Source organism: Anomaloglossus baeobatrachus, assembly GCF_048569485.1.
Source record: "Anomaloglossus baeobatrachus isolate aAnoBae1 chromosome 5 unlocalized genomic scaffold, aAnoBae1.hap1 SUPER_5_unloc_16, whole genome shotgun sequence".
In the NCBI taxonomy this organism is placed as follows: Eukaryota; Metazoa; Chordata; class Amphibia; order Anura; family Aromobatidae; genus Anomaloglossus; species Anomaloglossus baeobatrachus.
The window spans coordinates 599,074-847,288 of NW_027441791.1; the positions used below are offsets into that span (position 1 = coordinate 599,074).

A 248,215-nucleotide genomic window follows, 5' to 3' on the forward strand; every position below is an offset into this window, starting at 1 on the left:
ATTCGTGGCTACTGGCGGGGGAGAAAGGGCTACCTGGCAGTGCCGCCTGAAAAGCTACCTAAGGCCGGAAGGGCTGAGAGGTGGTGAACTAAGGGGACTGTCTTGTAGACCCTGTCCGCACGGGTTACAGGTACCCAGAGCAGGAACCAATTTTATTAGGCCTGCTGAACCTGCCAGTGGAGGCACTGCATGCTGTCCACCAACCACACACAGAGTCAGGGGCCATGTAGCAACGAGAGGGCCCATAGTTCACAAGAGGCAAGCAGCCGGAGTGACCTGGTCCAGGCTACAAGCAAACGGGCCGAAAAAGGGGAGAACAGGCTGAGAGCAACTTCCCTGCGTGACCCCGTAGGACTCCAAGTCTGGGTCACCACGAACAAAAGAGGGCTAGGAAGGCGAGCTGGTAGTTACCTCTACATCAGCCAAAAGGGATACCTGGTTCCTCCTGGTCTACTGAAGCATCGTCCGGGTTACTCACCTCTGCCACCTAATTGTGAGTAAAAACCCTGAAAGAGATCTCTGGACTGAGCCTGAGCTATTCTGCGACCTGTTGTTCTACACACCCACACCGGGCTCTGGTGCCAGCCTCACTCTCGGGAGGCCACAACAACTGACTGCACCTAACATCAGCCCCAGGCGTCCCAAAACTGCAGTGGCGGTCCCCACTGACCGCAATACCGAGAGTGGCGTCACAAATCATTTCCCATAGAAGTCAACGTACTCGTCACCAGAAGATCCCTCCACGTGGAGTCCCTGAAGGTAATGCAGACCTTTGGTGAGTCACATGACACATGTGATGTCACTAAAGGTCCTGCAGCTGCGAAAACTTCAGTGATCGTACAGAACTTGTACGATCACTGAAGTTTACGATTGAAAGGCTGGGGGTGCCGGGGCCCACTCAGGCCTGTGCATGGACGTACCCAGGATCAAAACTAGCGGGGGGGGGGGGGCAAGCCATGGTAGTTCAGGTTGTAAGATATTAGAACGGAAAAGGTGAATGAAACGAAAATTTTAAGATAATTAAATGTATTTATAGCTCGATTAATGACTCCACGCCCCTCTCCACACACACACACACACTATAATGCACTCCCATTACCCTCACACACACACACACACACACACAATACAATGCACGCTCCATTACCCCTCCCCCCCACACACACACAATACAATACATCCCCCATCACCCCCCCAAACACACACACACACAATGTGTCGCGGGCGGGGAGGACGCTGTCGCTGCTGCGCTCTCGCTAACGCTCGGGTCCGGCGCTGCTGCCGCTGCTGCTGCCGCTGCTGGGTGGCTCGAGTGATGGGCCAGATCCGGGGACTCGAGCGGCGCTCCTCGCCCGTGAGTGAAAGGAGTGGTTGGTTTGGGGGATTTAGTCCGTGACGCCACCCACGGGTCGTGGTGAAGATGGGCACCACCGCTGCTGGTGACAGGGATCCTGGGAGCGATGGTAGGGAGCAGCTGGGATGTTGTTTTCCCCCTCCGTGGGTAGGGGTCGGTGGTCCCGGGGCCCGATAATGAGGCGGGAAGGCAGGGTTGGTGAGGTGCAGGGTCGCAGGGACAGCGCGGCGTGGTGCCGGATGGCACGGGTGTACTCACTCAGCAAGAAAGGTACAAAGTCCTCGGTAAACCAAACGGCTGGATGGACGGGTCCCGCAGCTGGCTGCTGTGTCTCTCCCCGGACAGATGATGGCGGCTGTCTTTCCCTGCACCTTGATGTTCTCAGTTGACTACTATGGATTCCCAACGGTAGTCCGCTCCCCGGTGTATGGGTACCGGAGGAGCCCGTTTGCCCGCAGGCGCTGGCCCTTGGGTCGGTGTGGGCGGTTGCCTTCTATCGGGTCTTTGGCTGTTAGGAAACCCCTGGGGTTCCAGTCACACTCGGATTTGACTATTATCGGCGGCTACAAGCCTGGTCGGGGTCCGATGGCTCTGCCTGTGTGTGCTGGCTTCACTTCGCTCCCCTGTTGGTACCGGCGGGCCAACGCCTGACCCTGGTCCTACGGTTCCGCCTTGCTTCACCACTCCTGCAGACGGCCACCACCGTCTGCCAACCTTGCTGTCAGTGCCTGGGCCACAAACCCAGTGTTTACTCCTCACTCTTCCACCTCCTGGACTAAACTGTTCCTTTTCCTGCCTCCAGGCCTGTGAACTCCTCGGTGGGCGGGGCCAACTGCTTGGCTCCGCCCCACCTGGTGTGGACATCAGACTCTGGAGGGAGGCAACAAGGGTTTTGTGTTTGGCTGGTGTCCCTGTCTAATGGGGGTGTTTGTGTGTTACCTGTAACGACCTGGCTAGTCCAGGGCGCTACATTCCCCCTTGGTGAAATGCAGACCGTCCGCGGGCTGCCCGTCCATCACCGGTTTTATTTTTCTTTTCAAAAACTGTAAAAAGATATAAATAACATGTAAACATTTTCAAACATATAAGCAAATTTGTGAGAACACTTAAACGTTGCACATATAAACAAGAACACTTTTAATAATGACAAACGGACGGATGTCTTCCGCTCTCCCACCCAAGCAACCTAGCCCTGATGCTGCCCCTAAGAAGTGGGCAGCACCCCTTGACCCCAGTCCAGGTTCAGGCTTCCCGAGCGGGAACGGGTACGGTTACTCGCACCCGGTTGTCACTTCAGGGGACCCCACGTCCTTGGGGGACCCATTACCCACAGAGGATGGCCACCGGTCCTGGTGGTGGCCGGGCCCCAGCCTGCTCTGCTGCGGGCCCTTCCTCCAATCTGCCTCTCCGGAGGCGGCAATGGTTTCATCCCATAAAACTATTTACAAGCCCACCAGTTCGTGGGTGGCCTGCCAGTTCTCAGCCATGTCCATGAGTAGTCTCTCATGCAGGGGGGGTAAAAGCACATAGGGTCCCTCCGGGGACAACTTGCCGGCAACGGCCGGAATAATCACACAGATAATCAGATGAAGGTCACGGTTCATTAAAGTCATTCAATTACATATTTACATACTTAAAATATGACACCCCTAAATGGTAGTTTCCCTGTACCTAAGCGGGGGTTGGCCTAGGTTGGGGCGTGTGGACCTTCTGGGCCCAATGCTATTAGTGGAGGGCAAGGGGACAGAAGAGACAATCAGCTCCTCTTCCCGTCTACTGTGTGGGGCCGGCGGAGACTCAGGGGAACTGGGTACAGGTGCAGCCCTGGGCACTGGTTCACTGGTGGTTACTTCCGTCTCCTTTTCCTCCACGGGTTGTGGGAACGTTATTACCGGAATAAGCACCGCGCCGTTCTGTGTACGCCAGTCCGCTGGGAAATCACCCATTACTGTGTGGATCACCTCTTTCTCTTTCTCCCCGGTTGGTCTGGGGGTTGGAACCTTAGCTGCCACCTTCAACGGCGATGGGCACCTCTTCAGGTGGTCCCTGGACACCGTGGCCGAAGTCTTCCCCTGGTCACGACTAATCTGGTAGGCCTTCTCATCTTCCCATTCATTGGGTTGTATGACATACGGGGTCTTTTCCCACTGGTCATCAAGCTTATGGGTTCTTCTTTTTCGTTTCAGCACTACATCTCCAGGTTTAAAGGGGCCAGCTGGAGCCCGCTTGTTGAAGTACTGTTCCTGCTGTTCCCGGCTCCGACACAGGTTCCTCTCTACGTACTCCTGGACCTGTCGGTACTGCGCTCTCCGCCGAGTGTCCCATCCAGCAGTCGAAGGGAGGGCTTCTGGAGCTTCCAAGCCCATTTCTAGGCCCACCGGCAATCGGCCTGGCCGGGCTCTCATCAAATACGCTGGTGTACATTTGGTAGAGCTAGAAGGGATGTTATTGTACATATTGACCAGGTCAGGCAGCTTTTCAGGCCACAGGTTCCGCTTTTCTAGCGGTAACGTCTTGAGGAGACCCAGGACCAGATGGTTCATCTTTTCACACATGCCATTAGTCTGGGCATGGTAAGGCGTGGTCCGAATCTTCTTGCAGCCGTACAACTGGCAGAATTCTTGAAACACCTCCGCTTCAAAAGCCGGGCCCCGGTCGGTAAGCACCCTCTCCGGGTACCCGTGCGGTCGGCAGAAATAGGCCTGGAATGCTCTAGCGGCGGTACGGCCGGTCAGGTCTTTGACTGGGACAACCACCATGAATCTTGAATAGTGGTCTACAATGGTACCCACTTCGGCTAGGGGTGAGTTTAACGTGGTCGAGGGCGACCAACTCCAGCGGCTGATGAGTGATGATTGGGCGTAGAGGTGCCTTCTGGCTGGCCTCGTCCCTTCTTCTCAGTGCACAGGGACCACACTCTCGGCACCAGGCCTCCACAGACTCCCGCATCCCACTCCAATAGAACCGATCTCTCAACAGCATCTCCAGCTTTTTCCACCCAAAGTGCCCGGCACCGTCATGGTAAGCCCGTAGAACTGTGGGCACACTAGCCTGTGGAACCACCAGCTGACGAACCTTCTCATGGGTCTTCGGGTTGATCAGTTCCCGACACACCTAGGGACGGTTAAGGATGGCGTATTTTTGAATGTGGTTGATGCAAATCTACCTGTGAAGTGTACAACTGGGGCACAAGTGCTGCCACTGAAGGGGTGGGTGTCTGTGTGGCCCAATTTTTGAAAAAAGGGAGACTCCGCTTGGAGTAACCCTTGCTTGCTGTGTTTTTTAAAAGGAGCCAAGATGAACAAGTCATGGATCAGGAAAGACTTAGCTACCTACCCCGGTGTCATCCTGGGGACGGTTAAGTATGGTGTATTTTTGAATGTGCTTGATGCAAATCTACCTGTGAAGTGTACAACTGGAGCACAAGTGCTGTCACTGAAGGGGTGGGTGTGTGTGGCCCAATTTTTGGAAAAAAGAGAGACTCCGCTTGGAGTCCCCTTGTGGTGTTTTACATGATTTTAGAAGGGCATGCCATGCCTATATCTGTGTCTCATCCTCTTTTCCTTGTAACGCTGTTTTGTTTTCGCATGAGAATTTGTTCTTGTCACTTTCCCATGTGTTTGTGTTGTGTTGTGAGTTGTTTGTCACCTTTTGGACACCTTTGAGGGTGTTTTCTAGGTGTTTTTATGTGTTTGTGATTGCCTCCCATTGTTTCCTATGCGGTTCGAGTGGTTCCCCGAACCGAACTCGAACGAGACCTTCGTTCGGCGAACCGAACTCGAGCCGAACCACGGCCGGTTCGCTCATCTCTAGTGCTAACGCACTCGACATCGCTAGCCGATGCTAGCAATGTTGCAGCGTGTAAAGCCCGCTTTAGACTAGCAAATACCTAGGGAAGATAGAGATGACATGATTATATAGCAGAGTATAAAATCAACAGTATGAAAGCGTAGAAACATACCAGAGGATGGGGGGAGGCAGAGGTGAGTCATAGGAGACCAGGGTAAGTAGGTGATAGTGCCTGAAAAAGTAATGGTATATTTGTAAAGCTTAATCATACAGTCCACACAAGTGAAAGGGGGAGAGCGGTGAGATGGAAAGTTACCTGGAATGACAGCAGGCTGGGTGCAGAAGGAACTATGTCCGGTGAACTGGCTGTCTGGTGACAAGGTGGTGATTGGATGGCACCAGAAACTTTTATAGAAGTCGGGAGGAGGTAGTGTTTCCCGGGTGACTGTGTGGATGTGCGCGAAAGCGCAGACAGGAGGAGATAGGGAAGGTAGAGAGTGCGCATGCGCGGAGATACGCCGGGACATACGCAAAAGGTGTAAGGACGGAGGAAATATGAGGAAATGGAGTAAAGAAGGAAAGTAAGAGCCTGATAGGTACGCGTATGCGTGAATCAGCGTGAAACTGTGTGAATGGATTGTAGGAGCAGCACGTGTGTAGGAGAAAGATGTGATTGGTATTGGAAGGCAGTAGAGAGTGTTTGAGAGTATTAGAACGGTCCTGTGGTGGGTGGACGGAGATGCCCAGGTACAAAAGCATGGTAGTATAAATCGCATATAAATAGGAATAACACTATGGATGAATAGAATATATCCATATACATATCAAGACAAGTTACACAAAAACTTCGTATTCCCTGTTTAGACAAAGTGGTTCCAGGGGCTGTAGTGTGCGAATCCAAAAGGATTCACGTAGTCGTAGTCTCTGGATCCTGTTACCACCTCTGCGAGGTACAGGGATATGTTCCAGAACCTGGAACTTAAGCTGTGAAATAGAATGACCTTTGGAAATGAAGTGTGCTGGAATGGGTAGTAATGTTTGCTTGCAATGGATTGTAGACTTGTGCTTGCTAATGCAATCTCGGATATGTTGGGATGTTTCACCCACATATCCGAGACCGCACGCGCATTTAATAAAGTAGATCACCTAAGATGAGTCGCAGGTGAAGAAACCACGGATCAGGATTCCTTTATCAGTCCTAGGATGTAACACAAGATCTCCTTTCAATACGTTAGAGCATTCCACACAACCTAGACAGGGAAAAGTGCCATTGCGGCTTGTGGTAAGAGTAGTCTGCCGTAGAGGAAGTCTAGAGGGCCCAATGTCAGCCCGAATAAGGATATCTTTGAGATTGCGGGCATGTTCATGACAAAATAATAGTTGTGTTTGAAATTCAGGAATGTGAGGGTAGGAATTGGTTAGTAAGGGCCATTGGTCCAATGTGGTGTTACGTATCAATGTTGAGAAGGGGTGATACGTGTTCACAAAGGCCACCCTTTTTGTTTACTTGTTTGTTCGAGTAGAGTGGGTTGTCGATGGTTTGCAATATTGGGTGGGTAACCTCTTGCCAAAAAACGTTCGTTCATCTCTGTATGTCTGGTTTGTCGTGTATGATGTTCCGATACGATCCTCTCAACACGAACATGTTGAGATTTAGGTAGAGATTTCTTTACATGCATGGGATGGCTGCTTTTAAAGTGTAAGAGACTATTCTTGTCCATGGATTTGGTGTAAAGGTCGGTGATAAGGTGATGAACCACATCTTTAATGACCATCGTATCCAGGAAATTAATACGTCTGGAATCATGATGTAAGGTAAATGTAATCCGTGCTGGGGTGTTGTTTAGATGAGCAAAGAATTGTGTAAGGTCATCTAGGCAGCCATCCCAAATACAGAACACATCATCAATGAAGCGCTTACAGGTTTTGGCATGTGACATGAAGAGGGGGTAAGGATAGATGTATAGGTCTTCAAAATGGGCCATAAAGATATTTGCATAAGGTGGTGCAACGTTACTACCCATAGCGGTCCCTTTCTTCTGAAGGTAGAAGTCATCCTCAAATAAGAAGAAGTTTTTGGTTATTAAACCTGCTCATCTTGCTGATCTAAACAACACCTACTGTATAATATTACTAATTCGTGCTTATATATCTCGTTCCTCAATTTCCATTTGCCATTAAGACTGTCTGCTAGTCATCCATATGATGTAAAATATATTCTATGTCATAATTTAATTCTTCTTCCTAAAGCCAGCTTTACACCTTACAATTAGGGATGCGATCTCGTATGCGATGTGACACGCCCAGGTCGCATATGCGATCTAATGAGATTGCACGTAGGTCGTTCATTTGCTGTCACACGTGCGTTAGTAGTCTATGTTAAATTGATCAATATTGTGTGCGATCCTTTAGATCATGTGTTCTGTGACGTATGCATCGGGCACCCTTTTTTTTTTTTATTTATTGACTTGCCAAGCGTGTGTAATGTGTAGGGATGCGTTTTTACTATGTCATCTGCCATTCAGCTCTGCTACATGGCCGCTAACAGCAGCCACAGACAGCCATGTAGCAGAGCTGAATGGCAGATGACAGCAGACACAGACAGAGCCGCACTGTCAGAATGAACTCTGGTGAACCTCACCCGACTTCATGGTCATGCTGCGGCTCTGTCTGTGTCGCGTCCTGATTAGCGGTCACCTGTGAAGGACTCACCGGTGACCGCTAATCTCCTGAGTAACTGAAGTGACCAGCCCTCTCTCATATACTCACCGATCCCCGATCCCCGGCGCTGCACGGCGTTCACACTGCTGAGGCGGCTTTTACTGTTTTGAAAAAGCCGGCCGCCCATTAAACAATCTCCTATTCCCTGCTTACCCCGCCCACCGGCGCCTATGATTGGTTACAGTGAGACACGCCCCCCACGCTGAGTGACAGGTGTCACACTGCACCCAATCACAGCAGCCGGTGGGCGTGTCTATACTGTGTAGTGAAATAAATAATTAAGTAATTAAAAAAAACGGCGTGCGGTTCCCCCCAATTTTAAAACCAGCCAGATAAAGCCATACGGCTGAAGGCTGGTATTCTCAGGATGGGGAGCTCCACGTTATGGGGAGCCCCCCAGCCTAACAATATCAGCCAACAGCCGCCCAGAATTGCCGCATACATTATATGCGACAGTTCTGGGACTGTACCCGGCTCTTCCCGATTTGCCCTGGTGCGTTGGCAAATCGGGGTAATAAGGAGTTATTGGCAGCCCATAGCTGCCAATAAGTCCTAGATTAATCATGTCAGGCGTCTATGAGACACCTTCCATGATTAATCTGTAATTTACAGTAAATAAACACACGCCCGAAAAAATCCTTTATTGGAAATAAAAAACACACACACATTCCCTGGTTCACCACTTTAATCAGCCCCAAAAAGCCCTCCTTGTCCGGCGTAATCCAGGATGATGCAGCGTCGCATCCAGCGCTGCTGCATGGAGGTGACCGGAGCTGCAGCACACACAGCCGCTCCGGTCACCTCCACGCAGGTAATGAAGACAGCCGCGCGATCAGCTGAGCTGTCACTGAGGATACCCGCTGTCACTGGATGCAGCGGTGGCCGCGGGTAACCTCAGTGACAGATCAGCTGATCGCGCTACTCACCGCTGCTCCGGTCAGCTCCAGTCAGCAACTGAGGTGAGTAGCGCGATCAGCTGATCTGTCACTGAGGTTACCCGCGGCCACCGCTGCATCCAGTGACAGCGGGTATCCTCAGTGACAGCTCAGCTGATCGCGCGGCTGTCTTCATTACCTGCGTGGAGGTGACCGGAGCGGCTGTGTGTGCTGCAGCTCCGGTCACCTCCATGCAGCAGCGCTGGATGCGACGCTGCATCATCCTGGATTACGCCGGACAAGGAGGGCTTTTTGGGGCTGATTAAAGTGGTGAACCAGGGAATGTGTGTGTGTTTTTTATTTCCAATAAAGGATTTTTTCGGGCGTGTGTTTATTTACTGTAAATTACAGATTAATCATGGAAGGTGTCTCATAGACGCCTGACATGATTAATCTAGGACTTATTGGCAGCTATGGGCTGCCAATAACTCCTTATTACCCCGATTTGCCAACGCACCAGGGCAAATCGGGAAGAGCCGGGTACAGTCCCAGAACTGTCGCATATAATGTATGCGGCAATTCTGGGCGGCTGTTGGCTGATATTGTTAGGCTGGGGGGCTCCCCATAACGTGGAGCTCCCCATCCTGAGAATACCAGCCTTCAGCCGTATGGCTTTATCTGGCTGGTTTTAAAATTGGGGGGGACCGCACGCCGTTTTTTTTAATTATTTAATTATTTATTTCACTACACAGTATAGACACGCCCACCGGCTGCTGTGATTGGGTGCAGTGTGACACCTGTCACTCAGCGTGGGGGGCGTGTCTCACTGTAACCAATCATAGGCGCCGGTGGGCGGGGAAAGCAGGGAATACCAGATTGTTTAATGGGCGGCCGGCTTTTTCAAAACAGTAAAAGCCGCCGGAGCAGTGTGAATGCCGTGCAGCGCCGGGGATCGGGGATCGGTGAGTATATGAGAGAGGGGGATAGACTGACATGGACAGAGAGAGAGGGACAGAGATAGTGACGGACTGACAGAGATTAGTGAATGACAGACATTGTGAGGCGCTTCAGAACGCAGCTTTTCAGCTGCGCTCTGAAGCGGACCTTTTTTAAGCTGCGGTGCAGAGCGCACACCTGCGCACATAGCCTCAGACATCTAAATCGTATGAGGGATGTCACACGTTACAATTGACTAGTTTCGTACTACTAAACGTCCAATGTATGAGGAATAAACGACGTGTATGCGATCACCGTATTTTCGTTCAATATCGATCGCATGTAGCTGTCACACGCAAATACATCACGAACGATGCCGGATGTGCGTCACTTACAACTTGACCCCGACGACGGATTGAAAGATTTATTGAAGTGTGTAAAGCAGGCTTTATGGATTCCTGTATGACATATCGTCAATTATTATATTCAATATGTTCATGGTTAAATTGCACTATGTAACCTGTGCACATATCTGTACATAATTTTGTTTTCTTTTTATTTAATTTTATTTTTTCCTTTGACTGACATTGCCTTTATATTTATTTTTGTTATTAGATATACATGCCTTGAAAAAGGCTCAAATGTGAGCCGAAACGATGGCATTTTGGTTGACTCCTTATGCAGAATATGAAAATAAAATATTCTTCGAAACCATATTGGCATCTTTTTCCTGTGCGTGCCAGAAATATTAGTATTAATGGAGTGAGATTTCTGGCATATGGAACACCACAGCTCGTCATGAATTTAAGGAGTTGTGGTGTCACGCCCCCGTCCCACCCAAACCCTGCCAATATTAGAGTGAAAATGACAAGAGCCCCCAAAATTTGGCACAATTATGAATTGATCCAAATTTTTGTAACTTTTCAAAGCTTTTGTGACATTTTTTTGGCATAAAAGCTTCGATAAATTGGGACCAGAATGTCTTAACAACTTCCACATATCCAGGATGCAGAATGCGATTCACTTCACCCCTATCACGGCTGAGGATAGAAGCTATACCATCCGTATAGTACAATACAAAGGGAAGGCAAAAAGAATGCCCTATCACTAGGGAAAGAGGGAAGTGGTGACCCCTGACAATACAGCTCACCCTCACCAACCCTATATAGGTTCTGCACTTGTCGCCGAGCAGCAATACCTCACCCTAGGCAAACCCTGATCTGGGACTAAGTAAGAATGGCAGGAATGAGTTCTTCGTCAACACCACTAATGCTAAGGGAGACAAAAGGAAACAATACATGGGAGACACAAATGCTAACACCTGAGCCCAGGTACATAGCAAAATTCAAACACTTATCTTAGGAGCAGCTACCACAAACGTCTCTGGAACAACAAGAGGAGACAACCGCTGCAAACCGCAGCCAGGATCAACTATAAACCTCACCCAAAGCACCCCGGGTGAGGTTTATAAAGGAAGTCAGAGGCTGGCAACTGAGAGGAAAAACTGACAGTTTCCCAGAGTCATAGAGTCCGCTGCTGCAGAAACAAAGAACTGTCAGTTAACAACACATTCTGCAAATCTCTGGGATTTTTCAAAACTTCTGCCACTGGATTGTCAGCCGGCCGTGACACCTCTGTGACATCCCCTCACTATTTTTGTGCTAAATGTCTACAGATCTGCCTCAACCCCAGAGGTTCTGAGGCAAAATCATCACATATAAACAATAGAGAAAAACAGGCATGAATAATATACTGTATATTTTACAAGCATTTATTAACAAAACAAGTTTTGAAATGCAATTATATACAGTGTGATATACTTAAAAGTTCCTATCTCCAATCTGGGGCTGCACTTTTTAGTAAATAAAGCAGTGGGCAACCTGAGATTAGTGAATTATCTAAATATAAGCCAGTATCAAAACATTTCACAAATGTTCCTAAATGCTCTTGAAATACCCAACTTACTAGCAAAGTGAAGCTCGAATTTCCATTTTGTGGGATCTTAGTGTGCAGCGTGGGATCCCACAAATCTCTGCAGCTGCTCTAAGCACAAGTAATTGCTCTCTGAACTAATCCAGCGTGGTCACATACTTTTTAAGGTTTTACTGAACTGCTTAAGAAGGATGCCGCAGAGCTGGGGTCGTAGAGTTCACTCTTCCACTGTGAATGATCACTGATGGTTGTGGGATCTAACAACCTGTAAGTTCCTTTTGGAGACATTAGGGACAGTTCCAAAAGTTTTAGTACAGGATTATATTAAAAAAAAAAAACACTAATCTGCGGCTCTTCACTGTTTTAGTAAATAATAAAGGCAGCCACAGATTTGTTATAAGCACTATTTAAAGGGAAAGTCATCAAACACATAGAAACTGGGGGATATTACCCTCATAAAGTGTCAGCAGCAAATCCCCCCATAACAGTGCGTCATGACCACATTCTTATGGTCTGAAAAAATACGATAAGTTTAAAAAGAGAGAAAATGGTTCTTTCCCTCACCAATTCTTACTTGAGCAATTGTAGCTGATTTTTAAATAAAACCCTTTGAATTCTAGTACATCATGATGGCTTCTCCCATGTGACTCATCTGACAACAAGACCTGATTAATGATAAAAAACATTTGGCAAATTCTGCAAGCAAGAATGGCTGCTCTGCTCTGTTGGTTTTCTGATGTCGGCAAGACTTGATTTGCCAGTTGAACATTTCAATTATTCACAACATGAAAAATGTTCCTTCCCTGTGCGGCTTCTTCACATGTTTAACAAGATCTGATTTCTGAGAATTACATTTTCTACAATCAGAACATAAAAATGGTTTATTTTGTGTGATCTTTTTGATGGTAAACAAGACCTGATTTCCTAGTAAAACATTTACCACATTCTGGGCATGAAAACGGCTTCTCCCCAATGTGATTTGTCTGATGTCTAACAAGGTGTGATTTCCGAATAAAACATTTCCCACACTCTGAACATGAAAACGGCTTCTCCCCTGTGTGAGTTTTCTGATGTCTAACAAGGTGTGATTTCTGAATAAAACATTTCCCACATTCGGAACATGAAAACGGCTTCTCCCCGTTGTGATTTATCTGATGTCTAACAAGGTGTGATTTGTGAATAAAACATTTCCCACACTCTGAACATGAAAATGGCTTCTCCCCTGTGTGATTTTTCTGATGTCTAACAAGGTGTGATTTCCGAATAAAACATTTCCCACACTCTGAACATGAAAATGGCTTCTCCCCTGTGTGAGTTTTCTGATGTCTAACAAGGTCTGATTTCTGAATAAAACATTTCCCACACTCTGAACATGAAAATGGCTTCTCCCCTGTGTGAGATATTTGATGCCAAACAAGATGTGATTTCCAAATAAAACATTTCCCACACTCTGAACATGAAAATGGCTTCTCCCCTGTGTGAATTTTCTGATGTTTAACAAGGTTTCTTTTCTCAATAAAACATTTCGCACACTCTGAACATGAAAATGGCTTCTCCCCTGTGTGAATTTTCTGATGTCTAACAAGGTCTGCTTTCCGAATAAAACATTTCCCACACTCTGAACATGAAAATGGCTTCTCCCCTGTGTGAGTTCTTTGATGCCAAACAAGATCAGATTTCCAAATAAAACCTTTCCCACACTCTGAACATGAAAATGGCTTCTCCCCTGTGTGAATTTTCTGATGTGTAACAAGGTTTATTTTCTGAATAAAACCTTTCCCACATTCTGAACACGAAAATGGCTTCTCCCCTGTGTGAATTTTCTGATGTTTAACAAGGTCTGATTTCCGAATAAAATATTTCTTACACTCTGAACATGAAAATGGTTTCTCCCTTGTAGGAGCCGTTTCATGTTCCACATCCCTTCTGTAACTTTTATTTTGCTTACAATTCTGTGATAAATGGGAATTTTGGACTTGTTTTAAAAGATCTGATGATAGAGTTTTCCATGAAAGGACTGAAGGTATATCTGGGACAACAGCATGCTCCTCATATGTATAATGTGTAATACTTTCATCATCTGTTTTAAATTCTGAAGATATTAGAGGTCCATCTGAACTCCTGATACAGTCATCGGCTAAAAATAAAACACAATATTATTATTTTTTAATTATATAATTTTGAAAGTAGATTTATATTTTTGAACCATAACATCAGAAATTAAATTAGGAAACAAATTATCCTGAATCTGTTTTCCAATTTCGAGATCTAAGAGTTACATCTTCGTTAATTCTGATCTCCCATTCCTAGCACCAGTTCTCTGGAATGTGCTACAATAAATAATCTGATTGATTGTCGCAATGTGACTGTAGGATAATGAGTAATGAGGGACAGTGGGCTACTATACTTTCATGCTAGGAGACTTTAGGCTATCCCTAACCTCTGGATTACTCCTGAACGTGGAAGAAAGGGGCAGGAGTATGATGGAAATACAGATTAAGACAGATGGGAAAACCAAAATTCAGACACACTGCAAACTCCCAGAAATAATCAGTGAGATACTAAGGAGAAAAGCAAGAGAAGGAAGGCAGAAACAAAAAGACAACAAGGGTTAACACCACAACTGCTCACAGCAATAATGCACAACAACCACTAGTTTATATCACAACACCTCACCAGACCTGTATAGGTAAACTATAGCTGGCATTAATGGAATTATCCAGCCAGCATATACAGAAGGGAAGCGAATGATACTGGCTCCCCTACAGCATGTAATCAAAGACATTAACAAGGAGCCCAGCAGAGAATAACTCTTGCTAGTCTTACTATGTATGTGGTTCGATGCCTGCGTCTCCCTGCGCTGATCACAGATAACAGAGAAGTTAGCAAGCAAGAGTGCCAGAATGTGTAATTTCCACAGATCCTGATGCTGCCATGACAGTTGGCATGCCCTGCAAGCATCTCGTTGTGACATTGATCCACAACACAGACAATTTCAAAAAGGTTTTTTTTCGAAGATGAAAATATAATAGAGACAGAAGCCAAATATTTAATGGGCTTGTTCGGGACTGTAAGATTGATGGTCTATCCTTAAGCTTTGTAACCAAAGCAGGTAGCAGGGTCTTGCTATCTGTGCAGGTAAACATTAGCGCTCCAATTCATCAAGACCGGAGATGTACACTGAAAAATGACATCAGGGACTGGCGTGAGATTTCTGGCATAGGGAACGCCACAGTTTGTTATGAATTAGAGAAGCGGTGACATCACACCCGTCTTCTGGCCAAGCTCTGTCCATATTTGCGAAGCTGGTTAAAATTGGCGTGAAACCTCCAAAAGTCGCACAATTTATTTTTATTTACATTTATTTTTTATTGACTGTAGAATGGCTATGACGTATCAATGTTTGGAATCAGCGGTACAAAAGGATGTTGATGAAATAGAGAATCATGACTGTAAGGCACTCGGTGTTAATAAGTGCGGAGAAAAAAGTGCAATGTAAAAACAACAACGGTCATCATAATCAAAGCAATCAAGAGACTATAAAAATATAGCTCTGCAGAGCAGCCAGGCCAACCATCTGTCTTTATAAAATCCTTCTCCAGTCTTCTTTCGAAGCTTATTGAGTAATTCACGGGGGGGGAGGGGCAAAAAATGGGTTTTCAGGTTCCATCTGGTACCAAACATCAATGGTGTATTTACTAGTGTCAAGACCAACATAATCCAAAAGCTCAAAAGGACCCATTTGGTAACGGACTTCCAATTTCATTGCAACATCCATGTCTTCCTTAGATGCATGACCTCTATCATGAAGATGCACGAATTCCATTAGGTATGGCACCAGAAGACAGCTAACAATGAACCCTGGGGTGTCTTTACATGACACAGTCATCTTTCCTAGTGCTTTACTGAAGTCCATGAGAGAGTTAGAAGTCGTTTGGCTAGTCATTGGTGTCTTAATGACCTCCACCAGCTTCATCATTGGTACTGTATTAAAGAAATACAGCCCTACAAACTGATCCTGCCTAGTTGTGGAGTTGGCTATGTCAATAAGAATGTGTTGCTGGCAAATATGGTGTGTTCTGGTACAAATTTGTCCAGTGTCTTGATTAGTGCATTTTTCCACTTCCAAGTTTTCGATTATGGCTTCCACCACCAGATCATTGCTGTGCACCACGGCCGCTGGGTCTGTGCTTGTGCTGAAGTTTGAGAGGGTTTTGCTGATGAATTGTGGAGCAGCCTCAGGCTTGTCCGCAAACATCTTCATAGTGACCCTTTTCAAGCTGTCTTCAATACTTTTTGCAGACTTTTTCAAGATGTCATCAGTCTGGTCCACTAAAACAACAGAGTGTCTGGTTGCTGCAGCTACCTGCGCTATCCCGACACCCACCAGACCTCCTCCGATCACAGTCACGTGCTTGATAGTCAGATTATTCGCAGTGGCGAAGGCCATGGCGAGGCCATGTCTGCTTGTACTGCTGCTGTATAAAACGGAGATGAGAGAGGACGGGTTTACCAGCCGCGCTACGAACCACACCGTTGAAGATTTCTTGAGATATTTTTATTGAGACATTCCAACGCGTTTCAAAGGCATGACCGCCTTCTTCCCTGAGGAAGAAGGCGGTCATGCCTTTGAAACGCGTTGGAATGTCTCAATAAAAATATCTCAAGAAATCTTCAACGGTGTGGTTCGTAGCGCGGCTGGTAAACCCGTCCTCTCTCATCTCCGTTTTATACAGCAACCAACTCTGACGGGGGCCGCTGCTGAACCAGCTCAGCACTCCCATACGCTGTTACAGGGGTTGTGACTATCACAACCGGACCAGGTGAGTGCGATTCTTTGCTTTCTCCTATACCCAAATATCGGGTAAGACCCTATTGCGCCCTTGTCTTTCCCACCACAGAATTTGCTTGTACTGCTGGGAGCTGAAGGACATGCGAGTGATGTCAGCACAGCGCGCCATGATGATTTAGTCGCACAATCTTTTTTCACAACTCTGTGTTGCACAAAAAATTGATTGATAAGTGATTTCTGTCAGAATTCTGGCATTATTGCTTTGAAGAATCAGGGTCTAGGTGTCAAATCTCCTTCTGTACAGTAGGTGTCTCCATTCCTTCCAGGGTAGTTTGCCAGTAGTTCACATTTTCTAAAGCAATAATTTTATTAGATATTTTATGGTAGTTTAAAAATGTGGTATTTCAGTGTCCGGCTGTAGTCTTTTTTTCTATTTTCTTTTTTTATCTAGCTATATACACACACACACACACACACACCAGCCTGTCTCCTCTTCAGCTTTAGACTCCTGCAATTAAGAGACCTTTGGTCACATGACGTGATGTCAAAAAGGTTCTTAAGCAGTCCTAATCGGCATATAAACACTGGGGCCGCTAGGAAAATGGGGGCCATGTGAAATTGCCCAGTTTGCTCTCCCTTTCCCCTAATACCAGTCCTGCATGCCAGCCTGTCTTCTGTTCAATTCTTTTAGACTCCTGCAATTAAGAGACCTTTGGTTACATCATGTCACATGACTTCATCAAAGGTCCTTAAACAATCAACTTCTGAATACAACTGATGGTGACCGTAAAGGCCACTTTACACACACAGATAAATCTGCAGCAGATCTGTGGTTGCAGTGAAATTGTGGACAATCAGTGCCAGATTTGTGGCTGTGTACAAATGGAACAATATGTCCATGATTTCACTGCAACCACAGACCTGCCAAAGATTTATCTGTATGTGTAAAGTGGCCTTAAGAGACTGGGGTTCCTAAGAAATTGCACAGTTTGACTCCTCCCAATGCTGGCCCTGACTGTAATGAGGGCATATTTTTAGGGAAACAGGGTATTCATGAACCCTCTGCAGGTCTTTAAGTTGCCTTCACAACAACATAGAGAAGGGACTAGAAACAAACAGCAGAAGAAGCAGAAGCAAAGAAAATACAGCTGAAAAAAAACAGAGCAGAAAGCCTAAAAATGTAAACACAAAATTAGTGCAGAAAGTACATGAGTAGATATCTCTTACTGGATAGATCTGGAGGAAACACATCCTGAGGAACATCGGGATCTTCTTGTTTACAGTCCTGTGGGAGAAGAGGACGGGGACATCTCTCTGGTGTTGTCCTCTTACTGGATAGAACTGGAGGAGACACATACAGGGACTGAATTCATTCCTTACATACAGATAATTATAGGCCGTGTGTATTTAGTCCTGTCTATTACCTGGTGATGTGAGAGGCTGGGGAACCTCCATCATGACGTCCTTGTACAGATCTTTGTGTCCTTCTAAATACTCCCACTCCTCCATGGAGAAATAGACGGTGACGTCCTGACACCTTATAGGAACCTGACACATACAATGATACCGTCACCCCCGATCCCTTCATAGCGTTACTGTATAATGTCCCAGCATTCCCAGCAGTGTCACCTCTCCAGTCAGCAGCTCAATCATCTTGTAGGTGAGTTCTAGGATCTTCTGGTCATTGATGTCCTCATGTATCGGAGGGTGAGGTGGAGGCCCCGTGATTGGGCTCAGGGGTCTTCCCCATCCCTCAGACACAGGGGCCTGACAGCGCTCACTAGAGGTCTTCTTCACTACTGAGTAATCCTGGTTATGGAGAGACACAGTAATAAATCTCACTCCAGACATTTCCAGAGTCCTCACCTCTCCAGTTCTGTCCAACTGTTATTCCCATAGATAAGAATGATGTAATGTGACGTCATCAGAATCTCTCACCTCTCCAGTAAGCCGGAAGAGGATCTCTAGGGTGAGGTGTAATATCCTCTCCGCCATCTTGTCCCTGTCCATATCCATCCTTCACGGGGCAATCAGGAGAATTCTCTTCTATAGAAGATCTCCACTGAGAAGATCCGACATTGTAGGGACCTGAATGGGGAGAAAAAAGGGGCCGAGGAGCGAGGGCAGAAAGGGGCTGAGGGCAGAAAGGGGCCGAGGACTGAGGGCAGAAAGGGGCCGGGGACCAAAAGCAGAAAGGGGCCGAGGACTGAGGGCAGAAAGGGGCCGAGGACTGAAGGCAGAAAGGGGCCGAGGACCGAGGGCAGAAAGGGGCCGAGGACTGAGGGCAGAAAGGGGCCGAGGGCAGAAAGGGGCCGTGGACCGAGGGCAGAAAGGGGCCGGGGACCGAGGGCAGAAAGGGCCAAGGACCGAGGGCAGAAAGGGGCCGAGGACTGAGGGGTTAATGCCGCCTGCCCCAGTAATGGGGAACCTCCACACACCTCCACCTGCAGAGCCGCACACTATATGGCTGCTCTGTGCTTACAGGACCTGTGATGATGTCACATGGAGGGGAGGAGTCAGGGTCACATGATCAGCTCCTCAGTGTTCTCCTATACTGGCGTGCACACATTTGATGAGGCGCGGTGTCAGTGGACGGTCAGGCCCCACTCATACTTGCGCTATTTTGACGCAAACGGAATCCGTCAGTAATGTAGTACAGTTCATTTATTTACAGTGGAAGCGCGACATCATGTGGACACAAGCGGGTACTGCATGACACACACACACGGCATATTAACGCGCTTCCACTGTAAATAAATGAACTGTACTACATTACTGACGGATTCCGTTTGCGTCAAAATAGCGCAAGTGTGAAACTAGCCTTATAGTAAACTATTGTTGCATATGTATGTGACCCCTGTTGTGTATGTATGTGACCCCTGTTGTGTATGTGTGTAACCCCTGTTGCGTATGTATGTGACCCCTGTTGTGTATGTGTGTAACCCCTGTTGCGTATGTATGTGACCCCTGTTGCGTATGTATGTGACCCCTTCACACTGTTATTTGAATCTTTGCTTTATTGAATTCTTTATTGATAAGTTCAGGTGAGGAGAAGATTTGTTGAGCGACTTTAAAATAAAGACGTTTGGACCTGATCGGTCTTGAACACAAGTTGCTGAAATGTGTGTATGACGTATATGGAGCAGAGCCGCATGTGTACGATGTTTACGGGACAATGCCATGTGTGTACGATGTCTACGTAGCGGAGCTGTGTATGTAACAGAGCCGTGGGTGCACAACGTGTATGTAGTGGATAAACTCTTTTACCAGTTTATTAATCCACAAAACACCCGTGCAGATCCAACATAATCCACACGAGGTCCCACGACAATTCAATCCCTGCTACATGTAAAGTTACAGCGTGCTATCATGGCACATGACCGCCTTCTATGAGGTTCATGCAGAGACTGAGCAGCGATCAGTGGTGACGTCACTTAGTTTAGCAGCGACCACAACTGGAGGTTCACACGGTCCTCCACTTGTGACCGCAGGTAACTTGACCTCAGGTGGCTTCAGTGACCTCACCTGAGTTCATTCACAGCTCATCACGCGACTCACTCAGTCTGTGCCTGACCATCACAGTGTACGTAGCAAATACTGTGGATAGAAGCGCAGGACAGGGTGTTACCAGGTAAGGTAACAGATAAGCCAAGGTAATTTAAACCCAGAACTGCTGCTTTTGAATCCAGTAATTTGCATGATTTCACGCCAAATTTCATTACCACATACAGTAATGACAGTGTTTTTATTAGAAAAATTTTGGAAAAACATTGGAACATGTTATTAAATGATCCTATTTTAAAGGATGTTATGCCTCCTCATCCGGGTATCACTTTTAAAAGGGCCCCTACCCTGAGAAATATTGTAGCCCCCAGCAGGTTGAGAAGTTCCATGGGTATGAAGTCCCCACGGGGTCTTGGGGATTACAAGTCACTGGACCAGTGTTGGTTTGGGATGTCACAGTGGCCGGGCCTGGTTCCGTGACCCAGCGGTGTCAATAATAGTGGGGATGGGGTGTGGAGTTTGCATTTGTGATGCCATCTGTGGCGTGCGGCCAAGTATTAGCCGCTGCTGCGGGAGGTCTTCTCTGGGGCGGATGATCACGTAGCTTGGATGGTACAGCTCTCCACAGGCAGAGCTCAGGCCCCAGGGAGGATGTTGGTTGTAGTAATTGCCTATGGCGCAGGGGTGCGATGATGGGAGCGTCGGCAGTGATGGGATGACACAGAGGTTGCAGTCAAACTTCTTTACTCACTAAGATTACACCGCCTTTGGAGTGCTGTGCTCTGCTGGTATGGGCTCCAGCCGATCCAGGATAGTTTGGAGGTCAAGGCCAGTGTTTCCTTCTATGTGTCCTTTCTAGTGGTCTTCCCTGCATCCCAGCTTCTGAGTCGTGGAACGGGTCACGGGTGGTTGCTGCACTCCCCGTGAACCCTGGGATTACCCTTCTTCCTAAAAACGCGGGTCGAGTCTCCAGCTCTGGACCACGGGCCCCTTTCTATTCTGTCTTTTTTTCCTGACATCTCTTCCTGATGCGTTCTTGACCCTCTTCCTGGGTGCCAACCTGGCACTAACTGATTTCTGTGTGAGATGGCTCCGAACTTCCCCTGAAGGTGCCCCGTCTCCTGGGTTGTTGAACTAGTGGACAGGAGGTTCCATACCTCATGATGGCCACCCCCGGCACCTACCCTGGCCCAGTCCCAGTGAAAGAGCTCTCGTGTTATGTGTTGGATGTGTTATGGTGGTTTACCGGTGATGACGTCCTCCGTATCCAAGATGAATGAGGTGCAGTACCCTGTGGCGCCTGAAGCTGCAGGGGCAACACAAGTACAGTGAACTCTGTGTTGCAAGCAGGCTCATATAGATGCTTTGCAAAAAAACTGTTTATTCTGTAAGTCAATCCAACATCCAAAATTAGAGGAAATCCTTTTGCTCTTCCTCTGGTTCGGAAGCTTTTCTGATAAAGGGCCGTCTCAGATTCCAGTCTTATTTTATTGTATACCTGATAGAATGCGACTGTAATAAACAGTATGTGGGCAGGACTTCTCGAACACTCCATGCAAGTGTAATAAACAGTATGTGGGCAGGACATCTCAGACACTCCACAACAGACTTCATTCCCACAGGCGGAATATTAAAACTCTTTTTTACTACATGGACTCTCTATGCATTGTACGGTAGTTCATTATAAAAATATGGCTTAAAGGGTGACCCCATCGAACAGATCCCTCCTAATACCCCTAATAGAGTGGAGGTATTAAATAAAAAGGAAACATTCTGGATATACAAATTAAACACTTTTAAGCCTATAGGTTTAAATGAGGTGACAGATCTGTGTTATTAATATTATTTTATCAATATATTTTTATTCAATTTAATAGATTTCTTGGTTTTATATTATCGTATTTATATTATATTAATTTTATATTATCTTAATTCAGATCTTGACTTTTAAATATGCTTCATTTTATTAATGTTTATATTTATACATTTATATGACTATAAATTGTATATGATTGATGTTAATGATTCATGTTTCTAATTGAGGGATGGGGTACGTGATTATGGGGTCCTGTGTGTGGTTATTCCGGCACTGTCCTTCATACTAGTCATGCGGGGGGGCTTCTTGTTTGAAGCTTGTGAACTTTCCGTAATCTTCGCAGACGCAATGAGGTAATTCCCACGGTCTGAACTCTATTAACCCCCACGCATGCGCGGTGTGGTTCTCCCCCACGGACCTGAACTCCTGTTACCCCTCACGCATGCGCACTCCTGCTTTAGGGCTGCTTCTCACTTGCGAGTTTCTCGCAGTAGAGCAATGCGAGAAAATCTCGCATTGGAATCGGACACATGTTAGTGAATGATTCAGCTCTCATCTGCGATTTTTTTCTCAGTCCAAATCGGACCGAGAAAAAAATCGCAGCATGCTGCTTTTTTGCGAGTTTCTCGCACCATTTGTCCCAATGATTTCCTATGGAAGGGGATTAAAAGTAGCATCACACACGCGCACCACCGTTCACATTTGCGAGTGTGGCAGTAACTTCGCTCATTAGATGAATGTGACAGCACATTCCCATAGGTTAATTAAATGACACATGTGTAATAGCTTTTATCTAATTAAGATCTTGCATGAAACTAGCATCGCAATCGCAACACACACGCGAGCAAAAAGCATCGCACTTGCGTTGCACTCGCACCTAACGTGAACTAAAATCAGCCGAGTATTTTTCAGCCCAGTCGGACCGATTTTACTCGCATAGATGTGTTTCCACCCTTACTCTGGCACTCGCTTTCTGAACCTTCACAGCTAGAATCATTATACTAAGGAATACAAATATATGGTGCACATCAACACTCCCCACCAATAACTAATATTATATAATTCCATTAAAATTCATTATTTTAACATTCCTTTTTGTTTTTAAAACTGAAGAAATGTTCATTAATTACTTTCCTCCATGGATTTTTCTTCATTGCTTCCTGAGCGGCTTCATCTGTATTTGCACAACATTAAAACCCACAGGCGGACCGCCACCTCCATGGCTTCTAACTGGGTCTGTTTCGGGCCCTTATACAAAAAAATGTTTAGTTTTTACACACATTACTTTTTTGCTTATATGAACGCCTTCTAGTACGTTACCCTCATATGTACGATTGCCGCACGTGATCTCTGCACACACACTGTATATTATGTCTGCACTACTATATATAACCTATCGACACTTCTTACCCATAAGGACTTTCCTGCTCGTGGTCTCTGAACATTCGCACTGCATATCAATTTTTGCACAACCCGTCACTATACACACGCAATTTTTTATTTTTCTTCAGTTTTCTCCTTTTTCCCTTTGATAAATAATACACGATTGTGAGATTCAAAGTTTTTAATTATTTTTATTTATTTTTATCTATCTCTGTAATATCATCATCAATTTAGTTTTTCAGCACAACCTCTCCATTTTTTAACAAAAATTATACCATGACCTTTCTTCTCTTCCCATTGTTTATCATGATCCCCTATATAGGGCTGTGGATAGCGCCTCCAGCCAGTGTATTACTACGATCCCCAGTAAATCCACAGTTCTAGACTCTCAGCATTCTGTTATATTTCCAAGAAATATTTTTGCATTATTCTTTTTCTCTTTTTGCGTTTTGTTTTGTAATTTCTATATTGTTGCAATATTTGTTACTTCCAGGACTTTTAAAGTCGTCTTTTAATACATTATGCTTTAAATCTTGTTGCCGTTTGATTAGTCTATTGTCCCGCCAGTATTTGAAATACAGCGGGCAGTCCTCTGACATATCTGTATGTATATATATATAGGTTCTTTCCTCTGTAGTAGACTGTTGATTTTTACTTGACGTCCTGATGAAGGAGACAGAGTTCTCTGAAACGCGTCAACCTGAATAAAAGCATAAAGAGATGAAATAATCACAATCTGATTTTCTGGTGATAGCGCGGCAAACACCCGATCTCCCTCCGATACGTCTGCTTTCCAGGGCTGCAGCTGCCGCCATCTTTTATGTGCGTTTAGGAGTTGTGACTGGCACAACCCTTATAGGTGAATGAAATTACCTTGGCTTATCTGTTACATTACCTGGTAAGACCCTATTCTGCACTTCTATCCACAGTATTTCCTATGTACACTGTGATGTTCAGGCAGAGACTGAGTGAGTCACGTGATGAGCGGTGAATGAACTCCGGTGAGGTCACTGAAGTCATCTGAGGTCAAGTTACCTGCAATCACAGATGGGGGACCGTGGGAACCTCCAGCTGTGGCCGCGGCTAACCTAAGTGACGTCATCACTGATCGCTGCTCAGTCTCTGCCTGAACCTCACAGCGGGCGGTCATGTGCCATGATCGTGTGCTGTAACTACATCTAGAAGAGCTTGAATCATTGTGGGACCTCGTGTGGATTATGTTGGACCTGCACGGGTGTTTTGGGGATTAATAAAGTGGTAAAAGATAGTATCCGCTACATAAACATCATGCACACACGGCTCTGCTACATACACATCATGCACACACGACACTGCTACATACACGTCATGCACACACGGATCTGTTACATACAAGTCATGCACACATGGCTCTGTTACATACATAGCTCCGCTATGTAGATATCATACACATATATCACATGCGGCTCTGCTCCATATACGTCGTACACACATTTTCAACGAATTGTGATCGACACCGATCAGGTCCAAACGTTTTACTTCTAAAGTCGCTCAACATAGGGGTCACATACATACGCAACAGGAGTCACATACATACGCAACAGGGGTCACATACATACGCAACAGGAGTCACATACATACGCAACAGGGGTCACATACATACGCAACAGGGGTCACATACATACGCAACAGGGGTTTATTAAAACCATCCACTGACACCGCGCTCCATCCAGTGTGTGCACGCCAATATAGGACTACACTGAGGAGCTAATCATGTGACCCCTGACTCCTCCCCTCCATGTGACATCATCACAGGTCCTGTAAGCACAGAGCAGCCATATATCTAGTGTGCGGCTCTGCAGGTGGAGGTGTGTGGAGATTCCCCATTACTGGGGCAGGCGGCATTAACCCCTTCAGCTCTTAGACTTTCTTGGAGTTTTTCTCTCGCTGATTTCTATGAATCGTGAGGTTTTTGTTCCTTTTCCTCTGATAGATACAAACACCCCAACTATGAGAGGCCGGAAGTGAGGAAACCCGTCTGCCCTCAGTCCTCGGCCCCTTTCTGCCCTCAGTCCTCGGCCCCTTTCTGCCCTCAGTCCCCGGCCCCTTTCTGCCCTCAGTCCTCGGCCCCTTTCTGCCCTCGGTCCTCGGCCCCTTTCTGCCCCCCACACAGTATAATGTTCCCCCAGAATGTTCTCATTATATGTTTCCCCTTATTATCTCCAGTAATTGTATTATTACAGCGGATTCTCTATGATGTTACATCGTCATCTTCTCCCCATTCAGGTCCCTACAATATCGGATCCTCTCAGTGGAGATCTTCTATATAAGAGAATTCTCCTGATTGCCCCGTGAAGGATGGATATGGACAGGGACAAGATGGCGGAGAGGATATTACACCTCACCCTAGAGATCCTCTTCCGGCTTACTGGAGAGGTGAGAGATTCTGATGACGTCACATTACATCATTCTTATCTATGGGAATAACAGATGGACAGAACTGGAGAGGTGAGGACTCTGGAAATGTCTGGAGTGAGATTTATTACTGTGTCTCTCCATAACCAGGATTACACAGTAGTGAAGAAGACCTCTAGTGAGCGCTGTCAGGCCCCTGTGTCTGAGGGATGGGGAAGACCCCTGAGCCCAATCACGGGGCCTCCACCTCACCCCCCGATACATGAGGACATCAATGACCAGAAGATCCTAGAACTCCCCTACAAGATGATTGAGCTGCTGACTGGAGAGGTGACACTGCTGGGAATGCTGGGACATTATACAGTAACGCTATGAAGGGATCGGGGGTGACGGTATCATTGTATGTGTCAGGTTCCTATAAGGTGTCAGGACGTCACCGTCTATTTCTCCATGGAGGAGTGGGAGTATTTAGAAGGACACAAAGATCTGTACAAGGACGTCATGATGGTGGTTCCCCAGCTCCTCACATCACCAGGTAATAGACAGGACTAAATACACACGGCCTATAATTATCTGTGTGTAAGGAATGAATTCAGTCCCTGTATGTGTCTCCTCCAGCTCTATCCAGTAAGAGGACAACACCAGAGAGATGTCCCCGTCCTCTTCTCCCACAGGACTGTAAACAAGAAGACCCCGATGTTCCTCAGGATCATCAGGTAGATGGAGAGAAGGTGCCATGAAATCTCCCTATGATGTGTATATATGGCTGCGCTGTGCTTACAGGACCTGTGATGATGTCACATGGAGGGGAGGAGTCAGGGTCACATGATCAGCTCCTCAGTGTATGCAGGACTCTGCTGTGCTGGGTGTCATGGTGCTGGATGAGGGGAAGTTTATGTGTGGGGTCAGGAGGGGTTTACAGTGTGGATGTAGCAGAGCCGTGTGTGTACGAGGCGGAGCCGTGTGTGTACGAGGCGTACGGAGCGGAGCCGTGTGTGTACGAGGTGTACGGAGCAGAGCCGTGTGTGTACGAGGTGTACGGAGCAGAGCCGTGTGTGTGCGAGGTGTACGGAGCAGAGCCGTGTGTGTGCGAGGTGTACGGAGCATAGCCGTGTGTGTACGAGGTGTACGGAGCGGAGCCGTGTGTGTACGAGGTGTACGGAGCGGAGCCGTGTGTGTACGAGGTGTACGGAGCGGAGCCGCGTGTGTACGAGGTGTACGGAGCGGAGCCGCGTGTGTACGAGGTGTACGGAGCGGAGCCGCGTGTGTACGAGGTGTACGGAGCGGAGCCGCGTGTGTACGAGGTATACGGAGCGGAGCCGCGTGTGTACGAGGTGTACGGAGCGGAGCCGCGTGTGTACGAGGTGTACGGAGCGGAGCCGCGTGTGTACGAGGTGTACGGAGCGGAGCCGCGTGTGTACGAGGTGTACGGAGCGGAGCCGCGTGTGTACGAGGTGTACGGAGCGGAGCCGCGTGTGTACGAGGTGTACGGAGCGGAGCCGCGTGTGTACGAGGTGTACGGAGCAGAGCCGCGTGTGTACGAGGTGTACGGAGCGGAGCCGCGTGTGTATGACGTGTTAGGGCCTTGAACTCCTGAAAGTGAGGGAATGCTCCGCTCTGTTTTGCACATGTATTTATCTATACAAAATGCATAGAGGTTACTGGGGACATAGACATAACTGGCAGCATTCACATTACTGGGAGGCATAGACGTTACGGGGGTATAGACATTACCGGGGGGGGGGCATACACATTATAGGGGTGGGGGGCATACAGCTCTAGGGGGGCATATGCAACTCTGAAGAGCCCCTACAGCTGAGGTGGGGGGCACATACAGTTCTGGGCCCAGGTGATGCTCCTTGGCACAGCACTGCGGCTTCACTCGCACAGCTTCGCCTATAGATGATCCTCTATACAGTGTATGCAGTATTCAGCTGAACGCTGGGTGTAAGTGCCGAGTTTACAGGGTCGGCAGCCAAATAAGTGCAGCCTGTGGCCTGAGCACTGCGGTCCCCAAATCTCCACCCGAGGACCACAGAACTGATCACTGCCCCCTGACGACAGTGAGTGGCCCCCGGGTGTCCAGAGCCCCGGACCCTGAATGTATGGTATAGATTTATTGATGATGTATTTTGCATATGGAGGGGCTGGAGAACTATTACAATTTATGGATTATATCAATAATATATGGGATGAGGTAAACGTTCCTGCATCTTATAGTGTAACACAAATCCACTATCTAGATCCCCGGTTATTAATTATCAGGAGGGAAACTGGTTACTGACATGTATAAGAAACCCACGGAAGGGGCAGGGGTCTCCATGTCTCTAGAGCCCATTCCTATTCCACAAGGAAAGCCATTCCCAAGCCCAAATATGTAAGAATTAAGAGAATAGTTACGGGTCCAGTTTTATGAATGATACGGGGAACAAGTTTATTAAGAGGTTATCCTCTGCATCTACTACACAACCCAGACAATCTGAAGACAGCTCTAATGAATGCGAGGAGATTAGGAATAGAAAAGCTTTTGTTCTGAGTTTTACTCTGATACATTGCAGAATTGATGAATTATTAAACACATTGGAACATTCTGCATCAATCACATCCTGAAATACTTTTTATGCACAATTTCCTGCTGTTTTGTAATAAAACAAACTACCTACTATTCGTGATAAGCTTGTAGGGGCCGATATTGGAGCAAAAAATACCACAGAATCCAGTTATTTATTCACAATGAAAAAATGGACTTTTCCCTGTTTCAGTTGCTGACAATGCAACAATGTAATTAGAGGAGAATGATTCTCACATCTCCACAGTGGAAAACGTATAAAGTCCGGGCCCCTATATGTTGGTGACACGACGCAGCATGTAGGAGCCGCATTAATGAACATAGATGTGGGAATGTGTCGTCACCATTGTCCCTTCATTTCAAAGAAAAAAAATCATTTTATTTATCAACTTAAAGGGAACCTGTCAGCAGATTTGTGGCCTATAACCTGTGGCCTCCATCAGTGAGCTCTTATATACAGCATTCTAACAAGCATTATTATCAAAAATGCACCAAAAATGAACATGCACTGTGTGAACATAGCCTCAGTTTTCATATATATATATATATATATATATATAATCTATATATGAAAACTTAGGCTATGTTCACACAGTGCATGTTCATTTTTGGTGCATTTTTGAGGTCACAAAGATGCACCTAAATGCATGCATTTCCTTCTCCCAGCAAAGTGAGATTTCTATTTTGCTGTCCACACTGGGCATCTTTTGTTGGCTGCAAAGAGGTTATAGTAAGGGATTACTAACTAGAGCAGAATAACAAACTAATCAGATTTCCAGGACACAATTGTTGCAAAAAAACTGCAATAAAATTAGATGTGTCTCTTCTGGAACAAAATTCTACCAATAAAATACATTTTCTAACATAATTTAGTAATCAGCTTAACAAAATAAAACATATAGTGGCAAAATCTCTACCAATTTTATAGTAGGATGAAATCCCAGAGAAAATACTCAACCAGGGTGTAAGTTTGTTGCCAAAAGAGCCAAATCTTTGAGAGACGTTTTGTCTCCCAGGTTATTTTGCAATATATCAGCACTAAATAAAGCCTGGTTACACCTAGGTGGTTTTTATAAATGTGGAGGAAATCAATGTTCAATTTGCCAATTTGCGTATGTCGCGGGCGGCGGGGCGCTGCGCTCGCTAACGCTTGGGTCCGGCGCTGCTGCTGCTCGGTGGCTCGAGCGGTGGGCCGGATCCGGGGACTCGAGCGGCGCTCCTCGTCTGTGAGTGAAAAGGGGGTGGTTTGTTTGGGGATTTAGTCCGTGACGCCACGCACGGGTTGTGGTGAAGATGGGCACCACCGCTGCTGGTGACGGGGATCCCGGGAGCGATGGCAGGGAGCAGCTGGGATGTTGTTTTGCCCCTCCATGGGTAGGGGTTGGTGGTCCCGGGGCCCGGTGGTGTGACGGGGAAGCAGGGTTGGTGAGGTGCAGGGTCGCAGGGACAGCGCGGCGCGGTGCCGGATGGCACTGGTGTACTCACTCAGCAACAGATGCACAAAGTCTCTGGTAAACCAAACGGCTGGATGGATGGGTCCCACAGCCGGCTGCAGTGTCTCTCCCTGGACAGGTGATGGTGGCTGTCTTTCCCTGCACCTGTGTAATGTTTTTGCTCCGATGGCTTCCCAACGGTAGCCCGCTCCCCGGCGTATAGGTGCCGGAGGAGCCCGTTTTGCCCGCAGGCGCTGGCCCTTGGATCTTTAGCCTGTGGCGGTGGCTGTATATCCTCTCGGTACGGACGGTTGCCTTCTAACGGGTCTTTGGTTGTTAGTGACCGGAACCCCAGGGGTTTCCTAACGGATTTGACCTTTGTCGGCGGCTCCAAGCCTGGTCGGGGTCCGCAGGCCCTGCCTGTGTGTGCTGACTTCACTTCGCTTCCCGGTTCGGTACCGGCGGGCCACCGCCCGACCCCGGTCCTACGGTTCCGCGTCGATTCACCTCTCCTGCAGACGGCCACCACCGTCTGCCAACCTTGCTGTCAGTGCCTGGGCTCCAACCCAGACACCAGCAGTAGCTCCTTTCACTTCAACTTCCTGAACTTAACTGACTACTGTTCCTGCCTCCAGGACTGTGAACTCCTCGGTGGGTGGGGCCAACTGCCTGGCTCCACCCCACCTGGTGTGGACATCAGCCCCTGGAGGGAGGCAACAAGGGTTTTGTGTCTGACTAGTGTTACTGTCTGGGGGTGGCTGGGGGTGGGGGTGTGTGTGTGTCTTACCTGTGACGACCAGGCTAGTCCAGGGCGCCACACATACAAAACGCAAGGTTTTATGAATTTAAAATCAAAAGTTTCATCAATTATGAAACGACATACGTCATCTATATAATCATGTGTACCTGCTGTAATCTTTTATATGTAGGATGTACGATCAGACGGCTTAAATTAGAATGACCGAACACATTACCGACATTAGAAATAAAACAAAAAAAATGAACACACTAATACATCGGGTGCGGCTGAACACTTTGTAGAGAAACATGCAGATAGCCGGGAGACTTCTGTGTTTCTCGGTGTAATTAAAATAAATAAACCTGATAGGGGAGGAAATTGGAGAAGATTCTTCTTCTAAATGAAGCTTTATGGATTATGCGACTAAACACAAGATCTCCCCATGGTCTGAATTATCGCAGGGATTTATATTTTATTTATTGATTTAATTTTGCTGGTTGTTTTGGGGGTTTTTTTCTCTACATGAATTAATTATAAATATTGTTGCCCTTGTGTAGACCTTGATTACATTTACATATATAATTTTTCATAAAAACTTTTTGTGTTTTTTTTTTGGTGCAATCAAAATAGATAAACCGCAGGGGAGGAAAATGGGGGAAGGTCTTTCTTGTAAATGAAGCTTTATAGATCAGGGATGGGGAACCTCCGGCCTGCGGGCCGCATGCAGCCCGCCATGACCTTTTATGCGACCCCAGGGCAGATTCCCAGGGAAGGGGAGTGCTCGTGCTGTCACCACAGTTTTGCAGGCCGCAGCCCTTTAAATCCACACATTGCTGATTGTGCGCACCAATGTGTTCTCCCGTCGGCCAGTGCCAATGTGATCAGGACTTACTTTGTGGGCAGGTGCCACAGCTACCTCACAGCTTCCAGCAGTGTGTGCTCGCCCCCTGCCCTCCAGAGCTGAGGGCTCGCCTTCCGCCTGCACTCCGGTGCTGTGAGTGCGATGCTGCTGTGAGTCCAGCGCCGGCCCTCTGCTGCTGTGTGCCCCGTCCAGAGCTTTGTGCCTCCCCACCCCAGTTCTGTAAACCCTCTCCTCCAGAGTTGCATGAAACGCTCAGCGCAGTGTGCCCCCCCAATGTTCTGTGTGCACCCTCCATCCTATGTGCAGCTCAACACCCAGTCCTGTGTGCACCCCTCCATCTTGTGCACCCCCCCATCTTGTGTGCACCCCCATCCTGTGTGCACCCCCCCATCCTATGTGCAGCCTATCACCCAGTCCTGTGTGCAGCCTCACCCAGTCCTATGTGCAGCCCATCCCCCAATCCTGTGTGCAGCCCATCCCCCAATCCTGTGTGCAGCCCATCCCCCAATCCTGTGTGCAGCCCATCCCCCAATCCTGTGTGCAGCCCATCCCCCAGTCCTGTGTGCAGCCTATTCCCCAGTCCTGTGTGCAGCCCATCCCCCAGTCCTGTGTGCAGCCCATCCCCCAGTCCTGTGTGCAGCCCATCCCCCAGTCCTGTGTGCAGCCTATCCCCCAGTCCTATGTGCAGACCCCCCAGTCCTTTGTACAGCCCCCCTGTGAGGTCTGTGCCTCCCCCCAGTGATGTCTGTACTCCCTCCAGTGATGTCTGTGCCCCAGCCCCTCTTGTGGTGTCTGTACCCCCAGCCCCTCTTGTGGTGTCTGTGCCTCCAGCCCCTCTTGTAGTGTGCATGCCCCCAGCCCCTCTTTTGGTGTGCATGCCCCCAGCCCCTCTTGTGGTGTGCATGCCCCCAGCCCCTCTTGTGGTGTGCATGCCCCCAGCCCCTCTTGTGGTGTGCATGCCCCAGCCCCTCTTGTGGTGTGCATGCCCCCAGCCCCTCACTTCAACTTCCTGAACTTAACTGACTACTGTTCCTGCCTCCAGGACTGTGAACTCCTCGGTGGGTGGGGCCAACTGCCTGGCTCCACCCCACCTGGTGTGGACATCAGCCCCTGGAGGGAGGCAACAAGGGTTTTGTGTCTGACTAGTGTTACTGTCTGGGGGTGGCTGGGGGTGGGGGTGTGTGTGTGTCTTACCTGTGACGACCAGGCTAGTCCAGGGCGCCACACATACAAAACGCAAGGTTTTATGAATTTAAAATCAAAAGTTTCATCAATTATGAAACGACATACGTCATCTATATAATCATGTGTACCTGCTGTAATCTTTTATATGTAGGATGTACGATCAGACGGCTTAAATTAGAATGACCGAACACATTACCGACATTAGAAATAAAACAAAAAAAATGAACACACTAATACATCGGGTGCGGCTGAACACTTTGTAGAGAAACATGCAGATAGCCGGGAGACTTCTGTGTTTCTCGGTGTAATTAAAATAAATAAACCTGATAGGGGAGGAAATTGGAGAAGATTCTTCTTCTAAATGAAGCTTTATGGATTATGCGACTAAACACAAGATCTCCCCATGGTCTGAATTATCGCAGGGATTTATATTTTATTTATTGATTTAATTTTGCTGGTTGTTTTGGGGTTTTTTTTCTCTACATGAATTAATTATAAATATTGTTGCCCTTGTGTAGACCTTGATTACATTTACATATATAATTTTTCATAAAAACTTTTTGTGTTTTTTTTTGGTGCAATCAAAATAGATAAACCGCAGGGGAGGAAAATGGGGGAAGGTCTTTCTTGTAAATGAAGCTTTATAGATCAGGGATGGGGAACCTCCGGCCTGCGGGCCGCATGCAGCCCGCCATGACCTTTTATGCGACCCCAGGGCAGATTCCCAGGGAAGGGGAGTGCTCGTGCTGTCACCACAGTTTTGCAGGCCGCAGCCCTTTAAATCCACACATTGCTGATTGTGCGCACCAATGTGTTCTCCCGTCGGCCAGTGCCAATGTGATCAGGACTTACTTTGTGGGCAGGTGCAACAGCTACCTCACAGCTTCCAGCAGTGTGTGCTCGCCCCCTGCCCTCCAGAGCTGAGGGCTCGCCTTCTCCTTCTGATGCTGTGTGTCTGGCGCCTGCACTCCGGTGCTGTGAGTGCGATGCTGCTGTGAGTCCAGCGCCGGCCCTCTGCTGCTGTGTGCCCCGTCCAGAGCTTTGTGCCTCCCCACCCCAGTTCTGTAAACCCTCTCCTCCAGAGTTGCATGAAACGCTCAGCGCAGTGTGCCCCCCCAATGTTCTGTGTGCACCCTCCATCCTATGTGCAGCTCAACACCCAGTCCTGTGTGCACCCCTCCATCTTGTGCACCCCCCATCTTGTGTGCACCCCCCATCCTGTGTGCACCCCCCCATCCTATGTGCAGCCTATCACCCAGTCCTGTGTGCAGCCTCACCCAGTCCTATGTGCAGCCCATCCCCCAATCCTGTGTGCAGCCCATCCCCCAATCCTGTGTGCAGCCCATCCCCCAATCCTGTGTGCAGCCCATCCCCCAATCCTGTGTGCAGCCCATCCCCCAATCCTGTGTGCAGCCTATTCCCCAGTCCTGTGTGCAGCCCATCCCCCAGTCCTGTGTGCAGCCCATCCCCCAGTCCTGTGTGCAGCCTATCCCCCAGTCCTATGTGCAGACCCCCCAGTCCTTTGTACAGCCCCCCTGTGAGGTCTGTGCCTCCCCCCAGTGATGTCTGTACTCCCTCCAGTGATGTCTGTGCCCCAGCCCCTCTTGTGGTGTCTGTACCCCCAGCCCCTCTTGTGGTGTCTGTGCCTCCAGCCCCTCTTGTAGTGTGCATGCCCCCAGCCCCTCTTTTGGTGTGCATGCCCCTAGCCCCTCTTGTGGTGTGCATGCCCCCAGCCCCTCTTGTGGTGTGCATGCCCCCAGCCCCTCTTGTGGTGTGCATGCCCCAGCCCCTCTTGTGGTGTGCATGCCCCCAGCCCCTCTTGGGATGTGCATGCCCCCAGCCCCTCTTGGGATGTGCATGCCCCCAGCCCCTCTTGGGATGTGCATGCCCCCAGCCCCTCTTGGGATGTGCATGCCCCCAGCCCCTCTTGGGATGTGCATGCCCCCAGCCCCCCTTGGGATGTGCATGCCCCAGCCCCTCTTGGGATGTGCATGCCCCCAGCCCCTCTTGGGATGTACATGCCCCCAGCCCCTCTTGTGACGTGCATGCCCCCAGCCCCTCTTGTGATGTGCATGCCCCCAGCGTCTCTTGTAATGTGCATGCCCCCTGCGTCTCCAGTGATGTGTATGCCCCCAGCGTCTCATGTGATGTGTATACCCCCTGCGTCTCATGTGACTTACACATCACATTGGAGATGCTGGGGGCATATACATCAGATTGGAGATGCTGGGGGCATTTACATGTCCCCAGCCCCTTGTGTAATGTATGTGTTCTTAGTGTCACCTGTGATGTATATACAGCAGTCCCAGCGTCTCCTATGTGATGTATATACAGCAGTCCCAGCGTCTCCTATGTGATGTATATGCCCCAAGTGTCTCCTGTGATTTATATACAGCAGTCTCAGTGTCTCCTATGTGATGTATATGCCCCCAGTGTCTCCTGTGATGTATATTCAGCAGTCCCATTCTCTCCTATGCGATATATGTACCTTCAGCGTCTCCTGTGATGTATATATAGTGTCTGTTATGTGATGTATATGATTTACCAATCTTATTATCACAAAGAGTTGACTATGCTCCAGATGAAGACAAACATGAAAAACCAGTTGTGAGAAGAAACATGATTAGTATCGCCGAACATCACAGCCGCACCAAAGAGAAACCGCTCCGGCCATCATAGTAAGGGTGAGTTAATTAATTGTTTCACCAAATATAGCAGGGTAATTTAAACATTGATAATTTTGTGTGGCCCCCGAAGGTTGGTAGAAATTTCCAAATGGCCCCCGGCAGAAAAAAGGTTCCCCGATGATTTATATATATATATATATATATATATATGTATATATGTATATATATATATATATGTATATATATATATATATATATATATATATATTATATATATATACAGTATATATATACAGTATATATATACATATATATATATATATATATATATATATATATATATATATATACCGTATTTTTCGGACCATAAGACATACTTTTTTTCCCCCAAATGTTGGGGGAAAGTGGGGGGTGCGTCTTATGGTCTGAGTATAGGGCTGGGAATGAGGGTGCTGTGGTGGCGCGGGTCATCGGGGGCACGAGCAGGCTGCAGCAGCGCCTCCCGTGACCACTTGGACCCGCTCATTTAATAAGCACGCCCATCCTCCCGCCCTTCTCTCAGCGCTGAAGCCGGTGCTGACAGGTGGGCGGGATGATGGGCGAGGGATAAACAGCCGGCCGCATAATCACCCCTGGCAACTACAGCCTGGAGTGATCATGTGCGGCTGTATTCACTGCCCCCCGCACATCATCATCAGCGCGGGGTGCAGTGAATCAGTATATTCACCTGTCACCGTTCCCCTGCAGCACCGCGATCTCCTCCTGGCTGCCGGCGGCCGCTGAGTGGAGCCGTCCCCGTTCTCCTGCAGCATTGCGATGTCCTCCTGTGCCAGCGGCGGCCGCTGAGTGGACACTAGCGGCGCGCACAGCGATGACGTCATCGCTGTGCGCACATGTCCACACGCAGCCGCCACTGGCACAGGAGGACATCGCAATGCTGCAGGAGAACGGGGACGGCTCCACTCAGCGGCCGCCGGCAGCCAGGAGGACATCGCAATGCTGCAGGAGAACGGGGACGGCTCCACTCAGCGGCGCTACCGCTGGCACAGACGGGAGGAGGAGCGATGCTGCAGGGAGTGAGGTGAGGTAAGGTGAGTATGAACGTTTATTTTTTTTTTGTGCCACAGGATGCGGGCCGTATACCAGGATGGGGGTGTATAGCAGGATGGGGGCGTATAGCAGGATGGGGGTATATTATGAGCAGGATGGGGGTATATTATGAGCAGGATGGGGATATAATATGAGCAGGATGGGGGTATATGAGCAAGATGGGGGTATATGCGCAAGATGGGGTTATATGAGCAGGATGGGGGTATATGAGCAGGATGGGGGTATATAGCAGGTTGGGGGTATATAGCAGGATGGGGCCATATGCCAGGATGGGTTACCGTATATAACAGGATGGGGCCATATGCCAGGATGGGTTACCGTATATAGCAGGATGGGGCCATATGCCAGGATGGGGTATATAGCAGGATGAGGGACATATACTGTATATACAAGGCAGGAGGATCATTACCAGGCTGTGGTACCTTAGTAGAGAATTTGGAGACATTACCCCCATAACAGTGTCAGCAGCAGATCTTCGCCCCATAACAGTGTGTCATGACTCCCATTTTTTGCTTAAAATTTTATTTTCCTATTTTCCTGCTCTAACACCAGGGTGCGTCTTATGGTCCAGTGCGTCTTATAGTCCGAAAAATACGGTATATATATATATATATATATATATATATATATATATATATATATATATATATATATATATACAGTACAGACTAAAAGTTTGGACACACCTTTTCATTCAAAGAGTTTTCTTTATTTTCATGACTCTAAAAATTGTAGATTCACATTGAAGACATCAAAACTATGAATGAAAACGTGGAATGAAATACTTAAAAAAGTGTGAAACAACTGAAAATATGTCTTATATTCTAGGTTCTTCAAAGTAGTCACCTTTTGCTTTCATTACTGCTTTGCACACTCTTGGCATTCTCTTGATGAGCTTCAAGAGGTAGTCACCGGAAATGGTTTTCCAACAGTCTTGAAGGAGTTCCCAGAAATGCTTAGCACTTGTTGGCCCTTTTGCCTTCACTCTGCGGTCCAGCTCACCCCAAACCATCTCGATTGGAGTCAGGTCTGGTGAATGTGGAGGCCAGGTGGCTGGACCGCAGAGTGAAGGCAAAAGGGCCAACAAGTGCTAACCATCTCTGGGAACTCCTTCACGACTGTTGGAAGACCATTTCCGGTGACTACCTCTTGAAGCTCATCAAGAGAATGCCAAGAGTGTGCAAAGCCGTAATCAAAGCAAAAGGTGGCTACTTTGAAGAACCTAGAATATAAGACATATTTTCAGTGGCTTCACACTTTTTTGTTAAGTATTTCATTCCACATGTGTTAATTCATAGTTTTTATGCCTTCAATGTGAATCTACAATTTTCAGTCATGAAAATAAAGAAAACTTTTTGAATGAGGTGTGTCCAAACTTTTGGTCTGTGCTGTATATATATATGTAATTTTGCTGTGTTTTTTGGTTGGGACTGTATGAATTTATTACGAATTATATAAATCCTGATTTTATTTGTATTCACATAGTTTTTCTATGGAAATTGTTGCATATGTGTATATATTAGTTCTGCTCTACTTGTTGTTCAACTTGTGTGCTTTTTCACGTGCTCCTTATTGTCTAATTGTGGGATATGACCTCATTGAGGGGAGCGGTAAATGTTTTTAAAATGTTTATGCAGTGGAGTATGGATATGTTACCATTAAAGCTTAACGTCATATTACCTATATAAGGCCTCTCAAATTCATGAATAGATTCCGATCATAATCAATTGTAACCTATAAAAATTCGGGAATCACAAATTATGATATTCAAAATAAAATTTTATTTTTACAAAAATGCTAGTGCAAACAGTAAAATGTCATTATACATAGGATGACAATATTGGAATATTGGGGGGGGGGGGATGTACAGCCGCACCACAGAGGGTGGTGCAATACTTGGAAATGCTGCAACAATTAGACAATGTATTCAGGCTGGCCAATGGTAATCACATATAACAATACAGGCACGTCATATATCTACAGGGGCTAGGTGAACCAGACGTTAGTATCAATCCATACATGTAGTTACATGGAAAGCTGTTCAACTATAAACAGAATACTGAATATATATTATCTGCAGCCCCTAGTTGTAATATCTGCTTTTAAGGAAAAATGTATCCCATAGTTTAGCCGTCTAAATACCTGTGACCATGTGTAAACCGCACCTGTGCAGAACTGCAGATTGCACCACTCCCACCTTGACGCGCTTTCACCGCACTTCCGGTTTCATCAGGAGGCATGTGTATAGTGTGGTGTGTGCCCCTTATAAAGGCCCAATAATTGGATCCAGGCGCGCACTCTCAGTCCGGTGTGTGGGCGCACGTCATGGCGTGATGCGCACCCTGCGCGCGAGTCGCAGGTCATGCGGTCAGCGAACACATGACACGGAGCAGGCCTGAAGACCGGATGTGTCATCCGGTCACCATGCCAACTCTTTCTGTCGGCGAGTCACGCCCAGAAAGTGCACAGCGCACGCCACCCATGCATCCCCCGGCATCAAGCAACACCCGGATCCAACCATAGGAAATAGCCTGCAATGTATGATCTAGGTAGGCCCAGAATAGATTATCTATTACTCAATGATAGTCGCATATCAGAGTATGTAAATGCACAGCTGATTACACTACCATTCCCACTGTGATACACAAATACAATTGAATAATTTTAGCAGAAAAAAGACCCGTATTACATTGCTGCATTATATGTATTCGCAGTGACGGCCATTCAATAGCTGTAAACGTCCATATATGGGAAATGTTGCTGTCAAAATTTCTTCATCTATATGGGTTTGATCATGGCATAGAGTTCATTCACCTCTTATTTCGTCCCACATATCAAATAATAGGTTTCCATGAATATTTAGGGAAAATGACATCTGAGATGAATATTCTCTATGAGATCCAACATTGCTATAATCATATAGATAGGGACACAAAGAAAATAAAACAAGGAGAAAATATTAAAATACTGTACAATGAAAATAGTGCATATACTAAAATTCACGCTATACAAGTAAAAAGGGTTTGAAGCTCAAGGATTTGTTCAATCCCTTTGGTGCCATAGTGTCAAGTACCACAATCCATTTGGTTTCTTTTTTTAGAAGTTCACTTTTATAATTTCCACCTCTGGCTCCCAGACTGACATGGTCAATGCCTTTTACTTTAAAACTGCTAGGGTTACATTTGTGATGGACAAAAAAAGTATAGCGGTATAGTTTTCAATTCCCTTATATCCTTACATCCTTTGGCATTGACAATGTCACAAATGTGCTCCAGAGTTCTTACTCTTAATTGCTTGGTGGTCATGCCGATGTATACCATGTTACATGAACAGCTTGCATGATATATCACCATTTCAGATTTACATGTGATGTTAAATGTGATGGAATAGCTCTTTGTGGCCGTACTGTTTTCAAATGTTGTACATCTTTGTACATACTTGCACGCTGAGCAATTCCCACATTTAAAACATCCCCACTTGGGTCCTCTTTGACCAAATGGACTGTTTATTGGTGGAACAAAATGGCTTCGAGTTAATATATCTTTCAGATTTTTTGCTCTGCGCCACGTCATTGACGGATGCAGAGTCAAATGCCTGGCCAGATCTTTATCCGCCAAAAGTACTTGCCAGTATCTCTGGAAAATTGTTTTAATCTCATGCCATCTATTATTAAAATTTGCAATGAATCTACAGTTTGTAAATCCCTACTTTTGCTGTGAGTTGTTAAAAGGGCTTGACGATTACTTTTTGCGGCTCTGATGTATCCTAATCTGATAGTTTTAGGTTTGTAGCCTCTCTCCTCCAAATTCCTACTTAACAACCTGGCTTGATTTTCAAAGTCTCCTACTCTTGAACATAGCCTCCGCATACGCAAAAATTGCCCTGTTGGCACTGCTTTAATGATCTGAGGATGGTGGGAGGAGGATGCGTGCAAGAGTGTATTCGTGGCCGTACTTTTCCTAAATACATCTGTGATTATATGGCCATCCTCATTTCTCATGATCAGAACGTCCAAGAACTCCACCTTCCAATAATCCTATTTAGATGTTAATTTTATGTGTAAATTATTGTCATTTAATCTTTGCAGAAATATCTCCAGGGATGTCTCAGAACCCTGCCATACAAACAGGACATCATCGATGTATCTATACCATGAGACCACTGCATCAAACCCCTCTACAGACTGGACAACATCTCGCTCCCACAGCCCCAGGAAAAGATTAGCATATGAGGGCGCACAAGTCGCCCCCATTGCCAATCCCTGGAGCTGTAGGTAATAGCGATCTTTAAACATGAAGTAGTTATGAGTTAGAGCGAAATCCAATAACTTCATCACAAATTCTATCAATTCTGTGTCCATATTCGTCATCCGCAGAAAGGTTTTACATGCAGTGGCCCATGGCTGTGAACAATAGATGTATACAGCGCCTCGACATCAAATGTAACCAGAATCATATCTGGCTCCAATTGAATGCTGTCGAGGCGCTTAAGTATATCCGTTATATCTCTGATATGTGATGGCAGGGTCCCGACACATCCCTGGAGATAAAAATCAATAAATCTGCATATTTTTTCATTTAGTCCACCGATCCCAGATATTATTGGGCGTCCTGGGGGATTACCTCTATTTTTATGGATTTTGGGTGTTATGTAGAAGGTTGGAGTTCTTGGAGATTCTGTCATGAGTCCATCTTTCATCTTAGCTGAAATAATCCCTTTTCTAAAGCCACTTTCGATAATGCTATCTTATATCCTTTTATACTGTATGGTAGGATTACTATCCAATTTCTGATAGCATGCCGAAGATTTTAATTGGCGCAGAGCTTCACTCTCGTACATATCTACAGGCCATATCACAAGGTTTCCCCCTTTATCCGCCGGTATAATGACCACGTTTTTCATATTTTTTAGCTCTTTAATGGCCTGCCTTTCTTTTAAATGTCAGATTATAATTTGTTGTTTTTTCTGGAATAGAAAACAATGCTTCTCTTACCAGTTCCACAAAGATGTCCACATTTGGACTCAGGCCATGAGGGAGAAACACTTGTGATCGTCAGTGCAGATATGTAGGAAAATGTGTTCGCGTGAGATCATCAGGTTCTTGTTGTTCGTCAAGTAGGGTTTGTAGGTCTGAGAGGGCTTCAAAAATGCTAGTGCAAACAGTAAAATTTCATTATACATAGGAGCCAGCTTGAATACATTGTCTAATTGTTGCAGCATTTGCAAGTATTGCACCTCCCTCTGTGGTGTGGCTGTACATCCCCCCCAATATTTCAATATTGTCATCCTATGTATAATGAAAGTTAACGTCAAATCGCGTCAATGTGCTATCCAGCTCCCTGATATTTAAGAATATCCCTGAATATATTGCCAGGAAAATAATATTGTGTCCATGAGAAAAAAATCTTATCTGTAGTTGATTATTTCAGGTCCACAAATGAAGAGTCAAATATTCATGCAACGATTCTTTATTCTAGTAACAGAGGAACCAGTCCTGAATAAGACCAACGTTTTGGCCTTTCTCAAGGTCTTTACTTTATATATGAAAAAAATAGAGATCAATAAATAATATCATAGCTGAATAAATGAGAAACAAGAAAATTAACAAACAATAATAATATTATATGCAAATAATGATCATAATAAAACAAAGGATATATAGTAAACATGATACAGTCATATGAAAACATTACAATGTTCTGGAATGGCCATCCCAGTCCCCAGACCTGAATATCACTGAAAATCTGTGGGATGATTTGAAGCGTGCTGTCCATGCTCGGCGACATCAAACTTAACTGAACTGGAATTGTTTTGTAAACAGGAATGGTCAAATATACCTTCATCCAGGAACTCATTAAAAGCTACAGGAAGCGACTACAGGCTGTGATTTTTGCAAACGGAGGATCTACAAAATATTAATGTCCCTTTTATGTTGAGGTGCCCATACTTTTGCACCTGTCAAATTTTGTTTAAATGCGGATTGCACATTTTCTGTTAGTACAATAAACCTCATTTCAATCCAGAAATATTACTCAGTCCATCAGTTATTAGATATATGAAACTGAAATAGCTGTTGCAAAAACCCAAATTGTAATAAAGAAAAAAGGTTAACATTAATAGGGGTGCCCAAACTTTTTCATATGACTGTACATCTCAATATTACATCATAATGTCACAGCTATATTAAAGAGCTCTGTTACAAAGAATCACAACCAATATATAAAGAAAATAAATATAACTAAAAATAACAAAAAGTAATTGAAGACAAAGGAAAAAGCACAAAATTAAAAGCCAGCACTGTGCCATCAGATTTCCTAAGTAAAGGTTGCCTGGAGGAGTATGTCAGTCCGGCTGAAACAGCTTGCAGGCTCCAAAGCTAAATATATTATATTCTCTAAAAAAGACCTTCATACTCAAGGATATAAATAGTCAAAAGACCTCCCGATGAAGCGATAGCGAAACGCGTCGAGGTGCAGGGCGGTGTGTGAATACAGGGTCTGTAGCGGTTCCTGGGTAGGTCACTGTACCTTCACTCGTCCTGGGCACCCCACATACGCACATGTACTGCATATTCTGATTACAAACTTGCTTTAATCTAAATGTTGATGGCTGCTATTGGTGTAAACTGTACTTGAACATCATGGGTTTGAATTGTTTGCTATATAGTCATGTTTTCTATATGAAGTGATCACGGTCCATTTTCTGTATAAATTGAGGTATTTATTTAACCTCATTTGGGATCATTACTGCATGCTGTCACAGAATTTGGTTTGTGATCATGCTTCCTTCCACCTACAATCATGTTGCCTATATATAATCATATAATCATGTTGTGTTCAGACCTTTCTCTTTGAATAGAGGTATTTACCTAACCTCATTTGGGATTATTATTGCATGCTGTCACAGAATTTGGATTGTAATCATGTTTTTCCATCTATAATCATGTTGCCCATGTATATATTCATATAATCATGTCATGCTCAGACCCTGTAAGGTAAACACGCGCTCCCCTGCGGTTTTTACAAATTTTAATTGCATAGTCTGTGGTTCTGTCTGCCCTTTTTTGTACCCCCAGATAAATTTAGTATGAATTGTTAAATAAAAATATATATATATTGCATTGAACTATCATGGTCTTTTGACTATTTATATCCTTGAGTATGAAGGTCTTTTTTAGGAATATAATTCATTTTTTGGTGACTCTTCATGAGATTACTATATTAATATGGACTTAGGTATTCATGTTCTTTTGTTTTCCAAAGCTAAATATACAGAGAGGTCGTCACATTAAAGCCCATAATAAGTTTATATCTCACAAAGAAATACAGTACGTAGTGAGTGTCTATACACGGCAGTTCTGGGGTGGTGCTCAAGTAGGACCCAAACCATCTCAAGTAGATGTAGAAACTTGGCACGCAAGATCAGTGTGAATAGGGGTCTTTTATTGTATATGTAGACACCACGTCATACCCGGCTACGCCGTTTGCCAAGTTGCTATACTATCTGAGGACCCTCTGCACGCACACTGATGAAGGTCTTTGACCGAAACGTCTGTGCTTGTGCTGGTCCTACAAGTTCTTCTCAATAAAAGACAATATTCACATTGATCTTGAGTGCCAAGTTTCTACATCTACTAAAAGAAATACAGTACAGCATGCTCCAGAGAGGACAAAAGGCTACCACCCAGAAATAATACAGATAACCTCTTATACCTTCAGGTATGTTATCAAAGTCAAGGATCCGTATACCAGGAGATCCCACAGGGTGGTGCCCTTCTCCAATATACGTATTCGTTTTCTGTTTGGTGTACTTTGACACCAGTTTCCGGAAGGAGGCACACCCTCAATAGAATTGATTAATACTTGATGGTTGAATTTTCCGAACTTGAATAGTATAAGTTGTGACCCTTCTTTTGCAATTGTGATAATCACATGGATCTAGCAGCGAGAGAGGCAGTTTGGTCCACACAGTCATTGGACGTGTTTGGCGCTGGTCAGGGTATTGGAGTCCCTGCAGTTCCAACTAATACACGAGACGAGAATCAGCAACTTATGCAGGATCTGATAGACTTACACAAGAGGGTGGTTAAAGTATGGTGGAATATTAGAACTCTTGAGGAGTACAAAAAATTGAGAATTACTCCTAGAGGTCTCCGGTTGCAGATATTCCCGGCCTGGGAGACAGACGAGCAATTCAAGATCACCTGGGAGCAGGGATTACAAGCATGTTCAGTCATTCTCTTAGACATGCTTATTGAACACGATCGCTCGCTGTTTACACAACTTAAGGAGGAAATTAAAAACAAAGAACATATATTATATCAACTGGACATACAGACGATAGTAACCCCCTTCCAAAACAAACTTAAAAACATTCTAGACACATTAGAGAAGGACATTATTAGAGGGAAAAGGATCAAGTTCCAGCGGGACAAAAGTGATTACGCCGACAATAGAGCCTATAAGTGGACACATCGTGGAAATAGACGTAGATTAGCTAATAGGGAATCCAACACAGCTCAGGTGGCCTCTGAACCATCCTCGAGTGATTTTTTTTATCCATGGATACGAGCGACCAAGAAGGCGTACCAGGAGGGGTCGTCGTAAACCGAAATCCCAGAAGGAGAGGCAAGAAGACCCAACAATGGCAGTCACCCCCTCAGAGAGAAATGAGGAGCAGGAGACGGAATTGGTAACAGGTAACGTGGGCAGTTTACAAGTGGTGAATCTCTCTAACTACAAACTGTCTGGGGTTGAACTTGATCTACTTTCTAAAGGGCTATCGTTTGCTCCCATGAATAGACTGGATAAATTTACTGTCACTAAGGACCTCTACCTTTTCTGCAGGCAACTTACCTTCAAATACCTTCATTGTCGACCGGACCTCATCGATACGCTGTCACCGGAAGAGAGACAGGTGTTTGATGATCTCTTCAACCTCCTGGAGGAAAATTAAAGGGATCCGGGTAAGAAGGTACCATTTACGGGACGACTCCTATCACAGGCTACACCCCCCTTTAGTCTTTGTCCCGCCATCAATATCTTTTTCAATAAGTTGTGTAAGGACATTGAAAAATTAAAATTGGATAAAAATAAAGCCAATAATTTAACGATCGCGGAGAGACAAACCTTACAGAAACTTAAGACTAATCAAGACTTCCTAATAAAGGAAGCAAACAAAGGAGGGAATGTAGTCCTGTGGCCAACGGAAATGTATTTCAGGGAGGCTAGACGGCAACTATTAAATAGAGATGCTATGTGGCATTACCCTCTGATCCAACTACTGTCTTTAAAAAACACCTAGACAGACTTCTGTCCACAGCCCATAGCCGGGAAATCATTACCCTTAAAGAAATGAACTTCCTGACAACAAAAGATCCAATAACGCCCACATTCTATATGCTACCAAAGATCCACAAGGGACGACCCGAGCCCCCAGGGAGACCCACAGTGTCAGGGATTGGGGGTCTCTTTGAGAGACCATGCATCTCTCTAGATTTTTATCTACAACCCCTGGCACAATGCTCTCCGTCATATGTGAGAGACTCTACACATCTCATCGAGCAACTGGCGAAACTTGTGGTGCCACCTGATACTTTGCTAGTTACGCTCGACGTAGAATCACTCTACACCTCCATAAACCATAAACTAGGGTCCCAGGCTGTGTCATTCTTCCTAGACCACAAGACAACAGGTAATAGGCAACACGATTCCTTCATCTTGTAGCTCCTGTTCATGGTACTGGACAAGAATTATTTCATCTTCGATAGAATGTACTACCGTCAGGCGTCTGGTGCCGCGATGGGGGCGTGCTGTGCGCCACCCTACGCTAACATGTTTTTAGGGTGGTGGGAGGAGACCTGAGTCTATACCCTGGGACACTTCAAAACCCATGTAGGCCAATGGTTCAGGTATATCGATGATATACTGTTCTTCTGGTCAGGTAGTAGGGAGGAATGCGAAAGCTTTGTCTCAACTCTAAATGACAATACCCTCAACATCAAGTTGACATCCAATATAGCCTCACAGACGGTAGAGTTCCTGGATCTTCAGATCTCACGAGAAAACGATGCTATCCGTACGACTCTATATTGAAAACCGACAGCCACCAATAGTCTGCTGCATTACGGTAGTTTTCACCCCATACATGTCAAAAACGGAATACCGAAGGGCCAATTCATGAGGGTAAAGAGAAATTGCAGTAACAATACGGACTTTGAGACTCACGCATCTGATTTATCTGATAGATTCTGAATGAGGGGCTATCCCAAGAACGTGGTTTCGGGTGCGCTACGGGATTGCAAGACTCTGACACGGGAGACCCTCCTCCAACCAAAGAGATGACAAAAGGCAACAACAGTGAGTATGATTACTCCATTCAATAATCAGTGGCAGGACCTTTACAAACTCCTTCAGAACAACTGGGACATCCTATTAAGTGATAAGAAGTTGGTTCCTTTTATTGATGAAAAACCAAAATTGGTGGCCAGAAGGGCACAGAATCTAAGGAGTATCCTATCCAGGAGCCACTTCAAAAGGCCAACACACAATTTGGGAACGGGCACCAGAGTGAAGGGTACCTTCCCGTGTGGTGCCTGTACGGTGTGTCCTCTCATGGTGGCTAGTGACCATATCCTTTTGTCGATTTTTCCCAGGCGGATCACCAGCGAGAAGTATTACAACTGCCGCACAAGGAATGCCATCTATGTACTCATATGTGAATGCCCGAAGATCTATGTCGGTCAGACGACACAGGAGGTAAGGAGGAGGGTCCAACAGCATGTGTCAAACATCAATATGGCTAGTGCGTACCTAAAGAAAGGGAAATCGCTTACCTCAGTAGCTTCCCACTTCCTTACCCACCATAGGGGACGACATACCAATCTTAAGGTACTGATTGTAGACTCAGTTAACCAGAGCAATAGGGGTGGGAACTGCACCAAGGAGCTATTACAGAAAGAGTCCAGATGGATCTACACACTCAGGAGTTTGGCCCCACATGGTCTAAACGAAGATGTCTTATACACAGGATTCTACAATGCCATCTAATTGCATTCCGATCGGCCTCTTTATTTATAACATCATTCCTCTTTCTTCTTCCCAATAGCCCTACACTCTGTTGAGAGGAGGATCCAGGATTAAACCAGCAGGGAGGCCTCAGCTAGATCTGGAAGCTATTTCAATCAATGACAACCGCAGGACCCACTGGAAGATGCCAAGTCTCATGATCTCCGTGATAAGAACATGATCCAAAAATACCTGCTTTCCTTTTGAGAATTCAGAACTCACCAAGGGACCATAAGCATTCAGAATCACAGCAGGAGGACTGAGGTATATTACCCTGTTTGTTCAGCCTGGGGGTTTCTATATTCGAGGTTTGCGTATGATGAATACTGCTCACAATAATATTATCTGTACAGGGGAAGATGGGAGAGTTGGATATGTGCAATCATACATAGGGACTTTGTTATATTTAACACAAGTATTATTTTTCCCCCTTGAGGTATGATCCCCTGTCTTATGTCCCTCCCCCTGAAGCCTTCCGCACGGATGCGAAAGTATCCGGGTAAAAGTGGCTCTTTGGGTGGATTAGGCACCGAAGGGTGACTATACTTAGCAGGGATATGTTTATGCATTTTATCATCAAGTAACGTCACGCTCTAATGTGACTATTTGGGTACAATACAGGGACACAGGGATGTACTTATTTATGCACCCGCCTGATCATGTGGGTCTAACACTCCCCTCAATGTGAAATATAGATACTTGACTGTGTGAGCACTGGACTGAGCATCTGATTATTGATTCATTTGCCCATGTGACCTTGTCTGTCATTGTAGATCATAATACTTCTCCTTATTTCTCTCAGGGGCCTGTACTCCTAACGCGATTTACATTGACCCTAGTCATGAGATAATTCCTCTCTATCCTTTTCCCAAACAAAAATTTGTGTAATAGGATTTGTCTATACTTCTTTTAATCTGTATGAGAACGGCCCTGGAAAGGGTTAACAGACTGCATAAGTTGCGATCTGTTTACATATGAAAGAACACCATGATCCAAGGCGCATGCGCTGGAGTTCCGCAAAACCCATGTGGCTTGGATAAACAATAGATATCTCTGAGTCAGCGCGCTGTGTGGTTTGTGCGCATGCGCTGTGTATAAATGGAAAAATGTAAAAATGGAAAAGTGAGGGAACGCTACTTTTACGAGCATCACAATCCTGAACGCATATGCGTCCCAGCTTCAGAACCAGTTGGTTCAGAAAGCTGGGGTTCAATGAAGGGTTATCGCTACGTTGCTCCGCGCATGCGCTGTGTGATCGACATACTTATACCATGTGACTTGACCAGGATGGCGGCCGCCATCATTACTGCTGCGCTCTGGCTGCAAACCGGTGAGCAATCATCTAATTTGATATTACATTTAAATAGGGCACACTACGGACTTTGGTACTGTCTTTTCTTCCCCTGAGGAAGCAACCTTTGAGTTGCGATACGCGTGGGGTTCCACGCCAAACCTCCACTCCCCTTCCCCTCCTCCTTCTGGAATTTCATATGCTCGGCATCTCTGTTATATACGTAGGCAGGGCCGTATTTGGGGTTTTTGCTGCCCTAGGCACTGTCAGTGGTGGCGCCCCCTTCTGATCAGTCAGATTACGGGTATGTGCACACAGCTTTTTTTTTTTTTTTTTTTTCTTCAGACAGATCCGCCCTATAACCCGCCCAAAAAACCCAAACTCTAAATATTAAAGAAATGAACTCATACACTGCAGTGTAAAACGACTTGCTGTCCATATGTTCAGTCTTTGGAGTTTTTTTAAGCGCGTCAGGTTTCCTCAGACATGAAGCGGCTGACAGTGACCGGTCCATTATATGGCGCCTGCTGCTTGGATGCCGCTTACTAGTTGTGACCGGTCCATTATATGGCGCCTGCTGCTTGGATGCCGCTTACTAGTTGTGACCGGTCCATTATATGGCGCCTGCTGCTTGGATGCCGCTTACTAGTTGTGACCGGCCATTATATGGCGGCTGCTGCTTGGATGCCGCTTACTAGTTGTGACCGGCCATTATATGGCGGCTGCTGCTTGGATGCCGCTTACTAGTTGTGACCGGCCATTATATGGCGGCTTCTGCTTGGATGCTGGTTACTAGTTGTGACCGGTCCATTATATGGCGCCTGCTGCTTGGATGCCGCTTACTAGTTGTGACCGGTCCATTATATGGCGCCTGCTGCTTGGATGCCGCTTACTAGTTCATTTAAAAAAATAAGTACAATCCAGTAGCTAAAAGATGTTGGAAAAAACAACCAAGAAGCCACAGCAAAAAAAATTAAATATTTGCTTCAGGATAAAATGATGACTGTCCTAAAGTGTTTTCTGTCTGAATAATTCCGGGGGTTCACAGACCACTACAAGACGTGTGCACATTCCCTGATAGAGCCCAGAGCCTTCAGATAGTAGTTAAGACCTCCATACACATTAACCTAAAGTTGTCTAAACCCGCCAATATCGACAGGTTCTGCTGATAGCCCAATGTGAACAGGGGCTCTCAATTCTGATTGTCAGGGGAATAAGGATCCAGAATGTCCAATTACGGAGTGTAGATCCTATTATCCTCTAAATGATAAGCTGCTGTCGGAGATGTCCAGCAGTGGCTCTAATAGAGAACACAAACACTGGCAGAATGAGTGCTCCTGTATATGGGAGAGCCGAGCAAGATAGCTGCCGGCCTAAAAATCAGACTATAGTGTATGGGAGCTTTAGTCTACTACTTATTCAGCTGACAGACATGCAGATAGCTGTATTTTTAGTCCAGCACGCTGACCCTATGTTTTAGGATCAAAACTGATAAGGTAAAGATTACAATAGCCACATGACTATCACCAGAACCACCATCAGTACAGTAATACATAACTAAAACCACACTACATACTATAATACGTAACCAAAACCCACAGTTAGTACAGTAATACATCAACAGAACTACTGTCAATACAGTAATATCACCAAAACCACCCTAAACACAATAACACATCACCAAACCCACCCTGAAGACAATACATCGCCAAAACCACCATCAGTACATGAATACATTGCCAACTTCACACAGCAATCAAGTGCAGTGTCAGGTTAGACCCATATACATCTATGTATTGCATTAATGTACAACTCTCAGTATGTCCTTAACAATGGTAAGGAGATGCTGGTAGTTGTTACCAGCCATCATTAGACTGTGGACCATATAAGAACCACAATACTGATTAGTCCCAGGCAGTAGACTTAACTTTTGGACGAGATCTTATAGGTTTAGGTCCATTAATTCTGAGGAGATTAGTAGGGCAGAGGTGGGCTCAGTAGGGAGAAGGGGCATCATGGGGTGGGACTTGAGACCCCCACCAATTGCTCAAAAGACCTAAGTGCACAGCTCAGGAGACAGGACTATGAAATTTTACTCCCGGAATCCATTCTGTCTGCATGTTCTGGTTCTGGGAAACACTCGGGGCCATGGTAGTCGGACCCCCAGCGATTGGAAAGTTATTCCCCATCCCAAGGATAGGGGGTAAGTTCCCAATGTGAGAAAACCCCTTTAAAAGCAGCATTAACACTGCAGCCAAAGATGGGAAACTGATTTATCTAAACAGTGTCCATCACCCGATGCACGAGCAAAAAAACTTTCATTCATCAGGTGAGATGATTTTTAAGCTGACTTAAAGGGAATCTGTCACCCCAAAATGACACCTAGACTGCGGAAATATTTATATGGGGGACATGATCTGTGGAGAAATAATCCCACCCATATAGTTCAGCTTAAAAGGAACTGGTCACGACCTTTAATATTAAACTGCTCCATTGTCTTGTTAGTCAGAAAATGTGCATCACTTACATTGCGTCACTAACAAGACATTGGGGGCAGTTTAAAATTGAAAAAGGGTGTAACAGGTTCCCTTTAATGTTCACTGAAAAAGCCACATTTGATATGAAAATGAGGACATTTCTGCGCGGCCTAAGCCTGGGTGCACCATTATCACCGAATATAGGAAAATACTAGCCAGGCCTTTGTCTTGATTAATAGTGATCCATTGGTGAGAGTGAGCACCATAACACCAAATCTCCTGACTGCACCGCACCAAACACTGCGGCACATGCCAAGCGTCAGTGCGGGTGTGCACACAACACAGAAGGAGCACAGCAGCACACGCCAAGCGTCAGTGCATGTGTGCATCCAACACAGGAGGAGCACAGCGGCACACTCCAAGCGTCAGTGCATGTGTGCATCCAACACAGGAGGAGCACAGCGGCACACTCCAAGCGTCAGTGCGGGTGTGCACACAACACAGGAGGAGCACAGTGAGGAGGGGGACACGGCGCTGTGATGTGCTGTCTGCTCACTTCAACAACCTTCCTCATTGAATCGGCAGTCAAATACAGGCAGCAACCAGGTGTCAGAACGTACCTGCATCACATTGCATGCACACCCACGCGGACACTGCAGTCACATTGCAGGCGCACCCACGCGGACACTGCAGTCACATTGCAGGCGCACCCACGCGGACACTGCAGTCACATTGCAGGCGCACCCACGCGGACACTGCAGTCACATTGCAAGCGCACCCACACGGACACTGCAGTCACATTGCAGGCGCACCCACGCGGACACTGCAGTCACATTGCAGGCGCACCCACGCGGACACTGCAGTCACATTGCAGGCGCACCCACGCGGACACTGCAGTCACATTGCAGGCGCACCCACGCGGACACTGCAGTCACATTGCAGGCGCACCCACGCGGACACTGCAGTCACATTGCAGGCGCACCCACGCGGACACTGCAGTCACATTGCAGGCGCACCCACGCGGACACTGCAGTCACATTGCAGGCGCACCCACGCGGACACTGCAGTCACATTGCAGGCGCACCCACGCGGACACTGCAGTCACATTGCAGGCGCACCCACGCGGACACTGCAGTCACATTGCAGGCGCACCCACGCGGACACTGCAGTCACATTGCAGGCGCACCCACGCGGACACTGCAGTCACACTGCAGGCGCACCCACGCGGACACTGCAGTCACACTGCAGGCGCACCCATACTGACACTTGGAGTGCTACTCTGCTCCTCCAGTGTCAGGACACGTGCAGAAATGCTAAGTGATTTTAAACAGCACTGACTCACCTAAGGGCAAGGGACTGTCTTTAATATGCAAATAGGACGGTGCACATCTGCACCAAGACATCGGCCGCACCAGGGGGGACAGAACAGTTTGCATATATATAATAAAATATTAAGGTAAAACTGTACATGCCAGAGCGACGTCCCCTGTATAAATGTGTATGCAGATTAATTGGCATTTTGGGAGTAAAAGTAAAATGTCATCGCTCTAAGGCTACTTTCACACATCCGGTTTGAGCACTGCGGCTCAATCCGGCTGTGAAAACTATGCAACGGATGCGGCGAAAACACCGCATCTTTTGCATAAGTTTTTATATGCGGCCCGTCCGTTTTTCTCTGGTTGCGGCATGCTACTGAGCATGCGCAGTGGAAAAAAACGCATGCGGCGATTGTATGCGTTTTTTTCCGCATCGCTACGCATCCGGCCTCCATAGGTATGCATTGAAAAATGCGCCGCAGCGGCCGGATGCGGCGCGATGCAGTGTTTTTTGCCGGAGCAAAAAACGTTGCAGGGAACGTTCGATCCGGCCGCGGCATCGGCTAAATCTGCCGCATGCGGCAAAAACCGGACCGAACGCAAGCCCCTGCGGCACAATACGGCACTAATGTAAGTCTATGCAAAAAAACCCGCAACCGGCGTTACAAAAGCCGGTTGCGGTTTTTCTGCAGAACGCCGTATTGTGCCGCAGAGCAAAAATCCGGATGTGTGAAAGTAGCCTTAGCAACACATTGTCCTGCGTCTCCCAAGACTTCCCTCTTATTTGGTCTGCTGCAGCAAACACTGCTATGGTGCCCGTATAGGGAATCTGTCACCAGGTTTTGCTCCCCCATCTGAGAGCAGCATAATGTAGAGACAGAGCCCCTGATTCCAGCGATGTGTCACTTACTGAGCTGTTTGCTGTCATTTTCTCTGCTGCAGATCTCGCAGTTATACAGAGCTCATGAATATGCTGGACTACCTGCAGCACACCAAGTAGTCCTGTAATGATAACTACTGCTGATTAAACAGTGATGTTATCAAAACTACACTAAGTGTGAAGCCCCACAGGTGTTGTATCGGTGCATACCTTCAGGGACTCCACGTAGCTGGTGCTGGTCACAGGTAGGGAATCTTCAGTTTTAATCGTGACGCCACTCTCAGTATTGCGGTCAGTGGGGACCGCCACTGCAGGTTAGGGGACGCCTGGGGCTGATGGTGGGTGCAGTCGGATATAGTAGCCTCCTGAGAGTGAGGCAAGCCCCAGGGCCCGGTGTGGGTTTGTAGTACCACAAGTCGCAGAATGACTCAAACACAGTCCAAGAAGTCTTTTAACGTGTTTACTCACTGTTTGGAGGTCACGGTGAGATGCCCGGGCGACACTGTGATAACCAGGTGGAACCAGGAATTCCAGGAGGCCGTTCTGAGGGTAGCTGTCCACTCGCCTTCCTTGCACTCTTTCTGTTTTAGGAGGATCCTTTGTTTGAAGCGTGGTAGGACCCCTCCAGGGAAGCTGCTACCACCCTGCTCCCCTCTCTCTGGCTCGTCTGCCGGCAGCGTGGCCTTGGTGGGATGGCTTCTGGCCCTGTCCCCTTATGGGCCTGGTGTGCTGCTTGGCTCAAGCTCTGTGTAGTCGTGGTGAGGGCATGAAGTACCCCCTCCACCTGTAGGTTAAGCAGCTCTGGATGATCTGCTGCCTGTACTGGGGACCTAGTTCCCCTTGTGTGCTCGGATACCGGGATCTCCGTACTCAGCCACCCCTCTTTCTCTGGATGCTCTTCAGGCCGACCCACAGTACTCCGTTCTCCTCCGCTTTCAGCTACAGCACTCCTCAGGACCTGTCTGCACGGGAGCTTCTCTGCTCCCCCTCCATACACTTCAACTTCTTCCTCTCGACTCTCTCTCACTTCCTCTCTCTCTCTGCCCTGCTTCCTAGCAACCAGCCCCTGAACACACCCCTAGCTGGGAATTGAAAGTTAACCCCTTCTGGCTACCCAAGGGTCCCCTCTGGTGATGTGGGAGGCCTGGTCACTATATGTTTGTGTGTGCACCTCATCCTGGCCTTTGGAGATTACCTGGAAGCATTGCTCCCGCATGGGTGCAATACTCTGTGGTGCCTGACCAGGTCAGGGGCGCCACATTCCCCCTTAGTTATCATCAGCACGTCCTCGGGCTGCAAAGACAAGAGAAAGAAAAAAGGTAATTACAAACTTTTCCCACACAGGGGCAATTATTTACATTTAAACATGCCAGGTACCATTCCACCACCAACCACCCACATGTCCGAACCCCACCCAAAAACCTCCAGGAGGTAGGTCACCGGTCCTTTTGGTAACCAGGTCTGGGCCATCACATTCCCCAGACCTTTCCTCCAATCTTCCTCTCCTGAGGGAGTGGTGTAAGGTAGGCCCCATAAACAGGCATACCCGCTTCCGAGTGTTGGAGGGCAGGCCCCATAAACAGGCGTGCCCCCTTGTTGGTGCAGAGCCATGCCCCTCAACAGGCAGACCCTGTGGTTGGTACCAAGAAGGCAACTTTTTACAATGCAAAAGTTTGTGGTTAAAGCCAGTTCATAACCAGTGGTCTAACATTTTAAGAAGGTCTCACAATAGTCCTTGTGGGCACATTTCGCTTAAACGTTGCTTAACTATAACAGGTTAAACATTACACTTCATACCGTCACTTTCAACTAAACTGTACTTTGTCTATAGCGTAATGGGAGCTGACCAAAGTTGCTGCGGGTTGATCTACGCAGTACTATACTGTCATCTGTCTGAGGTTGTGTCCTCCCACCCGATGTATGTGTCTCAATGTGAATTCTGGGTGTACTGGGTACTGATACCAATGCGTGGTTTTCTGCTTCAGCTACATTTGGCACTTCTAGGTTCTGAACAGGTGCTTCTAGGTCTCCTACTTCTCTAGATTGAGTGAATGTAATGACTGGAATAACAACTGCTCCATTGTATTGAGGCCAACTTGCTGGAAAATCTCCAAGCGCAGTATGGATCATCCTTTCTTTTGGTTCTTGAACTGGCAAAGGGTTGGGAATTTCTTCAGGGATTCTTAGTTGTTCAGGACATTTCTTTAGGCGATCTCTAGAAACGACAGCTGTTGTTTTTCCTCCATCTTTGCTGATAAGGCATGTCTTTTCATTGCTAAGCGTTGATGGTAACACAGTATAGGGTTCTTCTTCCCAGTGATTGTCAAGTTTATGACGCCTTCTCTTTCCCTTGAGAACTATATCTCCTGGCATCAAAGGAACAGCAGGTGCTTTTCGATTGTAGGCCTTTTCTTGTTTCTCACGCTGCTGAGTCAGGCTTCGCTCCACACACTCTTGTACTTTCTTGTATTGGGCTTGGCGGTTGGAATCCCAATCAGCACCTTGTTGATGGTCTTCAGGGGTCTCAACTCCCATTTCCAGATCTACTGGCAATCTCCCTGGTCTGGCCCTCATCAGGTATGCCGGTGTGCAGTTCGTGGAACTCACAGGGATGTTGTTATACATGTCCACTAGATCGGGCAGTTTTTCCGGCCACTGACTTCGTTCTTCTAGTGGGAGAGTCTTCAGAAGGTCGAGAATGATGTGGTTCATCTTCTCACACATGCCATTGGTCTGAGGATGGTAAGGCGTAGTACGGATCTTCTGGCAGCCGTATAGGTTACAAAACTCCTTAAACACTTCAGCTTCAAAGGCTGGTCCTTGGTCAGTGAGCACTTGATCTGGATAGCCATGTGGTCGACAGAAGTGTGTCTGGAAAGCTTTGGCTGCAGTTTGACCTGTCAAGTCCTTGACTGGTACTACCACCAGGAATCTGGAGTAGTGGTCAACCATAGTGAGAGCGTAGTTGTAGCCTTGTCTGCTGGGTGCCAACTTTACATGGTCCAGGGCCACGATCTCCAGGGGCCGTTTAGTTTGGATGGGCTGGAGTGGTGCTCTCTGGCGGTGCTGGTCTTTTCTTCTAAGATTGCAAGGCCCGCAGTTTCGACACCACTTCTCTAGGGCAGATCTCATGCCCACCCAGTAGAATCTTACTTTAAGTAGGGCCTCCAGTTTCTTCCAACCAAAGTGGCCTGCACCATTGTGATAGGCTTCTAGCACCATCCTCGTATCCTTCTGTGGTACAATCACTTGCCACACCTTCTCATGCGTCCTCGGGTCAATGATGCTCCTGTAAAGTTTGTCTTGATAGATGAATAATCGACCCCTCTCCTTCCATAGGTACTGTGCCTCAGGTGGGGCTCCTTTGTCAAGGCTGGCGCCAGGCTGGCTGATCAGTTTCTTTACCAAGCCTACCGCTGGATCATTTTCCTGGGTCTCCTTCCAGTTGTAGTGAGGTAGTGGGTTCAGGGTCACCTCTTGGCGGTTGGCACGCGACTGCCGACACTGTTTTGCTCCATGGCGATGGAACGCTGGCAGCTCAATCTCTTCAAGATCATCTTCATCTTCACCCTCGTCTGCTAGGTGAGGCATCCTGGACAGAGCATCTGCGTTGCCGTTCTTGCGGCCAGCTCGATACTTGACAGTAAAGTCATAATTCGCCAGTCGGGCTACCCAACGCTGCTCCATGGCACCCAATTTAGCAGTATCCAAGTGGGTCAGGGGGTTGTTGTCCGTGAAGACAGTGAATTTGGTGGCTGCCAGGTAGTGCTTGAACCGCTCTGTGATAGCCCATACCATGGCCAGGAACTCTAGCTTGAATGAGCTATAATTCTCCGGGTTTCTTTCAGTAGGCCTGAGCTTCCTGCTGGCGTAAGCAATCACACGCTCTTTGCCTCCCTGCACCTGTGAAAGCACTGCTCCCAGTCCCACATTACTGGCATCTGTGTACAGTACGAATGGCAGACCGTAGTCAGGGTAGGCTAGGATCTCTTCACCCGTCAAGGCCCCTTTCATTTGTCTGAAGGAGTGTTCTTCTGCTTCTCCCCAGTGAAATGGCGGGCCGGAGATCTTTCCTCTCTTCTTTGGGTGGCCTACCAGGAGCTCTTGCAAAGGCGCTGCCATCTTCGTGTAGCCCTTGATGAACCTTCTGTAGTAGCCTACCAAGCCAAGGAACTGACGTACCTCCCGGACGGTAGTAGGTGTGGGCCATTCCTGGATGACTGTGACCTTCTCTGGGTCCGGTGCTACTCCTTCTGCACTGACCACGTGACCTAGGTACTGGACCTTTGGCTTCAGTAAATGGCACTTGGATGGTTTCAGCTTCATTCCATATCGGGATAGTGCTTCAAAGACTTCAGCCAGGTGTTTCAGGTGGTCCTCGTAGGTCTTGGAGTACACGATGACATCATCCAGGTAGAGCAGGACGGTTTCAAAGTTGAGGTGCCCTAGGCAGCATTCCATAAGCCTCTGGAAGGTCCCGGGGGCATTGCAGAGTCCAAATGGCATGCTATTGAACTCACAGAGGCCCATTGGGGTGGTGAAGGCCGTCTTCTCCCGATCTTCTTCTGCTACAGATACTTGCCAGTAGCCACTAGTAAGATCTAGGGTAGAAAAGTAGTTAGAGGCTTTCAAGGCAGCGAGGGATTCCTCTATCCTTGGCAAAGGGTAGGCATCCTTGTGTGTTATCTGATTTATCCGTCTGTAATCCACACACATCCTCATCGTGCCATCCTTCTTTCTTACCAGGACTAGGGGAGCTGCCCAGGGGCTGCAACTGTCCCTTATGACTCCTGCCTCCTTCATGTCCTTCAGCATGTCCTTTGTGCGCTGGTAATGGGCTGGTGGAATAGGCCTATGTCTTTCCTTAATGGGAGGATGACTGCCTGTGGGTATGTGATGTTGCACCCCTTTGATCCTACCAAAGTCTAGTGGGTTCTTACTAAAGACCTGCTCGTATTCCTGCACGACCCTGTAAACCCCATGTTTCTGGTAGTCGGGTGTAGAGTCAGTCCCCACGTGTAGTTTCTGGCACCAGTCCTCTAACTGCTTTTGGGAGGTCTCGCCCTCTTTTGAGTCAGCTTGTGTCAGGGGACCTACAGGTGTTATGGCGTCATCTGAGCATGTAAACAGTTTGGCTATGGTAGCGTACCTTGGTAGTCTGGCTTCCTCCTCCCCACAGTTCAACACTCGTACAGGCACTCGTCCCTTGTGTACATCAACTACCCCCCTGGCTGTCAGAATCGTGGGCCAGTGGTCTGAATGAGTGGGCTCTAGTACAGCCTGGTAGTCTTGTCCTCTGAGACCTACCGCTGCTCTACACCACATCATCATTTCACTCCGTGGGGGTATCACAATGGGGTTAGCATCCATCACCCGTACACTACCAATCTCACCGCCAGTCTGTTTTACCTGTTGCTTCCTCAGAATGATTCGGATCTCCTTTTGCAAGGCTCTTTGCGACCTGCCGTCAGCACCTTCAACAATCTGGTGAAGCAACAACAACACTTCCCCTAGGCAATTTTCTATGACATTAGTGCCTAAAATCATTTGCGGGTTCCTTTCTCTAACATCAGTGTCCACAACAATCAGTCCTTGTCCCTTCATTTCCTGCCTTCCCACCTTTATGGTTACCTCTTTGACCCCGATCTGGTCTATAGGTTGTCCGTTGGCAGCATAGATGGTGAGGGAGGGGTCCGGTGGTCGGAGATCGCCGTCCGACCAAAACCTCCGATAAAGGACATGCGGGATCGTGGTGACCTGAGAGCCGGTGTCCAATAATGCCGGGGTAGGGATCCCGTCCAAGACGATGGACAGGACAGGACGTCCACCCACGTACTGATCACAGCAGCGACTTGGGCCTGATCTTCTTAATCCTGAGGACTGGCCCTCGGCCCCAGGTTTGACTCGTTTAAAGGACAGGCCCTTGCATAGTGACCTGCCTTCTGGCAACGACGACAGATGGGTTGTCCAGCTGAGTCATAGCGATCACTGCTCCTGCCTCGAGTTGGGGGACCCCTTCTCCTCCGCATCCAAGGGACGTCCTCTGGGTTGTCGGCTAGCAGGATCTGATGAGGGACTTTGGTCTCTGAGGGCAACTGCATTGCTTTCAGGATTTGTGCGACGTCCTTAGTGAGCTGCTGCACTTGGGAGGATAGCGTACTTATGGCCTCTGCTGGCGCGTTGAGTCCTTTTGCAGTCATCAGGGCCTGCGTGGAGGATTCTGCTCCTGCAGCCGTGGAACTGGCAGGGTCTGTGTCCACAGGGGGTTGGAGTGCTTTCACTGCCCGGTCTTTCAGAATGGCAAAGTCCACGTCGGGGTGTTCTAGGGACCACAGCTTCATCTGCTTCCCATCCTCAGGAGAGCGCAGGCCCCGCAGGAATTGTTCCTTCATCATCCGGTTTCCTTCCTGGTCACTGACAGGGTCCACCAGCTTGAGAGCCCGTAGTGCAGCCTGCAGCCTGAGGGCATAGTCTCTTATACTATCTTGGGGCTTCTGACGGCAGTGATAGAAGTCCGTTCTCAGCTCTCCCTCCGTGCGGTGTTCAAAAGCAGCTGCTAGTTTGGCAAAGATGGTCTCAACAGAGCTCCGGTCATCATTGGCCCAGGACTCAGCTTCCAATTCTGCTGCTCCAGTCAATTGTCCCAGCACCACAGCGGCCCTCTGTTTACCAGTCATCGCGTGCATGTCTAGCAGGGTGTTGATCTTTTTCTTAAACCCGGTCAGCGTGTCTATTTTACCGGCGTATTGAGGCAGCCATTGCGCCCCTGGGGCATACAACAAGGACACTGGCATTATGGGGGCGACTTCGGCCGGCGCAGCTGCGACCGCGGCACCGGCACCAGGCGCTGCGGCGTCCAGCGCGACAGGGGCTGGCATCGCTTGGGCTGCGTCGCCCTGACCAGGGGCATTACCTCCTGCAGCGTCCATTTTTCTTCAGAAATCTGCGCGCTCCCTTTCCACTTCCTGGGTCAGTACGCTCTCTGAATTGTGGGGATTCTGGGGCGGCCACACCTCTTCGTGGGCGGTGCTCTTCTCCCTCGCGCGGGCTGCAGCGCGCGCTTTTGAAGATGGCAATATGGCGGCGGTTCAATTTTTGCGGTCGGACCTCTGAGGCACACGGTCACCTGTCTGAACAGGTCTAGTCCTTATCCTGTTCGTGACGCCAGAAGATGTGAAGCCCCACAGGTGTTGTATCGGTGCATACCTTCAGGGACTCCACGTAGCTGGTGCTGGTCACAGGTAGGGAATCTTCAGTTTTAATCGTGACGCCACTCTCAGTATTGCGGTCAGTGGGGACCGCCACTGCAGGTTAGGGGACGCCTGGGGCTGATGGTGGGTGCAGTCGGATATAGTAGCCTCCTGAGAGTGAGGCAAGCCCCAGGGCCCGGTGTGGGTTTGTAGTACCACAAGTCGCAGAATGACTCAAACACAGTCCAAGAAGTCTTTTAACGTGTTTACTCACTGTTTGGAGGTCACGGTGAGATGCCCGGGCGACACTGTGATAACCAGGTGGAACCAGGAATTCCAGGAGGCTGTTGTGAGGGTAGCTGTCCACTCGCCTTCCTTGCACTCTTTCTGTTTTAGGAGGATCCTTTGTTTGAAGCGTGGTAGGACCCCTCCAGGGAAGCTGCTACCACCCTGCTCCCCTCTCTCTGGCTCGTCTGCCGGCAGCGTGGCCTTGGTGGGATGGCTTCTGGCCCTGTCCCCTTATGGGCCTGGTGTGCTGCTTGGCTCAAGCTCTGTGTAGTCGTGGTGAGGGCATGAAGTACCCCCTCCACCTGTAGGTTAAGCAGCTCTGGATGATCTGCTGCCTGTACTGGGGACCTAGTTCCCCTTGTGTGCTCGGATACCGGGATCTCCGTACTCAGCCACCCCTCTTTCTCTGGATGCTCTTCAGGCCGACCCACAGTACTCCGTTCTCCTCCGCTTTCAGCTACAGCACTCCTCAGGACCTGTCTGCACGGGAGCTTCTCTGCTCCCCCTCCATACACTTCAACTTCTTCCTCTCGACTCTCTCTCACTTCCTCTCTCTCTCTGCCCTGCTTCCTAGCAACCAGCCCCTGAACACACCCCTAGCTGGGAATTGAAAGTTAACCCCTTCTGGCTACCCAAGGGTCCCCTCTGGTGATGTGGGAGGCCTGGTCACTATATGTTTGTGTGTGCACCTCATCCTGGCCTTTGGAGATTACCTGGAAGCATTGCTCCCGCATGGGTGCAATACTCTGTGGTGCCTGACCAGGTCAGGGGCGCCACATAAGCAGCCCAGTAAGTGACAACACTGGAATCAGGATCTCTGCCCCTACATTATGCTGCTCTCAAATTAGGTGGCAAAAACCTGGTGACAGACTCATAATTCTCACTAAAGAGTAACCACCCTAAGTAAGCCCAAGGCTGTGCCCAAGAATAAATAATTGCCCATCACTGAGCTCACAGCACAAAAAATGACCTCACACCGTGTCACTTACAGCATACAGCCTCTACATTCTCTCCTATAACATTTCCACTACACTGCCCCCTCAAATGAAAACCCCCACTGTCCTCACCACTGAATTATACCCTCCAGACCTTCCTCACTTATGAACTATGACCTCCACTGTCCCCCTCATGATGTCCCCACTCTATAATGAGCCTTATGCTTCGCATTCTGTATACCGAGCCCTCCCAGGCTCCTAACTGAGCGCTCCCCATGCTGCCCCTTCTCCATATCAAGCCCCCTCCATACCAAGCCCACCATGGTTCCCCTTCCATACAGAGTACCCCCCATGCTCCCCCATTCTCCATACCATGCCCCCCCCCGTGCTACCCCATTCTCCATACCATGCCCCCCCCCCATGCTACCCCATTCTCCATACCATGTCTCTCATTCTCCATACTGTAACTCCCATTTGCTATACTGTCCACCACCCTCCCTCATTTTCCCTCCCCCCCCCCCCATTTTCCCATTCTGCTCCATCCCCCATGCTGCGCCCCCACATCATGCTCCATCCCCATGCTGCGCCCCCACATCCTCCATGCTGCGCACCCACATCATGCTGCGCCCCCACATCATGCTTCATCCCCCCCATCCTCCATGCTGCGCCCCCACATCATGCTTCATCCCCCCCATCCTCCATGCTGCGCCCCCACATCATGCTTCATCCCCCCCATCCTCCATGCTGCGCCCCCACATCATGCTTCATCCCCCCCATCCTCCATGCTGCGCCCCCACATCATGCTTCATCCCCCCCATCCTCCATGCTGCGCCCCCACATCATGCTTCATCCCCCCCATCCTCCATGCTGCGCCCCCACATCATGCTTCATCCCCCCCATCCTCCATGCTGCGCCCCCACATCATGCTTCATCCCCCCCATCCTCCATGTTGCGCCCCCACATCATGCGGCATCCCCCCCAGCCTCCATGTTGCGCCCCCACATCATGCTGCATCCCCCCCATCCTCCATGTTGCACCCCCACATCATGCTGCATCCCCCCATCCTCCATGTTGCACCCCCACATCATGCTGCATCCCCCCATCCTCCATGTTGCACCCCCACATCATGCTGCATCCCCCCCATCCTCCATGTTGCACCCCCACATCATGCTGCATCTCCCCCCCATCCTCCATGTTGCGCCCCCATATCATGTTCCATCCCCCCATCCTCCATGTTGCGCCCCCATATCATGTTCCATCCCCCCATCCTCCATGTTGCGCCCCCATATCATGTTCCATCCCCCCATCCTCCATGTTGCGCCCCCATATCATGTTCCGCCCCCATATCATGTTCCATCCCCCCATCCTCCATGTTGCGCCCCCATATCATGTTCCATCCCCCCATCCTCCATGTTGTGCCCCCACATCGTCCGGCATCCCCCCCCCCCCGGGTTGCTTGTTTGGCGCTGTCTTCGGCTGTAAAGCGCTTACCTGCTCCAGGCGGCATCTCCATCGGCTGCACCTCCTGTTCTCCGCGGTGGTGGTGGCGGTGGCAGGATCATCATCTCACATCGCACGGCAGCACGTCGGGGCGGGGAGTTGATTCCAGCTCCTCTGACCCCGGAAGTAAGTGCCGGCACGCTCACAGTGTCATTTATATTCGTGTGTTATAGACGCGACTATAAATGACTGTGCGCTCCCTCCCTCCTCCAAAAAGGCGCCGGATTTAATAAAGAGTTTGGAGGAGGGAGGAAGATTTAAAAAAAAAATTTTTTTTTTTTTTTTTTTTTTAAATTTTGGTTTGGGCGCCGCCCCCCTGGAAGGCGCCGCCCCAGGCACGTGCCCTCAAGTGCCTAATGGCAAATACGGCCCTGTACGTAGGAGTAGTGAGTATGGGTCTGCCTAAATCTTATTGTGTTTGCTGCACTAACCTAACTATAATTACCTCGCTCTGCATAGCTATATAAGATACGGTGGTGCAGCTTTATTAGCTAGGAAGTTTTTCAATGTGTATAACTCTGACCCTGAGCTACATGTTCTAACATAGATTAACCCACTCACTCCCACTCTCTACCAATGGTATAATAATGCGTGCATCTATATTACATATGCTTTGTCTGGTATAGAGTCAGGAAATATATACAAGGAAGCAGAGGCTTTCTGATGACTTAGATTATATCCTGGCCTCTGTGCTAAGCAATATTCCCGTCTTTTCTGTATTGTACTGGAACATTTTAGGACCTAATTTGTTTGAACTATATTTTAGGTTGGTTAATTCTTTATATCTTTAAAGTGTCCTAATACATCTTGGGTACTGTGCATTGCCTAACCCAGCTGTCTTTCCAGACATTTAGAATAATCAATATAGGAGGGGTTATATGTAATGAATTTTTTGGTACTGTATACTTATACGGCTATTTATTGTATTGGGTTTGGTGTGTCGGGGAATGATGCCTCTGGCTTTTTAAAGGGGTGGTTCACCCATATTTTTTATTGTCTAGATCGATATTATATTGAGAAACAATGTTTCTCTCAAATACCTTGTGTTGGCAATAGTGCCTGTGAGAGGCGCTATTGCAGACCGCTGCTCCCCGTCCAGTGACGTACCCGTCCAATGCTGCCTCGTCACATCCGTGCAGCCGGCTACATTCTGAGCCCATCTGCTCCCTGCTCCTCCTCCCTCCTCCCTCACAGCACGTCTCTTGCTTGCAGCGTTCTGCGAGGAGGGAGGAGGGAGGGGGGAGCAGGAGACGCGCCATGCTGTGCTAGGAGGGAGGAGGGAGCAGATGGGCTGTGACAGCAGTGAAACACCACTCACAGCTCAGAGTCTGGAAGAGTGTAGCCGGCTGCACGGATGTGACGAGGCAGCATTGGACGGGTATGTCACTGGACGGGGAACAGCGGTCTGCAATAGCGCCTCTCACAGGCACTATTGACAACACAAGGTATTTGAGAGAAACATTGTTTCTCAATATAATATCGATCTAGACAATAAAAAATATGGGTGAACCACCCCTTTAAGTGTTTTTAAAAATGTTTGTACCTGTGTGCCATTTGCTCCCATTATGCAGACGTGTGTTTTTTCACTTTGCAATAAAGGTCTTGTATGAATTTCAATTACTTGAGTGGTGGTGATCCCTATATGGTATACTCTCTTTTTTCTTTAAACCAAAGTCAAGGAGCTGGCACCGGATGAGAGTCAGTGCTAAATAATCCAAGCCCTGATAGCAGGAGAGCCTGCAGGTGTGAGTGCTCAGTGCGCATGCATGTGTCAGAGCGGAGATACCTGAACCATACCGTAAATAGCCCATCAGAGGAGAATGTCATCAAGTGAAAGACCTGAGAGCGCCTGTGCAGGACTCCTAATACAGAAGGAAGAACTACAGAGCAATGTAAATGAAGACACAGAGCAGACAGTAACAGAACCCATATACAGATGAGGTCAGATAGATATAAAGAACTATAACAAACCATGATAGACAATAATGACAGATTAACAAATGGAAAAACAAATATAGAAAAAATAAAGGAAAAAGGAACAACTCCAAGTGGAATATAGGAAATTATGAAAGAAATATAGGGAATAAAGAAGTAATGAAAATATAGAATGAAAACAAGGGAGCCGCTTACCATATTCAATGTGAGACCTAAAAGGGCAAAAGACATCATTAGTAAATATACAGTATAATATGAAAAAACCCTCAACTTTATCAATCTTAGTGCCACAACCACTTAATGTAAATTCATACCATAATAGAATATCTCATATTCTCTATTCAAACCCAAAGTTTCAAGTGTTTGGAGAGTGAATATCCAAAATACTTCACGGATCTTCAATTTTTCAATTCTATTGCCCCCATGACGGGATAAAGGTACATGTTCTAGTTCTTGATATTTAAGTTGTGCCACCATATGTCCATTGGCCAGAAAATGTGCCAGAATTGGAAGCATCACCATCTTGCACCTTATAGTTGACTTATGTTGAGAAATGAAGTCTCAAATATGCTGGGTGGTCTCACCAACATATCCAAGACCGCATGGACATTTGATAAGATATACCACATATGAGGACTCAGAAATGAACAAGCCATTGGGAATTATTTGTCTGATCTTGGGTGAGAAAAAAATCCCCTTTAGTAATATTAGAGCAGTGTAAGAAACCTTCCCTCGACCCAACCTCTACTACCAGCTATCGCCCCATATCACTACTCCCGTTCACCTCAAAACTCCTGGAACAGCACGTCCATGCTGAACTTTCCTCCCACCTCTCCTCTAACTCTCACTTTGACAACCTACAGTCTGGCTTCCGTCCACATCATTCCACTGAAACTGCCCTGACTAAAATTACAAATGACTTACTTACTGCCAAAGCTAACAACCACTTCTCTATTCTCCTACTTCTAGACTAGTGATGAGCGAGTACTAAAAAGCTCGGGTGCTCGAAGCTCGGGCCGAGCCTCCCAAGATACTCGTGTACTCGGCCCGAGCAACGAGCCCAATGTTATCCTATGGGAGACCCGAGTATTTTTGTGAAATGACCTCCCGGCAGCATGGAGAAACCCTAAAAATGGCACAAAAGTCTCAGAAGAGTGCTCAAATGACATGGCAACAGCATGGGGAAGACCCCTTGAAGCATTTATCACTCAAAAGTCACAGCTGTGAACAATTTTGTCCGCGTTTTACGCCATTTTTACGGACTCACCAGAAAACCTTCCAAAATGACCCCAAAATGATTTTTCATGGCGGAAATGTTAAGGGCACATACCCAATAGTGAGATAGATCTGGTGTATGTTACTTTTTGAGATTAATACATGAAAGATTTTACGTGAAAACATTGTGTGGCACTCCGATGTCCCTGAGAAGAGACGTACATGAAGGCCTCTTGAGTCTAATGTGCCCATTTTGAGGAAGTGAGTCTTTGTAGTATTTTCCTTTGCCAGGGCAGTCCAAAATTGTGAGGTTCACCAATGCCCCTGCATACAGACGTGCATGAGGGCCTCAAAACATTAAGTGTCCATTGTCAGGAAGTGGGTGTATTATAGTATAGCCCTTAGGCAGGGCAGCCAAAAATTGGGAGGCTCCACATTGTCCCTGGATAGAGACGTGCATGATGGCCTTTAAACCTGAAGTGCCCATTGTAAGGAAGTGGGTCTATTTCAGTATAGCCCTTTGCCAGGGCAGCCAAAAATTGGGAGGCTCCACGTTGTCCCTGGGTAGAGACGTGCATGATGGCCTCAAAACATTAAGTGTCCATTTTAAGGAAGTGGGTGTATTTCAGTATAGCCCTTAGGCAGGGCAGCCAAAAATTGGGAGGCTCCACATTGTCCCTGGGTAGAGACGTGCATGAGGGCCTCAAAACATTAAGTGTCCATTTTAAGGAAGTGGGTGTATTTCAGTATAGCCCTTTGCCAGGGCAGCCAAAAATTGGGAGGCTCCACATTGTCCCTGGGTAGAGACGTGCATGAGGGCCTCAAAACATTAAGTGTCCATTTTAAGGAAGTGGGTGTATTTCAGTATAGCCCTTTGCCAGGGCAGCCAAAAATTGGGAGGCTCCACATTGTCCCTGGGTAGAGACGTGCATGATGGCCTCAAAACATTAAGTGTCCATTTTAAGGAAGTGGGTGTATTTCAGTATAGCCCTTAGGCAGGGCAGCCAAAAATTGGGAGGCTCCACATTGTCCCTGGGTAGAGACGTGCATGAGGGCCTCAAAACATTAAGTGTCCATTTTAAGGAAGTGGGTCTATTTCAGTATAGCCCTTAGGCAGGGCAGCCAAAAATTGGGAGGCTCCACATTGTCCCTGGGTAGAGACGTGCATGAGGGCCTCAAAACATTAAGTGTCCATTTTAAGGAAGTGGGTGTATTTCAGTATAGCCCTTAGGCAGGGCAGCCAAAAATTGGGAGGCTCCACGTTGTCCCTGGGTAGAGACGTGCATGAGGGCCTCAAAACATTGTTCCCATTGCAAAGGAGCGGGTCTCCTGTCGTTGTAATGTCCATTCTGCAAAGAATGGGCGAAAAAATTTACCACTGGGGGTATACCTGAAACAAAGACCTAACTATTGTAACGGTCATCATGATGGCGCATGAGGAGAAGGAGGAGCAGTCCAGCGATTATCCAAAGTCGAGAAGTGTACCCATGGGTGAGTGGAGGTACATGGCAAACTTTAAATTCCGCTCTCATTTGCTGGTGGTGTGGTGAAGTCTGGCCCAATCCAACCCTTGTTCATCTTTATCAGAGTCAGCCTGTCAGCATTTTCAGTTGACAGGCGGGTGCGTTTATCTGTAATGATTCCACCTGCGGCACTAAAAACACGCTCTGACAAAACGCTAGCAGCAGGGCAGGCCAGGACTTCCAAGGCGTAGAGAGCCAATTCATGCCACGTGTCCAGCTTGGATACCCAATAATTGTAAGGCACAGAGGAATGTCGGAGTACAGTTGTTCGATCTGCAAGGTACTCCTTCAGCATCTGGGCAAACTTAGGATTTCTTGTGGCACTACCCCGCACCTCAGGGGCTGTGGTACGTGAGGGGCTGAGAAAACTGTCCCACATCTTAAAGACTGTTCCCCTACCTCTGGCGGATTGGACTTGTGCCTCTCTCGGCTGTACGCCTCGGTTGTCCACTGATTCCTGACCTATGCCGCTAGCGTTTTGTGAGGGGAATGCTTTGCCTACTTCCGTGAGTATGGCCTTCCGAAACTGCTGCATTTTGGTTGACCTCTCCTCCACGGGAATAAGAGACAAAAAGTTCTCCTTGTAGCGTGGGTCTAACAGTGTTACCAACCAGTAATGATTGTCGGCCAAGATGTTCTTAACGCGAGGGTCACGAGACAGGCAGCTTACCATAAAGTCAGCCATGTGCGCCAGACTCTTAACAGCCAGGACTTCAGTAGCCTGACCAACAAGATGACTGAACATGCTGTCCTCCTCCTCCTCCTCCTCCTCCTCCTCCTCCTCCTCATCTACCCTGTCCTCTGGCCAGCCACGCTGAATCGAGGATATGACTGGTGTGCATGTCATATCCTCAATTTGGCCGGAGAGTTGCTCCATGTCTTCATCCTCCTCCTCGTCATAGTCCTCCACTGCACGTTGTGATGAGACGAGGCTGGGCTGTGTGTTATCACCCACACCCACTACTGTTTCTTGCTGCAACTCATCGTGCTCCGCCTGCAATGCATCATGTTTGTTTTTCAGCAGGGACCGTTTTAGAAGGCAGAGTAGCGGTATGGTGACGCTAATAATGGCGTCATCACCACTCACCATCTTGGTGGAGTCCTCAAAGTTTTGGAGGATGGTACATAGGTCTGACATCCATCTCCACTCCTCAGGTGTTATGTGTGGAGTTTGACCCATTTCCCGACGGCTTAGGTGATGCAGGTACTCAACAACTGCCCTCTTCTGCTCACATATCCTGACCAACATGTGCAGAGTTGAATTCCAACGCGTGGGGACATCACACACCAGTCTGTGAGCCGGAAGATGCAAACGGCGCTGAAAGCCGGCAAGGCCGGCTGAAGCAGTAGGTGACTTTCGAAAATGTGCAGACAGGCGGCGAACTTTTACCAGCAGATCAGACAGCTCTGGGTATGACTTTATAAACCGCTGAACCACGAGGTTGAGCACATGGGCCACGCATGGAACATGTGTCAGCTGGCCTCGCCTCAAAGCCGCCACCAGGTTCCGGCCATTGTCACAAACGACCTTTCCTGGCTTTAGGTTCAGAGGTGTGAGCCAGTGATCTGCCTGCTGTTTCAGAGCTGTCCACAGCTCTTCTGCATTGTGGGGTTTGTCACCTATGCAGATTAGCTTCAGCACAGCCTGTTGCCGCTTCGCCGAGGCAGTGCTGCAGTGCTTCCAGCTTGTGACTGGTGTGGAGGGCACAGTGGATGAGGATGCGCAGGAGGAGGAGGAGGCTGAAGAGCATGACATTCCGGAGCTGTAGAGTGTGGGTGAAACACTGACTGAGGTAGGGCCTGCAAACCTTGGTGTGGGAAGGACGTGTTCCGTCCCTCGCTCAGACTGGGTCCCAGCTTCCACAATATTAACCCAGTGTGCCGTCAACGAGATGTAGCGGCCTTGCCCACAAGCACTTGTCCACGTGTCTGTGGTTAGGTGGACCTTGGGTGAAACAGCGTTGTTCAGGGCACGTGTGATGTTTTGTGACACGTGGTTATGCAACGCGGGGACGGCACACCGGGAGAAATAGTGGCGGCTGGGGACCGAGTAACGTGGGACAGCTGCCGCCATCAGGTCACGGAATGCTTCTGTCTCCACCAGCCTAAAAGGCAACATTTCCAGCGCAAGCAGTCGCGAAATGTTAGCATTTAGAACTGTGGCATGTGGGGTGTTGGCAGTGTATTTGCGCCTGCGTTCAAAGGTTTGCTGAATGGATAACTGAACGCTGCGCTGGGACAAGGACGTGCTTGATGATGGTGTTCTTTCTGCGTAGGCAACTGCAGGTGCAGGAGTGGAGGAGGCTTGTTCGCAGGCAGCATGGACAGAGGATTGGCTCGCATGCACAACCAGCGAAGACGTAGCAGTGACATCAGCAAGCACTGCTCCTCGACTCTGTTGTACTTCCCACAAAGTCGGGTGCTTGGCTGACATGTGCCTGATCATGCTGGTGGTGGTCAGGCTGCTAGTTTTGGTACCCCTGCTGATGCTGGCACGGCAGGTGTTGCAAATGGCCTTTTTTGAATCATCTGGATCCAACTTAAAAAACTGCCAGACTCGTGAAGACCTAACATTTGTACAGGCACCTTGTGTCGTCGTGTTGTTCCGGGGAACGGTTGCCTGACTTCTGCCTGGGGCCACCACCCTGCTTCTTACTGCCTGTTGTGATGCTACGCCTCCCTCCCCCTGTGCACTGCTGTCCTCGCTCTGCATATCCTCCTGCCAGGTTGGGTCAGTTACTGGATCATCCACCACGTCGTCTTCCTCTTCCGCACCCTGCTCCTCCTCCTGACTTGCTGACAATTGTGTCTCATCATCGTCCACCACTTGTTGAGACACGTTGCCAACTTCGTGAGAACGTGGCTGCTCAAATATTTGGCCATCTGTACAGACGATCTCCTCATGACCCACTTCAATATGAGCTGGCGAGAGGCCAGAATGTGTGAATGGAAACGTGAACAGCTCTTCCGAGTGTCCAAGTGTGGGATCATTAATGTCCGAGGAGGACGTGTACTCAGCCTGGTGGTAGGAAGGAGGATCAGGTTCAGAAATGTGCGGTGCAGTATCACGGCTACTGACACTTGACCGTGTGGAAGACAGAGTGTTTGTGGTGGTGCCAATCTGACTGGAAGCATTATCCGCTATCCAACTAACAACCTGTTGACACTGGTCTTGGTTCAAGAGCGGTGTACTGCTGCGGTCCCCAAGAATTTGGGACAGGACGTGCGAGCGACTAGATGTGGCCCTTTGTTGTGGCGAAATTAGAGCTTGCCCACGACCTCGGCCTCTGCCTGCACCACCATCACGTCCACTTCCTTGTTCCTTGCCAATGCCCTTGCGCATTTTGCAATGCTGTGCACTGCTGACGTGTATATTCACTACTTGTGCGTTATATCAAAGTTTCTGGAAATTGCACACAAGTGCACCTGTACGCTGCCACCGACAGGCACACACGTGCGGTTTTTAAATGCAAGCACGGACGCACTAAGAACCTAACACAGGTTTTAGGAGCAAAAATTAAGAACTCTGACACTATCAGCCACTGCTGACTGACGTGTATTATACACTACACTTGTGCGTTATATAATAGTTTGGTAAAAACGCACACCAGTGCACCTGTACGCTGCCACCAACAGGCACACACGTGCGGTTTTAAAAACCAAGCACGGACGCAATAATAACCTAACACAGGTTTTAGGAGCAAAAATTAAGAACTCTGACACTATCAGCCACTGCTGACTGACGTGTATTATACACTACACTTGTGCGTTATATAATAGTTTGGTAAAAACGCACACCAGTGCACCTGTACGCTGCCACCAACAGGCACACACGTGCGGTTTTAAAAACCAAGCACGGACGCAATAATAACCTAACACAGGTTTTAGGAGCAAAAATTAAGAACTCTGACACTATCAGCCACTGCTGACTGACGTGTATTATACACTACACTTGTGCGTTATATAATAGTTTGGTAAAAACGCACACCAGTGCACCTGTACGCTGCCACCAACAGGCACACACGTGCGGTTTTAAAAACCAAGCACGGACGCAATAATAACCTAACACAGGTTTTAGGAGCAAAAATTAAGAACTCTGACACTATCAGCCACTGCTGACTGACGTGTATTATACACTACACTTGTGCGTTATATAATAGTTTGGTAAAAACGCACACCAGTGCACCTGTACGCTGCCACCAACAGGCACACACGTGCGGTTTTAAAAACCAAGCACGGACGCAATAATAACCTAACAGGTTTTTTTGGGGAGCGACAATTACAGTACAGACAAGTCAGACACTATCTGGACTGTTTTACACTGTGTACACCAGCCCCAGATATGAAGGCTGGTATACAGTCACCACTACCCTGCCTGCCTGCCTGCCTGTATACTGCTACAATAGTCCTGACAAGGACTCTTTTGGTCACTAGCCTGTATTCAGACCTGGCTATACCCTGCCTGTATATAGCAACAATAGTCCTGAGAAGGACTCTGCTACTGTACGCCGACCTGGCTATACCCTGCCTGCCTGTATACAACTAGAATAGTCCTGAGAAGGACTTTTGGTCACACTGTTTGCAGCCCTGCAACTGAAAAAGCTATAAAGGGCCGCAAAGCTTTCCCTGAATCAGCGACACTCTCCCTACACTCACTGTCAGAATAGCTGTGAGCAGAGCACAGCGCGCCGGCCTATATAAAGGCTCGGTGACGCTGTGCAGGCCGGCCAATCACTGCAATTCCACAACTAACAGGGCTGTGGCATTGCAGTGGTCTGCCAGCCAATCCCTGCATGAGGGCTGGCTCTCAAAAGAGCGCCAACATGCAGAAATGAAGACCACGAGTAAAGCACGAGTATCGCGAGATTACTCGGTCCCCGCCGAGCAGCCCGAGTACAGTGATACTCGTGCGAGTACCGAGTAGTGACAAGCATGCTCGCTCATCACTATTCTAGACCTATCCTCAGCCTTTGACACTGTCGACCACTCCCTCCTACTACAGATCCTCTCTTCCCTTTGTTTCAGAGACCTCGCCCTCTCTTGGATCTCTTCATACCTCTCCAACTGCACTTTTAGTGTCTCCCACTCCCACACAACCTCTTCATCCCGTCCTCTCTCTGTTGGTGTCCCTCAAGGCTCTGTCCTGGGCCCCTTACTCTTTTCCATCTATACATTTGGCCTGGGACAACTCATAAAGTCCCATGGCTTCCAGTACCACCTATATGCCGATGACACTCAGATCTACCTCTCTGGTCCAGATGTCACCTCTCTGCTGTCCAGAATCCCAGAGTGCCTATCTGCTATATCTTCCTTCTTCTCTCGCTTCCTAAAGCTCAATGTGGCCAAAACTGAACTGATCATCTTTCCTCCATCTCACCTACACTCTCAATCTGATCTATCTATTACAATAAATAACATCGCGCTCTCACCAGCACCCAAAGTTCGGTGCCTCGGAGTGACCTTTGACTCTGCCTTGTCCTTCATACCACACATTCAATCCCTCACCACCTCCTGCCGCCTTCAACTCAAAAATATTTCCAGAATCCGTCCCTTCCTCAATTCTCAATCTACAAAAATGCTAGGGCATGCTCTCGTAATCTCCCGCCTCGACTACTGCAACTTCCTCCTCTGTGGTCTCCCTGCTAACACGCTCACCCCTCTCCAATCCATCCTTAATTCTGCTGCCCAACTGATCTACCTCTCTCCTCAATACCACCCCGCTTCTCTGTGGCGCCCCAGGACCTGGTCGCCACAACAGCATTGACCTTCCAAAGGGTTAATGCTGAGCCTGGAGGTAATGGGGAGGTCCATTGGCCAGCAAGTTTAACACCCAACGCAGTTCTCCCTCCGGCCAGCAGGGGGAGCTCTGAACCTGGAATTCCAGGGAGCTTTCCTCAAGTCTGGCCTGAGGGAGGAAGTAGTGGTAAGTCTGTAGAGAGAAGTGGAAGGAAGCAGACGCAGAGTGAGCTGTCCTGTGGATCTGGGGCCTAGAGCTAGAGTAGCTTGGCCCAGGGAAGCAGGAGTAGCTGAGAGGCAGCGGAGAGACTCGGACATCGGAGTCTGTGGCCACCAGGGCTTAAAATACTCCCTGGTAGCCGAATCCGAAGGGCAGGAGAGCTGCAAGCACCTGGCCCATAAACATCCCAAAGGTACAGCTGCAGCATCAGGGCCCGGTGTGGACTCCAGCAGAGAAGCACCAGAGAGGGCCTGCGCAGCCTGCTACAGAGGGAAAGGGACGTACCATCAGTCCCAGCAGCAAAGAGGGCCATTGCTGGATTCAGAGAAGCAGGGTCCTATCATAACAAAGAAAAGTACAGGAGTAGGCCTCATACTCAGCTGGCCAGAAAGATCACCCCAAGTACTTCCAGGCCGACCAGATCCCCATCACCACCTGTAACGGTCTCCCAGGACTGGACTGTTCCCAAAGTAAAAGAGGAAAAGGTAAAGAGACTGTTGTTTGTGCCTGGTTCTTTCATTGCCTGTCGGCCCTGCACCGTGTTAGCCACACAACCCCATAGACTTTCACGAGCACTAACAGTGTCCCCGGGGCTCCGCTCCACCTGTGGGGAGCAGTACCACCATTGCTGCCATAACATCACCCCGGAGGCCTCACACAGCAGCTGCGGCTTAATAGCCGCAGACCACAGGTGGCGTCACGAACACAAACTTTATTCATCAAGCCACATATTCTACTGACACCCACCAGGGCCACCGGGCCCAGCCACCACTGACTACCACCGGACTAGTCTGGCCCGGCACCGGGTGTCCCATAGCCCTGGGGTGGGCGAGTCAACTTTTGGCGTCACGAACAGGATTTCGTGCCCGGTCCCACCGGGTACTGTGCGCCTGCAGAAACTGTGCTTAAAAGACTGTGTTACTGGTTGCAAACTGCCGCCGCCATTAGCCTCGCTGAGCGCAGGAAGAAGGGGAGCGTGCCTGACAAAGAGCGCGAAGGGAGCGCGCCATCAGAGCAGAGCGCTGTTAACACCGCGCGACCCAGAAGGGAATTTGAAAAGTGAACGGAGCCTGGTAAGGTTCACTAAGGGGGAGGAAGATGTCCGACTCGGAGGGAGGGCAGGTGGCTGCCATAGCCCGAGACGCCGCGGCGCCCGCCGAAGCAATCCCAGTCGCCGTCGCCCCAGCCCCCGCTGTAGCGCCGGTAATGCCGATCACAATGCCGTACATCCCGGGAGCGGAATGGCTGCCGCAGTACTCCGGGGAGTCCCATACCTTGAGCGACTTCAGAGAAAGTCTGCACAGCTTGTTCCGGGTGTATCCTCTGACTGAGAGCCAGAAGGTGGGCATATTAATGGGGCAGCTAGCCGGCGCGGCCCAGCGTGAAGTGAAGTCCTGGCCTGATACAGATAAAGGGACAGCAACCCAGATACTGGCCAAGCTAAAGAGTACTTTTGACACCCGCACCGCAGCAGAAATAAAGATGAGATTCTTTGGGTGCAAACAACGGGCCACAGACAGCATAAGGGACTATGCCTTAAACTTGCAGGAGGCCCTGAAAGCAGTTAAACAGGTGGACCCAGAGAGTGTACGTGAAGAACACAAACTCCTAACTGAGCAGTTCATAGGGGGGCTCCTGTCAGATGCCCACAGGACCCAGCTGCGTATCATGGTCCTGCAGAACCCTGCTCTGGACTTTGCAAAGTTTAAGGACCAGGCCATCCGGGTACTGAGAGAATCTACACCGAATGACCCAGTACCCCTCCGGCCTCTTGCTATCACGTACCCCGGGGTGGTGCCTGCAACACGAGCTGCTGCAGGGGCTGAGGCGCAGTCCCTGGATAAGGATCCCACTGCAGAACTCAGACAGCAGGTCCAGGAGCTGACCAAGACTGTAGCTGCCCTTGCCAAGACCGTGCAGTCTCTACAAGTGACCCCATCGCCTGCAAGAATCGAGTTGGCCTCCAGCCCAGATGACGTCCCATGGATGCGACGGAGGAGGATTCCGCCGACCCGAGGCAAAGACACAGACCGGTATGATTCAACGGGACAACCAATCTGCCGCCGCTGCAGCCAGGCAGGCCACATTGCACGACACTGTCCTTTAAATGGGCCAAGCCTGGGGCCAGGAGCCAACCCCCAGGTGTAAGGAAGCCCGGCTCAACCCCCAGCCGCAGCAAATATGTGGGAGGACGACCGGTCCTTCCTATTGTGCTGGATGGGATCCCTTTGAATGCCCTCCTGGATACGGGGTCCCAGGTAACAACCATCCCTTATAAACCGTACAAAAGATATTGGGCTGATTCAGACATTGACCATGGCCCAGATGATGATTTAACAATTGTGGCCAGTAATGGTCAGCCCTTACCTCAAATTGGGTACAAGGAAGTAACCATTAAAGTGGGGCGGGTAGAATTGCCATGTCAGGGGATGATAATTGTAGATATTGATCGCAAAGAATCTGACCCACTGCTAACCATTGGTACAAATGTGATAGAAAATTGTATTGCCGAAGTGATAATTTTGTTGCAACAGGCATCTGAAACTGCCAGCTCCGGGCAGCAGCGTGCCCTACAGAGGTAGATCAGAGCCCTGATGAGGAGGCAGCAGGTAGAGCTGGCCGGAGGAGAAATTGGCAGTGTGAGGGTAAGTGACCCCCTCCCCATTGCAATACCCCCAAGAAGTGAAATGTTGATATGGTGTCGGGCAGCAATAGGCCTCAGGGGTCAGGATTACCATGCCTTGGTAGAACCGGTGTATTCAGACAGTAGGCCTGGAGTCCTGATAGCCAGAGGGGTAGCAGACGTTCTCAAGGGGAGAGTGCCCGTCCGTGTCCTGAATTGTGGGGAGGAGGAAGCCAAATTGCCCCGGTACGCCACTGTAGCAAAACTGTACACTGTCAGCAACAATACCATCAAAGCAGTGGAACCCTTGATCCCGTCCGACCAGGCGGAAGACAATGGCTCCAAGGGGCAGCTGGAAGACTGGTGCCAAAAATTACATGTGGGCACCGACTCCACCCCCTCACACCAAAAGCATGGGGTTTACCGGGTGGTACAGGAGTACGAGCGGGTCTTCAGCAAACACCCCCTAGATTTTGGGCAGGTGAAAGGGGTTAAACATCAAATCCCCACGGGTGATCATCATCATATTAAAGAGAGATACCGCCCTGTACCCCCCGCACAGTATCAGCGTGCCAAAGAAATGTTACGGGAAATGAAGGAGGCTGGGGTTATCAGAGATAGTTGTAGCCCCTGGGCAGCTCCACTAGTGCTCGTAAAGAAAAAAGATGGTACAATGAGAATGTGTGTAGATTACAGGCAAATTAACTGCATTACACATAAAGATGCTTATCCACTACCCAGAATAGAGGAGTCACTAACAGCCTTAAAGTCAGCTAACTATTTCTCCACCTTGGATCTCACCAGTGGGTATTGGCAGGTTCCCGTGGCAGAGGCGGACAAGGAGAAGACTGCATTCACGACACCAATGGGCCTCTGTGAGTTCAACTGTATGCCATTCGGGCTCTGCAACGCCCCAGGGACATTCCAAAGGTTGATGGAGTGCTGCTTGGGCCACCACAACTTTGAAACCGTGCTGTTGTACCTGGATGACGTCATAGTCTACTCCAAGACTTATGAAGACCACCTGAGGCACTTAGCAGAAGTGTTTGAGTCCTTGTTGAAATATGGCCTGAAGATAAAGCCGTCCAAATGTCACCTCTTGAAGCCAAAGGTACAGTACCTGGGTCATGTGGTCAGCGCAGAAGGTGTGGCACCTGATCCGGAGAAAGTCACCGTAATCAAGGACTGGCCAAGACCCACCACGGTAAAGGAGGTGCGGCAGTTCCTTGGGCTGGTGGGCTACTACCGAAGGTTCATTGATGGTTTCACCAAAATAGCAGCGCCCCTTCAAGATCTCCTGGTGGGCCAGCCAAAGCAGGCTAAGAAGCAGAGCCCTCCATTTGAATGGAGCAGCCAACTAGAAACATCCTTTGTCCGGCTGAAAGGGGCTCTCACGGGAGAAGAAATTCTGACCTACCCTGACTACAGCCAGCCGTTTGTACTGTATACAGACTCCAGCAACGTGGGACTGGGAGCAGTTCTGTCCCAGGTGCAGGGAGGCAGAGAGAGGGTGATAGCGTACGCCAGTAGGAAGCTTCGGCCCACAGAAAGGAATCCAGAAAACTACAGTTCCTTCAAGCTGGAGTTCCTCGCTATTGTTTGGGCAGTGACTGAACGCTTCAAGCACTATCTGGCATCGGCCAAGTTCACCATCTTCACGGACAACAATCCGTTGACACACCTGGCAACAGCCAAGTTAGGTGCGTTGGAACAGCGATGGATGGCCCGGCTGTCTAACTTTGACTTTACCATCAAGTATCGGGCTGGCAAGAAGAATAACAATGCTGATGCGCTGTCCAGAATGCCTCACTTACCCGAGTCTGGAGAAGACCTGGATGAACTCGAAGAGATAGAGTTACCGGCTTTCCATCACCAAGGTGTTTCCCAGTGTGAGCATGCTGTAGGAGTGAAGCGCTCGAGCCAGCACGAGGTCCCGGTCAACCCATTACTCCACCATAATTGGGAAGAGACACAGAACGGTGACCCGGCCGTGCGATTGGTCAAAGAAAAGCTAGCACAAGCTGAGACCCATCTTGGCCCAGATGCTCCAGAAGAAGCCCAGCAGCTGTGGAAGGAGAGGGGACGACTGTTCACATACCAAGGCAAGCTCTGCAAGAGATATGTCAACTGGCGAACGAATGAACTCGTCTGGCAGATAGTGGTCCCACAGAGGGATGCTCCAATGGTCCTAGCAGCTTATCATGATAACGCAGGACACTTCGGGTGGAAGAAGTTGGAGACCCTACTCCGTGATCTGTTCTACTGGGTGCACATGAGAAAGACCGTTGAGAAGTGGTGCCGAGACTGTGGTCCGTGTAACCTGAGGCGGAAAGATGATGCCAGCCAGAGGTCTCCCCTACAGCCAATTGTCACGAAGCAGCCCCTGGAGTTGGTGGCCCTGGACCACGTGAAGTTAACACCAAGCCGGTCAGGCTATGTGTACGCCCTCACCATTGTGGACCATTACTCTCGTTTCCTGGTAGTAGTGCCCGTGAAGGTCCAGACAGCCAGAACAGCAGCTAGAGCATTTCAGGCATACTTTTGTCGACCTCACGGTTACCCTGAAAGGGTACTGACCGATCAAGGTCCTGCATTCGAGGCAGAAGTGTTCCAAGAGTTCTGTAACATGTACGGTTGTAAGAAAATCAGAACCACACCGTACCACCCCCACACCAATGGATTGTGCGAGAAGATGAACCATGTGGTTATTGATATGCTCAAGACTCTACCTCTGGAAGAAAGAAACCAATGGCCAGAGAAGTTACCAGATCTGGTAGACCTGTACAACCATATCCCGGTAAATTCGACCAACTGCAGCCCTGCTTACCTGATGCGAGCAAGACCTGGCAAGTTACCTGTAGACTTTGAGATGGGGACTGTGTCACCTGAAGCGGTTCAGGAGATAGAAGATTGGGATACAGAGCGACAACAGCAGTACCGCAAGGTCCAGGAATGCGTAGAAAGGAGCCTGTCTCAAGCAAGAATGAGACAAGAGCAGCATTACAATCAAACAGCTCCAGCAACTCCCTTAGCACCTGGAGAACAGGTCCTCAAGAAAAAGCGGAGGGCGCATAAATTAGATGATCAGTGGGAGAATGAACCCTACACCATTATCCCCTCCAACTTTGACAATAGTAAGGTATGCCTCATAAGCAAAGATGAAGGCAAGACCTATCAAGCAGTTTCTCGAGACCGCCTGAAAGCATGCCCCGAACGGTGCAGAATCCAAAAAGAAGTAGAAAAAGTACAAGAAAGTCCCCAAAGTCCAGAAAAAGAGGAAGAGATGATCCAAACAATCCTGGGAAAATTCCCCAAAACTTGGACCCGAATAAACAATGCCATAGTGGTACCAGTGTTGACGTTCCCGCAGTTGGTCGAGCCAGAAACAGAAAAGGTTCCAGATCCACCTAAAGAACCGTCCACTCCAACACGAGATCACACGCCAGCAGTGGAACAGGAGAATCAACCCCCTGTCAGTGGTGAACCTGTCATACCCTTGGCGACTCTTAGACCACATAGGCAATCATCACGCTTACCTATCAGGGTTAGGCCTACCTGTAGTGCTGAGGTAGAAGACACACCAAGTAGTCAGGGACAAACACCAGAGCTACGCAGGTCTCAACGCAGCACTCGGGGAAAGCCCCCTCCAAGGTATAGAGAGTAAAAAGAAAGAGTACTTATTAGAATGTAAATAGTTATGTGCAATGTCTGTAATGTTGTGTATAAAATGTTTTTCTTTTTTGATTGAGAAAATGGACAATTGGGCCACTGGACTATGGGTGGCCAATAGAGATGAGCGAACCGGTCACGGTTCGGCTCGAGGTCGGTTCGCCGAACGGAGGTCCCCTTCGAGTTCGGCTCGTCGAACGTTCGACGAACCGAACTCGAACTGCATAGGAAACAATGGCAGGCAATCACAAACACATAAAAACACCTAGAAAACACCCTCAAAGGTGTCCAAAAGGTCACAAACAACTCACAACACAACACAAACACATGGGAAAGTGACAAGGACATATACTTATGCAAAAACAAAAGAGCTGGACAAGGAAAAAGAGGAGGAGACACAGATATAGGCATGGCACGCCCTTCTAAAGTCATGTAAAACACCACAAGGTGACTCCAAGTGGAGTCTCCCTTTTTTCCAAAAATTGGGCCCCACACACACCCACCCATTCAGTGGCAGCACTTGTGCCCTAGTTGTACACTTCACAGCTAGATTTGCATCAAGCACATTCAAAAATACGCCATCATTAACCGTCCCCAGGATGACACCAGGGTAGGTAGCAAAGTCTTTCCTGATCCCAGCTCTGTTCATCTTGGCTTCTTTTAAAAACACAGCAAGCAAGGGTTACTCCAAGCGGAGTCTCCCTTTTTTCCAAAAATTGGGCCACACAGACACCCACCCCATCAGTGGCAGCACTTGGGCCCTAGTTGCAAACAGGATGTTTTGATTTGCATCAAGCACATTCAAAAATACGCCATAATTAACCGTCCCCAGCATGACACCGGGGTAGGTAGATAAAGTCTTTGCTGAACCATGACTTGTTCATCTTGGCTTCTTTTAAAAACAATGTAAGCAAGGGTTACTCCAAGCGGAGTCTCCCTTTTTTTCCAAAAATTGTGCCCCACACACACCCACCCATTCAGTGGCAGCACTTGTGCCCTAGTTGTACACTTCACAGCTAGATTTGCATCAAGCACATTTAAAAATACGCCATAATTAACCGTCCCCAGGATGACACCAGGGTAGGTAGCAAAGTCTTTCCTGATCCCAGCTCTGTTCATCTTGGCTTCTTTTAAAAACACAGCAAGCAAGGGTTACTCCAAGCGGAGTCTCCCTTTTTTCCAAAAATTGGGCCCCACACACACCCACCCATTCAGTGGCAGCACTTGTGCCCTAGTTGTACACTTCACTGCTAGATTTGCATCACGCACATTCAAAAATACGCCATAATTAACCGTCCCCAGGATGACACCAGGGTAGGTAGATAAAGTCTTTGCTGAACCATGACTTGTTCATCTTGGCTTCTTTTAAAAACACAGCAAGCAAGGGTTACTCCAAGCGGAGTCTCCCTTTTTTCCAAAAATTGGGCCACACAGACACCCACCCCATCAGTGGCAGCACTTGGGCCCTAGTTGCAAACAGGATGTTTTGATTTGCATCAAGCACATTCAAAAATACGCCATAATTAACCGTCCCCAGGATGACACCGGGGTAGGTAGATAAAGTCTTTGCTGAACCATGACTTGTTCATCTTGGCTTCTTTTAAAAACAATGTAAGCAAGGGTTACTCCAAGCGGAGTCTCCCTTTTTTTCCAAAAATTGTGCCCCACACACACCCACCCATTCAGTGGCAGCACTTGTGCCCTAGTTGTACACTTCACAGCTAGATTTGCATCAGGCACATTCAAAAATACGCCATAATTAACCGTCCCCAGGATGACACCGGGGTAGGTAGCAAAGTCTTTCCTGATCCCAGCTCTGTTCATCTTGGCTTCTTTTAAAAGCACAGCAAGCAAGGGTTACTCCAAGCGGAGTCTCCCTTTTTTCCAAAAATTGGGCCCCACACACACCCACCCATTCAGTGGCAGCAGTTGTGCCCTAGTTGTACACTTCACAGCTAGATTTGCATCACGCACATTCAAAAATACGCCATAATTAACCGTCCCCAGGATGACACCAGGGTAGGTAGATAAAGTCTTTGCTGAACCATGACTTGTTCATCTTGGCTTCTTTTAAAAACACAGCAAGCAAGGGTTACTCCAAGCGGAGTCTCCCTTTTTTCCAAAAATTGGGCCACACAGACACCCACCCCATCAGTGGCAGCACTTGGGCCCTAGTTGCAAACAGGATGTTTTGATTTGCATCAAGCACATTCAAAAATACGCCATAATTAACCGTCCCCAGCATGACACCGGGGTAGGTAGATAAAGTCTTTGCTGAACCATGACTTGTTCATCTTGGCTTCTTTTAAAAACAATGTAAGCAAGGGTTACTCCAAGCGGAGTCTCCCTTTTTTTCCAAAAATTGTGCCCCACACACACCCACCCATTCAGTGGCAGCACTTGTGCCCTAGTTGTACACTTCACAGCTAGATTTGCATCAGGCACATTCAAAAATACGCCATAATTAACCGTCCCCAGGATGACACCAGGGTATGTAGCAAAGTCTTTCCTGATCCCAGCTCTGTTCATCTTGGCTTCTTTTAAAAACACAGCAAGCAAGGGTTACTCCAAGCGGAGTCTCCCTTTTTTCCAAAAATTGGGCCCCACACACACCCACCCATCAGTGGCAGCACTTGTGCCCTAGTTGTACACTTCACAGCTAGATTTGCATCACGCACATTCCAAATCCACAAGCATTTACTCTCCCCAGGATGACACAGGGGTTGTAAGTTCCTTCTGGATCCATGACTTGTTCATTTTGATGAACGTCAGTCTGTCCACATTGTCACTGGACAGACGTGTGCGCTTATCTGTCAGCACACACCCAGCAGCACTGAAGACACGTTCAGAGACAACGCTGGCAGCTGGACACGACAAAATCTCCAAGGCGTAAGTTGAGAGCTCTGGCCATTTTTCTAGGTTTGAAGCCCAAAAGGAGCAAGGCTCCATTTGCAAAGTCATGGCATCGATGTTCATTTGGAGATACTCCTGTATCATCCTCTCCAGCCGTTGACTATGTGTCAGACTTGTTGTCTCTGGTGGCCTTGCAAAAGAGGGTCTAAAAAAATTATGAAAAGATTCCATAAAATTGCTGTTACCAGCACCAGATACGGTCCTACTGGTACGTGTAGACTGTTGAAGATGACGAGACCGTCCCATGTTTGTCAAGTTACAACTGGGAGATTCACTCCCTGCACCTGCACGGTTGTTTGGTGGAAAAGCGGATCTAAGATCGAGTAACAGCTTCTGCTGATACTCCTGCATACGTGCGTCCCTTTCTATGGCTGGAATTATGTCACAAAATTTGGACTTGTACCGGGGATCTAATAGTGTGGCAAGCCAGTAGTCATCATCACTTCTAATTTTGACAATACGAGGGTCATGTTGGAGGTAGTGCAACAAGAAGGCACTCATGTGTCTTGCGCAGCCATGCGGACCAAGTCCACGCTGTGTTTGTGGCATAGAGGTGCTAACCGTTCTTTCTTCCTCTGACATCTCCCCCCAACCTCTTTCAACTGAAATTTGACCAAGGTCTCCCTCATCTGCTGAGTCTTCCATGTCCATGGACAGTTCGTCCTCCATTTCTTCATGTCCTCCTGCACCTTCCTCAACATCTCGCCTGCTACCATGCGCCCTTGTTGATCCCTGTCCCCCATGCTGCCATGCCTGGCGCCTTGGTGATGATGAACGTCTGGACCTTGGTGATGTTGTTGTGTCTTGCGCATATGAATCCTCCTGTAGTTCATCCCCTTCCTGTTGTCCCACCCCCTGACTCCGAATAGTGTTTAGCGTGTGTTCCAGCATGTAAATGACTGGAATCGTCATGCTGATAATGGCATTGTCAGCGCTAAACATATTCGTCGCCATGTAGAAACTGTGCAGAAGGGTGCATAGGTCCTTGATCTGAGACCACTCCATCAGGGTGATCTGCCCCACCTCTGCATCTCGTTGGCCCAGGCTATACGTCATGACGTATTGCACCAGGGCACGGCGGTGCTGCCACAGTCGCTGTAACATGTGGAGAGTTGAATTCCAGCGTGTCGCCACATCGCATTTCAGGCGATGAACCGGCAGGCCGAAAGACTTCTGTAGCGATGCAAGTCGCTCAGCTGCGGCGCTTGAACGGCGGAAGTGAGCAGACAGTTTTCGTGCCCTGTTCAGAAGGCCATCTAGGCCGGGATACTGTGTTAAAAATTGCTGCACGACAAGGTTCAACACGTGAGCCATACAAGGTACGTGTGTCACCTTGCCCAGGCGAAGGGCCGCACCCAGGTTTGCAGCATTGTCGCACACGGCCTTACCAGGCTGCAGGTTGAGTGGAGACTACCATTTATTAAACTCGGACCGCAGAGCTGACCACAACTCCTCAGCTGTGTGACTCTTATTCCCAAGACATGTCAAGCTAAAGACCGCCTGATGCCGTTGCGCTCTGCTGCCAGCATAGTAATGAGGGGTGCGTGATTCCTTCTGCGCAGTGAGAACGCTGGTGGCCTGACCAGGCAGGCTTGGGGCGGAGGTGGAGGACCCAGATGAGGTGGAGGATGCAGAAGCAGTGGCGGAACTTGGACAGACAGAGGATTGACACACAAGTCGTGGGGACGGCAAGACTTGTGCAGCAGACCCTTCACCATCTATCACCATAGTTACCCAGTGCCCAGTGAGCGACATGTAACGTCCCTGTCCATGCTTACTGGTCCAAGTATCGGTGGTGAAATGCACCCGTTCACACACAGAGTTTCTCAAGGAAGCGGTGATGTTGTGTGCGACATGCTGGTGTAGCGCGGGCACACCTTTCTTAGAAAAGTAGTGGCGACTAGGCATCTGGTACTGGGGCACAGCGACAGACATAAGGTCTCTAAAATCCTGTGTGTCCACTAGGCGGAAAGGCAGCATTTCTGTAGTCAACAGCTTACAGAGGGATAGAGTCAACCTCTTAGCTTTGTCATGGGTCGCAGGAAATGGCCTTTTATTTGTCCACATCTGAGGGACAGAGATCTGGCTGCTGTGTGTAGACGGTGTTGAGAAGGGTGTCCCTGGAAAAAATGCAGGTTTGTGAGGAAAGTGCAGGCGGAGAGATGATGTTGCCTTCATCCAAAGTTGGTGCTATCGATGTCTGAGAGAGCTGTACACACTCACTTGTTTACCCTTCCAAAACAACTGACGACCTACCAAGCAAACTGCCTGTTGCGGTTACAGTGGTGGAAGTTGTGGGTGGAAAAACAGGTGTGACAGCTGTCCCCACAGTCCTAGAAGATGACGAGCGCGCGGATGCACTGGAAGGGGCAGGCGGTGGATGGTTCGCTCCGCTAGGCCGCATTGCAGCACGGTGAGCTTCCCACCGGGCCATATGATATTTATTCATGTGACGATTCATGGAAGAAGTTGTCAAACTGCTGAGGTTTTGACCTCTACTAAGAGAACCATGACAAATTTTACAGATCACATAATTTGGGCGATCTTTTTCTATGTCAAAAAAGGACCAGGCTAGGCAAGGCTTAGAGGCCATGCGACCTGTTGATCCACCCCGAATAATGCTCAGAGGCAGAGTGGTGGCTGAGGATGCAGTTGTAGACGTGCTACCAGTACTCCGACTCTGTCCAGGAAGGCGCAAGGTAACTTCGTCATCAGTTGCATCCTCCTCCACCACCTCTGTTGACCTCCTCGAGTGCCTGACTGTGGGTTGACAGTAGGTGGGATCTAGAACTTCATCATCAATTGTTGTGTTTGCACTCCCCTCCCCCTCAGACCGAGCCTCTTCTTGCCCTGACCGAATATTTAAGTTGTCATCCCAATCGGGTATCTGAGTCTCATCTTCATCAGTATGTTCCTCATTGTCTATAACCACAGGTGTTACAGTTTGTGACAAAGGGTCAACATTATGCTCCGAAACTTGGTCCTCACGGCCTGAATCAGAGTCACAAAGGTTCTGGGCATCACTGCAGACCATTTCCTGTTCTGTACTCACTGTAGCTTGGGAGCAGACCTCTGATTCCCAGGCTATAGTGTGACTGAACAGCTCTGCAGACTCAGCCATCTCAGTTCCACCATACTGTGCAGGGCTGATGGAGACTTCAGAGCTGGGAGAAATCAAGTTTGATTGGGATGACAACTCAGAGGACTGGTGTTTTTTGGATGCGGTACTTGAAGTGGCTGAGAGGGCACTTGTTGGACCACTTGAGATCCATTCAAGCATTTTCCTTTTTTGGCCATCATCTACCTTTGTTCCTGTTGTTCGTGTCCATAAAAAAGGGAGCACATCGGATTGTCCACGGTAAGTAGTAGACATCTTACTTTTGCTGGTAGATGGTCTATCTTCAGCAGATGATAATGGAGCTTTGCCACCTTCCCCACGGACAAAACCTTTTTTGCCTTTTCCACCACGCCTCTTCCCCTTTCCACCAGCATCTGTCATTTTGCCACTCATGTTGATTGCGACAAGATTGTGGACTGAAAATGTGGTAGTAAAAATTGAGAGGTGGTGTAGATTGCAGTGGTGGTCTAGCTTTATTAACAGCAGAATAATAAAGAATAAATATCCCTGACAATGCAACTACGGCTCTTAAACTGGCAGCAAAAATTGCTAGTATAATGGCTTAGTTATAATGAGTTGGAGTGTGCAATGCAGGCAGACGCGCTCTGCAAATGTCTTTGCACTAGTGGGACTATAGCAAAGTCCAATAGCCACGTTTAGGATGCCACTAGGTACACTGAGTGTTTGCTAGTATAATGGCTTAGTTATAATGAGTTGGAGTGTGCAGAGGACAGGAGGGTACAGTGCCAGGATTGTGGGGCTCTGGGTAGAGGAATGGAAGCCTGCCTTTCTATTCCCTCCTAATGGTGAAATGCAGCGACGAAATCCCTGACCTTGGCTACACAGACGCTGTCTCTGTTTTCAGGACCTGTCACCTATGGCTCTCTGACCCTGCCGGTTTGAGCCCTTAAAAGGACTGATAGAAAGTGCTCTCCCTAAGCTGTCTAACGCTGTGTATGGAGCGCATACAGCTGTATCGGCGATAGGACTCAGGAGGACGGAGCTGCGACAGTGATGTCTGACACCAAAGACGCAGAAGAGATAATGGCGTCCTGGAGGAAAATGTCCGGTTTTATAATGCAGGGACATGTGACATGGACATCCTATCACACATGCCGTTGCTTCTCTGGCTAAAAGTCCACTTAGCTGTGTGTGTGTCTGGGATTGGCTGACATGCTGGCCCGCCCCACTACACGCGCGCGCTTTGGGAAGGAAGACAAGGAAAAAAAAAAAAATGGCGATCGCCATTATAGAAACAGCAGTGATCTGAAGGCGCTGTTCACGCACACTATACACTGAAATGTCATAATAGTGTGATTCACAGAGTGACTTACACTATTACAGCGGAAACCAAGCTAGGAATTAGCTGGTTTTTTGCTGCTAGAACCGTTCTCGAACGTTTCTAGAACTATCGAGCTTTTGCAAAAAGCTCGAGTTCTAGTTCGATCTAGAACAGGCCCCAAAATCACTCGAGCCTAGAACTGGAGAAACTCGAACTACGAACCGCGCTCAACTCTAGTGGCCAACACCTAGTTGTACATAGTTAGCACCAGTGTGCTCAGCACCCCTGAAGAAAAACCCGTCCGGCGTGCATAGAGTGGGGTCATCAATGCTCTGACGCACGCCCAGAGCCTACGTTGGGGGTTTTATCGCGGCGGGTCCCCCATGGAGCAGTGTAATGGACACCCGGATGGGAGCCACACTGGACTGTTAAAGTTGTTTAAGGTTGTAACATGTATGTCTTGTTTTGTTTTCCATAGTCCGGGAGTACTGAATTTAACTAAGGGGGAGTATGGCGCCCCAGGACCTGGTCGCCACAACAGCATTGACCTTCCAAAGGGTTAATGCTGAGCCTGGAGGTAATGGGGAGGTCCATTGGCCAGCAAGTTTAACACCCAACGCAGTTCTCCCTCCGGCCAGCAGGGGGAGCTCTGAACCTGGAATTCCAGGGAGCTTTCCTCAAGTCTGGCCTGAGGGAGGAAGTAGTGGTCAGTCTGTAGAGAGAAGTGGAAGGAAGCAGACGCAGAGTGAGCTGTCCTGTGGATCTGGGGCCTAGAGCTAGAGTAGCTTGGCTCAGGGAAGCAGGAGTAGCTGAGAGGCAGCGGAGAGACTCGGACATCGGAGTCTGTGGCCACCAGGGCTTAAAATACTCCCTGGTAGCCGAATCCGAAGGGCAGGAGAGCTGCAAGCACCTGGCCCATAAACATCCCAAAGGTACAGCTGCAGCATCAGGGCCCGGTGTGGACTCCAGCAGAGAAGCACCAGAGAGGGCCTGCGCAGCCTGCTACAGAGGGAAAGTGACGTACCATCAGTCCCAGCAGCAAAGAGGGCCATTGCTGGATTCAGAGAAGCAGGGTCCTATCATAACAAAGAAAAGCACAGGAGTAGGCCTCATACTCAGCTGGCCAGAAAGATCACCCCAAGTACTTCCAGGCCGACCGGATCCCCATCACCACCTGTAACGGTCTCCCAGGACTGGACTGTTCCCAAAGTAAAAGAGGAAAAGGTAAAGAGACTGTTGTTTGTGCCTGGTTCTTTCATTGCCTGTCGGCCCTGCACCGTGTTAGCCACACAACCCCATAGACTTTCACGAGCACTAACAGTGTCCCCGGGGCTCCGCTCCACCTGTGGGGAGCAGTACCACCATTGCTGCCATAACATCACCCCGGAGGCCTCACACAGCAGCGGCAGCTTAATAGCCGCAGACCACAGGTGGCGTCACGAACACAAACTTTATTCATCAAGCCACATATTCTACTGACACCCACCAGGGCCACGGAGCCGGGCCCAGCCACCACTGACTACCACCGGACTAGTCCGGCCCGGCACCGGGTGTCCCATAGCCCTGGGGTGGGCGAGTCAACTTCTCTCTGTAAATCCCTCTATTGGCTCCCAATCTTCCATCGTATCCAATTCAAACTACTAACTCTGACCTACAAAGCCATCCACAAACTGTCTCCTCCATATATCTCTGAACTAATCTCTCGCTAAACTCCAAAACGTAATCTCCGGTCCTCCCAAGATCTCCTTCTCTCCTCCTCTCTCATTCGCTCCTCATGCAACCGCCTCCAAGACTTCTCCCGAGCATCCCCAGCCTTCTGGAACTCGCTGCCTCAACACGTCAGATTATCTACGACACTTGCAAACTTCAAACGGAACCTAAAAACTCATCTGTTCAGAACTGCCTATAATCTTCACTGACCCCACCACCGTGTGGAGCTGCCGCCCCACCACCGTGAGGAGCTGCCGCCCCACCACCGTGCGGAGCTACCGCCCCACAACCGTGAGGAGCTGCCGCCTCACCACCGTGAGGAGCTGCCGCCATACCACTGTGCGGAGCTGCCGCTCCACCCACACCCCACCTACTGTCTCCTCCCCAAAATCCTTTAGAATGTAAGCCCGCAAGGGCAGGGCCCTCTTCCCTCTGTACTAGTCTGTCTATTGTAACTTGTATATGTATTCTGTATGCAACCCCCTTCTGATGTACAGCACCATGGAATCAATGGTGCTCTATAAATAAATAATAATAATAATAATAGTGTAAACACCCCAGGCAAGGTAATGTGACCCTGTGGGGTGTTGATAATGTACGCTGGACCTTTTTACCAGACAGTGACCCAATGTCAGCTCTGACTAAAGCATCTCTTAGATTACCTGGCCTCTTATTATAAATGAGAGGTTGTGTTTGAAATCAAGTAATTGTAAGGTACGCTTCCTGTAATAATGCCTAATAATATGTATTAACAAATGTTATTCTATCTGTACAATATTGGGTCTAGATGTAGATCTTATCCATAAAATATTATCCGACTAACCCTGAGATTTAAACTTTTGGTCCATTTCTTTGTGTCGTTGGCTGCATATTCCCTCATTACTTACAATGTGTTCAATCCGATAGAGTTGTGACTGAGGGAGATATTTTTTATACATGGGCTGGATGACAGCTTGTGAAGTGGAGCAGGCTGTTATAATCTGTAGATTTTACAAAAATGTCGGTGGTAATTATACCATCACTGTCGAGGGTCACCTGTGTGTCCAAAAAATTGATAGAAGATGCATCCTGGTGCAGTGTAAGGGTATGTCCACACAGGGCTTTTTGGGTAAGTTTGTGCTGCGTTTTTTAGCTGCATATTTTTCTTGGCTTTATGCAAATCCATGCTAATAAAAAGCAGCTTTTTACAGTACCAGGAAAGCCTATGAGATTTCTGAAATCCCATACATACACAAACAACTGCAGATGTTTTCCTCACTGTTTTGTCAAATACCTGCGTTTTTGCTGCAGATTTTAAAGAATGAGCATGTCAGTTTTTTGCAGCGTTTTTGCAAAGTTTTTAAATAATACAACCCAATTTGCAGAAAAAACACACTAAAAAAAGCACCAAAAATGCAGATGACTCAAATGAGATTTCCTGCCACAAGATCAGGTTTTGGTCAGGAAAAAACTTACCAAAAAATCCCTGTGTGAACATAGCCTAAAGGTAATGTCAGCTAAAAACTCATTAATATCCTTAAAGAAACTGTTATGAGGCTGTACGTCACCCCTCCAAATCAAAAACACATTGTCTATAAAAAGCCTCCAAATAACCGAAAACTGTCTAAACAGTGGATGTTGATATACAAAATGATCTTTAAAGGCAGGACCTGACATTACCTCTCTACTAACCAAAATTCCACAATGTCTGTCTAAAGCTTAACATGGACAAATTAGAGTTCATTGTCTTTCCTCCTCCTCACTCATCTCCTCCAACAAGCCTTTCCATCAAACTCGATGGCTGCTCACTCTCCACAGTCTCATAAGCTACACATCCAAGCCCTCTTCACCTCATCCCAATTACAACTCAAAAATATCTCCCGGATCCGTGCTTTCCTTAACCAAGAATCAGCAAAAACATTAGTGCATGCCCTCATCATCTCCCGCCTCGACTACTGCAACCTCCTGCTCTCTGGCCTCCCTTCCAACACTCTTGCATTCCTCCAATCTAGCCTAAACTCTGCGGCTCGCTTAATCCACCTCTCCCCTCGCTATTTCCCAGCCTCGCCACTCTGCCAATTCTTTCAGTGGCTTCCCATCGCCCAACGACTCCAGTTCAAAACATTAACCATTACATACAAAGCCATCCACAACCTGCCTCCTCCTTACATCTGTGACCTAGTTTCCCGGTACCTACCTGCACGCAACCTCCGATCCTCACAAGATCTCCTTCTCTACTCCTCTCTTATCTCCTCTTCCCACAATCGCATACAAGATTTCTCCCGTGCCTCCGACATACTCTGGAACGCTCTACCTCAGCATATCAGACTCTCCCCTACCGTGGAAAGCTTCAAGAGCAACCTTAAGACCCATCTCTTCCAACTAGCCTACAACCTACAATAACCCTCAGTCCAGTACACCACTGCGCAACCAGCTCTATCCACACCTATTGTACCATCACCCATTCCCCTGTAGACTGTGAGCCCTCGCGGGCAGGGTCCTCTCCTCCTGTACCAGTCTGTTTTGTTCTGTTAATGATTGTTGTATGCATACCCTCTTACACTTGTAAAGCACCATGGAATAAATGGCGCTATAATAATAAATAATAATAATAATAAAAAAAATGTTGGCATACAGTGGGGCCACATTATACCCCATCGCTGTACCATTCTTCTGTAAAAAAAAATTGATCACTGAAAAGATTTTTTTTTTGTCAAAACCATAGTCAATAGATCAATACGGACAGGACTGCAGGACAAGTGAGTGTGAGTGTGAGTGTGTGTGTGTGTGACTGATGCAAAACAACGGAAGTGTAAACTTAGCCTTATTCAAACAGTGAATCTGAGACAGGATATCAGGGTCAGCAGGTGGTCCAGTGTCACCAACTTCAAAGGGAAAACCTCACTCCTCCAGCAGCTGATAGCTGGGACAAGTTTCTAGCAGGATGAAACCCCTGCGGTTAGTTCAGTCCTCACATTCTTCAGACAGACAGGAGACGTAATGCCATAAGGAGTTATGGAATTACCGTATGTCCTAACCGTACAGTGATTATATTTCCGGGACCGCGGGGACAGGCCATACACGCACATGGGTCCCAACTCTCTCCAGCATCCGGGGTGGGGAGATACGGAGATTGGCTAGTAAAAGCCAGGCAGTGAAGCTGCATTTGGTTTCCAAGCGTAATAGTGGCCTATCCGGATCCACTGGCACCAGAATAGCCTCTCTACGACCTCCCAGTGAGAAGTTCTGATCTATTATAGGTTTTGGGAAGTTTCAGCTATCAGACCAAGGAGAGGGAGTATGGCCATCCAGTGGGCGGGAAAGGGAGTGACTGACTAAGAGCTTATTTCCAGGGTCAGGCAGTCGCCAAGTGTTGTTTTCTAGGGAGGGCACGCTGCGCATCATGGTCGAAGGAATCGTAAACCCCTGGCACCACACACTTCCCATGTGGCTGCCTGCACCAAGGCCTAAACATCTACCTGGTAAATGACTTATGTAAGCCTGCTTATACCTCTTGTATCTGCCTATCTGACCATTGCATATGTATATCCATTGTGTATATAGTGTTTTGTCTAGTGTGCCATTAAGGTGATTAACTATATAATTTAATCCTGGGTTCCTCTATTATCTCAATCCATGCAAATAACATCACCCCCTACGTCACCACACAGACTCACACTAAGAATATCACCCTCTCCTCCACGCAGCCCCCAAGCACATAGTTCCACACACGTAACATCAGCCACTTCCCCATGCAGACTCTTGCAAGTAACATCACCCATTTCCACATGCAACCCCCCACCATGCAGCCTCCTTACCACACAGTCCCCTGCACATCACCCTTCCACACACATGTAACATCAGCCCTCCAGCACACAGCCCCACGCAAGTAACATCATCCTCTAGAACAGTGATGGCGAACCTATGGCACGTGTGCCACCAGGGGCACGCTGAGCCCATTCTGGTGGCACGCGTGCTGTCGCCCGATTCTGCAGTTTTGATCTGCTAGTGCAGTGGCGCCGGCAGATCAAATCTGTGTTGGAGCGGAGGAGACATTTCTCCTCGCTCTGACACTCCTCCTCTCCCAGGCTGCAGGTGTGTTGCCTAGGAGACGGAGGAGCGGCGCCGGCGCCGTCTGCTGGCCGCGTGGGAACTGAGGACCCAGCAGCGCGCAGCGGGGGAGCGTGTGCAGGTAAATTGTGTGTTGCGCTTTTTTTTTTATAACTCGTGTGCGGCTGTGCCAAGGTGGGGATGGGGGGGGCAGCGCCAGCATGGGGTGGGGGAACGCACATGGCAGCGTGGGGTGGGGGGAACGCACATGGCAGCGTGGGGTGGGGTGAACACACATGGCAGTGTGGGGTGGGGGAACGCACATGCCAGCTTGGGGGAGGGGGAACGCACATGCCAGCTTGGGGGAGGGGGAACGCACATGCCAGCTTGGGGTGGGCGAGGGGGAACGCACATGCCAGCTTGGGGTGGGGGAGGGGGAACGCACATGCCAGCATGGGGTGGGGGAGGGGGAACGCACATGCCAGCATGGGGTGGGGGAACGCACATGCCAGCATGGGGAGGGGGAACGCACATGCCAGCATGGGGTGGGGTAACGCACATGCCAGCATGGGGAGGGGGAACACACATGCCAGCATGGGGTGGGGGAGGGGGAACGCACATGCCAGCATGGGGTGGGGACATGCATGCCAGGATGGGGGGGAAACATGCTTGCCAGCATGGGGGGGAGGGGGAGGGGACATGCATGCCAGGATGGGGAACAATGCATGCCAGGATGGAGGAAACATACATGCCAGGATGGAGGAAACATGCATGCCAGGATGGAGGAAACATGCATGCCAGGATGGAGGAAACATGCATGCTAGGATGGAGGAAACATGCATGTGAGGATGGAGGAAACATGCATGCCAGGATGGAGGAAACATGCATGTCAGGATGGAGGAAACATGCATGTGAGGATGGAGGAAACATACATGCCAGGATGGAGGAAACATGCATGCCAGGATGGAGGAAACATGCATGCCAGGATGGAGGAAACATGCATGTCAGGATGGAGGAAACATGCATGCCAGGATGGAGGAAACATGCATGCCAGGATGGGGGGGAAACATGCATGTCAGGATGGAGGAAACATGCATGCCAGGATGGAGGAAACATGCATGCCAGGATGGAGGAAACATGCATGCCAGGATGGAGGAAACATGCATGCCAGGATGGGGAAAACATGCATGCCAGGATGGAGGAAACATGCATGTGAGGATGGAGGAAACATACATGCCAGGATGGGGAAAACATGCATGCCAGGATGGAGGAAACATGCATGCCAGGATGGAGGAAACATGTATGCCAGGATGGAGGAAACATGCATGCCAGGATGGAGGAAACATGCATGCCAGGATGGGGAAACATGCATGCCAGGATGGAGGAAACATGTATGCCAGAATGGGGAAAACATGCATGGCAGGATGGAGGAAACATGCATGCTAGGATAGAGGAAACATGCATACCAGGATGGGGAAACATGCTTGCCAGGATGGAGGAAACATGCATGCCAGGATGGGGAAACATGCATGCCAGGATGGGGAAACATGCATGCCAGGATGGGTAAACATGCATGCCAGGATGGAGGAAACATGTATGCCAGGATGGGGAAAACATGCATGCTAGGATGGAGGAAACATGCATGCCAGGATGGGGAAAACATGCATGCCAGGATGGGGAAAACATGCATGGCAGGATGGAGGAAACATGCATGCCAGGATGGGGAAAACATGCATGGCAGGATGGAGGAAACATGCATGCGAGGATGGATGAAACATGCATGCGAGGATGGAGGAAACATGCATGCCAGGATGGAGGAAACATGCATGCCAGGATGGAGAAACATGCATGCCAGGATGGAGGAAACATGCATGCCAGGATGGGGAAACATGCCTGTCAGGATGGAGGAAACATGCATGCCAGGATGGGGAAACATGCATGCCAGGATGGAGGAAACATGCATGCCAGGATGGGGAAACATGCCACGATAGGGTACATTTACCAGGAAGGGGTACATTTACCTGGATGGGGGTAAATTAACCAGGATTGGGAACATTTACCAGGATGGAGGACATTTACCAGGAATGGGGTACATGCCGGGAAGGGGGAACATTTACCAGGATGGAGGACATTTACCAGGAATGGGGTACATGCCATGATGGGGGAACATTTACAAGGATGGGCAATATGTCAGGATGGGGTACATTTACCAGCATGGGGGAACATGCCAGAATGGGTAACATTTACCAGGATGGAGGACATTTACCAGGATGGGGCCGTGATAGGGACAAATATTCCAGAATGTAGGAAATATATATCAGGATGGGGGACATGTTTACCAGGAAGTGGCCGAGGAAGGGGGACAGAACTACACAATGATGGGGAGGGGAGCAACTCATACGTCTTTATGGGATTTCAAGATGTTCAGACTTTGAAATGTAGATGTGGGTTACAGGGTGACATCTGATTGCATTCCAGGCTAAAATCTCTGTCTAATATGCTGCAATTGTTTCCAGAAAGATCAATCCAACTGCTGTGTCTGGAAAGGGCAGGGGCTCAGCTTCAATGTGTGGTAAGCATGTGTGAGCATGATGCCCCCTGCTGAAGAGAAGAGAAGACAGCAAAGGTAAGGTTACAATTAATTATTTACATAATAGGATTGGTTGGCACTTCGGAAAAAAAATTGGGTTTAGGGCTACAGTTTGGGCACTCGGCCTGTAAAAGGTTCGCCATGACTGCTCTAGAATACAGCCCCACACCAGTAATATCACCCACTTTCCCACGCAGCCCCTCCTAGCACACAGCCAGATGCAAGTACCATCACTCCCTTTCCAACGCAGCCCACCAGCAGTCAAATAACATCACCCCTTCGTTTCCCACATAGTTCCATGTGAGAAACATCACCTCCTTCCCCCACAGCAAGGAACATCAATCTCTCAGTACCCATGCAAAACCCCAGCACACAGCTCCACACGAGTAACATCAGCCCCGAGCATGCAGCCGCAAGAAAGTAAGGCTATGTGCCCACGTAGCGTATTTTCATGCGGTTACGCTGCGTTCTGCACCGCAGCGTAACTGCATGCGTCCCCAGCACAATCTATGGAGATTTTGCCTAATCCATGCCCATGTGGCGCACCGTGATCGTGTCACTGGAGAGCCGATGGTGGTGGGAAACGGCACAATCCCCACCGCGGCCATTTAAGTCGTGCTGTCAGTGTTTTACAGCGCAATCTAAAGGGTTAACAGGTACGGGTGGATCTCCAATACACTTGAGCCTGATAGCCACACATGTCTGCTGATCAGATCAGCAGATATTGGCAGAGATTTCCTCGGGCTCACCACCAGAGCCCTCAGTAACCGGAGATAGGCGACCAAAGGCGTGCCAGTACGCCCTTGGACGTAAAGGAGTTAAAAAACAAAAGCAATTTATATTTCATTATATATAGAAAATAAAAGTTGTACATTTATTTACACACAACACTGCTGCATGGACAGTATACGCATGCTCAGCTCTGCTACATAAGCACATTTACATACAGTTCTGCTAAATACAATGGAGATCAAAATTAGAGAACAATGTCTGATCACTTGCTTTTTTCAGAAACAATGTAATAACTTTGTCACCAAGGATGTTCCAGAGCTTTTCTATTGGGTTTTGATCAGGAGACTGGGCGGCCATTTCTTTGTTTCAATGTCTTGTTTCAAGGAACTGATTTACCCATTTTGTTGTTTGACAGGGGATATTGTCCTGCATGAAAATCGCTGGCCGATTGATTGATGAATGCAAGGAAGGAACTACGTGTTGTTGAAGAAGGTTCTGATAAACACTTGCATTCACTCTACCATGTAGCTGTAGGAGAGGTCCAAATCCTGTTGCAGAAAATATTCCCCAAACCATGACACGTCCTCCACCGCCTGTCACTGACTTCTTAACACACTTTGGGTTTAGTCTTTCCCCAGTTCGTTGACTAACATAATGTTTCCCATCAGACCCAAATAAATTAAACTTGCTTTCATCGCTATCTATAAAGCACTTCTTCTCTGTCCACACAATATACTCCTCACTAAAGGGGAGTTCAGCCTTTTGATTCTTTCTACTAATGAGAGGTTTGGTCACTGCAGAGTGGGCTTTCAGTCCAAATGCTCTTAAACATCGTGACATTGTATGGCGAGACAGATCCTTACCCTGTTTGGTGCTGAACTGGCGAGCAATTCCAGCTGCAGTGCTGAAACAATTACCCATGGAGATTCTCCACATTATCCTGTCCTCTCTTGGGAAAGCGACTAGTCTTCTTTGGGGAATTGAAAGAGTTTGTGATGTTGTAAAGATGCAATATTCTCGAAATCACAGACTTGCAACAACCAAATTCTCTTGCTAGGGCTGTTAGGGTCACCCCTTTGGCCTTCATCTGGATAATCTGCTGCCGGTGTGTTTCAGTCACTTTGTAACGGCACACCATTTCTGCAAAGTCAGTGCAAACTGAAAAGTTAGGCTGCCAACAGGGTTTGTCAGATAATTAAGGAAATTAGCACTACGTGCCAGATTAACACCAATAACTTGCAGGTATCTGAAAGTGTTCTCTAATTTTGATCAGTGTTCTTTTACATTTATTTCATTTACATTTTTATCATGTGCTTTTGAAAAAAATCAATTTATGAAATAAGTTTAAAATACTGTGAATTTCATCATATTAGCATATAATCACGTAGTACTACACAGTGATCGCAACATTTAGAAAATTGTGATCTTCACTGTATATACATTTATATACACACACACTGTGTACACATCACCCCATTTTACAGTCCCTTACAGGGTATGTGATTGATCCCATGACTTGAAAAGTTTTTGTTAGAAGTGCATCTTATAGTCCAAAAAATATGGTAAGTTCCAAAGTAATTTCCCTTCCTCATTTAATGATACGACTGTCTGTTATGTGATTTTTGGACAATCTGTCAATAAAATATTTATTTTGTCCCTGTGTGAGTTATTATTGATGGTCAAGAAAATATGATTTTCCTTGTTTTCATTTTTCCCATTCTAGGTATGATAATGGCTTCTCCCTCTGTGGGATTTTTGATGTTTAAGAAAGTTCCACTTGTGTTTAAAACATTCTGAACATGAAAAAGGCTTCTCCCCTGTGTGAGTTATTTGGTGTCTAATAAGATGCAATTTCTGGGGAAAACATTTCCCACATTCTGAACATGAAAAATGCTTCTACTCTCTGTGACTGCTCTGGTGATAAAGAAGAGTTGATCTACGTGCAAAACATTTTCCACATTTTTCACATAAAAACGGCTTCACCTCTGTGTGAGTTCTCTGATGTCTATTAAGATTTGATTTGGAGTTAAAATATTTCCCACATTCTGAACATGAAAATGACTTCTCCCCTGTATGAGTACTATGATGTTTAACAAGATTTGATTTCCGGCTAAAACATTTTTCACATTCTGAACATGAATATGACTTCTCCCCAGTATGCATTATCTCATGGTTAACAAGACTTAATTTCTGGCTAAAACATTTCCCGCATTCTGAACATGAAAAAGGCTTCTCACCTGTGTGAGTTCTCTGATGTCTAATAAGATCTGATTTGGTGTTAAAACATCTCCCACATTCTGAACATGAAAAAGGCTTCTCCCCCGTATGAGTTCTTTGATGTGTAACAAGATTTGATTTCCAGATAAAACACTTTCCACATTCTGAACATGAATATGACTTCTCTCCAGTATGAGTACTATGATGTTTAACAAGATATGATTTCTGGTTAAAACATTTTCCACATTCTGAACATGAATATGACTTTTTCCCAGTATGAATTATCTCATGGTTAACAAGACTTAATTTCTGGCTAAAACTTTTCCCGCATTCTGAGCATGAAAAAGGCTTCTCACCTGTGTGAGTTCTCTGATGTCTAATAAGATCTGATTTGGTGTTAAAACATCTCCCACATTCTGAACATGAAAAAGGCTTCTCCCCCGTATGAATTCTTTGATGTGCAACAAGATTTGATTTCCGGATAAAACATTTCCCACATTCTGAGCAGGAATATGGCTTCTCCCCTGTGTGAGTTCTCTGATGATTTACAAGGTTTGATTTATTATTAAAATATTTCTTACAATTGGAACAAGAAAATCTATTCTCCTCTTTGTGAATATTTTGATGTTTAACAAATGTTGTTTCTGGAGGAAAACTATTTCCATTTTTTAATTGTGAAATTGTCTCCTTTTCTTTAAGACCAGTTGGTTTTCTAATGCCTCTTTTGTGACTTTTTTTTATTTTAGTACTCTGTAATGATTCAGAAGAGAGGACCCGTTTTATAGGATCAGATGATAGATCTTTGCTGTGAAAGGAAGATGGGATATCTGGAATAATGTCATTCACTTTAGTTGAATCCTGTGTGATCTCAAAGTCATCTAATTTATAAATTGAAGATGTCAGTTGTCCCTCTGATCTCGTGGTACAGTCATCTGGTAAGAAAAAAAACTGTTATTTTTTTCATAAAATATGCTTGAAATTAATATTTTTAAACATTTCTACTTAAAACGTCCATAGAAACAGCAAGTTATATAGTAAAATAGAATTATTCACCAAGACAATAACAGCTCACAGTCTAATAGAAGACCTCATGGCATGAACCAGTAGAGTATTGTACGCCACCTAAAATGTTATGTAGGTGAATATGATACCAATATAAACTTCTTCCTTCCCCACAAAAACAAACCCCCACTCAGTTCCATCATGGAAAACCAGAGTATTCCAACATTATAACGACCCCAAACACACCTCCAAGACGACCACTGCATTGCTAAACAAATTGAGGGTAAAGCTGCTGGACTGGTCGAGCGTCTCCAGACCTAAACCCTATTGACCATCTGTTGGGCCTCCTCAAATGGAATGTGGAGGAGCAGAAGGTCTCTAACATCCACCAGCCCTGTGATATCATCATGGAAGAGAATACAGCGGCTCCTGTGAAGTTCTAGTGAACTCCATGCACAAAAGAATTAAGGCAGTGCTAGAAACTAATGGTGACCACACAAAATATTGTCATTTTGAGCACAATTTGGCAATTTCACTTAGAGGTGTACTCATGTTTGTTGTCAGCAATTTTGACATTAATGGAAGTGTGTTAAGTCATTTAAAGGACACACCAAAATTACACTGTTATACAAGCTGTACACTGACTACTGTGCATTGTATCAAAGTGTCAGATTGTCAGTGTTGTCCCATGAAAATATATAATTAAATATTTACAAAAATATGAGGGGTGTATTAACTTTTGTGATATACTGTATTTGCAATTTTCACTCCAACATCCACTGCGCGCTAATTCCTGGAAAGTGCCTGTGCAGTTAAAATTGTCACTACAACTATGGAGAAATTCACTGAAGGCTATAATTTCCAAAATGGAGTCCCTTTATGGGACTTTCTCCTGCTCTGGTTTTCTGCTGTTCTGTCACATCAAGTCTTCTGCAAATGTGTCACATCTTATCTGGGATCTGCTCCAGTGACGTCAGCTTCTGTTGTTGAGGGTATGAATTGAGTAACCTGAAATACTTAATTCAGCCATTTCACAGACCCAAATATGTGGTTTAGTTGATGTAGCCTAATATATTTATGAATGTTTTTGTTTCCTACTAACTCATATATGTATATATTCAGTAATATCGGGAAAAGTTTTGAAAGAGCCCATCCCACCAGGCTGCTGTCTCCTCGGTCCAGTCTGCTGAGCTCTGGCAGTGACACGCGAGATAACGTCACACCTCAGAAACAGATGGACCTGAAACAACTGAAGCAGAGAGCGGCTGCCATTCCACCCATGATCTCAGAAGGCTTCTCTGAATAAGCATCACAAACTGTTCACATGAAGCCTCATCATGCTTTGGCTCTTTATCAAGAGCAGATCACCAAGGTTTAGGAGGTGGCCCTGGATGGACTAGCACCAACCAAAATCAAAATTTTTCCATTATTCCCCTCCCCATGTACATTTACCCATACTGACTGTACATTGTTGCAGTACCCCCAATGTCGCCTAAAACCTGTGTTCTAACAAACCTGAACAAATACAGGGTGAAATGCTGCAACAGATTGAGAAGGCAGCTAATAATAATAATCGGGTTCTTATTATGGGGGATTTCAACTATCCAGACATTCAGTGGGTCAGAAAATCTTCTCGTTGTGCTAAAAGCTGTAAGTTCTTATCTACTATTCAAGACAATTTCCTCTCACAGATGGTAGATGAACCGACAAGGGGAGATAATTTGCTAGATCTGGTCCTGTCAAATAGACCGGATACAATTTTAGATCTATTGGTCCGGGAGCACTTGGGCACCAGCGATCATAATATAGTAAGCTTCAAAGTAATAATCAATAGAACATTTCAAAGGGGAAATGCTAAAACCTGGGATTTTAGAAAAGCTGATTTCAACAAATTAAGGGAAGAGCTTAAATGTGTAGATTCGGACAATGTCATGATAACTGGGGATACCGAACATAAATGGGGTAAGTTTAAGGATATACTACTAGAGTCCTGTAAAAACTTATACCCTCTGATAATAAAATGTCCAGGAATAAAAAGAAACCACTATGGATAAATAAGACTGTACAAAGTATAATAAAACAAAAACAAAGGGCGTTTAAAATCTTAAAGGCTGAGAATACAGAAATAGCATTTCAGAAGTATTAAGATATCAATAGGAAATGTAAAAAAGAAATCAAGCAAGCAAAATTAGCTACTGAAACATAAATCGCCAAGGATATTAAAATAAATCCCAAAATCTTTTATAAATACATTAATGCCAAAAGAAAAACAAAGAATAGTATTCTCCCCTTAAAATATAATAACAAGTTAGTTATAGAAGACAAACAAAAGACTGAGATATTAAACAGGCACTTCTCATCCGTGTTCACCAAGGAACAGACTGTTCCAGGGATCATTCAACAAGTGAAAAATCAAAGTTCACCACCCGATATAATTAATTTAACACAAGAAGAAGTACGCCTGCGTCTGAGTAAATTAAACATTGACAAATCCCCAGGGCCAGATGGCATTCATCCACGAATATTGAGGGAATGGAGTTCCGTAATCGACAGACCGCTGTAGCTCATCTTTTTAGACTTGCTTGTAACAGGGTTGGTGCCTCAGGATTGGAGGATTGCTGATGTGGTACCAATATTTAATAAAGGTAAGAGGGTGGATCCAGGCAATTACCGTCCAGTAAGCCTGATATCAGTAGTCTGCAAAGTTTTTGAGGGCATTTTAAGGGATGACATGCAAAAATATATTGCAGAAAATATTATAATAACTGACAAACAGCATGGATTCATGAAAGATAAGTCGTGTCTAACCAACCTGTTGGGGTTCTATGAGGAGGTAAGTGCAAACCTGGATATTGGTAATGCAGCTGATGTGATTTATTTGGACTTTGCAAAGGCATTTGATACTGTACCACATAATAGCCTTATACTAAAGCTCCAGAAGCAAGGACTAGGGGAAACTATATGCAGCTAGGTAAGGAGTTGGCTAGAAGATAGGAAACAAAGAGTAGTCATAAATGGTACTTTCTGTAAATGGGCTATAGTCAGCAGTGGGGTGCCGCAGGGATCTGTGCTAGGACCGATTATTTTTAATCTCTTTTTTAATGACCTTGTGGATGGGATTGATAGTAAAGTGTAAGGCGGGCTTTGCACACTACGACATCGCAGGTGCGATATCGGTGGGGTCAAATTGAAAATGACGTACTTCCGGCATCGCATGCGACATCGTAGTGTGTAAAGGCTCGATGATACGATTAACGAGCGCAAAAGCGTCGTAATCGTATCATTGGTGCACCGTCGGCGTAATCCATGATGCGACGGTCCGATGTTGTTCCTCGCTCCTGCGGCAGCACACATCGCTGTGTGTGAAGCCGCAGGAGCGAGGAACATCTACCGCCGTCACTGCGGCTTCCGTAGGATATGCGGAAGGAAGGAGGTGGGCGGGATGTTTACATCCCGCTCATCTCCCCCCCTCGGCTCCTATTGGCGGCCTGCTGTGTGACGTCGCAGTGACGCCATACGACCCGACCCTTTAATAAGGAGGCGGGTTGCCGGCCAGAGCGACGGTCGCAGGACGGGTGAGTGCATGTGAAGCTGCCATAGCGATAATGTTCGCTACGGCAGTTATCACAAGGATATCGCAGCTGCGACGGGGGCGGGGACTATCGCGCTCGGCATCGCAGCATCGGCTTGCGATGTCGTAGTGTGCAAAGTGCCCCTTAGTCTTTGCTGATGACACCAAACTATGTAGGATGTTAACAACTTAAAAACTGACCTTGATAGTACAATATTACAGAAAGATCTGAATAAGATGTCAGAATGGGCAGATACTTGGCAAATGAAATTTAATGTTGATAAATGTAAAGTAAAGCACCTAGGACGGAGTAATCCTATAACTGCGTATACATTAAATGGAAGTAAACTCGGGACTACAGAACAGGAGAAGGACTTGGGTATTCTCATTACAAATAAGCTGATCAACAGTACTCAATGTCAAGCAGCAGCTGCTAAAGCAAACAAGATTTTATGGTGTTTTTTAAAAGAGAGATTAGATCCCGTGATCCCAACGTATTATTACCCCTCTATAAATCAATTATCACAATTTAAAAAGGACATTCAGAAGTTAGAGTCAGTTCAAAGGCGGGCAACTAGACTACTACAAGGAATGGAGGCCTCCCATATGATGAGAGGTTGAAAAAGTTAGATATGTTTAGCTTAGAAAAAAGACGTCTCAGAGGAGATCTCATTTATTTGTATAAATACATGTGTGGTCAATATAAAGGACTGGTACATGACTTATTTCTTTCAAAGACAATACTAAGGACCAGGGGGCACTCACCGCGAGTGGAAGAAAGGCGATTCTGACAGCTAAATAGGAAAGGGTTCTTTACAGTTAGAGCAGTCAGACTGTGGAATGCCCTACCACAAGAGGTAGTAATGGCAGATACTATAACAGCTTTTAAAAAAGGGCTGGATGATTTCCTCAGTACACACAACATTGTTAGTTATAAATGACTTAGTGACCAAATGTATAATTGGTGGTGGAAGGTTGAACTAGATGGACCCAGGTCTTTTTTCAACCTAAGTAACTATGTAAGTATCCTCCTTCTCGTTTAATATCTGGAAAAAGAACCACAGACAATCTGTAAATGTTTTTTGGTTATGTGCTGATCTCAAGATAAGATCTAGATTCAACCTTCCTTGGTCAGGGTAATGTGGTCTAATGAAAGTATTAATGCCAATCCTAACAGCCCCTGTAAATCATGGAGTTACCCTTTAACAAATAAAATAAGTATCTAAGGGGGGAGCTAGAGCCTGTAGTGTTGTATTAGACAACAATCTAATGGAAGGCCTATATATATTATATATATATATATATATATATATATATATATATATATATATACATACAGTACAGACCAAATGTTTGGACACACCTTCTCATTCAAAGAGTTTTCTTTATTTTCAGGACTCTGAAAATTGTAGATTCACATTGAAGGCATCAAAACTATTAATTAAAACATGTGGAATGAAATACTTAAAAAAGTGTGAAACAACTGAAAATATGTCTTATATTCTAGGTTCTTCAACGTGGCCACCTTTTGCTTTGCTTACTACTTTGCACACTCTTGGCACTCTTTTGATGAGCTTCAAGAGGTAGTCACCGGAAATGGTCTTCCATCAGTCTTGAAGGAGTTCCCAGAGATGCTTAGCACTTGTTGGCCCTTTTGCCTTCACTCTGCGGTCCAGCTCACCCCAAACCATTTCGATTGGGTTCAGGTCTGTTGACTGTGGAGGCCAGGTCATCTGGCGTAGCACCCCTTCACTCTCCTTCTTAGTCAAATAGCCCTTACACAGCCTGGAGGTGTGTTTGGGGTCATTGTCCTGTTGACAAATAAATGATGGTCCAACTAAACGCAAACCGGATGGAATAGTACACCGCTGCAAGATGCTGTGGTAGGCATGCTAGTTCTCTGTGCCTTCAATTTTGAATAAATCCCCAACAGTGTCACTAGCAAAGCACCCCCACACCATCACACCTCCTTCTCCATGCTTCACGGTGGGAACCAGCCATGTAGAGTCCATCCGTTCACCTTTTCTACAAAGACACAGTGGTTGGATCCAAATATCTCAAATTTGGACTCATCAGACCAAAGCACAGATTTCCACTGGTCTAATGTCCATTCCTTGTGTTCTTTAGCCAAAACAAGTATCTTCTGCTTGTTGCCTGTCCTTAGCAGCTATTTTACCATGAAGGCCTGCTGCACAAAGTCTCCTCTTAACAGTTGTTCTAGAGATGGGAAGGTGTGTCCAAACTTTTGGGCTGAACTACATATACATATATATATATATATATATATATATATATATATATATATATATATATATATATATATATATATTACAGTGCCTACAAGTAGTATTCAACCCCCTGCAGATTTACACATTCGGAATTAACTTGGCATTGTGACATTTGGACTGTAGATCAGCCTGGAAGTGTGAAATGCACTGCAGCAAAAAAGAATGTTATTTCTTTTTTTTTTTAAATTGTGAAAAGTTTATTCAGAGGGTCATTTATTATTCAACCACTCAAACCACAAGAATTCTGTTTGGTTCCCCTTAAGTATTAAGAAGTAATTCAGGCACAAAGAACAATGAGCTTCACATGTTTGGATTAATTATCTCTTTTTCCAGCCTTTTCTGACTAATTAAGACCCTCCCCAAACTTGTGAACAGCACTCATACTTGGTCAACATGGGAAAGACAAAAGGAGCATTCCAAGGCCATCAGAGACAAGATCGTGGAGGGTCACAAGGCTGGCAAGGGGTACAAAACCCTTTCCAAGGAGTTGGGCCTACCAGTCTCCACTGTTGGGAGCATCATCCGGAAGTGGAAGGCTTATGGAACTACTGTTAGCCTTCCACGGCCTGGACAGCCTTTGAAAGTTTCCACCCGTGCCGAGGCCAGGCTTGTCCGAAGAGTCAAGGCTAACCCAAGGACAACAAGGAAGGAGCTCCGGGAAGATCTCATGGCAGTGGGGACATTGGTTTCAGTGGGGACATTGGTTTCAGTCAATACCATAAGTAACATACTCCACCGCAATGGTCTCCATTCCAGACGAGCCCGTAAGGTACCTTTACTTTCAAAGCGTCATGTCAAGGCTCGTCTACAGTTTGCTCATGATCACTTGGAGGACTCTGAGACAGACTGGTTCAAGGTTCTCTGGTCTGATGAGACCAAGATCGAGATCTTTGGTGCCAACCACACACGTGACCTTTGGAGACTGGATGGCACTGCATACGACCCCAAGAATACCATCCCTACAGTCAAGCATGGTGGTGGCAGCATCATGCTGTGGGGCTGTTTCTCAGCCAAGGGGCCTGGCCATCTGGTCCGCATCCATGAGAAGATGGATAGCACGGCCTACCTGGAGATTTTGGCCAAGAACCTCCGCTCCTCCATCAAGGATCTTAAGATGGGTCGTCATTTTATCTTCCAACAAGACAACGACCCAAAGCACACAGCCAAGAAAACCAAGGCCTGGTTCAAGAGGGAAAAAATCAAGGTGTTGCAGTGGCCTAGTCAGTCTCCTGACCTTAACCCAATTGAAAACTTGTGGAAGGAGCTCAAGATTAAACTCCACATGAGACACCCAAAGAACCTAGATAACTTGGAGAAGATCTGCATGGAGGAGTGGGCCAAGATAACTCCAGAGACCTGTGCCGGCCTGATCAGGTCTTATAAAAGACGATTATTAGCTGTAATTGCAAACAAGGGTTATTCCACAAAATATCAAACCTAGGGGTTGAATAATAATTGACCCACACTTTTATGTTGAAAATGTATTAAAATTTAACTGAGCAACATAACTTGTTGGTTTGTAAGATTGATGCATCTGTTAATAAATCCTGATCTTGTTTGAAGTTTGCAGGCTCTAACTTATTTGCATCTTATCAAACCTGCTAAATCTGCAGGGGGTTGAAGACTACTTGTAGGCACTGTATATATATATATATATATATATATATATAAATATATATATGATAGATGTAATTGGAGTCTAATTACATCTATAATTGGACCAATTGCATCTAATTACAACCAAGGGGGTGGTTCACAGTTCCAAATGAAATATGTCTAAATGATAAAGTTTTAAAAATGTAAGGTTGACAACAGTCACAGATATCTTATTAAGGGGGGTGTCACGTCCCCACCGGAGTCCGCTCCTGCGACTTCTGCTCCGATTGCCAGACGACGCCATGTTCCCACCATGGATAGTGCTGGTGATGGGAGAGGTGTCGGTGTCCGTGGCTCAGCGGAGCCCAGGCTCCGCTCATCCACTAGGCTGGGTTTCCCTGGAACCTGCAGTACCACTGGCTGACTGTAGGTGGTGTGTGTCTTCCAGCTGAAGTTGCCAACATTCACCTGCAGCCAATGGGAAGACACCACACCCTTCTTATTCCCCCTCCTGTCACATGACCACTGCCAGAGATAGTTCTGTACTCCTGGCTCATATGCGGTTTGTATTTTGATTCCTGTGCGCTGACCTTTGCTTGTTGTTTGACTACCCTCCTGCCTGTCGTTTTTGTACCTTGCTGCCAGTTCCGGATTTGACCTCTGCTTTGTCTCCTCACTACGCCCTTGCCTGCCGATTCTGTTCCTGTTTAGCATCTCCTGGTTTTTGATCCTGCCTGACGACCACGGACTACAGCCTACCATAGGTAGTGATCTCTGGGGCTCTGTGTAATTCCAAATCCTTGTATAGGGGTTAAAGGGTTGCAGAGTTCTTGGGATCTTGCTTTGTGAGCGGCTTTTCTCTAGACTCCCCTTACAGCCAGTCTGAGTCTGTGGATCCAATCAGGCATTACAGGGGGACTGTGAGGGTAGGCCTGGGCTATAGGCCATTTGTCCAGATGTAATAAGATCATCTGTGTGTGTGTGTAAATAATCAAAGTATAGATGTCGTTGCCTATTTATCTGTGTCTATATGACAATTGCATAGAAGCTTTACAATATGATTATAAGATGTGTGTATGTACAGTAAGGTGTTAACAAAGATAATGAAGCCAAAAGGAACAATGAACAAAGAGGTATTCATAATATACTGAGAAGAACTCGTAATCAGTTAGTTCACACTATGTGAGATGTGGGATGTTGACTCCTAGTTCTTGCTCTGCAACCTGTTAACAAAGAAGTATTCAGTAGCTGGTTCAAACTGGTATTAGAAAGCCAGTAACAAACTGGTTACGTACTATATGGACATTGCTGGTTATCTCTGACCAATCAGGGACAATGTTGAACTGAATAACTGTGTGTATTTTATAATATAAGAATCAGAAGGACTTTGAGCTTCTCCCAGATAGAGACACGTCTCTGTGTGGTCATTTTTTCTCATAAATACATCTGTGCAGATTTGATTTGGACTCAGACCCTGTGACCCTGAAGACCCCTTAGCGGTCTCCCCCGACACGATCACCAGGCACAGCCTTATTCATTCTGTCAGTGGAGCTGGTGATGGAGATGTTAGAACCCGAAGCTACAGGTGTGACGACCTGGACTCTGTCAATACTTAGCAGGGGTTACATTTCTTAAAATTCAGCCAGACATGAAGATAGTTTGTTTATAGACGGGGGATAAGTCATTGTTTTTACAAAACTCTTGTTGACTCATGTAATTGTTTTGGCCACTGAAGGCAAGACACCCATTGTATTGCTAATCTAATGTAAATTACCTCAGTGGCTATTGCCTAGTCTTGGATTTCAGACTACATGTAAATATCCTCAGTCTTTCTATCCACATCATTTAAATGAACATTATCCATGCAGCTTAAAATTCATCCAATAAGAGAAGCAACCTTGTACAACCAATCCGATAAGGGCACAGTATATCCTAAAGGAAGGCTATGGCTATAAAAGGGGACTTCTTGGAGTCACCAGGTTGGTGATGGATGTTCCATGATCCAGTCTAAGCTCTTAGGAGCTGGCTAGGGGATCAGAACCAGGATGCCTTGTGGACTCGGTCTAGGGACTTTGGCTCCGACTACAGGATCACTTGGCTACATGTCTTCAATGTAGGGACTTCAATTCCGATTGGAGACCATATCCGCAGTCTAGGGATTTTGACTCCGGCTGCCAGGATTATATTAAATCATCATACCAGAGACTACTTAAGGAAGAAACCCAGGTTGGGACAATTTGGTCACCTGGCTACAGACTTTGCAGACCTCAGCCAGCTTCCTAAGTCTGGCGTTATTCCATTTTTGGTGGGTGCCCGCCAAAAGCGGGGTGCTGCTGGATTGGAGTAAGTAGCCCTGGAAGCTCTGAGGCACGGACATTCTAAATCCCTGGTGAGCCAGCGGAAGGGTGAGACTCTGTTGCCTGTTACATTTGTGTGTTTTGCTGGTTATGTGCTATGTGCTGTTAATTGTTTGGGGATCCAATAAAGTCTTAATATTTTGATTCCCTCACCCTGTGTTGTAGTAGTAGTAGTAGTGTTCCGCCCACGGTTAAGGAGGTCGGCGTTCAGTTGGGATGAGCAATGGGCCATGCTGTCTTTCTAAAGGCGGCCGGTTCAGCGGACGAGAGCACCTAAAGACACCCGTGTCTCCACAACAGGCAGTGCAGGCTCTGTGCAGTCTCTATGATTAGGGTGACTGGGATGTGTAGTACAATCCAGTCTGTCAGTATGGGTGTGTGTGCAGTCCAGCTGAGGTAATCAGCTCTCTGCTTCAGCCAATTGGAAAGCACCACACTCTACTAAAGGTGGAAGTATTGTTGTGTCCCATGAATGGGAACAACCTGTTGTATGTAATTTTTGCATTGCATATTTTTCCTCCTATCAGGAAATTCCTTTATTGTTACTAGGTAGATTAGACTGTATGAAGTTTGTCCCTATGTACCTCCCTTAGTTGGCTTCTGTATAGAATGCTCCTCCCTTCTCCTTCAGTTTAGTCTAGAGAAACCATTGCTGAAGAGACATGTCTGCAACCCTGTACAGATTATTCCTTTTCACCTGCATTTACTTTGAACTTAATACAAGATTCTAGAAGAAAACTACAGCGTTTCTCCTTGTCTTCCTACAAGTCATCGTTGTGCTGAGTTAACACTATCTGTGGAAGCCGTAGAGTGAGTAAACCATACAGTTATCTAAGGAACTGATAATTAGAGCGGTTGGATCATTGCTACAAGGAAGAGACAGAATAGTGAAAAGGATTAGCTGTGACCGGGATTAGTATACATATATCAGTAAAGAACCTGTTTCCAGGATTGCTATACTGCATACAATCCAGAGAAAGGATTACCCCAAGGGGCAGATAACAAGCCACTGCATAAAACTTTATAGCAGCTTCAGACAAAGTGCAATGTAAAGTATTAACCTGTTATCAGAACTGTGTGCAGCTATAAACCTAGAATCCCCCATAAGCTAATTGTAAATTGCAGCCAGAGACTCTGCAAATACTTCCTGCAAACACAGACTGCTGGCTGCAGAGATTGCAACATTGTATTGTTTCCCTGACAACCAGTGCAGAGCAGCATTCACCCTTCCTGATGGAGTCAAAGAGAACAATTTCCCTACCTGCTTTAAAGCAACAAGAGGAAGACATGGACTCACACTCAAATTACAGTGAAAGATCTAAGCGGTTGACCAAACCAACATGGAAGGTTAAAGAGAACCTAGAAACAGCCAGAAGTGAACTATTTACCCAGACAGCATTATTGTGGCAAAGAGTGCAAAAACAAGTGACTGTTTTATCTGCGCCCGGTGCTCATGAGCTACCATCAGAGGGAGCCCTGGAACAACTGTACTCAGCATACCGGTCCTACAAAGAGATTTGTAAAAAATATTCCTCTACCCTGCTGAGAGCAAATACGTCTGAGTCTGAAAAAGAACTACAGGACTTCCAACAGCTTAATGCTGAACGAGACCGCACCATGCGCGACATTGTGAGCGAGACTGAAGCAAAAATTGCGTGAATGTCAGGAGCGGCATCTTACAAATCCAGGTCCATTAAGAGCTCAAGGCACTCACTCAAATCAGGCTCATCAAGGTACTCAACCCTCAGCGAGCAGCTCATAAAGGCGCGCGCTGAAGCAGAAACAACAAAAGTACACGCCATCTTCGCCCAGAGAGAAGCAGAGATGAAAACAGAATCTGCACGCAAGGAAGCAGAGATTAAAGCAGAATCTGCACACAGAGAAGCAGAGATGAAAGCAGAATCTGCACGCAAGGAAGCGGAGATGAAAGCAGAATCTGCACGCAAGGAAGCGGAGATGAAAGCAGAATCTGCATGCAAGGAAGCGGAGATGAAAGCAGAATCTGCACGCAAGGAAGCAGAAATTGAAGCCCTTCAGAAGGAATGTGAACATGTGGCGGCCATGGCAAGGCTAAAAGTCTTTGAGCAAGCTCTGGGTGGGAGCCAAGAAGGCAGCGCCAGTTTGTGTGATCTCGACACAGAAGACTCACTTAAGCGTACAAGAGATTACGTGCTGAGCCAAGCCGACGAACCGCCAACTACCATCAACATTCCCGTCAGTGCTAACACTTCTCCAGAGCCTCAAGACACTGATCCACCTACAGCTTCCAGCCTTCCAGGTCAGTCCAATGCACCTCAGACTTTCAAGCCTGAACCAGCTTCATATTCCAATGCACAGCCACACCCTGCGCATCAGCAACCTCCGTATGCCCATGTCTACATGCAAGCTAACATGCCGGCAAGGCGCTACACTCCCAACAACTATGTAGTTCCGGCCCCGTATACAACGGAGATTGTACACACCAAACCGATCACTGGTCTAAACGCCCACGCCACTCCGTACTTTCCCATGTTCCCGAACCAAGAAGCTACGAATCACGCAACCAGCACCACACAGTCAACAAATGTGCCCCCAATGTCGGAAAGATCAGACATGTCCGACTTTGCGAGGTACATGATCCGCCGAGAACTTACCAACACCGGTCTCACAAAGTTTGACGACCAGCCCGAAAACTACAGAGGGTGGAAGTGTGCCTTCAAAACCGCAACGCGTGACCTCGGCATTACAGCTGCTGAAGAGCTGGACTTGCTAATCAGGTGGCTAGGGCCACGGTCTACTGAGAGAATCAAGAGACTCAGATCCGTCTACATCAGCAACCCAACAACTGGTCTCGCAACCGCATGGGACAGGCTAGAGAAAGGCTTCGGCAGTCCTGAAGCAATTGAAGATGCATTGCTGAAACAACTATACGACCTTCCCAAAATATCTAGCAAAGATGCTTCAAAGTACCAGGAACTCAGCGACCTGCTGTCCGAGCTCCAGCTGGCCAAAACAGACACACACCTACCTGGCCTCAGCTACCTGGACACCGCTCGTGGGGTGAAACCCATAGTCGCCAAGTTACCTTACAACGTGCAGGAAAGGTGGACTACGGTAGGAACAAACTATAAAAAAGAGCACCAAGTCTCCTTCCCTCCATTCTCCTACTTCTGCGAGTTCATCAACGGCATCGCGGAACGTAAGGCAGACCCCAGCTTCACCTGTGGAGAACCAACCGGCTCCACTTCACCAGCTCCCGGATATGAGAGCCCTCATCAAAATGACAGAAAACGTAGGGGCCCAGTATCAGTCAAGAAGACCGACGTTCTACCACCTACACCATCAGCACCAGACAATGGCACTGAAGGCGGGAAGGCGGAAAATCCGAACCGCCAATGTCCTATTCACAAACTGCCACACCCCCTGAAGAAGTGCATTGGCTTCAGGAAGAAACCCCTTCAAGAACGAAAGGAACTCTTGAAAAGGTTTGGGGTATGTTTCAGGTGTTGTGCCTCTACAGAACACCTTGCCAAGGACTGTAATGTTACAATTAAGTGTATGGAGTGCGACAGCACAGATCACGTACAAGCGCTGCACCCATCTCAGCCTGATCCTGCACCTACACCTTCTCCTACCACAAGTCATGGCGGGGAGAGTACAGGCCAAGCTGCGAACCACCTCACAGTATCCTCCTCGTGCACCGCAGTCTGCGGAGAAGATCTCTGGGACAAGTCTTGTGCAAAAATATGCCTAGTAAGGGTATATCCCAAAGGTCACCCAGAAAGGGCCGTGAAGGTGTACAGCATCCTGGACGACCAGAGTAACAGGTCACTTGCCAGGTCTGAACTCTTCGACTTGTTCGGCTTAAAAGGAAATGCCTACCCTTATACACTAGGTACTTGCAGCGGCATCTCAGAAGCTTGCGGAAGAAGAGCCAGTGGTCTCGTGGTAACATCTCTTGAAAATACCGTAGAGATACCTCTACCGACACTCGTCGAGTGCAACCAGATACCGGCTAACCGGGAAGAGATTCCAACACCAGAGGCAGCTCTTCACCACCCTCACCTGAGAACTATTGCCAGCAAGATCCCACCTCTTGATCATAGTGCAAAAATCCTGATTCTGATTGGAAGGGACATCCTCCGGCTACACAAAGTACGCCAATACATCAACGGGCCACACGATGCGCCATTCGCTCAGCGCTACGACTTAGGCTGGGTGATCATAGGAAACGTCTGCGTAGGCAAAGTGAAGAGTCCCGACGCGATCTCCTCCTACAAGACGCACATCCTCCCAAACGGTCGCGGCACTCACTTTCAACCATGTCCGCATCACTACGGGGTGAAAGAGAGGCTGAGCGACACCAGGTGGCGACAGCAGCCTCCCGACTGCGCGAACGCATATCATCTCTGGGATGACGACTTTGGGTCAACAGCGTTCGAGTCTACAAATGAAGACAACAAATTGGCTCCGATGAGAGAAGACAAAGAATTCATAAAGATTATGGATAAAGAGTTCTCTCAAAATGACTCTAACAGTTGGGTAGCCCCATTACCCTTTCGGTCTCCAAGGCCAAGGTTGCCAAACAACTCCCAGCAAGCAACCGCAAGGTCCTCCTCTCTAAAACGCACTTTGGAAAGACAACCAGAGATGGAGAAATGCTTTGTCGAGATTACGCAAAATATCCTCGACAGAGATCATGCTGAACAGTGGCATCACATTCCCACCGAACAAAACCCAGCCGACCGAGGAACGAGACTCACTGCTGCATCCAAACTCGGCGACAAAACGTGGCTGACACCTCCAAGTATCTTATACGAGGAGACCTGCGATAACTACGCCGGCAACATGTACGAGCTGGTGGAACCAGAATCCGACAAGGAAATTAGACCGGTCGTCTCCGCTCGCTACACTTCAGTGACATCAAAACAGAAGTTGAGATCTCATCGCTTCGAGTGCTTCTCAAGTTGGTCATCTGAGGTACGAGCCGTAGCTTGTCTTGTTCACACTGCTCACTGTTTCACCAACTACAAGTCTTCAACGTGCCATGGCTGGCACATGTGTGTGATTCGTCCAGTCACCGAACTCGTGCTACTTTTACCAAAGGAGGACGTTACATGAACTAACTTTGTCGTTGGACACTGCCACGGCGGGGAGCGTACCTTTCCTTACCCCTGCTGTACGGAGACACAACTGTCCGTGTCCAATTGAACCTTGAACTTTTCCGTTGGATTAAAAATTTACCGTTGGATTATTGGGTTGGAGGAAGAGTTGGCATGTTTGCGGCTTCCCCAATCTGAAGATGGGTTTGTTGAACTTGAATTCATGTTTAACATTTTTCTACCTTTTCATTTTTTACGCAAGGACAATGCATCATCAACAAGCATGGACTTGAATTCAGTGCATTACGTTGCATTTTTTGTGTTGTCTCTTATCTCGTTACAGGTTTCGTGACATCGAGGGACAGGATCTACTCCTTACATCGTAGAAGGACTTGTGAAATCATATGATTTCAGACGGGGAGTGTTGTGTCCCATGAATGGGAACAACCTGTAGTATGTAATTTTTGCATTGCATATTTTTCCTCCTATCAGGAAATTCCTTTATTGTTACTAGGTAGATTAGACTGTATGAAGTTTGTCCCTATGTACCTCCCTTAGTTGGCTTCTGTATAGAATGCTCCTCCCTTCTCCTTCAGTTTAGTCTAGAGAAACCATTGCTGAAGAGACATGTCTGCAACCCTGTACAGATTATTCCTTTTCACCTGCATTTACTTTGTACTTAATACAAGATTCTAGAAGAAAACTACAGCGTTTCTCCTTGTCTTCCTACAAGTCATCGTTGTGCTGAGTTAACACTATCTGTGGAAGCCGTAGAGTGAGTAAACCATACAGTTATCTAAGGAACTGATAATTAGAGCGGTTGGATCATTGCTACAAGGAAGAGACAGAATAAGTATATTGCTGGAAGCTGCCAGATACAGCCTTGTTCTCCTCTGGTTCAGGCCTCTGTGCTCACCTCCTCCGTTTCCTGTTCTCTTCCTGACCTGTTTACTGACTACTCTTACATCTTCTGATTTTCTATTTTCTCTGCCTCCTGGTTCTGACCCGGCTACCTAACTATTCTTCTTGCCATCTTGTACCACTGAACAGCAGCTAACTCTTTGGCCCCAGACTAGGGCTCTCTGTGTAATCCAAATCTATGAATAGGGCTTAAAGGGTGATGTTCAAAGCAGTCCCTGGGATCTAGAAAGCAGAGTAGATAGTCCCAAGTCTGTTCAAGGTTGCCTTGTCTTGAGCTGCCAGGTGACCACAAGCACTCCCCTCATAACTTTCTACCTGAAAACTAAAACTGCAAAATCTGCGTTCCAAAAACTAAATGGACTCTTTCCTTTCTGATCTCGGCCATGTGCCCAGACAGTACTGTACAGCCAAATATTGGGTATTGTCAGATTCAGGAGAAATTGGAAAATAATCTACAAGTTCCATTTGTTTCCTATTACTCTTTGTGAAAATTAAAAAGTTGTGATGAAACCAAAATTATATTGAAAAATCTACATTTTTTTTGCATTCCACTTTGTGTTAATTCCTGAATGTGGTGTTTGATACTATGAAGAGAGCAATTTTCTAAAATCTAGATCCCTGAAAGTAATTTTAAAAGTGAATTGTTATCCAAAAAACAGGAATTACATCTACTGGTAATTGTATTTCCAGGAGTCTATCATGAGAGCACCCAAAGTGCGTTCTGGAGTGGAAGGCACGCACTGCGCATGACCGGAAGCACAGTCGCGGACATCATGGCAGGACGCCAACAGCCCTCATGCGAGAGAAGCGTCTGGCGCCAGGAGCATTGTCCCGCTCTACTGGGGCAGGCTTAGGGACTTACCTTGGAGAGGTGTAGGCCTCGGACCACTAAACAGGAAGGAGGAGAAAGGTGAACCCCCCCGATCCTCCCGAGTCAGTCTCCAGGTAGGTGCCTCCCGCTGCTGCACTACCTCCTGCGTCTGTCCTGTATAGGGATAGGAAAAATACTGAGAGGGTGAGGGTGGAAGAGGTTCTTTAACCTCTTGTGTGTTTCCTGTCCCTATAGAGGATATGAGGAGCAACCTCCTATGGTGCTGTCATGAGAAACGACCTGGAAAATAAGTTTTGTTGAGTTAAGTGAACATATAAACACTTGTTTCTAAACTTTTAGGCCTCCCAGCATCTAAAAAAATAAAAGGATTTTGGAAAAATTAAGGGAATGTTTGAAAAATGCTGCCGCCCAAAGAAGGAATAAGGTAAATGTTATTTAACTATTTTGTGTGGTTTCTATCTTAAGAGCATAAAACTTTAAAGTTTGAAAATTACAACCTAAAATTCCCAGAAACAAGAAGTACAATGTGTCACAGAAAAAATATCTCAGAATCATTGGAATCAGAAGAAAGTTCCAAAGTGATCACCTCGTTAAGAACGGAAAAACTGGGTGCGGTAAGTAGTGAAATCAGAGTATTTTGGACGCTAACTACTGTCGTGAATAACTGAGTATAGACAATAACAAATCTACTGAAATGATCAAACTCAACCGTCTTCATCAGTAAAATAATTAGTAACGAGCGGTGACACATCTCTGGGTGATTAGAGGATGTGGCTCGGTGGCTCTTATTTGTAGATTAGAGCCATCAGCCACGCACAGCTGAGGGATAGATCACGGCAGAAGGGGAATGGTCTTTTTTTGCAGTTTATTGCAATTCTGTTGAAGTTAGACGGATTTAAAGAAAACTGAAAAGTCAAAACAAAGGGAAACTATTGTAGAGAATTTCACACTTGGATCTCACTGGACATTTAATGTTGTCCATCATAAAAGCAAACTTTGAACAAAAAGACTGGACCTGGTGTTGTAGGGGCCAAATTATCACATTCAGCGCACAAAATACAGAGAAGGTAGATTAATCTTATACAATGCCAGGATTCTAGGAAGGAAACAGCATCATCACCCTCCGATATCTCCTACAGGCCATCATAATATCATTCTACAAGTGATTTTCTAACTTGTCCGCACATTCTACATACACTGTTGTTTAGATTTTTAGTTTACAGATGTGGGCAGCTGTGAGTACACGACCCCTAACTCCAACAGAAGGACTCCAATGCCCAAAGTAATGGGGGCAGATTCAGCGCATCAGTTTAGAGGTAGAATGGCAACCATTTGATTGTGATATGGCCGAACTACACCACCGATAAAGCAGCCACAGCCAGCGACTGGGAAGAATCTGTGACTTCTCTGCATTTAGTGGTCACTACTCACCTGGGCGGTTATCTGTAGGAACCTCCTCTTTACTCCGCTCATCACCCCTCACATATGTCTCTGTAGTATTAATATGGGGCAGATCTTCCCCCTGAAACAAATATTGTAAAAGTCACAGACAGATGGAGAAGTCCCATCTATGATCAGCTCTAATCCTGCCATCTCCACCGCTCTCATTACACAAGTATAACACATATAATACTGGAGGATAAAACAAGACTGAGCACAAGACCTTCACAGCCGTCTACACATCATAGGGAGATTTCATGGCACCTTCTCTCCATCTACCTGATGATCCTGAGGAACATCGGGGTCTTCTTGTTTACAGTCCTGTGGGAGAAGAGGACGGGGACATCTCTCTGGTGTTGTCCTCTTACTGGATAGAACTGGAGGAGACACATACAGGGACTGAATTCATTCCTTACATACAGATAATTATAGGCCGTGTGTATTTAGTCCTGTCTATTACCTGGTGATGTGAGGGGCTGGGGAACCTTCATCATGACTTCCTTGTACAGATCTTTGTGTCCTTCTAAATATTCCCACTCCTCCATGGAGAAATAGACAGTGACGTCCTGACACCTTATAGGAACCTGACACATACAATGATACCGTCACCCCCCGATCCCTTCATAGCGTTACTGTATAATGTCCCAGCATTCCCAGCAGTGTCACCTCTCCAGTCAGCAGCTCAATCATCTTGTAGGTGAGTTCTAGGATCTTCTGGTCATTGATGTCCTCATGTATCGGGGGGTGAGGTGGAGGCCCCGTGATTGGGCTCAGGGGTCTTCTCCATCCCTCAGACACAGGGGCCTGACAGCGCTCACTAGAGGTCTTCTTCACTACTGTGTAATCCTGGTTATGGAGAGACACAGTAATAAATCTCACTCCAGACATTTCCAGAGTCCTCACCTCTCCAGTTCTGTCCATCTGTTATTCCCATAGATAAGAATGATGTAATGTGACGTCATCAGAATCTCTCACCTCTCCAGTAAGCCGGAAGAGGATCTCTAGGGTGAGGTGTAATATCCTCTCCGCCATCTTGTCCCTGGCCATATCCATCCTTCATGGGGCAATCAGGAGAATTCTCTTCTATAGAGCGATTGTTCTGCCCCAGCACCTAATGTGTATGGAGCCTGAGCCCAGTAATGGGGAATCTCCACACACCTCCACCTGCAGAGCCGCACACTGGATATATGGCTGCTCTGTGCTTACAGGACCTATGATGATGTCACATGGAGGGGAGGAGTCAGGGGGTCACATGATCAGCTCCTCAGCGTCTGGTAGGGGCTCAGTATCCGGCTCCGCACAGATTGTATGTAGTAACTCTCTCGTCTTTCTTTATAGTAAAGGCATCATGTATTTGGTAACAGTAAAGGACGAGGATCGCACCGGACAATGTGTTTCCAGCAATTGTTGCTGTTACTCAGAGCATCCATGTAATAACATCACATACACTTATAATATATGGAAGACTAGGCGGTGACTAATGAGACAAGTCCTAATTGATTCCAACCCACCTGCCGCACATCATCACAGAGGGGAATGGAGGAAAGAGAATGGGTTCAGAAATTATCCAAGACAAATAAGGTAGGAAATAGTTCTGTAAATTTGCAGAAATTATACATTGATGTTCAAGATATCGGCCGTAACAGACACTGATATCATCAGACTCATTATTATTATTATTTATTATTATAAAAAAAGCAACAATAAGAGGATAATGTCCTCCAAAAATCAAGTATTACTCACAGCAAGTTGGGCTGCAGTGTGTACATCGCCCTGGCCAAAAACTGATGCTCTAGCAGGATACAGCTAAACCCCCACTAAGTGGAGGCATCACAGGTGCAGGAGAAGCAGATCACACACACACCTTCATGGAATGGAGGGGAGGTGACTGCTAGATGATAAAACTGCACACAAGTGGCTTGCATAGAGCGCTGTTCACATGCAGATGACACAGTCACAAACCCGCAGCCTATTAGGTAACGCCCTTCTATTAGATCAGGCGGGCTGCCAAGCCGTACTCCACTGTATATCATGCACGGACAGACACTCTACAATGCAAGGCCCAACAGAAAGGGGCCTGGCTGTATCCTGTACAAACAAAAAAATATGAGGTTTTTGTTGGTATTTATGGCCATAAAACGTAAGCCTACACCCTCGTCAAGGGACCTCATGTCTGTAGGTCCCTACACTAAATATAAATATATTTTTTTTTTATATTTAGTGTAGGGACCTACAGACATGAGGTCCCTTGACGAGGGTGTAGGCTTACGTTTTATGGCCATAAATACCAACAAAAACCTCATATTTTTTTGTTTGTACAGGATACAGCCAGGCCCCTTTCTGTTGGGCCTTGCATTGTAGAGTGTCTGTCCGTGCATGATATACAGTGGAGTACGGCTTGGCAGCCCGCCTGATCTAATAGAAGGGCGTTACCTAATAGGCTGCGGGTTTGTGACTGTGTCATCTGCATGTGAACAGCGCTCTATGCAAGCCACTTGTGTGCAGTTTTATCATCTAGCAGTCACCTCCCCTCCATTCCATGAAGGTGTGTGTGTGATCTGCTTCTCCTGCACCTGTGATGCCTCCACTTAGTGGGGGTTTAGCTGTATCCTGCTAGAGCATCAGTTTTTGGCCAGGGCGATGTACACACTGCAGCCCAACTTGCTGTGAGTAATACTTGATTTTTGGAGGACATTATCCTCTTATTGTTGCTTTTTTTTTTTATATTTAGTGTAGGGACCTACAGACATGAGGTCCCTTGACGAGGGTGTAGGCTTACGTTTTATGGCCATAAATACCAACAAAAACCTCATATTTTTTTGTTTGTACAGGATACAGCCAGGCCCCTTTCTGTTGGGCCTTGCATTGTAGAGTGTCTGTCCGTGCATGATATACAGTGGAGTACGGCTTGGCAGCCCGCCTGATCTAATAGAAGGGCGTTACCTAATAGGCTGCGGGTTTGTGACTGTGTCATCTGCATGTGAACAGCGCTCTATGCAAGCCACTTGTGTGCAGTTTTATCATCTAGCAGTCACCTCCCCTCCATTCCATGAAGGTGTGTGTGTGATCTGCTTCTCCTGCACCTGTGATGCCTCCACTTAGTGGGGGTTTAGCTGTATCCTGCTAGAGCATCAGTTTTTGGCCAGGGCGATGTACACACTGCAGCCCAACTTGCTGTGAGTAGTATTTATTATTATAGCTCCATTTATTCCATGGCGCTTTACAAGTGAAAAAGGGTATACGTACAACAATAACTAACAGTACAAGACAGACTGGTATAGGAGGAGAGAGGACCCTGCCCGCAAGGGCTCACAGTCTACAGGGAATGGGTGATGGTACAATAGGTGAGGACAGATCTGGTTGCGCAGTGGTGTACTGGACTGCGGGCTATTGTAGGTTGTAGGCTTGTTGGAAGAGGTGGGTCTTGAGGTTCCTCTTGAAGCTTTCCATGGTAGGGGAGAGTCTGATATGCTGAGGTAGAGCGTTCCAGAGTATGGGGGAGGCACGGGAGAAATCTTGTACGTGATTGTGGGAAGAGGAGATAAGAGAGGAGTAGAGAAGGATAGCTTGTGAGGATCTGAGGTTGCATGCAGGTAGGTGCCAGGAGACTAGGTCACAGATGTAGGGAGGAGACAGGTTGTGGATGGCTTTGTATGTCATGGTTAATGTTTTGAACTGGAGTCGTTGGGCGATGGGAAGCCAGTGAAGGGATTGGCAGAGTGGCGAGGCTGGGGAATAGCGAGGGGAGAGGTGGATTAAGCGAGCCGCAGAGTTTAGGATAGATTGGAGGGGTGAAAGAGTGTTGGAAGGGAGGCCAGAGAGCAGGAGGTTGCAGTAGTCGAGGCGGGAGATGATTAGGGAATGCACTAATGTTTTTGCTGATTCTTGGTTAAGGAAAGCACAGATCCGGGAGATATTTTTGAGTTGTAGTCTGCATGAGGTGAAGAAGGCTTGGATGTGTGGCTTGAAGGATAGAGCAGAGTCAAGGGTTACTCCAAGGCAACGAGCTAGTGAGACTGGGGAGAGTGATCAACCATCAAGTTTGCTGGAAAGGCTTGTTGGAGGAGATGAGTGAGGAGGAGGAAAGACAATGAACTCTGTTTTGTCCATGTTAAGTTTTAGGAATCGCGCAGAGAAGGATGAAATAGCAGACAGACATTGTGGAATTTTGGTTAGTAGAGAGGTAATGTTAGGTCCAGAGAGGTAGATCTGTGTGTCATCGGCATAGAGATGATACTGAAAGCCGTGGGACTCTATGAGCTGTCCCAGGCCGAAGGTATAGATGGACAACAACAGGGGTGCAAGAACTGAGCCTTTGGGGACACCGACAGATAGGGGGCGAGATGAGGAAGTGGTGTGAGAATGGGAGACGCTGAAAGTTTGGTCGGTTAGGTATGAAGAGATCCAAGATAGGGCCAAGTCTGTGATGTCCAGAGATGAGAGAATATGTAGCAGGAGGGAATGGTCTACTGTGTCGAAGGCAGAGGACAGGTCCAGGAGGAGGAGGATAGAGTAGTGTCGCTTGGGTTTGGCGGTTAGTAGATCATTGGTGACTTTGGTTAGGGCAGTTTCAGTAGAGTGATATGGTCGGAAGCCAGATTGTAGCTGGTCAAAGAGGGAGCAGGAGGAGAGGTTTGAGGACAATTCAAGATGGACATGCTGTTCCAGTAGTTTTGAGGCATAGGGGAGAAGGGATATGGGGCTATAGTTTGACACAGAGGATGGGTCAAGGGAGGGCTTTTTGAAGATGGGTGTAATAGAGGCATGTGTTACGCTCACCGAGGAGTGGCGAGCGTCTGGAGGTGGACCCACTGGACCGTGCACCGGACTCCCCTGAGAAGACGGCCAGCAGCGAACCCCTATACAGGGACTGTGCGGCGCCTCCCCAGAAGGCCTAAGTGCACGGCAGCCAGGAATCGGAAGTAGGGGTCTCTGTACGGCCAGGCGTAGCTCGGGTATGATGTCCGCAGCAGGCGGAATACGGAAGTGGCACCGGAGATGGTCACAGTAGGTGGCACGGAGACGTTCACTACGGGTATGGCGGGTGACGTCCACTGCGGGTAAGGCCGGTGACTTCCACTGCGGGTATGGCCGGTGACATCCACTGCGGGTATGGCGGGTGACGTCCACTGCGGGTATGGCGGGTGACGTCCACAGCCGGAAGGAACAGATGGTACTACGGTGAGACAAAGTATTAGTAACGGACAGGTAACACACAGGAAGTACAAAGGGGCCAGAACACTAGCAGGGCTCTAGTAGAAGAGTTGCTCAGGCGCCTGCTGCTAGGGGAGGTGGACTTAAATACCATATGGTAACAGGTGACCTCTGAGGTCACTTCCAGATAATTGGGTGCTACCACTTTAAGAAAGGGGGCGTGACCTCGCGCGCAGCCTAGAATCACACACTGCAGACCTGTGTGTGGCCTGCAGACAGGAAGAGGCTGCAGCAGCCCTAGGAGCAGGACGCCCGACCCGGGAGTGAACAGGAGCGGAGTCTGCAGGACCATGAGACTGGTAAGAGGACGGACGTCGCTGCCGGAGGCTGGGCCCGGGGGTGCAGGTGGGGGCCATGCTGGGGCTGGGCTGATGTGAGGAAGAGCGCCCCCCTCGGACTCTGGCTGGACCATGCGCTACAGCATGTTTAGAGCATGAGGGGAATACACCACTTGTTAGTGATAGGTTGAAGAGATGGGTTTGGGCTGGGATGAGGACTGCGGTGATGTTGGGGATGAGGTGCGATGGGAGCTGGTCAAGTGCACAGGTGGTTAGATGTTATCTTGAGAGTAGAGTGGAAAGATTGTTTTCTGTCATGGTGCAGAAGCTGGATTTAGAGGAAGAGGACTGAGTAGCTTTGATGAGGGGCCGTGGTGATTGTGGGCCAAAGCTTGCTCTGATGTTGTCAATTTTCTGCTTGAAGAAAGAGGCAAAGTCTTCAGCTGAGATGAGAGGAGAGGAAGGTGGTGCTGGAGGATGGAGGAGAGAATTGAAAGTGTTGAATAGCTGTTTAGGGCTGTGAGAGAGAGAGGATATGAGGGATGAGAAGTAGGTTTGTTTTGCAGCAGTGAGTGTGGACTTGAAAGTGGTGAGGGACTCTTTATATGAAATGAAGTGCTCAGTGGAATGAGACTTCTTCCATCTGTGCTCAGCAATTCTGGAAGCCCGTCTCAGTTCTTTAGTCTGACTCGTGTGCCAGGGTTGCCTGTTGATTGTGCGGGTTTTGGGTTTTGGGAGGGGGGCAGCTGATTCGAGAGCGGCAGAGATTGTAGTGTTGTATAAAGTTGCAGCAGCATCTGCATCGTGTAAAAGTGCAATGTCTGCAAGAGGGAGAAGGGACTGAGAAAGTGCGTGTAAATCAAGGTGTTTGATATTTCTGCGAGGGTGTGAAAGTTTGTGGAGGGGGGGTTGCATACTTGGAGAAGAGAGAGAAGAGAATGTGAGTAGGTTGTGATCAGACGGGGAGAGGCGAGTTAGAGAGTTTAGATAGGGAACAGAGGTGAGAGAAGATGAGGTCCAGCGTGTGGCCATCTTTGTGAGTAGCTGCAGAGGACCATTGAGTGAGGCCGAAGGAGGAAGTGAGTGTTAAAGTTTGGAGACAGATGAGTGGGAATTGTCAATGGAGATATTGAAAATCACCCATGATGATGGTGGGGATGTCGGTGGAAAGGAAGTGTAGTAGCCAGGTGGTGAAATGATCAAAAAAGGCAGTGGCTGGCCCTGGAGGGCGGTAAATGACAGCCAGTTGGAGGGGGCATAGATACATACGGAGTGCACCTCAAAAGAGGGGCGAGTAACCGTGGGTGGTAGTGGAATTGGTGTAAAGGAGCAGTGGTCGGACAGCAGCAAACCAACTCCTCCACCATGCTTGTTACTGGCTGCGGGGGGTGTGAGAGAGTTGGAGACCGCCATAAGAAAGTGCAGCAGGAGAGGCAGTGTCAGAGGGGGTGAGCCAGGTTTCTGTGATGCCAAGAATGGAGAGTTTATTAGTGATGAAAAGATCGTGGATGTCTGAAAGTTTGTTGCAGACAGAGCGAGCGTTCCATAGAGCTCCTGTTAGTGGGACTGGGGGAGCGGGGGCTGGATGGATGGGTATGAGGTTAGAGAGGTTGCGGAAATTTGTGATAGGTTGTGGATGAGGGTTTGAAGTGACAATAGGGATGTGGTGAGGAGGACCAGGATTAGGAGAGATATCCCCAGCAGTGAGGAGAAGCAGTGAGTGTTAGCAGGTGGGAGCAGGAGAGGCCATGAGGTGATCGTGTGTGTCTGGAGACACTGGGTGAAATGTGGAGGAAAATAGCTGAGGGGAAGGTGAGGTGGGTGGGGAGGATGGAGGGAGATATGAAAAATTCATTACTGGGTTTAGGGATCAGAGGGAGCAATAGAAAGTGAAGTGTTATAGGAGTGAAAGTGAAGAGAAACGCAAACATTGTTTACAGAGTCTATGTATGCATTTGCCTTCCGGTCACTTCTGGCCCAACTCTGGCCTAATTCAATGCATCATACTTACAGGTGCATACCTGTCATGGTGCAGACAAAGTCTGGTGCAGACTTTTAGTTGCCCCGATATATACACATACAAGTGCAATCAGCTGTGAAGGGTGGGGTGCAACAAGAACCTCTTGATCACTCACTCAAATAAGCCAGATGCAGCATCACATAGTCAGAGTAAACAAAGGTCATAAAGGAAGGTGGGGAACAGTGGGGATGTCACAGTGAGATGCTGGAGCATGCCAGGGAGATATTGAAGCAAAGAGAGAACAGGTCAGATGTATTGGGAAAGTAGAGTGGATAAATGAACATACCATGTATTAGGACACACAGCAGAGAGAAGGAGAGATCAGTTCAGTTCATGGGAGAGTGGGGTGGATAAATGAACATACCTGTGGGGAAGATAGACATGGTGATTAGCTGATGGCAGAGAAGTGATGGTTAGAGATGAGCCACCCCCCTAGAGTTCGAGTTCGGTTCGGATCGCCGAACAGTGCCCCGTTCGACGAACCGTTCGTCAAACTCTCGAACCCCATTGAAACCAATGGGAGGCAAACACAAACACATAAAAACACATTATAAATGTACACATACAGTTAATAAACATTGCCATTACACTTACTGGTCCCCGCGATCCGTCCTGCACTCTGTCTCCAGCCGCTATTCCTGCCGATAACCACTGCATCCTCCCGGTAACCAGCACTGATGATAGGACCTATCGTGATGTCAAAATAGCATGTGACCAGTTACATGTCTATTATCTCATTGGCTACAGACTGGTCACATGGCTTTGACGTCATGCTAGGTCCTGTCATTGCATCTCTCCGATACATGGTGCACGTTTGTGTATCTCCGTGTACCAGCGACATGCTCTGGCACACGGTCGGGTTCCCGGTCTGCTTCCCCGTTCCGTTATTCACCGCCTGCCACAGCCGGTCAATAACGGAGATCACTGTTGCTATAGCAACGTGTCTGTAAGCGGTGACGCCACCGCTTACAGCCGCAGCGGAACGGGAATCACGTGATCGGAGCACCATTGCTATAGCAACGCGCCTGTGAGCGGTGACGTCACCTCTAACAGCCAGAAGCACTGATCATTCACGGAGTGATTTCCGCACGGAGCAGTAGCGTCCTTTCTCCCATGCAGCGCTGCTGATTGAGCAGAGCTGCATGGGTTAAAGGAGAAAGAAGACAGAAGACCATGGATCGTGGAGGGATGAGAGGGATTAATAAACATGGAGTCTCTGTGTCTGTGTATTTATTTCTATTAAAGTATTTTTTCTCTGTGTGGTGTCTTTTTGTTTTAACCCTTTATCAGAGATTCTTAATGGCCGGGTCAAACTTGCCTGACATTAAGAATCTCTGGCTTAATACTAGCTAGTAAAACAAAGCTAGTATTAACTCATTATTATTACCCAGCAAGCCACCGTCACCAGGGCAGCTGGAAGAGTTTGATACAGCGCCAGATGATGGCGCTTCTATGAAAGCGCCATTTTCTGTGGCGGCTGCGGACTGCAATTCGCAGCAGAGGCGCCCAGAAAGCTCAGGCTAACCTGTGCTGCGGATCCAATCCCCAGCTGCCTAGTTGTACCCGGCTGGACACAAAAATGGGGCGAAGCCTACGTGGTTTTTTTTTTAATTATTTCATGAAATTCATGAAATAATTAAAAATAGGGCTTCCCTATATTTTTAGTTCCCAGCCGGGTACAAATAGGCAGCTGGGGGTTGGGGGCAGCCGTGCCTGCCTGCTGTACCTGGCTAGCACAAAAATATGGCGAAGCTCACGTAATTTTTTTTGTAGTTTTTTGGCAAACAAAATAAAAAATGCTTCCCTGGATTTTCCATTGCCAGTGAAGGTAACATCAAGCAGTGGGGGTTAGCAGCCAGTAGCTGCTTGGATTACCCTTAGCTAGGAATACAAAAAATGCAGCGGGAGCCCATATATATTTTTTTAATTATTTACTTAAAATAACTAAAAAAAAATGGGCTTCCCTGTATTTTGATTGCCTGACATCACAGTGCTGTAAAAATAAATCATTAAACAAAATGACGTAGCGCTCCGCGTTATTTTTGATTCTCAGCACAGATAAATCAGACAGATACGGGTTGCCAGCCCCATCTGCCTGGCATTACCTTGGCTGGCAATCAAAATACAGGGAAGCCCATTAATTTTTTTTATTTAAAAAAATAGTTTAAAAAAAAAAATGACGTGGGGTCCCCCCCATTTTTGATAGCCAGCTAGGGTAAAGCAGACGGCTATAGCCTGAAAACCACAGCTGGCAGCTTTACCGTGGTTGGGGATCCAATGTGGCGGTCACCCCAAACTCTTTTTTTTATAATTATTGTATAAATGTTAATAATTACAAAAATAAGTAGGGTCCCCCCCAAATTGGATCACCAGTCAAGGTAAAGCGGACAGCTGTGGTTTGGTATTCTCAGGGTGGGAAAGTCCATAGTTATTGGCCCTTCACAGCCTAAAAATAGCAGGCCGCAGGCGCCCCAGAAGTGGCGCATCCAATAGAGGCGCCAATCCTGGCGCTTTACCCTAGCTCATCCCGTGCCCTGGTTTGGTGGCAAACGGGGTAATAAATGGGGTTGATACTAGCTGTAAGGTCACCTGACATCAAGCCCAGCAGTTTGTAATGTCATGGCATTTATCAGATACCCGACATCACAAACTGTCAGTACTAACAAAAAACTAGACAAAAAAAAAAGTATTTGAAAAAACACTCTCCAAAACATTCCCTCTTTCACCAATTTATTGTAAGGAAAAAAATAAGGGGGTCCCACGACGACTCTGGACCGTCTAGAATATGGGGGACACGCTCAGGGAATGTATCCCCCATTTTCTAGGAGTGCAGACCCTCCATGTGAGGAGTGTGGGTGTAATGAATCTGCACCTGTCGCGGGCAGGGAAGGACTCCGCTGCGCTGCGCTCGCTAACGCTCGGGTCCGGCGCTGCTGCGATGGCTGCTCGGTGGGCCGGATCCAGGGACTCGAGCAGCGCTCCTCGCCCGTGAGTGAAAGGGGGTAGTTTGGTTTGGGGATTTGGTCTGTGACGCCACCCACGGGTTGTGGTGAGGTTGGGCACCACCGCTGCTGGTGACGGGGATCCCGGGAGCGATGGCAGGGAGCAGCTGGGATGTTGGTTTCCCCCTCCGTGGGTAGGGGTTGGTGGTCCCGGGGCCCGATGAGATGACAGGGAGGCAGGGTTGGATGGGTGCAGGGTCGCTTGGACTGCGCAGCGCGGTGCCAGATGGCACGGTAGTACTCACTCAGCCACAAAGGTACGCAAAGTCTCTGGTAAACCAAACGGCTGGATGGACGGGTCCCGCAGCCGGCTACTGTGGCTTCTCCTGGACAGTTAGTGGTGGCTGCCTTTCCCTGCACCTTTGTGTATGTTCGGTCCCGATGGATTAACCCGTTCCCCAGCGTGTGTATGTGCCGGAGGAGCCCTTTTGCCCGCAGGCTCTGGCCCTTGGAACTCTCGCTGTGGCGGTAGCTGTATTTCCTTCTGTTGGTTGGACGGTTGCCAAATGTTCTTCTGTGTGATCCAAACACCTCAAACTTCGATTTGTCTGTCCATAACACTTTTTTCCAATCTTTCTCTGTCCAATGTCTGTGTTCTTTTGTCCATATTAATCTTTTCCTTTTCCAGTCTCCGATATGACTTTTTCTTTGCCACTCTGCCCTGAAGGCCAGCATCCCGGAGTCGCCTCTTCCCTGTAGACATTAATGCTGGCGTTTTGCGGGTACCTTTTAATGAAGCTGCCAGTTGAGGACCTGTGAGACTGAAATTCTCGCCCATTCTTCCTTTGCAAATAGCTGGAGCTGAGTGAGGTTGGATGAAGAGCATTTGTGAACAGCAGTTTTCAGCTCTTTCCACAGATTCTCGATTGGATTCAGGTCTGGACTGTGACTTGGCCATTCTAACACCTGGATACGTTTATTTGTGAACCATTCTATTGTACACTGTGCAGAATTGTTAGGCAAATGAGTATTTTGATCACATGATACTTTTTATACATGTCGTACTCCAAGCTGTATAGGCTTGAGAGCCAACTACCAATTAAGTAAATCAGGTGATGTGCATCTCTGTAATAAGGAGGGGTGTGGTGTAATGACATCAACACCATATATAAGGTGTGCTTAATTATTTAGCAACTTCCTTTCCTTTGGCAAAATGGGTCAGAAGAGAGATTTGACGAGCTCTGAAAAGTCCAAAATTGTGAGATGTCTTGCAGAGGGATGCAGTAGTCTTGAAATTGCCAAACTTTTGAAGCATGATCACCAAACTATCAAGCATTTTTATGGCAAATAGCCAACAAAGTCGCAATAAGCATGTTGGGCAAAAAAGGCGCAAAATAACTGCCCATGAATTGAGGAAAATCAAGCGTGAAGCTGCCAAGATGCCATTTGACACCAGTGTGTCCATATTTCAGAGCTGCAACGTTACTGGAGTATCAAAAAGCACAAGGTGTGCCATACTCCGGGGCATGGCCAAGGTAAGGAAGGCGGAAAAACCACCACCTTTGAACAAGAAATATAAGATAAAATGTCAAGACTGGGCCAAGAAATATCTTAAGACTGATTTTTCAAAGGTTTTATGGACTGATGAAATGGAGTGACTCTTGATGGGCCAGATGGATGGGCCAGAAGCTGGATCAGTAAAGGACAGGGAGCTCCACTCCGACTCAGACACCAGCAAAGTAGAGGTGGGGTACTGGTATGGGCTGGTATCATCAAAGATGAACTTGTGGGACCTTTTCGGGTTGAGGATGGAGTGAAGCTCAACACCCAGACCTACTGCCAGTTTCTGGAAGACAACTTCTTCAAGCAGTGGTACAGGAAGAAGTCAGTATCGTTCAAGAGAAACATGATTTTCATGCAGGACAATGCTTCATCACATGCATACAACTACTCCACAGCGTGGCTGGCCAGTAAACGTCTAAAAGATGAAAAAATAATGACTTGTTCACCTGATCTGAACCCCATAGAGAACCTGTGGTCCCTCATAAAATGTGAGATCTACAGGGAGGGAAAACAGTAAACCTCTCGGAACAGTGTCTGTGAGGCTGTGGTGGCTGCTGCACGCAATGTTGATCGTAAGCAGATCAAGAAACTGACAGAATCTATGGATGGTCGGCTGTTGAGTGTCATCATAAAGAAAGGTGGCTATATTGGTCACTAATTTTTTGGGGGTTTTGTTTTTGCATGTCAGAAATGTTTATTTCTAAGTTTTGTGCAGTTATATTGGTTTACCTTGTGAAAATAAACAAGTGAGATGGGAATATATTTGGTTTTTATTAAGTTGCCTAATAATTCTGCACAGTAATAGTTACCTGCACAAACACATATCCTCCTAAGATAGCCAAATCTAATAAAACCCACTCCAACTTCCACAAATATTAAGCTTTGAAATTTATGAGTCTTTGGGGTTGATAGAGAACATAGTTGTTGATCAATAATAAAACAAATCGTCTAAAACACAACTTGCCTAATAATTATGCACACAGTGTAGATTTTGCTTTATGTTTTGGATCATTGTCTTGTTGGAAGACCCAGTCTCAGGTCTTTTGCAGACTCCAACAGGTTTTCTTCAAGAATGGTCCTGTATTTGGCTCCATCCATCTTCCCATCAATTTTAACCATCTTCCCTGTCCCTACTGAAGAAAAGCAGGCCCAAATCAAAATGCTGCCACCACGTTTGACAGTGGGGATGGTGTGTTCAGGGTGATGAGCTGTGTTGCTTTTACGCCAAACATATCGTTTGGCATTGTGCCCAAAAAGTTCGATTTTGGTTTCATCTAACCAAAGCACCTTCTTCCACATGTTTGGTGTCTCCCAGGTGGCTTGTGGAAAACTTTAAGCAACACTTTTTATGGATATCTTTGAAAAATGGCTTTCCTCTTGCCACTCTTCAATAAGGGCCAGATTTGTGCAGTGTACGACTGATTGTTGTCCTATGGACAGACTCTCCCACCTCAGCTGTAGATCTCTGCAGTTCATCCATAGTGATCATGGGCCTCTTGGCTGCATCTCTGATTAGTCTTCTCCTTGTTTGAGATGAAAGTTTTGAGGAACGGCCGGGTCCTGGTAGATTTGCAGTGGTATGATACTCCTTCCATTTCAATATGATCGCTTGCACAATGCTTCTTGGGATGTTTAAAGTTTTGGAAATCTTTTAGTAACCAAATCTGGCTTTAAACCTCTCCACAACGGTATCATGGACCTGCCTGTTGTGTTCCTTGGTCTTCATGATGCTCTATGCGGTTTGAACAGGACACTGAGACTATCACAGAGCAGGTGCATTTATATGGAGACTTGATTACACACAGGAGGATTATATTTATCATCATCAGTCATTTAGGACAACATTGGATCATTCAGAGATCCTCAATGAACTTCTGGAGTGAGTTTGCTGCACTGAAAGTAAAGGGGATGAATAATATTGCACGCCCCAATTTTCAGTTTTTTATTTTTTTTAAAAAGCTAAAAATAAGCAATAAATTTTGTTCAACTTCACAATTCTGTTATAAAAACATTTCTTTTTATTATTTGAAAAAGTGACATATTAAAACACTTGACAGATATGAAAGACAAATTTCACCAACAAGTGAACCAATAATAAAATTTATCCCGACGATGGCCTTATACCTGAATAATACCCATCAATCTTGATAATAATAAGAACACAGTCGGGCTATAGTTATGGTGAAAAGGTTTTACAGTCGACTATAGGTCAATTGTCATAAGTCCGAGTCACAATTTATGGAGTTTAATTCTGAGGACGACCCTAGAGATTAGGTACTGTAGATCTGTACCTATGGCAAAATAGCCACTAGATACAGCCCCAGTCTAAACTATCTATGGATTCACTAGGTGCTAATAGATCTATAGGAATTTAATTCTAAATGCAGCCCGGACAATATTAATATAATAATATAGCCATTTGGATCACAAGCATCTTAGTTAAATGTTATACATAACCCCAGTTGTGTATAATTTACATATTACAATATAGCGAGAGAGTATAGGCATAAGTCAGATTCATTTTTATGAATCAAAGTTTAAGGGAGAAAAAAAAAATAAAAAAAATACACTCAATATATTATTACTGTTACATTACATCACTAAAGAACTTGACCCGACGCGTTTTTCCTCCCCAGAAGGAGGTTCTTCAGGGGTCAGTAACAACATACAAAATGTGTCAAATTGGTGTATATACAACCATTCATATGTCCATCATTCTTGCCAAAGGAAACTGGCAATCTAAATAAGCTGATACAGCTGTGGTCCTGGGTTATTTTCAATGAGGTATAATCCTGTGTTTATAAGATGGAACAGGTAGTCGGTATCCAGAATGTTCCAAATGTTCAACAACCCCTAAAACAACCAGGGTGTCAAGATTCCACCGTAACTCATACCTTATGTACTGACACTAGTCCTTCCAATACATAGGGTCTCCCAAGAAGTTACACTTAATTGGTCATTAACCCAGCAGAAGTCACACCAGGTGTCACACCAGCCACTGGGAGAGGTCCAGTTACCAGGCAGTCTTTCTCTTAAACCTGAAGCATATTGCTGCCTATACGAACTTGTATATCTTCCCTGGACTTCTGCTGGGTTAATGACCAATTATGTCATTAGGATTTTAGTGCAACCTTTTTGTTTTTTATGTAGGTTATTTTGGGAAGATGGGAGTGTAAAATTTCTGATTTTATTGAACTCTTCAAGCACCAAGTAGAGGAAAGTGTTCAAAAAATGACCTTGGCTTTCAAAGGGATAAAAGCTTGATTTTGGAAAAACATCAATATGTAGTGGTGTGTCATATAGAAATTAGAAAATTCATAAAGACCCAACAATACCCCTATGAAGCTGTCCCCCTCCTTTGGAAACAGGTAACTAAAGAGAATCCTATAGCAGATGTAAAGCCAAACTCAGCTTAAATGCACAAGAATTTAGAAAAGGACAGATTTATGACCGGTAGAGAGAAGAGCAGCAGTTGAACAGAAAAATAACAGAGAAATTAAAATCCTTTGTTTCCGCTTATAGAAAGTATAAATTGCATTGATATAATAGATACAGTAGAAAACTCACATTTTTGAATTTGTGCTGAAGTGGAGAATGCAAAGCATTGTTCCGCAATATTGGTAGACTGCTGGGCTCCTGCCAAATGGATATCGGCCAGAAAGATGAAAATATCTATGCAATGTCTCCTATCTATGTACAGATAAAATTATAATAGGAAAGATGACTGTTATATCTTCCACCTAGGACCAGCAGGGGTGAAGTTATCGAAAGGTTTGGGAATCTCATAATTTTCTAAGACTTAAGGGTACTTTACACGCTGAGATATCGCTAGCGAGCATACCCGCCCCTGTCGGTTGTGCGTCACGGGCAAATCGCTGCCCGTGGCGCACAACATCGCTAGGAACAGTCACACATACTTACCTGACTAGCGACGTCGCTGTGACCGTCGAACCGCCTCCTTTCTAAGGGGGCGGTTTGTTCGGCGTCATAGCGACTTCACTAAGAGGCTGCCCAATAAAAGCGGAGGGGCGGACATGAGCGGGCCGAACATAACGCCCACCTCCTTCTTTCCTCATTGCGGGTGACTGCAGGGACAGTGATGTTCCTCGTTCCTCGTTCCTGCTGTGTCACACATAGCGATGTGTGCTGCCACAAGAACGACAAACAGCCTGCGTCCTGCAGCAGCAACGATAATCGGGAATAGAACGACGCGTCAATGATCAACGATAAGGTAAGTAATTTTGATCGTTAACGGTCGCTCCTGCGTTTTCACACGCTAACAAGGCCGGATGTGCGTCTCGAAATCGGTGACCCCCAACGACATCTTGTTAGCAATGTCGTTGTGTGTAAAGAGGCCTTTAGACTCAGGCTATCTTTCACTGCAGTCCATCCGTGTTATGAGTAACCAGAGGGGAAGTATGTGGGTGTAACTTGTGTTAATAAAAAATTCCAATTATGATCTTCATTCAATGAAAGGAACATTGCTATGTAGGATTGTTCCATTAGAGTCCTTCTCTCCAGAAATCTGAAGCCATTTCTGTGACCCAAGTTCAGTAATTTTCCTTTTGTTATTCCCGTTTATTTTATTTAATTGTATATGATGCATTGTTTTGTTTCCCTTTGTAATATCTTTTGTGTATTTATTATTAGTATTAACACAGCCTACTTTTCAGATTAAATATATAAAATGTAATAGCATATGGCTTTGGGATGTGGTTTATAGATCAAGGCTATGTGCGCACGTTGCGTAAATACATGCAGTTACGCTGCGCTTTGTAGCGCAGCGTAACTGCATGCATCCTGCGTCCCCTGCACAATCTATGGAGATTGTGCAGGGGCCGTGCGCACGTGGCGTATTAGAGAGCAGCGCTTCGGCTGCTGCCAGAAGCGCGCGTTCTAAGAAGTGACATGTCACTTCTTCCGTGCGCTTTGCCGGCAGCTCCTGCTTTGTCTATGGCAGAAGCTGCAAGCAGAGCGCATGAAATCGGCTTTTTTTTTTCACTACGGACATTTTCTGCAGCAATTTAAAGCGCACATGTGCTCTTCAGATCGCTGCAGAAATTTCTGCAGTGACTGTACGCAACGTGCGCACATAGCCTAAGAGGAACAAAGCTACTTGTAACGTGTGTCCAATCGACCTGTATAAGCAGAGACCCTGATTCCAGCGATGTGCCAGTTACTTGGCTGCTTGCTGAAGTTTTGAAAATCAGTTTTCTCTGTTTAAAATCTACCAGTTCTCGAACTACTGCTCTGTGTATGACCTCATCCACACCACTGATTGGCAGCTGTGTACAATGAGCATAGACAGAAAGCTGCATATCAGGGGTGGAGTTATACAGAGTTTATGGAGATAGAGGATACATACCAGCAGGTTACTAGTTCTGTAGTGATAATCCCCTAGTGATAATACAGTGATTTTATCAAAACTACAGCAAGCTGCCCAGTAAATGACACATCATTGGAATCAGAGTGCCTCTCTGTCACAGGTGACAAGACAGTCATGTGGTGTCCAGCAATAGAAGGTCACAGCGTTCGGCTGTGCTAAATAGTCCCTGACTCTCTATTTTTCCTGCTGTTAGTATTCTGTGTACTAGGTATCTCCTCTCTGCTGGGTTTTCATCCTTTTACTTTAGGACACTGGGGAGCTCCTCTTCCCTTCAACTGCTAATCATCTGTATTTCCTCTTGGGTTAAAATATTCTCATTTTTCCTGGACTTGTGCTGGAGATATTCAGTTACTTCACAAGGTCTGGATGCAAGCAGGTGGTCTAGTACCTAGTGAGGTTGATTAAGAGCTCATCCCATCCGTTCCCTATTTAGGGCTCAGTTCAGGGTCAGTCTAGGGTCCGGTATCCGGCTCGGCGCATAGGTGTGGAATCTTTATATGGTGGTGACGGAAGTCAGGGGCCCAGCGGTAAACTTGGTCAGGGCTCTCATATTCCCTTACCCTAGGCACTGGGTTTCCCTTCCCTTTTGCCATTCGCTTGGTACTTCACCGTACCTAGTGTGACACTGTCTCTACATTATTCTGATTTTTAATTAAGTGGTAAATAGAGTTGATTGAACGGCCAATAATCCGGGGCCGGCGGATCACTGCCAGATTTAAAAAAAAGTCCAATCTGCTCTGGAATCCGGTGCCTATATAAGTCAATGGGGACCGGAATCCGGAGGTTAAAAACATTTGTGGAGGGGTTAGGGGGCTAGGAGCGAGCGCGGCATACTCACCGAGGCGCTGTCATGGCGGCACACTCCTTCCGGGTCACGCTGTTACCTTCCGGAGCCAACAATTCAATATTCATTGTTTCCCCTGCCCACCGGCGCGTGTTTGTTACAGCTAGACACGCCCCCACCCTCAGTGGCAGCGAGTCAGCTAACTGCAACCAATCACAGGCGCCAGAACGGCCGGTGGGCGGGGAAAGCAGTACAGTCTGTCGGTCAGTTCACGGTGGTAAAAATAAACACTCGGCAGCACAGTTATAGTGCGCGGCTGCAGCCCCAGCTGTCGCGCTGTATCTGTGCTGTGTATACAGTGCCCAGAGTCACACATTCGAGGCTTTGCGTGAACCCCTCGCATGTGTGAAAGTAAAAAAAAAACCGACGTGCGGTCCCCCTATTTTCATCCCCAGCCAAGATAACAACGGCTGGAAGCTGGTATTCCAGCCCGCAGCCGCCCGGTAGTGCCAGTCGGGGTAATAGCAGGGGTTAATAGCGGCACACAGCTGCTACTAAACTCTAAGTTTGTGTGATGGCACAGGTGTCTATCAGATACCTGCATCACACTAACCTGTAAGTGACAGTAAATAAACACAGACACATTTGGAATAAAATACAAACACCCCCTCCTTCACCTCTTTATTAACACCGAACACACCCTGCAGCTCTGACGTAATCCACAGGAGAAGTCCCACGCCGCTTCATCTTTGCTACATCTGAAAATCACAGAGCGCGGCATAACCGACCGCTCCAGAGAATAAATGAGCTGCGCATTGAGCGGTGACATCACTCAGGTCATTTGCGGTCACTGCTGGAAGTTCCCACGGTCCTTCATCTGTGATCGCAGGTAACCTGACCTCAGGTGGAGGTCACTGAGTTCACAGACCTGCATCTCCTAGCAGAAAAATCACAGTTTATTTGGCCAAGAGATGCAGATTTTGTGCTGAAATTTTTATACCATATTCCTGCATCCAGTCTACACCTCTTGGCAAAAAAACATGGTGTTTTGGCGGATTTTTTTGCCGCGGTCATTGTTATAGGATGTATTGTGTACAAGGAAAAAACTCCGTCATCCCTCCGCCGGTAATAAATACTCTGTTAATGGCTGGTTGCATGTGGGCGGAGACCCGAACTGCCCAATCAGTGACTTCCAACAGGTTCAGGACCAGTCCGGTTCCCGAACTGAACTTTATCTAAAATATAACAGAAAAAGCTGAACCCGAACTTCAACGGGTCCGCTTATCTCTATTTGTGTGTAGCCCCACAAAAAAATAATCCATTGGATATCAGATAAAATACTTTAGTTTTCTAATTACAATAATTATCCTTTGTAAAGAGATCATTTTTATAACATAAAGTGCCCAATTTATGTGGAGGCCACGCCTGATTCATGAAGTGGTGCATGCCTCTTCACTCCCTCAGGGACTAAAGTGAAATTTCTGGCATAGGGAACACCACAGATCGTCATGAATTTAAGGAGCTATGGTATTACGCCTGCGTCCCACCCAAACCCTGCCAGTTTTGGAGTGAAAATGGCAAAAGCCACCAGAATTTGGCACAACTATAAACTGATCCAAATTTGTGTGACTTTTCAAAGCTTTTGTGCCATTTTTTTGGCATAAAAGCTTTTCAATTTTCCCCTGACCCTGCTGGGGATAGAAGCTATACCAGCCGTATATTACAAAGGGAAGGGGAAACGAATGCCCTATCACTAGGGAAAGGGGGAAGTGGTGACCCCTGACAATACAGCTCACCCTCACTGCCCTCAGCAACTTTATACAGGTTCTGTACCTGTCACCGAGCAGGAATACCTCACACTAGGCAAACCCTGATCTGGGCCTAAGTAAGGATGGTACGTATGAGCTCTTCGTCAACACCACTAACACTAAAGGAGACAAATGGAAACAATACAGAGGAAATACAATTGCTACCTGAGCCCAGGTACATAGCAAAAGTCAAACAGTCATCTTAGGACTGAGGAACAGCTACCACAGAAGTCTCAGGAACAACAGGAGGAGACGACCTCTGCAAATCACAGCCAGGAACAACTATAAACTTCACCCAAAGCACCCCAGGGTGAGGTTTATAAAGGAAATCAGAGGCTGACAACAGAGGAAAAACTGACAGTTTCCCAGAGTCATGGAGTCCACTGCTGCAGAAAATGAGAACTGTCAGATAACAACACGTGCTGCAAATTTCTGGGATTTTTCCAACACTTCTGCCACTGGATTGTCAGCCGGCCGTGACATCTCCGTGACATCCCCTCACTATTTTTGTGCGAAATGCCTACAGCTCTGCCTCAACTCCAGAGGTTCTGAGGAAAAATCATCACATCTAAACAATAGAGAAAGACAGGCATGAAGAATATACATTTACAAGCATTTATTAACAAAACAAGTTTTGAAATGCAATTATATACAATGTGATATACTTCAAAGTTCCTATCTCCAATCTAGGGCTGCTCTTTTAGTAAATAAAGCAGTGGGTAAATTGAGATTAGTGAATTATCTAAATATAATCTAGTAGTAAAACCTTTCTCAAATGTTCATAAAGGCTCTCGAAATACCCAACTTACTAGCAAAGTGGAGCTCGATTTTTCATTTTGTGGGATCTCAGAGTGCAGAGCGGGATCCCACAAATCTTTGCAGCTGCTCTAAGCATGAGAAATTGTTCTCTCAACTACTCCAACGCTGTCACATACTTTTTTAAGGTTTTACTGAACTGCTTAAGAAGGATGCCGCAGAGCTGGGGTCGTAGAGCTCACGCTATCAGTGATCACTGAGGGTTGTGGGATCTCACAACCTGGAAGTTCCATTTTGGGGACATTAGGGATACTTCTACTAATCTGCGGCTCTGCACTGTTTAAGTAAATAATAAAGGCACCCACAGATTTGTGATAAGCACTATTTAAAGGGAAAGTCATCAAACACATTGCACTAGAAACTACGGGATATTACCCCTGTAACAGTGTCACCAGCAGATTCCCCCATAACAGTGTGTCATGACCAATTTTTTTCCCTATTTTTCTCTGTCAAAACCTAGGTGTGTCTTATGGTCCGAAAAATACGATAAGTTTAAAAAGAGAGAACATTTTTCTTTCCCTCACCAATTCTTACTTGAGCAATTGTAGCCGACTTTTGGATAAACCCTTTGAATTATGGTACCTCATGATGGCTTCTCTTGTGTCACTCATCTGACAAAAGGACCTCATTAATGAAAAAAACATTTGACAAATTCTGAAAGCAAGAATGGCTGCTCCGCTCTGTTGGTTTTCTGATGGTCGCAAAGACTTGATTTACCAGTTATACATTTCAATTATTCACAACATAAAAAAGGTTCCTTCCCTGTGCGGCTTCTTCACATGTTTAACAAGACTGATTTCTGAGAATAACATTTTCCATCTTCAGAACATAAAAATGGTTTATTTTGTGTGATATTTTTGATGGTAAACAAGACCTGATTTCCTAGTAAAACATTTACCACATTCTTGGCATGAAATTGGCGTCTCCCTTGTGTGAGATCTTTGATGAACAACAAGGTGTGATTTCTGAATAAAACATTTCCCACACTCTGAACATGAAAATGGCTTCTCCCCTGTGTGAGTTCTCTGATGTCTAACAAGACTTGATTTCTGGATAAAACATTTCCCACACTCTGAACATGAAAATGGCTTCTCCCCTGTGTGAGATCTTTGATGCGAAACAAGAACTGATTTCCGCATAAAACATTTCCCACACTCTGAACATGAAAATGGCTTTTCCCCTGTGTGAGATCTTTGATGCCAAACAAGAACTGATTTCCGCGTAAAACATTTCCCACACTCTGAACATGAAAATGGCTTCTCACCTGTGTGAGATCTTTGATGCCAAACAAGAACTGATTTCCAAATAAAACATTTCCCACATGCTGAACATGAAAATGGCTTCTCCCCTGTGTGAATTTTCTGATGTATAACAAGGTGTGATTTCTGAATAAAACATTTTCCACACTCTGAACATAAAAATGGCTTCTCCCCTGTGTGATGTTTCTGATGTATAACAAGGTGTGATTTCCGCATAAAACATTTCCCACACTCTGAACATAAAAATGGCTTCTCCCCTGTGTGATTTTTTTGATGTCTAACAAGGTATGATTTCTGAATAAAACATTTCCCACACTCTGAACATGAAAATGGTTTCTCCCCTGTGTGAGCTCTTTGATGCCAAACAAGAACTGATTTCCGAATAAAACATTTCCCACACTCTGAACATAAAAATGGCTTCTCCCCTGTGTGAATTTTCTGATGTCTAACAAGGTTTGATTTCCGAATAAAACATTTCCCACACTCTGAACATGAAAATGGTTTCTCCCCTGTGTGAGCTCTTTGATGCCAAACAAGAACTGATTTCCGAATAAAACATTTCCCACACTCTGAACATAAAAATGGCTTCTCCCCTGTGTGAATTTTCTGATGTCTAACAAGGTTTGATTTCCGAATAAAACATTTCCCACACTCTGAACATGAAAATGGTTTCTCCCTTGTAGGAGCCTTTTCATGTTCCACATACCTTCTGTAACTTTTATTTTGCTTACAATTCTGTAATAAATTGGAATTTTGGACTTGTTTGAAAAGATCAGATGATAGAGCTTTCTGAGGAAGGACTGGAGGTATATCTGGGACAACAGCATGCTCTTCATATGTATCATGTGTGATACTTTGATCATCTGTTTTAAATTCTGAAGATATTAGATTTCCATCTGAACTCCTGATATAGTCATCGGCTAAAAATAAAACACAATGTTATTATTTATTATGATATAATTTTGAAAGTAGATTTATTTTTTAAACCATAACATAAAAAAATAAATTAGGAAACAAATTATTCTGAATTCGTTTTCCAATTTCGAGATTTAAGAGTTACATCTTTGTTAATTCGAACCTCCCATTTCTAGCACCAGTTCTCTGGAATGTGCTACATTAAATATTTTGATTGATTGTCGCAATGTGACTGTAGAATAATGAGGGACAGGGGGCTGCTATACTTTCCCTCATGCTAGGAGACCTTAGGCTATCCCTAACCTCTGGATTCCCCCTGAACGTGAAAGGAAGGGGCAGGAGTATGATGGAAATACAGATTAAGACAGACGGGAAAACCAAAATTCAGACACACTTCAAACTCACAGAAATAAACAGTGAGAGACTAAAGGAGAAAAGCAAGAGCAGGAAGGCAGAAACAAAAAGACAAGGGTTAACACAACTGCTCACAGCAATAATGCATAATAATCACTAGTTTGTATCACAACACCTCACCAGACCTGTTTAGGTAAACTATAGCTGGCATTAATGGAATAGTCCAGCCAGCATATACAGAAGGGGATAGAATGATACTGGCTCCATTACAGCATGTGATCAAAGAGATTAACAAGGAGCCCAGCAGAGAATAACTCTTGCTAGTCTGACTAATTATGTGGTTCGACGCCTGCATCTCCCTGCGCTGCTCACAGACATCAGAGAAGTTAGCAAGCAGAGTGCCAGAATCTGTAATTTCCACAGATCCTGATGCTGCCATGACAGTTGGCGATGCCTGCAAGCATCTCGTTGTGACATTGATCCACAACATAGACAATTTCAAAAAGGGTTTTTTTCGAAGACGAAAATAAAATCAGAGTCAGATGCCAAATATTTATGGGCTTCTCCAGGACTGTAAGATTGATGGCCTATCCTTAGGCTTTGTAACCAAAGTAGGTAGCAGGGTCTTTGCTGTCTGTGCAGATAAACATTAGGTCTCCAATTCATCAAGACCGGCGATGTACAATGAAAATTGATGTCAGGGACTGGTGTGAGATTTTTAGCATAGGGAACGTCGCAGTTTGTTATGAATTAGGGCTGCTTCTCACTTGCGAGTTTCTCACAGTAGAGCAATGCGAGAAAAACTCGCATTGGAATCGGACACATGTTAGTGAATGATTCAGCTCGCATTTGCGATTATTTTTTTCTCAGTCCAAATCGGACTGAGAAAAAAATCGCAGCATGCTGCTTTTTTGCACGTTTCTACTGCGAGTCTCTCCAATGCAAGTCTATGGGAGCTTGTAAATCGGATGTCACGGGACGGCACTCACACCATCCTAGTGACATGCGGTTTTCTAAATACATTTCTCGCATGTTTCCTAAAACACTGGAAACGAGTGATGTCTCACAATGTCTGTCAATCACTATTCTCTGTCAGTCGGTCTCTCCCTCTCGGTCTCTATTCTCTCTCTGTCGGTCCGTCACTATTCTCTGTCCCTCTCTCACAGTCTGTCGGTCATTTTCCCCTCCTCTCTCATACTCACCATTCCCCGATCCCCGGCGCGGCGCTGCACGGCATTCACACTGCTCCGGCGGCTTTTACTATTTTGAAAAAGCCGGCCGCTCATTAAATAATCTCGTTTTCCCTGCTTTCCCCGCCCACAGGTGTCTCACTGCACCCAATCACAGCAGCCGGTGGGCGTGTCTATACTGTGCAGTGAAATAAATAATTAAATAATTAAAAAAAAACGGCGTGTGGTCCCCCCAATTTTAATACTAGCCAGATAAAGTCATACAGCTGAAGGCTGGTATTCTCAGGATGGGGAGCCCCACGTTATGGGGAGCCCCCCAGCCTAACAATATCAGCCAGCAGACGCCCAGAATTGCCGCATACATTAGATGCGACAGTTCTGGGACTGTACCTGGCTCTTCCCGATTTGCCCTGGTGCGTTGGCAAATTGGGGTAATAAGGACTTAATGGCAGCCCATAGCTGCCACTAAATCCTAGATTAATCATGTCAGGCGTCTCCACGAGATACCTTCCATGATTAATCTGTAGGTTACAGTAAATAAACACACACACCTGAAAAAATCATTTATTAGAAATAAAAAACACTAATAAATTCTCTGCTTCACCAATTTAATAAGCCCCAAAAAGCACTCCATGTGTGGCGTAATCCAGGATGGTCCATAGTCGCTTCCAGCTCTGCTGCATGAAGCTGACCAGAGCTGCAGGATACACCGCCGCTCCTGTCAGCTCCACGCAGCAACTGAGGTGAGTAGTGCGATCAGCTGAGCTGTCACTGAGGTTACCTGGATCCAGCGGTGGCCGCGAGTATCCTGAGTGACAGCTCAGCTGATCGTGCTACTCATCTCAGTTGCTGCGTGAAGCTGACAGGAGCGGCGGTGTCTTCTGCAGCTCCGGTCACCTTCATGCAGCAGAGCTGGATGCGACGCTGGACCATCCTGGATTACGCCGGACATGGGGTGCTTTTTGGGGCTTATTAAATTGGTGAAGCAGGGAATTTATTAGTGTTTTTTATTTCTAATAAATGATTTTTTCAGGTGTGTGTGTTTATTTACTGTAACCTACAGATTAATCATGGAAGGTATCTCGTGGAGACGCCTGACATGATTAATCTAGGATTTAGTGGCAGCTATGGGCTGCCATTAACTCCTTATTACCCCGATTTGCCAACGCACCAGGGAAAATCGGGAAGAGCCGGGTACAGTCCCAGAACTGTCGCATCTAATGTATGCGGCAATTCTGAGCGGCTGCTGACTGATATTGTTAGGCTGCGGGGCTCACCATAACGTGGAGCTCCCCATCCTGAGAATACCAGCCTTCAGCCGTATGGCTTTATCTGGCTGGTATTAAAATTGGGGGGACCGCACGCCGTTTTTTTTTAATTATTTAAATTATTTATTTCACTGCACAGTATAAACACGCTCACCGGCTGCTGTGATTGGGTGCAGTGACACACCTGTCACTCAGCGTGGGGGCGTGTCTCACTGCAACCAATCATAGGTGCCTGTGGGCGGGGAAAGCAGGGAATACGAGATTGTTTAATGAGCGGCCGGCTTTTTCAAAATAGTAAAAGCCGCTGGAGCAGTATGAATGCCGTGCAGCGCTGCGCCAGGGATCGGGGATTGGTGAGTATGAGAGAAGGCTGCTAACTTCAGTCACTCAGGGGATTAGCGGTCACCGGTGAGCCCTTCACAGGTGACTGCTAATCAGGACGCGGCACAGACAGAACAGCAGCATTACAATGAAGTCAGGTGAAGTTCACCCGAGTTTATTCTGATCGTGCGGCTCTGTCTGTGTCTGCTGTCATCTGCCATTCAGCTCTGCTACATGGCTGTCTGTGTCTGCTGTCAGCGGCCATGTAGCAGAGCTGAATGGCAGATGACATAGTAAAAAATACGCATTACACACGCATTACACACGCTAGTAAAATCATTAATTTATTCAGAAAAAGCATCGCACTTGCGTTGCACTCGGACCTAACGTGAACTAAAATCAGCCGAGTTTTTTTCAGCCCAGTCGGACCGATTTTACTCGCATAGATGTGTTTCCAGCCTTAGAGAAGCGGTGGCATCACACCCTTTTTCTGGTCAAGCTCTGCCCATTTTGGCAAAGCTGGTTAAAATATGCGTGAAACCTCCAAAAGTTGCACAATTTCTTTTTTGTACATTTATTTATTATTGACAGTAGAATGGCTATGATGTTTCAATGTTTGGAATCAGTAGTGTACAAAAGGATGTTGATGAAATAGAGAATCATGACTGTAAGGCACTAGAGTGTTAATAAGTTAATAAGAAAACCATGCAATGTAAAAGCAACAATGGTCATCATAATCAAAGCAAACAAGAGACTATCACAATATAGCTCTGCAGTGCAGCCAGGGCAACCATCTGCCTTTATAAAATCCTTCTCCGGTCTTCTTTCCAAGCTTATTGAGCAATTCACTGGGGGCAAAAAGGGGGTTTTCAGGTTCCATCTGGTACCAACCATCAATGGTGTATTTACTAGTGTCAAGACCAACATAATCCATAAGCTCAAAAGGACCTATTGAGTAACAGGATTAAAAATTAATTGCAACATCCATGTCTTGCTGAGATGCATGACCTCTTTCATGAAAATGCACGAATTACACTAGGTATGGTACCAGAAGACGGTTAACAATGAACCCTGGAGTGTCCTTACATGACACAGGCATCTTTCTTAGTGTTTAACTGACCTGAACCTCTCGAGCCCCATTGAAACCAATGGCAGGCAAACACAAACACATAAAAACACATTATAAATGTACACATACAGTTAATAAACATTGCCATAACACTTACCAGTCCCCGCGATGCGTCCTGTACTCCCGCCGCTTTTCCTTCCGATAATCGCTGCGACCTCCCGGTAACCAGCACTGATGATAGGACCTATCGTGACTTCAAAATAGCATGTGACCATGACCAATCACGTGTCTATTATCTCATTGGTTACAGACTGGTCACATGGCTAGACGTCATGCTAGGTCCTGTCATTGCATCTCTCCGGTACACGGTGCACGTTTATCTCGGTGTACCGGCGACATGCTCTGGCACACGGTCGACTCCCCATTCCGTTATTCACCGGCTGCCACAGCCGGTCAATAACGGAGATTACCGTTGCTATAGCAACGTGCTTGTCAGCGGTGACGTCACCGCTTACAGCCAGCAGCTTCTGGTCACTCACGGAGTGAAAAGACTACACGAGGAAAAGCAGCGTCTTCCTCCCATGCAGCGCTGCTGATGTAGCAGAGCTGCATGGGTTGAAGGAGAAAGAAGACAGAAGACCATGGATCGTGAAGGGATAAGAGGGAGTAATAAACATGGAGTCTCTAAGTGTGTCTGTGTTTTTATTTCTATTAAAGTATTTTTTCTCTGTGTGGTGTCTTTTTTTGTAACCCTTTATTGGAGATTCTTAATGGCCGGGTCAAACTTGCCTGACATTAAGAATCTCTGGCTTAATACTAGCTAGTAAAACAAAGCTAGTATTAACTCATTATTACCCAGCGAGCCACCGGCATCAGGTCAGCTGGAAGAGTTGGATACAGTGCCAGATGATGGCGCTTCTATGAAACCGCCATTTTCTGGGGCGGCTGCGGATTGCAATTCGCAGCAGATGGGCCCAGAAAGCTCGGGCTAACCTGTGCTGCGGATTCCAATCCCCAGCTGCCTAGTTGTACCTGGCTGGACACAAAAATTGGGCGAAGCCCACGTCATTTTTTTTTTAATTATTTCATGAAATTCATGAAATAATTAATAAAAAAATGGCTTCCCTATATTTTTGGTTCCCAGATGTTTACAAATAGGCAGCTGGGGGTTGGGGGCAGCCCGTAGGTGCCTACTGTACCTGGCTAGCATACAAAAATGTGGCGAAGCCCACGTCATTTGTTTTTTAATTATTTCATGAAATTCATGAAATAATTAAAAAACGGGCTTCCCTATATTTTTAGTTCCCAGCCGGGTACAAATAGGCAGCTGGGGGTTGGGGGCAGCCTGTAGGTGCCTGCTGTACCTGGCTAGCATACAAAAATATGGCGAAGCCCACGTAATTTTTTTTGGTGGGCAAAAAACTCCTGCATTCAGTCCTAGATGGAGTATGCTGAGCCTTGTAGTTCTGCAGCTGCTGTCTGCTCTCCTGCATACACTAGTGAACGGAGCATGCTGAGCCTTGTCATTCTGCAGCTGCTGTCTGCTCTCCTCCATACAGACAGACAGCAGCTGCGGAACTACAAGGCTTAGCATACTCCATCCAGGACTGTATGCAGGAGTTTTTTGCCCCCCCCAAAAAAATTATGTGAGCTTCGTCATGTTTTTGTATGCTAGCCAGGTACAGCAGGCAGCTAGGCTGCCCCCATCCCCCAGCTGCCTATTTGTACCCAGCTGGGAACCAAAAATATAGGGAAGCCCTTTTTTTATTATTTCATGAATTTCATGAAATAATTAAAAAACAAAATGACGTGGGCTTCGCCCAATTTTTGTGTCCAGCCAGGTACAACTAGGCAGCTGGGGATTGGAATCCGCAGCTCAGAGTGCCCAAGCATTCTGGGCACTCATGCTGCAAATTGCAGTCCGCAGCCGCCCCAGAATATGGCGCTTTCATAGAAGCGCCATCTTCTGGCGCTGTATCCAACTCTTCCAGCTGCCCTGAAGCCGGGTGGCTCGCTGGGTAATAATGGGGTTGGGGCTAGCTGTATAGTATCAACTGGCCCTAAGCCCGAAATTCATGGTGTCACGCCAATATTAGACATGGCCACCATTAATTTCTAGTACCGATAAAAAGAACCACAACACACAGAAAAATATTTTTATTATAAATAAAACACAACACAATTAGTGACTCCATGTTTATTAAAAATAAAGAACCCCCTCTGCAGTAACCCTGGGTTAAGGGTCCCGGGCCGTCCAAACCGGATCCAATATCTGATCGGTTTGCTGGAAGGCAAAGCGATCAGATGATGTGTAAGGTTCAAGGGCCTGAATCACATGACAAAGCAGCTGATTGTATAAAAGCCTTTTACAATCAGCTGATGTATCAGTGCAAAAAAACCCCAAAACAAAGTACACACTTCAGTGCAGACTCCTGTCCGATAGCATCAGCTGATAGTTTAGCCGGCTAGGCGGTAAAAAGCCGGCCACACCGCTCGACTTATAGTGTAAGCTGATTCCGTCAGGTGACCGCATCAGCTGATCGTCGCCAGGTCTGAGGAAGAGAAAAAGAGAAGAGAAAAAGAGAAGAGAAAAAGAGAAGAGAATCGGTGATCGGTGAGTAGCAAAGGGATAGGGATTGTGCTGGGGACACAGGACGGATACAGATAGCAACATGTGCACATAGCCTTAGTGTGAAAAGCCACGTTTATGGTGATCGAACCGTTCTCGAACCTAACTAGAACTGTCAAGCTTTTAGCAAAAAGCTCGAGTTCGATCTCGAGCACCCCCCAAAATCAGTCGAACATGAAATTGGCGAACCTCGAACATCGCTCAACTCTAGTCAGAAGTCATTTGACTAGTCATTGGTGTCTTAATGACCTCCACCAGCTTCATGATTGGTACTGGATTAAAGAAATGCGGCCCTACGAACCGATCCTGCCTAGTTGTGTAGTTGGCTGTCAGTTATTGCCAATAAAAATGTGTTGCTGGCAAATATGGTATGTTGTGGTGCAAATTTGTCCAGTGTCTTGATTAGTGCGTTTTTCACTTCCAAGTTTTTTATCATGGCTTCCACCACCAGATCATTGCTGTGCACCACGGCCGCTGGGTCTGTGCTTGTGCTGAAGTTTGAGAGGGTTTTGCTGATGAACTGTGAAGCAGCCTCAGACTTGTCCGCAAACATCTTCTTAGTGACCCTTTTCCAGCTGTCTACAATACTTGTGGCAGATTTTTTTCAAGATGTCATCAGTCTCGTCCACTAAAACAACAGTGTCTCCAGTTAATGCAGCTACATGCACTATCCTGGCAACCATCAGGCCTCCTCCGATCACAGTCACGTGCTTGATAGTCAGCTTCTTCGTAGTGGCGCTGGAGGTCATACATTTCACTATGAGCTACCAGCAAGAGGAGGCCATGTCTGCTTGTACTGTTGGGAGCTGAAGGACATGCGAGTGATGTCAACGCAGCGCGCCATGATGATTTAGTCGCACGATTTTTTTCACAACTCTGTGTTGCACAAAAAATTGATTGAAAAGTGATTTCTGACAGAATTCTGGCATATTTATTTGAAGGATCAAGGTCTAGGTGTCAAATCTCCTTCTATAGATGTCTCCATTCCTTCCAGGGTAGTTTGCCAGTAGCTCACATTCTCAAAAGCAATAATTTTATTAAATATTTTTTGGTAGTTTAAAAATTTGGTATTTCAGTGTGCGGCTGTAACTCTTTCTTTTCTAATATTCAGCTATCTACACACACACACACACACGCACACACGCACACACGCGCACACGCGCAAACACACACACACACACACACACACCTGTCTCCTCTTCAGCTTTATACTCCTGCAATTAAGAGACCTTTGGTCACATGACGTGATGTCAAAAAGGTTCTTAAGTAGTCCTATAATTGGCATATAAACACTGGGGCCGCTAGGAGAATGGGGGCCCTGTGAAATTGCCCAGTTTGCTCTCCCTTACCCCTAATACCAGTCCTGCATGCCAACCTGTGTCCTGTTCAATTCTTTTAGACTCCAGCAATTAAGAGACTTTTGTTTACATCATGTCACATGACTTAATCAAAGGTCCTTAAACAATCAACCTTAGAATACAACTGATGGGGTCCCTAAGAGAGTGGGGTTCCTGAGAAATTGCGCAGTTTGACTCCTCCCAACTCCTGACTGTAACTAGGGCTTATTTTTAGGGAAACCGGGTATTCATGAACCCTCTGCAGGTCTTTGAGTTGCCTTCACAACAACATAGAGAAGGGACTAGAAACAAACAGCAGAAGAAGCAGAAGCAAAGAAAATACAGCTGAAAAACCCAGAGCAGAAAGTCTAAAAATGTAACCACAAAATTAGTGCATATAGTACATGAGTAGATATCTCTTACTGGATAGAGCTGGAGGAAACACATCCTGAGGAACATCGGGGTCTTCTTGTTTACAGTCCTGTGGGAGAAGAGGACGGGGACATCTCTCTGGTGTTGTCCTCTTACTGGATAGAACTGGAGGAGACACATACAGGGACTGAATTCATTCCTTACATACAGATAATTATAGGCCGTGTGTATTTAGTCCTGTCTATTACCTGGTGATGTGAGGGGCTGGGGAACCTCCATCATGACGTCCTTGTACAGATCTTTGTGTCCTTCTAAATACTCCCACTCCTCCATGGAGAAATAGACGGTGACATCCTGACACCTTATAGGAACCTGACACAGACAATAATACCGTCACCCCCGATCCCTTCATAGCGTTACTGTATAATGTCCCAGCATTCCCAGCAGTGTCACCTCTCCAGTCAGCAGCTCAGTCATCTTGTAGGTGAGTTCTAGGATCTTCTGGTCATTGATGTCCTCATGTATTGGGGGGTGAGGTGGCGGCCCCGTGATTGGGCTCAGGGGTCTTCCCCATCCCTCAGACACAGGGGCCTGACAGCGCTCACTAGAGGTCTTCTTCACTACTGTGTAATCCTGGTTATGGAGAGACACAGTAATAAATCTCACTCCAGACATTTCCAGAGTCCTCACCTCTCCAGTTCTGTCCATCTGTTATTCCCATAGATAAGAATGATGTAATGTGACGTCATCAGAATCTCTCACCTCTCCAGTAAGCCGGAAGAGGATCTCTAGGGTGAGGTGTAATATCCTCTCCGCCATCTTGTTCCTGTCCATATCCATCCTTGATGGGTCAATCAGGAGAATTCTCTTATATAGAAGATCTCCACTTAGAGGATCCAATATTGTAGGAACCTGAATGGGGAGAACATGACGATGTAACATCAGAAAGAATCCGCTGTAATAATACAATTACTGGACATAACCGTTCACTAGATAGGGATGATTGCCGCACTGCCATGAGGAGTCCAGACTATAGCCTGCTTTACACGCTGCAATTAATCGTGCGATCGCACCCGCCCCCATCGTTTGTGCGGCACGGGCAATTTGTTGCCCGTGTTGCACAAAGTCAGTAATCCCCGTCACACATACTTACCTCCCAAGTGACCTCACTGTGGGCGGTGAACATCCTCTTCCTGAAGGGAGAGGGACGTTCGGCGTCACAGCGACGTCACACAGCGGCCGGCCAATAGACGCGGAGGGGCGGAGATGAGCGGGACGTAAACATCCTGCCCACCTCCTTCCTTCCGCATTGCCGGCGGGACGCAGGTAAGCTGTGTTCATCGTTCCCGGGGTGTCACACGGAGCGACGTGTGCTGCCTCGGGAACGATGAACACTGGCGCGCAGAAGATTATGCGATTTTTAGAAAATGAGCGATGTGTCAACGAGCAACGATAAGGTGAGTATTTTTGCTCGTTAACAGATGCTCGTAGCTTTCACACGCTAAGATATGTCAAATGGCGCCGCATGTGCGTCACTAACGATGTGACCCCGACGACATATCATTTGATATATCGTAGCATGTAAAGCTCGCTTTACTCTGCTGCCTTATTACAATGAATGGATCCTTTGGGGGTTTCATCTGAACCATGTAATTTGAAGAATGACATGTAAACCTGTCATGCTAATAGGTTTAGGAGAAGGGTGTAGTCTCTCTGCGCCCTGAACCAGGCTTATCCGGAGGAGCATGATTAAGTGCCTACTCAGTCATCACCAGAGCCTCTGAGGTTGGACTTTGCTGACAGTAGGCACCAGTTACCAATACAGGGCAGTCCCTGGTTGTTGTGTTCCACCAAGAGGCTGAGCGGTGTATCATGAGAAAGATGGGGTGGGAGCCACTGCCTCTAGGGAAAAACAGGAAGGATAAACCCTGTCACTTACTCTGAGCAACCCTGAGCTCCCCGATGTCCAAGACAGGTTCTTTTCCCTTGTGCCGCAATCACGTGTCTATCCCCGTCTTACCCTAATCACAACCGTGTCTAGTGAGCAGGGCAGGAGGAACACTAGTCCTGCTTTATGATAATGACACAAAAGGAAAACGACAAACAAAGGAAAAAGAAACTGCATTCCCAAACAACAAGTGGTAAAAAAGGGGGGTGGAAAGAGAAATTAATAAAAAGGGAGAAGATCAATAGGAAGACACCAAAGAAAACTTCCAAGCAGTAATTTCCAGGATCAAATTCAAAACAATTTCTCTTTCCATGGCTCTCACCTCCATGCCAGGACCATGGAAAAGAAAGTTATCACTGGAAACTACCGAGGTAAAGTGGTGACTAGTTATACCAGGGGGGGTGCAAAAATCAGAACAGCTGATGGTAAGCCAAGAAAGACACAAGGGTCTGCTTAACCCTAGCAGCACCAGCACAAGGATAGTCTGCACAGCTACGTGGAAGGCAAAGCAGATCCAACTAGTGCTGGCTTATGCTGTGACCTTCTGACCCATGGGATAGGGGCGACCTCTCTGTCCGATAACCTGGTGTCGAAACTCTGATGTAAGTGCTCAGTGTAGAGAACAGGATAATAGTGATCCAAAAGTCACAGACAGATGGAGAAGTCCCATCTATGATCAGCTCTAATCCTGCCATCTCCACCGCTCTCATTACACAAGAATAACACATATAATACTGGAGGATAAAACAAGACTGAGCACAAGACCTTCACAGCCGTCTACACATCATAGGAAGATTTCATGGCACCTTCTCTCCATCTACCTGATGATCCTGAGGAACATCGGGGTCTCCTTGTTTACAGTCCTGTGGGAGAAGAGGACAGGGACATATCTCTGGTGTTGTCCTCTTACTGGATAGACCTGGAGGAGACACATCCTGAGGAACATCGGGGTCTTCTTGTTTACAGTCCTGTGGGAGAAGAGGACGGGGACATCTCTCTGGTGTTGTCCTCTTACTGGATAGAGCTGGAGGAAACACATCCTGAGGAACATCGGGATCTTCTTGTTTACAGTCCTGTGGGAGAAGAGGACGGGGACATCTCTCTGGTGTTGTCCTCTTACTGGATAGAACTGGAGGAGACACATACAGGGACTGAATTCATTCCTTACATACAGATAATTATAGGCCGTGTGTATTTAGTCCTGTCTATTACCTGGTGATGTGAGGGGCTGGGGAACCTCCATCATGACGTCCTTGTACAGATCTTTGTGTCCTTCTAAATACTCCCACTCCTCCATGGAGAAATAGACGGTGACGTCCTGACACCTTATAGGAACCTGACACATACAATGATACCGTCACCCCCGATCCCTTCATAGCGTTACTGTATAATGTCCCAGCATTCCCAGCAGTGTCACCTCTCCAGTCAGCAGCTCAATCATCTTGTAGGTGAGTTCTAGGATCTTCTGGTCATTGATGTCCTCATGTATCGGGGGGTGAGGTGGAGGCCCCGTGATTGGGCTCAGGGGTCTTCCCCATCCCTCAGACACAGGGGCCTGACAGCGCTCACTAGAGGTCTTCTTCACTACTGTGTAATCCTGGTTATGGAGAGACACAGTAATAAATCTCACTCCAGACATTTCCAGAGTCCTCACCTCTCCAGTTCTGTCCATCTGTTATTCCCATAGATAAGAATGGTGTAATGTGACGTCATCAGAATCTCTCACCTCTCCAGTAAGCCGGAAGAGGATCTCTAGGGTGAGGTGTAATATCCTCTCCGCCATCTTGTCCCTGTCCATATCCATCCTTCACGGGGCAATCAGGAGAATTCTCTTCTATAGAGCGATTGTTCTCCCCCAGCATCTAATGTGTATGGAGCCTGAGCCCAGTAATGGGGAATCTCCACACACCTCCACCTGCAGAGCCGCACACTAGATATATGGCTGCTCTGTGCTTCCAGGACCTGTGATGATGTCACATGGAGGGGAGGAGTCAGGGTCACATGATCAGCTCCTCAGTGTCTGGTAGGGGCTCAGTATCCGGCTCCGCACAGATGGTATGGAGTGAGTCTCTCGTCTTTCTTTATAGTAAAGGCATCATGTGTTTGGTAACAGTAAAGGACGAGGATCGCACCGGACAACGCGTTTCCAGCAGTTGTTGCTCTTACTCAGAGCATCCATGTAAGAAAATTGTGGCGCCCCTGAATATATCAGGGTGCCACAGGGTACTGCAATCCTTACCCAGGGTGCAGAGCCTACCCCAAAACATGGTTCCAGGTTCCTAATAACCGGTGTCACACCATCAGCACTACAAATCCCAACCACACCTCACATCAAACCTGTCAGACACACCAGTGGGTTGGTTAAGCTGGGATAGCGCCACCCACCTAGGGGTCAGGCAGACTGGTGGGAGGGAGGAAGTGGAGAGCAGAGCAGTTGAGTAGTAGCCCTTCAAGAGTGAGGACCTGGGAGTTGTAGCTCCCGGGGAGTGAAACCAAGGTTGGGTCGCAGACGGTGGTCCAGTACCACAGGAGTCGGGGACCGGTAGCAGTGACATTGGATAGGGCGCGACGGACATAGTCTAGGAGGACTGTCGGCATCAGAACCCCAAAAGAACTAACTGGTAACTAGCACGGCGGGGTACAGGACCCTAGCTCTGGAGCAGTTTCATCCATCCTGATAATTACTTGGGAGGGAGGGTATCTTCATAAACTTCCCTAGGAGCTCAGAGATTGAAGGCATCAGCACAACGCGGGGGATAGGGTTTCCCATAAAAAGCAGCCCAACTGAAATCCCAAGTGCCAGCCATCAAGAGCACAGCTGCCCTACACACAGGTAGCGGGGCCCCAACAACTTCATGCCAAGGGGCCACAACAAACAACTAAAATTGTGCACGGAGGCAGGGTCTAGACTATCAAGTGACACAGGTGCACAGAGGTTTATCTTCAATGTGAGAGTCTGCTTTAGGCCTAAGCCACACGGCGAGAAAAACAATGCGAGTGGAGTGCGATAAAACATCGCATTCCCCTCGGACCAATTCTAGCCTGTGTGTCAGCACACATGAGCGATTATTTTCTCAGCCCTAATTGGACCGAGAAAACAATCGCAGCATGCTGCGATTGTAATGCGAGACTCTTTCTCTCGCACCCATTCAAGTGAATGGGGCGAGAGAAAAATCGCACTGCACTCGCGGTACACCGGTGTACCACCAGTGCAGTGCGAGAATGGCAATCCCTCCCTCCCCTCCTGAGTGCCAGCCCGCCCCCCGCAGCTGATGTCTGCTCACACGAACGGACCTCAGTTGCAAGGACACACGCATGACACTCGGCCCTGCTGTACTGCCAGCACGAGCCGAGTGTCATGCAAGTGGATCGCAGTAGTCCCCGTGTGGCCCCAGCCTTATAATCCTCATCCTGCACCACGACTACCCACAGTGAGTACCCTGGTCCCCTGCACCCTGCGCTCCCAAATATCCCATACCGAAAACCGAGAGGCCGGGGCCTTCCCTATCTGCGGAGGGACTAACACCTTGCTGCCCCACACCATCTGCTCCGATACACCTTCCAGCAGCGGCGGTACTCCCATTACCGCAACCCGCAGGTGGTGTCACGAACTTCTTCCGTGTAAATATCTCCTTTCAAGGATCGGAGTGTTAGCCGAGCCCGGGTCCGGCCCTCGAGCCACAACCACCCCGGATCCGAGCACCCCAGTCTGTGCCGGGGCGGCAAAAAAATCACATACACTTGTAACATATGGAAGACTAGGCGGAAACCAGTGAGACTTCGTCAAGTGCTAATTATTTCCAACTCACCTGCCACACAACATCACAGAGGGGAATGGAGGAAGGAGAATGGGTTCAGAAATCATCCAAGACAAATACGGTAGGAAATAGTCTTATAAATTTGCAGAAATTATACATTGATGTACAACATATCGGCCGTAACAGACACTGATATCAGCAGACTCATTATACATGACAAAATCCTTCTAAGCATATTTAACACATGTGACAGATATAATGCATATATTTAGCTGAAAAAGAGTTGAAATTATAGAAGGAAAAAGCGTGTCTAGAAGCCGACCTTGCAAAACTCGTCGTAGACACGGAAGCAGCAGCAGAAGCTGAAATACAGGCTTTAGAAGAAGCAGCGCGCAGTGACAGTAACAGTTTCAGCTTAAGGCTCGGACCCGAACTTAGTCGTCGGGATATCTCACAATGCACTTCAGACTACGTGCTACAGCATGCCGCATCTGACGACCATCTACATTCAGCTCCAAGAGAGAGACTAAATCCTGCCATTCAGCCATCAACCATCATTCACCAATCATCCCACGTTAAGCAAGCATGAAGGTAATTCCGTCCACCTACCACCATCAGCGCCACCTGCATCCAAGTTTGTAGATTGCTACTGTAGTGCCCCTGAGACCCTCAGGGCAGTACAGGAAACTGCATCCTCTTGGGGATGCAGGACCTACCCCCTGGGACCTGGAGTACTAGTGCTGATACTACCAAAGCACAACCAAAATCTTAGTTCTCCACTCCACACTGGGCATAGAGGGTTAACTATGTAAGGGGATGGTCGCCATGGGAACGAGTCCCTGGGTTTAGCCAGCCTGGTGGGAGGGGTCAGCAGTCAGCCAGTAGTCAGTCTAGAGAGTATGGCACACAGGAGAAGTGTGCAGATATGTGACTTGCCCACCCCAGAGCTATGGGACACCCGGTGCCAGGCCGTACTTGTCCAGGGGTAGTCAGTGGTGGCGGGGCCCGACTCTGTGACCCTGGCGGGAGTCAATTAATATGGCTTCAGTGGGAGTGATTAAAGTTTATAATATTCGTGACGCCACCTGTGGTTTGTGGCTATTAAGCCGCCGCTGCTGTATGGGGCCTCCGGGGCTGGTGGAATGGCAGCTTGGATGGTCCTGCTCCCTACAGGTGGAGCGGTACCCTGGGGCAACCGTTGGTGCTTATTAAAGTCTATGCAGTGATGGAAGTCTATGCAGTGATGGAAGTCTATGCAGTGATGGAATAGTGCAGGCGAAATAATGGAGACAACACCAGGGGGTGCAATTTCAAGCTGTTTACTCACAGTTCCTGGGCTGCAGCACACTGGTGCCTTTGGACTGCTGGAACCCACTGTCAGGGACCTCCGCCGATCCTGGGTAGATCTGGGGGCAAAAACCGGTGCACCCTTCTATTGTGTTCCTCTCTTCAGCTGTCTTCTACGCCTTGCCTTTGCTGGATGAACCTGGCTTGGCCTCCACTACAGGTTCTGGACAAGAGGGCTCGCCCGTCGGAACTGTACCCTTTTCCCAGGGGTTCTGCAGTGGGCTGTGGCCCTGGGCGCTTGCAACCACCCTGGGCCTCGGTTTTTACCTTTGGAAATGACTTCTCTTCCTCCGGTTTCTAGGGACCGTCCCCTGTATGCAGCTTGATCCCTCCACCTGATCTTTCTGTTGAACAGGCCACAAGCTTGAAAGCCTTTCAGTGGCCCTGGAATCCTTTCTGTTGTTCTTTGCTGTGGTGTCACCTGGGCCTAGCTGGGCCCCAGGGTCTTCACCAGGAACTCAGTTCTCTTCAGACTTCTCTCTCTCACTCCCTGAGGTAAACTCCTCACTTCTCCCTCTGCCTCTCGCAGACTTCACCTCTCTCACTCTGAGGTAAACTGCCACTAACTGATTCCTGCTTCTACTCTAACACTAGCTGTTGGCTCCTCCCACCTCCCTGTTGCTAAGCTCCCACCCCATGGGAGCAGGGATGGGTCTTATGGCCCCCCAGCATGCAGCCTGGGGGGGTTGCTGCCACTGTCCCTGGTCCCTGTGTGTGCCTAACAATGGGTGTAGTGCAAATTTGCCTGTGGACCGGCGTTTACTCCTTTCCTTACCCAGGATGGGACATTACACCTCTGGCTGGGGTGCAATGTTCCTGTGGCGACGGAAGCCTCAGGGGCGCCACATATGCCTGAGCTGGGTCCATGTAACGGTGACCCCGGGGGCACAGGAGAGAGGTTGCCAGGACGGGTATCGGAGATACCGCTGGGACCAGAGCACGATGGGGCACAGGGCCCTAGGTCAAGTGTCGGTTTCAAATGGTTTGATAAATACCTGCCCGGTGAGGACACCTTCACGGACTTCACCGAACCAAATAATCCAGGAGCATCAGCAGTAAACTAGGATCGGGATTCGGACACTTACCTCCCCGCAGGGTCCGCACTGCCCGCCGTACGGAGATGGAGACTGTACCCCAAAAGGGACAGTTGGAGCCCCCAAACGCTCCACGCTACGGGGACCCAATCAACTGAGGGTACCGGGGACAGAGCAACCTGGGTCGCTACATTGGCACTGGTCCTCCTGGGACTTGAACGAGCAACCCCTGGGTCCACAGTGAGTAGAGACTGTTAAAGACAACCTGGTGTGGTCTCCGTTATTGCCCCCGTTACATCTCCCAGACACAGCCCTACCTGCGGAGGGCCTACCATCACAGCTGCCACTACCACTAGCTCTGGGACAACCCACATTCAGCAGCGGCGGTTCTCCATCCTTAACCGCAACCCGCAGGTGGCGTCACATGACAAAATCTCTTATCTCCCCTGTAAATGCTCCCATTATCAAAAGGGGCCCAGGGCACGAGACCGGGCAACGGCCACCAGAGTGACATTCCCATTTGTTACCGCCCGGGACCGAGTATGCCCCTTCCCTGGGTGACTAACTACTACACAGAGAACCCCCACAAGATGGAAGACCCCGATAGTGACTATCATGGCGACGATGCGTTTTATGGCAACAATAACTCACTGAGACCTCATCATAGCAACATGTATCCGGACCACCCTCTCAGAAATCAAGAGCTACCAGCTTTCCTCAAGTTCTTCACACATCGTGAGTTACTCACCAAAGGTCTCTTTAAGTTTAATGACTGTCCCGAAAGTTACAGAGCGTGGAGAGCTTCCTTCAGAAATGCCACGGCAGGCCTAGACAACTCTGCCAATGAGAAGATCGATCTTATGGTTAATTGGCTAGTAAACAAATTGATAGAACATGCAAAATGCATCAGAAATATCAGCATCAACCACCTGAGCAAAGGTTTGTGCCTGTTATGGGAGAGACTTGACGAGTGCTCTGGATCTTCAGAGAGGATAGAAGAATCCCTCTTCGAAAGGTTGGAGGACTTTCCAAAAATCTCAAATAAGACCTTTCACATGCTAAGAGAATTGAGCAATATCTTGGTAGAACTCCAACTCGCCAAGATTGAAGGAGACCTGCCAGGCCTCGCATCCCTAAATACAGCCAGAGGCATTAAACCTATAGTGAAGAAGCTACTTTAAAGTTTGCAAGAGAACTGGTTGAACCGGGGTCCAGATTACAAACAGCGCCACAACGTGCTGTTTCCTCCATTCCGTGTCTTTGTAGATTTTGTGCACCAGCAAGCCAAGATCAGGAATGATCCCAAAAACCAAAAAACATATAACCTGCAACCATCATCATTACAGGGTACTTCAGCATTCTATTCACACAAGCCACGAATATAAAGCCTTCCCGTGCCTTACATAAAGGTATCTATCATCAGGCCGCCTTTATAGAAGAAGCCATATACTATATCACTTGCAGTAGGTTATTATACATATCCTTCTCTTCATTTTTAGGTACTTACCTATAACCTCACCTTCATTTTGCACTTTTTTAAGTGTCACACTTCAGTCAATAAAAATCGCTACTATCAGGTAAACTTTACTCTTTTGGACTTCATAACTCCTGCACCTACAAATATATTTACCCCTGTGCATTTTTTTTGACAGGTTTTACACCTATACAGTTGGTTTTACAGTATTAATCTAAGCTTCCAACTTACTGTATCATCCTGAAATACTTTTACATTTATTTAATAAAATACATATATTTTTAATACTATTAGTTTTATAGTGTTTTATTTACCTTATATTTTCACCCATAATCAATCATTTTTTCTAGACCTTACCCCCACAAAAAACCCTCCCTCCCCTTATTTAGTGAGTAGTATTTGTATTCTATTTTTATTAACCCTGACAGGCTCACGCAGACCCTGCCTGCTACCTGCAGCTACTATTAGATCCAACACTGTTATAACCAGATCCCCCCCCCAATATCCCCATTGTAGAGTTCTAGTGTCCATTCTCAAATAGCTTGAAAATAACAAGTGTACTGCAATCATTGTTCCTCATGGCCATGTTGCTTCCCTACTGATCGAGTATTATCACGCACAGGTTAGACATCAAGAAGTTGGTCCTTCGAAGTTCGCTCATGAGACTCTCACAACCTTCATGGCCGAGGTAGTAGCCATTATGAACGCTAGACAACTGGTTTCCATATCCAATGATCCTGATGACCTGTCTCTGCTCACGCCTTCAACTCTCCCACCCAGAAGTTTAATGTGAGCATGCCGACTTCTGGAGAGTTTACTACGAAAAACTTGTACAAATCCCAATGGAAGAGAGTTCAAATGCTATCAGACCTTTTGTGCACCAAGTGGAGAAAACAATGTCTCTCTACGTTACAGACAAGAGATAAATGGCAAGTTAGTAGGCTCAACATGAAACCTGGAAATGTCGTTCCTAGTAAAGAACACTCAGTCTAAAAGGAATGAGTGGCCTCTAGGACTGGTAACCAAAGTCTTCCCAAGTCAAGATGGACAGGTCAGGAAGGTGGAAATCAGGATTCCCCAACAAAGTGGAAAGCTGTTTCTTATGCCTGCTTTACACGCTTCAATAAATCTTTCAATCCGTCGTCGGGGTCAAGTTGTAAGTGACGCACATCCTGAATCGTTCGTGACGTATTTGTGTGTGACACCTACGTGCAATCAAGATTGAACGAAAATACGGTGATTGCATACACGTCGTTTATTCCTCATACATTGGACGTTTTGTTGTATGAACCTAGTCAATTGAAACGTGTGACATCCCTCATACGATTGTGATGTCTGAGGCTATGTGCGCAGGTGTGCGCTCTGCACCGCAGCTTAAAAAATGTCCGCTTCAGAGCGCAGCTGTAAAGCTGCGTTCTGAAGCGCCTCACAATGTCTGTCATTCACTAATCTCTGTCAGTCGGTCACTATCTCTGTCCCTGTCTCTCTGTCCATGTCGGTCTATCCCTCTGCCCCCCTCTCTCATATACTCACCGTTCCCCGATCCCCGGCGCGGCGCTGCACGGCGTTCACACTGCTCCGGCGGCTTTTACTATTTTGAAAAAGCCGGCCGCTCATTAAACAATCTCGTATTCCCTGCTTACCCCGCCCACCGGCACCTATGATTGGTTGCAGAAAGACACGCCCCCCACGCTGAGTGACAGCTGTCTCACTGCACCCAATCACAGCAGCCGGTGGGCGTGTCTATACTGTGCAGTGAAATAAATAATTAAATAATTTAAAAAAACGGCGTGCGGTCCCCCCCAATTTTAAAACCAGCCAAATAAAGCCATACGGTTGAAGGCTGGTATTCTCAGGATGGGGAGCTCCACGTTATGGGGAGCCCCCCAGCCTAACAATATCAGCCAACAACCACCTAGAATTGCTGCATACATTAGATGCGACAGTTCTGGGACTGTACCCGACTCTTCCCGATTTGCCCTGGTGCGTTGGCAAATCGGGGTAATAAGGAGTTATTGGCAGCCCATAGCTGCCAATAAGTCCTAGATTAATCATGTCAGGTGTCTCCCGAGATTCCTTCCATGATTAATCTGTAAGTGACAGTAAATAAACACACACACCCGGACAATCCTTTATTAGAAATAAAAAACACAAACACATTCCCTGGTTCACCAATTTAATCAGCCCCAAAAAGCCCTCCATGCCCGGCGTAATCCAGGATGGTCCAGCGTCGCTTCCAGCTCTGCTGCATGGAGGTGACCGGAGCTGCAGCAGACACCGCCACTCCTGTCACCTCCACGCAGCTAATAGCGCGATCAGCTGAGCTGTCACTGAGGTTCCCCGCTGTCACTGGATACAACGGTGGCCGCGGGTAACCTCAGTGACAGCTCAGCTGATCGCGCTACTAACCTCAGTTGCTGCGTGGAGGTGACAGGAGCGGCGGTGTCTTCAGCAGCTCCGGTCACCTTCATGCAGCAGAGCTGGAAGCGACGCTGGAGCATCCTGGATTACACCGGACATGGAGGGCTTTTTCGGGCTTATTAAATTGGTGAACCAGGGAATGTATTTGTGTTTTTTATTTCTAATAAAGGATTGTTCGGGTGTGTGTGTTTATTTACTGTCACTTACAGATTAATCCTGGAAGGAATCTCGGGGAGACGCCTGACATGATTAATCTAGGACTTATTGGCAGCTATGGGCTGCCAATAACTCCTTATTACCCCGATTTGCCAACGCACCAGGGCAAATCGGGAAGAGCTGGGTACAGTCCCAGAACTGTCGCATCTATTGTATGCGGCAATTCTGGGCGGCTGTTGGCTGATATTGTTAGGCTGGGGGGCTCCCCATAACGTGGAGCTCCCCATCCTGAGAATACCAGCCTTCAGCCGTATGGCTGTATCTGGCTGGTTTTAAAATTGGGGGGGACCGCACGCCGGTTTTTTAAATTATTTATTTCACTGCACAGTATAGACACGCCAACCGGCTGCTGTGATTGGGTGCAGTGAGACAGCTGTCACTCAGCGTGGGGGGCGTGTCTCACTGCAACCAATCATAGGCGCCGGTGAGCGGGGTAAGCAGGGAATACGAGATTGTTTAATGAGCGGCCGGCTTTTTCAAAATAGTAAAAGCCGCCGGAGCAGTGTGAACGCCGTGCAGCGCCGCGGATCGGTGAGTATATGAGAGAGGGCTGCTCAATTCAGTTACTCAGGAGTTTAGCGGTCACCGGTGAGTCCTTCACGGGTGACCGCTAATCAGGACGCGACACAGACAGAGCCGCAGCATGACAATGAAGTCGGGTGAAGTTAACCCGAGTTCATTCTGATCGTGCGGTTCTGTCTGTGTCTGCTGTCATCTGCCATTCAGCTCTGCTACATGGCTGTCTGTGTCTGCTGTTAGCAGCCATGTAGCAGAGCTGAATGGCAGATGACATAGTAAAACGCATCCCTACACATTACACACGCTTGGCAAGTCAATAAATAAAAAAAAAAGGGTGCCCAATGCATACGTCACAAAACACATGATCTAAAGGATGGCACACAAAATTGATCAATTTAACATAGACTACTAACGCTCGTGTGACAGCAAATGAACGACCTATGTGCAATCTCATAAGATCCCGTATGCAACCTGGGCGTGTCACATCGCATACGAGATCGCACACCTAATTGTAAGGTGTAAAGCTGGCTTTAGACCTGTTTCTGAACTTATTTTATTATCTAGTTAAAGTTCATGTGGCATTTCCCCGAATGCCAGAAGGGGAGTGTCATGCCTTCATAGATATGCATATAATTAGTTTACTTGCCTTGTGATCAAGTTGAGTTTTACTTATCAAACAGCGCCATCTGTTGACAAAGTTCTCTTACTGCAACTTGGTTATCACTTGTTTCATTGGTTACAGTGCAATGTAAGGTGTCCCACCAAGGCTTATGTAGTTTCCCATCAGCCTCTTGCATGGGCTCCGCACCCTTCTTCTTCAGCAGCCATTTTAGATACACAGACACAGACATTCTGCATGCTGATCGGCTCTCTGCACTTCAGGTCTTCTGTTTGTTTACCTCTACATAGCACAGTCGGTGAGTAGATATGATCCTCTTGTTAGAGCTCATCAAATTGTATAATGTAGCTGCTCTGTTCTACATGTTAATCTTCTGTCATTATAGCTATTGTGTATTCGCCATGTAGTGCATTTACACTGCGTGTCCTTTATCCAATAGAATGCTATGTATCTCAGATATGTTGAATGTTGTACTGAGTACTTTCATTTGTTTCTTGTAGTTTTACACTGATTTCATCAATAAAAGTTGTAAAGGACCCCCTGCGTCCAAGTCAATGCATCGATGGGAAAGAGTTTAGCTGTCAACTCGTTCTTCTTAAGCACATATTGAGGGTGGCAGAACATACACAACACACTGTATAACAAGTATTGGTGTATATACATATCAGTATCAGTATATACATATCAGTCTGCAAAAGACCTGAGACTGGGACGGAGATTTGTCTTCCAATAAGACAATGATCCCAAACATATAGTAAAATCTACAATGGAATGGTTCACACTATAAACATATCCAGGTGTTAGAATGGCCAAGTCACAGTCCAAACCTGAACCCAATCGAGAATCTGTGGAAAGAGCTGAAAACTGCTGTTCACAAATGCTCTCCATCCAACCTCACTCAGCTCCAGCTGTTTGCAAAGGAAGAACGGGCAAGAATTTCAGTCTGTCGATGTTAAACTGATAGACACATACCCCAAGAGACTACAGCTGTAATCGCAGCAAAAGGTGGCGCTACAAAGTATTAACTTAAAGGGGCCGAATAATATTGCACGCCCCAATTTTCAGTTTTTTATTTTTTACAAAAGTTTAAAATAAGCAATACAATTTAGTTCAACTTCACAATTGTGTCCCACTTGTTGTTGATTCTTCACCAGAACATTAACATTTTTATCTTTATGTTTGAAGCCTGAAATGTGGGAGAAGGTTGAAAAAGTCAAAGGGGCCGAATACTTTCGCAATGCACTGTAAGATTCACCAGCTACTAATAATAATAGAAGAAATCAGATTTATCATTTAAACCAGGGGGAAATCTACTTTCCATATGAGAAATCAAGTGGACCTCACGGCCACGTAATTGTGTCACCCAATTATCCTCATCCTCACAATTTGGTCAATTGATTTTATCACATATAGCAAGAAGAGAATGGCACTTCCTATATATGCGTCTAGGAGATATTGGGGTGCACTTCAGGTTACAAAGCCAAACAGTGAGCAGCCCCCATACAGCGGTGGATTCCGTGTCTGACAGCCCACACAGCAGTTTCCCTCACATATGTGCTACTGAGGAAGGTCCACATAGGACCGAAAACGTTTTTGTTACGCACATGAATAAATATTTCTTCAAATCTTCTTGGGAGTGCCTTGTATACTTCTCAATTAATTTTATCACTACTACAAACTTGTTTATTTTTTTTATATCACCACCATATATTTGGAAAAAAAATGTCAGGAAGCGCCGGATAGAGAACGTTTGTGTCATGCGATGTTTGGCTCTGCACACATCTGTGTGCACAGCGTTGTCAAACTGTGTTCACACCACAGAGTCTGACAAGCAACCTGAGGCTTCTGTATTGTTCAGCCAGAGCCGGGCGTCGGCTGGTTCAGGTTCACTGATCTTCAGCTCTGCAGCGGTTAATTCCTACTGACTGGTGAGCAGAAACTAGGAGCTCTGGTTGCTAATTGCCTCGTGCAGCTGGGTCCTCCCTATTTAACCCCTTCAATCCCCGGGCACTTTCCGTTTTTGTTTTTTGCTCCCCTTCTTCCGAGAGCCGTAACTTTTTTATTTTTCTGTCAATCTTGCCATATAAGGGCTTGTTTTTTGTGGGACGAGTTGTACTTTTAAATGAAGCCATAAGTTTTACCATATAGTGTACTGGAAAACGGCAAAAAAATTCCAAGTGCGGAAAAATTGCAAAAAAAGTGTGATCGTACACTAGTTTTTGGGATATTTTATTCACAGTGTTCTCTATATGGTAAAAGTGATGTGTCAGTGGGATGCCTCAGGTCAGTGCGAGTTTGTAGACACCAAACATGTATAGGTTTACTTGTATTTAAAGGGTTAAAAAAAATTCACAAGCTTGTCCAAAAAACGTGGGGCAGGTTTTGCGCCATATTCCAAAACCCGTAACGTTCTCATTTTTTGGGATCTATGTGCTGGGTGACAACTTGTTGCATGCAATGTGGTGTTCCCAGAAAATGATTGGCGATATAAACAAGTATCAAAAGTAGGAGAGAGAGAATACCCTTCAAAAGAACATCCACAAAGGGTGTGCAATTAGTTCTAACTTCAGAGACAAATTTCAGATTCTTATGGTTCTCGCTGAGAAATTTACAAAAGCGAATTACGTCCGGTATATCTGTATGCATGAGAAACAGCAGATCATCAATATATCTCCCTGCACAAATTATGTATTTTGTACATGGATTGTATGATGAAAATAAATATTGTTCCCACATGGACATATAAATATTAGCTAAAGCTGGTGAGCTTCTCCCGCCCATGGGACATCCTAAAATCTGGAGATAACATATCCCATCAAACATAAAATAGTTACTGGACAATAGAAAAGAGATGGCAGAGATCAGAAAGGAAACCAGAACATCGGGTAATATAGACATTAAAATCCTCCATACAGCTCAAGTTGTTTCTTCATGGAGCAAACACGAGTACAAGGCTACAACATCTACGGTCATCCAAAAGTATTCATCCACCAAAGTCCTATTATCCACAGTGCACAGGAAATGCTTTGTGTCCATGATATAACAAGGGGTTAATTCAGATAGTGGCTGTCATGGAGGTGATTGGGGGACACAATTACTAGATTTCTCATATGTAAAGTAGATTTCCCTCTGGTTTAAATGATAAATCTGATTTCTTCTATTATTATTAGCAGCTGGTGAATCTTATATATACAGCTGTGTGATTAAGCTGTAATACCTGATGGATAACAATATCATATCATCCCGTAGTGGCTCTGGTTGTATGATTCATGGTATATACAGTGAAATATGCTCTTATTATATATTACCATTGGTATATGTATATACACCAATTCTCATTATGCAGTGTGATATGTATATGCACCAATACTCGTTATGCAGTGTGATATGTATATACACCAATACTCATTATGCAGTGTGATAGCTATATACACCAATACTCATTATACAGTGTGATATCTATATACACCAATACTCATTATGCAGTGTGATATGTATATGCACCAATACTCGTTATGCAGTGTGATATGTATATACACCAATACTTGTTATGTGTCGCGGGCGGGGAGGGCGCTGCGCTCACCACACTCGGGTCCGGCGCTGCTGCTGCTCGGTGGCTAGAGCGGTGGGCCGGATCCGGGGACTTGAGTGGCGCTCCTCGCCCGTGAGTGAAAGGGGGGTAGTTTGGGTTTGGGGAGTTGGTCCGTGACGCCACCCACGGTTTGTGGTGAGTTTGGGACACCACCGCTGCTCTGGACGGGGATCCCAGGAGCGATGATAGGGAGCAGCCGAGATGTTTCTCTCCCCTCCATGGGTAGGGGGGTTTGGTGGTCACGGGGCCCGGTGAGGTGTCGGGGAGGCAGGGTTGGCGAGGTGCAGGGTCGCGGGGGCAGTGCGGTGCCAGATGGCATGGTGGTACTCACTCAGCCAAGAATGGATACAGAGTCTCCGGTAAAACAAACGGCTGGATAACGGGTCCCGCAGCTGGCTGCTGTGATTACTCCTGGACGGTTGGTGGTGGCTGCCTTTCCCTGCACCTGTTGTGTATCTTCGGTCCCGATGGCTTCCCACCGGTAACCCACTCCCCAGCTTAGATATGTGCCGGAGGAGCCACTTTTGCCCGCAGGCTCTGGCCCTGGGAACTCTAGCTGTGGCGGTAGCTGTATTTCCCTTTCTCTGTTTGGACGGTTGCCTTCAATCGGGTCTTTGCTGCTAGGAAACCCCGGAGGTTCCGGTCGCTAACGGATTTGACCTGTTTAACGGCGACTCCAAGCCTGGTCGGGGTCCGCAGGCCCTGCCAGTTTGTGCTGGCTTCTCTTCGCTCCCCGGTTCGGTACCGGTGGGCCACCGCCCGTCCCATGGTTCCGCGTCGATCGGCCTCTCCTGCAGACGGCCACCACCGTCTGCCAACCTTGCTCTCGGTGCCCAGGCCACGTACCCGGACACGGTCAGTCTGCTCCTCTCCTACCACTTCACTCCTTCTCCTTCACTCTCCCTAACTGCACTCCTCACTGACTTCCTTTTCCCGCCTCCAGGACTGTGAACTCCTCAGTGGGTGGGGCCAACCGCCTGGCTCCACTCCACCTGGTGTGGACATCAGCCCCTGGAGGGAGGCAACAAGGATTTGTGTGTGACTGATGTGCCTATCTCGGGGTGTGGGGTGTGTTGTTGCAGTACCTGTGACGACCTGGCTTGTCCAGGGCGCCACATTCCCCCTTGGTTAAATGCTGACCGTCCGCGGGCTGCTTGTCCACCACCGGTTTTATTTTTGTAAAACTGTGAAAGAGGTAGAAAACATGTAAACATTAAACACAAGTATTTTATGAAACTTCCCTTAACGAGAGGCACGGTACTTTTAACGTTACAAACACATTTTATTAGCAGTAACGGTCGGCTTCCGCTCTCTCCCGCCCAAACAACCTGGCCCTGATGCTGCCCCTAAGAAGTGGGCAGCACCCCTTGACCTCAGTCCACATCCAGGCTGCCCGAGCGGGTACGGGTACGATGTTTCGCACCCTACGGTCACTTCAGGGGACCCACGTCCATGGGGAACCCCTGACCCCCGGAGGATCGCCACCGGTTCCGGTGGTGGCTGGACCCCAGCCTACTCCGCTGCGGGCCCTTCCTCTAACCTGCCTCTCCGGAGGCGGTTACGGAAACATGCCAACTTATTTACATTCCACAAGTTTGTGGTTGCCCTGCGAGTTCTCGGGCCTTGTCCGTAAGTAGTTCCTTACGCAAGGTGCAAAGGGTCCCTACGGGGACAAACTTGCCGGCAACAGCCGGTTCAATCACGGTTGACAATCAGGTTAACATCTCGGTTGATTCATTCATTCACTCATTTATCAGGTTAACGGTACTGGTGGTCCCAACGGGGACAACGGTGCAACGGAGGGACCGCTGACTTTGGGCCGGCTACCACCGCAGGGGGTCGGCCCACTCAGGGACCGGACGGTACATCAGGTTCTCCTTCCATAGGCAGTGCAGTCCAGAACCACTGATCGCCGTTGGAAACGGTGGCGGGGGCAGCGTGGTCGGGACCCCTTCTTCCATCAGCGGCACTCTCTCTGGACCTCCTGCTGCGGTACTGGCCCCCGGCTCCCACGCAATCAAGGCTGGTTCAGGAGCTTGTGTGGCCTGATCGCGACGCGGCACGGCCGTAGCGGCCCCTTGCTCGCTGGCCCACTCCACGGCAACCATTCTGCGCATCTCCGCCTTCCAATCCAGCAGCTGCTGCAAGCTCTGCGCCCTCACCTTCAAGCAGAACCGGCCCAGCTCCCGCCAAGCAGCGGTCCCGGCGGGGAGCTCACCCGGGCCGCAATCTTCAAAGGCTACTCCTCCTCGGTTCCCCCAGAGCTTAGACGCTTCGGTGGCGGGCGCTCCTGCGCTCCAGCCTGAGGACGCCGCCATCTCTCCATCCGCGTTCCCCCTTGGTCTTTTCTCAGCACCTCCTCTTCAGGGGCGGGGCTTCGGCTTTCGCGCCTCCACTGCTCGAGAAGACGCTCGAGCGGGAAAATCTTCGCGTCCAAGATGGCAGCTTCTGAAATTTTTCGGCCGGACACCGCCGGCGGGACACAAGGCGCACCTCTACCAGTCGGTAGAACGGTAAGATCCTGTTCGTGACGCCAAGTTGTCGCAGGCAGGGAGGGCGCTGCGCTCACCACGCTCGGGTCCGGCGCTGCTGCTGCTCGGTGGCTCGAGCGGTGGGCCGGATCCGGGAACCCGAGCGGCGCTCCTCGCCCGTGAGTGAAAGGGGGGTAGTTTGGGTTTGGGGAATTGGTCCGTGACGCCACCCACGGTTTGTGGTGAGGTTGGGTCACCACCGCTGCTCTGGACGGGGATCCCGGGAGCGATGACAGGGAGCAGCCGAGATGTTTCTCTCCCCTCCGTGGGTAGGGGGGTTTGGTGGTCCCGGGGCCCGGTGAGGTGTCGGGGAGGCAGGGTTGGCGAGGTGCAGGGTTGCCGGGGCAGCGCGGTGCCAGATGGCACGGTGGTACTCACTCAGCCAAGAATGGATACAGAGTCTCCGGTAAAACAAACGGCTGGATGGACGGGTCCCGCAGCCTGCTGCTGTGGTTACTCTCGGACGGTTGGTGGTGGCTGCCTTTCCCTGCACCTGTTGTGTATCTTCGGTCCCGATGGCTTCCCACCGGTAACCCACTCCCCAGCTTAGATATGTGCCGGAGGAGCCACTTTTGCCCGCAGGCTCTGGCCCTGGGAACTCTAGTTGTGGCGGTAGCTGTATTTGCCTTTCTCTGTTTGGACGGTTGCCTTCAATCGGGTCTTTGCTACTAGGAAAACCCGGAGGTTCCGGTCGCTAACGGATTTGACCTGTTTAACGGCGACTCCAAGCCTGGTCGGGGTCCGCAGGCCCTGCCGGTTTGTGCTGGCTTCTCTTCGCTCCCCGGTTCGGTACTGGCGGGCCACCGCCCGTCCCCGGTCCTACGGTTCCACGTCGATCGGCCTCTCCTGCAGACGGCCACCACCGTCTGCCAACCTTGCTCTCGGTGCCCGGGCCACGTACCCGGACACGGTCAGTCTGCTCCTCTCCTACCACTTCACTCCTTCTCCTTCACTCTCCCTAACTGCACTGCTCACTGACTTCCTTTTCCCGCCTCCAGGACTGTGAACTCCTCAGTGGGTGGGGCCAACTGCCTGGCTCCACCCCACCTGATGTGGACATCAGCCCCTGGAGGGAGGCAACAAGGATTTGTGTGTGACTGATGTGCCTATCTCGGGGTGTGGGGTGTGTTGTTGCAGTACCTGTGACGACCTGGCTTGTCCAGGGCGCCACATTATGCAGTGTGATATCTATATACACCAATACTCGTTATGCAGTGTGATATGTATGTGCACCAATACTCATTATGCAGTGTGATATATATATATATACACAATACTCGATATGCAGTGTGATATGAATATACACCAATACTCGTTATGCCGTGTGATATGTATACGGTATATATGTCGCATGTGTTAGATATACTTTGTATTGATTTTGTCATGTATAATGAGTCTGCTGATATAAGTGTCTGTTACGCCCGATATCTTGTACATTAATGTATCATTTCTGCAGATTTACAGAACTATTGCACACCGTGATGGGAGTCACAGTTTATGACATCCTGGCCAAAACATCAATCTGTTTAACACTATAAGAGATGTCAACAAATTTGCCTGACTATTAACAGTAAAAAGGCATTTTTTTCTTAAAATAAATCTGTTATTGCAGTTGCATCTTGTGGAAAATGTATAGTCAATGACTTTATGGATTTGCAATATAATGGACAATGTGCCCTCCTGGACCTCCGGCATCTTCAGGGTGAGAACCATAATAATCTGTCTGATGAGGACATTACAGCTAATTTTGGGAATCCTTCATACTATCCATTGCAATCAAGAGTTCCGCTCTTCATTTATTCCAGCAATTAGTTGAAAAAGATCTTAAAGAATTGTCTGATGATACTAACGTACTCCCTTATACAATGCAAATCTATATAAATATTTATACACAGCTGTCAAAGAAATAAAGAATAGAAATGTCACCAGACGATCAGATGCGGCTGGAGTTGTGGTGGTTCTGGACGCCATGTTATATCAGGATCAGGTACAAACTATGAATAATCACAGAACGTATAGGACAGTCATGGCGAACCTTTCACAGGCCGAGTGCCCAAACTGTAGCCCTAAACCCATTTTTTTTCCGAAGTGCCAACCAATCCTATCATGTAAATAATTGATTTTAACCTTACCTTTGCCGTCTTCTCTTCTCTTCAGCAGGGGGCATCACGCTCAAGCATGCTTACCACACATTGAAGCTGAGCCCCTGCCCTTTCCAGACACAGCAGTTGGATTGATCTTTCTGGAAAATATTGCCTCATATTAGACAGAGATTTTAGCATGGAATGCAATCAGATGTCACCCTGTAATCCACATCTACATTTCAAAGTCTGAACATCCTGAAATCCCATAAAGAAGTACGAGTTGATCCCCTTCCCTTTCATTGTGTAGTTATGTCCCCCTTCCTGGGCCATTTCTTGGTAAACATGTCCCCCATCCTGACATATATTTCCTACATTCTGGTATATTTGTCCCCATCATGGCCCCATCCTGGTAAATATACCTCATCCTGGTAAATGTACCTCATTCTGGCATGTTCCCCCATGCTGGCAAATGTACCCCATCCTGACATATTGCCCATCTTTGTAAATGTTCCCCCATCCCGACATGTACCCCATTCCTGGTAAATGTCCTCCATCCTGGTAAATGTTCCCAATCCTGGTTAATGTACCCCCATCCAGGTAAATGTCGCCCTTCCTAGCATGTACCCCCATCCTAGTAAATGTCCACCTTCCTGGCATGTTCCCCTTCCTGGTAAATGTTCCCCATCCTGGTAAATATTCCCCATCTTAACATGTTCCCCATCCTGGTAAATGTTCCCCTTCCTGGTAAATGTACCCTATCATGGCATATTTCCTCCATCCTGGCATGCATGTTTCCTCCGTCCTGGCATGTATGTTTCCTCCATCCTGGTATGTATATTTCCTCCATCTTGGCATATATGTTTCTCCATCCTGGCATGCATTTTTCCCCATCCTGGCATGTTTGTTTACCCATGCTGGCATGTATGCTTCATCCATCCTGGCATGTATGTTTTCCCCATCCTGGCATGCATGTTTCCTCAATTCTGGCATGCATGTTTCTCCCCATCCTGGCATGCATGTTTTTCCCCATTCTGGCATTCATGTTTCCCCCCATCCTGGCATGCATGTTTCCCCCCATCCTGGCATGCATGTTTTCCCCATCCTGGCATGCATGTTTCCCCCCATCCTGGCATGCATGTTTTCCCCATCCTGGCATGCATGTCCTCCCCCCCATGCTGGAATGTGTGTTCCCCAGCCCCATGCTGGCATGTGTGTTCTCCCCCCATGCTGGCATGTATGCCCCCCCCCCATGCTGGCATGTCTTCTCCCCCCATGCTGGCATGTGTTCCCCCCCCCCATGCTGGCATGTATGTTCCCCCCCATGCTGGCAGTGGCCACCTCATCCTCACCTTGGCACAGCTGCACACAAGTTACAGTCATATGAAAAAGTTTGGGCACCCCTATTAATGTTAATTTTTTTTCTTTATAACAATTTGGGTTTTTGCAACAGCTATTTCAGTTTCATATATCTAATAACTCATGGACTGAGTAATTTTTCTGGATTGAAATGAGGTTTATTGTACTAACAGAAAATGTGCAATCCGCGTTTAAAAAAAATTTGACCGGTGCAAAAGTATGGCCACCCTTAACAATTTCTTGATTTGAACACTCCTAACTACTTTTTACTAAAGCACTAAATTGGTTTTGTAACCTCATTGAGCTTTGAACTTCATAGGTAGGTGTATCCAATCAAGAGAAAAGGTATTTAAGGTGGCCACTTGCAAGTTGTTCTCCTATTTGAATCTCCTATGAAGAGTGGCATCATGGGCTCCTCAAAACAACTCTCAAATGATCTGAAAACATAGTTGTTCAGGGGAAGGATACAAAAAGTTGTCTCAGAGATTTAAACTGTCAGTTTCCACTGTGAGGAACATAGTAAGGAAATGGAAGAACACAGGTACAGTTCTTGTTAAGCCCAGAAGTGGCAGGCCAAGAAAAATATCAGAAAGGCAGAGAAGAAGAATGGTGAGAACAGTCAAGGACAATCCACAGACCACCTCCAAAGACCTGCAGCTTCATCTTGTTGCAGATGGTGTCAATGTGCATCGGTCAACAATACAGCGCACGTTGCACAAGGAGAATGTTACGGGGGGACTGGCAGATTAGGACCAGGGGTATATATCCCAATCGCCAATCGGGGCCCACCGTGCTCCAGATGGTAATGGAGCTGCTGGCACCCTGTGGGTTAGGCGGAGACTATAGAGCTAGATGGCTCTGAGATAACCCAGGAACTCTGGGAACCGGTCACGTGTGTTGGGACACGTCAGACCGGACGACAACCGATTAGCGTTTTGGTGCACCTAGCGCTACACCAACCACGTGTGCAGGAAACACGTCAGGCCGGGTGGTAACCAGGTAGCGTTGACCGGAAGACCGCCACGAAAGCGCCCTGTCGGCCACGTGTGTAGGACACGTCAGGCCGAGCGGTCCTCCGATTAGCGTTTCTGGCCACCTCTCGACTGGCCACGTGTGTGTAGGACACGTCAGGCCAGATGGGTACACCAGTAGCGTTGACCGGGAAGCCGAGGAGGATAAGGAACACCCTGTTAACTCCACAGGGGTCCTGGGGTACGCTGTCCGTGCGCGTAGGGGGCACAACCGGACAGGTGGCGCAGCAGGTGCGTTGTCCGTGTGCGTAGGGGGCACAATCGGACAGGTGGCGCATCAGGTGCGTTGTCCGTGTGCGTAGGAGGCACAATCGGACAGGAAGCACAGCAGCCGCAGCCCAGTTAACGCCACTGGGCTGCTATAGCAAGACTGGAATGGCAGGAGGGAAGCACGGCGCCTGACCCTGATGTGCCGAGCCACGAATCTTGGCGTGACAGGCACCGTTCGCCTAACCCTACCTACCGCTTCCCAACATAGGCTTATGCCGCAATGAGGCTCTAACATGGAGGTGTGCTCTGACTGAGCAAAAGTGAAGATTGCGCACCTCCATGTTGTCTCCAGCCCCTTTTATAACCTGGGTCCGCCCCAAACCCAGGGTGGAACCACCAAGGTCCAATAGCAGAGTGCCATGTCATCAGTGACGTCACATGCAACCTATACGGAACCGCCACGTCATTGATGACCTCATGGCAGCCACGCCCCAAATACTTCACCAGTCATCGTCTGACGACCAATACTGAGGTGCCAGATCATAGGGGCGGGCCTCTGCGAGCCAGTCCGGAGTTGCCACGTCATCAGGACACCTGACACTCTCTGCCCTATCAGGGCCTGCCACCTCACGGACATGCTCAGTGAGGTCCTTACCGGACCTAGCCTCTGGTGCACTAAGTGCCTGAGCATGCCCAGTAGCCTGAGCAACAGGCTCAGAAAGCAGACTATCAGTTGGAGCATGCTCAGTAGGCACATCCCAGAACTTAGACACAGCACGAAGTCCAAGTACCTGAGCAAAGAGGCTGTTAGGGTTAATTGTGGGAGCATGCTCAGTAGCCTGAACTGAGGACTTAGTCTCAGACATAACACAATCAGGCTGAGCATGCTCACTAGGCAAAACACCGGGCTTAAACTCTGGCTGGGGTAAATCAGTGCACGCATGCGCACTAGCCGCCTCTCCACACTTAGACGTGGTGGAAGGAACAGCCAACTGGACGACCCGAGGCACGGCCAAGAACGGCAGCCGGCGCCTGGGTGCAACAGGAACCGCAGCAGGCTGCTTGCGGCTATGGCGGTGTCGGTTCGTAACAGTACCCCCCCCTCTAGCGGCCCTCCCACTCGAATGGTCTATAGTCGCCACAGATACCACTGAGCGACGGGCGGAAGATGGAGACATGCAGTGGGAGCTACAAGACTCGCTCCACTGCGTTATCACCCCAGACGACCAGTCAATATGTGGGGAATGTTGCTTCAACCAAGGAATACCCAGCAGAATATCATCTGCACCCTTAGGGAGAACGAGAAATGAAATGGTCTCTCTATGCCCAGATGACATGGCAAGGGTAATGGGCACTGTCCGCTGGTGAATTACCTTGGGCAACAAGGACCCATCCAATACACGGACTCTCACTGGCCTTGGCATTTGCACCAGTGGGATGGCATGCCGCCGGGCAAAAGAGGAGGAGATGAAACTATCCCCAGCACCTGTGTCCACACTTGCCCTTGTGGACCATGTTGACCCCTTAAAGGAAATTGACGCGGGAAATGTCACCCTAATGGATGACGCAGAGTCCAGTCTACCTTCAGCTATGGTCACCAATCGCGGTCGCTTACCCTGACGCTTTGGGCAATGGTTGGCATAATGACCATACTGCCCACAAGCGAAACAGGAAATGCCCTTGCGACTCGAAGACCTAGCAACACCAACCCTAGCGATGTCCATAGGGACAGAGATGTCCTCTAAGGGAGGTGCAGTAGGAGAGACCACTACAGTGGCTGAACGACCCTCTGGCCTGCGCTGCATCTGACGTTCGGAGGTCCGCAGGTCAATGCGGGTAGCCAGAGTCATGAGGCCCTCAAGGGTAGTTGGTACCTCACGCGACGCTAATGCGTCCTTCACGTGCGAGGCTAATCCCCTCCAGAACAGTGGAATGAGAGTCCTCTCTGACCACCCCAGTTCTGCAGCAAGTGTCCTGAAACTCACAGCATATTGACTTGAGGAGGTACGCCCCTGCTCCAAAGTCAGTAGCTGTAGGGCTGAGTCGTGAGTGACCTGAGGCCCCAGGAACACTTGTCGCAAGGACTCCAAAAACTCCTTAGAGTCCTGTACTACGGGGTCATTCCTCTCCCAGAATGGTGTAGCCCACTCCAGTGCTCTATCAGAGAGCAAGGAGATGATAAACCCCACCTTCGACCTCTCTGTAGGAAACCGTGCAGCCAACAGCTCTAGATGGACTGAGCACTGGTTCACGAATCCCCTACATGCCTTGCTGTTCCCCGTAAACTTGTTGGGCAGCGAGAGGTGAGGGAGGGTTGGAGTAGGCTTGGTGACTGACACCATTGCAGCCGCTTGAGCCACCACATCATCCATATCAGCAGCAAGAGCAGACTTCTCCAGAGACCTCACTCTGGCATCAAGCTGCAGCATGAACTGACGTAGCTGCTCTATCTCCGCCATGCCAGCCAGACCCTGGCGCAGTCTTACTGTTACGGGGGGACTGGCAGATTAGGACCAGGGGTATATATCCCAATCGCCAGTCGGGGCCCACCGTGCTCCAGATGGTAATGGAGCTGCTGGCACCCTGTGGGTTAGGCGGAGACTATAGAGCTAGATGGCTCTGAGATAACCCAGGAACTCTGGGAACCGGTCACGTGTGTTGGGACACGTCAGACCGGACGACAACCGATTAGCGTTTTGGTGCACCTAGCGCTACACCAACCACGTGTGCAGGAAACACGTCAGGCCGGGTGGTAACCAGGTAGCGTTGACCGGAAGACCGCCACGAAAGCGCCCTGTCGGCCACGTGTGTAGGACACGTCAGGCCGAGCGGTCCTCCGATTAGCGTTTCTGGCCACCTCTCGACTGGCCACGTGTGTGTAGGACACGTCAGGCCAGATGGGTACACCAGTAGCGTTGACCGGGAAGCCGAGGAGGATAAGGAACACCCTGTTAACTCCACAGGGGTCCTGGGGTACGCTGTCCGTGCGCGTAGGGGGCACAACCGGACAGGTGGCGCAGCAGGTGCGTTGTCCGTGTGCGTAGGGGGCACAATCGGACAGGTGGCGCATCAGGTGCGATGTCCGTGTGCGTAGGAGGCACAATCGGACAGGAAGCACAGCAGCCGCAGCCCAGTTAACGCCACTGGGCTGCTATAGCAAGACTGGAATGGCAGGAGGGAAGCACGGCGCCTGACCCTGATGTGCCGAGCCACGAATCTTGGCGTGACAGGCACCGTTCGCCTAACCCTACCTACCGCTTCCCAACATAGGCTTATGCCGCAATGAGGCTCTAACATGGAGGTGTGCTCTGACTGAGCAAAAGTGAAGACTGCGCACCTCCATGTTGTCTCCAGCCCCTTTTATAACCTGGGTCCGCCCCAAACCCAGGGTGGAACCACCAAGGTCCAATAGCAGAGTGCCATGTCATCAGTGACGTCACATGCAACCTATCCGGAACCGCCACGTCATTGATGACCTCATGGCAGCCACGCCCCAAATACTTCACCAGTCATCGTCTGACGACCAATACTGAGGTGCCAGATCATAGGGGCGGGCCTCTGCGAGCCAGTCCGGAGTTGCCACGTCATCAGGACACCTGACACTCTCTGCCCTATCAGGGCCTGCCACCTCACGGACATGCTCAGTGAGGTCCTTACCGGACCTAGCCTCTGGTGCACTAAGTGCCTGAGCATGCCCAGTAGCCTGAGCAACAGGCTCAGAAAGCAGACTATCAGTTGGAGCATGCTCAGTAGGCACATCCCAGAACTTAGACACAGCACGAAGTCCAAGTACCTGAGCAAAGAGGCTGTTAGGGTTAATTGTGGGAGCATGCTCAGTAGCCTGAACTGAGGACTTAGTCTCAGACATAACACAATCAGGCTGAGCATGCTCACTAGGCAAAACACCGGGCTTAAACTCTGGCTGGGGTAAATCAGTGCACGCATGCGCACTAGCCGCCTCTCCACACTTAGACGTGGTGGAAGGAACAGCCAACTGGACGACCCGAGGCACGGCCAAGAACGGCAGCCGGCGCCTGGGTGCAACAGGAACCGCAGCAGGCTGCTTGCGGCTATGGCGGTGTCGGTTCGTAACAGAGAAGCTGTATGGGAGAGTGATGCGAAAGAAGCCATTTCTACAAGCACGCCACAAACAGAGTCGCCTGAGGTATGCAAAAGCACATTTGGTCAAGCCAGTTACATTTTGGAAGAAGGTCCTGTGGACTGATGAAACAAAGATTGAGTTGTTTGGTCATACAAAAAGGCGTTATGCATGGAGGCAAAAAAACACGGCATTCCAAGAAAAGCACTTGCTACCCACAGTAAAATTTGGTGGAGGTTCCATCATGCTTTGGGGCTGTGTGGCCAATGCCGGCACCGGGAATCTTGTTAAAGTTGAGGGTCGCATGGATTCAACTCAGTATCAGCAGATTCTTGACAATAATGTGCAAGAATCAGTGACGAAGTTGAAGTTACGCAGGGGATGGATATTTCAGCAAGACAATGATCCAAAACACCGCTCCAAAGCTACTCAGGCATTCATGCAGAGGAACAATTACAATGTTATGGAATGTCCATCCCAGTTCCCAGACCTGAATATCATTGAAAATCTGTGGGATGATTTGAAGCGTGCTGTCCATGCTCGGCGACCATCAAACTTAACTGAACTGAAATTGTTTTGTAAACAGGAATGGTCAAAAATACCTTCATCCAGGATCCAGGAACTCATTAAAAGCTACAGGAAACAACTAGAGGCTGTTATTTTTTCAAAAGGAGGATCTACAAAATATTAATGTCACTTTTATGTTGAGGTGCCCATACTTTTGCACTGGTCAAATTTTGTTTAAATGCGGATTGCACATTTTCTGTTAGTACAATAAACCTCATTTCAATCCAGAAATATTACTCAGTCCATCAGTTATTAGATATATGAAACTGAAATAGCTGTTGCAAAAACCCTAATTGTTATAAAGAAAAAAGGTTAACATTAATAGGGGTGCCCAAACTTTTTCATATGACTGTATATATATATATAAAAAAAAAAAGCAACACACAACTCACCTTCCTGCACACGCTCCCCCGCTGCGCGCTGCTGGGTCCTCATTTCGCACGCGGCCAGAAGACGTCATTACGCCAGCGCCGCTCACTGGCGCTCCTCCGTCTCTTAGGCAACAGACCTGCGGCCTGGGAGAGGAGGAGTGTCAGAGCGAGGAGAAATGTCCCTCCGCTCCAACACAGCTTTGATCTGCCAGCGCGACTGCACCAGCACATCAAAGCGGCAGGATCAGGCGACAGCACGCGTACCATCAGAATGGGCTCTGCGTGCCCCTGGTGGCACACGTGCCATAGGTTCGCCATCACTGGTATAGGAAGTTGCCATTTGATCCAATGTTGGTGTGAAAAAGATACACTCTCTAAATTGGGTGAGGAGGGTAAAGCCTTGGGGATATTTAAGGATAAATATAAGAAATATCTCATTCCTGAACAGCCGATAATTCCAGTATTTCGTGGCTTACCTAACACATACGTGTGATTCCCCCACCATTACGCCCTATTATTGCAGGAATAGGCTCTCTGAATGAAGCCCTGAGTGGTGGCTTGATGAACACATGGGACCTTTGGTCACCAGGATTTCTGGTTATTTGAGAGACAGCACTTCAGTTCTTAATATTGTTGATAAATTTATATGGGAGAGACATTTTTCATTCTTTAGTTGTGATGTGACTTATATTCTACTAAACTCCATCATTTGGTGAAACAAGCAATCAGCTTTCATTTAGAAAAATACACTTCGTTTTTGGATGAAGGTAATGTATAATCATGGTGTTGGAATATTTATGAAGTCACAATTATTTTTCTTTGACTCTACATTTTATTTATAGTTGGAAGGAGCTCCAATGGGGTCCAGATTGTTCCCGTCTCTCGCCATTCTGTACATGGCATGGTGGGAGGAGAGATTTATATATGTCATCAACCATTCATTTTCTGGTGAAATCGTTTGGTATGGTCGCTATATGGATGACTTAAGGCCACTTTACACGCAACGACATCGCTAACGCGAAGTCGTTGGGGGTCACGGAATTTGTGACGCACATCCAGCCTCGTTAGCGACGTCGTTGCATGTGACATGTACTAGCGACCGCTAACAAGCAAAAATACTCACCTTATCGTTGCTCGTTGACACGCTCCTCCATTTCCAAATATCGTTGCTGTTGCAGGATGCAGGTTGTTCGTCGTTCCTGCGGCAGCACACATCGCTACGTGTGACACCGCAGGAACGAGGAACCTCACCTTACCTGCGACCGCCCGCAATGAGGAAGGAAGGAGGTGGGCGGGATGTTCTGCCCGCTCATCTCCGCCCCTCCGCTTCTATTGGGCTGCCGCTTAGTGACGTTGCTGTGACGCCGAACGAACCGCCCCCTTAGAAAGGAGGCGGTTCACCGGTAACAGCGACGTCGCTAGGAAGGTAAGTACGTGTGACGGGTTTGAGCGCTGCTGTACGCCACGGGCAGCGATTTGCCCGTAATGCACAACCGATGGGGGCGGGTACGCACGCTATCGAGATCGCAGGGTGTAAAGCGGCCTTTACTGTTTACACAACTGTGCCGCTTTCCTTAACAATAATGATTGTAATTTGGGGATCATATTTGAGGGTGCAGAGACCAAAATCCCCTTTTTGGATATCATTTTAGAAGGGGTTCCCAGTACAGGCAGAGTGTGGACATCCTTATTTAGGAAAATAGCAACAAGCAATACTCTATTGCAATCTTCTAGCTGTCATCCCGCACACACCATCAAGGCTATACCCTCCGGTGAGTTTACACACGCTCGTCACATATGTTCAGATGATTCTGCTTTCTCAGATGAAAGCGCAGTCGTCAGACGCAGACTTATTGATCGCGGTTATAATAAAAAACCCGAACAATCTACATTTAGTGATTCAAGTAAAAAATTAAAAGTCTTTACTGGGTAGAGTTGGTCGTAGAGATCGTACAAATGGAGATTTATTATTAACATTTAGCGCCCATATAGCTTACAAATTAATAAAATAAAAGAATTTTCTCTAAATATCTATCTGTGGTTAGTCAGGACGAGACCCTGGGAACCATTATTCAGGGTGGGTGTAGATGTGTTGTTAGGTGGGGTAGATCCTTGGAAAACATTTTATCTCCGTCTTTTTCAGTCCACCTTTAGTAAATCCACCCGGCTCTAAAGTAAAGGGATCATAAATGCGCTGGTTCCGGTGTAATGTGTGTAAATATGCGATGAACCGTGAGTTGGATTTCTCATCATTTCAAGGTGCGATTTATAATATAAAGGATTTCATAAACTGTGACTCACATCACGTTATTTACTCCATTGAATGCACCATCTGCCAGAAAAGATATATTGGTGGTACTATTGGAAAAACTAAAAAGCGAACAGCGGAACATAAAGCCAATCTAAATAATAGGAACAGTTGGTATTCGGGTGCGGGCGACACTGTGTGACTGCACACAATGCAGACCGGGCAGGTATAGAAGAAGTCTCTAATCCGGCTACAGGTGGGAGATGGCAGAAGCTTCATTATCGGGAGAGGCTTTCTGGACACACATTAGATACCAGAGGACCAGGGGGACTGAACCTGAAACCTGGGTTTACAATAAAGTATAAGAAACAATTCTATACAATGTTTGTGCACATTGTTTGATACTATATAATTACCTTCCAGCACACCTGGTTTGGTTAACCCTACGTAGTTGGGAATGTGTACAATTGGTTAATTCATCCTATGCAATGATTGGGCTGTGGTTTTTTTTACACTTAATATATTTGTATATAAATGAGTCCTTCCATTTTCTGTTTGTGCTATGAGTAAGGTCACACCTTGCCCGAAACATGTCGGCTTTAAAATGGCTCCTGCTAAAATTTTAATCCCTGGAATAAACTTTTGGTTTTATTGCAGCACAGATTGTGCTGGAAATTGCCTTTCTACTCTGCATTATAGGGATTACTACTATGACACCATATAGATTAGGGATCTCTCCATGTTCTTTGGTGCAATGTTTGGTTAGATCTTCGGCTATGGACTCTTTACATTAGTACCGTATTTTTCGGACCATAAGATGCACCCTGGTATTAGAGAAAGAAAATAGGAAAATAAAATTTTAAGCAAAAAATGTGGTCATGGCACATTGTTATGGGGCGAGGATCTGTTGCTGACACTATTATGGGGGTAATGTCCCCAAATTCTATACTAAGATACCCCATCCTGGTAATGATCCTCCTGCCTTGTGTATATATTTATGTCCCTCATCCTGGTATAGCCCCATCTTGCTATATACTGCCATCCTGGTATGTGATTCCATCCTGCTATATACACCATCATCCTGCTCATATACCCCCATCATCCTGCTTATATACCCCCATCATCCTGCTCATATACCCCCATCATCCTGCTATATGCCATCATCCTGTTCATATACCCCCATCATCCTGCTATATGCCATCATCCTGTTCATATACCCCCATCATCCTGTTCATATACCCCCATCATCCTGCTATATGCCATCATCCTGTTCATATACCCCCATCATTCTGCTATATGCCATCATCCTGTTCATATACCCCCATCATCCTGCGGCACACATAAAAAATAAACGTTTATACTCACCTTTCCTCGTTCCACGCAGCGTCACTCCTCCTCCTGTCTGTGCCGGCAGTGCTGTGTTGAGCCAGCCACGTTCCATGCAGCACTGCAATGTCCACCAGTCTGCCGGCACGGCTGTGAAGACACACGTGCGCACAGTGATGACGTCATCGCTGTGAGCCCCGCTAGTCTCCAGTCCACACAGCGCGGCCGGCAGACTGGAGGACATCGCGGTGCTGCAGGGGAACGGAACGGTGAGTACATTGATTCACTGCACCCCGCGCTGATGATGATGCGCGGGGAGCAGTGAATACAGCCGAGCATGATCAGTCCAGGCTGTAGTTGCCAGGGGTGATTACGGCCGGCTGTTAATTATGCGCGCGTCCCCGCCCATCATCCCGCCCACCTATCAGCCCCGGCTTCAGCGCTGAGAGATGGGCGGGAGGATGGGCGTGCATATGTAATGAGCGGGCCCACGTGGTCACGGCAGGCGCTGCGGCTGCCTGCTCGTGCCCTCGATGACACGCTCCACCGCAGCACCCTCATTCCCCTCTGCTATGCCCTACATTCAGACCATTAGATGCACACCCCACTTTCCCCCAACACTTGGGGGGAAAAAAGGGCGTCTTATGGTCCGAAAAATACCGTATATTGTACGCTCCTCTCTATTCCTCCTGCATACTCTACACATACTCTAATACTTAGTGGATAGTTATACACATATATGTCTCCATAACTTTAGTATTACTGCTGTATATATTCCACTCTGCTTCTACCTTTCCGTCATTTATTGTGGGTGTATATATGTGCGTATTATGATGGATCTATATAGCTTTGTCCCATGGTAGACATTATTACTCTGATGTTTGCTGTCCCCGTCTCTTCTTCATACAGACCTTGTCTTACACGCTAACCTTTGTATGTTATATTTGTATTCCATATATTTATACCTTCTGAGATATTTCTTCTGCCTCCTTTTCCTTTGGAGACTTGAATCTGTAACGGTCGTTACAAAAGTGTAAAGAAAAAAATCATTGTGTGATAGAAATTGTGTGTAATTGTGATCTAAAATGAAACCCTGATCTTATACACAGGCTGCGGATCTTATACACAGGCTGCGGAGTATAAATACTTTTTTGGAGTAAAGTTATTATGATTGTAAGATCATAATCAGCAGGTTTGGTCAGAGACACCAAGGTTTTATATAGGGTAATATAGAGGAACTGACACTGAACACACATGGGAAAACTGCGGTAGGACGATTATTGTTTCTTACACATAAATTGATAACATTTAGATGGATTCCGACAAAACGTGATTAAAGTCATTACTACAGGACGGTATGAGAAGGGCATTTATTCTAAAAGAAACGCAGGAGCCAAAAATGAGAGAATCTGGGCCCCGGGGCTGGAGACTTCGGGCTTCCAGCGTGTCAGTACAAGACGAGGTCTTTGTCCCTGTGTTACGGGGGGACCGGTAGATTAGGACCAGGGGTATATATCCCAATCGCCAGTCGGGGCCCACCGTGCTCCAGATGGTAATGCAGCTGCTGGCACCCTGTGGGTTAGGCGGAGACTATAGAGCTGGATGGCTCTGAGATAACTCAAGGAACCGGTCACGTGTGTAGGCACACGTCAGACCGGACGACAACCCAGTTAGCGTTTCGTTGGAGCGGACGCTACTCCGACCACTTGTGTAACAACACGTCAGGCCGGATGGTAACCAGTTAGCCTTGACCGAGAAAACCACTGCGACAGCGCCCTGTCGGCCACGTGTGTAAGACACGTCAGGCCGAGCGGTCCTCCGATTAGCGTTTCTGGCCACCACTCAACTGGCCACGTGTGTAAAGGACACGTTAGACCAGGTAGTCACACCAGTAGCATTTGACTGGGAAGCCGAGGAGGATAATAGGGTTCACACACCCAATCCAGGAACATCCTGTTAACTTCACAGGGGTTCTGGGGTGCGCTGTCCGTGCGCGTAGAGGGCACAACCGGACAGGTGGCGCAGCAGGTACACTGTCCGTGTGCGTAGAGGGCACTCTCGGACAGGTGACGCAACAGGTATTCTGTCCGTGTGCGTAGGAGGCACAACTGAACAGGTGATGCAGCAGTCGCAGCCCAGTTAATGCCACTGGACTGTTCTAGCACAACAGGAACGGTAGCGAGGAAGCACGGCGCCTGACCCTCATGTGCTGAGGCACGAATCTTGGCGTGACAGGAACCGTTCGCCTAGCCCTACCTACCGCTTCCAACAAGGCTTATGCCACCAAGAACTCCAAATGAAGACTGCGCACCTCCATGTTGTCTCCAGCCCCTTTTATAACCTGGGTCCGCCCCAAACCCAGGGTGGAACCACCAAGGTCCAATAGCAGAGTGCCATGTCATCAGTGACATCACATGCGACCTATCCGGAACCGCCACGTCATTGATGACCTCATGGCAGCCATGCCCCAAACACTTCACCAGTCATCATCTGACGACCAATGGTGAGGTGCCAAATCATAGGGGTGGGCCTCTACAAGCCAGTCCGGAGTTGCCACGTCATCGGGACACCTGACACTCTCTGCCCTATCAGGGCCTGCCACCTCACGAACATGCTCAGTGAGGTCCTTACCGGACCTAGCCTCTGATGCATCAAGTGCCTGAGCATGCTCAGTAGCCTGAGCAACAGGCTCAGAAATCAGACTATCAGTTTGAGCATGCTCAATAGGCACATCCCAGAACTTAGACAGCACGAAGTCCAAGCACCTGTGCAAAGAAAGAGGCTGTTAGGGTTAATTGTGGGAGCATGCTCAGTAGCCTGAACTGAGGACTTAGTCTCAGACATAACACAATCAGGCTGAGCATGCTCACTAGGCAAAACACCGGGCTTAGACTCTGGCTGGGGTAAATCGGCGCACGCATGCGCACTAGCCGCCTCTCCACACTTAGACGTGGTGGAAGGAGCAGCCAACTGGACGACCCGAGGCACAGCCAAGAACGGCAGCCGGCGCCTGGGCGCAGCAGGAACTGCGGCAGGCTGCTTGCGGCTATGGCAGCGCCGGTTCGTAACACCCTGGAGCTTCTCTACTCGGTATAACGAGACTCACTGATCTTATTCATATAAAAAGCTTCTGAGGAAAATAGAAACTGCCGAAATATGAGGAGCTTGTCTGATCTATAAGTCACTGTATAAAGAGCTATGGAGACAGCACTATTCTTCTGTATAACATATGTGATGTTGCTGTAGACCTAATATTTCTGTACATGGCGTCTCTGTATAGATAATCACTGATTATTTTGTCAAACTCGATCACATCAGATGTTCCCACAAAGAAGGAATGGATCGTAGATGGAAATAGTAATTTGTAATATGAACATGTTTATTATTGTAGTATAGAGAAGTTACCGACATTGTTCAGACATGGAGATTGTGCGCTGAAAGTAAGGGGTCGAGCGCGATGTCGAGCGCGATAGTACCCGCCCCCATCGCACATGCAATATCTTGTGATTGCTGCCATAGCGAACATTATCGCTACGGCTGCTTCACACGCACATACCTTTTCAGCGACGTCGCGGTGACTGCCGAACAATCCCTCCTTCAAGTGGGAGGTGCGTTCGGCGTCACCGTGACGTCACCGCGACGTCACGAAGCGGCCGGCCAATAGAAGCGGAGGGGCGGAGATGAGCGGGACACAACATCCCGCCCACCTCCTTCCTTCCGCATTGGCGGCGGGACGCAGGTAAGGAGAGGTTTGTCGGTCCTGCGGCTTCACACACAGCGATGTGTGGTGCTGCAGGAACGACAAACAACATTGTATCAGCAGCAGGGGCGACATTATGGAAATGAACGACGTGACACAGATCAGCGATTTTTGACTTTTATGCTCGTTCATCGTTGCTCCTAGGATTTACACATTGCGATGTCGCTACCGACGCCGGATGTGCGTCACTAACGACGTGACCCCGACGATATATCAGTAGCGATGTGGCAACGTGTAAAGTACCCCTAACTGTAATGAATGGCAGATCGCTGAGATTGGGAGTTAGGAAGAAGAGGGAGGAGGAATGTTGGGTATTTTTGGGGGAGGGTTGCAATACTCTTGTCCATATAGTGAATATAGACTAAATTAATTACCGGTAATGGGATTTTCTGGAGTCCATGACAGCAGCCACTTGCGAGAGGGATCATCCCCTTCAGAACAGGAAACCTACAGATAAAAAAGGGCGGTCCCTCTCCCTCATCAGTTGGTTTTCAGAGCATGTGAGAGGAACCACAGTGGATTTGTATGACACAAAAATAAAAGAACCAAGAAGGACCACATCCACCAAGGGGGTGAGTAAATTTATAAGGGTGAGGTGTGCGGGTGCTGTCGTGGCCTCCGAAAAATCTCAATTACCAGTAAGTAATTTAGTCTTTTCCTATCACCACGACAGCACCCACTTGAGAGACTTTCAGAGATACCGCCACCTAGGGAGAGACCACCGCTTGTAGAACTGATCTTCCGAAAGTAAGGTCTGAAGCAGAGGGTAGGTCCAATTTATAGTGATTATAGAATGTGGAAGGCGAGGACCAAGTAGCAGCCTTACATATGTGAGTGATAGAGACATCTGCTTTCTCAGCCCAGGAAGATGCCAGTGCTCGAGTAGAATGAGCTCGCACACTATGTGGCAATGGTTCTTCTTTAGCTGTATATGCCAGAGATATTGCATCCCTCATCCATCTTGCTAATGTGCTTTTTGTCACATGACACCCTTTCCTATGGCCTTGAAAGGATATGAACAAAGACCTAAGGTGTCTACAGGAGGCTGTTCTAGCAATGTACTCAAGTAAGACGTTACGGACATCCAAGGTATGGTACATATATTCCTCAGGTTTGACCGGATTAGGAAAAAATTAAGGCAAACTAATCTCCTGACTTCTGTGAAAATGGGAAGCTACCTTAGGCAAGTAAGTAGGGTCTGTTTTAAGAATAATTTTGTCAGGAAAGACCTGCAGATACGGAGGATCAATGGATAGAGCCTGGATATTGCTAATGCGGCGAGCAGAGGTTAAGGCGACCAGCAGACAGGTTTTTAAGGAAATTAGTTTATCCGAAGCTGACTGCAGGGGCTCAAAGGGGGGCCCTGTCAGGGCGTCTAACACCAGATTGAGGTCCCAAGGGGGAGGATTGGGAATATGAACCAGCTGTCTGCTTTCACATGACTTAACAAAATGCATGACCCATCGATTACCAGCTATGTTAGAATTGTAGACGGCCCCTAGAGCTTTGAGTGTATTCAGGGAAAGACCCATGTCTCGACCAGATTGGAGAAACTTCAATATAGATGAGATAAGAACTACCTCTGGAGAGTAGTTAGGAGAAAATTCAAGAAATTTTCTCCAGACTCGACTATATTGTCTGGTCGTCACCGGTTTCGTAGTGTGAAGAAGGGTATTAATCAGTTATTGGGAAAAACCATGTGCGGCTAACAACTCCCTTTCAAAGTTCATGCCGTCAAGTTCAAGCCCTTGACGTGGGGATGATGGATAGGCCCTTGGGATAGTAGATTCGGTCTGGATGGGAGAACCCAGGGGTCTGTAACCGACATGCTCGTGAGAAGGGAGAACCAAGAACGCCTGGGCCAAAAGGGCGCTATCATAATGACCCTTGCCTGTTCTTCTCTGATTTTCCTGAGAACTACCGGAAGCAGAATCATCGGGGGAAAGGCATATGCTAGGCTGAAAGTCCAGGGTATCTGCAGGGCATCTACAACAGTCGGATTGTCTGTTTTGTTTAGAGAACAGAATTGCTCCATTTGTTTGTTTCTCTTGGTGGCAAACAAATCTATCACTGGACGGCCCCACCAGTGAACAATCTAAAGAAACACTTCTCAGTTCAATTTCCATTCCCCTTGATGGAGAGTGTGGCAGCTCAGAAAATCTGCTCTGTCGTTGTCCGGCGAGAGTCAAAATCCTGGCAGCCGTTGTCACGAGAGAACCAGACCGTGTACCTTCCTGGTGGTTGATATAGGAAACTACTGTCTGGTTGTCGGAGAGGATTCGAACATGGGTCTGTTGTAGGAGAGGAAGGAACTGCACCAGTGCCTGTTCGACCGCCAGTAGTTCCTTGAAGTTGGAGGAAGTGTGCCTTTCATGGTGAGACCAGAGACCTTGTGCTATAGTGTCCCCCAAGTGAGCCCCCCACCCCCAAGGGCTGGCGTCTGTCGTCACTATATTGGTGAGATGAATGTGCCGTAGTTTTCCGGTGGTCAGGTTGGACTCTGTCATCCACCAAACAAGGGAATCCTGTGCTGCTCTGGTCAGAGTCAGACTGGACTTGAGAGCGCCACGTAGAGTTTTTGCTGCCGACAAGACCTCCCATTGTAGAGTCCTGGTATGGAGTAGTGCCCAGGGAACTGCAGGGATACAGGACGTCATGGAGTCTAATAAGGACATGCCGTCCCTTAGGGATATGTACGGATAGACCTGTATGTGTAGAATTTTTCTCTGGATTTTTTCGTCTGGTAGAGAACAACGTTGTTGACGAGAGTGCAGTAACATGCCTAGAAAAGACTGAAAGGTGGTCGGGGTTAGCTTGGATTTTTTTAGATTCAGAATCCATCCAAGTCGTTGAAGGGTAAACATAGTGTGATTGAGGCGAGTTGTACATTCATCCGTTGTTTTACCCACTATCAGGAGATCATCTAAATAAGGTATTATCAAGGTCTGACGTTCCCTTAAATGTGCTGTGACTTCTGCCATAATCTTTGTGAAAATTCGAGGAGCCAGTGAAACTCTGAAGGGCATTGCTACAAATTGAAAATGTCGTATTGATTTATTTATCAAGACAGCTACCCTTAAATATTGTTGATGATGTTGGTGGACAGGAATGTGATAAAAGATGCGTACTAAGTCTAAGGCTATGTGCGCACGTTGCGTAAATACATGCAGTTACGCTGCGCTTTGTAGCGTAGCGTAACTGCATGCGTCCTGCGTCCCTTGCACAGTCTATGGAGATTGTGCAGGGGCCGTGCGCACGTGGCGTTTTAGAGCGCAGCGCTTCGGCTACTGCTGAAGCGCTGCGTTCTAAGAAGTGACATGTCACTTCTTCCGTGCGCTTTGCCGGCAGCTCCTGCTCTGTCTATGGCAGGAGCTGCAGGCAGAGTGCATGGAATCGGCTTTTTTTTTTTCACTACGGACATTTCTGCAGCGATTTAAAGTGCACATGAGCTCTTCAGATCGCTGCAGAAATTTCTGCAGTGACTGTACGCAACGTGTGCACATAGCCTAAGACTGACATGTAACAATTGGGGAAAAGGAGTTTCGTGACTGACTGGATTGATTCCATCTTAAATGGTCGATATTTTAAGGAGAGGATCAGTTTTTTCAGATTGATTATTGTTCTATAAGAGCCATCTGGCTTTGTAACCAGAAAAAGACTAGAGTAGAAACCTTGGCCCCGTTGATGGGCACGGACCTCAACTAGGACCCGTTTTGTAAAGAGAGTGAGGACTCCAGTCACTAAAGCAGAATGTTGTTCTGACGTTTTCCTAGTAGGGGTTAAAACAAAGGATTGTGAAGGTATGGAAGTAAATTCTAAATGAAGACCTTCAAAGATGACATTGATGATGAAGGAGCTACATATAATGGTCTTCCAGATGGTACTGTAGAAGCGGAGTCTGCCTCCCACAGGGAGGTCAATGTTACTGTTTATGTTGTTTTCCCCTGAATGATGCGCCACCAAACAGGAAACCCTTGGAACCTGACGTGCGAGGATCATATTTTTCCCGGCGCTCTGACCTGATGGGCTGTAATTGACACTTTTTGTAGGATTTCCTACAGGTAGGGAAGTATGTGTGGCGCCCCTGACCTGGTCAGGCACCACTGAGTACTGCACCCATGCTGGGGACAGTACAATACAGGTGATCCAGAAGGCTGACCGGGGTGTGGTACACAGGCGCATAGTGATCAGGTCTCACACATGTACCTTTGAGAGGACCCCTGGGGATCCCAGGAGGGGGAAAAGCCTTCACCTCCACTGGAATAGTGGAGGGGGCCAAAAGCCTCCATCTCCTCTCAAGGGGTGTGGTAAGAGAGTCTGGTTGCTAGGTGGCGTAGGCAAGAACAGGAGAGGAGGGGCAGTGAGCCAGTTCAGTGTAGAGTTCAGGGAGCTCGAGTGAGGAGCAGACCCCTGGGGCTGTGCAGTCTGACAGCGCCCGCGCAGTGGCTACCGACGGGGGAGAACGGTCAACTAGGGGTGCTACCCGAAACCCATCTCAGCTAGAGAGAGAGCACGGAGTGGGAAGTAAGGAGACTGCTAGGGAGTACCAGGCCCAAACGGGCGGCAGATCCCGATGCGGGGATAGATCCAACTTTCCTTGCTAAACCTGCCGGTGTGGGGCTCTCAAAGCCCACGCCACAACACCACAAAAGCCGCAGCCACGTAGCCACAGTTAGGGCCCATAGCTCACAGGAGGCAAGCAGCCGGAGTGATCTGGTCCAGGCGACAAGCAAACGGCAACTGAAGGGGAGTGAGGCTTCAGCAACTTCCCTGGGTGACCCCCATAGGGACTCAAAGTCGGGGTTGCCCCAAACCAAAAAGGGCTAAGGAAGGCGAGTTGGTAGTCACCCTCACAAGTCAGCCTGAAGGACACCTGGTTCCCACTTGGTTCATCCCAGCTACGCCCGGGTCACTCACCCTGCCATCAACTGTGAGTAAAAACCCTGAAAGACATCCTGCTTGTGTGGAGTCATTCTGCGCCTTGTAGTTCTACACATCTTCACAGGGCCCTGGGGCTTGCCTCACTCTCAGGAGGCTACTACAACTGACTGCACCCACCATCAGCCCCAGGCATCCCTTAATCTGCAGTGGCGGTCCCCACTGACCGCAATTCTGAGAGTGGCGTCACGACAAATAGAAGATCTCCTACCTGTGACCGGATCCAGCTGAGTGGAGTCCCTGAAGGTAATGCACCGACACTGCATCAGGGGGGCTTCACATCTGGCGTCACGAACAGGATAAGGACTAGACCTGTTCAGACAGGTGACCATGTGCCTGGGCGGTCCGCTTGAAAAATTGGAAGCGCCGCCATATTGCCACCATGAAAAGCGCGCTGAAAAACAACAGCAGCCCGCGCTGGAAGAAGTTACCGCCCACGAAGAGGTGTGGCTACCCAGAGATCCCCTGCAGAGTTCTGACCTCGCTTGTGAAGAGAGCGGAAGCGTCCAGAGACGACGGAACGGAGAAGAAGCCAGCAGCTTGTTGCTAGAGGAAATGGCGTCTGAGTGCAGAGACCCAGAGCCAGGCTCCGCTGCCTGGTGGTGTCGGGAGCTCGCCGAGTTCTGCGATCAACTGGAAGCCAGGGTCGGAAGGCTGATCAGAGAGGGACGGACGGAGTTTCTGTGGATGACCGCGGCGGTTCGGGCCTATGAGGAGAGAGCCGCGCACCGAGTGCCAGATCGGGCGGTGACGACTCAGACCCTGATGCTGCTACCGATGGGTGAGTCCAGTGTTGCCCCTGCCAGCACGAATGCCCCGACCCCTGCTGCCACGCCCGCAGTCCCTGAAGGGGCGCCCGGTGCGGCGACGCTGAACCAGGCCGCAGCCACGCCAGGTGCGGCCCGCCAAGCCCAGGCCGCCGCAGCGATGCCCTGCTCGGCCCACCAAGACCCGGTCCCTGCAGCGATGCCCTGCCCGGCCCGCAAAGAACCGGCTGCCACCGCGACCCTCATCCGCGCTGCAGGTGTGACGCTGACCCAGGCCGCCGCCATGCTAGGCCCGGCCCGCCGAGACCCCACCGCAGCAGCAACGCTCGTCCGCGCCGCAAGTGAGGTGCTGAACCAGGCCGCAGCCACGTCCGGTGCGGCCCGCCAAGCCCAGATCGCTGCAGCGACGCCCAGCCCAGCCTGCACAGATCCCATCGCAGCTGCGACGCCAATCCAGGCCGCGACAGCGACGCCGATCCAGGCCGCCGCCATGCAGGGCGCGGCCCGCCAAGACCAGGCCGCCACCATGCTAGGCGCGGCCCGCCAAGAAAAGATTGCATCACCATTTTCCCCGGCCTGCAAGGCCAGAGCAGACACTGCTCCCCAGTCCAAGGAGGTCCCTGCTAGGAAGCCCACGCTGGGGGAGGACCCCGCATATTGGCAGCTGAAGGCTGACATGGAGGCCAAGTTCCCACAGGAAATGGTGGATCAGTACATGCTCCCTCCGCACACCCCCAAGAGGATTCTGACAACTCCTGCAGCAACCACGCCAAAGAGTTCCCCGTCTGGGTCTGCTGATGAAAGCCCATCCCCAGCACTGCCACCGAAGGAGTGCTCAGAAGAACTAAGGGGGAGAGGAGGCCAGGAAGCTGAGGAGCTGACTCAGGAGTCACCAGCAGTGGATCCATGCCCAGAGCCAGAGATGTTGCCATACTCCCGCTGGGATGAAGAAGACCTGACACCGTCTGCTGAAGAAGATCTGCCCAGAAACCTCACCTGGGGGCCTGCAGGCATTGAAGTAACAGCCCAGCAGAATCCAGCCCGCAAGACACGGCGCCGTAGCAGAACCCAGTCTTTCCCTGCACCGCAATCCCCAGAGCAGAAAGATGAAATAACGGCCAGAGACCTAGAAGAAAAACGGTTCCTGAGAAGAGCCAAAGCACAGGTCAGAGGACCCCTTTGCAGAGGAGTTGTGGAAGATTTTAGCCTGAAGTCAGGGTACGGATTCATCGTTGCACCTGGTATAAAGGAAGGTATCTTCGTCAATAGAAGAGATGTGAGAGCTCATTTGCCCAGAGGACATCCTGGAAGAAACTTAAAGATGGGAGACTCCGTACAATTTACCATGCATCAAGGAGAGAGAGGGTGGTATGCGCTCGATGTAGCACCATGTACCAGCAAACCCCACAGCCATCCTATGCTACAAGATAAAGAAACAGACACAGGAAAAGAAACAGAGGAAGACAGAGAAAGAAAAGACAAAGAACCTACTGATGAGACCACCACGGATGAGGAAAAAGGTCAAGGAAGCAACAGGTGCCGCAGCCCTACAGGCCCAAGCCCTGGTGAGGAGGAGTCTGCATAAAGTTCATGTAAAGTAAAGCAAGTTACCAGTTTGACAAGTTTGTTTTGCAACGTTCCCAAGTTTAAGCAATGTGCCCACATAAACTATTGTGAGAAATAAACCTTAAGGCTATGAACTGGCTATAGCCACAAACTCTCGCAGTGTAAATAGTTACACCAGAGGGTACCACCACCAGAGCCAGCCTGTTTAGGGGCTTGGCTCGTCTGCAACCAGGGAGCACGTCCGTATATAGGGCCTTGGCTCACCTGCAACCAGAGAGCATGCCTGTTTATGGGGCCTGGCTCTCCACCACAAAGAGGGTACCTGGTCAGCACCAACTGTGGAGGCCGCCTCTACATCCTGCCAGAAGAGGCTGAAGGCGCGGATCCACCAGGCCAGGTATACCCTGAAACCACCAGCCCATGAAAGCCGCCTCTACATCCTGCCAGAAGTGGCTGAAGGCGCGGCCAACGTGAAAGGGTTTTGGGTGGGTTAACGGACTTGTGGGTGGAGGGTGGTGATGTATGGTACCTGGTGATCTTAAAATGTTTTACCATGTTTTACTGTTTTATGCATTTTAAAATGTTGTCTTGCAGCCCGAGGACGTGCTGGTGATAACTAAGGGGGAATGTGGCGCCCCTGACCTGGTCAGGCACCACTGAGTACTGCACCCATGCTGGGGACAGTACAATACAGGTGATCCAGAAGGCTGACCGGGGTGTGGTACACAGGCGCATAGTGATCAGGTCTCACACATGTACCTTTGAGAGGACCCCTGGGGATCCCAGGAGGGGGAAAAGCCTTCACCTCCACTGGAATAGTGGAGGGGGCCAAAAGCCTCCATTTCCTCTCAAGGGGTGTGGTAAGAGAGTCTGGTTGCTAGGTGGCGTAGGCAAGAACAGGAGAGGAGGGGCAGTGAGCCAGTTCAGTGTAGAGTTCAGGGAGCTCGAGTGAGGAGCAGACCCCTGGGGCTGTGCAGTCTGACAGCGCCCGCGCAGTGGCTACCGACGGGGGAGAACGGTCAACTAGGGGTGCTACCCGAAACCCATCTCAGCTAGAGAGAGAGCACGGAGTGGGAAGTAAGGAGACTGCTAGGGAGTACCAGGCCCAAACGGGCGGCAGATCCCGATGCGGGGATAGATCCAACTTTCCTTGCTAAACCTGCCGGTGTGGGGCTCTCAAAGCCCACGCCACAACACCACAAAAGCCGCAGCCACGTAGCCACAGTTAGGGCCCATAGCTCACAGGAGGCAAGCAGCCGGAGTGATCTGGTCCAGGCGACAAGCAAACGGCAACTGAAGGGGAGTGAGGCTTCAGCAACTTTCCTGGGTGACCCCCATAGGGACTCAAAGTCGGGGTTGCCCCAAACCAAAAAGGGCTAAGGAAGGCGAGTTGGTAGTCACCCTCACAAGTCAGCCTGAAGGACACCTGGTTCCCACTTGGTTCATCCCAGCTACGCCCGGGTCACTCACCCTGCCATCAACTGTGAGTAAAAACCCTGAAAGACATCCTGCTTGTGTGGAGTCATTCTGCGCCTTGTAGTTCTACACATCTTCACAGGGCCCTGGGGCTTGCCTCACTCTCAGGAGGCTACTACAACTGACTGCACCCACCATCAGCCCCAGGCATCCCTTAATCTGCAGTGGCGGTCCCCACTGACCGCAATTCTGAGAGTGGCGTCACGACAAATAGAAGATCTCCTACCTGTGACCGGATCCAGCTGAGTGGAGTCCCTGAAGGTAATGCACCGACACTGCATCAGGGGGGCTTCACATATGTGTTAGGGAACGCCTTCTTATTATCCCCAGCTTTAGTGAGAATGTCGTCTAACTCAGGCCCAAAAATAAACTCACCCTGACAAGGCAGTGTGCACAATTTTGTCTTTGAAGACGTGTCCCCCTTCCATGATTTTAACCACAGTGCGGGTCGAGCAGCATTAGAAGATCCCGCAGTTCGGGCCGCCAAACGTACGGAATCAGCAGAGGCGTCAGCAAGGTAGGCCGCTGCGTCCTTCAGGAGTGGGATGGACAAGAGTAACTTTTCTCTAGAAGAACCAGATTTAATTTGCTTTTCTAACTGGTATACCCATATTGACAGTGACCTAGCCGTGCAAGTTGCAGAAATGGCAGGCTTTAGTGCTGCGGCCGAGGCTTCCCAGGTTCTTTTCAGGTAAGTATCAGATTTCCTGTCAAGGGCATCCTTCAGGAAACCCATATCTTTAAATGGAAGTGCTGAATCTTAAGCTGGGTTCACACTAAACGACAGCGACAACGACGTCGCTGTTACGTCACCATTTTCTGTGACGTAGCAGCGACCTTATAAGTCGCTGTTATGATCGCTGCTTAGCTGTCAAACACAGCAGCCGAAGCAGCGATCATAACGACACGCGTCGCTGTGCTGCAACATGTGCAGAGAGCAGGAAGTCGCGCACACTGAGCGCTGGCTCCCTGCTCTCCTAGCTACAGTACACATCGGGTTAATTACACGATGTGTACTGCAGCTACATGTGCAGAGAGCAGGAGCCGGCACTGGCAGCGTGAGAGCGGCAGAGGCTGGTAACGAAGGTAAATATCAGGTAACCACCTTGGTTACCCGATGTTTACCTTGGTTACAGCTTACCGCAGCTGCCAGATGCCGGCTCCTGCTCCCTGCTCGCTTCATTTCGTCGCTCTCTCGGTGTCACACACAGCGATCTGTGCGTCACAGCGGGAGAGCGACGACCAAAAAATGAAGCTGGACATTCAGCAACGAGCGGCGACCTCACTGCAGGGGCCAGCTCGTTGCTGGATGTCACACACAGCGACAGCGACGGGACGTCGCTGCAACGTCACAGAAAATGGTGACGTAGCAGCGACGTCGTTGTCGTTGTCGCTGTGTGACACCACCTTTAGAAGATTTTGCAACTGCCACATCCACTTTAGGCAGTTTACACCATTGAGAGAGGTCATCATCATCATCATCATCAAAGGGATATCGTGTTTTAGAAGAGGATGGAAGAAAGCCCCTATTATCCTGCTTCTGCCACTCCTTTCTGATTAGGGCTTTAATTGTATCGTTCACTGGGAAAGATTTACATTTCTATTGGGATAATCCTGCGAAATTAGTATCCTCAGTGGACTTAGTAGGTTTGGTATCCTGAATCCCCATGGTGGAGCGAACAGCCCTGACAAGGCCATCCATCCACTCCAGAGGAAAGCACGATTTCCCTGCTTCATCTGAGAAGGAAGAACTATCAGAGTAAGAAACGTTCGACTTGGTTTCCGAACTAAGGGCTGAGGATGAATCAGGGCGAGTAATTTATTTCCTATGTTTTTTTGATCCCTTTAACGATTTTAAAGATGACTGAACTTTGGTGCGGATAAGTTCCCTAAGATCTGCTGCTGGGGATAGGATGTAGGGGCTTCTTCCCATACAGTCTGCTTGATACAGGGCTCCCAAAGTCTTTTTTTATAAGAACTGGGTAATTTTCAGGCACACAAGGGCCATTCTTTATTTTTCTGCTCGGCGGAACACTTCCTATGTACCTAAACACAGTTATAGACAAGAAGGGGGACATTAGCTATTGGAGTACTTTCACGAAGATCACTCACCCATAGCAAGAAAGACGGATACCGGAGCTAGAGACAGAGACGAGGTGATTGTCTGGCCGATTCTAGAGGGTTGAGAACCGAGATATTCATGATCCTCTTTCCTCTTGCGACCTGTAGTAATCCCTCTGGAGTGACTATCTGCACTGCTGCTTTTTCGCTTGGATGGAGCTTGGGATGGTTCCCGAGTAGTATCCCGGGATGGGGGTGATTGCGGGCTGTCCATAGCTGGAGAGGGTCGGAGCAAGCACCACTCTGTCAGGTTTCAACTTCATTTTTAAGATGGAGGACCCCACAGCCCCCTCCAGCGTCTCTTCCTCCGGATCAGATACCCCGGAAGTGCTCACAAGCACTTACAAGTTACAGCTGCGGTGACCAACCAGCGTGCAGGCGCGCAGCCAGGCACATCCGGGTCACCCTCCCCGCGCGTGCACGGCCGTGCGCAACTTGGAAGTGTCAGTACAGACACACGTGCGACGCAGTAGGGAGAGCACCTTGCCCGACCACGCTATCTCAGGAAGTCACCGGGTAGCCATGAGGGAAGCAGCACTTACCCTCCCGCAGACGTGGTTCCCCTGGCGGCCTCACCCGGACCAGAGACAACCAACGCAGGAACACTAGGAGGGCGAAGTCCACCACGGGAGCTCCACCGACCGTGCCTTCAGACCCAGAGCTCCGCCATTCCCGCAGACACCGCACGGACACTACTGGAGCCCAGGTACCTATAGGTTCCGATCCATCAGGACAGGAAACTAACTGATGAGGGAGAGGGACCGCCCTTTTTTATCTGTAGGTTTCCCGTCCTGAAGGGGCGGACCCCTCTCTCAAGTGGGTGCTGTCGTGGCGATAGGAAAATAAAAATATAACAATGTGAAATGTTCGATGCACATGGAATATTGCTTTATTTGATTTTTAGAAAACAGACATCTATTAGTAACTGCATGTATAATTCTAATGTAACTTCTAACGTGCTTTCCGTTCGTTTACTTTTACTGTCACGTTTGTGTTTTCTTGTTCAATTTGTCAAATTTATATTTTCTCCACATGTGAATTTTTTTTCCAATATATATTTTATTTCAATTTTTCACAAAACAATCGATACATATCACAATCGAAGTAACACTACGATAATATTAACAACCACCACAAAGCAAAATAAGGAAAAAGGAAAAGAAAAAAAAGATGAAAAAAAAGAAAGGGGGAAGGGGAAGACACCAATTCGGTCTATTTTATAGGTAGGAGTCAATAATACAAATACCGGTACATCAAAATCCCGTGGGACAAATAGCATGTAATGAAAATTCCCCAATTTTTCGGAATTCGTTTTCTTCTCTCTACATTATGGCCAAGTGTAAACTCATAATGAAAATGAGTATTAATTTTCCTGACAAGCTCCTCAACCGAGGAAACTGAAGGGAGTTTCCACTTTATAGCCTGACATCGTCTGGCCAAGGTAAGTATATCAGCAATAACAGGTTTCACATTTTAGGGGAAGTTATCAAGTCCTACATTCAGGATTGCCAGTGGATCATCCATAATTACACGAACACCAGTTACAGATGAAATTAGAACAAACACCTGCTCCCAAAATACCATAACTTTAGGACAGGACCACCATACATGCCCCAGCGTGCCTTTCTGAAGACAGGCTGTCCAACAGAATGGGGAGTAATCACAGATCATCAGAGCCATTTTGCCTGAAAACAGATACCACCTTGTATGAATTTATATAATTTGTTCTAGGTATTTTATACAAGCGGAGGTCCTATAAGTCTATTCCGAGGCGCCCACCATTGTTGAGGGAAGAATGTTTTCAGCTCTTCCTCCCATTTTATCACGTATGACAACTTCAGATCTTCCAATGGGGAGCTTAAAAAACTATATAACATTGAGACCCCTTTAATATTATATTCCTCTTTTGAAAAAGTCTATGTAGATCGAGAGGAGGTGAATTGTACCCAATATCAGGTCCTGTACTAAGATGTCTTACTTGGAGGTATTGATAAATACAGCTTCAATGTAATCAAAATTTCTCAACCATCTCCGAAAAGGACGTTAACTGAGACTCTCTATAAATAGCTGCAAATTTAGAAATGCCGCTCTCTTCCCAATTAGCAAGGCTTAAATAAGGGATACGGGTTTCTAAGAATGTAATAGAAATATCCAATAAAAAAAAAAAAGAGTGATTCCCTTCACCCCACCTTTTCCACCAATACCAAGGAGAGGAGATAGTGGGGAAGTCAAAAATTGCATTAGATGTTTAATTACCTCTACTTCAAAAGGCTTCAAGTAACCCATGTGAATTGTTCTTAGAGGTCAACAAATTATAATTTTCAAGTAAAACAGTTCTGACCTTCTAGGTATGATAATGACTTCTACACTTTTAAGATTTGTGATGTTTAAAAAGAATCCATTTGTGTGCAAAATATTTCCCTCATTCTACCCATGTCAAGGGTTTCTCCCCTGTGTGAATTCTTTTGTGTCTTGCAAGACTTGATGTTTGTGTAAAACTTCTCCCACACTCTGAACATGAAAAAGGCTTCTCCCCTGTGTGAGTTCTCTGATGTCTAACAAAAGCTGATTGATCTGCAAAACATTTCCCACATTCTGAACATGAAAAAGGCTTCTCCCCTGTGTGAGTTCTCTGATGTTTAACAAGACCTGATTGATTTGCAAAACATTTCCCACATTCTGAACATGAAAAAGGCTTCTCCCCTTTGTGAATTGTCTGGTGTGTAAGAAGATTTGATTTTAGGTTAAAATATCTCCCACATTCTGAACATGAAAAAAGCTTCTCCCCTGTGTGAGTTCTCTGATGTCTAACAAGACCTGATTGATTTGCAAAACATTTCCTACATTCTGAACATGAAAAAGGCTTCTCTCCTGTGTGAGTTTTCTGATGTCTAACAAGATCTGATTGATATGCAAAATATTTCCCACATTCTGAACATGAAAAAGGCTTCTCCCCTGTGTGAATTGTCTGGTGTGTAAGAAGTTTTGATTTTCGGTTAAAATATCTCCCACATTCTGAACATGAAAAAGGCTTCTCCCCTGTGTGAATTCTTTGGTGACTTGCAAGGCTTGATGTTTGGGTAAAACGTCTCCCACATTCTGAACATGAAAAAGGCTTCTCCCCTGTGTGAGTTCTCTGATGTTTAACAAAACATGATTGATCTGCAAAACATTTCCTGCATTCTGAACATGAAAAAGGCTTCTCCCCTGTGTGAGTTCTCTGATGTGTAACAAGAGTTGTTTTATGTGCAAAACATTTCCCACATTCTGAACATAAATATGGTTTCTCCCCTGTGTGAGTTCTCTGATGTGTAACAAAATGTGATTTATTGCCAAAACATTTCCCACATTCTAAACATGCAAATGGCTTTTCCCCCGTGTGAGTTATCTGATAACTAACAGATTCTGAAGAAATTCTTTTCTCCTCTGTGTCATTTTTGTTATTAATTTTTTGATATTCTGAAGTTGAAAATGGCTTATTTGCTGTAAGAGCACTTTGATTTTTAATGCTGCTTTTGTGACATTTATATTTCTTAATAGTCTGTGATGAATCAGAAGGTAGGACTTGTTTAATAAAATCAGATAATAAATCTTTGCTGTAAAGGGAAGATGATATATCTGGAATAGAGTCATTCACTTCAGTTATATCTTGTATGATATCAAGGTCATCTGATTTAAAAATTGAAGATGTCAGTTGTGCCTCTAATCTCCTGGTACAGTCATCTGTCAAGAATAAAAGTTATCTTCAATAATATATACAAATTTAAAGATATATTTTATAAAATAGGTTGTAACGCTGTTACCAGCGTCCCCGCACTGTCCTGCACCTTTTCCCGGGGTAGGTCTCCTAGGACTGCGCTTAGCTCACGCTCAGATATTCTTAAAGGGCCAGCATGCACCTAACCCGGAAGTTCCTCCCAACCTATGGTTAAGAGGTAATAGGTATTTAAGGCATCCTCCCCCTATGGGACGTGCTTGGGCAATGTGGTCTATCCTTAGAGATGCAATGATAGTTGTCAGTTACCGTGCTGCTTGCTGAGTCGTATGCTGTGTGTGTTAACCCCTTCACGACCGCGGGCCGTAAAATTACGTCCTATTTTAACGTGACTTAATGACCAGGGACGTAATTTTATGGCCTAAACTTCATTTGATTGCCGTGGCCATAGCAACAGCTTTCAAATGATGTCCCCTGCTGTTTCTTACAGCAGGGGACCTTTGCTTCACCCCAGGGGGGGTGGCATCGCCACCCCCCATAGGCGATCGATGTGATTGGCTGTTCAAATCTGAACCGCCAACCACATCGTTCGAACTAATTTCGGCAAAAATAATGCCCGAATTAGTGCGATACTATGAGATCCTGCTATGATCTATTGTAGCAGCTACAGCAGATCATAGATGGATCTCCAACATGTCGCCCTCAGCCCCTGCAGCACTGATTGGAGCGATCGTGCTATGACGCGCAATCGCTCCAATCAGTGTGCAGTGGGGTGGTCTGATCTGCGGGTGGCCGCCCTCCCCAGGCCTGTCCTGGTCTGGGGACCCTCCCCCAACATGTCTGCAGCGTGGAGTGGCTGGTACTGTCACCGCCGCTCCTGCTCCAATGGTAAGTATTCCGCTCCCTGCGCGCTCCCGTGAAGGCCCCTGCGCGCTCCCGTGAAGGCCCCTGCGCGCTCCCGTGAAGGCCCCTGCCCCCCCCCGATCTGCCCCCCGGCATCCCGATCTGCTACCCACGCGATCTGCCTGCCTCCTCTGTCATCTCTATTCTGCTTCCAAGGTTCCTTCCTTCTGCCTTTGCTCCTCCGCCCCCTCTCTCTGTCCCCCCCCTCTCCCCATCTCCCTCTGCCCCCCCGACGTCCTCTTACCTGCCTTCACGGGTCGTCCGAGGTCTTCACTGGCCCGATCACATCTGCCTCCATCGCTGGGTCCTTCTGCTGATCTGTCCAACGTCCTGCCTGCTGCTGGTGTAAAGCTGTCCATCTCACTGCCTTCTTGTTCCTCTGCAGCTCTTCTGGTCAGTGATCCTCTTGGTACTGTGAGTATAACTTTTTTTTTTTTCTTGTATCCTGTCAATTTTTACACTTCATCCGTCCGTGCGTCCCGCCAAGCGCTGATCAGGGATGCAGATAACGGATCTGCATCCGTGGTCAGTTTTTGGCGTGACTTTTTTCCGTATTCGCGATGCTTTTTGTATCGCATCCGTCCGTGCGTCCCGCCGAGCGCTGATCAGGGATGCACATAACGGATCGGCATCCCTGCTCAATTTTTGGCGTGACTTTTTTCCGTATTCGCGACGCTTTTTGTATCGCATCCGTCCGTGCGTCCCGCCGAGCGCTGATCAGGGATGCACATAACAGATCGGCATCCCTGCTCAATTTTTGGCGTGACTTTTTTTTTTCCGTATCCCCAACGCTTTTTGTATCTCATCCGACCGTGCGTCCTGCAGCGGCCGATCAGTGCACCGCGTCTGTGCGTTTGAAAAGTTAAATGGCGTTCCTTCTCTTCTGAACCCCACCATGTGCCCAAACAATTACTTTCCACCACATATGAGGTATCTACGTACTCAGGAAAAATTGCACAATATGTTTTATGGTACATTTTTTCCTGATACCGTTGTAAAAAAAAAAAAAGCTACCTGGTTGATACAAAAATTTTGTGGTTAAAAAAAAAAAATAAATTTTCACGGTTCAACATTATCAACTTCTGTGGAGCCCCTGGGGGTACAAGGAGCTCACCAAACATCTAGATAAATTCCTTGAGGGGTCTAGTTTCGAAATAGGGTAATTTGTGGGGGAGCTCTACTGTTTAGGCACCATAGGGGGTCTCGAAACGTGACATGGCGTCCGCTAACGATTCCAACCAATTTTGCTGTCAAATGGCGCTCCTTCTCTTCTGAGCCCTACCATCCGCCCAAACAATTACTTTCCACCACATATGAGGTATCTGCGTACTCAGGAGAAATTGCACAATACGTTTTATGGTGCATTTTTTCCTGATACCCTTGTGGAAAAAAAAGCTACCTGGTTCAAGTGACAGCTTTGTGGTGAAAAAAAAAATTGTATTCATGGCTCAACATTATCAACTTCTGTGGAGCCCCTTGGGGCTCGCTAAACATCTAGATAAACTCCTTGAGGGGTCTAGTTTCCAAAATGGGGTCACTTGTGGGGGAGCTCTATTGTTTAGGCACCTCAGGCGGTCTTCAAACCCGACATGGCGTCCGCTAATTAGTGCAGCTAATTTTGCACTCAAAAATTCAAATGGCGCTCCTTGCCTTCCGAGCACTGCCGTGTGTCCAAACATTTGATTTCCACCACATATGAGGTATCTGCGTACTCAGGAGAAAATGCACAATACATTTTATGGTGCATTTTTTCCTGATGCCCTTGTGGAAAAAAAAGCTACCTAGTTGAAACAACCGTTTTGTAGTAAAAAAAAAATTTTTCTTTTCACGTCTCAACGTTATAAACGTCTGTGAAGCCCCCAGGTATTCAAAGTGCTCACCAAACATCTAGAAAAATTATTTGAGGGTTCTAGTTTCCAAAATGGGGTCACTTGTGGGGGAGCTCCATTGTTTAGGCACCTCAGGGGGTCTTCAAACCCGACATAGCGTTAGCTAATGAGTGCAGCTAATTTTGCGTTCAAAAATTCAAATGGCGCGCCTTCCCTTCCGAGCTCCGCTGTGCGCCCAAACAATTGATTTTTACCACATATGGGGTATCAGCGTACTCAGGAGAAATTGCACTATAAAGTGTAGGGTGCACTTTCTCTTTTCTCCCTTGTGAAAATGAAAATTTTATGGCTAAAGTAACATTTTTGTGTTAAAAAGTAAAATTTTCATTTTTTCCTTCCACATTGCTTTGGTTCCTGTGAAGCACCTAAAGGGTTAATAAACTTCTTGGATGTGGTTTTGAGCAGAGTGAGGGGTGCAGTTTTTAGAATGGGGTCACTTTTGGGTATTTTCTGTCACCTCGGCCTCTCAAAGTCACTTCAAATGTGATGTGGTCCCTAAAAAAATTATTTTCTAAATTTTGTTGGAAAAATAAGAAATCGCTGATGACCTTTGACCCCTTCTAACTTCCTAACGAAAAAAAATTTTGTTTCGAAAATTGCGCTGATGTAAAGTAGACAAGTGGGAAAGTTTATTTAGTAACTATTATGTGTGACATATCTCTCAGATTTATGGGCATAAATTTTAAAAGTTTGAAAATTGCGAAATTTTCAAAATTTTTGCAAAATTTCCTAAATTTTCACAAATAAACGCAAAAATTATCGGTTTAAATTTACCACTGACATGAAGTACAATATGTCACGAAAAAACAATCTCAGAATCGCCAGGATCCGTTGAAGCGTTCCAGAGTTATAACCTGTCAAAGTGACACTGGTCAGAATTCAAAAAAAATGGCCCGGTCATTAGGGTGTTTTAGTGGCCGGGGGTGAAGGGGTAAACACGTGTTTGTTTCCTAGCATCCACTCTAGATGCTGCATCTATCTATACCAGCTGTGTCTGCCATACCTCCTGCATCTATCTATACCAGCTCTGCCTACTATATCTGCTGCACCTGCTTACACCAGCCATCCCGTCTGCACCCGACCACATCTGTGACTGTCAGTATCCAATCGTAGAACCCTGCGGTCAGCCAACACAGTACAAAGACTCTTTGGCATAGCATCTGGTGGCTACCTCTCAGCACAGGCCTATTCTCACCATTAGAGGCTGAACATGTGAACTTACAATGAACATGGTAAATAAAAAACAATCGTGTAATTGCACTTTTTTTTGCAATTTCACTGCACTTGGAATTTTTTCCCCATTTTTCAGTACACTATCTGATAAAATGAATAGTGTAGTTCAAAAGTACAACTCATCAGGCAAAAAAAAAATCCTTGATATGTCTATGTTGACAGAAAAATAAAAAAGCTATGCTTCTTGGAAGTTAAAGGGTGAAAAACTAAAATTCCCCAGGGGTGAAGGTGTTAAATTTTAGAAAACCTGTGTGTGGGCTGCCCGGTCTCTATGTACCCACTGTGGGGAAATTCTAACCTCCCTCATATGTTACAGTTACCCTGTGCCCAACTTTGGATATAAACACCCCTATCAGCACATTCATCAGAAGGGAGAAAAGGAAGATCCATCAATAAGATGCCGAGATCCTAGGAAGATGGATTCATTGCTCTCAGTGGAGAAACAATAAGAATCTTGTAGTTATGATACTTATTAATGGAGAACAAAAATTAAATAAATGATGTTACAGAGCAAGCTTTCCAGACTACTGAGGTCTCTTCATCAACTACAAGACTATTATTTTGTTTCTCCCACTGAGAGCAATCAATCTTTATTCACCTGGTGAACACGGCACCAAACTAAAGCTGGTGTCACACTAAACGACAGCGACAACGACGTCGCTGTTACGTCACCATTTTCGGTGACGTAACAGCGACCTTGTAAGTCGCTGTTATGATCGCTGCTTAGCTGTCAAACACAGCAGAAGCAGCGATCATAAGGTCGCTGTGCTACATGTTCAGAGAGCAGGGAGCCGCGCTTAGCGCTGGCTCCTTGCTCTCCTGCAGCACACATCGGGTTAATTACCCGATGCGTACTGCAGCCACATGTCACAGTGCAGGAGCCGGCACTGGCAGCAAGAGCGGAGGCTGGTAACCAGCGTAAACATCGGGTAACCAGGGAAAGGTCTTCCCTTGGTTACCCGATGTTTACGCTGGTTACAGCTTACCGCAGCTGCCAGACGCCGGCTCCTGCTCCCTGATCGCTTCATTTCGTCGCTCTCTCGCTGTCACACACAGCTTTGTGTGTGTCACAGCGGGAGAGTGACGACCAAAAAATGAAGCTGGACATTCAGCAACGACCGGCGACCTCACAGCAGGGGCCAGGTCGTTGCTGGATGTCACACACAGCGACAGCGACGGGACGTCGCTGCAACGTCACAGAAAATGGTGACGTAGCAGCGACGTCGTTGTCGTCGTCGTTATGTGTGACACCAGCTTAAGAATCTAGGAGGTCACCAGCATCATTACCCTCCGCTTTCTCTTAGGGGTCCACCATACAGATTAGATTCTTCTTCCCATGATTTTCTAAGTTGTCTGCACTTTCTACGTACGCTGTCATTTGGCTTTACAGATTAGAGATCTGGGCACCTAAGGGTCAATGTCTTCTAATTTCAGGTGATAGGATGGATCCTACCTGTAAGATCTGGCTGATACAGATCTCACTACAACAGAAGAACGTCCAATGCCCAAAATAATGTGGACAGTTTTGGGTGGAGGCGCATGTGGTGGTCTAGCAGAAGAATGGTGACCATTTGATATGGCCGGACTACAACCCTGATAAAGCAGCCACAGCCGGTGACTGAGAAGAATCTGTGACTTCTCTGCATTTAGTGGTCACTACTCACCTGGGCGGTTATCTGTAGGACTCTCCTCTTTACTCCGCTCATCACCCCTCACATATGTCTCTGTAGTATTAATATGGGACAGATCTTCCCCCTGAAAGAAATATTGTAAAAGTCAAAGACAGAGGAGAAGTCCCATCTATGATCAGCTCTAATCCTGCCATCTCCACCGCTCTCATTACACAAGTATAACACATATAATACTGGAGGATAAAACAAGACTGAGCACAAGACCTTCACAGCCGTCTACACATCATAGGGAGATTTCATGGCACCTTCTCTCCATCTACCTGATGATCCTGAGGAACATCGGGGTCTTCTTGTTTACAGTCCTGTGGGAGAAGAGGACGGGGACATCTCTCTGGTGTTGTCCTCTTACTGGATAGATCTGGAGGAGACACATACAGGGACTGAATTCATTCCTTACATACAGATAATTATAGGCCGTGTGTATTTAGTCCTGTCTATTACCTGGTGGTGTGAGGGGCTGGGGAACCTCCATCATGACGTCCTTGTACAGATCTTTGTGTCCTTCTAAATACTCCCACTCCTCCATGGAGAAATAGACGGTGACGTCCTGACACCTTATAGGAACCTGACACATACAATGATACCGTCACCCCCGATCCCTTCATAGCGTTACTGTATAATGTCCCAGCATTCCCAGCAGTGTCACCTCTCCAGTCAGCAGCTCAATCATCTTGTAGGTGAGTTCTAGGATCTTCTGGTCATTGATGTCCTCATGTATCGGGGGGTGAGGTGGAGGCCCCGTGATTGGGCTCAGGGGTCTTCCCCATCCCTCAGACACAGGGGCCTGACAGCGCTCACTAGAGGTCTTCTTCACTACTGTGTAATCATGGTTATGGAGAGACACAGTAATAAATCTCACTACAGACATTTCCAGAGTCCTCACCTCTCCAGTTCTGTCCATCTGTTATTCCCATAGATAAGAATGATGTAATGTGACGTCATCAGAATCTCTCACCTCTCCAGTAAGCCGGAAGAGGATCTCTAGGGTGAGGTGTAATATCCTCTCCGCCATCTTGTCCCTGTCCATATCCATCCTTCACGGTGCAATCAGGAGAATTCTCTTATATAGAAGATCTCCACTGAGAGGATCCGATATTATAAGGCCCTGAATGGTAAAAAGATGAGCCGATATGTAAAATTAATGGAGATAAGTGATATAAATGAATAAATATTATTATTATTATTATAATAAGGGAAGTGAGATATCATTTGGGTAGGAAAAAAAATTCAACATGAAATGTGATATGTAAGTAGTAAAACCGACCGATAAAAGTAGTACATAACCATATTTTTCGGACTATAAGACACACCGGACCATAAGACGCACCCTGGTTTTAGAGGAGGAAAATAGGAAAATAAAAGTTCAAGCAAAAAATGTGGTCATGACACACTTATGGGGCGAGGATCTTCTGCTGACACTGTTATGGGGTAATGTCCTGCTCATATACTCCCCATATACTCCCGATGCTGCTCATATACTCCCCATCCTGCTTATATACTCCCCAAGCTGCTCATATACTCCCCATGCTGCTCATATACTCCCCATGCTGCTCATATACTCCCCATGCTGCTCATATACTCCCCATGCTGCTCATATACTCCCCATGCTGCTCATATACTCCCCATGCTGCTCATATACTCCCCATGCTGCTCATATACTCCCCATGCTGCTCATATACTCCCCATGCTGCTCATATACTCCCCATGCTGCTCATATACTCCCCATGCTGCTCATATACTCCCCATGCTGTTCATATACTCCCCAAGCTGCTCATATACTCTCCATGCTGCTCATATATTCCCCATGCTGCTCATATACTCCCCATGCTGCTCATATACTCCCCATGCTGCTCATATACTCCCCATGCTGCTCATATACCCCCCAGCCTGCTCATATACTCCCCATGCTGCTCATATACTCTCCAGCCTGCTTGTCATGGTTCGCCTCCCTGTCCACATGGCTAGGGGGCGGAGCCTTCTCTCGAGCCTCACTTCCAGACCCTGGATGCCTTAAAAGCTGGCATTTCCAGTGAACCAGTGCCGGCTATAAGCTTAGCTCTGCTTTGCCTGTGATTGCTGGTCTTGTGAGTGATATCCTGATCTGTCTGTTCCTGTGCCCCCGTGCCCTTGTCTGTGTTCTGTCCCCTGGTCGTCCCTCCTGTCCTCTGTCCCCTCTCCTATTTCCCCACTCGGTTGGTTGCTTCCTACGGTACTGACCTTGGCCTGACTTTGACTCCACTTTTGCTCGTCCCTCTGGTCCTGCTTCTGCCCGTACGGTGTTTGACCCAGCCTGTGTGACTATTCCTTGCATGCTCTGCTTCTCAGCTGTGCTTTGAGGTAATGCATGAGAATGCTGTGAATTCACTTCCTGGTTCTCATTGCTCTGTGTAGTGTATTATGCTACAGAGCTCTGGCTCCCCCTGGTGGCAGCATTACAGTATAGCCGGCCTCTATAGGCTTTATCTTCCATAGGGAAAAAAAAAAAAAGACATTTATTTCTTGGTAGTGGGATCCAATTTTACAGCATAAAAAAACTGTAATGGATCCACTCAGTACCTTGTGCGAGCAAGTAGCCAATCTTACGCAGCTGGTGCAGGATTTGGCTGCAGAGCATTGCACCCTGGTAGCTTCACACAATATGCTGCAGAGTGAGGTCTCCGCTTCTGCGAGGGCCACCTCAGTGGCAGTTACCTCACAAACCGTAGGACAGCATAGTCCCACTGATGTCCAACTGACCTCCCCCGAATCCACGGTGATGCTCCCCGATAAATTCTCGGGGGAGAAAAATCTATTTCAGACATTTAGGGAGAGTTGCAGGCTTCTCTTCACTCTCCGGCCTCGGTCCTCGGGGAATGAGACCCAGCGGGTGGGGATCATCATGTTGTTACTTAGAGGGGGTCCCCAGACCTGGGCGTTTTCCCTACCCCCTTCGGCCCCGGAACGGCATTCGATTGACCTCTTCTTTGACTCCCTCGGGGTGATATATGACGAACCAGACCGTGTACGGGTGGCTGAGGACAGGATCATGTGTCTCACTCAGGGAAATCACACTGCTGAGCTATATTGTTCAGAGTTTCGGCAGTGGTCCACTGAGGTACGATGGAATGATTCTGCACTCAGGTGCCAATTCCGGAGAGGTCTTTCGGACTCCCTGAAAGACGCTTTGGCTCTGCACCCTCCTCCCAGCACCTTGGATGATGCGATGACGGAGGCAGTTCGTATGGACCGCAGATTACGGGAAAGAAGGGGCACCATGCGTGAGATTCCGCCCCCTCTACCCAGGGCACCTTCTTTGCCGGCTATGGAACAGATGGAAGTTGGAGCCATCAGTCCAGATGAGAAGGAGAGGAGAAGACGCCGGGATCTCAAGCTGTGCTTCTATTGTGGACACCATGGACACTGGAGGAAAGACTGCCCGGCTTGCCCCTCTGCTAAACAGTCGTCGGGAAACTTCTAAGTCTGGGTAACGGTCGAGGAGGTTGCCCAGACTATCAGGTACCTTTCCTCTCCTCCAATAAGATACTTCTGAATGTCGACCTCCGGGTCAAGGAGTCGGTCTGGTCTGCTACTGCCTTTGTTGACTGTGGGTCCGCTATGAACTTCATTGACTCTGAGTTGGTCCAAAGATTAGAGTTAGGGACAGTGAGGTTAGAAGGACCCATTCAACTCCTGGCAATTGATAAAACACCGCTGCCTCAAAACCTCATTCGGTTTGCTACAGAAAAATTTACTCTTGTGATCGGGTCTCTGCATTCTGAAACTATTTCTTGTTTTGTAATGGCCAATCTCCCTGCTGGATTAGTGTTGGGGTATCCATGGTTGATGTTACATAATCCCGTTATTGATTGGGAGTGTCGTACCATAGTCAAATGGAGTCCTGCTTGTCATAAAAGGTGATTACAATCTGTACCTGTGTTCTCCGTAAGTCCTGAGGGTCTTCCGGAATACCTGAGGGACTACGGAGACTTATTCTCGGAAACAGAGGCTGAGGTTTTGCCGCCTCATCGCCCATATGACTGTGCCATCGATTTGCTTCCCAATACCAAATTTCCCAAGGCCCGTTTATATCACCTCTCGGGTCCAGAAAGGGCTGCTATGAAATCATACATATCTGATAGTATACGTAAAGGGCATATCCATCCTTCTTCTTCCCCTGTGGCCGCTGGGTTCTTTTTTGTAAAGAAGAAGGACGGAGGATTAAGGCCGTGTCTCGATTTCCAAGAATTGAACAAAATTACTGTGAAAAACACGTATCCGCTTCCACTCATCCCTGATCTCTACAACCAACTCTCTGAAGCCCGGTGGTTTACCAAACTAGATCTCAGTGGGACCTATAATCTTATCCGTATTAGAGAAGGGGATGAGTGAAAAACGGCCTTTCTGACGTCAGAGGGGTTATTCGAGAATTTGGTGTTTCAAAATTTCATCAATGATATCTTCTCTGATTTTCTTGGTCGTTTTGTGGTCATCTATCTCGATGACATTTTGATTTATTCTGCCGATAGAGATACGCATATTATGCATGTTCGCTCAGTATTACAGAGATTACGTGATAACCATCTGTTTGCCAAACTTGAAAAATGTGTTTTCTCTGTTCAGGAAATAGCCTTTCTTGGGTTACTCCTTTCTCGTGATGGGTTTAAAATGGACCCAGGAAAGGTGCAGGCTATCGTGGATTCGGTGCAACCCAGGGATATCAAGGCGCTTCAACGCTTTTTGGGTTTCGCAAATTATTATCGACGGTTCATTAAAGGGTTTTCTCAAATTGCCAAGCCATTGACTGACCTTACACGGAAAGGGGCGGATCTGCAGAACTGGTCGCAAATGGCTGTCCAGGCCTTTCTTGAGCTAAAGGACCGGTTCATGTCCGCCCCGGTCCTTGTACAGCCTGACCTCGAGGCGCCGTTTATTGTGGAGGTGGACGCCTCAGAGGTGGGGGTGGGAGCTGTTCTCTCTCAGGGCCCTGCTACTCTGACTAATCTGCGACCATGTGCGTTCTTCTCCAAGAAATTCTCTCCGGCTGAGAGGAACTATGATGTAGGTAACCGTGAATTATGGACAGTAAAATTGGCATTTGAAGAATGGAGGCATTTTTTGGAGGGTGCTGTTCACCGTATTACTGTCATCACCGATCATAAAAACCTCACGTATATTGAGTCCGCCAAGAGATTGACGCCTCGACAAGCGAGGTGGGATCTTTTTTTTTCTAGATTCCATTTTTGTATTACTTTTAGGCCGGGGTCTAAAAACGTGAGGGCAGATGCACTGTCCCGTAGTTTGGACCCGGTGTCACCTCCAGAGCCTCTTTCCTCCATTCTTCCGCGAGGGGTGGTGGTCGCTGCCTTGTCATCCGAGTTGGAGGCTGAGGTCAGGGAGGCCCAGTCCTCAGCGCCATCTTCCGCTCCAGACACTAAACTGTTTGTCCCTTTGCACCTCCGGTTACGGGTACTTCAAGAGTTCCATGAGTCCGTACTCAGCGGCCATCCTGGAATTACAGCCACTCGCAGGGCAGTTGCTCGACTGTTTTGGTGGCCATCTCTTCACTCAGATGTTGCTCGGTTTGTGTCTGCCTGTGCTACATGTGCCCGTGCTAAGGTATGTCGTAACCGGCCGGCCGGGGAACTGGTACCATTACCTATTCCTGAAAGACCATGGACCCACTTGTCCATGGATTTCATTACGGACCTCCCTGTCTCAAATGGTATGACTGATCTGGGTGGTGGTGGATCGTTTTAGTAAACAGGCACATTTTGTTCCCCTCTCCGGTCTACCTAATGCTGCGGCCCTTGCCAACCACTTTATTGACCAGGTGGTTCGGTTACATGGGTTGCCCCTGAATATTGTGTCTGACAGGGGGGTACAATTCATTTCTCGGTTTTGGAGGGCCTTGTGCAGGCGGTTGGGAATTGAGTTGTCCTTCTCGTCCGCCTATCATCCCGAGTCCAATGGGCAGACAGAAAGGACGAATCAGACCCTTGAGCAAATCCTGCGGTGCTTGGTTTCTGCTCAGCAGGAGAATTGGTGTATGTTTTTGCCCCTTGCGGAGTTTGCATTCAATAGCAGAGTCCATCAGTCTACAGGAACTTCTCCCTTCTTCTGTAATTACGGGTTTCACCCTCACTTTGGGACCTTCTCTAGAGTGGATTCGGGGTGTCCAGGGGCCGAGTCCGTCGTTCAACATCTGGGGAAGGTGTGGAAGGAGGTACAACGGTGCATCGAGACGGCTCAACAGTCCCAGAAACGCCAAGCGTACAAACGCCGTTCTCTGGGACCCCCCTTTCGGGTGGGGGACAAAGTGTGGCTGTCCACTCGGAATATTAGGCTTAGGGTTCCATCTGCTAAGTTGGGTCCTAAGTTTATAGGTCCCTATGAGATCATCGAAGTGATCAACCCGGTGGCCTTTCGGTTGCAACTGCCCCAGACCTTGCGTATTCCTAACGTATTTCATACCTCCTTGCTTAAGCCATTTGTTCCATCGGTGGTGGATTCTCAGACTCCTCCAGCTCCGATATTGGTGGACGGTGAGGAGGAATACGAGATCCAGCGTATTATCGATTCTCGTTGGGTTCGTCGTTCCCTCCAGTATCTGATCCATTGGAAGGGTTACGGTCCGGAGGACAGGTCATGGGTGCCGGCTCGATCCGTTTGGGCCGATCGGTTAATTGCGGCTTTCCACCGGAAGTATCCTGGGAAGCCTGGGGGTCCGGTGGCCCCTTCTTGAGGAGGGGGTACTGTCATGGTTCGCCTCCCTGTCCACATGGCTAGGGGGCGGAGCCTTCTCTCGAGCCTCACTTCCAGACCCTGGATGCCTTAAAAGCTGGCATTTCCAGTGAATCAGTGCCGGCTATAAGCTTAGCACTGCTTTGCCTGTGATTGCTGGTCCTGTGAGTGATATCCTGATCTGTCTGTTCCTGTGCCCCCGTGCCCTTGTCTGTGTTCTGTCCCCTGGTCATCCCTCCTGTCCTCTGTCCCCTCTCCTATTTCCCCACTCGGTTGCTTCCTACGGTACTGACCTTGGCCTGACTTTGACTCCGCTTTTGCTCGTCCCTCCGGTCCTGCTTCTGCCCGTACGGTGTTTGACCCAGCCTGTGTGACTATTCCTTGCATGTGTGAAGCCCCGCAGGTGTTGTGTCGGTGTCGGTGCATTACCTTCAGGGACTCCACGTTGCTGGATCTCCGTCACTGGTAGGAAATCTTCTTGTTTGATCGTGACGCCACTCTCAGTATTGCGGCCAGTAGGGACCGCCACTGCAGGTTGAGGGTCGCCTGGGGCTGATGGTGTGTGCAGTTAGATGTAGGAGCCTCCTGAGAGTGAGGCAAGCCCCAGGGCCCTGTGTAGGTTTGTAGTACCACAAGTCGCAGAATGACCACACAGGCAGGATGTCTTTCAGGGTTTTTACTCACTTCAGGTGGCAGGGTGAGTAACCCGAGCGTAGCTGAGATGAACCAGGTGGGAACCAGGTATCCTTCAGGCTGACTTTATGAGGGTGACTACTGACTCGCCTTCCTTAGCCCTTGGTGGTTTGGGGTGACCCCGACTTTGAGTCCCTATGGGGGTCACCCAGGGAAGATGCTGCAGCCTCTCTCCCCTTGTTGTTTGCCGTGTGCTTGTTCCCCGGACCAGGCCACTCCAGCCTCTTGCCTCCTATGACCTATGGGCCCTAACTGCGGTTACGTGGCTGCGGCTTTTGTGGTGATGTGGTGTGGGCTTTGAGAGCCCCACACCGGCAGGTTTAGCAGAAGAAAGCTGGATCTATCTTCGCTTCGGGATCTGCCGCCCGGTTGGGCCTGGTGCTCTCTAGCAGTCTCCTTACTTCCCACTCCGTGCACTCCCTAGCTGAAGCTGGCTTTCAGGCAGCACTCCTAGTTGACCGTTCTCCCCCGTCTGTAGCCACTGCGCGGGCGCTGTTAGACAGCAACAGCCCCACAGGTCTGCTCCTCACTGAGCCCTATGGAGTTCTGCTCTAACTGACTCACTGCTCCTCCTCTCCTGTTCTTGCCTACGCCACCTAGCAACCAGACTCTCTTACCACACCCCTTGAGAGGAGATGGAGGCTCTACCCCCTCCACTATTCCAGTGAAGGTGAAGGCTTGCCCCCTCCTGGGATCCCCAGGGGTCCTCTCATGGGTACATGTGTGAGACCTGATCACTATGCGCCTGTGTTCCACACCCCTGTCAGCCTTCTGGATTACCTGTATTGTACTGTCCCCAGCATGGGTGCAGTACTCAGTGGTGCCTGACCAGGTCAGGGGCGCCACACATGCTCTGCAGCTCTGCTTCTCAGCTGTGCTTTGAGGTAATGCATGAGAACGCTGTGAATTCACTTCCTGGTTCTCATTGCTCTGTGTAGTGTATTATGCTACAGAGCTCTGGCTCCCCCTGGTGGCAGCATTACACTGCTCATATACTCCCCATGCTGCTCAACTACTCCCCATGCTGCTCATATACTCCCCATCCAGCTCATATACTCCCCATCCAGCTCATATACTCCCCATCCAGCTCATATACTCCCCATGCTGCTCATATACTCCCCATGCTGCTCATATACTCCCCATGCTGCTCATAATAAACCCCTATCCTGCTCATATACTCCCCATGCTGCTCATATACTCTCCATGCTGCTCATATAGTCCCCATGCTGCTCATATACTCCCCATGCTGCTCATATACCCCCCAGCCTGCTCATATACCCCCCAGCCTGCTCATAATCTCCCCATGCTGCTCATATACCCCCCAGCCTGCTCCTATACCCCCCAGCCTGCTCATAATCTCCCCATGCTGCTCATATACCCCCCAGCCTGCTCATATACCCCCCAGCCTGCTCATATACCCCCCAGCCTGCTCATATACTCCCCAGCCTGCTCATATACTCCCCAGCCTGCTCATATACTCCCCAGCCTGCTCATATACTCCCCAGCCTGCTCATATACTCCCCAGCCTGCTCATATACTCCCCAGCCTGCTCATATACTCCCCAGCCTGCTCATATACTCCCCAGCCTGCTCATATACCCCCCAGCCTGCTCATATACACCCCAGCCTGCTCATATACCCCCCAGCCTGCTCATATACCCCCCAGCCTGCTCATATACTCCCCATGCTGCTCATATACTCCCCATGCTGCTCATATACTCCCCATGCTGCTCATATACTCCCCATGCTGCTCATATACTCCCCATGCTGCTCATATACTCCCCATGCTGCTCATATACTCCCCATGCTGCTCATATACTCCCCATGCTGCTCATATACTCCCCAAGCTGCTCATATACTCCCCATGCTGCTCATATACTCCCCATGCTGCTCATATACTCCCCATGCTGCTCATATACTCCCCATGCTGCTCATAAACTCCCCATACTGCTAATATACTCCCCATCCTGCTCATATACTCCCCATCCTGCTCATATACTCCCCATGCTGCTCATATACTCCCCATGCTGCTCATATACTCCCCATCCTGCTCATATACTCCCCATGCTGCTCATATACTCCCCATGCTGCTCATAATAAACCCCTATCCTGCTCATATACTCCCCATGCTGCTCATATACTCCCCATGCTGCTCATATACTCCCCATGCTGCTCATATACTCCCCATGCTGCTCATATACTCCCCATGCTGCTCATATACTCCCCATGCTGCTCATAATAAACCCCTATCCTGCTCATAATAAACCCCTATCCTGCTCATATACTCCCCATGCTGCTCATATACTCTCCATGCTGCTCATATAGTCCCCATGCTGCTCATATACTCCCCATGCTGCTCATATACTCCCCATGCTGCTCATAATAAACCCCTATCCTGCTCATATACCCCCATCATCCTGGTGTATGGCCGCATCCTGTGGCAAAAAAAATAAACGTTCATACTGACCTTACCTCACCTCACTCCCAGCAGCACCGCTCCTCTTACCGTCTATGTCAGCGGCTGCGCCGCTGAGCGGAGCCGTCCCCGTTCCCCTGCAGCATCGCGATCTCCTCCTGTCTGTGCCGGCGGCTGCGTGTGGACACGTGCGCACAGCGATGACGTCATCGCTATGCGCGCCGCTAGTCTCCACGCAAGTCAGCTGACCGGCACAGACAGGAGCAGATCGTGATGCTGCAGAGGAACGGTGAGTAATGTGTACTGATTCACTGCCCCCCGCACTGATGATGATGTTCGGGGGCAGTGAATACAGCCGCACATGATCACTCCAGGCTGCAGTTGCCAGGGTGAACATGCGGGCCGGCTGTTTATCCCTCGCCCATCACCCCGCCAACCTGTCAGCTCCGGCTTCAGCGCTGAGAGATGATGGGCGGGACGATGGGCGTGCATATTTAATGAGCGGGTCCACATGGTCATGGCAGGCTGCTACAGCCTACTCGTGCCCCCGATGACCCGCTCCACCGCAGCCCCCTCATTCCCCGCAGCCCTATATTCAGACCATAAGACGCCCCCCCACTTTCCCCCAACATTTGGGGGGAAAAAAGTGCGTCTTATGGTCCGAAAAATACGGTATCTTTATAAAAAAAAACCACAATACTTCATACGACAATGTGAATGGAAAAATAAAAGAGTAATTGCTCCTGGAATAAGAGTAGGAAAATACAAAAGAGCAAAAACAAAACATTTCCCAGTTTTTTGGTTAAGAACAGGGAATGGAATTAAGATTCAATGTGTTCTTGTTTCTAATGGAAGAAGAGGGGCCACACATGGCGTACGGATCTGTGCACTCGCTGACGCACAATTTACCACCCATTTCTTGTATGAAGGAAGCAAAATAGTGAAAATCAACCCAATTACAAAATATGCCCACATTATATTTCACTCCTAAACTGGAAAAATTATGTAAATAACAAAGTTTAGATATTCTAAACTGGTTTTGGAGCTCGTAGACTTTAACCCTTTAATGACCGCGGGCAGTAAAATGATATCCTAGCAGTCATAGTGTTTATTCCCTCTCGCTGCTGCCGGCAGCCGGCGGAGATAGGCGCACACCTCAGCTGATTTCTAAAGCTGAGATGTGTGCCTAGCAGGTACCAGCAGATCCGCGATCTGCCCATGCCTATTAACCCCTTAAATGGCGCTGTCAAAATGTGACAGCCTCAGTATAATCGCAATTGCCATAAAACTTTACTCATAGGCCTCCACTGGAAGTCACGTGACCTGATCACGTGGATCTGATGGTTGTCAGGGTAGTACAGGTCCTATGATGACTTCTGTAGCTCATATGACTTAGGTCCTGTAACAAGCTGCCAAGTACTGCAGGATACAGGAGATGAGTATTTTTCCCAATCTGACCAGAGCTGCTCTGATCGGGAGAAATAAATAAGCAATCAGACTGCTGATCCTTATAGCCCCCTAGGGCAACTAGTAAAATTAAAAAAAAAGTTAAAAAAAGTTTTCAAAAATTAAAAAAACCCCCAAAACCTTTCAACCTCCTTTCACCCCATTGACAATTAAACGGTTAAAAAAATTAAAAATATACACACATTTGGTATTGCCGCGTTCAGAAATGCCTGATCTAACAAAATATAAAATCAATTAACCTAATTAATAAACAACATAGTGCCAAAAGAATGCCAAATGCTAAAATTACATATTTTGGTCGCCGTAAATTTTGCGCAAAATGCGATAACAGGCGATCAAACTGTAGTATCTGCGCAAAAAACTGTACCATTAAAACTTCTGCTTGAGACACAAAAAATAAGCCGTCACTGGGCCATAGATCTTGAGAATGCTATGGGTTGTAGAAAATGGCGCAAAATGTGTGCCAGTTTTTTTAGAGAAACTTCTGATTTTTTTAACCCCTTAGATAAAAGTAAACCTATCCATGTTTGATGTCTACGACCTTGTACCGACCTCAGGCATCACAGCGACACATCAGATTTTCTATGTAGTGAACACACAGAGAATAAAATATCTCAAAAACAATCGTGCAATCACACTTTTTTTGTAATTTTTCTGCATTTGGAATTTTTTTGCCGTGTCCCAGTAAATTATATGGTAAAACTCATGGTTTCAGGAGTAAAACTTGTTCCGCAAAAAAACAAGCCCCACATGGCAAAATTGACTGAAAAATAAAAAAAAGTTACGTCTCTCAGAAGAAGGGGAGCGAAAAAAACAATAAAAAACCCCGAAAAAATCGGCCGGGGGTGAAGGGGTTAAACATGGGGACCATCTGACTTCTACTCTGCAGTGATGTTCTACAATGTCATTACATAGCAGTGCATCTATACACAAACATGTTGCACAGGAGAGGAAACCCGTCCATCTTTACATAAGGCACCGACGGTTTATTACTGCCTCTGCCTTCTCTGTCACTGTATACACAGCTCTGCGGTGCAATGCAGCAGGAATGGGGAGGGACCCGACAGCGACACAGATCTCTGTGTGAGAGCCCATCCACCATCGGTACTTACCATCTGTAATTGTTTGGGGTCTGGTAAGTTCTATTTTTGTTTTGGGGGGGTCGGTCTGCTTTCTTTTGGGGGGTGTCTGCTTTCTTTGATGAAGAGTCCTGCTGTATTCTGTAACTTTTTTAGAGGCTTGGACACTTCCCTATGGAAACGCTACTAAAGCGGGCTGTACACGCTACAATATATCTAACGATGTGTCGGCGGGGTCACGTCGTAAGTGACGCATATCCGGCATCGTTAGTGTTGTAGTTGCGTGTGACACCTACGTGCGACTGCGATTGTACGCAAAAATGTTGATCGCATACACATCGTTCATTTTCTAAAATTTGAACGTCCGGTTGTTCAATGTTCCCGAGGCAGCACACATGGCTCCGTGTGACACCCCAGGAGCGATGAACACAGCTTACCTGCGGCCGCCGGCAATGCTGAAGGAAGGAGGTGGGCGGGATGTTTACTTCCTGCTCATCTCCGCCCCTCTGCTTCTATTTGACGGCCGCTGTGTGACGTCGCTGTGACGCCGAACGTCCCTCCCCCTTTAGAAAGTGGATATTCGCCACCTACAGAGAGGTCGTATGGAAGGTAAGTACGTGTGACAGGGGATACAGCATTGTGCGACAAAGGCAACAAATTGCCCGTACCGCACAAACGATGAGGGTGGGTGCGATCGCAAATGCGATCGCACGTTTAATTGAAACGTGTAAAGCAGGCTTAAGGCTTATCTTTAGAGTAGGGTTTATATTTAAATTACAGTATAGTCAAAAAAAAGCCCCAAAAATCCTACTAGGGCTTATTTTCCAGGTAGGGCTTATTTTCAAGGTAGAAAGAGCTGACTGTGCCCCTTCCCCGCACACAGAGGTCATGTGGTCACGGCGAAGAAGTAAACTAAAAATACTTAAATACTGAACTGACCCCCCTCCTTGGAATATGTGAAAAATAGGAAAATACCATTGTGAATCCAAATCTCTGTTTTTAGCCCCGACCAGGTAAAAATCAGCCATATATACAAAATAATAAGTGTTACAAAATAGCTAAGACATATTTACATGTGATCATAAACATAATATGACAGTGTCCGGCTTTCAGTTATAGGGATGGCCCCGATGAGGTTTAGTCACCGCTCAGTATACAGTGATCAGTGGTTGTATACGCACTCTCAGCACTGACTGACAGCAGGTTCTAATGCTGAGCGGCTGTCAGTCACTGTGGGGGGCAGGGTATATATGTGGTAATAACAGACATTTCCCTTATTTCCCACCAGTATCACTCGACATCAGCAATAAAAACCCGATGCTGAAGTTAGTTTCTTATTGGTGCAGTTTCTTATTCGGGGCTGAAGATGGTTTATTATTTGGATTTTTTTCTTAATTTTCTTTTTACAGGTTTAACAACAAACGTAAAATAATCCCAATTATAAAGTAGAATACAGCGAGGAGCCCGGATGTGAATACACTTAAAAGCAGCTACAAAAACTATAAAACGGACACAAAAATGGCCATCAAAGTGGGCACCGGAGGGTATTTTTGAAAGGGTTAAATGACCTTGGGTCACTGATCTGACACCACCATTATATAGTGATGTCTCACATCAGATTCAGGTCACTCCGGCCCGGCCCAAATGAGTTCTGGGCATCAGAACTGGCAGCAAAGTGAGTAAATAGCCAATTCATCCAGATGTGAATAAGTAACTGGTGTTCTGTAAAGTTCTCTTCCGGCTGATGTAAATGGGTTTCTGGCATTAATTTGTAATCACAAAGGGAAAGCCGCTATTGTTCTCTGATTTCAGTCTATTCTCAAATTATTATGGTTTTACCTATATAGATCAGTGGCCCAAGGCCATTTAACCCTTTCCATAACACCCTTTGGTGCCACTTTGATGCCCATTTTTGTGCCAGATTTATCATTTGTGTTGCTTTTCAGTGTATTCACATCCGGGCTCCGCACTGCAGGGGATTATATTGTTCTCATTTTTTATTTTTGTTGCTAAAAAACGATAAAAAAATTGCCGAATAAGAAACAGACTTCAGCCTCGTCATGAAAGCAAAAGCAATAAAGACGACGACAGGAACATGAAAATGAAGCCGAGCAAATCACAAGAAAAGATGCAACATTTACTTGAATATCTGAACAAGGAATAAGATTTTCACAGATCTTTAACCCCTTTATGACAGCCTTATGGATTAAAACGGCAACAGAGAAAGGTACTTATTCTGATCTGCCGTTTTAAAACGGCAGCAAGAAATAACATGTATACCGCCCCCCAGCATCGCGAAATCTCCATGGTTTCAGCTACCGGGTAAACTCAAACCCTGAAGATCACGATTGAGACCGAAAAAAATGATTTATCTTCCACCTGGCATAGTCAATCATGTCAGTAGGGAGATAAGTCACCTCCCTCGGTTCTCCGGTGTGGTTAAAGTGCCCCTCCAGTCCCACCCGCTCATCTAAAATGGCCGACGTGCACGCTGCGCTCATCCTCCTCCTCTGAGTTCTGTCGCATCTGACATGTTAGATGCGACATCAAAGTTCTCCCCAGGTTCTGCCAGGTCACCCCCTGTCAATCCCCGGGCTCCCGTTACCTCCTGGAGTGACGATCCCCCACGATCCCTCCTCTTCCTTCTCAGAAGATCCTGGCCACATGCGCAGAGCGGCTCTCAGCCGGCTCCCTGCTAGTAGTGACACTGAGCTTACTGCAGATCACACTGCCTTGCTGTGGACCCGAGGAGTGTGAGTGCAGCATTTCTGCAACCACACTCCTCACATGGAGGGTTTGCGCTTCCAGAAAATGGGGGATACGCTCTCTGAGTGTGCCCCCATATTGTGGAAGGTCCAGAGTCGTCGTGGGACCTCCAAAATGGATTACGGTGGACCGTATTTTTTTTTCTTTTAAAAAAATTGATGAAGGAGGGAATGTGAGAGAATCTTTTTTTTACTACTGACTAGGTTCATGCTGCCTGGTATCTAAAAGACGCCATTGACATCATTAACCCTAACCCCAACATCCCCATTTATTACCCCATTTGCCACCACACCAGGGAAACGGGAAGAGACGTACGAAGTGTCAGGATTAGCGCATCTAACGGATGCGCCACTTCTGGACGGCTGCGGCCTGCTATTTTTAGGCTGGGAAGGGACAAATAACCATGCGTTTTTCCACCCTGAAAATACCAGACCACAGCTGTCCGCTTTACCTTGGCTGGAAATCCATTTTGGGCGGGACCACACTTTTTTTTTTAATTATTTATAAATAATTAAAAAAAAAACAGCATGGGGAGACCTCCATTTTGGATTACCAGCCAAGATGAAGCTGCCAGCTGTGGTCTGCCAGACGTCTGCTTTACGCTAGCTGTTTTGTTGTTTTTTTTGTTTTAATTATTTATTTTTTGGGGCTAAATACAAGGTTCAACACCAGGAAGATGAAAAATCGACCGCAAACAGCTGCTATGCCAAACAATTTCTTTTTTATTCAAGCGTTCTTTTCATCGGTGCAGATAAAAATGCGGGAGGTGACTAGGATGCGAGTCCCTCCAAAGGACGACGGCCGTTTCGTCTGTAAGCCAGACTTCTACGGGTCCACGTCGGGGAATGGCCGCACGCACCTTATAAAGGGGAGTGCATCCAGGCCACATCACCGCACATTAAAAACAGAGGAATGCACACATGATAGTGATTAACATAAGTGCAGACAACACATCCCATTTAAAACATGGTCATACAATCAATGTGACACACATTTCAAAGACAAACATGAAAACAGGGGAAAAAAAAAGGAACAAATTCACCTGAAAGGTACAGAGGCATTTATCAATGTCGATTTTTCATCTTCCTGTTGTTGGATCTCCTGGCTGCTCAATACCGACCAGCACGCTACGCCTGCAAACCAGCGCTACATGGCAGTCATCAGCACGTGAGCCACTGAACTTGGAGGTAATCTGAGGGCAGGCGATGCAGGACTTGTTCACTTGTTGCTACAGTATATTTGGATTCTTTTCTGGAGTCTTTTTTGCACGCTGTTGCCGGGCTCAGTACCAAAGTTCGCAAGAGACTGTGTGTTTTATCACATTTGCGGTGGCCACGATGGAACTGATGGACAATGAAAGCGCAAGTTCTGTGGACGTTCCAGGTGTACAGGCGGGGAGGATCGATGCGGCTTCCTTTTTCGAGGAATGCAATCTAAAAAAGGACACTGAGGTACTTGGCATTAAAACACTCGAAAATAAGATATATTCCCTCTCTGATAGAGAGGTGCGTCTATTTTGGACTATAAAGTCGTTACAGTCTTATGTTGATTGCGGCAGGGTCCCTAGGGGCCTCCGAGTGATGAAAACATTGTCCCATTTTCAAGATGATAAAAACTTTACTAAAGAATGGGAGAGCATTCAGCATGATTGTTCCATGAGGCTGCTACAGCTGGTCTTGAAGAAAAATGAGGAGGAATATTCAGCTCTGAACATACAGCTGGACGTTTTGAAAAAAGACACTCGTTCACGTGTCACTGAGGGTGTATGGTTAACATTCATACAGAATTTGGACAAAAAATTGATTGACACTCAGACAGAGATTAAAATTAAAAAAAGAGAAAAGTTTATGAGAGATAAAAAAGATTACGAAATGGGACAAATTTTCTGTTGGACAAAAGATCGCACTAAAAATTATAAAAGAAAACCTTATATAAAAAACAAAAAATTGGGTAACCAGGAAAGAGGGTACTGGACCACTGAATCGGAGTCCAGCGGCTCTGAGGATGTGGTTCCAGGCCCCTCTAGAACGATGACCCCTCAAGTTGGGCCAAATCCTGCCCCTTTAGGAAACGCATCCGTAGGGGGGGCAGGAAGAGGCACAAGGGGAAGAGGTCACAAGAGAAAATTTGTCTCATGGAAGAATTAGAATATTTGTCACCCTCTCTCTCTCCTTCTGCCAATAATGTTGTTAACCTGTCTGAACATGTGTTGACCGATGATATGGTAGCCGTCCTATCTAGAGGTTTAAATTTTTGCGTGCCAGAAGAGTTTGATTTTTCTGAATTCAGAATTGGTTTATATAAAGCCACAAGGAAAATGCATTTGCATAAGTTTTTTCACCAGACGTCGACCACTTCGACTATAGTCCCTGAGGGTCACCAACCTTGCACAACTGAGGGGTGCGATTGGGATATCACGGGGGCTTTTGACTCCACTGTAACCCAGGCCGCTGGTTTGCTGTTGAGTCTGAATGACCCCGAGGGCGAAAAGCCTTTTGACCCAGGTGGTGACACTAATGAATGTGGTAGATTCACTAAGGGGGTGAAATCTAATTTTTTCCCCCCGGTGGCCCATGGTAATTTAATTGATGTGTTTCAGGAAGCAGTTGTCAAGGATGTGGAGGCATTGCTATATCCCAAAATGGATAATAATCTTAATGAGGGAGAAGCGGCAGCGGTAAAAATAATGCGCACGTGGAATGACACAGTATTCCGCCAAGCGGATAAAGGCGGTAATATTGTGTTGTTAATGCGCACCGCTTATATTAAAGAATACTTAAGGCATCTGCAGGATCGTGATACATATACTCCCTTACAATCTAACCCCATTACTGAGTATAAGAAGCAATTAACACGCTTATTGGGGAGATATGTATCACTCGGTTTTCTCACTAGCACTCAGGTCGAAAAATTAATTCCAGAATTTCCCACAAAACCCCATTGGTATGCTATACCTAAGATACACAAAGATAGTGTTAACTCCCCTGGCCGCCCGATAGTGGCTGGCATCGGTTCGTTAACTGAGCCATTGTCCCACTATCTTGATTGGTTATTGAGGCCTCTGATGGAAAGAATCCCTTCCTATGTGAAGGATAGTAACGATTTTATATCTTTGTTGAGAGGTTTTGATTGGCAGGAGGGGTTTAGTCTTGTGTCCATCGATGTGGAAAGCCTGTATACACGGATACCCCAGAACCTGGGTGTACAGGCAGTGAGGGAGACAGTGGCTCGCAGTGGAAAAACGCAGTTGTATTGCGATTTTGTAGGTGAAGCTTTGAATTTTGTGCTTTCAAAAACCGCATTCATGTTCCTGGATAAATGGTACGTCCAGTGCGGGGGTACTGCAATGGGTACCCCCGTATCGTGCGCTATGGCTAATATTTTTTTGGGTTTTTTTGAGAGCGTATACGTTTTCGTTAGCACAAACCCATTTCTCAAGCACGTGAAGTTGTTCCTCAGATATGTGGACGACATATTCATGGTGTGGGATGGTACAGAGGAGGAGTTCACAGGTTTTGTCACCTACCTTAATAGTACAAACACCATGAATATGTCGTTTACATCATGTTTTGGAGGCAACATCATAACATTTTTGGATATAGAGGTAGAAGTGAAAGAAGGGTTAATATTGACAAGGATGTATAGGAAACCAACTGCCTCTAACTCGTTACTGCACTTTCAGAGTGCCCACCCCACTCATACTAAAGTAGCTTTACCCTACTCTCAGTTTTTGAGACTAAGGAGGATCAATAATGTAAAAGAGATTTTTGAAGAACAAGCTGGGGATTTAAGATCAAGGTTATTGGCACGGGGTTACCCTAGTACACTAATCGATTCTGCGTATGAGAAGGCGTGTTCTGAGAGTTCTGAAAATCTATGGGTCAGCCAATCTTCTGGTATTGGAAAATTGTCACATAGTCAGGCAAAGGCAAAAAAGGTGAGAAAAACGAACAATGCCGTAAATAGGTTTATGTTCAGTTTTAGGTTTGGCCCCTTAGATGGAGTAATAAAAAAAGCCATAAAAAAGAATTGGCATATCCTTGCCAACGACCCGGATCTAAAGAGTATGACAGATGCAGGACCCCTAGTCTCTTATAGACGGTGTAATAATTTGAGAGATCTGCTGGTGAAAAACAGGGTGACCTGTCAGTCCACATGGCTCGAGAAATGTTCGCCCGTTGGGAATTTTCGCTGCGGTCACTGCAAGTTTTGCGCCTTACATCTCACTGGTACATCTCTTCAAATTGGTTCTTTTTCTCACCAGGTCAGGCAGTTTATTTCCTGCAAGACGAAGTATGTGGTTTATGTGATTGTATGCCCCTGTGGAAGATTTTATATAGGGAAGACAATAAGGTGCATGTACATACGCTTTAGGGAGCACTATAAATCGATTTCCACAGGTAAAGGCTCTCCTAGGCTAATAGAACACATTCGCACAGCACATGAAGGTAATCCCAACATCTTGCGCTTTGCAGGACTAGTCCAGGTTTCCCTGCCTCCACAAGGGGGCGATCTCCATAAGTTATTGCTACGTAAAGAAGCGAGTATGATAATAAAATTTGGAGCGCAGGGAAACCTGGGTTTGAATGACCGTAACGACCTAGCGGTATTCTTATAATACCGGCTCGCATAAAACTGATTTTTTGCAAATTATTTTCGAGTGATGGATTCATTTTGGATCTTTTGATAAATGAGTGGTTATGTCATTAAAAAGAATAATATGAACATAATGGGTTATGTATTGATATGACATTGATAAATGCCTCTGTACCTTTCAGGTGAATTTGTTCCTTTTTTTTCCCCTGTTTTCATGTTTGTCTTTGAAATGTGTGTCACATTGATTGTATGACCATGTTTTAAATGGGATGTGTTGTCTGCACTTATGTTAATCACTATCATGTGTGAATTCCTCTGTTTTTAATGTGCGGTGATGTGGCCTGGATGCACTCCCCTTTATAAGGTGCGTGCGGCCATTCCCCGACGTGGACCCGTAGAAGTCTGGCTTACAGACGAAACGGCCGTCGTCCTTTGGAGGGACTCGCATCCTAGTCACCTCCCGCATTTTTATCTGCACCGATGAAAAGAACACTTGAATAAAAAAGAAATTGTTTGGCATAGCAGCTGTTTGCGGTCGATTTTTCATCTTCCTGTTGTTGGATCTCCTGGCTGCTCAATACCGACCAGCACGCTGCGCCTGCAAACCAGCGCTACATGGCAGTCATCAGCACGTGAGCCACTGAACTTGGAGGTAATCTGAGGGCAGGCGGTGCAGGACTTGTTCACTTGTTGCTACAGTATACAAGGTTCAACACCCTTTAATGCCACATGAAAGTTACTAAAGGGTGCCAGCTTAGAATATGCAGGGGGGTGGGACATTATATATGTGTTTGACATCTATTTATCCATCCATCTATCCATTCTAGCTTTCTAAACTGTGTGCCCACGATCAGGATTTGCAGTGGTTTGGTCGCAGAGTGTTTTGACTGTGATGTTGTACAGTATAAGCGCAGTGGAGGGAAGTTTAGAAATCTCCTGTCCACTGTGCTTCTTTTATCTGCAGCATAAACTGACCAGCGGCGCGGCTTCCTGAGACGCAGGATGTCAGTTTATGCTGTGGGGATGAGAGTGTTCTTCGCAGGGAGAATAAAGTCCGCAGCAGCCTGAACCCAGATCGTGGGCACGGGCAGCTGCATTCTCCGTTGACAACACTCGCATCTCTGCAGAAGGGCTGACATTGCGTCCTAGATGCAGTGTTACTGAATTGGAAGTGGGCACATAGCCTAAAAGTAAAATTTGCCACTACAACAACATTTTTGTGAAATACCTGCTCACTAAACCCTTGAATAAAATCCTTGAGTGGTCTAGTGTCCAAAATGGGGTCACTTGTGGGGGTTTTCTACTGTATAGGTACTTTAGAGGCCCTGCAAATGCGACATGGTGCCTGCAATTTATTGAAACATTTCCAAAATTCACATGCTGCTTCTTCCATCCTGAGCCCTCCTGTTTGTCCAAATAGAGCTTTTTGGCCACATATGGGGTTTCACTGAGCTCATAAAAATTTGGATAAACTGTGGGGTCCACTTTTTTGTGTTTCTTCTTGAAAAAGTGAGAAATTTGAAAATTGAAAATTTTCAATATGACGACCTAATGTTATCAAATTCTGTGAAGTGCCTGTGAGTTCAAAATGCTCAATATACCCCTAGATAAATTCCTTGAAGGATCTAGATTTCCTAACTGGGGTCACTTATGGGGGTTTCTGCTGTTTAGGTACTTTAGGGGCCCTGCAAATGTTACATGATGCCCGCAATCTATTTCAGCCAAATTTGCTTTACAAAATTTAAATATTGCTTCTTCTGCTCCGGCTCCTCCCATTTGTCCAAACAGAGCTTTGTGATCACATGTGGGGTATCATCGCACTCAGAAGAAAGTGGGGAACAAACCGTGGGGTCCACTTTTTGGTGTCAAAGTGACACTGGTCAGAATTGGAAAAAATGGCACGATGCTGAAGTTGGTTTCTTATTCGTCCAGTTTCTTATTCGGGGCTGAAGTTGGTTTCTTATTCGTCAGTTTCTTATTCGGCAATTTATTTTTTTCAGTTTTTTATGCATTTAACAACAAAAATAACACATCACAATAACAAAATACAATGCACTGATGTGCCCTAATATAAATAGACTCAAAATCGGCTGCAAAAATTATAAAACTGGCAAAAAAATGGGCATCAAAGTGGACACCAAAGTATGTTAGTGAAAGGGTTAAATGGCTTTGGGCCACTGATCTAACACCAGAATTGCCTATCTAGTGATGCCTCTAATCAAACTCAAGTGACTCCAGCCTGGCCCAAAGGGGTTCTGGGCATCAGAACTGGCATCAAAGTGGGCACACAGCCAAATTTCACAGATTTGAATAAGTAGCTGGTGTTTTTGAGGGGTTAAATGGCTTTGGGCCACTTATTTCACACCACATTTACATACCCAGTGATGCCACACATCAAATTCAGATCACTCCAGCCTGGCCCAAACAAAGTTCTGTGGACGTTCCAGGTGTACAGGCGGGGAGGATCGATGCGGCTTCCTTTTTCGAGGAATGCAATCTAAAAAAGGACACTGAGGTACTTGGCATTAAAACACTCGAAAATAAGATATATTCCCTCTCTGATAGAGAGGTGCGTCTATTTTGGACTATAAAGTCGTTACAGTCTTATGTTGATTGCGGCAGGGTCCCTAGGGGCCTCCGAGTGATGAAAACATTGTCCCATTTTCAAGATGATAAAAACTTTACTAAAGAATGGGAGAGCATTCAGCATGATTGTTCCATGAGGCTGCTACAGCTGGTCTTGAAGAAAAATGAGGAGGAATATTCAGCTCTGAACATACAGCTGGACGTTTTGAAAAAAGACACTCGTTCACGTGTCACTGAGGGTGTATGGTTAACATTCATACAGAATTTGGACAAAAAATTGATTGACACTCAGACAGAGATTAAAATTAAAAAAAGAGAAAAGTTTATGAGAGATAAAAAAGATTACGAAATGGGACAAATTTTCTGTTGGACAAAAGATCGCACTAAAAATTATAAAAGAAAACCTTATATAAAAAACAAAAAATTGGGTAACCAGGAAAGAGGGTACTGGACCACTGAATCGGAGTCCAGCGGCTCTGAGGATGTGGTTCCAGGCCCCTCTAGAACGATGACCCCTCAAGTTGGGCCAAATCCTGCCCCTTTAGGAAACGCATCCGTAGGGGGGGCAGGAAGAGGCACAAGGGGAAGAGGTCACAAGAGAAAATTTGTCTCATGGAAGAATTAGAATATTTGTCACCCTCTCTCTCTCCTTCTGCCAATAATGTTGTTAACCTGTCTGAACATGTGTTGACCGATGATATGGTAGCCGTCCTATCTAGAGGTTTAAATTTTTGCGTGCCAGAAGAGTTTGATTTTTCTGAATTCAGAATTGGTTTATATAAAGCCACAAGGAAAATGCATTTGCATAAGTTTTTTCACCAGACGTCGACCACTTCGACTATAGTCCCTGAGGGTCACCAACCTTGCACAACTGAGGGGTGCGATTGGGATATCACGGGGGCTTTTGACTCCACTGTAACCCAGGCCGCTGGTTTGCTGTTGAGTCTGAATGACCCCGAGGGCGAAAAGCCTTTTGACCCAGGTGGTGACACTAATGAATGTGGTAGATTCACTAAGGGGGTGAAATCTAATTTTTTCCCCCCGGTGGCCCATGGTAATTTAATTGATGTGTTTCAGGAAGCAGTTGTCAAGGATGTGGAGGCATTGCTATATCCCAAAATGGATAATAATCTTAATGAGGGAGAAGCGGCAGCGGTAAAAATAATGCGCACGTGGAATGACACAGTATTCCGCCAAGCGGATAAAGGCGGTAATATTGTGTTGTTAATGCGCACCGCTTATATTAAAGAATACTTAAGGCATCTGCAGGATCGTGATACATATACTCCCTTACAATCTAACCCCATTACTGAGTATAAGAAGCAATTAACACGCTTATTGGGGAGATATGTATCACTCGGTTTTCTCACTAGCACTCAGGTCGAAAAATTAATTCCAGAATTTCCCACAAAACCCCATTGGTATGCTATACCTAAGATACACAAAGATAGTGTTAACTCCCCTGGCCGCCCGATAGTGGCTGGCATCGGTTCGTTAACTGAGCCATTGTCCCACTATCTTGATTGGTTATTGAGGCCTCTGATGGAAAGAATCCCTTCCTATGTGAAGGATAGTAACGATTTTATATCTTTGTTGAGAGGTTTTGATTGGCAGGAGGGGTTTAGTCTTGTGTCCATCGATGTGGAAAGCCTGTATACACGGATACCCCAGAACCTGGGTGTACAGGCAGTGAGGGAGACAGTGGCTCGCAGTGGAAAAACGCAGTTGTATTGCGATTTTGTAGGTGAAGCTTTGAATTTTGTGCTTTCAAAAACCGCATTCATGTTCCTGGATAAATGGTACGTCCAGTGCGGGGGTACTGCAATGGGTACCCCCGTATCGTGCGCTATGGCTAATATTTTTTTGGGTTTTTTTGAGAGCGTATACGTTTTCGTTAGCACAAACCCATTTCTCAAGCACGTGAAGTTGTTCCTCAGATATGTGGACGACATATTCATGGTGTGGGATGGTACAGAGGAGGAGTTCACAGGTTTTGTCACCTACCTTAATAGTACAAACACCATGAATATGTCGTTTACATCATGTTTTGGAGGCAACATCATAACATTTTTGGATATAGAGGTAGAAGTGAAAGAAGGGTTAATATTGACAAGGATGTATAGGAAACCAACTGCCTCTAACTCGTTACTGCACTTTCAGAGTGCCCACCCCACTCATACTAAAGTAGCTTTACCCTACTCTCAGTTTTTGAGACTAAGGAGGATCAATAATGTAAAAGAGATTTTTGAAGAACAAGCTGGGGATTTAAGATCAAGGTTATTGGCACGGGGTTACCCTAGTACACTAATCGATTCTGCGTATGAGAAGGCGTGTTCTGAGAGTTCTGAAAATCTATGGGTCAGCCAATCTTCTGGTATTGGAAAATTGTCACATAGTCAGGCAAAGGCAAAAAAGGTGAGAAAAACGAACAATGCCGTAAATAGGTTTATGTTCAGTTTTAGGTTTGGCCCCTTAGATGGAGTAATAAAAAAAGCCATAAAAAAGAATTGGCATATCCTTGCCAACGACCCGGATCTAAAGAGTATGACAGATGCAGGACCCCTAGTCTCTTATAGACGGTGTAATAATTTGAGAGATCTGCTGGTGAAAAACAGGGTGACCTGTCAGTCCACATGGCTCGAGAAATGTTCGCCCGTTGGGAATTTTCGCTGCGGTCACTGCAAGTTTTGCGCCTTACATCTCACTGGTACATCTCTTCAAATTGGTTCTTTTTCTCACCAGGTCAGGCAGTTTATTTCCTGCAAGACGAAGTATGTGGTTTATGTGATTGTATGCCCCTGTGGAAGATTTTATATAGGGAAGACAATAAGGTGCATGTACATACGCTTTAGGGAGCACTATAAATCGATTTCCACAGGTAAAGGCTCTCCTAGGCTAATAGAACACATTCGCACAGCACATGAAGGTAATCCCAACATCTTGCGCTTTGCAGGACTAGTCCAGGTTTCCCTGCCTCCACAAGGGGGCGATCTCCATAAGTTATTGCTACGTAAAGAAGCGAGTATGATAATAAAATTTGGAGCGCAGGGAAACCTGGGTTTGAATGACCGTAACGACCTAGCGGTATTCTTATAATACCGGCTCGCATAAAACTGATTTTTTGCAAATTATTTTCGAGTGATGGATTCATTTTGGATCTTTTGATAAATGAGTGGTTATGTCATTAAAAAGAATAATATGAACATAATGGGTTATGTATTGATATGACATTGATAAATGCCTCTGTACCTTTCAGGTGAATTTGTTCCTTTTTTTTCCCCTGTTTTCATGTTTGTCTTTGAAATGTGTGTCACATTGATTGTATGACCATGTTTTAAATGGGATGTGTTGTCTGCACTTATGTTAATCACTATCATGTGTGAATTCCTCTGTTTTTAATGTGCGGTGATGTGGCCTGGATGCACTCCCCTTTATAAGGTGCGTGCGGCCATTCCCCGACGTGGACCCGTAGAAGTCTGGCTTACAGACGAAACGGCCGTCGTCCTTTGGAGGGACTCGCATCCTAGTCACCTCCCGCATTTTTATCTGCACCGATGAAAAGAACACTTGAATAAAAAAGAAATTGTTTGGCATAGCAGCTGTTTGCGGTCGATTTTTCATCTTCCTGTTGTTGGATCTCCTGGCTGCTCAATACCGACCAGCACGCTGCGCCTGCAAACCAGCGCTACATGGCAGTCATCAGCACGTGAGCCACTGAACTTGGAGGTAATCTGAGGGCAGGCGGTGCAGGACTTGTTCACTTGTTGCTACAGTATACAAGGTTCAACACCCTTTAATGCCACATGAAAGTTACTAAAGGGTGCCAGCTTAGAATATGCAGGGGGGTGGGACATTATATATGTGTTTGACATCTATTTATCCATCCATCTATCCATTCTAGCTTTCTAAACTGTGTGCCTACGATCAGGATTTGCAGTGGTTTGGTCGCAGAGTGTTTTGACTGTGATGTTGTACAGTATAAGCGCAGTGGAGGGAAGTTTAGAAATCTCCTGTCCACTGTGCTTCTTTTATCTGCAGCATAAACTGACCAGCGGCGCGGCTTCCTGAGACGCAGGATGTCAGTTTATGCTGTGGGGATGAGAGTGTTCTTCGCAGGGAGAATAAAGTCCGCAGCAGCCTGAACCCAGATCGTGGGCACGGGCAGCTGCATTCTCCGTTGACAACACTCGCATCTCTGCAGAAGGGCTGACATTGCGTCCTAGATGCAGTGTTACTGAATTGGAAGTGGGCACATAGCCTAAAAGTAAAATTTGCCACTACAACAACATTTTTGTGAAATACCTGCTCACTAAACCCTTGAATAAAATCCTTGAGTGGTCTAGTGTCCAAAATGGGGTCACTTGTGGGGGTTTTCTACTGTATAGGTACTTTAGAGGCCCTGCAAATGCGACATGGTGCCTGCAATTTATTGAAACATTTCCAAAATTCACATGCTGCTTCTTCCATCCTGAGCCCTCCTGTTTGTCCAAATAGAGCTTTTTGGCCACATATGGGGTTTCACTGAGCTCATAAAAATTTGGATAAACTGTGGGGTCCACTTTTTTGTGTTTCTTCTTGAAAAAGTGAGAAATTTGAAAATTGAAAATTTTCAATATGACGACCTAATGTTATCAAATTCTGTGAAGTGCCTGTGAGTTCAAAATGCTCAATATACCCCTAGATAAATTCCTTGAAGGATCTAGATTTCCTAACTGGGGTCACTTATGGGGGTTTCTGCTGTTTAGGTACTTTAGGGGCCCTGCAAATGTTACATGATGCCCGCAATCTATTTCAGCCAAATTTGCTTTACAAAATTTAAATATTGCTTCTTCTGCTCCGGCTTCTCCCATTTGTCCAAACAGAGCTTTGTGATCACATGTGGGGTATCATCGCACTCAGAAGAAAGTGGGGAACAAACCGTGGGGTCCACTTTTTGGTGTCAAAGTGACACTGGTCAGAATTGGAAAAAATGGCACGATGCTGAAGTTGGTTTCTTATTCGTCCAGTTTCTTATTCGGGGCTGAAGTTGGTTTCTTATTCGTCAGTTTCTTATTCGGCAATTTATTTTTTTCAGTTTTTTATGCATTTAACAACAAAAATAACACATCACAATAACAAAATACAATGCACTGATGTGCCCTAATATAAATAGACTCAAAATCGGCTGCAAAAATTATAAAACTGGCAAAAAAATGGGCATCAAAGTGGACACCAAAGTATGTTAGTGAAAGGGTTAAATGGCTTTGGGCCACTGATCTAACACCAGAATTGCCTATCTAGTGATGCCTCTAATCAAACTCAAGTGACTCCAGCCTGGCCCAAAGGGGTTCTGGGCATCAGAACTGGCATCAAAGTGGGCACACAGCCAAATTTCACAGATTTGAATAAGTAGCTGGTGTTTTTGAGGGGTTAAATGGCTTTGGGCCACTTATTTCACACCACATTTACATACCCAGTGATGCCACACATCAAATTCAGATCACTCCAGCCTGGCCCAAACAGGTTCTGGGCATCAGAACTAGCATCAAAGTGGGCAAAAACCCAATTTTCACAGATTTGAATAAGTAACTGGTGTTTTTGAGGAGTTAAATGGCTTTGGGCCACTGATCTCACACCACATTTACATACCTAGTGATGCCACACATCAAATTCAGATCACTCCAGCCTGGCCCAAACAGGTTCTGGGCATCAGAACTGGCATCAAAGTGGGCAAAACCCCAGTTTTCCCAGATTTGAATAAGTAACTGGTGTTTTTGAGGGAGTAAAATGGCTTTGGGCCACTGATCTCACACCACATTTACATACCCAGTGATGCCACACATCAAATTCAGATCACTTCAGCCTGGCCCAAACAGGTTCTGGGCATCAGAATTGGCATCAAAGTGGGCACACAGCCAATTTTCACAGATTTGAATAAGTAACTGGTGTTTTTGAGGGGTTAAATGGCTTTGGGCCACTGATCTCACACACCATTTACATACCTAGTGATGCCGCACATCAAATTCAGATCACTACAGCCTGCTCAAACAGGTTCTGGGCATAAAAACTGGCATCAAAGTGGGCACACAGCCAATTTTCACAGATTTGAATAAGTAACTGGTGTTTTTGAGGGATTAAAAGGCTTTGGGCCACTGATTTCACACCACATTTACATACCTAGTGATGCCACACATCAATTTCAGATCACTCCAGCCTGGCCCAAACAAGTTCTGGGCATCAGAACTGGCATCAAAGTGGGCAAAAACCCAGTTTTCACAGATTTGAATATGTAACTGGTGTTTGTGAGGGGTAAAATGGCTTTAGGCCACTGATCTCACAACACAATTACATACCTAGTGATGCCACACATCAAATTCAGATCACTCCAGCCTGGCCCAAACAGGTTCTGGGCATCAGAATTGGCATCAAAGTGGGCAAAACCCCAGTATTCCCAGATTTGAATAAGTAACTGGTGTTTTTGAGGGGTAAAATGGCTTTGGGCCACTGATGTCACACCACATTTACATACCCAGTGATGCCACACATCAAATTCAGATCACTCCAGCCTGGCCCAAACAGGTTCTGGGCATCAGAACTGGCATCAAATTGGGCACACAGCCAATTTTCACAGATTTGAATAAGTAACTGGTGTTTTTGAGGGATTAAAAGGCTTTGGGCCACTGATCTCACACCACATTTACATACCTAGTGATGCCACACATCAATTTCAGATCACTCCAGCCTGGCCCAAACAAGTTCTGGGCATCAGAACTGGCATCAAAGTGGGCAAACTCCCAGTTTTCCCAGATTTGAATAAGTAACTGCTTTTTTGAAGGGTTAAATGGCTTTGGGCCACTGATCTCACACCACATTTACATACCCAGTGATGCCACACATCAAATTCTGATCACTCCAGCCTGGCCCAAACAGGTTCTGGGCATCAGAACTGGCATCAAAGTGGGCAAAACCCCAGTTTTCCCAGATTTGAATAAGTAACTGGTGTTTTTGAGGGGTTAAATGGCTTTGGGCCACTGATCTCACACCATATTTACATACCTACTGATGCCACACATCAAATTCAGATCACTCCAGCCTGGCCCAAACAGGTTCTGGGCATCAGAACTGGCATCAAAGTGGGCAAAACCCCAGTTTTCCCAGATTTGAATAAGTAACTGGTGTTTTTGAGGGGTTAAATGGCTTTGGGCCACTGATCTCACACCATATTTACACACCTACTAATGCCGCACATCAAATTCAGATCACTCCAGCCTGGCCCAAACAGGTTCTGGGCATCAGAACTGGCATCAAAGTGGGCAAAACCCCAGTTTTCACAGATTTGAATAAGTAACTGGTGTTTTTGAGGGGTTAAATGGCTTTGGGCCACTGATCTCACACCACATTTACATACCTACTGATGCCACACATCAAACTCAGATCACTCCAGCCTGGCCCAAACAGGTTCTGGGCATCAGAACTGGCATCAAAGTGGGCAAAACCCCAGTTTTCACAGATTTGAATAAGTAACTGGTGTTTTTGAGGGGTTAAATGGCTTTGGGCCACTGATCTCACACCACATTTACATACCTAGTGATGCCAAACATCAAATTCATGTGTATGTAAATGTGGTGTGAGATCAGTGGCCCAAAGCCATTTAACCCCTCAAAAACACCAGTTACTTATTCAAATCTGTGAAAACTGGGGTTTTGCCCACTTTGATGCCAGTTCTGATGCCCAGAACCTGTTTGGGCCAGGCTGGAGTGATCTGAATTTGATGTGTGGCATCACTTTGTATGTAAATGTGATGTGAGATCAGTGGCCCAAAGCCATTTAACCCCTCAAAAACACCAGTTACTTATTCAAATCTGTGAAAATTGGCTGTGTGCCAACTTTGATGCCAGTTCTGATGCCCAGAACCTGTTTGGGCCAGGCTGGAGGGATCTGAATTTGATGTGTGGCATCACTGGGTATGTAAATGTGGTGTGAGATCAGTGGCCCAAAGCCATTTAACCCCTCAAAAACACCAGTTACTTATTCAAATCTGTGAAAACTGGGTTTTTGCCCACTTTGATGGCAGTTCTGATGCCCAGAACCTGTTTGGGCCAGGCTGGAGTGATCTGAATTTGATGTGGGACATCACTAGGTATGTAAATATGGTGTGAGATCAGTGGCCCAAAGCCATTTAACCCCTCAAAAACACCAGTTACTTATTCAAATCTGTGAAAACTGGGGTTTTGCCCACTTTGATGCCAGTTCTGATGCCCAGAACCTGTTTGGGCCAGGCTGGAGGGATCTGAATTTGATGTGCGGCATCACTAGGTATGTATATAATGTGTGAGATCAGTGGCCCAAAGCCATTTAACCCCTCAAAAACACCAGTTACTTATTCAAATCTGTGAAAATTGGCTGTGTGCCCACTTTGATGCCACTTCTGATGCCCAGAACCTGTTTGGGCCATGCTGGAGTGATCTGAATTTGATGTGTGGCATCACTGGGTATGTAAATGTGGTGTGAGATCAGTGGCCCAAAGCCATTTAACCCCTCAAAAACACCAGTTACTTATTCAAATCTGTGAAAATTGGCTGTGTGCCCACTCTGATGCCAGTTCTGATGCCCAGAACCTGTTTGGGCCAGGCTGCAGTGATCTGAATTTGATGTGTGGCATCACTAGGTATGTAAATGTGGTGTGAGATCAGTGGCCCAAAGCTATTTAACCCCTCAAAAACATCAGTTACTTATTCAAATCTGTGAAAACTGGGGTTTTGCCCACTTTGATGCCAGTTCTGATGCCCAGAAACTGTTTGGGCCAGGCTGGAGTGATCTTAATTTGATGTGTGGCATCACTGGGTATGTAAATGTTGTGTGAGATCAGTGGCCCAAAGCCATTTTACCCCTAAAAAACACCAGTTACTTATTCAAATCTGTGAAAACTGGGTTTTTGCCCACTTTGATGGCAGTTCTGATGCCCAGAACCTGTTTGGGCCAGGCTGGAGTGATCTGAATTTGATGTGGGACATCACTAGGTATGTAAATATGGTGTGAGATCAGTGGCCCAAAGCCATTTAACCCCTCAAAAACACCAGTTACTTATTCAAATCTGTGAAAACTGGGGTTTTGCCCACTTTGATGCCAGTTCTGATGCCCAGAACCTGTTTGGGCCAGGCTGGAGGGATCTGAATTTGATGTGCGGCATCACTAGGTATGTATATAATGTGTGAGATCAGTGGCCCAAAGCCATTTAACCCCTCAAAAACACCAGTTACTTATTCAAATCTGTGAAAATTGGCTGTGTGCCCACTTTGATGCCAGTTCTGATGCCCAGAACCTGTTTGGGACATGCTGGAGTGATCTGAATTTGATGTGTGGCATCACTGGGTATGTAAATGTGGTGTGAGATCAGTGGCCCAAAGCCATTTAACCCCTCAAAAACACCAGTTACTTATTCAAATCTGTGAAAATTGGCTGTGTGCCCACTCTGATGCCAGTTCTGATGCCCAGAACCTGTTTGGGCCAGGCTGCAGTGATCTGAATTTGATGTGTGGCATCACTAGGTATGTAAATGTGGTGTGAGATCAGTGGCCCAAAGCCATTTAACCCCTCAAAAACATCAGTTACTTATTCAAATCTGTGAAAACTGGGGTTTTGCCCACTTTGATGCCAGTTCTGATGCCCAGAAACTGTTTGGGCCGGGCTGGAGTGATCTTAATTTGATGTGTGGCATCACTGGGTATGTAAATGTGGTGTGCGATCAGTGGCCCAAAGCCATTTTACCCCTCAAAAACACCAGTTACTTATTCAAATCTGTGAAAATTGGCTGTGTGCCCACTCTGATGCCAGTTCTGATGCCCAGAACCTGTTTGGGCCAGGCTGCAGTGATCTGAATTTGATGTGTGGCATCACTAGGTATGTAAATGTGGTGTGAGATCAGTGGCCCAAAGCCATTTAACCCCTCAAAAACATCAGTTACTTATTCAAATCTGTGAAAACTGGGGTTTTGCCCACTTTGATGCCAGTTCTGATGCCCAGAAACTGTTTGGGCCGGGCTGGAGTGATCTTAATTTGATGTGTGGCATCACTGGGTATGTAAATGTGGTGTGCGATCAGTGGCCCAAAGCCATTTTACCCCTCAAAAACACCAGTTACTTATTCAAATCTGGGAAAATTGGCTGTGTGCCCATTTTGATGCCAGTTCTGATGCCCAGAACCCCTTTGGGCACGGCTGGAGTCACTTGCGTTTGATTAGAGGCATCACTAGATATGCAATTGTAGTGTTAGATCAGTGGCCTAATCACTAACATACTTTGATGCCCATTTTTTTTGCCAGTTTTATAATTTTTACAGCTGATTTTGAGTGTACTTATATTAGGGCACCTCAGTGCATTGTATTTTGTTATTGACATGTGTTTTTTATGTGGTTAAATGCATAAAAAACTGAAAAAGCTAAATTGTCGAATAAGAAACTGGACGAATAAGAAACCAACTTCAGCATCGTCTGACATAACCTCCCCTCACCCAGCACCATGACACGCAGCACAGCAGAGCCCTGCATACACTGAGGAGCTGATCATGTGACCCTGACTCCTCCCCTCCATGTGACATCATCACAGGTCCTGTAAGCACAGAGCAGCCATATATCTAGGGTCGTGGCTAAATCCCAGTGGCTAGAAGGACCTGGTCCCTCTGCCCACTGGGAAATAGCCGACTCTATAGAGAGAAAGCTAAATCCCAGTGGGCTAAAGGACCAGGTCCCTCCTTCCACTGGGATTTAGCTTTCTCTATCCAGAGCCGGCTATTTCCCAGTAGGCAGAGGGACCAGGTCCTTCTAGCCACTGGGATTTAGCCTGCTCTGTATGAGAAATCTAAATCCTAGTGGGCTAAAGGACCAGGTCCTAATGAGTGTTTTAATACAATTCTTAGTGGGGAAAAGGACTGGGTCCTTCTGGCCACTGGGATTTAGCCTGCTCTCTCTGAGAAATCTAAATCCTAGTGGGCTAAAGGACCAGGTCCTAATGAATGTTTTAATACAATTCTTAGTGGGGAAAAGGACTGGGTCCTTCTGGCCACTGGGATTTAGCCTGTTCTACATAAGAAAGCTAAATCCTAGTGGGCTAAAGGACCAGGTCCCAATAAGTGTTTTAATACAATTCTTAGTGGGAAAAAGGACCAGGTCCTTCTGGCCACTGGGATTTAGCCTGTTTTCTATGAGAAATCTAAGTCCTAGTGGGCTAAAGGACCAGGTCCTAATGAGTGTTTTAATACAATTCTTAGTGGGGAAAAGGACTTTGTCCTTCTGGCCACTGGGATTTAGCCTGCTCTGTATGAAAAAGCTAAATCCTAGTGGGCTAAAGGACCAGGTTCCAATGAGCGTTTTAATACAATTCTTAGTGGGAAAAAGGACCAGGTCCTTCTGGCCACTGGGATTTAGCCTGCTCTGTATGAGAAAGCTAAATCCTAGTGGGCTAAAGGACCAGGTTCCAATGAGTGTTTTAATACAATTCTTAGTGGGAAAAAGGACCAGGTCCTTCTGGCCACTGGGATTTAGCCTGCTCTCTATGAGAAAGCTAATTCCTAGTGGGCTAAAGGACCAGGTTCCAATGAGTGTTTTAATACAATTCTTAGTGGGGAAAAGGACCAGGTCCTTCTGCCCACTGGGATTTAGCCTGTTTTCTATGAGAAATCTAAATCCTAGTGGGCTAAAGGACCAGGTTCCAATGAGTGTTTTAATACAATTCTTAGTGGGAAAAAGGACCAGGTCCTTCTGGCCACTGGGATTTAGCCTGTTTTCTATGAGAAATCTAAATCCTAGTGGGCTAAAGGACCAGGTCCTAATGAGTGTTTTAATACAATTCTTAGTGGAGAAAAGGACTGGGTCCTTCTGGCCACTGGGATTTAGCCTGCTCTCTCTGAGAAATCTAAATCCTAGTGGGCTAAAGGACCAGGTCCTAATGAGTGTTTTAATACAATTCTTAGTGGGGAAAAGGACTGGGTCCTTCTGGCCACTGAGATTTAGCCTGCTCTCTATTAGAAAGCTAAATCCTAGTGGGCTAAAGGACCAGGTCCTAAGGTCCTAATGAGTGTTTTAATACAACTCTTAGTGGGGAAAAAAGGACCAGGTTCTTCTGCCCACTGGGATTTAGCCTGCTCTCTATGCGAAAGCTAAATCCTAGTGGGCTAAAGGACCAGGTCCCAATAACTGTTTTAATACAAGACTTAGTGATCTAATGGACCAGGTCCTTCTGCCCACTGGGATTTAGCCTGCTCGCTATGAAAATGCTAAACTCTAGTGGGCTAAAGGACCAGGTCCCTAGGGGCGTTTTTAAAATGGACACACTTGGCTAAAAACCATGTCATCATGCCAATTGGGATTTATTCTACTGTATCTGTAGATTATCTGCAGTAGAATCATAGAATGTTATAGTTGGATGGGACCTCCAGGGTCATCAGGTCCAACTCCCTGCTCAAAGCAAGATTCACTATATCATCCCACACAGGTGTCTGTCCAGTCTCCTTTTTACGTCTTCCATTGAAGGGGAACTCATTACCTCTTGTGGTTCCAGTCATTGATCACTCACCGTCAAAAGGTTTTTATTCCAAAATCTAATCTGTGACGCTTCCCAATCAGTTTCATTCCATTGCTTCAATTCTTTCCTTGTCCTTGTCCTTGTCAACCCTAGTTCGACAGCCTTTGAGATATTTGCAGACGGCTATTAAGATTCCTCTCAGTTTTCTTTTTTTCAAGCTAAACATTCCCAAATCCTGTAACCGTTCCTCATCGGACAGTTTATAGACCGGTCACCATTCTGGCTGCTCTTCTCTGAACTTGCTCCAATTTGTTGCGGTCTTTTTTTAAGACATGGTGCTCAGAATTGCAGATGAGGTCTGACCAAAGAGGAGTAGAGGGTGATAATTACTTCACGTGATCGATGGCTGGACCATATATGACAAGCTTTTCTCCCCCATTCACCTTTTGTGTCTCCCCTATTTCCTCATAGAATGTAAGCTTACGAGCAGGGCCCTCACTCCTCCTGGTATCTTAATTTTGTTATTTTGTATTCTCATATTGTCTATACATGTCCCCTCTGAATTGTAAAGCGCTGTGGAATATGTTGGCGCTATAGAAATAAAACTTATTATTATCTGTGCTTCTGTTAATACATTGCAAAATTGTGCTTGTCTTTTTTGCTGCTGCATCACACTGTTGACTCATGTTCAGTCTGTCATCTATCAGTATGCGATTAGTATATTAGTGGTACTAGATTTGAAAGTGTTCACATTATTTTTTTTCACATAGATTAAGTGATATGGAAGACTACAAAGTAAGCTCTTAGGTTGCATGTACAGCAGCTGACGCAGTGTCAGCCCGCCTGTGGAAATGTGAGTGTGCTCTGCAGGAGAATGCAGCAGTCCGCGCCTACTATCAGGGTTCAGTGTGCTACCTACTTTTGCTTTTTTCTCTCATTCTGGCCACAGGAACATAAATTGACATGCTGCAGCTTGGAAAGCCGCGCCACATGTAAGTTTACGGAGCAGAGAAAAGAAGCACCGTGGGCAAGAGATTTCTATAAATCCATCCACTGTGCTTGTACTGTAGAACGCAGCATTCTGTATGCAAACAAACATGCTACTTCCAAAACGTTGCAAACACTGACTGTGCAAATACACTGTGTGCAGAATTATTAGGCAAATGAGTATTTTGATCACATGATGCTTTTTATACATGTTGCCCTACTCCAAGCTATATAGGCTTGAGAGCCAACTACCAATTAAGTAAATCAGGTGATGTGCATCTCTGTAATGAGGAGGGGTGCGGTGTAATGACATTAACACCCTATATAAGGTGTGCTTAATTATTAGGCAACTTCCTTTCCTTTGGCAAAATGGGTCAGAAGAGAGATTTGACGGTCTCTGAAAAGTCCAAAATTGTGAGATGTCTTTCAGATGGATGCAGCAGTCTTGAAACTGACAAACTTTTGAAGCGTGATCACCGAACAATCAAGCGTTTTATGTCAAATAGCCAACAGGGTCGCAAGCAGCATGCTGGGCAAAAAAGGCGCAAAATAACTGCCAATGAATTGATGAAAATCAAGCATAAAGCTGCCAAGATGCCATTTGCCACCAGTTTGGCCATATTTCAGAGCTGCAACGTTACTGGAGTTTCAAAAAGCACAAGGTGTGCCATACTCAGGGACATGGCCAAGGTAAGGAAGGCTGAAAACCACCACCTCTGAACAAGAAACATAAGATAAAACGTCAAGACTGGGCCAAGAAATATCTTAAGACTGGTTTTTCAAAGGTTTTATGGACTGATGAAATGAGTGTGACTCTTGATGGGCAGATGGATGGGCCAGATGCTGGATCAGTAAAGGGCAGAGAGCTCTACTCCGACTCAGACGCCAGCAAGGTGGAGGTGGGGAACTGGTATGGGCTGGTATCATCAAAGATGAACTTGTGGGACCTTTTCGAATTGAGGATGGAGTGAAGCTTAACTCCCAGACCTACTGCCAGTTTCTGGAAGACAACTTCAAGCAGTGGTACAGGAAGAAGTCGGTATCGTTCAAGAAAAACATGATTTTCATGCAGGACATTGCTCTATCACATGCATCCAACTACTCCACAGCGTTGCTGAAAAGTAAAGATCTAAAAGATGAAAAAAATAATGACATGGCCCCCTTGTTCACCTGATCTGAACCCCATAGAGAACCTGTGGTCCCTCATAAAATGTTAGATCTACAGGGAGGGAAAACAGTCCACCTCTAGGAACAGTGTCTGGGAGGCTGTGGTGGCTGCTGCATGCAATGTTGATCGTAAACAGATCAAGCAACTGACAGCATCTATGGATGGTCGGCTGCTTAGTGTCATCATAAAGAAAGGTGGCTATATTGGTCACTCATTTTTTGGGGTTTTGTTTTTGCATGTCAGAAATGTTTATTTCTAAATTTTGTGCAGTTATATTGGTTTACCTGGTGAAAATAAACAAGTGAGATGGGGATATATTTGGTTTTTATTAAGTTGCCTAATAATGCTGCACAGTAATAGTTACCTGCACAAACAGATATCCTCCTAAGATAGCCAAATCTAAAAAAAAACCCACTCCAACTTCCAAAAATATTAAGCTTTGATATTTATGAGTCTTTTGGATTGATTGAGAACATAGTTGTTGATCAATAATAAAAAAAATCCTCTAAAATACAACTTGCCTAATAATTCTGCACGCGGTGTAAATGTACACCCCCAAACCAGATTGAGCACCGTCTTCACTGCGGTGATGTTCTATGCTGTTTGGCTGTGACATCACGTCAACATTGCTGCAGCCAATCACAGATCTCCGTGGCTCATCCGATGTAGCTGGAACGAGTTGCTGAGGTCAGTGATTGGCTGGAAGAGACCAATGTCTTGATGAAGACACTTCTGAACGTTACTAAAGTTTCTTGTTGTGTTACACATGGAGTCGAAGGAAAGAAAAAAAATTAATGAGTAGTTAATCAGGATAAGACCTTTAGTTGCAGGGCAGCCTTTGCAGATGTTTTTTTTCTTTCAACTCACTATTACAAACTTTGCTATGTAAGGTTTATTCCCTTTAAAGTGGTTATTTTATGAAATAAATCTATTCACAATGATGTACATGCTGCCATAATCATCATATAGGTGAAATGTGTCTGACCGCAGCTTGTAATGTATTCCATGTAATAGGGCGGTCGTTCAATGCTTCATAACTTCTGTCAGGGCCATCAATCACTAGTGAGTAACGTTATGCCAGGTAATATAATGAAGAGCCAAGGCTGTGGTGCGGTCAGAGGCCGTTCTCACACCTCCTGTCCATCTGCCACACATTACACACCGGCCAGGTAATATAATGAAGAGCTAAGGATGTGGTGCGGTCAGAGGCCGTTCTCATACCTCCTGTCCATCTGCCACACATTACACACCGGCCAGGTAATATAATGAAGAGCTAAGGATGTGGTGCGGTCAGAGGCCGTTCTCATACCTCCTGTCCATCTGCCACACATTACACACCGGCCAGGTAATATAATGAAGAGCTAAGGATGTGGTGCGGTCAGAGGCCGTTCTCACACCTCCTGTCCATCTGCCACACATTACACACCGGCCAGGTAATATAATGAAGAGCTAAGGATGTGGTGCGGTCAGAGGCCGTTCTCATACCTCCTGTCCATGTGCCACACATTACACACCGGCCAGGTAATATAATGAAGAGCTAAGGATGTGGTGCGGTCAGAGGCCGTTCTCATACCTCCTGTCCGTCTGCCACATATTACACACCGGCCACTGTCTGGGAAGTTAACGAACAGCAATTCCATCTTTAGGCCCTGTGCGCACGCTGCGTATTTTGCCACGTTTTTTGGTGGTTTGTTGCCCAAAACTGCATGCATTGTCTTCCCCAGCAAAGTCTATGAGAACTCAGACAGGCTGTGCACACGTCGCTTCTTTGTTCCTTGCAGTTTTTGTGGAAGGAAAGAGCAGCAGCATGTCACTTCTTTCTGTGTTTTGGAGGACTGGCAGATCAATCCCCCGCTGGCTCCAGGTCAGCGGGGGATTGATCCCCGGTGTCTGGTCAGATGCTGGTCCCCATAAAAAGTCTATGGGGACCAGAATCCGGCACAAAGCAGTAGGAGCAAGCACTTCATACTCACCGATCACCGGCGCGGCTGTCACACTGCTCCTGCGGCCTCTCATTCTTCTTCCTGAGCCGCTCATTAGGCTCATACATATTCACGGCTTCCCCTGCCCACTGGTGGCTGTGATTGGTTGCAGTCAGATGCACCCCCACACTGACTGACAGCTGTCTGACTGCAACCAATCACAGCCGCCGGTGGGTCTATATTGTACAGTAAAATAACAGCGTGCAGTCCCCTCAATTTTGATACCCAGCCAAGATAAAGCCTCACAACTGGTGGCTGGTATTTTCAGACTGGGGATGCCTATGGTTATTAGCCTGCCCCCACAGCCTAAAAATATCAGCCTGCAGCCTCCCGGATCGCTGCATCCATTAGATGTGACAATCCCAGCACTTTACCTGGATCATCTTGATTGTCCTGGTGTGGTGGCAATGGGGGTAATAAGGAGTTAATAGCAGCCCATAGCTGCCACTAAGTCCTAAATTAGTGATGGTAGCATCTATGAGACCCCATAGAAGAGAGGAAATCCAGAAACAGCTTAATTAAAAGAAACTTTATTAAAGACAGTGGGAAAAAAAGGACACCCTGTCCATCACCACGTCTCACACAGATGACACAGAGAAGCATCAATACAAACATTATATAAGTACACCCCATATAATACACAGCACAGAGAATATATAGGTACACCCCATATAATACACAGCACAGAGAATATATAGGTACACCCCATATAATACACAGCACAGAGAATATATAAGTACACCCCATATAATACACAGCACAGAGAATATATAAGTACACCCCATATAATACACAGCACAGAGAATATATAAGTACACCCCATATAATACACAGCACAGAGAATATATAAGTACACCCCATATAATACACAGTGCAGAGAATGTATACACAGAGATATCCTCTTATGTCACTTGTGGGATTCTCTCCAATAGATGAAACCTTCATATTCAGTGGATGAGGAAGAATTCTCTGTGGAGCCGACATTGCCCCGAACTCTATAAAGAAAAATGACCAATAATTAGTAATAATAATAATAATAATAATAATAATAATAATAATAATGCCAAAAATTCCCATAAACTGTGTATAATGAATGCGCTGATAATCACCTGCTAATAAACACATCAGTATCAGTCACAGATCATTGTGGAATTCAGCCCTTTGTGATCTCTGGCTCCAGCTTTAATATCCAATGGGCTTCCCTTATATACAGCGACTGCTCCAATCCCCTCCTCCTGGATCTATCCCCCCGCTCCATGCCTCTAACGGGAAAAGACGACAGGGACGCCGGGTGCTGCTCTGCGACTCCCCCACAGAGCATTGCATTCCCCCCCCCCCCTTCCCCCAGGCAGAGCATCGCACCCTCTCTCTCTCCCCCTTCCCCCAGGCAGAGCATCGCACCCTCTCTCTCCCCCCCCTTCCCACAGGCAGAGCATCGCACCCTCTCTCTCCCCCCCCTTCCCACAGGCAGAGCATCGCACCCTCTCTCTCCCCCCCCTTCCCACAGGCAGAGCATCGCACCCTCTCTCTCCCCCCCCTTCCCACAGGCAGAGCATCGCACCCTCTCTCTCCCCCCCCTTCCCACAGTCAGATATTACCTCCTGTTACATCACACCCAGGGCTGGAAACAGCAGAAACAGGGAAGAGGGGAAACATCCTGCTGCTTGTACAGCAACTGCGCACTGACTGCCGGGAACTACAGGCTCCTCCCACACAAGAGGCCGGTCACATGGGTGTGACGTCAGCAGAGGTCCTTCTGGCCACTGGGATCTAGACTCTACCATATATCTAGTGTGCGGCTCTGCAGGTGGAGGTAGGTGCAGGGTATTATATATCTAGTGTGCGGCTCTGCAGGTGGAGGTAGGTGCAGGGTATTATATATCTAGTGTGCGGCTCTGCAGGTGGAGGTAGGTGCAGGGTATTATATATCTAGTGTGCGGCTCTGCAGGAGGAGGTAGGTGCAGGGTATTATATATCTAGTGTGCGGCTCTGCAGGTGGAGGTAGGTGCAGGTTATTATATATCTAGTGTGCGGCTCTGCAGGTGGAGGTAGGTGCAGGGTATTATATATCTAGTGTGCGGCTCTGCAGGTGGAGGTAGGTGCAGGGTATTATATATCTAGTGTGCGGCTCTGCAGGTGGAGGTAGGTGCAGGGTATTATATATCTAGTGTGCGGCTCTGCAGGTGGAGGTAGGTGCAGGTTATTATATATCTAGTGTGCGGCTCTGCAGGAGGAGGTAGGTGCAGGGTATTATATATCTAGTGTGCGGCTCTGCAGGTGGAGGTAGGTGCAGGGTATTATATATCTAGTGTGCGGCTCTGCAGGTGGAGGTAGGTGCAGGGTATTATATATCTAGTGTGCGGCTCTGCAGGTGGAGGTAGGTGCAGGGTATTATATATCTAGTGTGCGGCTCTGCAGGTGGAGGTAGGTGCAGGGTATTATATATCTAGTGTGCGGCTCTGCAGGTGGAGGTAGGTGCAGGGTATTATATATCTAGTGTGCGGCTCTGCAGGTGGAGGTAGGTGCAGGGTATTATATATCTAGTGTGCGGCTCTGCAGGTGGAGGTAGGTGCAGGGTATTATATATCTAGTGTGCGGCTCTGCAGGTGGAGGTAGGTGCAGGGTATTATATATCTAGTGTGCGGCTCTGCAGGTGGAGGTAGGTGCAGGGTATTATATATCTAGTGTGCGGCTCTGCAGGTGGAGGTAGGTGCAGGGTATTATATATCTAGTGTGCGGCTCTGCAGGAGGAGGTAGGTGCAGGGTATTATATATCTAGTGTGCGGCTCTGCAGGAGGAGGTAGGTGCAGGGTATTATATATCTAGTGTGCGGCTCTGCAGGTGGAGGTAGGTGCAGGGTATTATATATCTAGTGTGCGGCTCTGCAGGTGGAGGTAGGTGCAGGGTATTATATATCTAGTGTGCGGCTCTGCAGGTGGAGGTAGGTGCAGGGTATTATATATCTAGTGTGCGGCTCTGCAGGAGGAGGTAGGTGCAGGGTATTATATATCTAGTGTGCGGCTCTGCAGGTGGAGGTAGGTGCAGGGTATTATATATCTAGTGTGCGGCTCTGCAGGTGGAGGTAGGTGCAGGGTATTATATATCTAGTGTGCGGCTCTGCAGGTGGAGGTAGGTGCAGGGTATTATATATCTAGTGTGCGGCTCTGCAGGTGGAGGTAGGTGCAGGGTATTATATATCTAGTGTGCGGCTCTGCAGGTGGAGGTAGGTGCAGGGTATTATATATCTAGTGTGCGGCTCTGCAGGTGGAGGTAGGTGCAGGGTATTATATATCTAGTGTGCGGCTCTGCAGGTGTGAGGTAGGTGCAGGGTATTATATATCTAGTGTGCGGCTCTGCAGG

The 248,215-nt window shown here is 47.2% G+C and overlaps 1 protein-coding gene and 1 pseudogene across 1 annotated transcript; both read right to left on the reverse strand.

Annotated features, from left to right (window-relative positions):
- Positions 1–11,817: 11,817 nt before the first annotated feature.
- On the reverse strand, positions 11,818–18,449 carry LOC142258882 (uncharacterized). Its single transcript, XM_075331447.1, has 6 exons — positions 18,338–18,449; positions 18,029–18,208; positions 17,824–17,947; positions 15,307–15,591; positions 12,524–13,750; positions 11,818–12,441 (listed from the first exon to the last, which is right to left on the reverse strand). The coding sequence occupies exons 1-6, from the start codon at positions 18,413–18,415 to the stop codon at positions 12,386–12,388; spliced, it is 1,950 nt and encodes a 649-aa protein (XP_075187562.1). The 5' UTR covers positions 18,416–18,449; the 3' UTR covers positions 11,818–12,385.
- A 78,857-nt stretch (positions 18,450–97,306) lies between these two features.
- LOC142258884 (uncharacterized) lies at positions 97,307–203,976 on the reverse strand (annotated as a pseudogene).
- Positions 203,977–248,215: the final 44,239 nt, after the last annotated feature.

Excerpts from the sequence above, each read along its gene's own strand:
- LOC142258882 (XM_075331447.1), bottom strand. The coding sequence starts at position 18,415 with ATGGATATGGACAGGGACAAGATGGCGGAGAGGATATTACACCTCACC. Across the intron at positions 17,948-18,028 it reads TTGAGCTGCTGACTGGAGAG|GTTCCTATAAGGTGTCAGGA; the intron begins GTGACACTGCTG and ends TGTATGTGTCAG. Across the intron at positions 15,592-17,823 it reads CCAGCCTCTCACATCACCAG|TACCAATGATGAAGCTGGTG; the intron begins GTAATAGACAGG and ends TCTTTAATACAG.